The 247526-nt window shown below is 38.9% G+C and overlaps 2 protein-coding genes and 3 long non-coding RNA genes across 11 annotated transcripts in view; 1 reads left to right on the top strand and 4 right to left on the bottom strand.

Annotated features, from left to right (window-relative positions):
- Window positions 1–49061: 49061 nt before the first annotated feature.
- Window positions 49062–55317, top strand: LOC120298568. The gene is made up of 2 exons (XR_005554142.1): window positions 49062–49775; window positions 54630–55317. It is a non-coding gene; the product is annotated as an uncharacterized LOC120298568 (long non-coding RNA).
- Window positions 55318–106123: 50806 nt separating this feature from the next.
- LOC120298567 lies at window positions 106124–134185 on the bottom strand. 2 transcript variants are annotated; one of them, XR_005554140.1, is made up of 3 exons: window positions 134172–134185; window positions 125255–125302; window positions 106124–107239 (listed from the first exon to the last, which is right to left on the bottom strand). It is a non-coding gene; the product is annotated as an uncharacterized LOC120298567 (long non-coding RNA). The 2 variants fall into 2 exon arrangements; XR_005554141.1 differs by lacking the exon at window positions 134172–134185 and adding an exon at window positions 133354–133727.
- A 63-nt stretch (window positions 134186–134248) lies between these two features.
- LOC120298574 lies at window positions 134249–176991 on the bottom strand. The gene is made up of 3 exons (XR_005554144.1): window positions 176203–176991; window positions 175214–175303; window positions 134249–134329 (listed from the first exon to the last, which is right to left on the bottom strand). It is a non-coding gene; the product is annotated as an uncharacterized LOC120298574 (long non-coding RNA).
- Window positions 176992–183841: 6850 nt separating this feature from the next.
- NFKBIZ (NFKB inhibitor zeta) lies at window positions 183842–223861 on the bottom strand. Of its 2 annotated transcripts, none has more exons than XM_039322406.1 (12): window positions 223662–223861; window positions 193372–193511; window positions 192041–192077; window positions 191839–191942; window positions 190948–191720; window positions 190116–190221; window positions 189705–189851; window positions 188897–188960; window positions 188067–188236; window positions 186972–187082; window positions 186695–186862; window positions 183842–185614 (listed from the first exon to the last, which is right to left on the bottom strand). In XM_039322406.1, exons 2-12 carry the CDS (start codon window positions 193498–193500, stop codon window positions 185561–185563), a joined length of 1863 nt encoding a protein of 620 aa, XP_039178340.1. In that variant the 5' UTR covers window positions 193501–193511; window positions 223662–223861; the 3' UTR covers window positions 183842–185560. The 2 variants fall into 2 exon arrangements, with proteins under 2 accessions (XP_039178340.1, XP_039178339.1); XM_039322405.1 differs by lacking the exon at window positions 223662–223861 and adding an exon at window positions 196636–197018.
- Window positions 223862–244765: 20904 nt separating this feature from the next.
- Window positions 244766–247526, bottom strand: part of NXPE3 (neurexophilin and PC-esterase domain family member 3) — a 26370-nt gene continuing 23609 nt past the window's right edge. For all 5 annotated transcript variants that reach the window (XM_039322451.1, XM_039322449.1, XM_039322450.1 and 2 more), the window contains one exon: window positions 244766–246512. In XM_039322451.1, the coding sequence (XP_039178385.1) occupies window positions 245911–246512 (602 nt within the window). In that variant the 3' untranslated portion in view covers window positions 244766–245910. The remainder of the gene's footprint in view (window positions 246513–247526) is intronic.

Below are 247526 nucleotides of genomic sequence, written 5' to 3'. Positions count from 1 at the left end.
TAAAAACAATGTTCCATGGCATTTTCCCAACTCATTATCCTTCAATCCCAAAAGAAAATATTTTGGTTTCCATTACATTTTAATCTTTAAAATCCTCTGCATCAGTGAATGAACCCAAAATTTCCTACTTTTTTGTATATCCATCAGACATATGACCCTTCTTATTGTTCACATTTCCAACATAAATCTGAAGTACTTTTATACATGCTAGATAATTTTTCTGGTGTTATATATCAATGGTACATTATTTTATAAAAATTATCTTTATGGTTATAATATAGTGCAAATTTCAGTCCTTTCATCACATATTTTCTCCTTGTTCCATCTACAATATATATTATAAACAGAAATTTTAGCCCATTTTTATCATAATTCTTTGACTTCATCTTCTTCTGTTTCAAATATCAACAAAGTTTATACATTTTAGCAATCACATTTATTTTATTTATTTATTTATTAAAATTTATAAACCTCCCCACTCCCGCAGGACTCCGGGCGGCTAACAATAAAAACACAAAATAACTTAACAAGACAAACAATACAGTAACATTCATCCAGGGGTCAGATTTTATAAACCCCAGGCCTGCCGGAAAAGCCAGGCCTTAAGCAGCTTGCGGAAAACCAACAGGGTGGAAGCGTTCCTAATCTCCGGGGGGGAGCTGGTTCCAAGACGTGGGTGCCATCACAGAGAAAGCCCTCCCCCACGGCCCCGCCAAATGGCACTGCTTGGCCGACGGGACCTGAAGGAGGCCCAGCCTGTGGGATCTAACTGGACGAAGGGAACTATGAGGTTGTAGGCGGTCTCGCAAATAGCCTGGCCCTGAGCCATATAGAGCTTTAAAGGTAATAACCAACACCTTGAATTGGACCCGGAGACCAATAGGCAACCAGTGCAGCTCGCGGAGGATAGGTGTAACGTGGGTGTACCGAAAAACATCCGCTATCACTCGCGCGGCTGCATTCTGGACCAACTGTAGTCTCCGAATACTTTTCAAGGGTAGCCCCATGTAGAGTGCGTTGCAGAAGTCCAAGCGTGAGGTGACAAGGGCATGAGTGACTGTAAGAAGAGCCTCCCGGTTCAGGTAGGGTCGCAACTGGTGCAACAGACGAACTTGTGCAAAGGTCCTCCCAGCCACTGCCATCAAATGATGTTCCAATTTCAGCTGTGGATCAAGGAGGACACCCAAGTTGCGAACCCGCTCCGAAGGGGGTATATTTTCCCCTGCTAGAGTCAACACTGGATAGTTAACATGATCCATGGGAGGCAACATCCCAAGTCACTCGGTCTAGTCAGGATTGAGCCTGAGCCTCACGGCTTCAAGGCAACAGCCCATCACATCAGCCGCTTCACTGAGAGAGCTCGGGGAAGAGATATATAGCTGGGTATCATCAGCATACTGATGAAACCTCACCCCGTGCTGTCTGATGATCTCACCCAGTGGCTTCATGTTCATCATTTGTACACAATTTTGTTTCAAAATCATATTTAGAATATTTAATACCATGCATACTTTTATTTACTTTAAATCTTTCTGATAACTAAATAAGAAAAACACTGACAACTATGTTCCTCTGCCATCAATTGTTCTTTTGATTTTAATGTATATTCTGCTTGAAGGAACCCTTTGTGTTTGCCTATTATTTCTCGGCTTGAAAAATGAAATTAAATGAAACCATCACTTCTGAAGCATTGTTCTGTTTTTTTCTAGGAAGTATAACTCAGTCATGTTTTTTTTAAGTTAGCATGAGATATAATCAGAACCAATGGGATATGTTTGCAAGAAAATAGAATTATTATATATTTTATTAAATGTATATGCCACCCATCCAACTATCAAGTAACACTGGGCAGTTTACAACATGATAAAAACAACAATATAAAGCATCAAAACATTAAAATCAATACAACATTAGAATTAACAGAAAATTAGCTAAAATACAAATCAGTACATAACAGGTAGAGGAGGGGTCTTCTACTTAATCCATTAACTACCTCCAATGTGGCACACCCGATCAGGGCCTCAGACCAATTGGCAGAGCCAGGTTTTAATATTCTTTCAGAAGGCCAAGAGGGTGGGAGTAGTGTCTCACCTCAAGACATGCAAGGTTCCAGAGGGTGGCAGCCATAGCAGCCATCTAACACACAAGATGGAATTCCTGGACTAATAGGAACTCCAGCAGGCGCATTCTGCTGATACGAGTGGGATAGCCTAATCCCATTAGGATGAGATTGTTCTTCAGATATCCTGGAACTATGCCATGAAGGGTTTAAAGGTGATAACCAACACCTTGAACTGGACCCAGAACAAAACCAGCAACCAATGCAGCTCAACAGAGTGTTACATGGGTTTGCCTGGGTGCCCCTAGATCTGTCTGTATAGCTACATTCTATGCCAGTTATAGTTTCCAAATACTAAGCCCAAGATGCAATAATCCAACCATGAAATGACCAGGGCCTGATTGATTGAGCACAGAGACTTACAATCCAGGAAAGGCCACAACTGGCACACAACACAAATTCAGCTAAATATTAAAAGAACATTAAGAAAATTCAGCAGTGAGCTAGTTTGTCTAAAGAGAAAAAAGTCTTTTTTTGCAGATATACTGTATATAAACAGATGTCAAATGGTCACCTATCATGAATTATATTACATAAATTGAATAAATAAAGACATTCTGTATTGTAGCTCCTGTATTGAGTAGGTCACTGGGATACATCCTCATCAAATTGCACATTCTATGTAATTTTTTTTTGTTTAGTGGATTTGAAAAATGACATCAGCCTTTTCATAATGTAAATCTTAAATGTGTTGTATATTTTTCTTCCTAATTTTTTATTTAAATAAAGAAATTTATCCTAAGCCACAATCTTTCCTTTCCGTGATTATAATTAAGAAACTATTAAAACAGGAAAGTCTATCATTAAACTATGATCCCAATTATTTACATTTTCTTTAACTCTAATTGGTAAAGACCCCAAAAATAAAACAAATAGAAAACAAAACTCACTTGTCCAAGTTTTTAAAAATTGTTCTGACACTGAGCAATCTTTTTTGGGATTTTTTTTTTTCAGGGACATTTTAAACTGTTTTGAAAGTTAACTTTCTTTTGTCCTCTTCTGAAACTTAATTTTTTTCAAGCCTTGAGATAATGATGGCCTTTCAATATTAAAAAGCCATATTAAAATTATTGCTGTTGTCTAACCTCTGTATCCTTAATCCTTAAATTGCTCAGACATTGCTGCTCTTTCTTTTGGCCAAGAAACAAACAGCCCATTAGCTATTTTGGAGCATAGACAGATTCTCCCATTGAAATGATTTCCAACACACTTGCAGGTGCTGAACAACATCTCTCTGAGGAAAAAAAATAAAAGAGAAAGCAATACAGAGGAGATATTGTTCTCTAAAAGATTTCCTGGTTTCACATTTTCTGAAGTATACTGTTAAACTACTGAAAGAGCTTCACTCACTTGATTTGGCACTCAGGAGAAATTGTAATGGACTACTAATCAGACCAAAAGCAATAAGCATTTTATATTATATTGCAAAGGACGATGTTTACATTTTTAAAAATGGTATTGAGGACAAATTCTCGGATCTTTTTTTAAACAAACAGAATGATTGGTTCTCCCCCCTCCCCTTCCCCCCCACCCCGCATTCTTGAACAGCTACCCTTAATAATGTTTCTTTAAGCTTCAGTAAAGGATGCCAGTAGGAGGCAGAACAGCAGCAACTAGATGATAAATTTTCATCATTGTAGCTACTCAAATTTGGCATTCCCCCTTTTACTTAAACAAACTCAAGCATAAACAAATAAGTAATCAAAAATAGCTTATGTATATTAGCTCAGTAGGCATCAATAGAAAACTAAACTTGACTATCTTGTTAAAAAATGAGTGGTGGAAAAGGTATGTTGTCATTGAATTCTATGAGTAGATTTATCAACCAGATCAACTGTATATAATTTATAGCAGGGACTTAACAAGGGAATTTTCCTTTGCTTGATAATGATTATTTCTATGTAAAATACAAATATATTATCTCAAGAAAGCTTCTTACGTCTGTGAAGCATTTTATGCAATTTTAAAAGTGCTGCATACTGTTTTCAGCGGAGCTCCTCCCCAAGCATTTATAGGAGTGCAAGCTTAATTACAACTGTACTGGGAATTGTACTTTAGTCTGTGCTCAATCATAAGTAACTGAAAAGCATGGAGGGGGGGGGGTCCAGAAAAAGGAAGCTATGAAAGAAATACTAAAATAATTAAATGTTTGCATTCATATAAAAATATTTCTGAAGCAGAAATTAAAGTCTTTACTATTCTGCAATATGTTTACACAGAGTAGCTGATATTATTACATATTTTATATATACTGCAAGGGGCACCATTAGAGTGCAGATTATCCATCATCTGGTGTAAACCACAGCAGATGATCAATTGACATGAAGCTATTCCATGTGAGTAAAAGAAATGCATGTCATGCAGCTTAGTGTCTAGTCTCTGGCAAATCTCTCAGGAGCAATTTCAAATGGAAACAACTTTCAAACATCAGTGGATGTGAAGTGTTTTTTTCCCCTAGCCTTTTGCAGTATTTAAACCATCAGAAAGGGTTCTTTGTTCTGTTCATAAAAGTTGAGATTTGCACTACATTCACATATGTCCTATGTTGTGAGATGGATATTTATTTCCTTTTGCTTTTTCCTGAAATGTGGTTGGGTATATCTAGCTTATCTTTTAAAAAAAAAGAAAAATGCCCTTTTTTACAACCAGATTGACATGCCATCTTCCAGATCTTGAGCTGTTAGGGAAAAAAAACAGCATGACTGTATGACCTAAAAGGTTGAGTTCTCTTCTGTCTGTTATGAGGCAGTGGTGCTGTGCTTACATCACTCACAAATTAAGGAAAGCAACAGAGATGATCCAGCCTGTCACCTGTCAGCTGGACTAAATCTGATTATGTCTAGCACAAACCAAGCCAAGCCTGTTTTGAAAAGTAGCTAACCAGCTGCAGACACAGAAGAGGGAAAGAAAAGAAACTATAGCTAACAAGAAAGCCCCATCTCTGCTAATGCTGCAAGGGAATGACTGTGTTGGCAGCAAGTCCATTTCTGCTCTTAGACCTGGCAACGTCCAGATATAGCCTGTGGCTGGAAAGAAAGGAAAACAGAGTTCAACACATAGTAATTGTTTATTGCTGTGACCAAAATCTGGCTCACCTAAAGCAACCAAATTACTTTGAAAGTACAACATAAATGTATTAAGCATGCAAACTTCTACAGTGCACATCAAACTCCCAGCAAGCATTGGCAGCCCTGAGCAACAGAAGAAACACAGATTATATATTGTGATCTACTACATCGCAAAAACAAGACAAAGAAAAAGGCAGACACGATGTAAATTACAGCATGACTTTAGAATGCTTTTGATAAATCCATCTTGGTTACCTTATTATTATTTATCTCTTCCTGTTGGCCATAATATCTTTGAGATATAGTAAGTTGATATTTATTTGTCAAATTTATAAACAATTTATAATATAAAAATTCTGGTTCATGGGTCACTGTTATCCCACCTGATTCCTCCTCCGATTGCCACTCATGGTCAACTCAGCTTGCTAAGAATACTGTATGTCTTTACAAAGGCATTTCAGCAATTCGTATCTTGAGAAGGCATCTCATAGGTTTGGCAGTGAGTGCAGTTCAGATGTGTGCTGAGTCATGCAAAATCTGCTATTAGGAGAAGCAACAGAATCTGCAGTGCAAGAACTCAGCTGTCTTCTGGATTAAATCAATTTCCAGGACTAGAGCACTCTCAAGATAGCATTAAACTCAGTGCACCTTTAAAACAACAGGTCTAGCACTCTTTCTAAAAAAATAATAACTCTGTATACATAAGGAGACTGAATAAAACTTAAGAAGTACTTTGGAAAATACTGGTCAAACTTTACTCAGACAATGCTTTGCAGAAGCAGCTCAAGTTAATTTTATCATGAAATGCAGTGCCCAATGACCAGAAGGGAGAGATCACAGCAGCCAATAGAAACTAGGCAGATTGAAATTACTAACTGAGTCATCTGCTACTTCTTCAATGAGGTATACTAGATCACATCAATGGCAACAAAATGTTTTGAGAAAACAGAGAAAACATTACTTTGAAACTGGGATATCTAAAGATAATTGTAACCTATTTACAGTCATAAACAGAAGCATCATTACTGCTGTTGCTCCATTAAAAATCTAGGAATATGTACTTCCCACCTTCAGAAACCAGGCAAATTTCACCATATAATATCTGTATCTTATTTCATTTTCATGTAAGCTATTACCAGTTGGAATAATTTAGAACTAGGAGCAGGAATGAGCTTGTTGCTTGATGCTACTCATTTTGCATGATTCCTGTCTACTACGCATAAACTGTAGTCTTGTAGCAAGCAATAATTGAGAGAGTTGGAATTACATCTTGTTGTATCTGCAAAGATGACACTTTCAGTTGGCAGAAGTGCTGCCTTTGTGTCTGTCACAAGGTTTTTCTTCCATCCTCTTTTAAGCAGAATGAGGGAAAAAAGCAAAAACTCTCTTGCCTGAATTTTGCATACTGCAGAGAGGTACTCCAGGCTGCCCAATACCGTAAAGAAGAGAAACCATTGCAAAGGGAGCATTTCATTTAATTGTGTTTCATTTTGTTTACCAGCGGAAGTATTCCAATCATCAAGCATTCAGCTAGAACTGGCAGTAAAAGAAAGCAGAAAGCTCTTTTCAGCTGAAGCTGGCTTGAGTGTTTCGCATAGAGAAATCCCTTCATGGAAATAGCCAAATAGATTTGCCTTTTTCAGACAATTGAGACAAAGAATCCACTCTGTCCTTGGAAGTTTTGGCATTCTATTCCATCCATAAACATAACATTTAAAAGTGATCATATATATAACCTATTATTTACATTTTCATATGTTGTACAAAAAGTATGTTTCTTTATTTATATTTTTATAAATCAAGTTCATAGCTATATAAAATACAATGCAATGCAATGCAACACAAATGGAAGAGATTATAATGTGGAGATGGATATACCAAGACATTGGTAACATTCTCACAATGGTCATATTTCTTATCATAGCATATGGGGGCGGGGAAGTAGGACTTCAAAGCCCATTTAAATAATGGCTGTGTAGGGGATTACTCAAATCTCCAGGGGAAACTATTCCATAGGACAGGCTTTTCAACCATGAAGGCACTCTGGTTAGGTCTTAGGAAAAAGGCAGTCCTTCAGATAGCATATACTAAATAATGTATAGGTCACAAGCAGCATCTTGAAGTCTGTACCTTCTTCTCCTTCTTACAGTTCAATGAATTAAGGAAGTGTCTGTCTCAGGCAGTTCCAAATGTTATCTCAACATCCTGGACTTAAAAAATGTTTTATCCCTTATTATCTTAGCAATCTTCATCTAGGTAATGTTCCTTACTCAATGAGTCACAATGTGTCTAAGGCATGACTAAACATGAGAAAGATTCATAATTCATTCATAATTCATGCACAAATGAACTAGGCAAAGTTTTTCCTGGTCACAGCAGTTGTAAGTCCAGGTATATTCACATGTTGCCTACTAGTTAGTGAAGTATTACTCCATTCAGAATTGAAGATAGAAAGTTTTTTATACTGAGAGGACCCAAAACACAGATCTACTCAGTCTTATCAGGTTTGAGCTTAAATTTGTTCCAGTCCAGATCTCAACAGCCTTAAGATACTTTGACAAAACCTTAATGGCTTGTTGGTCCAGAGCTGAGATGGAAAACTAAATATTCTCATCATATTAAAGATATTTGACTCCATGCCAATGGGTGATCTCAGCCCCTGGCTTCATGTAGATGTTAAATAGGAAAAATTGCTGTGTTGAATCCTGTGACATCCTAACATCAAGGCCTTCAGGCTTAAATTCTTTCCTCCCTCAACTTTGACAAGAACCAAAAGAAGGAAACCACTACACCATTCAGACCATTCTTAATCTTTCCAATCCAAGTCCAGGATAATGTAATTAATATTACTGAAAGCCACTGAGAAGTCGAGCAGAAAAAGGACAATTGCACCACCACTATTCACAATTCCTACAGATAATTCTCAACTATGATGAATGTCATCTCTGTATAATGAAATGAAATATAGTAAATGAAATATAGTAAATAAAACCCAACTAAAAGGATTCCATATAATCTTTATCCAGAGTTCTAAGGGTCCAGTCAAACAACAGATGACAAATGTATATGTTATATGCAATGTTCCATTCCAATATTTTTCAGACACTATCCAAGAAGTACAGAGAAATCTCTCAATCAACCCAAAGAATTTTCTTGACTTAGTTTTGTAGATGACAAGTGTCATTTATTACATTTCAGAGACTAATAAATGTACTACAGTAAGGTTTTGAGAATTAATCAATCAACCCTTAATTTTTTAATCTTTCTGGTGCTTGAAAACTCTTGGGCTTTTTTTGCTATAACAAACAAATGTCATTTCCTGTCCGGAAAATAGGATAAACAAAATCCATTGGCTGGCTGACTGGCTGGGCTTTATTGTGGCAATAAAAAAATCCAATGTAATGAGAAGATACTAATCTTGCTTTAGTCTTATTTTGACAAGCCAATTTCATTTTCATTTCATACAAATACTCTTACTGTTCCAAATAAATAAAAAATAGTGAGCAATAGTACAAAATAGAGACAGACAGACTGTTCTGGCCCATATAGCTCTATGGCCCATATAGCTCTATGGCCCAGCCCTATGTTGGAAGGTCTGGCAGTTATTGGGTTAAATGCTAGGTATGTGGATGGGTCAGTGGGAGGAGTTCCAAAGGTCTTTGGGAGACTTCCTGGACACAAGCCACATGGGAATCTCTTTGTCTGTAAGAAGCATGGACCATGGAAGGTCTCCCTATAAACATAAAGATGGTGTGAAGAGCAATAACACTTTCTTACCTAAAGGAAGGATCTAAAAGATGAACAAAGATGTATTTCCAGCAACAACAATCACAACGTGAACGCAAGTAATCTTTCTCATTAAAATATATTTTGTTTATTATAAGATCGTTTCTTTTGAGTTAACTATCTGACAGGATTTAAAAGAGATCACTTTAAGTTTGTGTCAGAATAGTAAGAAAGTGTTTTCATAATTTGTGCCATCTTTTGAAAGCAAATAGTAAATTGGCAAAGATTAATTCTCCTCTCAAAGCTGCAACAGTTTGAAGAAAGAGAATCAAATTGGTTAGCCCTTTCTCTACATTAACCTTCAAGGAAGTAAAGATTCTCTTGATGCCTTTAAAAGCCTGCAAAGCCAAGCCAGCGTGTCTGTGTAAAAACAGCTTTCAAGGAGTGATTCAGAGGTTTTGTTATGCTAATTCGCTTGCTAGCTAACCTTCAAAGTAAAAAGTACCTTGGACCTGTTCTCAAATTAATGTTTATAGCGGGGAGAAAGAAAAACAAAAAATCTACACTTTTGTTCCTTGCATGAAAAGTTTGAATTTTAACACCAAAAGGAGCTTGGGCTTTTCCCCCTCCCCTCTTTGCCAGTAAATCACACAGCCTGAAACAAAGAACTGTTTAATGACTGCTTCTAAAGTTCAGACAAAAGCAAGGTTTATTGCCTTTCAATGAACTCATCTGTTGCTATAGTGACAGCCCTAGGTATGCTCGGAATTTCAGCCAATGTTATAAGGAGGAATCATCGCAGAAGCACCCCCTGGTGGTCATGCAATTTTTTTTTCTAGCTGAGTCACAACAGCCACAATTAATTCAGCACACAACAGAGCAAATCTGTTAGTTAAAGTGCAAGCTACTTAAAGTTATCCCAAGCTACCAATTCCCCCAGAGGGCACAGAGTGATCTTACCAGAAGAATTCACTCACTCACCCAAGCTGAGCACTAAGCTGTACCAGCTTGAGGGAACTTAGGCAGAAGAAATCAAAGCCAAGTCTCTTTGCTTATTATCACAGCTGATAACCCACAGTTCCAACCTGCAACTCGCCAGGTGGGAGTTTGTACCTCTACATTCTCTCAGTGGCTCACTAGCAGTAACGTGGTAATAGGAAGAATTTGGCTAGCCTTTTTAACACCCCCTAGAGGGCACAGAGTGAACTTACAAAAAGTACTCACTCACTCACTCAAGCTGAAGGCTAAGCTGTTCCAGCTTGAGAGAAAGGAAGCAAGAGCCAATTGCCTTCGCCTATTATCACAGCTGATGACCCGGAGTTCCAGCCTGCAACACGCCAGGTGGGAGTTTGTACATCTACATTCTCTCAATGGCTCACTAGCAGTAACGTGGCAATAGGAAGAATTTGGCTAGCCTTTCTCCAGACGCCCCCTAGTGGTTAAAGGAAGCTCTACACGCAAGCCTTTAACCGCACCCAGAGAAGCCCCTCTAGTGGACAAAGGGTGAACCTCAAAGCCAGAGCACCCTGGTAGCTGACCCACAGCAAGTGACCCCTAGTGGTGAAGGGGTGAACTGCACTGAAGTACCCACAAACACAGGAGAATGCACCCAGTGGCATCTCCACCCACAGACAGCACCTCAGAAGCTGATCTACAAGTAGCGACCCCTAGTGGTCAAAGAGAGAAGTTCTTCAAATTCTCTTCAAAATAGCTGAGAAGGACACTGAACCTATCCTAGCCATAGCTGAGCGTCTAGCAGAAGGGGTTCAACCTATCAGCCTAGTTGAGATACACCAACCAGCCCACTGCAGCCATGCACTCACATCTGATGGAAAGATGGGAGTCAATCTACAAGCGCCATGAAAGAGGCTGGGAGAGATTGTACAAACTCTACCATGAACAGAAGGAGGAACTCTCCCCAGAACGCGCACACGCAGTAGAAAGAGATAAGGAAGACACCTATGTGCAATGGATGGACTCTGAACGGCAACTAAAGGATATTCAGGAACAATTAAGAGACTCAAGAATCAATAGCAAGATGCACAACCTCAAGGTACTAAACAAGGAACGCAAGAAGCTTCTAGTGAGCTCACATGGTTCCCCAGAGCCCGAACCTCACCAGAAAGGCAGACCGGTCAACAGAGCCGAGTCTAAAGTTTCCCGCTATTCACATGCACCATCACAATGGTCGCACGCAGATCCATCCCATGTGTCTGGAAAGGCCTCATCTTTTCGCCACATGTCCAAGGCACACTCCAGCGTGTCCCAACACTCACATATCACAGGACCTTCCCACCATTCAAAGGCATCTTCTCGCCAGAGCCATGCATCTCGAGCCTCAGGAGCAGAGAGTATTGCCGCCCATCTCAGGGAAGCACGGATCAATACCGCAATGGCCAACGTTGCTGCAGAAGCAGCAGTAGACGACAAGCTACATAGAGAAGACTTGGCCAAAGCTCAGGCCAACTTTGAGATTTTCCAGCGACAACAGAGAGCAAAAGAGGCAGCCGCAATAGAAGCGATCCTGCAGAGAGAGTTAGAAGATGCCATGTCAACGCCCAATTTGGAAAGTCTAGGAAGGGAAAGTTCTCACAGCCGTGTACAGGCCTATGTGGACAACCAAAGCGCACTCCAGAATGCACAGATGAGAGCACCTCAGCCAGCCACAAGCCCCCCAAGACCGAGTAGACAAACAGAGGAATCTCAACGACCTGATTCGCTGGTCAACCACAGAGTTGATGACACGACACCTAGGTCACGAGATCCTCCTGCCGTTGCTGCCACATCGAACCTGATGGCAACGACTGCACAGCGGGGAGTGCCACAAGATCTTGCCACCATTATTACCCTAGCAATGGCAACAACTGCACAGCGGGGAGTGCCACAAGATCTTTCCACCGTTATTACCCCATTGAACCCCGTAAAACCACACCTACAACACTGCATGCTTGTGACAACCAAACCTGTTTTGGTAGCAACAGTGTTCCAACCGTGCCTAGAACAACACTGCACGCTTGTGACAACCAAACCTGTTTTGGTAGCAACAGTGTTTCAACCGTGCCTAGAACAACACTGCATGCTTGTGACAACCAAACCTGTTTTGGTAGCAACAGTGTTCCAACCGCACCTAGAACAACACTGCATGCTTGTGACAACCAAACCTGTTTTGGTAGCAACAGTGCTCCAACCGCACCTAGAGCATCGCACGTTTGTAACAACCAAACCTGTTTTGGAAGCAACCGTGTTCCAGACAAGCAAGACTTACTACAATTTAGCTTTGTCCATAAAGGACAAACAAGACAATCAACGCCCCCAAGACTGGGAGTCATGGAGCATACTCCCAAAATGTCTCCAAAGCATGCAAGTGCAGAGCATGTATGTCTCCAGCTCACCTGCCCCAGTGCAGAAGAAAGAGTTGTACACTTCCTTAGATGTGCCTACGAAGGTGTCTGCAGCCTTAAGATACGTCTCACTCTACAGCGGGGAGAGCCACACTTACGTTATCTTGTTTGCAACCATAAGATGCATCAGAGTCTACAGCGGGGAGTGCTGCAGTCTTGGTGTCTTCTCTGGAAAAGCGAGACTAACAATACAAGAAGGCCACACCGTACCAAGGTTACAGCTATATGGCACCACTTTGGCTGTAAAGCTGACCAACTTGACAGCAAAGATGTTGTGCCTTGAACTACAGTCCACCACCTTCTACGCAGACAGCAAGGTGATGTCAAGCTACATCTGCAAACAAAGTGGACACTTCTACGTCCACGTAAGCAACAGAGAGAAAAGGATTGAAACATCCTTAAGCCCTGAACAATGGCAACATGTGCCAACAAATAAGAACTTTGTTAACCAAGTGAAGTGGCCCAACCTTGCCATGCAGATAACAGAACTGATCTGGCTAGAAAGTCTTCAGCTCTTGGCCTGTCCAAATAGACAGATGCTACATAGACCAAAACGTTATGCACTTGCGGCTTCAGATCAAAGTGCCAACCTTCAACCTCAGACACCTGGTAAATGTCAACCAATCCACTTCAAAACCCTGTCTAAGCGGAGACAACTGAAGTTAGGCATAGTTTTGATCGTCTTGATCACTTGTCTCAGTACCACAAGAATTAGCCTGGTAGGAGCCTGCAAGGACTTACTGCCTTTCATGGACTCCATGTCATTAAATACACTGACACCCACACATGAAGTCCTCACCCTGACGACAACAGTAGCAGTCCTCTTCAGTACTCCACCGGTGGCTCCAGACCCTTCGGTTCTTGAGTATCCTGAGTCTTCTGCTCAAGCTGTTGTTCCTGATTCTTCAGCTCCAGCTGTTCCTGAGTTTCCAGATGTTCCTGATCCTGAGTTTCCAGCTCCAGCTGTTCCTGAGTTTCCTGAGGTTCCTGATCTTGATTCTTCAGCCCCAGCTGTTCCTGAGTTTCCAGATCCAGATGTTTATGTCTTTCCAGGTTTTTCAGTTCCTGAGTATCCTGTGAATCCAGTTCCCCTCATTCCCGAGAGTGGTTTTTTCTGTTCCAGATTTGGTTCCAGTTTCCTTCACAGGAAGAAGACCTTGTCTCATTGGGAGACAAGACTGCATACCAGAACTATTGGCCCACGGTTCTTGCGCACTGGGCCCACCCACTTGATGAACTAGTTTACCCAGCTGAGATCCAGATCTTGAAGCCACGTGAGTCAGGTCGTGACTCAAAGACACTTGTACCAGGCTGATCACCGATTTGGTCCATTGCTGATGAAGACTGAACCACAAGATTAAACCTCAAATTATGTATTGTCTTATGCATTGTTTGATATAACACTTGCCTTTTTCATAATTGTGCATGTTTTATGTTTACCTTATAGTTATGCATGTTTGATACCAAGTTTTTACCTATTTAGTCACAAGTTAACCACAATGAGTATTGCATGCCTTGATGCTACGTTTTTACTATTTTAGTAGTGGAAATATAAATTTCCAAGCGGGGAGTGTTCTGACCCATATAGCTCTATGGCCCATATAGCTCTATGGCCCAGCCCTATGTTGGAAGGTCTGGCAGTTATTGGATTAAATGCTAGGTATGTGGATGGGTCAGTGGGAGGAGTTCCAAAGGTCTTTGGGAGACTTCCTGGACACAAGCCACATGGGAATCTCTTTGTCTGTAAGAAGCATAGACCATGGAAGGTCTCCCTATAAACATAAAGATGGTGTGAAGAGCAATAACACTTTCTTACCTAAAGGAAGGATCTAAAAGATGAACAAAGATGTATTTCCAGCAACAACAATCACAACGTGAACGCAAGTAATCTTTCTCATTAAAATATATTTTGTTTATTATAAGATCGTTTCTTTTGAGTTAACTATCTGACAGGATTTAAAAGAGATCACTTTAAATTTGTGTCAGAATACAGACAGACAGACAGACAGACAGACAGACAATGGATATATTGGTTGTTGATGAGAGAATTTGCCTATGACCTTGTCATTATTAAGAATATTGCTTCAAGGGCCATTATAATGCCAGTATAAGCCTTTATACAAAATTCTTGCTAAGTGTAACAATAAAAACAAAATGCTATTATGCAAAATGAAAACATTACAAGCCAGAATGATTATAGTACTGCATTTTGTTTGCACATCTTTACAATAAAAAGGGGAAAGGGGGCACTTCAAGAATCATTATTATACCATTTAATTTCTCTCCCACAACTTGCTATATTATTTATTAACAACTTTATTCAAAAAAAATCCTTAAAAATTACATTTCATATAAGATATCTGCATAAGTAAATCTTAGTAATTTTTATGTCAAAGTCTAGCTGATCTTACTACTTAAACAGCACTACTCACATTTTCTGAGATATATTATTCTCATTTAGATGAACTGAATGTAATGCTCTCTTTTATACAGTAGCACAGAGGAAGGCCACTTCGACTTTCCTAAATGTACTTAGAACAGCTATAGACTACTTAACTTTAAAGGACTACTGTATATTTACCATTAAGAATAACATGTCAAAGTAAAAGGATCAGTGATAGAGCTTTTGAAAAAGCATTACCTGCACCATCTCTAGAACTGCAGCTGCTCATGAACTTTACATGAAATCTTGGAGTCATGAACTTACAAGGGCATATCAGAAAGGTCAAGATAGCACCTGCAGTCACCTGGTTGAGGCAAACAAGCTTTTTGCCCTGCTTTTGGTAGCATCTGAAATATAAGATCAGGCTTACCATGGTATTCATAGACATGGCAGGAACCAAACTTTATCAATCCACTCTTTTGACTACTTTCTGCACACAGATGTAAAAATAGCATATTTTGGCTTATGCATTACTTCAAATTTTGTGATGATGTTCTGTATTCAAACAACTGTATCCAAATATCTTTCCAAATGTGGAAAGCAATATTCAAAATATTCATGCTAAAGAAAACTGTATACAAAAAATTATCTACTATGGATAAGCAATGTGAACTAAGAACTATTTTTAAAAGAACGAATACAGACTGATGCAGAAATTAGGTGGAATGGGCAACATTGAATACATCTAAAATTGATAAAGGCATGAAATTTATTAATTCAACAATCACTTACTTTCAAGATTGTCTTAACTATTTATACTGTATCTAGCAAATGTGCTTCACATGTATCAGCAAATTAATAATATAAAAACCTTTATATAATATGCAGGCCTCTGATATTAAGTTTTCTTTAGTAGGTCATTTTTACAGTAGCGGAGATTTTGGTGAATTTCTTACATACAGAAAGCTTTATTTTATATATATATATATATATATATATATATATATATATATATATATATATATATATATATGTTTTCTGAGGTTTTCGCGGGTGTTTGTATGTAGGTCTTTGGTTGTTCGGGTTTTCTCTCGCGTAAAATTGGAAGTGTCTTGGCGACGTTTCGACGAAGTCCCATTCGTCATCTTCAGGCTGGTGTTTTCAGCTTCGTGCTTCGTCGAAACGTTGCCAAGACACTTCCAATTTTACGCGGGAGAAACCCCGAACAACCAAAGACCTATATACAAATACCCGCGAAAACCTCAGAAAACATATATATATATATATATATATATATATATATATATATATATATATAATATCTAATAGAACTTGAATCCATCTCCTTTGTTACATGAGAATACATGTTCCTTGGAAGAGAGAAAGCAGAAACACAGAGAACAATACTTCTTTGATTTTGTATTTCAGTAGTATACAGTCTTGAATGAAACCTTAACTATTTCAACACCAGATAGAGATGGATTTAAACTGTATGCCTTTTCTCCTCCTATCTATCTGAATTCTGATTAACTTAAGTAAAAAAAAGCATAACTTCCTCCATCCCCTTTACAATCAACCTTTCAAACAGCAGTTTGTAATGATTTAAAAACTAGTTTTATAAAGTTATTTCTATAAGTTGCACCAGGCTTGGTTTTCTGGCCTGGACAACCAGATGGCTAAGATCACTTACTGCTTTCTTGCAGAAATGACACCTACTGTACTTTATTGCAAAGTTTTAGATTATATATCCATGGTGGCAAACCTATGGCATGCATGCCCCAGGGGGCACATAGAGCCCTCTCTGTGGGCACATGCGCCATCACCCCAGTCCTAGGCCTTCAGTCCCATCCATGAGCAACCTGCATCAATACCGGTAAGGTTGCCTCACTCACCCCTGCCTCCGCAAGCATTTTTTTTTAATTAACCTGCCTTTCAGCTGCATTCCATTTCTCTGTTCACTTCTCAGCCTTTGCCACGTGTTTGTGGGACTATCGGTAAAAAATAAAGTTCCATCAGACTTTCTAACTTCTCATGATATCTCAAGATGGGGGTGGGTGCGACACACGAGGTGGCAAGTGGCTATGGCTGGAGGCAAACAGCTACATACCGCTGAAACTGGTCGTTTGCCGCCTCCTGCCCAGTGCCACTGCCATGAGGCCATGGAACAACCCAGGTATATCGGTATACCCGATCCTTACCTCTGCCCGGCTTGTTCCGTTGCCTCATGGTAGCCACATTGGGTGCAACGTGCAAGGCGCCAAATAGCCACATCACGCTGAAACCATGGAACCAGCAGGCTGTGGCTGCTGATGGACACAATTGGCCCCCATGTGCTCACTGTGTGCGGGGGCTGATGGTGTCAGGCAGCAGCTACCCTGGTCCCTGCCTCAATTTGCCTTACCCTGCGGCAATGGCACCCCTGCTCCACCCCCTGCCTCACCTTGCCTCACCCCGCAGGATGAGCCTCCTGCCCACCCTCTCACCTGCCAGAGACCCCCTTGGATCTCCCCCAATCCTGCCTGCCCCCACAGGCATTTCTCCCCATGAGCAACATCAAAGTGACCATGCCTACCCTGGCCATGCCCACCCAGTCTTCCGTGACCATCGCAGCCATGCCTACCCAATGGGCCACACCCACCTGGCACCTGATGATATATAAGTGAGTTTTGGGTTGGACTTTGTGCACTCAGTCTCTAAAAGTTTCACCATCACTGTTCTATATGTTGCTCTGCATTCAGCAGAATACCAATCGAGTATTTGGCAGGCTTCTTTGGCACAGGATTTTTAAAATGCTATGTATTCCATCTAAATGATTGATAATTAGCATAGCAATCTTCTTCGCTATATATCTGCTTCAGCAAATCTCCACAGGAAGAATTCTTATCTGCTGAAAACAGCAGAAAATCATTGGCATAAGGAAATACTTCAGTGAACTACACATGATCCCTTTGCTTTTCAGCAGCCTGGTTCTCAGTAATACAAAGACTAGATTTGCTGCTAAGGATTGCTTTTGGATATTTCTGTCACCAATCTTGCTATAAATTAGGTCTGCAATCCATTCAGAATTCAGATTCTTTGGTCAATTTTCATCTCTCATCTCTTTCAAGGGTACATGAAATAATATATGCCCTTGTCCATTGTTCAACATATGCCACAGTGAGTGGGGAGTGAATGAAAAGTTGAGACTCTACAATTGGGTCCAAGAGTCTTCTGACCTTGGCAAATTCTTTGACACCTTCTGAGCTTTCTGCCTGCAATCTAATCTCCTCCGAAAGCAAATAAAAATTGCATTGCTGAAGGGAATTGTTATGAGGCATGAGATAAAGTAATTCCAGGCAGAAACTGATTTAACATCACCCTGAGATGGTTCAATTTCATCAGGTAGGAGAAATCAGCTCTTGGAAGCTTCCTGGCAGTGCAACAGTTCTATACAATTATACTCACATTCTGAAGCAGGCACAATCTGAATTGTAAAGTTGAGCATGAAACAGATAATAAAAAGACATATTTCTTCTTAACAGTTAGCAGGTACAGGATAAACAAGTATTTGGGAGAAGGAGATGATTATATTTAATATATTTTGTGCCAACTATGTTGACAGAGATATGAAAATTGCAGTTTAAAATAAGGCATATAAGATAGTAGAAATAACAAGGAGAAAAGCCTAATCATTTTTCCCTCTTTTAAATTAAAGTGAAATGAAGTTGAGTAGATTCATCCAGTGCTGGGCTCACTCAATGGATTAAAGACTGAATTGTATGTCCAACTTATCCAACATAAATGTAGGCCTTAGACCAATCATGTATAAAAGGCAGCAACACATGACATTGTTCTCTACCCATTTGGGGGGGAAAAAACTACCCTTTCCTGCTACACATCCAGAATATTGTGTTTTCTGATTTTCACCAGGACTAGTAGTACTATCTCATTTGAGCACTGAATTCATTTCACCGTAGGTAAATACTCCACTCCAATTAGTTATAATGTGCAATAGTAGGAACAACCCCTCTCCTCTATGGGCTATCAGCTTTAAAAATTCTTTTTGTTCTGTCAACATTCCTGCCAAAATAAGGTAACATTCAAATGATCAATAGAGGAAATGCAAATCTAGAAAAAATAAGGAAGATAAGAAAGAAAGGAACTTGCTTATTGCAAATGAGAAAAGAACTTGGAGAGAACTTTAAAAGAATGTGTAGACTTTATTAGTTTTCAGAAGTTCAAAAACAACTATGACTTATGTATAATGATGCATTATTGATGCAACATGCCAGTGCAAATAATAATACAAGGACTGGAGAAAGTTCATTACATACACTTATCATACCTAATACACAATTAAAATGTATGAGCAAAACTGCTGATTAAGAATAAATTTGGAGAAATCCTCCAAAGTAAATTGTTTTCTCCTCTCAGTAAATAAATATATAAACACATTATTGTTACATAGCAATTAATGCTTTATTTCTTCAATTATTTTTAATTGAATAAATTACAGAAGTATATTAATTTCAAAAGGCCAGCAATATTTAAAATATATAATTTTAATTCTGCTACTATTTTCATGTGTTTAAGAAGTATGGACAATTGTTTTCCTAACTACATGGAAAGTAGTTAGAGTTATACAGTTATCTTCCGACAGGACAGCCAAACTAAAAAACACATCTTGCCAGATATCACATGGATATCTGGTAAGGAAACATTCAAGAGTTTTCCCAAGGTCTGAATCTACTTTGATGGCCACAGTGACCTCAGAAGAAATATTGCAATACTGCTACACACAGTAATCAGTCAATCCAATTTCAATATGCATTTCTGGTTTATCTGAATTAAATTTCATAGACTTACATATTTGTAAGTTGGTTCGTTAGATCACTGAGTCCAAATCCTTCTTCAATACTACAACACAATGTATTTATTTATTTTATCTAATTTATTTATCAAAGTAAAATATCTGCCCAAGAAGGATAGACACCCTCTGCTTGAATGCATGCAGCAAAATATTGTCTGACTCTTTCTGCTTTTTTGCACCACATCACATTTTATCTACTATTGAATCCATAGCTGATTTTTGTCAAGCAGGAACAGAACCATAGATATTATACACATCTACTACATAGGTGATATGTAATAAAAAAAGAAAAACAGTAGTGATTGGCAACGCTGGTAACCATGTTTTCCAGAAGATTCCCAGAGATTGTGGCTGCTGCTTAATTAATCAATATGTCTTTGTCTAAGGTGACCAACCCTCCTTTAGGGAGGACAGTCCTCCTTTTGTGAGTTCTGTCCTCTCTCGAAAAGTGTCCTCCTACATGTCCTCCTTTTTGATATTTGAAGACTAATCTGCAGAGCTTTTTTTTCTCTCATACAATGCTCAGAATGGCGTTCCAGCACCTTTTTTTATGGTTTTTTTTTCAACTTTTGCGTGTGCTACTCCCCCTATTGGCTTTCAAAAGCCAATAGGAATTGCTGTTGTGTGCGCCAAAACACCTGCCGGCAAACTTTGCACATGTAAGTTGTCTGCAGTGAAGGTGAATTGGCAGGAACTTTGCACCCCTCCCTGATACCCAACTACACCATCTCCTAGTTAGTCCCGAAGATACCTGGAGGAGACTGAAGCAGCGATACCACGGTAACTTTCTCTTAATCTTCGGCCCTGCTAGGGAAATAATGGCTGTGGGCGCAAGAGGCAGGGGTGGCAGGGCTGCTGCGGGCAGGGGTGTGAGGGGTGGCAGTGGCTGGCTGTCCCCCATGCTATGGGAGCCTCAGGGCCTGCTCTACATGGGGCTGCGCAGGATAGGTGGGCGGTAGTGCTGGTGGGGCAGCTGCAGGCCGGGTGTGTCGATGGCGGGCTGCTCCCAGGGCCGGAGCCGGTGCAGCTGGTGCTTTGGGAGCTGCGGGGCCACTCTACACAGCGGGGCAGTAGTGCTGGCGGGCTGGCTGCAGGCGGGGGCATGGCATGTAAGCATAATTACAATATAAAATGTTATTGTTACAAATGTTTTTATTATGCATTTATTATAGTGTATTCTATATTATTGTTGCAATGAATAAAATATTTCTTTTATGATATTTTTTTCTTCAATTTATTTGTGTCCTCCTTTTCATTGTAAAAAAGTTGGTCACCTTAGTCTTTGTCAGCTGTTGTCCATTGGTGACCAATCTTACGACAGTCTATTTCTTCTTTCTCCATCCACCAAAGTACCTGTGTCTATCCAGAACACTGTTCTGTGAAGCATAAATTTGTCTCATTTGTGCTTGTATGACAGTCTCTTAAGAGACTCTTTTCAAAACTGTAATAAATTTCTGTTCAAAACCAACATTTTTTCATTTACTTATTCTCATTAACATCATGATCCACACTTGCCACATAAATTCTTGTGGAAATGCCCTCATCCAGTGGAATCTTAAAAAATAAGGAAGGAGAAAGAGAGATTGGAAATACACACTCAAGTTTACATAACAGCTTTGCCTAGCCTGAGAAATACAGGCCCCTATTTTACCAGCTTCTGACTTTACTGAAATGCGTAATGCTATAGCTCTTTTCATGTCAGACAAGCAGAATCTACATATTATCCCAAGAGTTTTGGGAGCAATATTTCTAGAGACTATTTTCCCATTTCCTGAATTATAGCTTTGTTTTATTTCTGAATAGTATTAATAAAGACTACAATGACTGCAGTGAAGACCAGATTACAAGATCTTCCATTTGTTGCCTAGTTCTAAATGTCTAAAGCAGAATGCACAAAAGATTAGGCAGTATTTTCCTCATAAAAATGCATTCATAGCACAATTAATATATTCATTACTTTAATAAAGCTATTGTTCAATAATTAATATATTCAATTTGTTGTTTAAAATATTAAAATGTTTTTTTAAAAAAACATACATATTAAGTTATTAATGCGTCTGTATGCATGTACTAAAGTATGTGTGTGCCTGTAGATATTTAGAATCTACTGTAATCATAAAATCAGACTCTGAGAATGTTTTTTCCTTCTCTTTCCTAAGTGAAGGGAAATCCCTTTTTAGAATTGGGCACAATGCAAACTATATGGTTATAATGTAAATATACAGCAAGTTTCATCAAAACTATTGTTATTCACATGCAAATTTCTGCAGATTTAATCACCCCAAAAAATGAATCAATCAAGAAATCTGGGAAGTCAATCCCTCATTTATAAAACTCTACAATTTCTAATTCATTTTTTTTTCTCATATGGTAAAAATGCTTTGGTGAAAAACTGTGTCATGTCCCAGTATATAACCCTTTTACCCATGAACCTTCACTCCCAGAATAAGTGCATGCTGGGAAGCCAGGAAAAATCCAGCCTAATCTATGGCACATGGTCATATGAGGACAAAACCCATATCCCATACACACGGCATCTATATTTGTTAATTATTATGTCCACCAGTAACTCAATACAGCTTATTTTGTATTTGGATTTTTATTATATGCATTTCTATTTTTTCCCAATTTCATCATCCTGTTCCTTTAATAAAGCATTCAGATCTATGCACGCTGTCTGTTTTATTGGAGGATAGGTGGGTTTAGCTGCATGTCAAGCTGCACACACAGTAATGTGTAGTAAGGACAGAATACTGGTTTAGATTCACACTTAAATCATCAATGATTATATCTGAAAATGATTTCTGTTTTTTTAGTGACTTATAATTAGAAAATAATTGCAAATATGTTATTAAATGTGTATAAACAAATGATGTAATTAAAATAATTATGTGAATTATGTTAAGGCACACAGTAAAAGAAAGATTCACAGGAGATTAGTATATTGCATCAGCATTTTTTTACAGTGGTATCAATGATATACACACTTTCTGTCTCAGGAAAATTCATTGGAGAATTTTTAGTAGTGGCAATTGGAAACAGGTGAGTTGCCTAAGAAAAAGAAGTTGTGTGAAAATAGGAGATTTAATTTATTTATTTATACAATTTATAAGGGACCTAAATCCCAACAACTCAGCATGTAATATTTAACTACTAATAGCATTGTGCTACTATCAATGTTATTTCAGGTTGGAAAACAATTGCATTTGTAATTTAGGATCTCGAAACTTCTGTAGATAGTTTGGGTTATTATTTCATTTTGTCTATGGAGCAAACATAAGAGAGACATCTTCAAGTAAAACAAAGAAAGTCCAGTTGCCTTTTGAAAAAGTAATATTTCATATTATCTTTCAACATAAAGTATTTCTGAATTGATAAATATTAATAATATTCATCTTCCAAATACTGTTTCCTTCTAGTCATGGAAATTTTATCTATACATTAGATGAGAAATAATATCTCATTCTACTAGAAAAAGATAGGAATTCTCAATAGTTATCCAAACTGCTTGCCAAGATTGGGCTGCAACCACACTTCAGTCAATCAACTATATTTGCAATCCACTCTACATGGATAGCATGACCAGTCTCTTCTAACACACTCTTCGTTGTAATTCTCTTGTTATCTCTCCTACTACCAGAAAGTGTCATTACTGTGATACATAAGATTGTTTAGATTTTCATACATAGTATCCCATGCTTAGATGCACATCAGGCAGCTAACCAGCAACATCAGAGCTTTTTCCAGCATGTTAAAATTTGTAATACATAACCATACAAATGAAATGTAATGCAGGATTCCCTCTGCTCCTGTTTTCTCCAATTTCTTAGTAAGCAAAGCCAGCCATTCAAGTAATAAAAATTGCTGGGGTTGAAAAACAATTTACATGGCCATAGGAATGTTTACAGGCTATGTCTGGCAAGATCACTTCTGCCATAGTATGAGCTGAATAACAAATGATACCTATTTTTTTCTCTCTTATGACTCATTTACAGCATTAAAAAAAACTTCCACTCTATTTCATTGTCTTCATGCTATATGAAATATGTTTCTAAAATTATACTTACAAGGATAGCAATAGCTACAGCACTTGGACTTATATACTGCTTCACAGTGCTGTAAATGGTTTACAGTGTCAGCATATTGCCTTCAACAACTTGGTCCTCATTTTATTGACCTCAGAAGAATGGAAGGCTGAGTCAACCTTGAGCCAAACTGAATCAACCTTGAGCCGAGATTCGAACTGCCAAACTGCTGGCAGTCATCAATCAGCAGAATTAGCCTGCAATACTGCATTCTAACCACTGCTCTACCAGGGCTCTTAGGAAGATTGTTCTTAGAATGAACCTAATTCAGTTATCCTTACACTTTGATATCTTGTTTCTGGAACAATTATATGACATGAAGTAAATGCCCAATACGAAAACTCTCAGCAGTGGTAACAAACTACTCCTGTATCTGACTGTTTGTCACAAAACCTTTCTCCAAACAGTTCAAAGCAATAAGATGTATTCTTCTCCACCCTTTCTCCATTTAAGTTTCTTATCAACCCAATGAAATGCTTTCATGCTTCATTTGTTCTTCTTTTTTGTATTATCAGCATATCTTCCATAAAATATAAAAAATATAAAATATAAAAAATATTTGAAACCTTCACTATTTTTGTAAACTTTAGAGCAAATGAAATGCTAAAAGGGAATTGTTTAAATCCAAACAAGCATAAAAAATCACTCTTGTGTTCAATTCCAGACATTCATAGTCACTACAGTATACATCACACATAGTGACTATACAACTAAATGGCAAACAGTATGCATGCAAATCTGTGAATAGTATGCAAGCAGAAAATGAGAGAAGGCGGGAAAAGGTTAGCTTACTGCATGCCTTTTCCCATTTTCTGGGACCTTCCCGGTTAGAATTCTTGAAAGGTTTAGTTGTATTGGTGAAAGTGTGTAACTTGAAAGTTCATAAGTAGATTATTAAAAGTACATAGCTTGAATTGGATTTGCCAGAAGCAATTACTAATTAAAATTGTTGAAACTGAATTATTTGTAATTTCATAAATTGTTAACTGAAATTGTTTTCTGAAAATGAGACCATTTCAATTCCTGGGATCTAGACAAATATTAATCTATCTTCTTCCTGTTTTTTCTCATTCAGTAAATTTTATTGTAAGTGTCTACTGTTTAGTTTGGTTGAATTCTTTTTCTATCTTTATTCTTGCTCTTACTCTCTCTGATTTATTGCAGCAGTCTTTAATTAAACTGTACAAAATATTCTTTACTAAGTCCAGAATACTTTCAAGTTTATAAAATAGTTTCTCTTATCAGTTTCCTTCTCAAAATGAAGGCTATTAAATGTTGTTGTCTCTTCTCCCATAAACACAAATATGCATGTAATTATTCATTCTTTTTATCAACTCTGTTAGCCACAGAATACATATAATTCAACCCTTTGCTTCACCTTCTTCAGCTTTCAACTAAGTTTTCTTTCATGTGTAACTTATCTGGAGCCTTCTGTTGCTCCATTGCTTCTGAATCTTCTCTTAGCTTTAAAATATTTTTAATACCTGTCCCATTAGAAACATAAAAGAGTTCAAAGAATCCCTATAAATTAGATGAATCACAAATACTTTCTGGTCTGATTTAGCATGAAGTGAGCTGAACATACATTAGCCACCATTTTTCTCTATTTGTGTTAACGTTACAGACAAAAACTAGTTTAAAACCTCATAATACATAGATTTTTGTTCACTTCCTCTAAAAAGTATTATCACAGAATATGCCCCTTTTTGAGCAACATTATTTGTGTAGTCAATTGTTGACTTCCAAGATCCTGTTTTCCATTCTTCCTCCATGACCTCAACTAGGAAGATTTATCTATCTGTATTTCCACTTCTTTCATTTTGCTGTCACAGGCTCATAATCTATTAAAATCTCTTCTGGCTCTTCATTCCTGAAGAGATCAGAATTACAGAATAAGAGAATTAGAAAGGACCTTGGAGATCTTCTAGTCCAAGCTCTGCTTATACAGGAGATCCTATATGATTCCAAACAAATGGCTGTTCAAACTCTGCTTAAAAACCTCCAGTAATGGAGTACTTGCAACTTCTGGGGGCAAGGCATTCCTCTGGTGGGATCTTTAAGAACATTTGTGGCTTCCAACTAGATACAGTATATTATTTTATTAGATTTAACACTACATTGTTGTTATGTCCCGAGCCTTGCAAACGGCTCGGGCATTTGCAGGCAGTCCCGGGCAGGTGCAAAGCTGCCCGGGACCAGACAGGCTGTCGCCAGCGCCATGCGCATGTGCGGGTGCTGGCACGGGAAAAGTAACACAATTACCCGGGAGTTACCTATATAAGAGGCTGCGAGCGTTTGGGAAGCCATGAAGCCATCTACTTGTAAGCTGAACGCAGAATAAAGAAAACTGAGAACTCCAACTGCTTCTCATGTCTGCTTTGCGCCAAGGACTCAACACTGGCGACGAAGGTGGGATTGCCTTACACCGCCTGGAAAGGAAGAAGTGTAAGCTTACCCAAGTGAGTCCTGAGCGGCGGAACGGCGTCGACTCGGCAGCTACCCGCCAGTCCAGTGCGAATTCGGGGGTAGGCTGGCTGATAGACCCGTCTCCTGAAGATGGCGAAAATCAGAAGGCTTTCGGAGTTCGACGTCTCACATCCAGAGCGGTGGGAGTCCTATGTAGCCAGGGTGGAGAACTACTTCAAGGCAAACCAAGTGAGGGAAGAGAGCTTGAAGGCTGCCACCCTGCTTTGTGTTTGCGGTCAAGACGCCTTCGACATCGCAGAAAACCTTGCAGCACCTGTTCCAGTAGAGTCTGTCAGCTACGCAGATCTGAAGAAGCTACTGAAGGAGCACTTCCACCCCAAGATGTCTGTCATCGCATGGCGCCACACCTTCGAGCAGAGGGATCAACGGCCCGGTGAGTCGGCCAAAGAATTCATCGCCGCATTACGGAAGGCCGCCAAGCACTGCGAGTTCAAAGACCTCGAAGAACGACTGAGGGACCGATTCGTGTGCGGGTTAAGGCATCGAGATCTACAACAGAGACTTTTCGCTAAAGAAGAATTGTCCTACCAAGATGCCTTAAGGGAAGTCACCGCAGAAGAAGCAGCAGGCGGCGCTGTCAAGAACATGCAGCCGATCAGAAACAGTCCAGAGGTTGCATCCGTGCACCAGGAAGACGTCCAAAGAAACTCCGAGGAGGATCCGGACGAGGAAGTCGACCGTCTCCACCCCACGAAGGAAGAAAATCAGAAGGGAAGCTCTTCAGCTCCGCTCAAGTGCATCGGCTGTGGAGGTCGCCACAGGAGAACCGACTGCAAGTTCCGCTCCGCTACCTGCCGGGCATGCGGCAAACAAGGACACATTGCAGCTGTGTGTCTGGGCCGACGAAAGGTACAACCTCAGGAAGAACTGCGCCTGAAAGGTACCAGATTCCCCAGCCAGAATAGGGTAGGGTTTTGCGCTTCGCGAAGAAGCATCCTTAGGACAGGCACACACAAGCCCATTAAGAAAAAGCTGTCACTCAAGGTGAAGCTACAAGGGGTTCCATTAACTATGGAACTAGACACAGGGTCTGCCCTTTCAATCATCTCCTTGCATACATTTAGGAAGATTTGTTCCGGTAGTGGAACTCAGGCCAAGTTAAGGCCTTCTGACATTGTGTTAACAGATTTTCAAAATTCAAGAGTGTGTGTTAAGGGGGAGGCCACCCTTAACGTGCAATACAAGAGTTTTGAAGGTCCACTAGACTTATTAGTAGTAGGGGGTGAACGAACGAGTCTCATAGGATTCGATTGGTTTGAGGCCCTGGGGATACACGTCACAGGACTCAACAGTTTACAAACACTCGACCTACAGGAAGTCTGCAAAGAATTTGCAGATGTTTTTAGCCCCCAGCTGGGCACATTCAAAGGACCCCCTGTGTCCTTAAAGCTAGACCCCACTGTCACTCCCATTAGAATTAAAGCAAGAAGGGTCCCTTTTGCTTTAAAGAGTAAAATTGACACTGAGTTAGACAAACTGATCCAACAGGGAATTCTAGAACCTGTTGATTCCAGTCCTTGGGAGACCCCCATTGTCACGCCTCTAAAGGCAAATGGGGACATTCGCATTTGTGCTGATTACAAATGCACTCTTAATAAGGCATTGCAGCAACATGCCTATCCTGTTCCTGTGGTCAGTCATATTCTGGCCTCCCTCAAGGGGGGGCGTGTTTTTGCAAAGCTTGACCTAGCTCAAGCATATCAACAGCTGCCTGTTGATGATGATGCTGCTATAGCTCAGACTATTGTGACCCACAGAGGGGCCTTTAAAGTAAAAAGGCTACAGTTTGGAGTGAATGTCGCTCCTGGGATCTTCCAAAGCGTAATGGAAAACACACTACGGGGTATACCAGGGGTTTGCCCCTACTTTGATGATGTCTTAATTGCAGGAGACTCCACACACATTCTAGCTGAAAGGCTAAGGGCTGTTCTGTTAAGATTCAGGAAATCAGGCCTCAAGCTCAAAAAAGACAAATGCAAGATTGGGGTGCCTTCTACTGAATTTCTGGGGTTCAAAATTGATGCTGCTGGGATTCACCCTGCTGAATCCAAACTAACTGCTATTTTAGAAGCACCTAGGCCAAAGTCCAAGGCCGAACTTCAGGCCTTCCTGGGCCTCCTGAATTTCTACAATTCTTTTCTTCCACAAAAAGCTAGTGTAGCTGAGCCTCTTCACAGGCTACTAGACAAGCAAGCAGTGTGGCAGTGGTCACAAACGCATGAGGGTTGTTTTAACAAAGTCAAGGCTTTGCTCACTTCTAACAGTGTACTTGCACATTTCAACGAGTCCCTCCCTGTGTGCATCGCTTGTGATGCGTCCCCTTACAGGGTTGGAGCTGTCCTGAGCCACCTCAGGTCTGATGGAACTCAGGTTCCTGTTGCATATTACTCCAGAACATTGTCTTCTGCTGAGCGCAACTATGCTCAGATAGACAGGGAGGCTCTGGCTGTTGTTGCTGGAATTAAAAAATTCCATGACTTTCTATATGGCAGGCATTTCACGGTCTTCACTGACCATAAGCCTCTGCTGGGACTGTTTACCACACGTAAGCAGACTCCCCAAATCATTTCCCCTAGAATGCTTAGGTGGTCTATTTTTTTGTCTGCATATGATTTTTCTTTACTCCACAAGCCTGGAAAAGAAATGGGCCATGCTGATGGCCTCAGTAGATTGCCTCTGCCAGTAGTAGAAGCTGACCCTGCGCCAGCTGTCAACATTCTATCAATCCAAGCCTTGCCCGAGCTCCCTCTTAGTGCCAGGGATGTTGCCGCTGAAACAGGTACAGATCACACACTTTCACGTGTCCGTTCCTGGGTTTTGTCTGGTTGGCCTGAGCACTGCCCTAGTCCTGAGTTTCAGAGTTTCTGGTCCAAAAGGAACGAGCTGTCCCTTTCTCAGGGTTGTCTGCTTTGGGGAAACAGAGTTGTCATTCCCACCTCAATGAGGACTAGGGTCTTAGAATCCCTCCACGAGGGTCATCCTGGCATTGTTCGTATGAAGGCTCTTGCGCGCAGCCACTTGTGGTGGCCTGGTTTTGATAAAGATATTGAGGCTAAGGTGCATGCATGCCACCTGTGCCAACGATCTCGCCCAGAGATGCCCCAAGCTCCCATGCATAGATGGGAGGAAACACAGTCCCCATGGTCTAGGGTGCACATTGACTACGCTGGACCCTTTCAGGGCCAGTTCTTCTTGGTCCTTGTTGACAGCCATTCGAAATGGCTTGAGGTTGTACCTGTCTCATCCACCACCGCTGCAAAGACTATTCAGGTACTGAGGGGGATTTTTGCTGCACACGGGCTGCCAGATGTCATTGTGTCCGACAACGGCCCTCAATTCAATTCCTCCGAATTCCAAGCTTTCTTACAGGCAAACACGTCATGCCACGTCTGCACCCTTCCACCCGTCCACCAACGGTATGGCTGAACATATGGTGCGCATCACAAAGGACGCATTGAAAAGACTCACCTATGGGGACTGGCATCACAGGTTGGCTGACTTTCTCCTTTCTTATTGCACCACACCGTCCACTTCTACAGGGAGAAGCCCAGCTGAACTTCGTTGGGGGCATCAACTTACTACTAAACTTGACCGGTTGCATCCGGACAGACTGCCTTCATCTACCTCACATCCTAGGACACCTAGACAACTACTTGTGGGTGCCCCGGTTTGGGCTCGCAATTACGGGCCTGGTCATACATGGGTCCCCGCTTCTATTTCCAGGGTCACAGGCCCTCTCTCCTATGAGGTAGCCCTGGACAACGGTCGTGTCCTGCGTCGGCACATCGACCAACTCCGCCCTAGGCGGGACCTTTCAGATGAGACTCCTGGGTTTTTTCCAGGGGGGGAGGGGGACCCTTTGGAGCAAAGGGAAGGGCACGAGTTGCTGCCCACCTCCACTGATGGAGCCACCGACGGCCCATTTCAAGCTTCCGCAAGTGCTCCGAAAAGGAATTCATGGAGCTTACCCACACAACAGGCACTCACGCCTACTCCAGCCAGGGAGTCACCCCGGGGGCATACTCACTTTCCACACACATCACACAGCACTCCAGTCACGGAGGATACCCGGGGGCATCCCAACAAATCATTCCCCGCAAGAGAGCTTGCACACAATCCCCAAAGTTGGCCTGACCTTACTCCAAATCCTACAGGGGGTCAAACATACAGGGAGGTGGTCGAGGAACCAAGTCCCGACTACAACACCTCTAGCCCAAATCAGGGAGTAACTGAGTTTTGGGAAAGTACAGAAACCCACACAAGCCCGGACACAGAACGGGGTTCAGGGAATGGACAGCCTCCTGACAGGTCTTGGATGGACCTAGGAGGTTCAACAGAGACGCCCAGCAGTGGCTATCACTTCAAGGGGCCCGAGGGTCTACAGCTAGGCAGGTCAACCAAGTCACAAAGTGACAGAAGCCCTGGCCTGACGAGCCCGGTGGGCAAGCAAGCAGGCCAGGCATCGGGGCACAGTCCTTGGAAGGCACCAAGACAAAATAAGGAGAACAGGCTCACATCTCCCTCCAGTCAGGGAACTCATGCTAGTAACCCAGAGCTGAGAAGGTCACAGAGAGCAAAGAAATCTCCTAAGTACCTAGAGGATTATATAACATTGCTGGCAAGGCAAAAGCCAGCAAACAGTGGGAGCCCTGGGGAACGGAACATTGTATAGAGTAAATGATTATATGTTGGTAATAGTTTTAGCCCGGGGGAAAGGGGTGTTATGTCCCGAGCCTTGCAAACGGCTCGGGCGTTTGCAGGCAGTCCCGGGCAGGTGCAAAGCTGCCCGGGACCAGACAGGCTGTCGCCAGCGCCATGCGCATGCGCGGGTGCTGGCGCGGGAAAAGTAACACAATTACCCGGGAGTTGCCTATATAAGAGGCTGCGAGCGTTTGGGAAGCCATGAAGCCATCTACTTGTAAGCTGAACGCAGAATAAAGAAAACTGAGAACTCCAACTGCTTCTCGTGTCTGCTTTGCGCCAAGGACTCAACAATTGTTTTAACATATTAAATTTAACTGTGCAGCAAGTTTTTATCCCTGAAAGATAAGTGTCTGTTGTGCTTGTGTGTAAGAATTTATATCTAAGTTATTTCCTGTATTAATTAACATTAATATTCATTCTTTGTGAAGAATCCTTCTTGTACAATCCTCAGCTGTGCTCATACTAGCAGAATACCAGGTAGAAAGACATAGAATTAATTTTTATATTGCTTTTTCTGGCCATTAAAAAAAACTTTAAATGGGAGGAAACTCAAGTGCAACAGGCCCATTATTAGAATGGATTGATGCTGGTTTGAAACTGGATCTTTGGACCATAATAGTTATGGATACTAAGAAAATACTACTACTCCTAGTATGTTTCCTTCACAATTCCATAAGGCCTTATCTCCCAACCCCAACCCACACTGATCCTGAAAGAAGGACTGAACTTCGTGGATCTTCCCATCCATATGCAAAGATTTTTTTTCCCCTTAAAGAAAAAAGTCAAGCATTATTAAGATTACCAAATTGAATACAAGCCATTGGAAAGCACAAGATTGAAACCTAGAAATATAGAAAAGGAAAATAAGTTTTTTTTCCCTGCAAAGAAAAATGAAAAAATGAATGGCAGATGCTATGTATAACTTTAAGACATGTTTACCTGAAAGGAAGAGTAGATATTTTCTCTAGTTGGTTGATATTTAGAATAAAGAGGAACTTGATTTGTGATAAAAACATGACTTTTTTTTGTTTTTACTCTTGGAGTCATTCAGATACATTTTCCTTTAAGATAAATACAAAAAATTATTTGCTATGTCATTTGTCTGAGATACCATGTGTCATTTTAGGAGAAAAAAACCCTCTTGTATGGCTGTAGGAAATTTTCCTACAAATTCTGCATTATTAATGAGAAACTTAGATAGACAACAATTTCCCCCTGACTATTAAAACTGATGACCTAAGCTAAAGGGCTCACTTCAGATGCATTAAGTACTGATGTGACAATCTAATATTAGGGTGGTATTCTTTGCAGTGCCTTATAATGACAATTGCTTATATTGAAGAAGATTGGTATTTAAGCTTTGAGAAAGAAAATTAAAAATATTTCATGGGGGGAAAAAATCAGTTGATATGGGGATATTCCTACTTTTTGACATTTATGACGAATGAGGAAGATGTAACATTAGCACTGTCTCTTGTTTCAAATTGTTCTTCTCTTGATTCAGAATGATGTTGCCTAAACAAAATATTTAGAAAGTGTTCTTTCTTAGAAGGTTCAGTACCACTTTTTAGTGTTGAAATATGAATTATGAGATACGTAATTTAGCTGAGACAGGATTATAAAGAACAAGCAATTGAAAACATTCTTGAAATGAAATGCAAAGAAGTTATCTATCTATTATTTATCTATCATCTATTTATCTATCTATTTGTATACATATCTATATATCTATCTAACTACCTATCTATCCAATCATCTATCTCTTTCCTTCTTTCTCTCTCATCAATTCATATGATTCCCCACTTGCCAAGAAATTCTGGGCAGTTTACAGGTGTTATAACAAACCTATAAATCAGCAAAAAACATAATACTGCAAGAGATAATAACTCAGATACCACATACTAAAGCAATCTTCAAAGCATCTGCCATTGTCATCATCTTTATTTTTCAGATACAATGTGCTGTAAGTTCTAAAACATCATATATTTTTTTAAAACCATAATTTATTTACTATACATACATCTATTTTTTTAAAACCATAATTTATTTACTATACATACATCTATTTGCTATACCATTAGCATGAGGTGGGGAGAGAGCAATCAACTATTTTTATCTCCAAATCAGCTAGGACTAAATTTGCCAATGTGCTATACTTCAAGGGAGAAAAAAATGGCCGGAGGTGCAACTGTATATATAACTGTGGGCCTACACCGTTTACAATGTCGTAATGGCTATTTAGAATTATGCATTACATATAAGTTTTATATCAATATATAATTAAAGATTATATTAGAATAATCCTTAGTAACAAAAAGGGAATCTGGGAATCTTCAAATGGCATTTCAGCATAGAGCATCTTTTCTCATGTTAACACAAGAAACAGGTATGCGTATTAGGGAGGTAGAAAGTTAATGCAACCATGTGCCTATTGTTGAATACTGAGATAAATTATAAAAAATGGACAGCATATTTTAATGCATTAACTGGGACTATTTTCTTTTTTATATATTGTAAGTATCATTGCCTTATTATATGCTCAGGGCAGATAGAGACAAATCTTCTTTAACAAAGATATTTGTGCATTGTCTTTGTTCATTCTTTTCAGATTGATCAAAACTGTAATGCAGATTGAAGGATGACAATACATGATCTATATCATATACAACTTTAATTCCATTCAAAATACAACCAGAAACATAACATGGAGGAGCAAATGGCCCATAAGTCACACTTTTTTATACTCGACTGTTATGGCACCAACTCATGTGTAGGTCCACAGTTATATATACAGTTGCACCTCTGGCCATCTTTTTTTCTCCTTGAAGTATAGTACATTGGCAAGTTTAGGTGATTTATCTATTTATTTATTTAACTATTTATGCCAGTTATATACTATATGATGAAGTAGCATTATGATTAGCCTCATGCAACTGATTATGTATTGAAAATTACATAATACAAAACTCAGTATCAAGATTAATCAAGAGGAGTGCTTTTACTGAAAATAAATCAACTTCTGTAAAAGTAGTCAGTTGCCAGTTTGTTTCATAAGCAAAACCAGACTTTGAAAAACAACTAGGTTAAATATGGAAACTTAGAAAACTGCTGGCTAACTTCTTTTGAACTTGCTTATCTTCTGATTTAACTTTCACATATTTCTTTACTCCAAAGGATTAAGTTTAAACACGCACACATTCACAAAGAAACATACACGCAACAAAAGCACATCTATTCCAAACATGTGAAGTATTTTACAAAATAAAGAAGCCACTGATCAGTTTTCTGAATAGGTTTCCAAATGGACTTTTACTTGTAATACGATAACAAAATCAGTTTTTCAGTCAAAGAGCTTTTCTGTATCATTCTTCCATTCCTTTTGTATATGGCTATAAAGATCAGAGTCATCTGCTTGAATGAGATTTGAAATTCTGATGAAAACAATAAAAGATATTAAACACTTTCTATCCCTCCCAAATTGGTATTCAGACTCTCCTTTTGTAAATGCTGTATTCACATTCCCATCTGTATTCAACAGATTTACACAATTAAGGCTTCCTCTGTCAAAAAATATAAGCAAATGTAGTCATACAGTAGACTGCTTGGTTGTGTCAATTATTCCCCTGAAAAGAAATACAGCCTATTTTAACATGTGTCAGTTTTATTTATGGATTAGACATTCTTACTAGGGTTTTCATATCAACACGGCCTCTGAAGCATAAGGTATTATACTTCTGTTCAATCAAGCAAAAATAGGTGGGAAAGGTCTATGGGAGTGGGGAGGCACTGATATGAAACCTATAGTAACAAGAAGATTTCTAAATGATATTGTCTTTCATGCCAATTGGATATCAAGGTTATGTTGTATGTAGACACAAAATCTACCATTAAGATTCTGCTTTCCTTCTGTATTTCTCTAGTATTTTTATGTTCTGTTGTTGAACCAAAAATTATTTAAGCCTCTTATGAAATCTAGGCCAAAGTTTCCCATCTTAGTTCTTTACTACCAAATGTCATGAGAGACAGCTATTAGAACCTCCCACTTCACTGGGAATTCTGGGATATATAGTCATAACAGAGCTGGAGCTAATTTGGATAAGAAAGATTGTTATAGACAGTGGTGTTTATTAAATATTGAAACACTTTTCTTGTGGGCAAAACAAGGTGGTGGAATAAGCCTTTTGCATAGAAATCAATGTTACGTGTCCATTCAAATATCACCACCAAATGCTATACAGTTGTTGTTTCCCCTGGTCTTTTTATTACTTGAAAATGTTTCAGTATAGATTAAACTGCAACATGACCGCAATGGGGGTATGGCATTTTGAAGGGATCTAATGGAGTAGCTAACACCCCACCTTCTTCCTGTGCGCACTTTGCTTCTTCCCTCTACATCTGGGTCAATTTTATTTGAACTGAATTTTAAATGTAATATCCCTATTTATTGGTTTAATGTTTTACACTATTTTAATTGTATGTCTGTAAACCATCTAGATTCATCTCCAGTGAGATGGGTGGCATATAGGTTAAATAAATAGCCAGCCAGCAATCAGTAGCTAGTTTGCTGAGATTATGATAATTGGTTCACACATTCCACCCAACTACAATTTATTTAATTTTGCTGTGTATTGTTGGCTGCATGGTCATTTTGTCAAATAGGCTTATTAGGGTGTGTTATCCATATATCCCATAGTAATTTTAATTTAATTTACTTAGTTTAGGGTCTGCCTCACTCTGGACAACCCTGGACTTTTCTTAATATAATAAAATACAACATGAAATTTAAAAAAAACTAATAATAAATAAGAACAAGATGGGAGTTTAGATAAAAGCACACAAAAACTTCCCACAAGGGGCCCAATCCACCCTATCCCAACGTTAATGCCTATTTAGAATGTTAACAGGGTGGGATCCTAAAAGTAATACATAATAGACATTTATAGTTATTTAACTCATTTATTGATTGGCAATAGCATACTCCTTGAAAGTGAAAGTCTGATGCAGAATGAAAAACAAGTTATATAATGTGTATTTCCATGAAAAAGGGAAAAAAATGTCCCATTCCAGCTGCTGAAAATGTATCACTGTTTTGCATTACTGTCAGCCTTTACAGTGATAGTCATGAAAATCCACATTTTTAAAACAATTCAGCAATGTTAAGTGCACTTAGAAACACTTACCTTTCTTGTCAAAACATTATTGCACAGTATATTGTTCTTTTTCTTTTATAACATATTGATAATATAATACATATATATGATCTACTGAAAGCAAGCCAAATGATTTTTAAGAGCTTAGTACTTTATTCTACAACATCCATTTATCTCAAACACTTTTTATGAAATTTGTTTTTGCTTTTAGCATTAAATGAACAGCTTGTAACCCACAGCTAAAAACATTAAAGGCATGATGACTATAGATCATAACCCTGTGTATTGGATTAACTATTCTAAATAATCTCCCACATAAATTGGTTTCTAGCATCCAAAAATTCTATTTCAGAAAAGTAAGGGAATCTTAAAGATCAATATGAGTATTCGAAGCTGAATTGGAACAATCAGGTATTGTTATTAGACTATACTGTATGTGTGGCTGTGTATGTGCACATATGTTTATAGGAACAACTCCTTACTTAAGCAATTTCATTTAGATACCTTCTAAAGTTGGGTAAATAGTTACAAAGATGGGAGTGTCTTTTCAGTTATGTTTATCTGCATATGGAATACCATGTTGATTCTTTATGGTACTAAATTACGGCATTCTTCTTTTGACAGACATTTTTATACTTTTTTATATTGTATGTATCTCATGAAAATAAGATGGCCCTTTTTATGGTTTCCATTACATATTATGGATTTTAGCCAGCAGTGTGCAGCAGCAGCCAAAAAAGCTAATACAATCCTGGGTTGTATAAACAGAAGCATAGAATCAAGATCATGTAAAGTAATAGTACCGCTTTATAAAACCTTAATAAGACCACACCTGGAATACTGCAACCAATTTTGGTCACCACAGTACAAAAAAGATGTTGTGATCTTGGTAAAAGTTCAGAGAAGAGCAACTAAAATGACCAAAGGTCTGGAGACTAAAACATGTGATGAACAGCTAAAGGACATAGCTTTGACCAGTCTAAAGAAAACAAGAAACAGGGGCGACATGATAGCAGTATTCCAGTATTTGAGGGGCTGCCACAAAGAAGAGGGGGTCAAACTATTTTCCAAAGCACCAGAGGGCAGGACAAGAAAACTGACCAAAGTGAGAAGTAACCTGGAATTAAGGAGAAACTTCCTAATAGTGAGGACAATTAACCAGTAGAACAGCTTGCCTTCAGAAATTGTGGGCACTCCATCACTGAAGATCTTTAAGAAGAGGCCAGACAGTCACTTTTCTGAGATGCTATAGGTTCTCCTGCTTGAGCAGGGGCCTGGGCTAGAAGACCTCCAAAGACCCTTCCAGCTCTATTCTATTCTATTCTATTCAGTTCAGTTCTAGTGCTTTATCATTTGAAGACATTTTGTAATTTATCCAGAAAACATTGGCTATTAATTACATTAGAAATACAATAAGTAAGTGTAGCTTCGCTTATTTATTTAAAAGAGAAAATAGGAAGACTAGATAGAGATAGATGTGTAATTTGATATACAATTAACTTGATACCACTGAACTCTGAAAGATTTACTATTATGTTAACATATATGGAATTTTATTGAAATGGCACCAATACAAGACGTGTACCAAAACTAGGGGGAAATTATATGCAAACGTATGCACAAAATTTGCTATATAAAACATGTCAGATGAGGAAGACATGGCCAAGATAACACATACTTTGAAAGGGTTTAGTCTATTCAATAGAGAGTAGACTATAGAAGGGGTAGATAGTTTAAATAATTTAAATAGAAGCAAGTAAGATATCATAAAATAATATATATTTCTTATCAATACCATCCAGATAATGATCATTCAACTAACAATAGCACGACAAAAGCACTAACATATTGATTGCATAAAACTGATTGTGGTAGTGGATGATTTTTATCATGATTTCAATGTATAACTGATTATAATATCCTTCTGAATACCTACTGTATTAGAATTGGTTACATTGTTTTTCAGTGTTTCTGTTCCATCCTGATTGGACGTTTCACCTGGTGTGGATAAAGGAGGAATAATCATGATTATAGGGATCCCTGAGTGGCAAAGGGTTAAGCTGTCTTTCCATACTATTTACATTAAGCTGCTGAATGAGATATTGATGATTTTCAGTGGTACATTAACACTGTAGATTGGTCCAAAGAAGGCATCAAAGTCTTGACCCAGTGCTGGAGGATGTAGGAACCCTGATGGATTGAAATACATTCAGATTAAATAGCACCAAGTTCTTCTATGTTGTGAATTAGTTGATTCAATTTTGGATCCAACTTTGATTCTGAATAGGATTGCCATTTTCTTAAAAGAATAGACCTGTGATTGGAAGTCCTCCTGAACTCACAAATCTGCTGTAACAGTATGTAGGGGCCAGAACCATGGAGGACCTTTGGCCAGGATTGACTAATTATCAATTGCAGCCGCTTTGGACCAGGAAATGACAGTGACTCATATCTTTATTACCTCATCTTAGTTGCACTGTATGTGGGGATGCTTTTGAAAATAACTCAGAAGCCACAATATATAGCAACCCATCTACTAAATGAAGGTGGCAAATTTAGGAATGTAACACCAAAGTTATGGTTGCTGTATTAGCAACTGCTTTGCTTCAGAGTCCAATATATGTGCTAGATTATCAACATTGCATGATGTCAGGCACATGATGCATCACTCCTATTACAGTTCCTCCCAGTAAAATTTAGTCCTGAGCTCTGTAATCTTCAAGGATCACTGAGTTGCTTGTGTGGCTTCTTTTTTTTTTGTTTTGATTTATTAAATAAAGACGGCGGGAGGAAGGCACCAAGATAATATTATTCTCAGGATACAAGGGCACTGATGATGAAAGGGCTTCCTTTATGGTTAGATTTTTAAAGGATTTGTTTGTGATTTATTTCCTTGCCGTTATACAGTAAATGATTTTGAGCTCTAAAAAGTAAGCATTGTACTGTATAATAACCTGCATAAATATATTAATAAATATATTAAATATACTAAATACTTTGATCCAAACCAACAATCCACTTTGAAAATTGGATTCGATTCAAAATTTGATTTAGTTACTTAAAATTCTGAATCTAATCTTGTTCCTTATTCTTTCTCTTTTTGTGGTAAGGAAAAATACAAGGAGTATGTGGTATGAAGAAAAATGGACATATAGCATTTGTGAATGATTGACTTCCTTAGAGTGGTCTGAACCGAATGCACATGTGATTCTGAAGCCTATCATTATAGAATCCCAATATATCATAATTTATCCTAAAGTTTTTAAAAGTTTATCAATGAAGTGAGGATAATTTCACAACAGTTAGTCACAATATTTCTGAATGACTTCCTATATTTAAACCCTTTAGATCGATTTTCCTATTCCATTCACCATATTTAAAGAGCATATTGGTGATGCACACATCTTTATTATGTTAGCCCTTTGGGAGAAAAAAGAAAGTAAAATTGATAGCAAAAACCACTTAACTTTTCTTTTCCTTTGCAAAAATACACCATCTGGTTCAGATATACTATCTGCCTTGCATTTGATGAATTCACACATATTTTTAAAGCCCAGAGTAACTATCTGAATGGAAATTGGACACTGCTTGTCAGTTGGAAAACGTTTTTCTTTTTAATAGAGAGGTTTCACATGTGTTCCATTAAGTCTATGTATAAGCAATACAGTTTATGAAATTTATCCCCAAAATAGAAAGAACCAAAATAATACTGGTGGCAGATGGCACAGCTGGTGCTTTTACAAAGCTGTCCATAAAAAATGTGTAGAAGTGAAGGGACTAGAAGCAGTCTGCTACTAAGAATATTGACAAATTACAAGCTCCTCTTTCATAATACAGATCTGTTTGGGCAGAAAATATTGATTGGGGATCCAATCAAGAAATGTGAAAGCTGAAATATTAATAACAATTAATCCTTAACCCCTTCCCTTGTGATTATAGAATCAAAAATTCCATAGATCCAGATCCCAATTGTAAGCAAATTTACTTGGGGGTAATCTCAGGAAACTAAATGATTTGCATCTTATGCCTCTTCAGGTTAGAAGCAATCTTACTGAATTTACTGCCTACTACTCCCCTGGACTGAAATCTTGATATTATATGAAGAGTTCACATCTTTTTTTAAAAAAGTATTTTATGTAACATTTTGAAAAAAATAGGAATTATGAGCAACTAAATTTGTAAGTTGATATACTATAATAGCTAAGCCCAGAGAGTAGAGAGCTGAATGTCTCAAATTTATGCTCCCAGAGAGATTTTAGATATTAAAATGCAAACCTCCCTTTTTAACAGATACAGAGTTTCCTCAATTAAACAAAATTTATACAGTATTTTAATTTAATTTATATCATGCTTATATTTTATAGCTTCTTATGATTGTTTTAGATTTGAATTTTAACTCTTGGTTTATATTTTTAGATACTTTGTGTTTATTTTTAATAAATGTACTTTGTTTGGCCTTCTGTTTTTTATGGGACCCTTTTGGACCCATGTTAATGAACACATCCATCTTTCTGTCCTCACATCCTTCCACAATTTTTCTACTATTAGATTACCCCCCAAAATAAATGTCTAATATTCCCATTTTAATGAGGTGAAAATTTTAGTTCTCATAAAGTCAAGCAAGGATACCACTATGTGTTCCACTTACAGGCCTATTTGCTTGATAAATGTGTATGCTTAAATGAACTAATCTCATGTATGAACTAATGGGTCCATAGATTACAGTCTATTTTTCTGATGTTTATGCATCCAGCTGAACTTCTATTTATACAGAGCAATAAATGTTCTGATACTAGACTAGATTTTAATTGAAGTAATGCCTTAATTCAAAATGGACAAAATCAAGCAGCCACTATTTCTGAATGCTGAAAAGGCATTTTATCCTTCAATGTTTCTCAAATTTGCTTTACGGTTTCTCTAAAGAAATATACTTTGTTCAATATACTGTATATTGGATCTTAATATTAACTGTGACATTTTGATTTTAGGTTACATTCTAATTCTTTTATTTATTATTCTTAGAGAGTTATCTCAAATGCAAAACGTTAACTTATCCACTGTCTTATCATAAAGGACTCCAGAAGATGGTAGAGGACAGGAAGACCTGGAGGAACATTGTCAATGGGGTCACGATGGGTCGGACACGACTTCGCAATTAACAACAACAACAAAAGACATCTTTATGGTTCTAATTTGACAGTACCTGACTGGTATCTCCTATCTTATGTCATGTGACTAAAATGAATGTAATTATGAGGTTGACTTATTTTTAAGAGATCTTTTTACTTTCCCTGCTCCACTTTATTTCAAATGAATGTATATGTTCTTAAATAATTATTTTTGACAAGAGTTTTACTACTCACATTGCAACTGCCTGTTACGAAATATGGATTTAATTTTCTGCACTAATTGTTAGCTTGTAACAAAGTATTTCAGAATTTATCTTCTCTGGGTGTACTTTGAAAACTATTATTTAACTCCTTGGAAATCCTAGAAAATATTAGGATTCCTGCTTATTTGTAGTCAGTGTCAACACCTCATACTTGGAGATGCAATCAGGAAAGGGATCCTTGATCTTCCCTGCTTCCTAGGTTACTGAGTATTTTTTGATGACAGGACAGAAACTGTCACCCCTGCTTGTATTTATCAGGCCAACATGCTAAACTAGCTAGATGTTTGTCCAGCAGAAGCACAAGGGCAAAGGTATATGACTCAAAATAGTTTGTGTCTGACATTATTTTTTCACATCGTTATTTTTGGCTAATGGTCACTTTAATTATCTACAAATTTGTACTTACTCAAAGGCTAACATTCAATTTATGGAAATTCAAGACTCCCCATATTAAAAAAAATATTGTCAAATCTTAATGAGATCATTACTGTTGAAAATGCATTAACAGCAAAATCTTTTTGCTTCATTTTCAGAATGCCAGAGCAAAGGTGAAGAAAAAAATATCTGAATGTGGTTAAAAGCTTTGTCATTTATGTATGATGTTATCAGCAAACAAAAAAACTTAGCTTTGACTTTGCTTGTCAAAACTATCTGCAGTTTTCAGTAGAGAGAAGAACATATCATCAATTACAGAAAGCATTATCCCATAGAAAAAAAATGTACATGCTAAATGCAGTATTTTGTTTCCTTACAAACCAGCTATAGTTAGAGGAACATCATTAAAAGTGCATCATGTGTGGAGAGACATTTAATCCTTTCCCCTTGCACTGAAAGGGATTTCCATCAGAAATCTCCCTTTTCCCCAATTCCCAAGCATCTACCATTCTCAAGAGGGAAGCTGCCTGTCCTGTCAATCAAATTTTCCTCATAGAGTTTTTAATGTCTTGAGGATGATTTCAGGAACTAGAATTTGGCAAGACTGCAGCACACAGAGAAAGACTGACTTTATCCACTTCACTTCGTACTCATGGGACCTTAGTGCTGCTACTTAAAGAGCAACAACTATGCATATTAAGCACTTGTTAACATTCTACACCTCTTGTCATCTCAATAACGAAGTTTGGTAGAAAACTACTGCCTATTATTTTAAAGAATAAGCTTTGAATTCCACTTTATGGGTTCATCTGGTAGAAAACTACTGTCTTTTATTTTAAAAAATGACCTTGAATTCTACTTTATGGGCTCATCTGGTATAGAAACATAGTACAAAAATCAACTAAATAAGCAAGAGGTAAATCACCTGCTCATTCTCCAAACTAAATAAGAGAGCATATACAAAACTGCATTGAATTCTTGAAGTGACAGAGTATCATCAGGTATCTGGAAGCACCTAGCACCAAACGTAAAAGTAGGATGGACTTACTGTAGGTCTCTTATGGGGGCATAGAGACTCCAAAGTGATGATGCATTTGACCTCATCCTTGAGGAGGAATCAGAAAACAAAATACAGGTAGTCCTCAACTTACAATCACAATTGAGCCCAGAATTTATGATGCTAAGTGAGAAATTTGTTAAGTGAGTTTTGCCCCATTTTATGACTTTTCTTGCCACATTTGTTAAGAGAATCACTGTAGTTGTTAAATTAGTAACATGGTTGTTAAGCGAATCTTAACTTTGCCATTGACTTTGCTTGTCAAAAAGTTGCAAAAGGTGATCGCATGATCCTGGGACACTGCAACTGTCATAAATATGCAGACAACATGCAGTTATCAAGCATCTGAATGTAAATTGTGTGGCCATGGGTGTGGCCATGTGACGGTCGTAAGTGTGAAAAATGGTCATAAATCACTTTTTTCAGTGCCATTATTACTTTGGTTACTAAAAGAACTTGTAAGTTGAGGTCTACCTGAAACAGAAATAAATAATGTCTTGTAAAAATGTTGAAATGCTATTTAATTTTAGCAAATTTAATATGTATCCAATAAAAGAATTTAAAATGAGTTAAATAGAATTAGAAGTCTATCTTTATATATTATATGACAGCATGAGTTACTTTTGAACATTGCTAATATGAGAAAAAGCTAAAGAATTATAAATGCCCAGCATCACCACCAACAGTGTTCTTGCCAATGGTAAAGAATTAATCAAGGTTTTGCAAGAGATGGTTAGAAGCAATCTTGGTTGCACTGAATCTCTTAATCCTTACTTTTTCTCAATAGGCTCTTAATTATCCTACCCCAAGCTACTCTGGTTCAGAGTATCTTAGGTCTAATAGAGAATTTAAAGAAAAGAATGCAGTGAAAATATCAATGAAGTGGCATTCAGAAAAACAAACAGCTCAACATCTGGATCTACTTGATCTCATCTATTAACTATCTAAAACAGGGGTGTCAAACTGCCGGCCCACGGGCCAGATACGTCATGCCGAAACCATGCCCACCCCGTTGCCAGCAATGGAAAAAAGTTGCGATCGTCGCAACATGTCACATGACGTTGTGAGTTTGACACACCTGATATAGAATAGAATAGAATAGAACAGAATAGAATAGAATAGAATAGAATAGAATAGAATAGAATAGAATAGAATAGAATAGAATAGAATAGAAAGGGACCTTAGAGGTTTTCTAGTCCAGCCCCCCACTCAAGCAGTAGAACCTATACCATCTCAGACAAGTGATTGTCTGGCTTCTTCTTAAAGATCTCCAGTGATGGAGTGCCCACGATTTCTGGAGGCAAGCTGTTCCACTGGTTAATTGTCCTCACTGTCAGGAAGTTTCTCCTTAATTCCAGGTTGCTTCTCTCTTTGATCAGTTTCCAACCATTGTTTCTTGTACTGCCCTCTGGTTCTTTGGAGAATAATTTGACCCCCTCTTCTTTGTGGCAACCCCTCAAATGCAGTTCTCAAAATAAGAAAAATAAATGGTCTTGAAATAGCTGACCTGCATACGTGTTACTCCCTTTAGGGATACACACAATTCACAAAACACAGAAAAAGAGAACTACCAAGCAAAAGAACTTAAAAGACAGAAGGCAGGCTGTCACACCATTCAATATTACTTCTCATACTTTTTTATATTTGCAAATGAGATGGAGGACATATAAATTTATCAAGGAATAAATAAAATAAATTCCTTTTGAGATCAGTGTATTCAGATCATCAAAAAACTTTTTCTCTATTTTTATAGGTACTTTTGGAATAAAAAAAAGGAATTTTGGTAAAATATTCATTTTCATAGTAGCTATTCTTCTTAACACTGATAGTTGTAAGTTTTTCCATTTTTCCAAATCTAATTTTGTTTGATTTTGTAATTTTATATAATTATTTTCTTTTGTTGTTGCATATCTTGCTGTTAAGTATATTCCCAAATATTTAATTTTCTTAACTTTCAATAGTTTAAAAGTTGTCTCCAGCAGTTCTTTTAGAATAAATATGAGGTCATCCGCAAACGCTTGTAATTTATAGCTTTCATCTTTTATCTCCATTCCTTTAATTTCTGCATCTTGTCTGATATTTCTATTGAGAACTTCCAAAGTTAGTATTACCTTTTCACAGGGCTTTTTTTCTCATAGAACGCACAGAACAGAGTTCCGGCACCTTTTTTGGATGGAACCTTGTAGGCAAGGCAGGTTGTATGACATGTGTGAGTTCCGGCACCTTTTTTTTTTTTAAGCACTGCCTTTTCATATTAAAATTTCTTACTTCTCTATTTCTGAAAATCATAAAACTTCAATGAAACCGTTCTCAGTCCGTCCTTCCTTTTGACTGATTCATTCTTTTCTCATAATTAGTGGTAGAATCCTATCTTCACACATTCTGTCTTAATAGTGAAACTATTTCAATGTACTAATTTCATACTGGTCACTCACTTTCATATTTCATTCACATTTATTCATTACCAATTCATTCTTGATTGTTGTTTTGCCATATTTCTTAACTAATATAGTCCCTTTGAATTCAAATCAATTCAAATATTTTTCTCTTATATACCCATGCCTCACTTTCATAAAACAAAGTGAGTAGAAGCATTTTATTATACTAATAAATACAATTGAAATTTAAAAATATAATAAAGCTGGCCAATTTTAATGGAATAAGTATTATATGAATAGAATAACATTGTTTTTAATATGCAAATATAATAAAAATTAGAATTATAAATGAAATAGAATTATGAAGCAGATAATCTCTCATCAAGTTTAGTCATTGTTATTCAGAACATGTAGTTATTTCTTTTCTACAGTAAATTACAGAATAGAATATCTTTATTGTCATTATGTAACTCACAACGAAATTAAGTGCTGTTCACAGTGCACACTACAAATAAGTAAAAACCACAAATAAGAACATACATTATATACATTACATAGAGGTTCTACTGAGATAGCCATCTAGAGCACACGATGTCAAGAGATAAATACAACTTTTTCCCATGTGAGGGAATGAAAAGAAAACAATGTACCATTTTTGGTTGAAAATGCATCTTTTTTTTTCAATGAGCACAGAAACAAAGACAGAGATTGATTTAAAAAGGTTTTTTAAATAGGTTTTTTATTTTAAAAAATGGATACTTTATCAAAAGTCCAGGATACCAGAGTTCACTGTAAACTCTGGGATAATTAGATAAATAGATGATAGATGATAGATAGATAGATAGATAGATAGATAGATAGATAGATAGATAGATAGATAGATAGATGGATGGATGGATGGATGGATGGATGGATGGATGGATGGATGGATGGATAGATAGATAGATAGATAGATAGATAGATAGATAGATAGATAGATAGATAGATAGATAGACCTTCATTGTCATTTTTTTTACTGTGGGCACAATGGCACACATTAAAAATGAAATTTAGTTGCTTGCTCTCAAAGTGTACATATGCATATAAGTGTGGCTTGAGCAGGACCGCAAAATTGTCTGGGACACTTCACAGCTTCTTCATGACCTGTTTTCCTTGTTACCTTCTGGGAGGAGGCTTCGTGGTACCTGAAGCAGAACATTCAGATTCAGTCACAGTTCTGTTCCATTTAAACATATTTAAACATGTATAACATTTTACATATTATAAACATATATAAACCTACACCCTTACATATAACTGACTTATAAATATTAATCATTGTCCATCTTGAATACATAATGGAAGGAGAAAGCTTTAGTGTTCACAAGATTAATAATGTATGGCAGAGGTCCCCAACCTTTTGGGCACCAGGGACCAGTTCCATGGAGAAAGGTTTTTCACAGACCGGAGAGTGTATGGTTTTGTGTGCTGCATGCATCCCATGGATGGGGCTTTGCTTGTTTGTGCGGATTGGTTGCTGGCATGCTATGGACTGGTACCAGTCCATGGACCGGGAGTTGGGAACCCCTGCTGTATGGAACAAAACTGTGACTGAAGCTGAATGTTCTGCTTCAGATACCACGAAGCCTCCTCCCAGAAGGTAACAAGGAAAACAGGTCATGAAGAAGCTGTGAAGTGTCCCAGGCAATTTTGCGGACCCTGCTCATGACACGCTTATATGGTATGTCCTAGATGGAAGGGAGGGAACTGCCAATAATCTTTTCAGCCATCCTCACCACTCTCTAGACCGCCTTCTTGTCTGAAGCAGTGATGCTTTCAAATTGAAAATGTTTAATCAGTTGAAAATATAGCCTGATTGTACACTGAAAAAAACTGCAGTAGAATATTCAAGCAATGAGTTATTTATTCAGTGTTAATGTTTTATGGAAAGTTTGCTCTCATTAGTTTTGGATAATGTTAGAACTGCCCTCAGAAAACTTATTTGAGATACAGACCTCCAAATAAATTTGAGCAAACACCTCATTATTTATCATATTTTTAAGGTTGACTCCTCTTAATTTTTATTGTTCAGAATCATGATTCTAAGATTTCATAGTGCTTCCACATTAGCCAGACTGGATGCATTGTCCTCTACAATCTTTTTGGGACCCTTTAAAGGTAGTTCTACGTCTCTCTAGTTATGTCCTTTCCATAATGGCTCAATGGAACTTTAAGCCATATGCTGCTATGCTTGTCCTTACATAAGACTTTAGATAGACCATTTATTCTATCTTGGAAAAAACTGCCAGGCAAAGAACATGATTTCTATTTATTGTTAATTTTTTCAGGCAAGGACTTAAAAATATCCTTCCAAGTAGCCCAATTTTGTATTACTATTCATACATCTTGTCATACCATACCATAATTAAGCCTGGATACTCATTTATTCATTATTTTTATAATAATATTTTATTTTTTATTGTAAAACTTATACTTATTTTTGTTTTATATATAGAGAGAGATACATGCAACAATTATAGTGATATTTTCCTATATCTAACTTTATAAACTGATTTAATTTGATATATTTAATGCTATAACTTCCGAAGAGTTTCTTTTAAGAATCTGTTTTATCGAGCTTAGATTTAAAAAGTGGATACAATGATTTATTTTAACTATTAGGAAAATATGCTACTTAATAGACTATTACAAATCTAAGAATTAGGTTTGATGCCTGATTCAGAATTTTGATTCATACTAAAGACAGAGGCTGCAGTAGAAGGTAGTGATTCTTTTGTAAATCTGTAGGCATCAGAATAAGAAAAATAAAAAATAACTTACCCTCCCCTTCCCAGTTCTGAATGTTTTGCTTTTCTTCATAATGTTATCCCTTATGAGATTTTCATTATTTTTTTCTTATTATGGACCATCATCGTTAACCTTTATTTCAATGCATCAGTGAATTTATATGAATCTTTCAAATCATGGGGGAATATAAGAGCTGGACACATCTAGAAGTTTGTCAATTTTTTTTTTTTTTTTTACATTACTCAGATAAGCTCTGCCATTTCAAGAGCAATGTCTAATATTTATGAGGAGAGACTGCCCTCTAGTGGTAATAAACAATAAAAGATTACTAAGTAACATAATCACTTGCACTGTGTATTATTATGTATAGAAAACCAATCTTTTTGTTTTCCACCAGACCTTTTCTAAGATTACAGCTTCTAGTTTCCAACCCTTTGGGAAACCGTGAAGCAAAAGAAGTTAAATTAAATTCATAAATAAATTAAAATAAGCGATAATATTTAGCTATCATTTCACCGGAGAAATAATTGTGTACTAATAGTACAAATAATTCTGTACGATTTTGGAGTCTGTTTCTAATAGATGACAAGTTTATGTAGATGTGGGAAATATTTGCACACAAAAACACAAAGGCTGCACAATCAGGATGTCCATTGCCATAGATGTAATGATCCCAATTACTAGAATGCAGTTACAATCTCTTTAAACAAACTCAAAGGGATCGGTAAGGCACAACTTACAACTACATATTTATTCAGTGCCTTCATCTATCTGTGTTTAAGGCTTGCTTTGTTGCTTTAACCATTCAATCATATCTGACTCTTGGCAACTTCATAGGCAGGTGCTCTCCATGCTACCTTCTCATGCACAGCTTCTTTCAGTTGTTGAATGTTCATCTTTGTATCAGCTTTGATGTTATTAAGGGCATTAATTTAATTGAGATACAACATAAAGAAATATACATACAGCCTAGAAAATACCCTATCAATCCATTTAGAGATTGCGTCTTATAGTGTGCCAAAGGGACTGTTGTAGCAAAATTCTATACAATTCCCTGTGTAGATTAATTATTTTCCATGTATAATATAATGTCTAAAGAATCAAGTGAAGATGAAGAGACCAAGTTAAATTTCAAATCAGTTGTAACTCATACTCATACTTCCTGATTTAATCAACTTCATAGAACTTCTGAAAGATAAATGAGACATGAGCTATATATGCTGCCTCAAGACTAAAAACAGAGGTGTTGATTTTTATGTACAAAATTTTAAAACCAATTACTCTTAAAGGAATATTAGAAATAAGATCTTTTTAGCTGAAGATGTCTCATTCAGTTGATTTCAACCAAATTGAAGTTGATAAGTCTTTCTGTTTTAAAGATTCCACTTGCTACAGCCCATAGGAAAAGACTATATAAAACTTTTATGGTATAAGCATGTCTCTCTGGACCACAGAAGGATTTATGCACAATTTTTTAAAAAATGAATTCATAAGCAATTACATCTGCAAAATACTCCTACTGTGAATACAGACATAAAGGACCCTTAATAGGTGGACATACGAACAAATTATAACTGCATGCCATGGATTTGTTATTAACGTGATGATTCCAACAACAATCATGAGGATCAAGCTATTTTTAAATATTAATTTTTTTATTTAGGGTAAAGGTGAATGAAAGAACAGATACTATAGCAGCGGTGTTAAACTGCTGGCCCACGGGCCAGTTTCATCATACCGGAGCCGTGCCCACCCCATTGCCAGCAATAGCGAAAAAGCTCCGATACGTTGCACGACATCATATGACGTCGCAGGTTTGACATGTCTGTGCTATAGCATAAAGAAGATAGTGTGGTCTTGTTGTCATTGTTTATTGTGGATACTTAGGTACATTGATAGCATCTGGCCTTTCCTAGTCTTTAATAATAATAATAATAATAATAATAATAATGATGAGGATGAGGATGATGATGATAATGATGATGAATCCAAATAGTTAATAATAATAATAATAATAATAATAATAATAATAATAATAATAATAATAATAATAATAATAATAATAATAATAATAGTAAAGTTGGAAGGGACCTTGGAGGTCATCTAGTCCAACCCCCTGCTCGGGCAGGAAACCCTACACCATTTCGGACAAATGGCTGTCCAGTCTCTTCTTAAAAACTTCCAGTGTTGGAGCATTTACTGCTTCTGGAGGCAGCTGTTCCACTGATTAATTGTTCTCACTGTCAGGAAGTTTCTCCTTAGTTCTAGGTTGCTTCTCTCCTTGATTAGTTTCCACCCGTTGCTTCTTGTCCTGCCTTCAGGTGCTTTGGAAAATAGCTTAATTCCCTCTTCTTTATGGCAGCCCCTGAGATATTGGAATACTGCTATCATGTCCCCCCTTGTCCTTCTCTTCGTTAAACTAGACATACCCAATTCTAGCAACCGTTCCTTATATGTTTTAGCCTCCAGTCCCCTAATCATCTTTGTTGCTCTTCTCTGTACTCTTTCTAGAGTCTCAACATCTTTTTTACATCGTGGTGACCAAAACTGGATGCAGTATTCCAAGTGTGGCCTTACCAAGGCATTGAAGAGTGGTATTAATACTTCACGTGATCTTGATTCTATCCCTCTGTTAATGCAGCCTAGCACTGTGTTGGCCTTTTTGGCAGCTGCGCACACTGCTGGCTCATATTTAACTGATTGTCTACTAGGACTCCGAGGTCCCTCTCACAGTTACTACTATTGAGCATGGTGCCACCTATGCTGTACTTGTGCATTTGGTTTTTCTTGCCTAAATGTAGAACCTTGCTTTTTTCACCATTGAATTTCATTTTGTTAGTTAGTGCCCAGTGTTCAAGTCTGTCCAGATCCTTCTGTATCTGAAGCCTGTCTTCTGGAGTGTTGGCTATTCCTGCCAGCTTGGTGTCATCTGCAAATTTGATGAGTTCCCCATCTATCCCTTCATCCAAATCGTTGATGAAGATGTTGAAGAGTACTGGGCCCAGAACAGAGCCCTGGGGCACCCCACTACACACTTCCCTCCATATAGATGCAGTTCCATTGAGGACCACTCGCTGAGTACGGCCGGTCAGCCAGCTACGGATCCATCTGGTGGTGGTTCTGTCTACCCCACATTTTTCTATCTTGTCAAGTAGTAGGTTGTGATCTACTTTATCAAATGCCTTACTGAAGTCCAAGTAAATTATGTCCACAGCATTCCTCTGATCCACTAATTTTGTCACTTGGTCAAAGAATGCAATAAGATTTGTCTGGCATGATCTATTTTTGACAAACCCATGTTGGCTTTTAGTAATGACTTTGTTTGCCTCTAGGTGTTCATTGATTCGTTGTTTGATTATCTTTTCCAGGATCTTCCCAGGTATTGAGGTCAGGCTGATAGGTCTGTAATTTCCTGGATCCATTTTTTTTCCTTTTTTGAGGATGGGAACTACATCAGCTCTTTTCCAGTCCTCTGGTAGTTCCCCTGTGTTCCAGGATCTTTGAAAAATATAGTTCAGTGGCTCCAATATCACATCTGCCAGTTCCTTGAGAACTCTGGGGTGTAATCCATCTGGTCCTGGCGATTTGAACTCATCTAGGCTGGACAGGTGCTCCCTAACCATTTTCTTGCCTATCTTAACTTGTGTTTCTGTTTTGTTTTTTATGGCACTATTTTTGATAGGTTGGTCTGTTTTTTCCCTTTGTGTAAAGACAGATGCAAAAAATGAGTTAAATAGTTCTGCTTTCTCCCTGTTGCTTGTCACCTTCTTGCCACTTCCACCCACTAATGGACCAATCATTTCCTTCACTTTTTTCTTGTTTTTTACATGTTGAAAGAAGCTTTTTTTGTTATTTTTGACTTTGGTCGCAAGCCTTAGTTCATTTTGAGCCTTGGCTTTCTTCACTTCATCTTTGCAGGCTCGGGCTATTTGCTGATATTCTGACTTAGTTATGTTCCCCTCTTTCCACTTTCTGTACTTGTCCTTTTTATCTTTCAATTTGTCAGAGAGTTCTTTATGCAGCCATGCTGGTTTCTTTTGAGAGCTGTTATTTTTCCTCTTTGTTGGTATTGTGCTAGACTGTGCTTTTATTATCTCATTTTTCAAAATTTCCCAAGCTTCTTGAGTTGTTTTCCCCTTGAGGATTCTCATCCATGGAATCCTTCCCAAGCCCTCTCTAAGTTTATTGAAATTAGCTCTCTTGAAGTCCAAGACTCTAGTTTGACTGTGTTCTATTGGTTGTGCTTCTATAATGTTGAATTCTAATATTGCATGATCACTTCCTCCCAGGGTTCCTATGGCTTCAACACCGTCTATCATTTCATCAGTTGTGCTCTGAGAGTCCTTAAGTCCAGCATCTTGATGGGAGAAATGCCTGTTTCTTGACAAAACAAGCACAGAGCCACTAAATTTAATTTGAAGTCTTCTGCTCATTCTGCTGAGCAGACCTGGCCTTCTGCCTCAAAGACCTTTCCTGAAGTTGCATTGGAATTAAATGTAACATCAAAGAGATATCTTTGGTGAAATGGGTGGAGATATATATATATATATATATATATATATATATATATATATATATATATAATGAATTAATCACTCTAGAATTTAATTCTAATGCAATAGCAAAATTCTGAGTATAAGATCTTCTAGTAATAAAGGAAGTAATGTTTCATACAGAATAGTAATGGCAGCCATTTACTTTCCATAGGATAACTAAAACACTGCCAGATTATCTAAACAGGATTTTCTGGTGAAGAATTAAAATGTCAGTTTAGATTACTACACACTTTTCTCTTTTATTGTTCAATGTTTCTAATAAAGCAGAAAACCATTTCTCTATTTAATTCTTACCCAACTGCTGAAGGCATAAAGCAATAAATATTGGTCTTCCCCGGCTCCAAAAAAGGAAACTTTAATCTTGCTAGAGTCCTCACCATTTTATTTTGTTTAACTGTCCCTAATCAAGAGATTGTGGCATGCTACCCATATGTACAGTGACCATATTTTCTTGAAAAATATAAAGGACAAATCTGAAAAAGAGGCAAATATGAAAAGGTTCATAAGGATAAAAAAATTACTGTTTACTTTGCTTTATAAAGGAAAATTCACATTCAGAATCAAGAAAAACTGTTTAAAAATGCATATTCTGATAAAAATATCTAAAATCAAAGAGTATATGTAAACTTATTTTAAAAAGACAACTCAATTTCCATATTTTTCACATTAATGTGAAAGGCTGAGCATTAAGTGCTACCATTTGTACAACACAAGTTAAATTACCAAAATAAAGTGCTTGGAAAATAAATAAATCTAAAAGACAGCTTTCTGAAATAAAGGACTGTCCTTTTTAATATAGGATATATAGTCATGGTATCCATTTGTGTATTATACAGAAGTTTTTAAAATCCTGCTGAAAAGCAGTTGCTTTGCAAATGTGATAGCTCTTTCACAGAGTGATTTTATTATGATTTGCAGGACTCATCCAGCATAAAAACTGATCAGAGCAAAAAAAAGCTGTTAATGACATATTGAAATTATTGTGGTGGTTTATTATGTGTGATGACAACTCAATCTCCAATTTCTTAGAATAAGCAACATTTGTCTTTTGTATCTGAGCAATAGGCATATGGTAGATTTGCTATGTGTTCATTCAAGTAAAGCAAACAGACCCAAAAATCATTTGCTAATTTTTATTTAAGTATCTCTTAAATCAAGCTTGGCATAGGTATTTATATAGGATCTCCTGCTCGAACAGGGGATTGCACTATACTACCATGTTTCCCCAAAAGTAAGACCTACCCCAAAAATAAGTGCTAGCTTGATTTTTGGGGTGGGCCTAATATAAGCCCTACTCCCAAAATAAGCCCTAAAAATCAAGCTAGGGCAGGGATGGGGGCTGGAGCTTACCTTTCAGCCAGGCCTCCCATGGATCGACACTTGCCTCACTGGCCCACTTCTTCTGTGGTGAAGAAGCAGCTTCATTCTGCAGCTGAGAATGAAGCTCCAGCCTGCATTTCGCAGATTGAATCCATAGCTCGGTTCTCAGCTGTAGAGGCCTTCCAGAAAGGCCTCTGACTGCAAAATGCAGGCCGGAGCTCCATTCTCACCGCAGAATGAAGCTGCTCCTTCAGCCGCAGAATAAGTGGGTTGGCTGGATGGAGCTATCAATGCCGCCGCCACGAGGTGAGTGTAAAAGATACCCCCCAAAACCTGGTGCCTCTTTTGGACACACACAAAAAAATAAGACCAGGTCTTATTTTTGGTGAAACACGGTATGTTCTTGGCAAATATATACCCAGAGAGTTGCTTAGCAGTGACATAAGAGTAGTTGGGATTACCTTATTTTGGGATTTTTGTTTTTAAATTTGATTCAGGCTAGAGACCCTGTTTTTCTGTTTTGTTTTGTTTTGTTTTTCCTGATCCAAATACTAAATTGATTCAGCCATGGCAATCATGTGCTAGTTATATAAGTCTCTGCAAAGTCAATTAACTCAGAGTCAGACTTATTAGAATTGCAATTATATTCAAATAAATGAACTATAACAACAGAATTGGACATTATTAATAATAATAATTGTATTTTCATGGACAGAATTAAAAGTTTGAATTTATCTTAACATGTTATCACATCTCCATATGTGTAAAAGGTTTTGTTTTGACTTTTTCCAGGAAAGGCCATTGACAGAAAACAAACAAACAAACCTAATGGATGGCACTGGGGTACTTTATAGAATATTCAGGACTTGTTGATTTTATTCTGGACAGAAGAAACAAATACTGAACTGTTTGTCAATGAATTCAGAGAGATTGAATAATGTTTTCTATTAATGAAATCCATTTGTAAATTTAACCCAAAATAACTGAAACAATAGAAATAAGAAATGCATAAGGAAAAAGTAGTATAGAAATTTCTTTTTTAAATTTAATTAGATTGAGGAATGCAAATCTATGCAAATACTGGAATGTGTAATGACTGCTAATCCTCACTATGGGAACACTTCTGTACAAAATATATCTATACTCATGCTCTTATTCCATTTGGGGATAAATATTATGATGCATATTATATCAGCACCATTTGCTATACCTCTCAATAACTTTCTGTACTTGCAAATCATCCTTGCTTCCACAGCATCCATTTAACTAACAATATAATATATTTAATAAAAGATGCTAACAATGATTAATTGAGTTCAAAATATGAGAAATTTATAACCTATAACTACTCTGTTAAATACTCTGGTTTACCATGCAAGCATTAGTAAATGTGGTTCAGCTGCCATCCAGTGGGTGATTTGTCATTTGCAACCATTGCAAATATTGAGAGTTGTGAATAAATCAGTGATGAAAGACCTAATTCTTTTTCTTCTTGTATTTTGACAAATATTCTGGCCATTTTCAAAACATTTTGAAATTGGGTTTATTAATATAATGGCAATAAGTTTCCAAAAAAGAGAGTATATGTAGCTCAGGGTTGAATTGTGGTGTTTGACTGATTGCTTGCAGATGTTTCATTACACAACCTGATAAAATCATCATGATGTTACCTTATCAGGTAATAAAATGTCTGCAAGCAAACAACCAAGATCAGAGAACACAAAAGATTCCACAAGAATGAGTTTATCTTAAACAGTCCATAAATCAGATGAAATCTTACACTAATTACTTGTTCCATTTTGCCAGCACAAATCTTGAGCATAGAAATTCAACAGATAATTGAATTATCTGTTGACTATCTAGCGGTCTCGGAAATAGTAAGCTAACAGTAACTTTGATTTTTAAGAAAATAAATATACATGAATTACAATACATGTAGATTTAAGTACATGCTAGACAACATGAACAGTTCATCATTTCTGAAGATAGGAATGTGTATGGTTTTTCTCAACCCATCTATAACCAGAATCTCCAATCACAATCCAATCAGAAACATTTTTACCCATCTATCAATGGAGAGACTACAGCATGGATTGATTACAAGAAGTCATTCAACTCCCTGTTACAAGATTGGGTAATCAAATGCCTAGAAATAACAGAAGTCAGTAGAAATATCAGAAACTTTGTGCAAAGATCAATGGCACAATGGAAGACGTGGTTGCTGGTCAATGGTGATAGAATGGGAGAGGTTAATATCAAGAGAGGAATATTTCAAAGACACTAATTATCACCACTACTCTTTGTCATAGAACTGATTCTCCAACAATAATAAATAACTCAGGCTATGGCTATCAAACATCAAAAACATCTGCCAGGCCCTCCCACCTCCTTTATATGGATTATCTGAAGCTGTGTGGAAAATCACCATCTGAAATAAAATCGTTGCTTAACACCACCTGTGTATTCAGTCAAGATATTGTGATGCAGTTTAGATTAGACAAATGTGCCACCCTGATCATCAAGGATTCAAGAAATAATATCAAGAATCTGGATGAAGATCACTATTTCAAACACTTGGACTTCCTTCAGGCTGGTAACATCAAGCACACTGAAGTCAATAAAAGGTTAGAAATGAATATATGAAGAGAATGAAGAAGATTTTAAAGTCCAAAATCAATAGTGGAAATACCTTCAAGGCAATTAATATGTGAGCAATTCTAGTTATTAAATACACAGCTAGAGTAGTGGACTGGACTCAAGCAGAACTAAAAGCCCTGGATAGGCAGACCATAAAAATAACAACAATGAATCATGCTCTTCATCTTCACAGCAATGTTGACAGACTCTACTTACCAAGGAAAATAGGTGGGCGTGGAATGTTGCAAGTGCATTAGACTAGGGGTCTTCAAACTTGGCCATAAAAGGGCCAAGTTTGAAGACCCCTGCATTAGACAGTTGAAGAAGAAAAAGGGGTATTGGAAGAATATTGAAGGACAGTGGAAAAGATGTGTTGAAGCTAATATACCAAGAAGGGGTCTTGAGGCTAAACCAAATGATGAATTATTAAGAGCACTAGGTATAACTACAGTGGTGGGATTCAGCCAGTTTGCACCGGTTTGGCAGAACCAATACCTAATTTTTTGTTGAGTTCGATAAACCATTTATGATAAATCTGTGTTTTCCAGAACACGTCTGGTTTTCGTTCAACTTCCTTCCAGTTGGGGGGAAAAAAATCAAAGGGAGGAGTGATGGAAACTAAATGGAGATGAGGTGCCTTCAATCACTTCACTCAGGCGAAAACTAGGTGGTGCTTCTCAGAAGTAATTTCAGAAATAGATGCTTCATCTCTCTAGTTTCCCGTTTGGTGTATATGGGAAAGGGGGCGAGACCACCAAGTATTAGCTGGGGTTGGGCTCTGGAACTTTTTCCTGTCTAGCTATACAGAGCACAACTAATGATGAAAAGCTCTTAAAGTGTTTTGTGATTTCATGCATTAAACTCTAATGTAGTTCTTTGTAGCACAACGGGCTTTCCTACTTTATACCAAGACCTATGATTTAAATTTAAATAGCAGAATTTCAATTTCATATATCAAACCTTAGTTTAGTGTTTTAATATAATAAGCACTGTTTAAGTGACAGGTGCTATTTCAGACAGCAAATAGCAGTTCAGTGGCAGCAACCTGTGATTTCATATAGCAAATGCTTATTTAGTTAAGCAATTTTGTCATTTTATGGAGTAAACTGTTATAAGTAGCAGAGATTCCATTACAATTGCTGTAAGTTCAGTGTAAGTGGAAAAAGGTTTTTCAAAGATGAACATAATATGTTCAGAGAATAGAAGTCGCCTGTTTCTAATATATCAGACACAATGACTATTAGTCTAATTGGTGTACCTCTAAATGAATGGGATCCTACTCCTACAGTGAAAAGATGGTTAAGGATAAATCACACAGCCGATGGTGCTTGGATAAAAGCAAAGAAAATTGCAAGTGAGGATGCCAATCAAGAAGCAATATGGAAATATCTTAAATAACAGTTTTATTGTTTTTTGTCATGTATTATTTACTACTTTTTCCTTAATATTTTAAAGCTCTTTCTTATAACATAATCCAGTTTTGTGTACCTCTTTTATTGTTCTTATTTAAGTATTAAATGCATGAAATAATAAAGTACCTTTTGGTTTATCTTTTTTTATACTTAAACAGTCATAAGGGGAGAACCAGTTGTTAAATTATTTGAATCCCACCTAATATCTAGCTTTAAAAAATGAAGGATTGCAGATTACATGTTACATGAGGCAAAGTCACAGAAAAGAGGGGGTTGTCTTATTCTCCAAAGCAGGGGTCGGCAACCTTGACAATTTTAAGACTTGTGGACTTCAGCTCCCAGAATTCTGGAAGCTGGAGTCCACAAGTCTTAAAGTTATCAAGATTGCAGACCCCTGCTCCAAAACACCTAGGACAGGACAAGGAACAATAGATGAAAGAGCATTAAAGGGAGAACCAACCTGGAACTAAGAAGATTTTTTTCTCCAAGCCATTGACAACAAGATTTGGCCATAAAAGTGAGTTGTCTTCTATGAAACTGACAGAAAAGGTGACTTATGTATGCAAGTTGACTTAACAAATCTGCACTGTTGACAAATTGCAGCATCTCTCTTTAAAGAATGTGCATTTGTGCTGCACAAATCAGAGAAAGAAGAATTATGGCTACTTTGTCTTCAGGCTCTTAGCAGATTCACATTCCACTTCTTTTGTTCTGTACAGTACAGATGATCTTTCTCTTTCAATTTCTACTCCATTGCTCTTCAGTCATAGACTTTTTGAATCATTTCATTCATTTTGTTTCACCACATATTTTACAATGGTGACAAGAGATGTATTTCTTTGAGATAATAAATTCAGTTCTGGCCAGGCATTACTCAATTACTTGATCGGAATAAGAACTACAGTCTGTTATTCTGATATCCTGTTCTTACATCCTGCAAATCCTGCAACAGACTAAAGTAGCTGAACAATAATTGAAAGCAAGAACACTTATTTGCTTCCTATAATATTTTTATGCCACCTTTTAAAATATATCTAGTGGGGAAAAAGGTGTTTGGCAGATATGTTGAGTTACACTACTAATTCCATTTTAATATATTAATATACATCATTCCATTTTTTTCTTTTAAATATGAAATTGAACAGTTACAGTGAGAACTTTAAAAAACATAATAATTAAAGGATTTATAAATATTGATTTGTACTATTAATAGTATGCATTGATCACACTTCCATCAGATTACCACCAGGAGGCATACATAGTCCACTCCCTTACTGGAAGTTTATAGATGGAAAATATGTTTGTCTGTGGTAACCAAATATTAAAAAAAACTGGTAACACCTTTGATTGGCTGATTATGTGCCATCAAGTTGGTGTCAACGTTTGGCAACAACATAGTTTTCCATGAACAATGTTATCAAAACTTATGCTTATTCCTTCTAATAACGTAGTCTATAAAGGATAGTACCAGACTCCTTCTTAATTTCCTTATTAGAGTGATAGAAATAAAATTGAAGGCCCAAATACAAAAATTGGTATGCTAATTTTAAAATAAATGTTCATTTTTAAACTTAGTCCCTTTAGAATCTGAAATTATTTTGTCATTTGACATTTAGTTTTTCTAAATTTCAGAAAAGCATGGAAATTTACCTACTCTATTGCATATTCCATTTCTGGAAGAGAATGGATACTATGGGTGCAGTTGAGGTTTATCCAGGCAATGAGAATTGTGCAAGTTTATTTTATTGGAAATAAAATAATCTACTTACAAAAATTAAAGTAACTAGTACATAAGCTAAATACATAATGCATCACATTTTAATCAGTACATATAAAAACTATTTAAGTGTTTTAAGTGCTACCCAGATGTGGGAGCTTAAAGACAATTCCAGTGAGTTCCCCTTTTTTTGTATGGTCTCACTTACGGTAACATAAGTGCTCCCCATACAAAACACTGATATTTTTAGTTCCTAATATGCTTTTCATGATCTTTTTACCTATACTTAACTATATTTCATTCATCTAATCCAATTTCCTAAGTATACACATAAACAACTCCGGACAAGTTCACACACCTAAATGGGTTTGCTTCTTTTGTGGCCCAGTGTGCCATGCAAGTACAATTTAATACAGTAGATGTTAAGACTCAACAATACTTTACAAACTGGGCATTGTCTTGGGTAAATCTAAACATTTCTTCTAGTAACCTTTGCCCTAAACTGTCATGTGTAGTTATAATTACAGGAAGATTGTTGTATTAAATTACATTTGCCTTTGGTTTGTATTTGTATTGGAATCAAGTTTGAATGTAAATAATCTGCATCAGCAGCTGCCTGGCAATAGTTATACAAGTTCTCCATGTAAGTTGTCTCCACAAAGACAGCATTAAACTTGTAACATTGATCAGATTTAACCTTCTAGAGCAAATCTGCTAACTTCCACTTTCAAATGAAAATTAGCAAAGATTCTGATGGACAAAATACCCTCACTTCAGGGTGACATTTAGACATTAAGATCCAGCATAAACTGCAATAATGAAGAAATGATGGAATGTACATTATGCAATCAGAATGCCAGCCCAAATATTTCATATTTGTATCATGTTGTACACTGGTATGAAAGTCCAGAAGTGGCACATGTTTTATTATTTATCCTCTCTTGCCTTTCATCACAAACATCTATGCCCTCAGATGTACAACTGGTCTTCTTTGTGGATAGCTTAAAAGAGAAGTAATAGTCCTGGTGATAGATGAGATAGATTGATGCAAATTCTATTATTCATGAGAAGACTTAAAATATCTTTAAAATTGTCTTGTCTAAGTGGCCAAGTTTCATTCTTCAAGTTTTCTTGTAGATCAGCCTAAGGTATATCAGTTCCAGAAGTAGAATCCTCCAGCTTTTCTCTCTCTCTCAATTATATGGCTTGGTCTTTCCATTCTAGAGCCAGTCTATCAGCTATCACTATAGCTATCACAATCAGTCAATTGCAAGATAATTTTATTCCCATCCATTTAGCATAAACAGTTCTTATTAATATTCATTTACATGATGACTGTTGAAGTTTTGCAACTGAATTGATGGAGCATGAATGGATCCCTAATTCATTAATCTCCAAAAGTTGCTGCTGAAGACTCAGCAAGAAGTAATATTGACTTTATCAAATATAAATACAAGAATAAATTGCATTGATGTCTTTGGCATGGAGTACATATGTGCATGAATAGTTGATATTCATTTACTAAGGTGAATTCTTCTAGAGTAATATAATTGTTTTATATACAATACATTTTTAGAAAAAGGTTAGCATTTTTGCATCATTTATTATTGTGCCTAGCAATACATGTCTATGCCTTTACGTTTTTCACATTTTTTTCTCCTCTTGACCCAGGCTGAAACAATTAGACACATACTATATTGAGTTGCTTAAAGGAAATTCCTTTTATTGTTATAAAACAGAAAATGAATGAATAACTGGTGAAGTTAGAATGGAATGCTTACATTAACAATGTATGTTAAAAGAACAGTTAAGGGACAGAGATGAAAAAAGACGGCAGATTATATAATTGACTCTAGTTATTATTTCAATACATTATGTATTAGGAGCTGGGAGTTGTTGATGTTTTTTAAACCAATGAACATGGGACTAGTGTTAGTTAACCATGGGCTGATTTGTGGATAATGGCAATGATGGCAATGATTTGAAAAGAAGAGTCTTGCAGTTGTCTACAACTCAGAAAATGCAGCATCTAGTTATTCTGGAAAGCCTAGACCCAGTGACACTAGGATACAGAGCCTTATAGTGAATGCTTACTATATCACAAATTAGTGATAAAATGAAATTTGAATGGAAAATTTAAATGCAGTGTTTTTGGAAAAAAACATTATTTTACAATCAGTTCTTAATACCCATCCTTAGTACTGTGGTAAGCCAGAGAAAGGAGTGATTGTGTAGTGACTATCAATAACATTCTAATTTATGATGGAAAAAACAATTACTGGTTCTTTTGATACATTATGTAAGGTGTTGGCAAACATGCATAACCTTTCCCATATTCTAATGTCCTCCCCTGCTTTTCCCTAACTTTTCTTTCCTAAAGGACATTATGCAGTTGTATGCAGGGTATGCATAGATACTGCTGAAACATCCAGCAGCCCAGCTCTCAAGCTGCCTTCAGGTCTCCATTTTATTTAAAGGGAGAGCAAATTTCCTAACCATCTAGCACAAGGGTCTTCAAGCTTGGCCCTTTTATGACTTCTGGACTTCAACCCCCAGAATTCCTCAGCCAGCGTGCCTGGGTGAGGAATTCTGGAAGTTGAAATCCACAAGTCATAAAAAGGCCAAGTTTGAAGACCCCTGATCTAGCATAAATAATTCCACTCAAATGTTCACCTACCTCCTGCTCTTTAGCAGAATTTTTACCCATCCACTTTAAATATTTATGCGACTTTGACATGATCTCACTAAAAATTCATTGGTTTTTTTCATTGTATATGTTAATAATGTTGATCTTTTGCTGAGATTCAAGTGAGTCCGTTGCATACTGAAACATTATAATACTACTAAAATACTATTTTATTAGTATACTAATACTAAAAAAAATGTTATTAGTATTTGTTTTGTAACATAAAGAATTATCTTGTGGTAGATTTTTTTTTATTTTGATTCTCTTCCAGATAAGAGTTTTCTTTTTTTAGATATATAAATATTATCCTAAGACACCAGTTTGATGTAGTAGGCTAGAAACTTGGAGACTGTGAGTTCTATTCCTGCCTTAGATATAAAGCCAGCTATATGACTTTGGACTAGTCACTTTTTCTCAGCCCTAGAAAGGAAGCAATGGTAAACCACTTCTGGAAAACTATGCCAAGAAAATTGCAGGGACTTTTCCAGGCAGTCTCTGAGAATCAGACATGACTGAATAGAAGAAGAAAAATTCTCAGATAATAATAGCAGTGGTTTCTAGTAACCATTAAAGTCAAGAAAATTGATTTAGAACATTTTATTTACATTTGTATCATAAGATGAATTGAAAAAAAGCTGTGAAAGGACTAATGATTTGGATCTGCATTCAGTAACACATTATCCTGGAGATTATTTTGAGCCCCAATACTTTTGGCAGTCTCGTTTATATTCCCCCGATGGAAAAACTGGTAAGCCATATACAAGGTATAAAAGATGCTTATTAAGGTTAATCGAACAGAGGTAAGCAAGACAGTCATACGGTACTAAACTTTACATCAGAAAACAGGAGTTTGAATCTTGTTCAGCAATGGCTACTTGAAGGAATGTTTCCTCCAATATTTATCTAAGATCTTTATCTATGTTCTTGCTGGATAAGGCAAGGCAGACAACATCAAATGAAAGGATGTCTTCATCTGAGGAATGCTTCCCCAGAGATGCTCACTAGGCACCTATGGTATCTTTTTTTACTGCCAGATTTTATTTTATATTTCAATTGAAAGGTCAGTTTAGAGCAGTGGTTCTCAACCTTTTTAATGCTGCGATCCCCAACCGGTCGTAAGTCGAGGACTACTCAACCGGTCGTAAGCTAAGGACTACTCAACTGGTGCAGCACCGTTTGCAGAATGGGACTTTTGGCGGGCTCAGCAGGGCAGAGACAGCCTGGACAATTCCTTTTGGCTTTTGAAAGCCAATAGAATTAGACTCTATTCAAGAGAATCTATTCTATTGGCTTTCAAAAGCCAATAGAATAAAAGGGATCAGCACAGCTAAGGAAAAGGGGGAAAAAATGGCGGACTGCATTGTTTGGCGACCCCCGTGAAATGGTTGTTCGACCCCAAATGGGGTCCCGACCCACAGGTTGAGAACCACTGGTTTAGAATTCTTTGAGTAGTTGCTGCTGGTTTTATTACATTTTTATCTATGTTATATTAATAGTGGTTGTGTTGTTGATGTTGTTATTTAATTTGTTGCTTTTGTGATTTTATTTTGTTTGTTTTATACTTTATGTATTTAGCATGTTTGTGTACATCACTCTACTGGGATTATTACAAGTTTAGAAATGTAACAAAAATCATTCTTTTAATCAAGTGAGGTTCACCAGCAGCTTTCTTTCATGCTAAACAGGATTACTGTAATTATCTAACTTGCTTTTCAGTTTCTTAGAAGAATAAAAATAAAAATGTAAGAAATAAATAAAATACTAAATAATGAAGTTGTTTCATTTTTAACTATTTGTTCTGATTCTTTAGTAGATAATTTTCCTTAGAAAGATAAGATTTTTATCTCATAGTTCACAATATTTTAATACTCTTCAAACATCAATCCAAATGGACTTTTGTGAAAAATGGATGATTCTAAAGTCACTGAACAAATTCTTTCAAAGTTCTTGTCCCGTGAAAAACTTTTGCTGATTATATAGACCTCTTCAATAAACTAAGTAGAGGTTAGAACGGATTCCATGGTTAGAAATCCTAGAGGGAAAAACAGTTCAGAGTGCCTGGGAAAAACAAGCTAATAAAGACCCAAACAAAAACAATACCACAGAGAAAGAAAAAACAAGACACTCCAGACAAAACCAGCATGGTTGCACAAAGAGCTCTCTGAAAAACCAAGAAATAAAAAGGACAAGTGTTTCCCGAAAAATAAGATCTATCCAGAAAATAAGCCCTAGCATGATTTTTAGCATGTACCTAATATAAGCCCTACCCCAAAAATAAGCCTTAGTTAAGAGCCCACCCACTCTGTCCCACCCTCTGGTTGCTCACTTCTGCAATGGGGCAGGAGGCCATGTGGCGCACTGGTGCTGCTGCCACAAGGTGAGGAGATGCAGGTGCTGCTCCATGCAGTACTGCCCCATGCACACCACACCTGCAGACTACACCCGCAGCCAAGCCATCCCTGCTCAGTGACCTTCCTCTGCCTGTTCAATGACCCAGCTGCCTGCCCACCTTTTCCCTTTCACTCCTCTCCTGAGCCAGACTGTCATGCTATGGAGGATGGATGGGGGAGGCTTGGTCCCCTTACTGGGTCCTCCTCTGCTGTTTTGGAACCAGATGGAAGTGACAGCGAAAGGCCTCTGCCACCACTGTGCAACAGCCCAGTCCTCCCCTGGAGGAGCTTTCTTTGTTCCGTCACCCCTGCTTCACCTCACCCCACCCCACAGACCACCTTCTTCTTTGCCTGCTGCTTGGGTTCTACGGCACTGCCTCATGCTGCCTGCTCCTCATTCACCACCTGTATTGAATGGTTTCAATGACAGCAGCTCTGGAGGCTAGTGATAGGCTCTCTGCATCATCACTTGACTGGAAGTTTTGGCCCCGTGGCCCCCTTCGCAGCTCTGCCCACACAGCCATGGGAGAGTTGGCAGCTAGAATCACAACAGCGCGTCTTCAAAGTGTCTCACCACCAGCCCTAGTACAACTCTCCCATGGCTGTATGTGCAGAGCTGTGAAGGGGGCCAAAACAAGACATTCCCTGAAAATAAGCCCTAATTGGTCTTTTAGAGCAAACATAAATATAAGATCTAGTCTTATTTTCATGGAAATACAGTATAAAAAATCGGAAAGATAACACACAACTAAACAGAATACCAGCAAATAGCCTGAAATTGCAAGGATGGAGTTAGAAAGGCTAAGGCCCAAAATGAATTAAGTCTTGCAACGAACACTAAAAATAGCACCCAAAAAAAGTTTCTTTCAATTATAAGGAACAAGAAGAAAGTCAAGGAAATAAGCAGTCTACTAATGGGGAAAGATAGCAAGAGAATGACGGGCAGCAGGAAGAAAGCATAACTGCTTGATTCCTTCTTTGCATCTCTCATAGGGCTGACATGGGGAAGAGGAGGTCAATTTTTTTCTCCAAAGCACTGAAAATAGGACAATGAGTGGAAGCTTTTCCGAGGGAGATCCAGCCTGGAACTAAGGAGAAATTTCCTGACAATGAGAACAATTAGTCAGTGGAACAGCTTTCCTTCTAGAATGTGGATGCTTCATTGCTGGAGGTTTTCAAGAAAAGACTGGACAACCATTTGTCTGAAATGGAATAAGGATTCCCGTCTTCAGTAGGGAGTTGGACTAGAAGACTTCCAAGTTGTCTTCCAGCCCTATGATTCTATGAATTGTTTTAAATAATGAAAATCTTCATTTTGCTTGTTCATAGCTTTCACAACATTTTCCTTAGTCCAAATTTTATGTGAAGCAGGGGCAAAAATATCTTTGTCAGTGTCATGTGCCATGTTTTTCTGACTTAGAAATTCTTTCAGAGTGGCCATTTCTTTCTTAATGTAATGTGACTCTCTTGCACTGCTGTCACATTCACTTAAGTAACAACAGTACTTGGTATATCCAAGCTGCATTTCTAGCAGTAGACACATTACTTTTAGATCTCCACAGATATTCCAATTGCACTTGATGTCCTGGATGTGTTTCAATAACAGTTCCATGTTTTCATATGTTTCTTTCATGTGTGCAGCACAGTCAAAAGGTAGTGAAGGAATACATTGCCATTGTGTAACAACAGAAGATTTCTATAAAATAGTATGTGATAGGTTAAAATACAGGTTATTTCACGATAAGCAACCAAAAGTCTGTAAAAGTGTTCAGGAAACAAAATCTTTGATGTCCAGTGTGTTTTTGACATTTTCCATAAATGTTTGACATATTGAAATAACACCCAAACCAAACATGCTAATTTCAGATGATTCTTCCCACACATCTAGATACTGTATAGGAGGTTTGTATTCCAATTCAGAGGAGTAATTTAATTGGGGAAAAAACTGGTCTACTATGAATGACAATTGTACTCCAATTGTTTCAGATATTGTTGTTAAGACATATTAAGAGATGTGAAATACTGGCATAATTTAATAGTGTTGAGCTACAGCCTTTTCCCAAATAACTGATGTGTTGTAATATTCCAGGTAATTCAACTGTAATATTCCAGGTAATTCAACTGTTTGTGAATGTAAGATTTAAATAGTTACTTCACTTAGGAATCATATCCATTGTATTGTTTACATACTTATGTAATGATTTCTTTTGAAATGTAGGCTTTCATAAATAGTAGTGACTAAGAAGAATTTAACAAGAAAAACACACAGAACTGGGCTTTTGAAATTATGCCATACTCTTTACTGATAATAGGGAGTATCTTTAATTTCTTCTATGTATGTAATGAAGTTCATGTGCATGTGTGCATGTATTTGGATGGGTTTTATTTTTCCATCCTTGGCATATGTTTGAGTTTATGTCCATGTGTGCACTGTGCACACAAACAGAAATGTGGTATGACAGGAGAGCAGAAATATACACATTCAGAACCAATGCCCTACTGGTTTTGATAAAAATGCATTGGGTTTTTTTCCTCTGGGACATCTGTTCTTTGCTGTTCAGTTTTTTTAAAGTTATCCTGCTAAAAGACAACATTTTTTTCCAATTTTGTGTGGAGCTATAAAAAATACAGCCAAATTTGCAAATCAATATCTGCAAGGGCTACTAGAAGAATTACATCCTTCCCTCAATTATGAAAAAAGGAACATGAGGCAGCAATATGGTTTTTGTAGGAGATGCTTGCTGTCAGCTTAATGACTCTTAAGTGCTCATCACTTCCCTAATAATTGTCACATTAATTATTGCTGCTTGGAAAAACCCATTTCACCTGCACTCCAGTCAGTAACGAGATTATAGCTAAATTCAGAGGACAAATAGAAGTGTAAAGATGTACTAAATGATATGATTATTCTAGCAAGTTAAAAAGTGACATTCTATGAACCTGGAACTACCAAAACAATTAAAATTTTTCAGAAGAACCAAATAGATTATTGTTTTTTTCCTCATCACTTGTATCTGATTATCCTAAATGCAGTTGGTAGGGACATGAGCTAAGAACTTCTCCATATGAAGCATCTGATGTACAACTGAGATATGATCTCTTCCATGACCACTATCATCATCATCTTTCTTTCTATAAAATATTTTCTTTCTATATAAGTATTGAAAAATGAATAGAAAATTGTTATTACTGTGATTATTGATTAGAGAGAAATCCCCAGCTTCCTACCCACAGAAATTATTAAGATGTAACACCCATAATAACAGTGGGTAAAACCCAAAACTGAAGAGACATGTCTTCTTAAAGATGAATAGAATGGAGACTGAAAAGATTTATGTTCCAACATAGTTCATTCCATAGTTTGGAAGAACGAGTATCAATTTTTAAATTTTAAAAAAATGCTCTGTTTTCTTCATATTAATTGAGAGAACAATCTGATTAGTAAAGCTGAAGAATTTTGGAGCTGGAAAAAGGTGAATTCAAATTTGTAGTAATTTTTAGTTTGTTTTTTTTCCATTATTAATTACAGCGGATGAAACACAGTCATAACCTATCCCCACTGACATCAAAATGATGAAACATGAGCTGTTATATCATGATAAAAGATCTGTAGTTTTCTACCTGCATTGTACACAATTATGTAAGCAGTAGAATTTGTGTCTCCACAGATGTTTGATCATTTTCCCTCCCCCTTTGTATAACCAATGAAGGAACCATCACTGCTTTTTAGATTCAGTTCTTTAGTCCATCATTAATAAAAACATAAATTATGCCAGCCAGTTGAACACTTCTTTTAATCACTCCCTAAAGTGGTTCAGCAAGGTACCTTATAATTGGCTTGCCTTCCTTTGCTAATTACAAATTATTTACCAGTACAGTTTTATATAGACCCTTCACCTCTTTTTACAATAGCATTCAGCTTTCCTCCTTCCTGTTTCTATATAGGTTTTGTTTGTGTGGCAGTGCAACATGCTTCACCCCAGATTTGTAATAATTAAAATATTAGATCCTCACCCTTCCAATAAGAAAATTAGAGATTTATATGTTCAAGTAGAATATTATATCCTCATACTATGAATGGGTAAACCATTTATACAACAGAATACTTTGAGAACTGCAACACAGCAAGGTCAATAAACATAGCTTGGCATTTGAAGCTTGTAATCTGATTAGCTCTTACTGTAAATGTGCTGGCAACAGTTTGGGTAGTTTTTCCTGGAATAGCCACCTACAAAGCAATTATAAAATCACTGCCACTTGCCACACTTGTTAGACTAGCTCTGGTGATGCACTTTGTCTCGATCAAAGCTTTAAAAGCAAGGCATGAAGAGAGAGCCATTTTTACCTCATACTAATTATACATCTCTTTTCATTACAGTACAGAAAGATAAACAGCTCCAACCAGCACTCTATTCAAACACCAACTTTATTTGCTTGTTAGCAAATCGGGTATGGTGAACACAATACTGGGTGGCTTCAGAAAATTATGCTTTAGTTTGTAAATCAGAATGGTGATGGAAAGGCCTGTTTGCTTGCTGCTGCCATGTAGATTGGCTTGTCTCCATGACAGTATGTGCAGGCAGAAAGCATCCTATGTAGAATTGCATATAGTGAATTCATAGCACACTATAATGGTGAATTATGTGCCCCTCTCACATAATAATTAACAACTGTCAGTATACTGAAACCAATTTTGGTTCCACACTATAAAAAAGATGTTGAGACTCTAGAAAAAGTGCAGACAAGAGTAACAAAGATGATTAGGTGACTGGAGGCTAAAGCATATAAAAGAATGGTTACAGTAATTGGGCATGACTAGTCTAGTAAAGAGAAGGACCAGGGTATACATGATAGCAGTGTTCCAATATTTGAGGGGCTATCACAGAGAGGAGGGGGTCCACCTATTTTCCAAAGCACCTAAAGGCCAGACAAGGAATAATGGATGGAAACTGATCAAGGATAGATACAATCTAGAAATAAGGATAAATTTCCTGACTGTGAGAACAATCAACTAATGGAACAGACTGCCTTCAGATGTTGTTGGTGCTTCATCACTGGAGATTTTCAAGAAGAGACTGGACTGCCACCTGCCACCTGGTGTAGGGACTGCTGCTTGGGCAGAGGGTTATAATAATAATAAAGTTGGAAGTGACCTTGGAGGTCATCTAGTCCAACCCCCTGCTCAGGCAGGAAACCCTATACCATTTCAGACAAATCTCTTCTTAAAAACTTCCAGTGTTGGAGCATTCACAACTTCAGGAGGCAGGTTGTTCACTGATTAATTGTTCTAACTGTCAGAAAATTTCTCCTTGGTTCTAGGTTGCTTCTCTCTTTGGTTACTTTCCATCCATTGCTTCTTGTCCTGCCTTCAGGTGCTTTGGGTTGGACTAGATGACCTACAAGGTCCTTCCAACTCTGTTATTCTAATAGGCACTTCCTTCACAAGATACTCTCACCAATTCCTTTACAAGTCTGCATATGAATGACTCTACTAGCCATGATAGTTATGCATCACCTATGACCAAAAGCAGTGCTGCTGCTCCCCACCTGAAATGAATGCCTGGAAAAGGCTAATATAGCATTGCTATAAATAAAATCTCTGTCTCCCATGTAAATATTTCAATTTTAATACACACTCCACATGTCATGATATACTGTATTTACACTGGTTCTGGAAAGCCTGAGAGCAAATGTCATATTGTACAGCCTCCATCTCTTTGGGTTTTTCCATCTCCTTCTCCAATCATCCTCAAAATATACTTTCTCTCTTTCTACATAGGCTTGCAGTATATTATGTTTACCTTTGAGAAGCCAATGATTCTTGATTGCTTTTACTGCAAAATGTGTAATGGTTTATTTACAGTATTATTTCAAAAATTCTTTTTCCTATCTCTCGAATATTTCTTCCTCTGATTATACTCACATTTTTTTCACCCATTGCCTTTCTTCAACCTCTCCTCCTCTCAAATTATTAGGCTTATAGAAATTTTTCTTTTCACAGGACTATATATCTTTGATCTGATTATAATATTAATATGCTACAAGATTCTGAGTTTGCTTTTGTTTGTTGGTTTTCTGTAAAAGTCTCATCAAAGTAAAAATAATTGAGCCATTTACATGAGATGCAACTTTTTAATTAAAAGAAATGTACTTTATGATTGGATGATTTTTCTTATGGCCACAAACCAATCTCTAGTTTTCTAAATGAATCACTTTTCAGTTGCACTTTTGCAAATAGGACTGATATAGTTAGAATAGACAATAATTTAGATTAGTTAGCTAAAACTACAGTATCATCCTTGGAATAATTATCTGGAAACTCAGTGAAAAATCTGCAGTTTTATTATCTATACATAAAAATTTACTTGTTTCCCCAAAAGCCTGTGCCTGTATAGAAAAAAATTAATCAAATGATCAGTAATCAAATGTGCATTTTTTTCTCTACAAAAAATCTCAGATTTAATAATCATCTCCAGTTAAGATGTGGAAAGAATTCAGAGAACATAATATTAAACATAATAAATTTATGGTATGACTTGATTTAAAACTTGATTTTATGATGGTTTGTTACCATCCTAAAAAAATTAAGGCAAATATTAAAAAGTCACCTTAAATTTCAATGTTCTCTGATCCAAAAGGAAAAAAACATCCATGCTGTTTTTCTAGATATCTCAAATATAAGATCATTAGTGACTGTATTTCATTATGAAAGATTAAAATATATCCAGCTACTGTAAGTTAAGTCAGAATGTCTTGGTAATCATGGTACAAAAATGTGTTACAAACAGCATTAAAAGAACCATTCTTCATAATATCACTTTCATCAACTCAGGTTTTTGTAGAAGCAGCCTAAAGTTACTTTTAGCTAATCCAGTTTTGTGTTTTTCCTCTTCCCTTGATTTAAGTATGTACTAATTGGCAATTAGCTGATAATCCAGTTAAGGGTTGGGTGTGCCTAGTTCTCGTGGATTATTTTAGGCTGCTTCAGTCATTCAGCATTTGAGAAAAATATATGTGGAAAAAATAAGAAAGTACAGGTAATCTTCAATTTACAACAGTTCATTTAGTGACTATTCAAAGTTACAATAGCACTGAAAAAGTGACTGATGACCATTTTTCACACTTATGACCGTTGCAGCCTTCCCATGGTCATGTGATTTACATTCAGGTGCTTGAAAACTGGTTCATATTGATGACGGTTGCAGTGTCCCTGGTTCTAGTGATCACCTTTTTTGACCTTCTGGCAAGCGAAGTCAATGGGAAAGCCAGATTCGCTTAACAACAGTGTTACTAATTTAACAACTGCAGTGATTCACTCAACAAATATGGCAAGAAAAGTCATAAAATGGGGCAAAACTCACTTAACAAATTTCTCACTTAGCAACATAAATTTTGGGCTCAATTGTGGTTGGAAGAACTACCTGTCTTAATAGAAGTCAAAAGGAGAAACTATTGGTGAATGTCCCTCCTCCTCTTCCCCATAGGTGATACTTGTGGGATCATGCCATATATGCATTTGTTGCTTGTATTTACCCTTTATAAAGAGGTTGATAGCTTGTTTTTGAACTGTTTGCATTCAGATTGAGTATTCTGCCCTCGAATCAATCCTTTGCCTTAATCAAACTCTATTAGCAAAAACAGTAATTCTACCAAATATGTTCTGAATGAGAAGTAGGCCTAGGTAGGCAGTTTTCTGAAATCTTCTTAAATGGTAAAGGATCACAATCATTAACAGCATTGTTCAAGTGACAGTCATTCCTATGGCTATAGATTCTTAAGAAAGAGGCAAGAAGCAGATTTATTCTTCAAACAAACTTGACAGTGGTATTTGTTTCATAGCTAAGGAAAATCAGACTGGTATTTGCTGCACAGGACTGGCTAGGATCTTTATCTGTATATCTTGCATTAGGTTTTTGAGGTTATGTGAAAAAGTCACAAAGCAACCAGACAGATATGAAAAACTGGCTTTTAAGTTATGGAGAAAGGGATCCAGTTAGCCCCGGGGAGGAGGAAGCGCCCTTGATGTAATTTCATTCAGCCTTCAAGCATCATGCAGATGCTTTCTGCAAGCAAGCAACACAGCCTCACTGCTTTTGGCTAGAGCACTGTTTCTCTTCCCAAGCATGAATAGAAGGAATGCACTAACAGAAAGAAAGAGAACTTCTTTCACAAATAAATAAAATAATAGCAAACAAAACAAAGCAAAAAAAGTGATCTGATTTAATTTCCTAACACTTGATTCAACTTTAACTCACTTTGGACTCTGGTCCCAACATATCTTGCTTATACCAAAAAATATGTGGTGCATGAGTTTATCCTAGAGCTACTGGAATTACACAAAACCAATATTGAGTAATAACATATGGTCAAAATCTTCATAAATTCTGCATATGATACGTTAGAGAAGTTGCCTGAAATAGAATTATTCCTCCTCTGAGGGAGATGGGTGATTAAAAAATGTGAAAAACATACAAATTAGTTTTTGATGAAGTCCAATTTATTTTCATTTGTGCCTGCTTGACAAAAGTTAATATTTCTTTTTCAGTTAAAGGTGTTAAAATAGATTTCTGTCTGACATTCTTGGGAACACTATGAGTTATTTATCCTTCCTGAAAATGAAATATATATGTACTATAAAGCAGACAGAACTCTGCTCTAAGAAGTTAATTAGTAACTTAGCTCTAAGATAGGGTACAACATTTCTGAACTCTGCTCTTATCTCAGATCATTACATGTTTATTTCTTTGTTTAGATACATTCTGGAATGTTCCTGCTTAAAAAAACAAACAACCATTGATTCCTATCTCTTTAGAAGAGGATTTTAGTCATAAAATTGTAAAGAACAGCAAACTAAACTCTGGTTTGACATTTGCTTTCAAATATTTTGCCTTGCTTCTTAGTAGAGAAAATATTAGGTATTCAAACAGACCATTATTATGATTCACTGGAAATTTTAAAACCTTGTAACAGGAATTATACATGTGTTCTTTCTAGCAGTTGATTGCAAAACTCTGGAGAGTCTAATGCTAAATGGTACTGAACTCCAGCTCAGCAAATTCAGTGAATAGTAAGCCTTAAACCAGAGTAAGCAGGAAATTGGCAGTGTCATGGCACACAGTTCATCCTGTCCTTCAAGCTAATATACCCATCCTGTAAATACATGCTTCAGATGCCTCAAAGCATACCTATCAACATTTCAGAATCAGAAATAGGGGGCCTGGTTATTTTAAAACCCTGCATTACACAAGGTGCTTTTTTTTTTTTCTTTTTCCCTGCCACGCTAGGCATATATTTGTCTTACATCTTCTAAAGGCAAAGACTTTGGAGTGATCCCACCAAACATGCATGAAATGATTTTGTAATATTAGTTGCATGCAGGGCTTTTTTAAAGCCTCAGAGGTATGGTACAAAATATTATTTTAATCACTCACCTACTTATATTCTTCTTGCTACATCCATATAAATTATTTTCACCATTCGTTGCTTTTTGGGGGGTTTTTTGGCCATTGAAATCAGTAGCCCAGTTAGTCAAGTTGATACAGAGGCACATGAAATACTTATTAACATCATAGACGAACTAATTAGGCTTGTTGACTTTAATGAAAAATATTGATACATCTGATCATTTCAAATATTGAATTATAAGGGTGTCCATAAGGGGAATCAAAAAAGTCAAAATGGTGTCCACATTTGCAAAATCCCTTTTTATTTGTCATACATATGCAATACATGTAAAAAGATGCATAGCTTTTCATGCCACTTTTTTCCTATAGAATATTTCATTAAATTGCCATATTGTCTCCATGACAATACCTGCAAATAATAAACCTCTGAAAAACCAAATGCAAAGAGAATAGTCATATCTAAGTCACAGTGAAGCAATTGACTAGGATGATTATCAGGTGCCTGGTTCATGGTCACAGAAAGAAGAAGGACACAAATTATTCAATGGACAAATCATAAGCATTTTCAAAAGAAACTTCTCCAGCATGGTGAAAAGAAACCTATGGAGTCTGAGATAAGTAGCATAAAACTTCTCAACTATTTTGGCTGGGATTTTTCCAGGCAGAGACCACACTTAGACGAATGTCCCTGGGTGAATAATGTGTATTTTAGAAGTGTATCATGAGATATAGAAGCAAGAACAAAACACTGAAGACTGATCTCTGCTAGCATGATTGGAGGAAAAAACACAACCCTATCTATAGGCTCTGTCAGTAATGCCATTACTATTTCTAAAGTGATGGACATTTTTTTTCCACAAACACTGCCACAATAGACAATGATGAGCGTTCCAATCCTTTCCATTTCCAAATAAGAAAAGTTTCTTTTTTTCCTATTATACTTCTTCCTTCAGCATCCCATTGATGTTAGAATGTGGAGAATGTTTAGAAATAACTTCAGACATTATATAAGAAAAAGGTCACAGATTAAAATCTATTTTGCCACTAGCCATGCCTTATTTTCTCCTTTCAAAATAGGCAGAAAACCAGTCTTATTATTAAGCAGAGGAAAGTCACTGCCTCAGGCTGAAGGTGAGATGCAGCTAAAGGAGTTTTGAAGGACAGAGTTATGTGTGATTACACTCTTTTCTGCTTTCCTAACCGTCTGTCCAGTGAAAGTTTCCACTTCACTGCCAGTGAAATAAGACACAATCTGGATAGATTCTGCATATGTATTGTGTAATATATGCAGTGTTTTTTTTCTAAAAAAAAAAAAAAAAAAAGTGCCGGAACTCACACACGTCATACAACCTGCCTTGCCTACCCTACAAGGTTCCATCCAAAAAAGGTGCCGGAACTCCGTTCTGGGCATTCTATGAGAAAAAAAGCCCTGAATATATGTAATACATTAAATACATTATGGTTTATGTTATGTCCCGAGCCTTTGCAAACGGCTCGGGCGTTTGCAGGCAGTCCCGGGCAGGTGCAAAGCTGCCTGGGACCAGACAGGCTGTCGCCAGCGCCGTGCGCATGCGCGGGTGCTGGCGCGGGAAAAGTAACCCATTTACCCGGGAGTTGCCTATATAAGACGCTGCGAGGCGTTTGGGCGAGGCTGAAGCCATCTTCATGTAAGCTGAACGCTGAATAAATGAAACTGAGAACTCCAGCTGCTTCTCGTGTCTGTTTTCCCGCCACGGACTCAACACTGGCGACGAGGATGGGATGCCTTGCACTACCTGGAAAGGAAGAAGTGTAAGCTTACCCAAGGAGTCCTGAGCGGCGAAAGAGGAACGGCGTCGACTCGGCAGCTGCCCGCCAATCCGGTGCGCATTCGGGGGTAGGCTGGCTGATAGACCCATCTCCTGAAGATCCGAAGATGGCAAAAATCGGAAGGCTTTCGGAATTCGACGTCTCACATCCAGAGCGGTGGGAGTCCTACGTATCCAGAATGGAGAACTACTTCAAGGCAAACCAAGTGAGGGAAGATAGCTTGAAGGCGGCCACCCTGCTTTGCGTTTGCGGCCAAGACGCCTTCGAAATCGCAGAAAACCTTGCAGCACCTGTCCCCTGTAAGCTAGGAGACTTCAACCCCAAGGTGTCCGTTATCTCATGGCGCCACATCTTCGAACAAAGGGATCAACGGTCCGGTGAGTCAGCCAAGGAATACATCGCCGCGTTACGGAAGGCCGCCAAGCCCTGCGAGTTCAAGGACCTCGAGGAACGACTGAGGGACCGATTCGTGTGCGGGTTAAGGCATCGAGAGCTACAAAAGAGACTTTTCGCAAAGGAAGAATTATCCTTCCAAGACGCTTTAAGGGAAGTCACCGCAGAAGAAGCAGCAGGCGGCACCGTCAAAAACATGCGGCCGATCAGAAACAGTGCAGAGGGTGCGTCCGTGCACCAGGAAGACGTCCGACGAAACTCCGAGGAGGATCCGGACGAGGAAGTCGACCGTCTACACCCCGCGAGGGAAGAGAACCAGAAGGGAAGCTCTTCGGCTCCGCTCAAGTGCATCGGCTGTGGAGGTCGCCACAGGAGAACCGACTGCAAGTTCCGCTCCGCTACCTGCCGGGCATGCGGTAAACAAGGGCATATTGCAGCTGTGTGCCTGGGCCGACGAAAGGCACAACCCCAAGAAGAACGCCTGAAGGGTACCAGATTCCCCAGCCAGAATAGGGTAGGTTTTTGCGCTTCGCGAAGAAGCATCTGTAGAACAGGCACACACAAGCCCATGAAGAAAAAGCTGTCACTCAACGTGAAGCTACAAGGGGTTCCATTATCTATGGAACTAGACACAGGGTCTGCCCTGTCCATCATTTCATTGCATACATTTAGGAAGATTTGTTCCAGAAGTGGGTCTAAGGCCAAGTTAAGGCCTTCTGATATTGTATTAACAGATTTTCAGAACTCAAGAGTGTGTGTTAAGGGGGAGGCCACCCTTAACGTGCAATACAAGAGTTTTGAAGGTCCACTAGACTTATTAGTAGTAGGGGGTGAACGAACGAGTCTCATAGGACTCGATTGGTTTGAGGCCCTGGGGATACACGTCACAGGACTCAATAGCTTACAAACACTCGACCTACAGGAAGTCTGCAAAGAATTTGCAGATGTTTTCAGCCCCCAGCTGGGCACATTCAAAGGACCACCTGTGTCCTTAAAGCTAGACCCCACTGTCACTCCCATTAGGATTAAAGCAAGAAGGGTCCCTTTTGCTTTAAAAAGTAGATTGCCTCTGCCAGTAGTAGAAGCTGACCCCGCGCCAGCTGTCAACATTCTATCAATCCAAGCCTTGCCCGAGCTCCCTCTTAGTGCCAGGGATGTTACCGCTGAAACAGGTACAGATCACACACTTTCACGTGTCCGCTCCTGGGTCCTGTCCGGGTGGCCTGAGCACTGCCCTAGTCCTGAGTTTCAGAGTTTCTGGTCCAAAAGGAACGAGCTGTCCCTTTCTCAGGGTTGTCTGCTTTGGGGAAACAGAGTTGTCATTTTCCACCTCAATGAGGGCTAGGGTCTTAGAATCCCTCCACGAGGGTCATCCTGGCATTGTTCGTATGAAGGCTCTTGCACGCAGCCACTTGTGGTGGCCTGCTTTAGATAAAGATATTGAGGCTAAGGTACACGCATGCCACCTGTGCCAACGATCTCGCCCAGAGATGCCCCAAGCTCCTGTGCATAGATGGGAGGAAACACAGTCCCCATGGTCTAGGGTGCACATTGACTACGCTGGGCCCTTTCAGGGCCAGTTCTTCTTGGTCCTTGTTGACAGCCATTCAAAATGGCTTGAGGTTGTGCCTGTCTCATCCACCACCACTGCAAAGACTATTCAGGTACTGAGGGGGATTTTTGCTGCACACGGGCTGCCAGATGTCATTGTGTCCGACAACGGCCCTCAATTCACCTCCTCCGAATTCCAAGCTTTCTTACAGGCAAACCTGATTCGTCATGCCACGTCTGCGCCTTTTCACCCGTCCACCAACGGTATGGCTGAACGCATGGTGCGCATCGCAAAGGACGCCTTGAAGAGACTCACCTACGGGGACTGGCATCACAGGTTGGCTGACTTTCTCCTTTCTTATCGCACCACACCGTCCACTTCTACAGGGAGAAGTCCAGCTGAACTTCGTTGGGGGCGCCAACTTACTACTAGACTTGACCGGTTGCATCCGGACAGACTGCCTTCATCTACCTCACATCCTAGGGCACCTAGACAACTACTTGTGGGTGCCCCGGTTTGGGCTCGCAATTACGGGCCTGGTCATACATGGGTCCCCGCTTCTGTGTCCAGGATCACAGGTCCTCTCTCCTACGAGGTTGCCCTGGACAACGGTCGTGTCCTGCGTCGGCACATCGACCAACTTCGCTCTAGGCGAGACTTTTCTGCTGAGACTCCTGGGTCTTTTCCAGGGGGGGAGGGGGACCCTTTGGAGCAAAGGGAAGGGCAAGAGCTACTGCCCATCTCCACTGAGGGAGCCCACAAACGGCTCGTCCCCAGGTTCTGTTTTCTGCAATTGCTCCGAAAAAAGCAAGTTCATGGAGCTTACCCACACAACAGTCAACTCCATGCCTACTCCAGCCCCGGGAGTCCACCCCGGGGGCCATTAACTCACTTTACCACACACATCAACAGCACTCAGCACGAGGATACCCGGGGGCATCCCAACAAATCATTCCCCGCAAGAGAGCTGGCACACAATTCCCAAGGTTGGCCTGACCTTACCCCAAATCCTAAAGGGGGTCAAACATACACAGAGCTAGTCGAGGAACCAAGTCCCGACTACAACAACCCTAGCACAAATCAGGGAACACCTGAGTTTTGGGAAAGTACAGAAACCCACACGAGCCCGAACACAGAATGGGTTTCAGGGAATGGACAGCCTCCTGACAGGTCTTGGACTGACCTAGGAGGTTCTACAGAGACGCCCAGCAGCGGCTATCACTTCAAGGGGCCTGAGGGTCTACAGCTAGGTAGGTCAACCAGGTCACAAAGTAACAGAAGCCCTGACCTGACGAGCCCGGTGGGCAAGCAAGCAGGCCAGGCATCGGGGCACAGTCCTTGGAAGACACCAGGACACAATAGAGAGAACAGGCTCACGCCTCCCTCCAGTCAGGGGACTTATGCCAGTAACCCAGAGCTAAGAAGGTCACAGAGAGCAAAGAAATCTCCTAAGTATCTAGAAAATTACATAACATTGCTGGCAAGGCAAAAGCCAGTAATCAGTGGGAGCCCTGGGGAGCAAAATGTCATATAAAATAAATGTTGTATGTTGGTAGTAGTTTTAGCCCGGGGGAAAGGGGTGTTATGTCCCGAGCCTTTGCAAACGGCTCGGGCGTTTGCAGGCAGTCCCGGGCAGGTGCAAAGCTGCCCGGGACCAGACAGGCTGTCGCCAGCGCCGTGCGCATGCGCGGGTGCTGGCGCGGGAAAAGTAACCCATTTACCCGGGAGTTGCCTATATAAGAGGCTGCGAGGCGTTTGGGCGAGGCTGAAGCCATCTTCATGTAAGCTGAACGCTGAATAAATGAAACTGAGAACTCCAGCTGCTTCTCGTGTCTGTTTTCCCGCCACGGACTCAACAGTTTACAAATTAGGTGCCTAAGATGGTATGACCCCTTTATGGATTACTGCCTTATCGTGGCGAAGGGGCTTGCGTAACTCAATGAAGCTATAAGCTATGCCGTGCAGGGCCACCCAAGACGGACAGGTTATAGCAGAGAGTTCTGACAAAATGTGATCCACTGGAGAAGGAAATGGCAAACTACTCCAGTATCTTAGCCATGAAAACCCCATGGACAGTACTAAAAGGAAAAAAGATATGACGCTGGAAGATGAGCCCCTCAGGTCGGAAACTGTCCAATATGCTACTGGGGAAGAGCAGAGGGCTAGTACTAGTAGCGCCAGAAAGAATGAAGCGACTGGGCCAAAGCCGAAAGGACGCTCAGCTGTGGATATATCTGGTGGTGAAAGGAAAGTCCGATGCTGTAAAGATTTTTTCTCCATAGGAACCTGGAATGTAAGATCCATGAATCAAGGCAAGCTAGACGTAGTCAAAAAAGAGATGACAAGACTGAACATCGACATCTTAGGAATCAGCGAACTAAAATGGACAGGAATGGGTGAATTTAACTCAGATGACCATCAGGTATACTACTGTGGGCAAGAATCCCTCAGAAGAAATGGAGTAGCCTTCATAGTCAATAAAAGAATAGGAAAAGCAATACTGGGATACAATCCCCAAAATGACAGAATGATCTCAATTCGAATCCAAGGCAAACCATTCAATATCACAGTAGTCCAAATCTATGCCCCAACCACTGGTGCTGAAGAGGATGAAATTGACCGGTTCTATGAAGCCCTACAGCACCTTATAGAATTAACACCAAAAAATGATGTCCTTATCATCATGGGGGATTGGAATGCTAAGGTAGGAAGCCAAAAGATAACCGGAATAACAGGCAAGTTTGGCCTTGGAGAACAAAATGAAGCAGGGCACAGGCTAATAGAATTTTGTCAAGAGAATACGATGGTCATAACAAACACTCTTTTCCAACAACCCAAGAGACGGCTCTACACATGGACATCACCAGACGGTCAACATAGAAATCAGATTGACTATGTGCTCTGCAGCCAAAGATGGAGAAGCTCTATACAGTCAGTAAAAACAAGACCAGGAGCTGACTGTGGCTCAGATCATGAGCTTCTCGTTGCAAAATTTAGGCTTAAATTGAAAAAAGTAGGGAAAAGCACTAGGCCACTCAGGTATGAACTAAATCATATTCCTGATGAATATACAGTAGAGGTGACAAATAGATTTAAGGAACTGGATCTGATAGACAGAGTGCCTGAAGAACTATGGATGGAAGTTCGCAACATTGTACAAGAGGTAGCAACTAAAACCATCCCAAAGAAAAAGAAATGCAAGAAAGCAAAATGGCTGTCTGAGGAAGCTTTGCAAATAGCTGAGGAAAGAAGGGAAGCGAAAGGCAAAGGAGAAAGAGAAAGATACACCCAATTGAATACAGAATTCCAGAGAATAGCTAGAAGAGATAAGAATGCCTTCTTAAATGAACAGTGCAAAGAAATAGAAGAAAACAACAGAATAGGGAGGACCAGAGATCTCTTCAAGAAAATTGGAGATATGAAGGGAACGTTTCATGCAAAGATGGGCATGATAAAGGACCAAAATGGCAGAGACCTAACAGAGGCAGAAGAGATTAAGAAGAGATGGCAAAACTACACAGAAGAACTATACAAGAATGAGCTTAACATCCCAGATAACCACAATGAGATGGTCACTGACCTCGAACCAGACATCCTAGAATGTGAAGTGAAATGGGCCTTAGAAAATCTGAGCAACAACAAAGCTAGTGGAGGTGACAGTATTCCAGCTGAGCTATTCAAAATCTTAAAAGACGATGCAGTAAAAGTGCTACACTCAATTTGCCAGCAAATTTGGAAAACTCAACAGTGGCCACAGGATTGGAAAAGGTCAGTTTACATTCCAATTCCAAAGAAAGGCAATGCCAAAGAATGTTCAAACTATCGCACCATTGCACTCATTTCACATGCTAGTAAAGTTATGCTTAAAATCCTACAAGCTAGACTCCAGCAGTATGTGGATCGAGAACTACCAGAAGTACAGGCAGGATTTCGAAGAGGCAGAGGAACTAGAGATCAAATTGCCAACATATGCTGGATCATGGAGAAAGCTAGGGAGTTCCAGAAAAACATCTACTTCTGCTTCATTGACTATGCAAAAGCCTTTGATTGTGTGGATCACAACAAATTGTGGCAAGTTCTTAAAGAGATGGGAGTACCAGACCATCTCATTTGTCTCCTGAGAAACCTATATGCGGGTCAAGAAGCAACAGTGAGAACCAAACACGGAACCACTGATTGGTTCAAAATTGGAAAAGGAGTCCGGCAAGGCTGTATACTGTCGCCCTGCCTATTTAACTTATATGCAGAGCACATCATGAGAAAGGCAGGGCTAGATGAATCAAAAGTTGGAATTAAGATTGCCGGGAGAAATATCAACAACTAAGATATGCAGATGATACCACTCTAATGGCAGAAAGTGAAGAGGAACTAAAGAGCCTCTTGATGCGGGTGAAGAAGGAGAGTGCAAAAGTTGGCTTGAAACTCAACATTAAGAAAACCAAAATCATGGCATCCGGCCCTCTCAATTCCTGGCAAATAGATGGGGAAGAAATGGAGGTAGTGACAGATTTTATTTTTCTGGGCTCCAAGATCACCTCAGATGGGGACTGCAGCCAAGAAATTAAAAGACGCTTGCTCCTGGGGAGGAAAGCTATGGCAAATCTAAACAGCATTCTAAAAAGCAGAGACATCACCCTGCCAACAAAAGTGCGTATAGTCCAGGCCATGGTTTTCCCAGTTGCAATGTATGGCTGTGAAAGTTGGACCATAAGAAAGGCTGAGCGCAAAAGAATTGAGGCCTTTGAACTATGGTGCTGGAGAAGACTCCTGCGAGTCCCTTGGACTGCAAGGCGTTCAAACCGGTCAGTCCTAGAAGAGATCAACCCCGACTGCTCTTTAGAAGGCCAGATCCTGAAGTTGAAACTCAAGTACTTTGGCCACCTAATGAGAAGGAAGGATTCACTGGAGAAGAGCCTAATGCTGGGAAAGATTGAGGGCAATAGAAGAAGGGGACGACAGAGAATGAGATGGCTGGATGGAGTCACTGAAGCAGTAGGTGTGAATTTAAATGGACTCCAGAAGATGGTAGAGGACAGGAAGACCTGGAGGAACATTGTCCATGGGGTCGCGACGGGTCGGACACGACTTCGCAATTAACAAAGATGGTATGAAAATATGGATTTGCAATGGAGGTTGGCAGCTTGTCCTTGATCCAATCCCTAGTCATTTGCTCATCCAAAATCATCAGTCATACATCTTTGAGTGGCCAGAAATAGCAAAATTTTGAACATTTATTCAGGAAAAAAGGGATTAATCTCACTCTCTTCCTTTCTCTTCCTTATTCATAGGCTACTGATTCATCGTAACTTAATTTTTCTTTAAATTTAACTAAATTTTTATATATTGCTTGAGAATTCATTCACAGTTGATTGTTTTGTTCTAATATTTTATTTTATTGATAGTTTTCAATAATTTTATTTGACTTTATACTTTGGCTTTTGTCATAACAATAGAAAATTTACATATAAATTTAATGTAAATAAACATTTTATGTCATATCATTTTTGCTCTTGAAAACTGTTTATAGAACCCTCACATGGAACCAATAACTGAAAACTGCAAGATATTCTTATATTATATGGCCATCTATAAGCCATAGTTTGATGCAAACAGGAAACATTTATAAGTCTGATAGTTTTAAATGATTGTAAAAGTTCTAGAAACTAAGACAGAGTTTAACATTTGTAATATAGAAGAAGACCTGAAACATTCTAAAAGTATTTGAACTGATAAATTATGCCAGTACCACAAGACATTTTACTAAATGGGACTACTCTATAATAGCCTTCTCAAAATGTTGTTAAATTATGTACAAATTGCAAGAAACAGTGTTTGAGAAGGAATAGAGAGGGGGGAAATTTCATCATATAAACAAGCAGACTTTAGAAAAAGAATCAAAACAACAGTATCTTCATTTTATCCATTTAGGACCATGTGCATTTTAACAAACTAAGACAGACAGTATGTATGTATATAAGCAGATAACTGATAGGCAGAGAGAGGAGTGATGAAGGGGGAAAAAGGTATACTCCTTAAAGCTAGAGTTGTATAAATGAGAGGGTTTCTTTAGGAGGGAAGCAAGAGGAGAGGCTGCAAGCTATACCCTTACCCATACATATTAATTCCTTATATATATATTCTATGCAAATTAGGAATTATACACATAATTCTCTCTATACAAAGGTCAAATTTGCCTGTCCTCTATTTAACCAAAACTGCTGCAACTTTACAAAAGAGGGAAGTATTAGTAGGCTTGGGGGAACCCCTGAGATCGGCAGAAATAAATGACACAAGGGGCATCCTTCAAAAGAGCTAAATGAAAGTTGGATATGGTGATAAAATGCAAATCAGTGTGTGGGTGGAAGTGAAACACCAGAAAAAGGGGAAATGGAATAGGGTGGACAGAATTTGAAATTTATCATTGTCCTGTTTGTAGAGTCCTTGGCGGAAAGCAGACACGAGAAGCAGTTGTAGTTCTCAGTTTTCTTTATTCTGTGTTCAGCTCACAAGTAGATGGCTTCAGCAGCTCCCAAAACCTCCCAGCTTCTTATATAGACATTTCCCGGGTCAATGCGATACTTTTCCCGCGTCAGCACCTGCGCATGCGCACGGCGCTGGCGACAGCCTGTCTGGTCCCGGGCAGCTTTGCACCTGCCCGGGACCGCCTGCAAACGCCCCGAGCCGTTTGCAAGGCTCGGGACATAACACCCCTTTCGCCCGGGCTAAAACTACTACCAACATATAATCATTATTTTATGCAGTGTTCTGCTTCTCAGTGCTCCTGCCGTTACCTGGCTTTTGCCTTGCCAGCAATGTTATGTAATCCTCTAAGTATTTAGGAGACTTCCTTGCTCTCTGTGACCTTCTCAGCTCTGGGTTTCTGACAGGTGTTTCCTGACTGAGGGGTGACAAGAGCCTGTTCCCCTTATCATGCCTTGGCGCCTTCCAAGGACTTTGCCCCAATGCCTGGCCTGCTTGCTTGCCCACCGGGCTCGTCAGGCCAGGGCTTCTGTCACTTTGTGACCTGGTTGACCTGCCTAGCTGTAGGCCCTCGGGCCCCTTGAAGTGATAGCCACTGCTGGGCGTCTCTATAGAACCTCCTAGGTCCGTCCAAGACCTGTCAGGAGGCTGTCCAATCCCTAAGCCCCGTTCTGTGTCCGGGCTCGTGTGGGTCTCTGTACCTTCCCAAAACTCAGTTACTCCCTGATTTGGGCTAGAGGTGTTGCGGTCGGGACTTGGTTCCTCAACCACCTCCCTGTAAGTTTGACCCCCTGTAGGATTAGGGGTAAGGTCAGGCCAACTCTGGGGATTGTGTGCCAGCTCTCTTGCGGGGAATGATTTGTTGGGATGCTCCCGGGTATCCTCCGTGACTGGAGTGTTGTGTGATGTGTGTGGAAAGTGAGTATGCCCCCGGGGTGACTCCCTGGCTGGAGTAGGCAAGAGTGCCTGTTGTGTGGGTAAGCTCCATGAATTCCTTTTCAGAGCACTTGCGGAAGCTTGAAATGGGCCGTCAGTGGCTCCATCAGTGGAGATGGGCAGCAACTCGTGCCCTTCCCTTTGCTCCAAAGGGTCCCCCTCCCCCCCTGGAAAAGACCCAGGAGTCTCATCTGAAAGGTCCCGCCTAGGGCGAAGTTGGTCGATGTGCCGGCGCAGGACACGACCGTTGTCCAGGGCTACCTCGTAGGAGAGAGGACCTGTGACCTTGGAAATAGAAGCGGGGACCCATATATGACCAGGCCCGTAATTGTGAGCCCAAACCGGGGCACCCACAAGTAGTTGTCTCGGTGCCCTAGGATGTGAGGTAGATGAAGGCAGTCTGTCCGGATGCAACCGGTCAAGTTTAGTAGTAAGTTGATGCCCCCAACGAAGTTCAGCTGGGCTTCTCCCTGTAGAAGTGGACGGTGTGGTGCGATAAGAAAGGAGAAAGTCAGCCAACCTGTGATGCCAGTCCCCGTAGGTGAGTCTTTTCAATGCGTCCTTCGTGATGCGCACCATACGTTCAGCCATACCGTTGGTGGACGGGTGGAAGGGTGCAGACGTGGCATGACGAATCATGTTAGCCTGTAAGAAAGCTTGGAATTCGGAGGAAGTGAATTGAGGGCCGTTGTCAGACACAATGACATCTGGAAGCCCGTGTGCAGCAAAAATCCCCCTCAGTACCTGAATAGTCTTTGCAGTGGTGGTGGATGAGACAGGTACAACCTCAAGCCATTTTGAATGGCTGTCAACAAGGACCAAGAAGAACTGGCCCTGAAAGGGCCCAGCATAGTCAATGTGCACCCTAGACCATGGGGACTGTGTTTCCTCCCATCTATGCACGGGAGCTTGGGGCATCTCTGGGCGAGATCGTTGACACAGGTGGCATGCATGCACCTTAGCCTCAATATCTTTATCTAAACCAGGCCACCACAAGTGGCTGCGCGCAAGAGCCTTCATACGAACAATGCCAGGATGACCCTCATGGAGGGATTCTAAGACCCTAGTCCTCATTGAGGTGGGAATGACAACTCTGTTTCCCCAAAGCAGACAACCCTGAGAAAGGGACAGCTCGTTCCTTTTGGACCAGAAACTCTGAAACTCAGGACTAGGGCAGTGCTCAGGCCAACCAGACAAAACCCAGGAACGGACATGTGAAAGTGTGTGATCTGTACCTATTTCAGCGGCAACATCCCTGGCACTAAGAGGGAGCTCGGGCAAGGCTTGGATTGATAGAATGTTGACAGCTGGCGCAGGGTCAGCTTCTACTACTGGCAGGGGCAATCTACTGAGGCCATCAGCATGGCCCATTTCTTTCCCAGGCTTGTGGAGTAATGAAAAATCATATGCAGACAAAAAAATAGACCACCTAAGCATTCTAGGGGAAATGATGTGGGGAGTCTGCTTACGTGTGGTAAACAGTCCCAGCAGAGGCTTATGGTCAGTGAAGACCGTGAAATGCCTGCCATATAGAAAATCATGGAATTTTTTAATTCCAGCAACAACAGCCAGAGCCTCCCTGTCTATCTGAGCGTAGTTGCGCTCAGCAGAAGACAATGTTCTGGAGTAATATGCAACAGGAACCTGAGTTCCATCAGACCTGAGGTGACTCAGGACAGCTCCAACCCCGTAAGGGGACGCATCACAAGCGATGCACACAGGAAGGGACTCGTTGAAATGTGCAAGTACACTGTTAGAAGTGAGCAAGGCCTTGACTTTGTTAAAACAAGCCTCATGTGTTTGTGACCAGTGCCACACTGCTTGCTTGTCTAGTAGCCTGTGAAGAGGCTCAGCCACACTGGCTTTATGTGGAAGGAAGGAATTGTAGAAATTCAGGAGGCCCAGGAAGGCCTGGAGTTCGGCCTTAGACTTTGGCCTAGGTGCTTCTAAAATAGCAGTTAGTTTGGATTCAGCAGGGTGAATCCCAGCAGCGTCAATTTTGAACCCCAGAAATTCAGTAGAAGGCACCCCAATCTTGCATTTGTCTTTTTTGAGCTTGAGGCCTGTTTTCCTGAATCTTAACAGAATAGCCCTTAGCCCAGGGGTAGGCAACCTTGGCTCTTTTATGACTCATGGACTTCAACTCCCAGAATTCCTGAGCCAGCATAGCTGGCTCAGGAATTCTGGGAGTTGAAGTCCATGAGTCATAAAAGAGCCAAGGTTGCCTACCCCTGCCTTAGCCTTTCAGCTAGAATGTGTGTGGAGTCTCCTGCAATTAAGACATCATCAAAGTAGGGGCAAACCCCTGGTATGCCCCGTAGTGTGTTTTCCATTACGCTTTGGAAAATCCCAGGAGCGACATTCACTCCAAACTGTAGCCTTTTTACCTTAAAGGCTCCCCTGTGGGTCACAATAGTCTGAGCTATAGCAGCAGCATCATCAACAGGCAGCTGTTGATACGCTTGAGCTAGGTCAAGCTTTGCAAAAACGCGCCCCCCCTTGAGGGAGGCCAGAATATGACTGACCACAGGAACAGGATAGGCATGTTGCTGCAATGCCTTATTAAGAGTGCATTTGTAATCAGCACAAATGCGAATGTCCCCATTTGCCTTTAGAGGTGTGACAATGGGGGTCTCCCAAGGACTGGAATCAACAGGTTCTAGAATTCCCTGTTGGATCAGTTTGTCTAACTCAGTGTCAATTTTACTCTTTAAAGCAAAAGGGACCCTTCTTGCTTTAATTCTAATGGGAGTGACAGTGGGGTCTAGCTTTAAGGACACAGGGGGTCCTTTGAATGTGCCCAGCTGGGGGCTGAAAACATCTGCAAATTCTTTGCAGACTTCCTGTAGGTCGAGTGTTTGTAAGCTGTTGAGTCCTGTGACGTGTATCCCCAGGGCCTCAAACCAATCGAGTCCTATGAGACTCGTTCGTTCACCCCCTACTACTAATAAGTCTAGTGGACCTTCAAAACTCTTGTATTGCACGTTAAGGGTGGCCTCCCCCTTAACACACACTCTTGAATTTTGAAAATCTGTTAACACAATGTCAGAAGGCCTTAACTTGGCCTGAGTTCCACTACCGGAACAAATCTTCCTAAATGTATGCAAGGAGATGATTGAAAGGGCAGACCCTGTGTCTAGTTCCATAGTTAATGGAACCCCTTGTAGCTTCACCTTGAGTGACAGCTTTTTCTTAATGGGCTTGTGTGTGCCTGTCCTGAGGATGCTTCTTCGCGAAGGGCAAAACCCTACCCTATTCTGGCTGGGGACCCTGGTACCTTTCAGGCACAGTTCTTCCTGAAGTTGTACCTTTCGTCGGCCCAGACACACAGCTGCAATGTGTCCTTGTTTGCCGCGTGCCCGGCAGGTAGCGGAGCGGAACTTGCAGTCGGTTCTCCTGTGGCGACCTCCACAGCCGATGCACTTGAGTGGAGCTGAAGAGCTTCCCTTCTGATTTCCTTCCTTCGTGGGGTGGAGACGGTCGACTTCCTCGTCCGGATCCTCCTCGGAGTTTCCTTGGACATCTTCCTGGTGCACGGATGCAACTTCTGGACTGTTTCTGATCAGCCGCATGTTTTTGACAGCGCCGCCTGCTGCTTCTTCTGCAGTGACCTCTCTTAAGGCATCTTGGAAGGACAGTTCTTCTTTGGCGAAAAGCCTCTGTTGTAGATCTCGATGCCTTAAGCCACACACGAATCGGTCCCTCAGTCGTTCTTCGAGGTCCTTGAACTCGCAGTGCTTGGCGGCCTTCCTCAATGCGGCGATGTATTCTTTGGCCGACTCTCCGCTTCGTTGATCCCTCTGCTCGAAGGTGTGGCGCCATGCGATGACGGACATCTTAGGCTGGAAATGCTCCTTCAGTAGCTTCTTTAGATCTGCGTAGCTAACAGACTCTACTGGAACAGGTGCTGCAAGGTTTTCTGCGATTTCGAAGGCGTCTTGACCGCAAACACAAAGCAGGGTGGCAGCCTTCAAGCTCTCTTCCCTCACTTGGTTTGCCTTGAAGTAGTTCTCCACCCTGGCTACGTAGGACTCCCACCGCTCTGGATGTGAGACGTCGAACTCCGAAAGCCTTCCAACCTTTGCCATCTTCAGGAGACGGGTCTATCAGCCAGCCTACCCCCGAATGCGCACTGGATTGGCGAGTAGCTGCCGAGTCAACGCCGTTCCGCCGCTCAGGACTCACTTGGGTAAGCTTACACCTCTTCCTTTCCAGGCGATGTAAGGCATCCCATTCTCGTCGCAGTGTTGAGTCCTTGGAGGAAAGCAGACACGAGAAGCAGTTGTAGTTCTCAGTTTTCTTTATTCTGTGTTCAGCTCACAAGTAGATGGCTTCAGCAGCTCCCAAAACCTCCCAGCTTCTTATATAGACATTTCCCGGGTCAATGCGATACTTTTCCCGTGCCAGCACCCGCGCATGAGCACGGCGCTGGCGACAGCCTGTCTGGTCCCGGGCAGCTTTGCACCTGCCCGGGACTGTCTGCAAACGCCTTGCAAACGGCTCGGGACATAACACTGTTCAAAGATAATCTTACCACCATATGATATTACAAAATTGTCACATTTGCTCACTACTTTGTAGTAGTACCTTAACAACTCTCTTTCTGATTTTTTTAAAAAGAACTAAATAATTTCCAAAATCTACATTGAATAATGGAAGGGTATGTATTTGGAAGAGAATAAGCATTTGGAAATTTTACATAGTAGTAGGTTTTTGCTGTATGTTGTTGGTCAACAACATTTTCCTAAAAGAAATGAATTTCATCTCCTAGCAATAGTGAGGGCTTCTGGAAGTTGCAGTTCTGTGTCATCTTAAGGTTCAATTTGCCCTGCCTCCTCTATGCCAAGAGGATGAGCATCAGAATAGACGAATGTTCAAGCTTACAGATGTCAAGTCTCTTTTATAATTATAGAATGGCCCATAGGTCATTGGTGAACACCCGCCAAGTTTCAGATTCAGGCCATGACATTTACAAACAGGTCTGTCAAAGACCCATATTTTGATACTTCGAAGTATCATGTTGCTGCTCCCAGCCAGACAGGAAACACTGAGTTAGGTAGATGAATGCTGTGACTTTTTTGTTCCTAACTCTTATTTTTGTCAATGGGTTAAACATATTAAGATTAAAGTATACAATATCAATTTATCTTATGAAACTGTTGATGCATACACTGTAGGAAATTAAATACATGTTACTTCAGCTGTAACATGTATTCTGTCATATACATTGTATATGATAGATCATATACAATGTAAATTAGTTATTAGTTTAGATTTCATAAATAGTAATGGCTTTGCATTCACTCACCAAAGAAATGATCACTGAAATTCAGATGACCAATTCTGTCATGAGACAGAGTTATGTAGCTGTCTGAGGTGTCATGAAAGAACAGGAAAGCATTGGTCATTAAATTTATTGCTATATTTTATATTCCTAGAGAAGAGTTATGCAAATCCTAACATTTTCTCCCTTACATGCCAAAATACCTTGGCAACTTTGATTACTATGGACCTTTATTTGAAGCGGCTGAAGATTGTAACTCAGTTCAAGGCAACAAATTCTCTTGGGCCAGCCCAAGGGAACAAACAGACAACTTCATTAAAGTGCCATCTTCCAATCTGTAAGTCAACAGAAAAGTATGTTAGCATAAACATAATGAATTAGTCAGGCTTCCCCTGCAACAAACATAATAGTATGCTGCACCAGATGGCCAATACTACTGTTTAGCATGAACATCTACAGAATTTAAAAAAAAAAAACATTTTTTATTCATTGAGATTATCAATGCAAATTTATCATTATTCATAAATGGTCCCAAAAATTATAGAATGTTAACATTAGAAAATGATTTAAAGATTATATCATTCAACTTGCTCTTGGAATTACAATATTACAATTTATCTGGTCCCTTTGTATTTACATCCAAGACTCGTGATAAAAATGGGAATTCTCATATTTTTACTGTATACTTATGTAGGAAATATGAATTTAATTCATGTCACATGTCCAAAATTGGATGAGGTAGATTATTCACCATAAAATCTAGACTTCTAGATTCTAGAATTCAGTCATAGAATTCAATTATATATTGTATTTACTCTATGAATGTTTAAAGCAGAGTTCTCCAACCTTTCCGGGCTCATGGCCCAGAGGGGAGAGGAGCTTCTAAATTACTGCGGGCGCACACACGCAAACGGGGCCACGCCCACTGGCACAGTACTAGTGGCTGCGTTCATGCTGGTGCGTGCATGAACAGCTGCACACCCCCATGGTGGCTAGTACTCTGTTCGCATGTGCACAAACAGCACACATGCCCCCATGCTACTGTCCTGGTTCGCACTCGCGTGCATGTGCAAATGGAGCCATGAGTGGGAGGGAAAATGTGCGCCCTGGCCAGCCATTGCTTGGCCCACTGGCCAAGAGTCCACACCCAATACTGGGCCACAGCCAATAGGTTGGGGACCCCTGCTTTAAAGAGAATATAAAAAATTAAAAATATTGCTAGTAATTCTGTGTGAATGTCCAAGAAACAAAATTCCTGTTTTTCAGACAAATACAACTGAACATTAAGCATTCTGATATATGAATGCCCATTCCAATCATTTTGTGAATAGGCCCATGATACCTTTGTAAAATTACAAAAATATCCTTATTCCCAAAAAGATCATTTATCCTTACTCTGGCCCTTTGTTTTTTATTTTCACATGTGAAATTTCAGGTATTGTTTTTACTTGTTTAATATTATTGGATTTTATCTCTTGAAACTGTGACCACTGAACTGCCAAATGCAACATTGTATGTAGCTCCACCCTAATAATTCTTCACTACCATCCTTTAAAAAATATATATGAAAAATAAACAAAAAAAATACACAAAACTATAAAGGACGAAAACTAAAGAAAAAAGCAAAAGCAGGCAGGACATATATTCACATATGTAAAATTATACAAAAAATATTCAAAAATGCAAGTCAATTCATTGCAGCCATCAAAAGCTTAGTAAGCATGTAAATTGAATAATTAAATAAAAAGTAAATAAATATTAATTCTACAAATAACCGAAGAGGTCCAAATATAAAGCTGTCTTTCCAATGCTGAATAGAATGTCTTTTAGCTACATGTAAAGTAACAGAAGATCAATTTTCTGTGTTCAGATGTTAACACCTATATGACAGAAATAAATTTAAAAGATATAACACATCTAAAAATATGAAATCTCAAAGTTGAGTTAATGCACTATATATTTGAATAAAGCACTGATTTCACTTCATCTCCAACAACAGAACTATTTACACAAGACATTAATATTTAAAATATAATATCATTTTTGAAATATTATTTCTTGCTTTAAAAATATAATCCAAACATTTATTGATGTATGAAGCATTTTAAGCATCTCTTTTTTATTACTTAATGAATGCAAGCATGCAAACAAAAAAAGCAAGACAGAGAAACAAAAAAGATAAAAATACATAAGTAATATTATAAAGATTTATAAATTATTAAAAAACAAAAAAGATTTAAAACATATTTAAAAACATCATTCTGATAGCTCCCTCTCTTTCTTTATGCTAATAATTCTTGATTCTTACATGTTAAGTACAGTAAAACTACAATCTTAAAGTATAAAAAATATTCAGATTTAAATATTGTGATACATTTAAGATTAGATTATAATACCACAAGATTATAATGCCTTTACTTCAGAATTACTTTTAATTTTCTATGAATTTTATTCATGTTCAATATGGCAAAAATTGTATCATAATTCAATGTATCTTATATTGAAAGTGTCTTTCATTGTAAAACTGATAAGAGTTTTTAAAAAATGCTGTTGTGCATAACATAGCTACTGAAATTGTGAGAGGAAAATGAATAAATCGTCATAGTAACTTTAGTGGCATATATTTCCTGGCAAGAATGCTTAATGTTACTGTTAGTACTTGGCAAAAAAAATAATTCAGATAAGTATTTTCTGAGAACTTGTCTTCCTAATTATTCAGTAAATGTTCCTTCATATCTACGTTACAAATACCACAGAGAATTTCGGCTAGGATGCAATCCAACCTATATTAATTTGCTTTAGGTTCTCTTTCTTCTTTTTCTAATCTTTTAACCAATACCTTCCTCTGGTATGAAATAAAACAGAGTTCAGTATAAATTGAAATCTGTCAGAAAAGCATTTCCTGATTTATTTATTTTTAAAAAAACATACTTCCTCCAAATATTTTAATAATTATATCCCCTGTCTTAATCTTTTATTTCAAAATGTCAAGGAAACCAATTTTTTTATGTCGTTCAAGAGTTTTTGTCTAACTCCTGGCTTTTTAAGAGAATGTGCACTTTTTTCTCAAGAAAAGTAATTATAAGTATGGTAAAAGAAAGTAAAAGATTTATAGCTGACTGATTTATGTCAAAAAGACAAGCTGGTTCTTTTTTACAAGATGAATCATTGCACAATAATCTTCTGCCATGGAGAGAGGCCTGGATGCTGCTCCCAGTCATGAAGCCAGACACAGTTTTCTCTAAACTGGTCAACTAATGCCCACCTTTTAACCACTCCTTTCTAGGGAAAATTATTCAGTAGGGACTAGACTAGAGCAACAGGTATCTTACACTCTGCTATAAAACAGATTAAATGGATTCTTTTCAGAATTCTGCCCCCAAATGGGACAACATTTGTTTAGCCCTAAAACAGGACTTGAGTAGGAGAACATAATCTTTTTCTCCTGCTGGATCTCTTGGTGGCCTTCTATGAACCATGATACCATTTGCCAAGGAGGACTGGAAGTAGAAGCTTTTAGTGACGATTCTACTCTACTCTGAGTGAACAGTTCCATTCTATTTGTGCAGGGAAGAGAGGAAGTTATCACTCTATTCATTCAACAATTATCTAAAGTTGCTAGGAGAAGTCATATGACAGTTTGAAGTGTGATGTCATTAATATACAGGTCAAACACCTTATCACAGGGGTGTCAAACAGCCAACCCACAGGCCAGATGCATCATGCTGAAACCGTGCCCATCCCATTGCTGGCAATGGAAAAAATGTCACGTGACATTGTGAGTTTGATACTCCTGCCTTAACAGAAACCAAGAAAACTAGATTTTTTTACTTAGATTCTGTTGAGTCCGTGGCGGGAAAACAGACACGAGAAGCAGCTGGAGTTCTCAGTTTCATTTATTCAGCGTTCAGCTTACATGAAGATGGCTTCAGCCTCGCCCAAACGCCTCGCAGCCTCTTATATAGGCAACTCCCGGGTAAATGGGTTACTTTTCCCGCGCCAGCACCCGCGCATGCGCACGGCGCTGGCGACAGCCTGTCTGGTCCCGGGCAGCTTTGCACCTGCCCGGGACTGCCTGCAAACGCCCGAGCCGTTTGCAAAGGCTCGGGACATAACACCCCTTTCCCCCGGGCTAAAACTACTACCAACATACAACATTTATTTTATATGACATTTTGCTCCCCAGGGCTCCCACTGATTACTGGCTTTTGCTTTGCCAGCAATGTTATGTAATCTTCTAGATACTTAGGAGATTTCTTTGCTCTCTGTGACCTTCTTAGCTCTGGGTTACTGGCATAAGTCCCCTGACTGGAGGGAGGCGTGAGCCTGTTCTCTCTATTGTGTCCTGGTGTCTTCCAAGGACTGTGCCCCGATGCCTGGCCTGCTTGCTTGCCCACCGGGCTCGTCAGGCCAGGGCTTCTGTTACTTTGTGACCTGGTTGACCTACCTAGCTGTAGACCCTCAGGCCCCTTGAAGTGATAGCCGCTGCTGGGCGTCTCTGTAGAACCTCCTAGGTCAGTCCAAGACCTGTCAGGAGGCTGTCCATTCCCTGAACCCCATTCTGTGTTCGGGCTCGTGTGGGTTTCTGTACTTTCCCAAAACTCAGGTGTTCCCTGATTTGTGCTAGGGTTGTTGTAGTCGGGACTTGGTTCCTCGACTAACTCTGTGTATGTTTGACCCCCTGTAGGATTTGGGGTAAGGTCAGGCCAACCTTGGGAATTGTGTGCCAGTTCTCTTGCGGGGAATGATTTGTTGGGATGCCCCCGGGTATCCTCCGTTGCTGGAGTGCTGTGTGATGTGTGTGGAAAGTGAGTATGCCCCCGGGGTGACTCCCTGGCTGGAGTAGGCGTGAGTGCCTGTTGTGTGGGTAAGCTCCATGACTTTCTTTTCGGAGCAATTGCAGAACCTTGGGACGAGCCGTTTGTGGCTCCCTCAGTGGAGATGGGCAGTAGCTCTTGCCCTTCCCTTTGCTCCAAAGGGTCCCCCTCCCCCCCTGGAAAAGACCCAGGAGTCTCAGCAGAAAAGTCTCGCCTAGAGCGAAGTTGGTCGATGTGCCGACGCAGGACACGACCGTTGTCCAGGGCAACCTCGTAGGAGAGAGGACCTGTGATCCTGGACACAGAAGCGGGGACCCATGTATGACCAGGCCCGTAATTGCGAGCCCAAACCGGGGCACCCACAAGTAGTTGTCTAGGTGCCCTAGGATGTGAGGTAGATGAAGGCAGTCTGTCCGGATGCAACCGGTCAAGTCTAGTAGTAAGTTGGCGCCCCCAACGAAGTTCAGCTGGACTTCTCCCTGTAGAAGTGGACGGTGTGGTGCGATAAGAAAGGAGAAAGTCAGCCAACCTGTGATGCCAGTCCCCGTAGGTGAGTCTCTTCAAGGCGTCCTTTGCGATGCGCACCATGCGTTCAGCGTTCAGCCATACCGTTGGTGGACGGGTGAAAAGGCGCAGACGTGGCATGACGAATCAGGTTTGCCTGTAAGAAAGCTTGGAATTCGGAGGAGGTGAATTGAGGGCCGTTGTCGGACACAATGACATCTGGCAGCCCGTGTGCAGCAAAAATCCCCCTCAGTACCTGAATAGTCTTTGCAGTGGTGGTGGATGAGACAGGCACAACCTCAAGCCATTTTGAATGGCTGTCAACAAGGACCAAGAAGAACTGGCCCTGAAAGGGCCCAGCGTAGTCAATGTGCACCCTAGACCATGGGGACTGTGTTTCCTCCCATCTATGCACAGGAGCTTGGGGCATCTCTGGGCGAGATCGTTGGCACAGGTGGCATGCGTGTACCTTAGCCTCAATATCTTTATCTAAACCAGGCCACCACAAGTGGCTGCGTGCAAGAGCCTTCATACGAACAATGCCAGGATGACCCTCGTGGAGGGATTCTAAGACCCTAGTCCTCATTGAGGTGGGAATGACAACTCTGTTTCCCCAAAGCAGACAACCCTGAGAAAGGGACAGTTCGTTTCTTTTGGACCAGAAACTCTGAAACTCAGGACTAGGGCAGTGCTCAGGCCACCCGGACAGGACCCAGGAGCGGACACGTGAAAGTGTGTGATCTGTACCTGTTTCAGCGGTAACATCCCTGGCACTAAGAGGGAGCTCGGGCAAGGCTTGGATTGATAGAATGTTGACAGCTGGCGCGGGGTCAGCTTCTACTACTGGCAGAGGCAATCTACTGAGGCCATCAGCATGGCCCATTTCTTTCCCAGGCTTGTGGAGTAATGAAAAATCATATGCAGACAAGAAAATAGACCACCTAAGCATTCTAGGGGAAATGATGTGGGGAGTCTGCTTACGTGTGGTAAACAGTCCCAGCAGAGGCTTATGGTCAGTGAAGACCGTGAAATGCCTGCCATATAGAAAATCGTGGAATTTTTTAATTCCAGCAACAACAGCCAGAGCCTCCCTGTCTATCTGAGCGTAGTTGCGCTCGGCAGAAGACAGTGTTCTGGAGTAGTATGCAATAGGAACCTGAGTTCCATCAGACCTGAGGTGACTCAGGACAGCTCCAACCCCGTAGGGGGACGCATCACAAGCGATGCACACAGGGAGAGACTCGTTGAAATGTGCAAGAACACTGTTAGAAGTGAGCAAGGCCTTGACTTCTTTAAAGCAAGCCTCATGTGCTTGTGACCACAGCCACACAGCATGTTTGTCTAGTAGCCTGTGAAGAGGCTCAGCTACACTAGCTTTATGTGGAAGAAAAGAATTGTAGAAATTCAGGAGGCCTAGAAGGCCTGAAGTTCGGCCTTAGACTTTGGCCTGGGTGCATCTAAAATAGCAGTTAGTTTGGATTCAGCAGGATGAATCCCAGCAGCATCAATTTTGAATCCCAGAAATTCAGTAGAAGGCACCCCAATCTGGCATTTGTCTTTTCTGAGCTTGAGGCCTGATTTCCTGAATCTTAACAGGACAGCCCTAAGCCTTTCAGCTAGAATGTGTGTGGAGTCTCCTGCAATCAAGACATCGTCAAAGTAGGGGCAGACCCCTGGTATACCTCGTAGTGTGTTTTCCATAACGCTTTGGAAAATCCCAGGAGCGACATTCACTCCAAACTGTAGCCTTTTTACTTTAAAGGCTCCCCTGTGGGTCACAATGGTCTGAGCTATGGCAGCATCATCATCAACAGGCAGCTGTTGATATGCTTGAGCTAGGTCAAGCTTTGCAAAAACACGCCCCCCCTTGAGAGAGGCCAGAATGTGACTGACCACAGGAACAGGATAGGCATGTTGCTGCAATGCCTTATTGAGTGTGCATTTGTAATCAGCACAAATGCGAATGTCCCCATTTGCCTTTAGAGGCGTGACAATGGGGGTCTCCCACGGGCTGGAATCAACAGGTTCTAGGATTCCCTGTTGGATTAGTTTGTCTAGTTCAGTGTCAATCTTACTTTTTAAAGCAAAAGGGACCCTTCTTGCTTTAATCCTAATGGGAGTGACAGTGGGGTCTAGCTTTAAGGACACAGGTGGTCCTTTGAATGTGCCCAGCTGGGGGCTGAAAACATCTGCAAATTCTTTGCAGACTTCCTGTAGGTCGAGTGTTTGTAAGCTGTTGAGTCCTGTGACATGTATCCCCAGGGCCTCAAACCAATCGAGTCCTATGAGACTCGTTCGTTCACCCCCTACTACTAATAAGTCTAGTGGACCTTCAAAACTCTTGTATTGCACGTTAAGGGTGGCCTCCCCCTTAACACACACTCTTGAGTTCTGAAAATCTGTTAATACAATATCAGAAGGCCTTAACTTGGCCTTAGACCCACTTCTGGAACAAATCTTCCTAAATGTATGCAATGAAATGATGGACAGGGCAGACCCTGTGTCTAGTTCCATAGATAATGGAACCCCTTGTAGCTTCACGTTGAGTGACAGCTTTTTCTTCATGGGCTTGTGTGTGCCTGTTCTACAGATGCTTCTTCGCGAAGCGCAAAAACCTACCCTATTCTGGCTGGGGAATCTGGTACCCTTCAGGCGTTCTTCTTGGGGTTGTGCCTTTCGTCGGCCCAGGCACACAGCTGCAATGTGCCCTTGTTTACCGCATGCCCAGCAGGTAGCGGAGCGGAACTTGCAGTCGGTTCTCCTGTGGCGACCTCCACAGCCGATGCACTTGAGCGGAGCCGAAGAGCTTCCCTTCTGGTTCTCTTCCCTTCGCGGGGTGTAGACGGTCGACTTCCTCGTCCGGATCCTCCTCGGAGTTTCGTCGGACGTCTTCCTGGTGCACGGACGCACCCTCTGCACTGTTTCTGATCGGCCGCATGTTTTTGATGGCGCCGCCTGCTGCTTCTTCTGCGGTGACTTCCCTTAAGGCGTCTTGGAAGGATAATTCTTCCTTGGCAAAAAGTCTCTGTTGTAGCTCTCGATGCCTTAGCCCGCACACGAATCGGTCCCTCAGTCGTTCCTCGAGGTCCTTGAACTCGCAGGGCTTGGCGGCCTTCCGTAACGCGGCGATGTATTCCTTGGCTGACTCACCGGACCGTTGATCTCTTTGTTCGAAGGTGTGGCGCCATGAGATAACGGACACCCTGGGGTTGAAGTGCTCCTTCAGCAGCTTCTTCAGGTCTGCGTAGCTTACAGACTCTACTGGGACAGGTGCTGCAAGGTTTTCTGCGATTTCGAAGGCGTCTTGGCCGCAAACGCAAAGCAGGGTGGCCGCCTTCAAGCTATCTTCCCTCACTTGGTTTGCCTTGAAGTAGTTCTCCATTCTGGATACGTAGGACTCCCACCGCTCTGGATGTGAGACGTCGAATTCCGAAAGCCTTCCGATTTTCGCCATCTTCGGATCTTCAGGAGACGGGTCTATCAGCCAGCCTACCCCCGAATGCGCACCGGATTGGCGGGCAGCTGCCGAGTCGACGCCGTTCCTCTTTCGCCGCTCAGGACTCCTTGGGTAAGCTTACACTTCTTCCTTTCCAGGTAGTGCAAGGCATCCCATCCTCGTCGCCAGTGTTGAGTCCGTGGCGGGAAAACAGACACGAGAAGCAGCTGGAGTTCTCAGTTTCATTTATTCAGCGTTCAGCTTACAGGAAGATGGCTTCAGCCTCGCCCAAACGCCTCGCAGCCTCTTATATAGGCAACTCCCGGGTAAATGGGTTACTTTTCCCGCGCCAGCACCCACGCATGCGCACGGCGCTGGCGACAGCCTGTCTGGTCCCGGGCAGCTTTGCACCTGCCCAGGACTGCCTGCAAACGCCCGAGCCGTTTGCAAAGGCTTGGGACATAACAGATTCCTTATTCACATTTATTACAAGAAGAAAGAAATTAGATTACAGAATCCTATAAATCAGAGCTTTGTGCATTTTGGCCCTTCTTCTATCAGCAAGCATTTTAAACAAGTGCTTCTGATGACTTTGACTACCTTTCCATCCATTAATGAATTGGATTAATGAGACGCAAACAAGCCTTTATTCTGTAATGTTTGACAAACAATCATTCTTGTTCCTAGACTCAGAGAATTATGTTGTATATTTGCTGCTCTAGAATGAAGGGGTATACAACAGAATACTTGAGGTGGGAATAGTACTAATAGGTGACGCTTCCTCCAAAATAACTATTTGGGCTTTATCTCTCATATTTGCTAGAAGAACAGGTGGCAGTCACAGCCAGGAGAGTCTTTGCTGAGCTTCAGCCTGCACTTCTTCTGCAGCCTTTCATGGAATGGAATGTGATAGCAGCAGTCATTCATGCTTTCATCTCTTCAAATATGGACAACTACAATTGACTTTTATGGGATTCCCCTTGAATATTACCCAGAAAATTCAATCAGTATATAATGCAGCTGCCCAGATACTATTTGAGGAAAAAACAAAATTGTCACATTACACCAAAACTTCAGATTGATTAGCCACCTTGTTTGCAAATGCACTGCAAGAAACTAGTTATCCAGTAACCTAAGAAAACCTTACATGGCTAGTTATCTATGACAGGGCTTTTTAACCTTTTCACAGATTGTACCACTTTTAGGACATGACAATATTCAAATACCACCAATTCTTAGCAAGGTGTCAAAAATTTGATGACTAAAAAAAGGGGGGATTTTGGGTTTTACTGGTTAGATTCATTTGTTGTTATAATATTATGGAATAATATTATATAATATTATGGAAAAGTAAAAAGTTGAGGTTCAATGTTAATGCTTCCTTCCTACTGCAACAGTGGAACTTAGAAATCAATGCCTTTTCTTTTTCCCTCCTCCCCTCACTTTTCCCTTTTTCTCTCACCCTTTGCTCACAACCCCTCCTTCACCCTTTGCTAGCAAAATGCTCTAGCTTGCTCTCATTCACACACAAGTTGCTCGCAAAAGCTTCTCTCTTGCTCTCATTCACACACACATTGCTCACACAAACTTCTTTCTTGCTCCATTCACTCACACATTGCTCGCACAAGCTTCTCTCTCACTCCATTCACACACACGTTTGTCACAAAAGCTTTTCTCTTGCTCCATTCACACACGCATTGGTTGCAGAAGCTTCTCTCTCGCTTCATTCACTCACACATTGCTCGCACAAGCCCCTTGCTCACTCTATCACTCACCCTTCGCTTGCAAAGGCTGCTCGTTTGCACTCTCCTCACCATTTCACAAACAAAAGCCTCTTTTTTTCTCTTCTATCTCTTCTCCATGTGTTTTTTTTCTCTCCCACCAAAATCTGCTCCTTTTATAGCTTCTTCTCTCTCTGCCCTCCTCCTCCTTTCTTTCTCTTCCCGTGCAGATCCTGAGACTTCTGCTGAATCCTGCAGCTTCAGCCGATCTCCTCCAGGTCTGTGCGGCACCACTTTAGCTGGTTCCCTCCCTTGCTATACTTGGTTAAGGGTCATGTACCACCAGTTGAAAAGCCCTGATCTATGAGACCACTTACTCCATGTATAATGTTCATGCCTATGATACACTGCAAGTTGTCTTGTTCAATAAGTTACAGTGGGAGCAAGCATAAAGACAAAGACCTGCACTCTCACTTTTGAACTTCAGGAAAGTAGTTAAGATCTGCTTTTCTCAGAGATCATTTTGTGTTCAACAGATGCACCTGCAAGAAGTGATGGGTGCTAGTAATAACTGTTACATGATATAGTATTTGTTTTTTAATTGAGTATTTTGCATTTTAATCACTATACATAAATATATATATTGTATGTATTGTACTCATATATACACACACATCCATGTATTTTGTTACTTTTGAAATGATAATATTGTTGTGTATATAGTGTTCTTGTAAAATTCAAGCAATTTTAGTGGTATAGAAGTATCTGTAATAAATAAAACATGGAATTTGTTTCTTTTGATTTTATGTATAAATAAAAATCTATTAATCTGAGTTAAAAATCAGTGACTATTATAATCAGGATCTATTTCAGAATATCTCTTGTTTTCCTAGCAAATTTCAGTGAATGACTGAATTAACAAAACACAAAAAGAAAAGTTCAGTCTAAACAAGCAAAGTAATTTCATTAAAAGACACAAAACTGAGTTTAAACTGTTATATTCTAAGGATCAAAGGGATGTTTGAACAAAATTGCTGTACCAATTTTTAAGTGCCATTTTATACACATTTTATACACATTTCCTAAGAATTAAGCTGTATTCACTATTTTTCCAAGTAATAGCATTGGTGGACAATTTGCAACCCTCAAAACTGAAAAAGCTTCTTGGATGAGAAATGAAACATTTTCAAGGAAAAAAACAAAGTAAGTCCAGTTGTCTTTTGAAAAGTACTTTTGGGACAAGCCTCAGCCTAACTTCAAAATATCCATGGTCATTCAACTCACCTATCCAATAAGAATGATTAGCCTTTCTCTTGGCAGGTCATTGGGAGATGACAGGATAGACAGGGGAAAGAATAGAGTATCCAAACAATGAAATGCCATAAATAATGGAGGACTTGATGGAGAGAGAAAAAAAAAATAACCTACATAGGTTCTGGACATGCTGAATGATCCTAGGCAGGTCCATTTGTTTTGTTCCCAAAGCAATCCCATTATTGACATGTCATTCTCATACATATACCACTGAAGTCTTAAAGTGCAGTTGCCACTATAAATGGCATCAATATCTTTCCACTCTTTTGTCAAAGATTTACAAAAAAGAGAAAGGGGATGAGATTGTCATACAATCTCTTACAAACAAGAAATTCATAGAAGGGAGATAACATACTGCTAGGATTCAAGGGGCTAAGCAAGGTATTTTGTGGCTTGTCTTACAGAGTCCCGTACACTCTAATCCAGGACCTTGACAACTTTGTGTCAAATTCCCAGCAAAATACCAAACATATTAAAATTGTTAAAATTGAGAAACCTGCTTTATTCTGTTAAGTTTTCCTGTGTTGGATGTCTTAGACATGCATCCCATTTAAATCCAAATAAGATTTTTTTAAAAAAAGAAATAAATATGTTCAGAGAACCTTTAGAATTTTCAAAGTTCCTATAGGACTAATAATATACAGCTCGATGGAAACTGAATTTAAATGCCGTGAACCACAGAGATTTAGAAAAATTACTCAGGACATTATTTGAATATCACTCTTTCCCATTGTGCAAGCAAAAGCAAATATGTATTAATGAATAAACAGCTGTTTGGTCACATTGTTGCAATCAGTAGGCAGGCAGCTTTCAGCTTTTCCAATAGTACAATCCAATTACTGGGATCACCTTTCCCACCTCTAAATATCATAGCAAGATTTGATCCTTTGCTCGCCAAATCACCAGGCTGTACCTTTTATTTTGGCTATGTTTATAATTTAACCATTTCTAAAAAATACAGATGTTTTGGAAGCAGGTCTAAAATCAAGTGCCCTGGAAACATATTCAGTTATGTATTCCAAAACTCTTTCAGGAATGCTCCTTCTCTTTTTCTCCACATTCATTTATAAATTCTCTTACTTTTTGTCATTCAGTGTCCTTTCTGATTCCCTCCCTTTAATATCATACAGCCAAACATTAGAATATATAGTTTAGTCCTTCATTTCTTCAAAGACCTTTAAGCACAGAAAAGGAGAAAGGGCAGGGAGCATCATCAGAGGAATCATATTGTTTAAATATGGGAATAGACTGAGTTTGGGGATCCTCAGTTACAACATCCCAGGTGATTCAATTTATCAACCCAGATTCTGATACCATTGAAGTTATGCTGTCAGTGAGGTATATATAAGTAAATAATTTTCAAGAGGACTAGTGTAGTGGACTAAGAAGGACTTCAAGCTAACAAGGGACTTTTAATTTTGAGCAGCCTGCTGGCTAACTGTTACTATTCTGTCCTCTAGTACAGGGCTTTTCAACTGGTGGTACACATACCACCAGTGGTACTTTGGCACATGGCAGGTGGTACATGACCCTCCTAGACAAGTATAGCAGGGGAGAGGAATGAGCTGAAGTGACCCAAGCCCGAGGGAGCTGCAGGACTGTATGGGCTCAGCAAAAGCCCCAGGAGCGCCAGCAGGGCTCAAGCTGATTAGCTCCAGCAGACTGGCACTTCCAGAAGCAGCACGGAGCTGGAGGTGAACTGAAGAAACAAGGAGGGAGGAGAGTAGAGGATATAAAAGGAGGTGGTTTTGGCGGGAAAGGGAAAAAAGCCAACAGGGAAAGAGAAGGGAACAGAGAAGAAGCTGTGGAAGGAGAGCTCAGCAGGCAGGGAGGAAAAAGAGACAGAGAAGAAGAAGCAGCTGTTGCTGGAAGAAAAGGTTCCCTGGTTCATTTTCTCCAGTCAGGAGAACTCAATCAGCACTGAAGAAATGAAAAGCCAAGAGACAAGGATGTTGGAAAGGAGGTTGGTTTATTTCAGAAGTCAATGGGTTCCTGGTCAGCTGGCAGCTTGAATGGATTACCATAAGGATTTTTATACAGTTTTTACAGTGTTTTGTAATTTAGAGGCTTGGTTTGTGTGCTTTGGTTATAGGAATGTTTTAGTCTGTTTCACAAATGAAACAGACTATGAGTCCAAAGTGTTGGCATCCATAGGTTTAATCCCTTTAAACAAATGTAATTAGTTTTATCCCCTTATCATGAGTCTGTCTATGGCTTTTAGCAAATTTTCTTGTAGGTAAACAGGCTTAATTTAAGGTTACCACTTTTTGCAATTGCCAAGCCTTTGTTACTTTGCTTAAACTGAGACATGCCTGAGGCAGCTTAAAGAAAAAAAAAAACCAGGTTTAGTGTTTCTTTATTCTGGGAGGCTTTTGTGATCCTTTCTTGCTTTGTGCTTGATTCCTGTGTCTTTAAGGGTACAGTGAAGGTACTGGGGATGTGTGGGCATTCTTACTACACTGTGGAAGGAGAGCTCAGAAGGCAGAGGGGAAGAAGAGGAGAGGGAGAGAGAAAGAAGTGCCGACCAGCCAGCTGTTAGTGGTGCATATTAATAAATATGGATAAATTCATCATATATTTGTCAGTGCAAAGGGAAAGTGATTCAGCAAAAAACTGCCACCAAAGAAATTAAAACTGGTACTTTTTTCCTTTTTTTCTACAGTTTGTAATATTTTATTAGATTATAGAATAAAATACAAAAGCAAATAGTAGGACACAGTGCAGAGGAAAAAGGGGGGAAAGTAAGGGGGAAAAGGCAAAAAGAACAGACTTCCTCTGTTGCAGTAGAAGGAAGCATTAACATTGAACCTCAACTTTTTACTTTTCCATAATATTATAAATTAGCCATTTCTATAACAACAAATGAATCTAATCAGTAAAACCCACCCACCCTTTTATTTAGTCATCAAGTTTTTGACACCTTGCTAAGCACTGGTGGTACTCGAATATTGTCATGTCTTAAAAGTGGTACAATTTGTGAAAAGGTTGAAAAGCTGTGGACTAGTAAGAATCAGAGAAGTTATTATGTTATTATTTTTATTCCACTGAACTGAAAAGAGACAAATCTTAATGCTTTTCTTAGTTTACCCCTTTATCCTACACTCCTCTCTCCCCCTTTTCCCATTCCCCAGTTGTGCACTATTTTAATTTTCATTTGTATTCTATAATTTGATAAACTTAATAAAATGGTATAGTAAATAAAAAAGAATCAGAGAAAAGAAAGGACTTGGGAAAGAGAGAAGTTAGGAGTACCTTTGTTCTCTGTGAATTTTACTTGGAATTCCTTGTGAGAAAACAAGGATTCTGGAAAACATATTTCATGTGATAAGACCTAATAATTTATCTAAAAAGCTTTGAGGCAACTAGAAACAATAAGGTAAAGTTGTCAAGGTACATTAAGTTAGTCACGCAAGTTCTGCTTGCTCAATTTACAGTAGTTTTACATCTGCTCCAATTATCTTGCTTGTTTTCTCTGACTGTTTTCAGGTTGCTGAGTAGTAACTGTGGAATGCAGATTTCGACCACATATAAGTTAAACAATTAGTAGTTGTTAAACAATTCCTTAAAATCTCTACTTTGTTATCCTCATTAAAATAAAGATATTTTTTCTTGATTGTTCAGTCGTTTGGTTTGCAAAATAGCAACTGAACTTCAAGACTATGAAATTAGTAAATTGGTAAAAAAGACAAAGGCAGAGCTATATTTAAAAGATTATTCTTTAGGAAGGGGAATTTTCTGTTCTTCCTATCCAGATGGGAGGAGACATCTTTTTAATCAAGAAAGGGTGGTGACAAAACAACTAACTCCTTGTGGAAATAACCACACCCAGATAGAAGGCTGAAGGAAGGAAGGAGCAGGCTACTCTGAGACACAACAACAAACATGCATACACAAGCTTTTCTCTGTGTGCAAATTTCTTATGTTTTATTATTGATTTGCTCAATTTTTCATTTTTTTCATCAAAAATTTGAACAGGTTTATTTCATAACCAAACTTTTGCTCCATCGGTGCTAAACAATTATATCATTTGTACTACATATTGAAAAGCTAATTGTAGATCAATGTACAACAAACAATAACGCTGAAAGCTAAAGAAAACTTTAAAAGAGTTATTCTTGCAATACTATATTCTTACAAGTTAGAGCCATTATTGATAACTTCCTCAACAGCGTATGTACCGCATTTTACCACCATCAGCAATGCTTTCATAAAACATAATTTGCCATTATAGGTAGGCCTTATATACTCTTCTGTTTTTGTTTTATTCTCTGGTCTTAAGACAAAATAAATATCATAGATTTCTTAACATCTCTTTAGGCAACTTTCTAACTGTGCTGTCATGATTTTTAGACAAAATCCTGCATGTTCTAATGCCTGATATTTAGCCCACATTTGTGAAACTCTATCTCATTCTCAGCTCTTAGTTATTATCAAATTAGTTTCTTGCTGAAAGAATCCAGACTCCAAATTCTATATCTACATTCAGAGAAACAGCATTCCAGCATATTTCTGTTTCAGCAATAGTAGAAGGTCAAAACAGTATAAACAGAACAGCAACTTTAAAACAGCAATTTTGCAATATACATATTAAATATAAGTGTAGCATTTTTATTTATAAAATAAGATAGAACAATACAAAATATCTAACAGCAGTTTTGAATTATAGCATTGATTGATTATATGCTATTAGGTTGGCATCAACTCTTAATGATTGCATACATTTTTTCCCATGACTATCTGTCCGTAACCTGAATATTCAAATATTCCAATATGTCTATTGAAATTGCAATGGGACTCATTCACCTTTCTGTCAGTCATCCTCTTTTCTTCCACAATTCTCATCATTAGAATCTTCTTCAGAGAGCTGGTCTTTGTATGATGTAAGATAATTTGAGTCTGGGAATTATTGCCTAGAAAGCAAATAAACAAAATCTGATTTTTCATTTAATGCATTAGTTTATGAGCTCTCAGTCAAGATCCTTGCCTATGTGTCCCCTTCCATTGCAAAGGAAATAATAAAAAGGCATGTTTATGATTCAGCAATCATACCATTAGATTTTGGTATCGTGGCAAGTAATATGTTCCGTTGGTTTCATTTAATTAAATATTATTTTTTTATCTATCTATAACTTTTTTTAATATATTCAGTCTGTACTTGCATTGTATAGTTTGCTTCACCTTCAAAATGACAATTGTGAAACCAGTTTAACTCACTAAAATAATTATCTTTTGGCCAATATTTCTCTGGATCATGTTTCAGGTGGAGTGAACTGAACCATCATTAGTAAAAAAAAAAAAAAAAAACACCTAGTTTTTCTGATATTTTACAGTATTTAAATTCTTAATGTGTATATGTCTTTGAATTATTGTTGGCTGCCTGGACATACCTCTACAGTTTTCTTGGCAAAATTTCAGAAGTGTCTTGCTGTTGCCTCCTTCTTAGGGCTGAGAAAGGCACTAAGCTAGCTTTGTATCTAAGGCAGGACTCAGAACTCATGGTCTACCAGTTTTTAGTCTGATGCCTTAATCACTAAATTATCAACTTAATTTCCCTTATTAGTACTGTTTTTTGTTAAATATTTGTGTTATATTGCATATTGTGTATATAAAAGATGGATATATTCCTAATCTAATATTTTCAAGTAGCATAGATGACTCCCATTTCTTCTTCAATTTTAGCAAAACCTTGTGAAATAAGAAATAAGAAAGAGAGGGAGGGAAGGAAGGAGGGAGATAAAATCTTCTTTGTTTTATCTGCAGCTAAGGTATCTTGTTAGTTATCTATTTAACTAAGATAAATAGAGAGGAAGAATCATTCAGCATTTTGGAATACTAAAGAATTTCCCCATTTGCAGGTAACCATTACACAATATGCCCTAGCAACCTTTTTACTGTTCCTACAACATTTCATTCCTAACCAGACCTCCCTGAATATGTGCTATCCAGTCACTGTCAGTTCAATGACTACAATAAACGTAGCTGTCCTAGCATTAAAGTATTTTTTTTTTCTTTTAAGCAAACAACCAACTCCAACAGTTTAATTTTGGGAATAACTCAATATGCTTCCTCTTTCATTTTGTCAGTAGCACTGCAGATTCCTTGGGTTGACAGGAATCAGTCTCTGGACACTCCACTTTGAGAAGTGAAAAAGATCTGTTTTTCTACATTGACTTTACCCTGTACTCATCAGGTCTTTCAACCAATCCCTAGTTTAGAGACTTTGTGAATAAAGAGCTATGTTGCCCAATCATCCACCACCTTTAGCTGGCTGTTCCTTAGAGTGAAAGAGCTGACAAGTAAAGATAAGGGTAGGGGGTCTAAGAGATGACAAAGTATACAGGTCTAGTCATCTGTTAAAACTAACCTGAATCACAGCAGTGCTGTAATTGGTTGATGGTTTTCCCAGCAAGTGGTGAGATGAGAGAAGAACCTTTCCTGCATGGGGACTTATGAAGCAACAAGCAAGGATAAAAGCAGCTGACCTTGATAATGGCAATAGCAAACCTATACCCATTTAGTTTTCTGCTCACTTTCACAGATGAGAGTAGAACTATTGGGAAACAGCTTTATTGCTGAAAATATTCCATTATTGAAAAAGAGAATTCAGATAGAGAATACGGCAGTGTTGGAACTGTTGGAAAAATATTTTCCATTTTTAAAAATCTAAAATTAAAACAGCAAGGCAATATAAATAATATATTTGAAGAAATTAACACAGCCAGATAGGTGTTTTCCAGACATTTGCCTACTCTTTGTTAAGATTTCTTTCTCAAGATTTCTACAAAGGTGCTCTTCATTATACATAACTCATGTTGGTATGCCTACCTACATAGAGACAGCCATTGTGACATAGTGATTAAGAAGTTAAATTGCAATTGGGAAGATTCAGATTCATGTCTAGATCACTGGTGACTTTGAACCATCCACTCAATCCAAACTACTCATAAGTTTGGGACAAAAATTGGGGAAGAGGATCTTTCATATTCTGTCTTAAACTGCTGGAGATCACCAAAGATCAGAGGAAATATACTCATGATCATCTATCAATACAGATAATAACTATTCTGTGTGTATATCAATAAACCAAAAATGCATGCCCTTTTGACTTCTGATACTATCTATGAAGTGGATCTGTGTTGTCGTAAACTGACAGCATGAAGCTTGCAAAAGACTGGAAGACCACACATATCTTGCAGAAGAGGTCATTACCGTATATTCCGGCGTATAGGGCGACCCGGCGTATAAGACGACCTCCTAGTTTGACGCTGGGCCGCAAGACGATCGACACCGAGTCGCAAGACGATCAACGCCGAGTCGCATGCCTAGAAAGTCGTCTTATACGCCGGAAACTACATTATTTCCGGCGTATAAGACGATCAACGCCGAGTCGCATGCCTAGAAAGTCATCTTATATGCCAGAAACTACCTTATTTCCGGCGTATAAGACGACTCGGCGTATAAGACGACCCCCAAGTTCGGAGGCTGTTTCAACGCTCTCAAAAGTCGTCTTATACGCCGGAATATATGGTACTTAACTTACTCATATCGTTATCTGCTTATACTCACTTTTGCCTAAGACTTAATTGAAATGGCTCAAACATTTGTTTCTGTAAGGAAGTGAATACTAGGATTATCTCACATGAAAAGAGACTTAGATCAAATAATTTTAAAAAGATTTAAAATAAAGCATCATTTAGTGATTGTGAATGTAAATTCCTATTAAGGAAGTCTTTATTCTTTTTAATTTTAATTTTTATTAAAGATTTTGAATGCAATAGTAAAACTAAATACAAATTAGAGTCATAAAAAGAAAAAAGATAGAAAAATAAAAAGTAAAGAAAGTAAAGAAAAAACAAGAAAGAGGGAAGAAATAGAATAAAGAAAAAGAAAAGAAATGTGTAAAGAAATTACTTCCAGTCTTCATCACAGGTAAATTTGATAACTCATCAACCCGTTACACACAAACCTTTCTTCTTCTCATAACTCATGCAAAACCATAAATTATCAACTTTTCAGTCCTGGTGTCAGCAAAAAGTCCATAAACCTTTTGAGCCTGAAGGAGCCTGGAAATATTTTTCAGGCCTTAGGAAACACCTGTCTAATCAGGCTCAAATATAGGCAAGAAGCTCCAAAATTATTATTTGTGTTTCACGTGTAGGTCTGTATATCTGCAGAAAAGTAGGCACACACCAATAAGGAGAGCTGTGACATGGATTCCGCATCCAGCTTGGGGAATGCAAGAAGAGTGAACTATCCTCTCACATAGTGTATGAGCATGACAAATTGTTCACCATGACAGTGGCAACATGGCTGCTCTCAGCAAGTGAGCAACTTCAAGGAACTTACATAGTTGTGTTTATCACTCAGTACCTATCTTTCCATTCCCCCACACACACACAACTGATGAAGTTTCTTGGATGAGAAATAAAATATTTTCTTCTTCCTCAAGGAAAAAACAGTCCAATTGCCTTTTGAAAAAGCACCTTTGAGACAACTATAACCTGGATGACTGAAAAGCTCCAGAGACACTTTATCTCAGTAATATTAACGAGGGCAATATGAACTTGTGGATAATCTCTTAATGTGATCTTTGTAAAGTTTAATGGCTGTTTACCCTACCATAAGAACTGACAGAAAATATCCCCTAAAGGAACAATCATGAATGCCAACAAAATTGTTTGAGAAAATATTAATGCACTCTTGTCTAAAATCAGTAGTGCAGATTTTGTTAACTCCAAGCATGAATAATTCAAAAGTAAGTGTTTCTCATTAAAGTGTTAGAGTAGTATAGTTGTTATTTTGCTAGAGATGTTTTTAGTTTCTAATGTTTTCTAGATTGTCTTAGGATTCTGTCTTCTGCATGCGTCTAATTCATCTTTCTTTAATCTGATACTGCCTAGTGGTTTTGTTTCTAGATCTTAGGGCATCAGATTGAGAACTGGGGTGGGTATCCCTGTACCATTTTTTACCATAATTGCTATAACATGGTGATTTGTTTTCTCTTCTACCACATAAGACTATAAACACACCAAAGGTTCACTGCAAGTACTAATATAGATACTAACATGTCATTTTAAAAATATACCGTACATATAACTCCTCCCCAAAAGTCCTGCTCTTTTCCTTCTTCACCCTACACTGAGACCTTCTGATAACTCCCAATATTAAGTGCAGTTCTTAACCACCAAAGGACTGCTCAGCCCAGTTGAAAGTACAGAGCTAAATAAACTGTAGTCCAGGACTACAGAACCTGCATGTTATTCTCCAAATTTATCTCTGCTTAATGTAACAAAAGACAGAGAAACAGAGTTATATAATATGGTTATTATTAATCATCCCAGTATCGTATACTGGTTTATCAAGTATCAACAGGCCTTGGATTTGAGTTCATTTGCAGTCATAGATTCTTACTGAGTGTCTTTGATATGGTCACTGTTTTGCAGCCAGTCAGTTTGGTGTTGTAACCCAAAAAAAAGGAAGTTATTTCTATAGCACTACTGAGCTCCTCGAGGAAAAAGTGATAAACTAAACTAAATAAAATAAAATAAAATTAAGGTTATTGTTAGGTTGACTAAAATACTAAATATTTTTTCTTTAGGAAGAACTCATTAGGAGTTTTGGTGGGTATGTTTTACTTGTCAAACATTTAGATGCTAGCTATAAAGACATCTAGAATTGGCTCTTATTGTTGAGCTATGTAAGTATGACCATTGCAACATCCCCAAATAACTTGTTTACCTGGTTGCTCTGGACTCAGGGTCACCTTTGTAACAGAAAATTCCACTGCACTTGCAGGTGAGGTATGATATGCTTCAGCTAACAGTCCAACCATGGGTGTTGCAACCCATGGCTAGCAATTGCACCTTTGCATCCAAAGCAACTGCATACAATCAAATTTGGTTTGAATGCCATTCTGCAACCTCAGTTACAAAAAAATAATTTTTATTTGTTTTACAGAACAGGTTGAAATGATGTGTCATAAAAGTATCACTATCACCACAGGTTTTCTTATCAGACATATTTAAATATTTTTATCTCTGCATAATAGCTATTTCTGTTCATTATTCAAATACTTGGTGATCCTTAAGTCCAGGATTTCATGGGCATGGGCCTTAATTAATTATAAATTTATATATACAATTATATAATTTATAAATATATATAGCTGGTGTACTGCAATATACCAAATCATCATTTGCCTTCTTGCCAGAAGACAACTATCTAGCAAGGTGAGATGAGTTAAAGGAAGTTCTCCAAAAGACTTGATTCAGCTAAAATCTAAGATGACAAAGTCTTAATCACAGCCCATGGAAAATGCAGCCTAATTCCAGTGATGTTAGAACATTGGATATTAAATAATACTTGTAATAGGATGTTGTAGTAGAATTTTGTCTGATTATTCTAAGCCAGGAGATTCCTTATAAATACTTTTTGTGGTGGTGGTGGTGGTGGTGGTGGTGGTGGTGCTACTTTCAAGGTCAGTGTTTGACTCCTGGTGACTATCTGAACAACAACAACAAGAGAGTTGGCACTGTGCCTAAGATATAACTAGAATTCATGGTCTTCTGCCTTCTATCATGAAAATACATGCTGTGACCTCCCTCTTGCAGTGTCTGAATGCTGTTAGGGATTGGATGGGAGCAATGGGTTGAAATTGAACCCTGGCAAGACCGAGTGGCTCAGGTTTGGGTTCTTTGGCCCACAGAGAATTGGCATCTTTGGTTTTGGATGGGGTGGCCAGGAGAACCTTTGTGCAACTGCGGATGGTGTCCCAGTTTTGCCTTTTCCTGGACCAACAATCCCTACTCACGGTCACTCGTGCCTTAGTCACCTCCCATCTTGACTATTGCAATGTGCTCTACATGGGGCTGCCCCTGAAGAGCATCCGGAAGCTCCAATTGGTACAAAATACAGCAGCCCGCATGTTTTGTGCAGACCTTGGTGTGCACATGTGACACCTTTCCTGCGGGAGTTGCATTGGTTGCCAATTTGCTTCCAGGTGCAATTCAAGGTGCTGGTTGTCACCTTTAAAGCCTTTCATGGCTTGGGGCCAGGTTATCTGAGGGACTGTCTCCTGCCAATCACATCTACCCAACCCACTAGAGCAAGGAGGCAAGGAATGTTGCGGGTCCCGTCCCCTAAGGAGATGCATCTGGAGGGACCCAGAAGAAGGACCTTCTCCATAGAGGCTCTCTTTCTCTGAAACATCATTCCCTCAGTAATTAGACTGGACCCAATTTAGCACTCTTCTGGAAGGTGCTGAAGACCTGGTTCTGCCAGCGGGCCTGGGAACTCAGAGCGGGTAGAGCCCAACAAATGGCTAGTTTAATGTGTGCTGTCACTGGGGTGGGGAATGGGGGGTTATTATATTATGTTATTTTTCCTCTTGTTATTTTATTTTTTATTGAGTGTTTTTTATTGATGTAAGCCGCCTTGAGTCGCCATGTGTGAGTAGGTGGCAATACAAATTTTTTAAACTAAAAATAAATAAAATAAATAAATATAGCAGCAATCCCAGAACTTTACCTTTAAATAGTTTAATATATGTTTTACATGCTAATAGTAATAAATTAAAATACAAATTTAGCAGATGCAAGGGATGCCTAGGAGCTCTTATTGGAAGCTTTCTTGTTTCACTAGATCAGCAGGTGTAAGATTATAGACATCTAGAAATTTGAAAGATTTAACCTAGTCAGTGAATTTATGATTGATTGTCCATCAAACTGGGATCTTAAAGCGTTACCTAGAAAATAGCAATATTTTTAATGATTTTTATTTTGAAGTGGATTTACTCCTTGGATTACAGACAGTAGTGTCTGCAGTGTCAATATAATGGAGAACAGAAATGGGGTGGTGGGCCAGGGAAGTGAATAGACTTCTGGCTTAGCAAACATTTTCACAATATTGTTAATATAAAAGTGAATAATAATGGGTTATGATAGAGCCTTGCTTAACTCCTTTTTAGTGAAGATCAGTTCAGTTAATTCTCCACATATATTATCTTTAACCTGAGTGATTGTGCCATGGTATAAAAACATTATTAGCCTTAGTAGTGTGTCTTCAGAAACCTCTAAAAAGATTGCAAAATGCTTAATTGCAAAATGCTTAATAGATGATGCTGTTTCTGTAATAGTTTTACCATTGATGAAGTATAGAAGAAACAACAGACAAAAAAGGGAATATATATATATATATATATATATATATATATATATATATATATATATATATATATATATATAAATAAATGGAATGAATAAAGCGCGTTCACCAGGAGAGTTTAAAGTTAAAATACTTCAATTAAAGTATTTTACTATATTAAAAGGTTGCCAAGCTTTCGTTGGGAAAACTCCCCAACATCTTCAGGGCTGAGAGACCGTTTCTAACAAGGTGATTCAAACGGGTTCCATAGACGTCTGCACGTGGTTCCTAGACTGTGCTAGCATTCCCTGCTGAACAGCTGATAGGTGGGGGGGGGAATCGGAGTAAAGATTTCTTCTGTCGTTCTCTCGAGCACTTTTGTTCACATTTCCGTCGACCTCAGGGGGTATTGTTAAAGTTATGTTCCGCCCTCTCCCGGCAGTATTGGCTCTCGTTGCAGTGGGGGGGTTTAGTTTGATGTCATTGTGTATCCTACCATGGAGGCGGGGCTTCATCGGCTGCAATTTAAATCTTTCCTCTGCTGCGTGCTCCCATATTTATCTTCGCTCGCATGTACAAGCATCAACTGGATGTGGTATTTTTCAATGTTTGAATCATCCTCCTCCATCATGGTGTCCCCCATGCTCATTCCGGGAGAGGGCGGAACATAACTTTAACAATACCCCCTGAGGTCGACGGAAATGTGAACAAAAGTGCTCGAGAGAACGACAGAAGAAATCTTTACTCCGATTCCCCCCCCCACCTATCAGCTGGTCAGCAGGGAATGCTAGCACAGTCTAGGAACCACGTGCAGACGTCTATGGAACCCGTTTGAATCACCTTGTTAGAAACGGTCTCTCAGCCCTGAAGATGTTGGGGAGTTTTCCCAACGAAAGCTTGGCAACCTTTTAATATAGTAAAATACTTTAATTGAAGTATTTTAACTTTAAACTCTCCTGGTGAACGCGCTTTATTCATTCCATTTATAATTATGCCCGGGAGTCGCATTTTCACCATCATTATTGAATATATATATATATATATATATATATATTTTTCTTTTTTTATATTGTATATAGGTCTTTGGTTGTTCGGGTTTTCTCCCACGTAAAATTGGAAGTGTCTTGGCGACGTTTCGACGAAGTCCCATTCGTCATCTTCAGGCTGGTGCTTTCAGCTTCGTGCCTCGAGCAGCAGTGTGTGGTCTTGGCTGTTTCTTCCTTTTAACTGCCAGTGGAGGTATGAACTGATTGGGTGGGAGCTTGGCTGTGTTCTGATTGGGTGGAGGTGTGTTCTGATTGGTTAGGGGCTTGGCTGTGCTCTGATTGGCTGGGGGGTTGGCTGTGCTCTGATTGGCTGGGGGGTTGGCTGTGCTCTGATTGGCTGGGGGAGTGTTCTGTTTGGTTGTGCTCAGGTTAGTCTGAGTTGCAGAGGGATTCAAGATTTTGGGCTGCCCTGCCATTCCTTGGCTTCGCGTTCGTGGTCGTGCTTCCTCTTCATGGAGGGTGTCAGTTTGCTTCATGTGTGGATTGGGGGGGTTTAAAGTGGCTAATGATGCAGCTGTGGTCTGGCTTCTGGTTTGTGGTCGTGCCTCATAGTCAGTGTGGCTTTGGGTTTGTTTTTTGCGTGGATGTTTGGTGGTGACCTCCTGTGTGGTTTTTGTGAGTGTGGGTCTGGTATCATTTTTTGTGTTAGGGAGTCGTTTGTCAATGAGGGCGGGTTTCCAAATGGCTGGTAGGCGGGAGGTATCATCTCGCTTGTTCATGCTGTGTGGGCGTTTTTCTATCTCGATGGCTTCTCTGATTATTCTGTTATTAAAATGTTCACTTTTGGCAATGGTTCTGGTATTTTTAAAGTCAATTTCATGTCCTGTGGCTTTAAGGTGTTGGACCAGGGAAGATGTTGGTTCCTCTTTTTTGACTGAGTTCTTATGTTCTTCAATGCGTGCACTTATTCTTCTGTTGGTTTGTCCGATGTATGTGGTGGGACAAGTGGTGCATGGGATTTCGTATACTCCTTGATTTTCTAATTCAATTTTATCTTTGGGGTTTCTAAGGATGGTGGATATTTTTCTGTTTGTGCAGAATGCTGTTTTGATGTTGTGTTTATGGAGGATCTTACTGATTCTGTCTGTGGTGCCTTTTATGTATGGGAGGATGGCTTTGCCGTTTTCTTGTTCTTTGTCTTGGATTTTAGTGGGGGTTTCTTTTTGGATTAGGTTTGTAATCTTATTTCTATGGAATCCATTGGATGTTAGTACATTGGTGAGAGTGTGTAGTTCGGGTTTTAGGTGTTGTTCGTCAGCTAAGCGTTTTGTTCTGGAGATGAGTGTCTTGGCTACAGAGTTGATCTGTGCTGGGTGGTGGTGTGAGAGAGCGTGCAGATAGCGGTTTGTGTGTGTTTTCTTCTGGTAGATGGTGTGTCCTAGGGAGCCATTGGATTTCTTGTAGACTAAGACATCCAGGAAGGGAAGTTGGTTGTTAGCTTCTGTTTCCATGGTGAACTGTATTTTGGGGTGTAGGCTGTTGAGGTGTGTGAGGAAGTTGTCCAGTTTTTCTTTCCCATGTGGCCAGATTATGAAGGTGTCGTCTATGTATCTGAGCCAGAGTTTGGGTTTGTGATCAGATTTTTCTAGAGCTTGGGTTTCAAAGTGTTCCATGTAGAGGTTGGCAATGACAGGTGAGAGGGGTGATCCCATGGGTGCTCCTTCTGTTTGTTTGTATTTTTGTCCATTATAGATGAAGTATGTGTTGGATAGGCAGTGGTTGGTCAGATCTAAGATGTGTTTGGGGGGGTTATATTTGTTTTGGATAGCTGTCAAGGCTTCTTTGATAGGCACTTGGTGAAGAGGGATATGACATCGAAGCTCACTAGTAGGTCGCTGGGCTGTAAGTTTTGTTTCTTTATGATCTCTATAAACTGGAATGAGTTTTTTACGTGTGAGGTGATGGATTCTGCATAGGGCTGTAGCTGTTTGGCGAGAAATTTGGCTAGGTTTTGTAGAGGTGAGCCTATGGAGCTGACTATAGGTCTGAGTGGGGTTCCTTCCTTATGTATCTTGGGGAGACCATAGAGTTTGGGGCATCTGGATGATTTCTCTCTGGGAATGATTCTTTGCTGGATCTCTTCGCTAATGGGGGAGGCTTTTATTTTGGATCTGGTGGTTTTTTCCAGGTAGGTGGTGGGATCTGTATTTAGGGGTTTGTATGTGGAGTCTTGGAGTAGGTTGGTTAATTTGGTTTGGTAGTCAGATGTGTTCATAACCACCGTGGCGTTGCCCTTGTCTGCTGGTAGGATTATTATGCTGGTGTCTTCTTTAAGGTTACGTAGTGCTGTCTGTTCCTCTTTGGGTAAGTTGCTTTTGGGTGGCTTGCTGGTCGCCAAGACACTTCCAATTTTACGTGGGAGAAAACCCGAACAACCAAAGACCTACATATATATATATATATATATATATATATATATATATATATATTTTCTGAGGTTTTCGCGGTGTTTGTATGTAGGTCTTTGGTTATTCGGGTTTTCTCCCACGTAAAATTGGAAGTGTCTTGGTGACGTTTCGACAAAGTCTCATTCGTCATCTTCAGGCTGGTACTTTCGGCTTCGTGCTCCTAGAAGCATGAAGCATAAAGCACCAGCCTGAAGATGACGAATGAGACTTCGTCGAAACGTCGCCAAGACATTTCCAATTTTACGTGGGAGAAAACCCGAATAACCAAAGACCTACACACACACACACACACACACACACACACACACACACATATATATATATATATATATATATATATATATATATATATATATATGCCAAATTATACTTCTACGTAGTTAGGCTAGTACATAAGAGAAAAGATACTCAAATTGAAATTTCATTCTACAGCCCAGATTTATAGCTATTGCAAAAAAGTACAAAGAATAAAAAATGTTTGAATTGTTTCCATTCTGCTTTGATACTTTCCTTCTCGCTGCAATCCTTCCTTCTTTTCCCTTCATTTTTTTTCCCCAGCATTTTTCCCCTCAGGATCTGCTTTTTTCCCAGATTGACTAGGTGTTGATTCATTTGTTGCAAAAGCCTCAAGCTTGTTGCTTGAGCCTGACATTGTGGCCTGAGAGAGAGTGATTGGCCAAAGTCACCCAGCAGGTTTTCAGGACTAAGGAAAGACTAAAACTCCTAGTTTCCTGGTTTCTAGCCTTAACCAGTAGATCAGCTGGCCCTCATCTTATAACTGCCATCTCCTTTTTAACTTCCTGAATGTTAAGTTGACTAACTTTTTTACAATGAAAAGGAGGACACAAATAAATTGAAGGAAAAAATATCGTAAATAAAAGAAACATTTTATTCATTGCAACAATAATACAGACAACTTGCATGTGCAAAGTTTGCCAGCCGGGTGTTTTGGGGCGCTCAGCAGCAATTCCTATTGGCTTTCGAAAGCCAATAGCAGGAGTAGCACAGCTCATGCAAAAGTTGAAAAAAAAAACCATCAAAAAAAGGTGCCGGAATGCCGTTCTGAGCGTTGTATGAGGAAAAAAAAAAGCCCTGCAGATTAGTCTTCAAATATCGAAAAGGAGGACATGAAGGAGGACACTTTTTGAGGGAGGACAGAACTTACAAAAGGAGGACTGTCCTCCCTAAAGGAGGACGGTTGGTCACCTTATGAATGTTACTTTCCATGATCTGCATGCAAACACTTGGCCATCCACATGGCCATGCTCCCCCATATTAATCTAGATAAATATCATTTCAAATAATTTTATGAAGTGTTCTTGGCCTCTCCATTATTAGGAATTCAGTCTCCAAAATGTGCTTGAGAAAGCATAGGAACACTTGTAGCACCTCTGTGAAATACCTGAATACAATCACTCCTTTTCTGAAAGCATTTGCAACCTTAACTAATCCATTTTGTCACACTTTTTGTGTATGTGGAAAGATAAAGAGATTCTCAGGCCAAATCTTCTTGCGAACAAAATGTTTCTTTATTCATAACATTGCAAGATATAAAATACTCTTTTCTTTTTATGTCATGCAAAGCCAATCATATACGAGGCCCGTGGCTTAAACAGATACACAAATGGCAGTATTTCTCAACCTTGGCGACTTTAAGACGTATGGATTTCAATTCCACTATTCCCCAGCCAGCTTTGAAGTCCATGCACCTTAAAACCACCAATGTTGAGAGACATGGCCATAAAACATTTAGAATAAAAAAGCAGTGTCTAAAAATAAATTAAGATGCAGAGTAAAGCACAGAACTGATTATCAATCCTTTGAAATGTAACATGGGTAAGTAGACAGGGGGCATGCAGAAGTTGTTAGGCAGGTAAGCCTATCATTTTGGGTAAGCATTTTTGATACTGCATGTTTTGTATATTGATTTGAAATTAAGGCCTCAGCTCTTTCCGTGGAATTAATCCAAATGAGAGCATATTGGATAAATTTTAAATATTATATTAATCCCAGTGAAGGATTTGATAAATACAAAAATATAGTAATAAATTTTCACTGAAACAATGAAATTTGAAAAGATTTACCAGATTTTGAATCCTGCAATATTTTAGAATGACAGAAAAGAGTTTTACATTGTAATTTTTTATATCAAGAAGCTGCTTACTTCCTAGTAAGTTAGAAGATTATTTGGACATTACTATATTGTGATTACAGGTCAGAGAAACTGGGAAGACTAATAAAGTAATAATACCTCAAGCTAAAAAGTGTAAATAAAAAGAAACATAATTTCTTGGATGCTTCTAACGTACTTCCTTAACAAGATTTAAATACAAGAGTTCCAAATCTGATTTAGATATTTCGTGCTATAATCTTTAGAAACCATCAACCTACAACCTCTATATAGTTTCTAGATGTTGCTTTTCTTTATATCTTAATTTAATGTTTTCAAGCCATACAAATCATCATAACTAGCAGAAAAAAATCAGACAGTCAGCAGTCTTATATCAATATAAAGTGGCTGGTCTATTGGACCTTAATCCCTGACCCCCATATAATTCAGAATCTATTTGAGAAGAGTTGCATAGAGGCTTGTTTCATGGTGAGGCTACATGCTAGGATGGGTATCTTTATGCCAAGATTCTTTTCTATTTCTTCCTTTCCTTATTTTTTGCCTGAAGGTTGTGAATTGTGTTCTTAAAATATTGTATGTTTTAAAACATAGTAGGTAAATAGTTTTTAATCCTCAATTTGAGAAGGCAGTTTAATAAACAAAGTGGTTCCTATATTTAGAAGTATGTATAGTAACATTTTCACAAAGGAAAGTCTAAATTTAACAATACCAGTAAAAACATCTGGTAAGGGTTAATTTTTCATAGAATAAATAAGATTATAAACATTTGTTCTTCACTGCTTAATGGCAGCCTCCTGAGATGGATGGATGGATGGATGGATGGATGGATGGATGGATGGATGGATGGATGGATGGATGGATGTGTGTGTGTGTGTGTGTGTGTGTGTGTGTGTGTGTGTGTGTGTGTGTTGTGACAAATAAAAATCAAATATTGAATTTTCATAGTGGAACTTTCCACTTTCCACATCTTTACTTGTTTGATATAGCAACTGAGACCATGTGGGTGAGAATATCAAATCTACATACACAGAATATTTTTCTTCTTATGATTTAGAAACAGGTAGCATCTTTTTAGAGTAGTATTCATCTTTCTAAGTATGATTATAATCATTATTATATAATGATTATTATAATCATTATTCCTAACAAGATTTGCTACCATTCGTTTTATTTTTTTCTTCTTCAGGATTATACATTAAGAAGAGCAGCTTCTAGATATTTGAGGCACTAATATAAATTATATTGAAGGATCTTTATACTATATTTTGTTACACAGCTGGTTCTGCCACTCACGCTTCTCTTCAAGGAAACTTCCACTCAGTGTTGGACAGAAGTAAAGTGGTGCTTATTTAGAGAGGTGTTTGTTCCAGGATTTTAAATCAAAGGTTTAAAAACAGATGCCATTATACTTCTTTGCTTGCCGTGTCCTACTTTCAAAGAGTTTCTTTCCTTAAAGTTAAGCTTTAAACTTATATCACTGCCATCACATTATGTTAATATCAATCAATATTTTCTAAAGCAGAGTCAAACTGACACAATAACTTTTCAAAAGGGATTTTTTTCCAATCTGAGTTGAACTACAGATTAGCAGTTCACATAAAACAGCTTTGTTTAACTTTAGCATTTATTAGATGTGCTAACTCTAATCCCTAACATTCTAAGCAATCATTATTTGGCTCAAGAGTTGGTGGGTATTGAATTTCACTCATCTGGGGTGACCAAGTTGGAAAAAACTAATATAAAGCTCTTTAATTTATTGCAGAAAAATATTTATTAATATGTCAGTTCTCTCTATGTATGCATACAGAACAATAATTAGATCTTGTCTGTGTCGTTAAGTCTGTTTTAAACAAATAAAAACAAAAGGGCATAAAGTCTACTAAATTTTAATTTTTTTTGAGGCAAAGGATATGGACAAATAACTTTTCAGTATAATTTAATGCAATGTTGCATGTTGCATTTCTCTACATAATATCATTTCCAGTTGTAGCTCTTGTTGTTAGATCTTTGTCCACTCACTCTTTAGGGAAAACTCCACTTAGATTACTTTATTACAAACAGTTATTTGGTCTTTGAAGCATACTCTAATTAATATACAGTGTGAGTGCTATAAAAACATTTCCTTAGTTCAATTTCTCAGGGTCTAAGGCTGCTGAGTAAATGAATAGTTTTGAATCTATGTTGTTAGAGTTGCAGATTTAGAGATTCATGGTACCATTTAGCAGAATAAACATGTTAGGGTTGCCCTACCATATCAACTATCATGCTGCTTTGGATTCTGAAGTCACAATATATATGGGGCATGCCATATTGAGAAAGGCTCAAGAAGGAAATAAAATGCCAGCAAATTGCCTGTTGTGCCTTTGTTTGTGAAATTATATCAGTAAAGTTTTTTTAAATTAAATTAAAATAATTCAAAGTTTAATGGAAGTCATAATACTTAACATTTGTTTCAGTGCATGTATGCAATAATTCTGGTCAAACCCAGTGGGTATTTTGTGCTGATATAGCTTTGCACTTCCTTAGTATGATCTTATTTCTAAATAAGCTATCAGTTTGTATTAATCTTCAGGAAATTCATATATCAGTATTGCTTAATAATAAGATGACGGAGGGGGAAGTTTACTGAAAATTTTCTTATTATTTCTCCTACTGGCAAATCCAAATATCTCAGAGTAATCACAATCACTTTCTTTATTACATCTTGTAATTCTTTGCTACTAAGAAAGTGTATATGTTAATATCAATTAATATATGTTAATATATATGTATGTATATATACATGTGGGGCTTTTTTTTGTCATAGAATGTCCAAACAGAGTTCCAGCACCTTTTTTTGGATGGAACCTTGTAGGGTAGACAAGGCAGGTTGTATGACATGTGTGGGTTCCGGCACCATTTTTTTTTTTTTACAAGAAAAGCATTGTATACATGTATGTATGAATGTATGTCTCCTCCCAACCTAGCATTTCAAAAGCATGCAAATGCAAATAGATAAATAGGTACTACTTCAATGGTAAACTAACAGCATTCCGTTTGTCATGCTGGCCACATGACCATGGAAGCATCTTTGGATAATACTGGCTCCTTAGAAACCTTTACCTTTACTTTTATGTATGTATGCATGTATATTTGGTTCAATCATGTCCAATTCTTGGAGATTGCCCAAACAGGTCCCTGCAGTTTTCTTGGCAAGGTTTGTCAAGCTGGCTTTAAGACAGTACTGGTCTCTTGGTTTCTAGTCTGATGCCTTAACCACCACAGAAAACTGGTTCTCATGTCAGTATATAGTAAACTGGTAATCCAGACAGATTACATAGTTGTAGTTTAGTTCATAAAGAAATAATTTGGCATGTATTGCAAATTGCCTGCAGTCTCCCTCACAATAAACTCAGTTTATATTCTCTGCGGGAGAAAGGGGAAAATATTAATTCAGCTAATATAAATTTCCCTTCTCCTTTCTTGTTGTTATTTCTCCTGATAATTAAAGAAAATTCTCATATGTGAGAATGTAGATGATTGTATCTCACATTATACTACCATAGTAATATGGTCCCACATTTACAACAGGTTCAGAGGCCAAGTATGAACTTGGTGTTAGACTTCCAAGAACCATTCTTGTCACAACCACTAGGTGGATCAAAGATAATTTCAGGTCCATTTGATGGATCTCCCAGAATACTGGAAGATGGAAAACATTAAATAGTGTTGACAATTGTATCAGCTATCCATCCAGAACTGAAGTAATGCTTATGGAAATCTTGTGGAATGGAATGCAAATCCTTCTTCTCTTCATTTATTAGATGCAATGTGCAGGAAAATTGTCTACTATAGAATCCTATCCAAAATACATGTTGTTTCAACAATTTCAGCTAAGCAACTTCATACGTAGTTTCTTCTCATTCTCTCCCAACTTGCCTTTTGTCAGGCATGAAAGTTCCAATTAAACTGATTTATTACTAATCATTCCTATGCACAGGAATCTACTCAACTAACAACACTATCTTGGCATTAGATAAGAACTATGGAGTTAAAGAGGACTTATTCTCTTTGTGGATATGTAGAGACTCTAGACTAATTCCTCTTTGCCCCAGGTTCTGCCACTCCTCTTACATTTTTTTTCTTTTTGTTGCTTTGATTTCTTCACTGAGGTATTTTTTATTGCCTTTGACCTGGTAGATGAACATACTTTAAAGTGGCAGCCAAGTTAACTCTTCGGAAGTCCTGGCTAATTCTTAAAAATTAGTAAAAAAGTAAACAATATTGTCAGTTCACCAAAGGCACAAAAGATTATTTTGTATTAAATATTATTTCAAATGAGTCATTGAATGAGATTAAACTTTTAAACAATCCAGAATTTTCAGAATTACAAACAATAGGCACAAAATTACATAGATAAAGCACCAAGTTTTTTGAAAGAATTCAGTAACTAAGGAATTTCAGTGGTTAAGATTACAATAATGGGAAATGCAGAGTGTTTAATAAGATGGAACAATAAAGGATTAGAATAGAATGGAAATAGGAAAATATTGTGCAAGACATTATTGTCATAAAATAATATTCAAATTGCATAATGTTTTCTCTTTTGCAGTAGACATGCTTGCAAGATGTTTATTGAAAAGCCTCTGTTTGCTTGGAGGCTTAGTCCTTGAGCCTTGCCAGTAGTCTAATATGCTTTCTGTCACTAGGCCATATCAAATATTATACAGCAGACTACTCAGACAATAGGACTTTTCTTTCCTTCCTCTTCACCATAATGCCATTGTATCTTTCCCCTCACCCCACAAAAAAACAATCTGGGAAGCAAAACTGTGAAATTTAATTCTGATCGTTTTGATTTAATAACACAACAGATTCTGAATCCATATATTTTAAAAGAACCAAGTTCTATCGAACTGTAGGAATTCCAAATTTCTAAGTATTTACAATAGAGCTTCCCATTATTTTAACTGTGTGAGGAAAAAAATAGATATTAAAATATAAGTATGCCAGTATTCTCAACTCGCTCAACTTTGTACTTTGTGAGATTTTTGAAAAATGAAAAATGATAAGTTTCACCACAGTTAGATTTTCCCTGAATTCTGAAATTGCAAAAACACATGAAAGTGGTAATGAAATTCCTTATATTTGTGCTCAAAAATTTAGGTCATTTTCTGTTCCTTCAACATTGTCATAAAAGAGGCTTTTTCAGCTTCTTACCTTAAGGACGCAATTCTTTTTTCTTTTTTTGTAGATCATTTTTACTAACTGTCATGAAAAAAAAAAGTACAAGTTGCAGCATTATTCACAAGTTTTTGACACGTATTAGGAAATGACATCAGGTTAAAAATGATCAAGAGGAAAGGAACAAGGATCTTGTGGTTATGGGGGATGAACTAGCAGCACATAACTCTGTGTCATAATTGCTGTGTAACCTTAATAACAACAGACCAAATTATTCTTAACGGAATAACAGAACAACAGAGTTAGAAAGGACTTTATAGGTCTTTGAGTCTAACCCCCTACTCAGGCAGAAAGCCCTATACCATTTCAGACACATGGTTATCCAATCTCGTCTTAAAAACTTCCAGTGTTGGAGCATTCACAACTTCTGAAGGCAAATTGTTCCACTGATTAATTGTTCTGGTAGGAAATTTCTCCTTAGTTCTAGGTTGCTTCTATCCTTGAATAGTTTCTATCCATTGCTTCTTGTTCTACCTTCAGGTGCTTTGGAGAATAGGTTGACCCTGCTCTTCTTTGTGGCAGCCCCTTAGAGATTGGAACGCTATTGGAATACTCTTGATTTAGAAAAGCAAAGATTTCTGCAGTCCATTAGGCCCAAAAGTCTTGCAGTGGATAAGTCCACAAAAATCTAACAATCTTTAGGGCAATGCATGAATATTAAAATTAGCATTTTGCTATAACTGGCCTGTTAAAAATAGTTAAACTACTAAACATCATTAGAAAAAGTAAATGACAATATGCCCTTGGACAAGCAGATATACCATAAATGTTATTGGCCCCATTGGGGTTGAATTCAATGTATTTGGGGGAAATGAAGTTAACAATAGTAAGAGCATTAAATCCAAGTTTTCTGTATTATCTATATTAATAGTATACAATATTGTAAATACAGTCATTACAATTACCTGTAAATCCATTTCATTAGTTGCTTCTGAATTTGCACAATAGGTTTTCATTTTGAAAGTGCCATAAAAACATTATTACTACTAATATTATTATTTTTTTGCTCTATCAGATTAAGTAACCTACTCTCATAAACTGCAAGAATGTGTGCATAAGCATTTTGAATCTCAGTGATAAAAGAAATATTTAATAAGAAATATAATCTGTTTATTGTCACGTGAAATCTATTGCAGGGGTTTCTTTTTTCCCACCAACAACAAGGTGTTGTGTCCTGAGCCTGCAAAGGCAGGCCCAGGACGTTGCAATGGTCCCGGGCAGTTGCAAGCTGCCCGGGACCAGACTGAGTGGCGCCAGCTTCGCGCGCATGCACAAGGCGAGGAAGCGCGCCAGAATATTATCTTTTTGCCCGGGGATGCTATTAAAGGAGTCAGAGAGGTTTGCAAGCCTCACAGCTGTGACGGAGTGAGAACTACTTAAAATAAAGGGCTGTTGGAATTACAGAATGTGCTGTATTCATTCGCCATTGACTCAAGGACTCAACAATGGCGACGAAGGTGGGATGGCTTACAAAAACAAAAAAGAAGAATTGTAAGCTTACCCAAGAGTCCTGGAGAGAGGAAGACGGCGTTAAACTCAGCACCTGACCTGTCAGTACAGCGTCGCTGAAGGTAAGCTGGCTGATAGACCCCTTCCTAACATAGAAGCAAGAATAGGGAGAATGTCTGAATTCGATGTCACGCACCCAGAAAGATGGGAGTCTTATGTTGCCAGAGTAGAAAATTACTTTAGAGTAAATCAAGTAAGAGAAGATGGCTTGAAGGCTGCTACTTTGCTGTGTGTCTGTGGTCAAGATGCATTTGAAATTGCTGAAAATTTAGCAGCCCCTGCTCCTCTTGAATCTGTCACTTATACAGATTTAAAAAAATTATTGAAGGAACATTTTCAGCCCAAGTTGTCTGTTATTGCATGGAGACATACTTTTGAACAGAGGGATCAAAGAGCTGGTGAATCAGCTAAAGAATACATTGCAGCCTTAAGAAGAGCAGCTAAGCCTTGTGATTTTAAAGACTTAGAGGAAAGGTTGAGAGACCGATTTGTATGTGGGCTTAGGAACAGAGACTTGCAACAGAGACTCTTTGCAAAAGAGGACATTTCATTCCAAGATGCCTTGAGAGAGGTCACTGCAGAAGAGGCAGCAGGTGGGGCAGTCAAGAACATGAGGCCTATCAGGAACAATCCAGAAGCCGTCTCTGTGCACCATGAGGGAGTCCAGGAAGAAGATCCTGAAGATGAGGTGGATCATCTCTACCCAGCCAAAGAAAGGAAGCAGAAGGAAGGCAAAGAAAAGTCTTCAGCTGTACCCAAGTGCTTCGGGTGTGGAGGTCGCCACAAGAGGACCGACTGCAGGCTCCGTTCCGCAATCTGTAGAGCATGTGGAAAGCAAGGCCACATAGTAACTGTGTGTCTGGGCTGTCAGAAGGTACAACCCCGAGAAGAATTGCGCCTGAAAGGTACCAGGGTCCCCAGCCAAAACAGGGTGGGTTTCTGTGCATCACGTAGAAGCATTTATAGGACAGGCACACACAGGCCACTTAAAAAGGAACTGTCACTTAAGGTGAAGTTGCAAGGAGTTCCATTGGTTATGGAACTGGACACTGGATCTGCACTTTCAATCATTTCCATTCACACTTTCAGAAATATTTTCTCTAGCAATGGGTTCCGGGCCAAGCTTAGGCCATCCAATATAGTCTTAACAGACTTCCAAAATTCCAAGGTGTTGTGTTAAGGGGGAGGCCACCCTTAAAGTACAATACAAGGATTTTGAAGGTCCATTAGATGTATTGGTAGTTGGGGGTGAACGCACAAGTCTCATTGGACTCGATTGGTTTGAGGCCTTGGGAATACAAGTTACAGGGCTTCACAATTTGCAAACATTAGGTGTACAAGAAGTCTGCAAAGAATTTGCAGATGTCTTCAGCCCCCAGCTGGGAGCATACAAAGGCCCTCCAGTTTCCTTGAAACTGGACCCCACTGTCACTCCCATTAGAGTGAAAGCTAGAAGAATACCCTTTGCTTTGAAAGGGAAAATTGACGCTGAATTGGACAAATTGATTCAGCAAGGTGTCTTAGAACCTGTTGACTCAAGTCCATGGGAAACTCCCATAGTCACACCTCTCAAGGCTAATGGGGACATTCGCATCTCTGCAGATTACAAATGCACTCTAAACAAGGCATTGCAACAGCATGCATATTCTGTACCTGTAGTCAGCCACATTTTGGTCTCCCTCAAAGGGGGGGCGTGTTTTTGCAAAGCTAGATTTAGCACAGACTTATCAACAGTTACCTGTTGATGAAGCTGCTGCTGAAGTACAGACTATTGTAACTCATAGGGGGGCATTCAAAGTCAAAAGACTACAATTTGGAGTAAATGTAGCTCCTGAAATTTTCCAAAGTGTAATGGAAAACACCCTGAGAGGTATACCAGGGGTTTGCCCCTATTTTGATGATGTCCTAATAGCAGGACAATCCACTCAAAATTTAGCTGACAGATTGAGGGCTGTTCTGCTGCGTTTCAGGAAAACAGGTCTCAAGCTTTAAAAAGACAAATGCAAAATTGGAGTGTCTTCTACAGATTTCCTGGGATTCAAAATAGATGCCAGGGGCATTCACCCTGCTGAGTCTAAATTAAAGGCTATACTGCAAGCTCCTAGGCCTAAGTCTAAAGCTGAATTACAAGCTTTTCTGGGCCTCTTGAATTTTTACAAGTCATTCATACCTAACAAAGCTAATGTAGCTGAGCCACTTCATAGACTCTTAGACAAACAGGCATTGTGGCAGTGGTCACAAGCACATGAAGAAAGCTTCAATGAGGTCAAGGCCTTACTTACATCAAATAATGTGCTTGCACATTTTAATGAAACTCTTCCTGTGTGCATCGCTTGTGATGCTTCCCCTTATGGGGTGGGAGCTGTACTTAGCCATTTAAGACCTGATGGAACTCAGGTTCCTGTTGCATATTGCTCCAGAACCTTGTCCTCTGCTGAGCGAAACTATGCTCAGATAGATAGAGAGGCCTTGGCCATTGTTGCTGGAATTAAAAAATTCCATGATTTTCTATATGGCAGACACTTCACGGTCTACACTGACCATAAGCCTTTGTTGGGGTTGTTTACTATGAACAAACTCCCCATATCATCTCCCCTAGAATGCTGAGATGGTCCATCTTTCTGTCAGCCTATGACTTTTCCTTGGTTCACAAACCTGGCAAGGAAATGGGCCACGCTGATGGCCTTAGTAGATTTCCTTTACAAATTGTAGAGGCTGACCCTGCCCCTGCCATCAACATTCTTTCCATTCAGGCATTGCCTGAGTCTCCCTTAAATGCCAGGGATGTGGCTGCTGAATCAGCCACGGATCTCACACTCACTCGTGTATTGTCCTGGGTCTTGTCTGGATGGCCTGAGAGTTGTCCAGGTACTGAGTTTCAGAATTTCTGGCTCAAGAAGCATGAGTTATCCACTTTTCAGGGTTGTCTGTTCTGGGGCAGCAGAGTTGTTATTCCTACCTCAATGAGACCTAAGGTTTTGGCTTCCCTTCATGAGGGCCATCCTCGCATTGTCAAGATGAAGGCGCTTGCGCGCAGCCATTTATGGTGGCCAGGGTTAGACAGGGAGATAGAGGCTCAAGTGCATGGATGCCACTTGTGTCAGCGCTCATGCCCAGAAATGCCTCAGGCTCCTGTACATAGATGGGAGGAAACACAGTCACCTTGGTCTAGGGTGCACGTAGATTACGCTGGGCCCTTTCAGGGTCAATTCTTCTTGGTCCTTGTTGACAGCTATTCAAAGTGGCTTGAGGTTGTACCTGTCTCTTCCACCGCTGCTGCCAAGACCATTCAAGTACTGAGAGGGATTTTTGCTACACATGGGCTCCCAGATGTCCTGGTGTCTGACAATGGTCCTCAATTCACTTCTTTCAAGTTTCAGGCTTTCTTGCAGGCCAACATGATTCATCATGCCACCTCTGCACCATTCCACCCTTCCACCAACGATATGGCTGACCGGATGGTCTGCATCACCAAGGATGCTTTAAAGAAACTGACCTACGGGGACTGGCACCACAGGTTGGCAGACTTTCTTCTTGCTTACCGCAACACACCTTCAACTTCTACTGGGAAGACCCCAGCTGAACTCCGTTGAGGGCGCAAATTGATCACCAAACTTGACAGGTTGCACCCGGACAGACTGCCTCCTAAGGTCACCCAACCCAGGGCACCGCGGTGTCTGCAAGTGGGTGCCCCAGTATGGACCCGGAACTACGGGCCCGATCACTTGTGGGTTCTTGCCGTAGTATGCAAGGTTACTGGTCCATTGTCCTACGAGGTCTCCTTGGACGACGGTCGTGTCCTTCGGCGGCATATCGATCAGCTGCGTACGAGACTGGACCTACCCTCTGCAACTCCTGGGCTTTCTCCAGGGGGGAGGGGGACCACTATGGGCAAAGGGAAGGGTGTTGGCAGCAGCCGGGGCCAAACGGAGAGGCCAAAGACGGCCTGTTCCAGGGTTCCGCAATTCAGGAATTCAGGGGAACAAGAAATAATACAGATACCAGTGCCTACTCCAGCCAGGGAGTCACCCAGGGGGGCATACTCATCATTCACAACTACCATTCAGTACTCCAGTCAGGGAGAATAACCGGGAGCATCCTAATAACCCAAACATTGCAAGAGAACTGGCACACAAACAGTCAAGTTGGTCCAGTACTGCTACTGCTTCCAAAAGGAAGTCTTCACACAGGGAGGTGGCCAGAGAGGCAAATCCCAATTCTGGCACCTCCGGTATAGATTGGGGGGCAACTGAGTATTGGGGCACTGCAGAAACCCCAGACAATCCCGTTACGGGGCTTGGGAGTGAAGGGATGCATTCCCTTGATAGGTCCATTGTGGACTTGGAGGGTTCTACAGAAATGCCAAACATTGGCAGGCATACAGAGGGGCCTGAGAGCCTATAGTTAGGCAGGTCAACCAGGTTCATGGGGGAGCAAAGTCCTGGTCTGACAAGCCCGGTGGGCAAGCAAGCAGACCAGGCAATGGGACACGGTTCACGGGGACCACCAGGGTTTGAAAGAGGGGACAACTCCACTTCATCCTCTGCACAAGAGGAAGTAGGGGGTTCTCAGAACCTGAGGAGGTCACAGAGAGTAAAAAGATCTCCCAAGTATCTTGAGGACTTTGTAACCCTGCTGTCAAAGCAAGGAAAGTGAGAGGGTGCCTGCTGTTGTTGGAAAAACTGGGAGTGTGAGTATTGGGTAGTTAATTCCAAAACAATAGCCCAGTACCATTTGTGGTGTGGCTATTGCACAGCTGCAATAGATGTGCAGGTTTTGGGTGGCACACCACGCTTGTGTTGAGGTCACGTATAACTACCTATATAGTTAATAAGTCTCATCCGGGGGGGATGAGGTGTTGTGTCCTGAGCCTGCAAAGGCAGGCTCGGGATGTTGCAATGGTCCCGGGCCTGCCGTTGCAAGCTGCCCGGGACCAAACTGAGTGGTGCCAGCTTCGCGCGCATGCGCGAGGCAAGGAAGCACGCCAGAATGTTACCTTTTTGCCCGGGGATGCTATTAAAGGAGTCAGAGAGGTCTGCAAGCCTCAGAGCTGTGATGGAGTGAGAACTACTTAAAATAAAGGTCTGTTGGAATTACAGAATGTGCTGTATTCATTTGCCGTTGACTCGAGGACTCAACACAAACTTTTTCTGTTTTGACATCTCTGGTGGAACTCATAAAATCATTAAACAGAGCAAACATGAAAGGACAATGGAGGGTTTGTTTTAAGGTAGACACAGCCACCTCTGACACAAAGTTGGTATATCTGTTGTCTTGCAGCCCCAGACAGCCTGCTCTAAAATACAATCAAATATCTGCTATATTTGCAGGACACAAGTAGAGATGGGCCACCAGTTCTTGCTGAAGGTCTATTATTTTTACTAAGTTTGTTTTTTGATTTTTTAAAACGTCTGAAGGAATTATCAAATTCCTTTGCTCATAGATTAAAAAATATATTGCTGTAAATAAAATGTGTAAACAAAAATGTTTCACTGATAATAGCAGATATAAAGTCAAAATATACCCGATTATTCAAGATCATGTGAAGTGTTAATATCACATTACAATGCCTTCATAAGGCCACACTTGGAATACTGCATCCAGTTTTGGTCACCACAATGTAAAAAAGATGTTGAGACTCTAGAAAGAGTACAGAGAAGAGCAACAAAGATGATCAGGGGACTGGAGGCTAAAACATATAAGGAACGGTTGCTGGAATTGGGAATGTCTAGTCTAATGAAGAGAAGGACAAGGGGTGACATGCTAGCAGTGTTCCAATATCTCATGGGCTGCCACAAAGAAGAGGGAGTCAAACTATTCTCCAAAGCACCTGAAGGCAGGACAAGAAGCAATGGATGGAAACTAACCAAAGGGAGAAGAAACCTAGAACTAAGGAGAAATTTTCTGACAGTTAGAACAATTAATCAGTGGAACCATCTGTCTCCAGAAGCTGTGAATGCTCCAACACTGGAAGTTTTAAAGAAGAGACTGGACAGCCATTTGTCTGAAATGGTATAGGGTTTCCTGCCTGAGCAGGGTGTTATTATTATTATTATTATCAATTTTAATTTTAGTTTTTATAATACTGGATTGAGATTTTCAAGAGGAATGTTCAACACATCTAGTTGAGTAAGACAGTGGCAGTGTTTAGCTTACTGGACCCAATGCTCATATCTTACAAATTCTGTTGGTAATAGCAGATAATATTTTACAATGCATAATGTTTTCAGATACAGTCATGCTATGGGCATGACTGAACTTTCCCAATTAATCTTAATTATCTGTAAGTCTGATTTGACTATAACTCCACCCAGCATCAAAGCCTTTAAAGATCAATGAACTGAGAAGGCAGATTGCTAGATCATATTATCCTTAGCTTTGATATGTAAAGCTTTTTAAAACTGTACTATAACACTTAAATTAATCAAGGTATGGGGCCCATCTATAGGGATGAGGATAATCTTATGCATCATTATTTCTAGGCAGTGTATACATATAAAATGGTATGAAACACTGAGATTTTATTCATGCAAATGCAAAGAATGTGACATGACTTTGTTACTCACAATGTCATCTGTCAAGAAATCACTGCCTTCTTGTGCAATATAAACTATGAAGAAACTGAGCAGAAGAATTAGGAGTGATGGGAAAGTACAGTTAGGGTTTTTTCCTTGATTGATGTAATGTTTATTCTTGATACATCACTATGGCACTGTCAGTTTGTTTTATTCCTGTTAACAGAAGTTTAGTATTTTGCAAAATGAAAAGGATGTCATTTATTTATTTATACTTATTCTACCAATGAAACACAGACAAACTGACTAATAATTAAAAAACTAAAAGGGAATAAGATCAGAATAAAATGTTATTAAACACATTTTAATAGTTTTGATGGCGGACTCAAAAACAATCCAGCTTATGTTTAAGTAGTTTCCTTAATCAAAACTTCTGCTCCTGCTAGTGGAAAGATAACAGTAAAGAAAGTAGAAATTAGCCTGAATTTTGGGAGACTCCCTAGAAGCTGTCTTTTCAGATATTCCTACCAAACCTCTCCTCAAGATCAAGGAGATATAAAACTAAAATGACTCTTAAATCAAAGGAGGAGATACATCAATAATTACAATATATTTTGATATCATCTTGGTGTGGTTGACTTCTTTAGATGTTTCCTCCAAGCTGCTTTTAAAACATAGAATTAAACTGGGGTCAGAAAACAATAGACAATCCTTAGAACAGTTCTAGAAAAAATGATAAAATAGTGGTTGGTTTGGTAGGTGATAATGCTTAGCTAGACACACACATGCCTCTGTGCTTAATATATCGTGTTCAATTACTTTTCCACATTAAAACTTGCTGTTGACGCTCCTTTATTTCTCATTTTTACCTTGTTTGTTCTTCTTCTTCTTCCTCCTCCTCCTCCTCCTCCTCCTCCTCCTCCTCCTCCTCCTCCTCCTCCTCCTCTTCAAAATAGCTTTTTCTCCATTTTCCTTGGTATAGTTTTGCTCTTTCTTGTTCTTGAATTCCTAATGGGAAAATGACTGGCTGGGAAGAAAAGCAATACATGAAGTGGCTTAAGAATTAGACACACTTGTTCTTGACTATAATTTGCATATTTGGTGTGGTGTAGGGCAGGAAAGGGCAACTTTTGGATATCTTCAGTCTTGTTTAATAGATGATGGGTAAGAGCTATAGGGAGTGGGGCTATGATACAAAGTAGAAAGAGAAGTATTTTTGTCATAAATGTGACTGATTTTTTCCAGTTTATTCAAATGTTTTGTTTCTTTAATCTATCTTGGTTCAGTCCAAATAGAATCTTGTTTTTTCTTAAATGATATCTGTACTTTCTGGAAACTGGTACTTGCCTATTCGTATATTGAGTTCTATTATTTACATATATAGGTTAAAAAATTGAAGCAATAATTATTTTAATATTTAAGAAGAGAAGGAAAAACTTTCTGACATTTTATCTGACAATTAGACCATTAGTTGTGCAGATATTTTGATTCAAAGTAGGAAAGGTACTTCAAATCCAGCACGCTCTTTTTAAGTCTCTTATACAAACTGTGCCTTTTTCTTCTCCTTGTCATCTTTTATACCTCTTTTATACCTCACATCACTTTCCTGGGACTGTATATAATTGAAACACCATGGGGAAAAAACCATTTTTTTAAAAGTGCTGCTGAAAGAGACAGCCAGAAAAGCTGTGTTAGACCTGACGCAGCTTTAAATTTAAATACAGCATACCTCTATTAAATTATATATGTGAGTGTATGTGATGTACTTATAGTGGAAACTTATAGACTTAATGAAGTTTTTAAAAATTCCTGCACATGAACAAGAAGTTTTAATCCTGGCAAAAGTGCAATAAATCAGGGGTTACTTGCTGCAATATCTGGAGAAGAAACATAAAGTAAAAACAAGGCTGACTCATATGAACAAGTATTGATTTTAAGCAAGCAGTTGAACATATAACTAGATTGAAATTATGGGAAATGTTTAGAGGTAGAACAAGTATTTGTTATCTGTAGTATTGTATCTTTAGATGTAACAAAATCTCATGATCAGTAATTTAATTAAAACAGGATTTAATTAAAACAGAATTTCATTCTCTGAACAGTGTAGGTAGGCACATAGTAATGCTATTCTATGCTAATGTAGTGATGCTATCACGCTCCTTGATAGAAATAAAGAAGGCACTTCAATCTTTATCACTATTCTGCAGGAAGCCGCAATTGAAGTTTAAATTAGCATATTAATTTCAAAAAGATTCAAAATACTAACCCTGATCATTTGAGCACGTATTTCATTTTAACTGTCTCTTAATAGTTTTCCACCCAGTCAGAAATTTAAAAAAAAAAGATTATTATATGTCACAAAGATTCTAAATGAAGCATTAGAAAATATTCAGGGTTGAAAAGATACCTTGAAATAAAGTAAAGCAAAAATTGAAAGAAATAAAAAGATAATGATAAGAAGGAATAGTAGGTCTCAATTGCCAAATCTAAGGACCATAATCGCACCATATTTGAAAGAGATGAGAAATTGAATAACATAAGTGAAGAACAACTGGCAATTGGGTTGAATAATGATTACAAAATGTCTATAGATATCATGTTGATTGTGCATTCTCCAGCATGATTGGATGGAGAACCCACGGATGGGTTGTCTTAATCTATCTGCTCCAATTGGACTAAGTCTGAAATTGGTAACGCCCCCTCTGTGCCAAGTGCACCCCAGTTTTAGACTTAGTCCTATTTGCTCTAAGACGCGTTTTGTCTTCGCTCCTGGAGCAGAAGACTGTTAGATTCCATTTAATTGCTTAGCTCAGGCTATTAGTATTAATTGTTTTTATTATTGATTTGAATCGATTATTAGCTAGGAAAAAGGATCAATTAGACCAGTCTGAAGCCTATTTAGGCTGACAGACCCACACCCCCTCCCCCTGGGGGGGGGAGTTTTCCCCTTGTTCGTTTCCCTCAGTTAGGGACAGCAGTTCGAACCTTCAAAATCACTCGCTTTCATCCGGAGCTGCTTTGACGATCCTCCGACTGCCAGCTGATCGTCGGAGGCATTGCTGATCGCACTGAGGGCTCCGCAACGTCATCGAGCCTCGTCAGGCCGGCAGGGAGCCTTCCCAAGTCCCTCGATCCCAGCCGACAGCAACAGGTGAGAAATTGGGCGCGGCCCAATTTTCGGAGCTCAGCCGGCCTAATCGCATGCCACCAGCTGCTTAGGAGCCCAGGCGATTCATCCGAACGAGGGCTCATCGCAGCTTACACCCCGGGCCTCAAGGCCTCCTTCCAACGGCCGTTTGTTTTCTGGGCCTTTTTAAGGCGCCAAATTGGCGGCCGCCATTTTGAATTGCCTCCGGCAGCCATTTGGGGTGTGGCTCAGCCCGACGGCCATTTTGTAGGTGGTTGAGGCCAGTGACGGCCATTTTGGGAGTGGCGAAAGTCACTGGTGGCCATTTTGAGTGGGGCTGAAGCCTTGGCGGCCATTTTGTTTGTGGCTGAAGCCCTCGGCGGCCATTTTGAGTGGGGCTGAAGCCTCGGTGGCCATTTTGTTTGTGGCTGAAGCCCTCGGCGGCCATTTTGAGTGGGGCTGAAGCCTCGGCGGCCATTTTAATTGTTACTAAAGTCATCGGCGGCCATTTTGTGCGTGGCTAAAGCCACCGGAGGCCTTTTTGGGTGTGGCCGGAGTCCAGGCTGCCTGGAACCTTCTTCTGAAGGCAGCATTCGATCATCGGTGGCCAACGCTTCAGAGAGCAGCTCCGACCTGGGAGGGCCTGATCGATCCTAAGTGATCGGGGTGCCCACATCAGTTCCCCGCCCTTCCCCTCTAGGGCTGAATTATCTCTGTAGACTCCCTTGGTGAACTACAGCGCTGAGGGGGCGTTTTGCCAAGGTTGAGACCAGAGCAACCGTCATGGCAGAGAGAGGCAGCGAGCCGGTCAAGAGAAGTCGTCAATCAGAGGCAAGTGGAAAGAGCACCACCAAGCGAGCCCGACTAAGCAGGGAGCCACAGAGAGAGGAAGGGGGCCAAGGACCGAGAACGGTATCCCCAGATCTGGCAGGCACAAGGGGGAGGTCTATATTTGAGCCCCTTTCTTCACATAGTGCCTCGGCCCCAGGGGCTTGGTCTCCCCCCAGAGGAATTACCGAGTCAGATTCAAGCATAGCTGTGACCTCAGGGAGGGGTATGACTGGTCAGGACACCTCAGGGCCCCAGGCCACATTTACACCCACTGCAGCAGGGCTTCGCCTCCCTGAGAACCAGGCCCTGAACCCAAACTTGCTCCAGTCCATGATAGCCCAGGCTGTGGCTCAGTTTATGGCCTCCAACACTCCACAGCCACCCCCCCAGACCACACATCACTCACAATCTCCGGACTGGATGGATGACCCCACATCGGACCTGGAACCTGATCTTGTCTGATGACGAGGGCATCGCCCCATCCGAGCCCACCCCTCCTGTTGGTCTCTTTGACCATTCCTTCTTTAATTCCCTGTTACTCAAAGCCTGTACTACTGCTAACCTCACTCAACAACAGGAGACCCCACCAACATCCCAAGGTCCCCATGCCATTTACACTGAACCCTCTATCTCACAGAATCATATTCCCTGCCCTCCCCTTTTTCTAAAGATGGTCCAGAAACAATGGGAGAACCTAGGATCCCCCTTGAGCCCTGGGGCAGTAGAAAGACAATTGTTCAATGTCGCTCCTTCCCTGGCCTCCCTTTTGGAGATACCCGAAATTGATGAACCCTTGAACTCTTTGTTTCCCAAGTCCAATATTCCTGGGGACATAAATGAGGCACTAAGAGCAGAGGACAAGAAGATCGAGTCTGCCCTACGCAGAGCCCACCAAGCGTCAGCCTGGGCAACGAGGGCGGCAACCTCCATGGCCTTCTTTGCCAGGGCTTTGGTCCTGTGGTTACGGGAGCTCCAGGACATGATCCCTCCGGACCAGCTCAGAGTCCACCAGAATCTGGGTAAGTTGGTGGCCACGTCCCAGTATCTGGCCGATGCCTCCTTACACACGGCCAGATACACTGCCCGGACCATCGCGGCAGACATTTCAGCACGAAGGCTCCTCTGGCTCAGAAACTGGCGAGCAGACACCAAGGCCAAGTGGCGTCTGGCCTCCAAGCCTTACACAGGTGGACAACTCTTTGGTAAGGCGCTAGAGCCATACCTAACCGAAGGTAAGGATAAACGCAAGATCTTGGTCAATACATCAAGGAGGGGAGATAGGCGCTGGGGGAACTTGTCGCAGAGTAACTACAGAAGGCAGCCCTTTCGGCCAGCGCCATCCTGGGATTGGGCCCAGGCTTCTCGCCCCTCCTTTCAGAGGCAGGAACGACAACAAGATCGTTCAGCATACAGAGGCAGACCACAGTTCCAGACTAAACGGTCCTTTCGGGGCACAGGGAGCCGCTCCTTCAAGCGAGGCAAGTGAGTCTGCAGCCTCACCTCCCATAGGAGGCCGGCTGGCCCTCTATTCCAACATTTGGGCGGCCACTACTACGGATGCATGGGTGTTAGACACCGTCTCCCAAGGCCTACGATTAGAGTTTTATTCCCATCCACCCGACAGGTTCCGCTCTTCTCCTATTTCAACGAACAGGGCCAGAGCTGAACTTATGTCAGAAGCAATAGCTCATTTATTGCAAATACAAGCAATTGAACCAGTTCCAAAAGAACAAGAAGGGCGAGGGTTTTACTCAGACCTCTTCGTCATTTCCAAGGCTTCAGGGGGCTGGAGGGCGATCTTGAACTTAAAAGGTCTAAACCTCTACCTGAGGTATAAGAAATTTAAGATGCAATCACTTCAATCAATCCTGGCTAGCGTCAGGCAAGGTGACTTTCTTACCTCCATAGACCTGACTGAGGCATATTTGCACATTCCCATTTTTCCTGGACACCGCAAATTCCTCAGATTTAGTTATGCCCGACGCCATTACCAGTACAGAGCCCTTCCATTTGGCCTCTCATCTGCACCGAGAGTATTTACAAAGGTACTGGCAGTGATCGCAACCCACCTTAGACTAATTCCCATCAAGATTCAATGTTATTTAGATGACATTCTAATTCAGTCATCATCATGGCAGAGGGCCCGAGCAGATCTCGCCCTAGCCATCAAAGTTTTGCAGAAGCACGGGTTTTCCGTTAATTTCCAGAAAAGTCAGACTGCACCATCAATTCGGCTCCTCCATTTGGGGGCAGTTATAGACACAGACAACTGCACGGTATACCTATCTCAGGACCGACGGAACTCTATCCAGACTCTTGTACGTCGGATCCGAAGGGACAGAGTAGTCACATTGGCATCCCTTTCACAGCTACTAGGGAAGATGGTGTCCTGCGTGCAAATTGTGCCATGGGCACGTCTCCATGCCAGGGAATTACAGTGGCTTCTCCTTCCATTTCAGAGACTTCATACCAGCACATCCCACCAGAAGGTCCGAGTTCCACAGGCGGTGTTGAACTCCCTTCGTTGGTGGGACTCTCCAGCACTGTCACGGGGAGCAGAATTCAAAGAACCAGACAGGATCACCATCACCACAGACGCAAGCCTATTTGGGTGGGGGGCACACCTCCACACACACTGGGCCCAAGGGCAATGGTCCAGGCAGGATCTAAAGAACAATATAAACTGGCTGGAGCTAAGAGCCATACACATGGCCCTAAAGAGATTCAGCAGCTTAGTACAGGGCCAGCACGTCCTGGTCTTAACCGACAACATCACAGCCAAGGCCCATATCAACAGACAGGGGGGAACGAGGTCCAAGCCTCTCATGCAGGAGGCCAGATTGCTGGGGTCTTGGGCGGAACTGAATCTTGCCTCCATCAGGGCGGAGCACATATCCGGAGTGGCCAACCAGCAGGCGGACTCACTGAGCAGAGCCACCGTGGACCATTCCGAATGGCAGCTGAATCCGGAGATCTTCAGAGAGATCATGGACAGGTTTGGTTCCCCAACCCTAGATCTGTTTGCCTCCCCAGCCAACTCACAGCTTCCCAGATTCCTTTCCAGGTTCCCGTCCCCATCAGCGGAAGGAACAGATGCACTCCGCAGTCCCTGGCCCAGGGAACTGCTCTGTGCCTTTCCTCCACTACCTCTCCTACCGGCCACGATCAGGAAGATCCTTCGCGAACAAGCAGAGGTTCTCCTGGTCGCCCCACATTGGCCGAGACGACCTTGGTTCGCCGACCTGATGGAGCTCTCCGCATCGGCTCCATGGAGGATTCCAGCCAATCGGATCTCCCTCATTCAGGGGGAGTTACATCATCCAGACCCTCAATGGCTCCAGTTAACCGTCTGGCACTTGAGAGGCAGGCCTTAGGCCTAGACTCATATTCGTCAAGGGTCATAGCCATGATCCAGCAATCCAGGCGACCCTCAACGAATAGAATATACGATGCCACGTGGAAGAGCTTCTGTAATTGGTGTTTAGCGCACAATATTGAACCCTTACAGGCTGCAGTGCCAGTTATCCTGGAGTTCCTGATGGATGGTCTGGACAAAGGTCTTTCCACAAGTACCATCCGTAGGCAGGTAGCAGCACTTGCCACGGTTATTTCCTATGGCAAGGAGCCCTTAACACAACACCCTATGATACGCTCCTTCCTAAAGGGAGCTAACAATGCCAGACCACCAACGGTACATAGATATCCCTCCTGGGACCTTCATCAGGTTCTACAGGCTCTCGTCTCACCACCCTTTGAGCCTATTGACACTTGTTTGCTCAAACATTTATCAATGAAGGTGGCATTTCTGGTTGCTATAACTTCAGCCAGAAGGATCTCTGAGCTGGCTGCCCTGTCAGTAAGAAAGGACCTGTGTATTTTCCATAAGGACAGGGTTACTCTCAGGTTAGATCCCTCCTTTGTGCCCAAGGTTAACTCCTTATATCATAGGTCCCAGGACATAGTTTTGCCGGACTTCTGTCCGAACCCATCTAATAACACAGAGGCTCAGTGGAACAGATTGGATGTTCGCAGGGCCTTATATTGTTATATACAGAGAACCTCATCTTTCCGCAAGACTGAGGCTCTGTTTGTGTCATTTCACCCATCGTCATTAGGAAAAAAGGTTTCCTCGCCCACTATAGGCAGGTGGATTAGAGCTTGTATTTCTCTGGCATACCAGACTCAGTCACTTCAAGCTCCCAGCCATATCACGGCCCATTCCACCAGGGGCGCAGCCACTACAGCAGCCTGGTCTACCCAGGCGTCCATAGAGGAAGTTTGTAGGGCAGCAACATGGGCATCGCCCTCCTCCTTTGTCCGTCACTACAAGATGGATGTATACGCATCCTCTACGGCTTCATTCGGCCGCAAGGTACTAGAACACGCATTAACATTGGATGGGACCCAGGCCCAATCTAATTTCCCACCCTAGGGACACAGGGCTTTGGTATGTCCCATCCGTGGGTTCTCCATCCAATCATGCTGGAGAAAGGGGCGTTGTCTTACCTGAACGCCTTTTCTCAGCATGATGATGGAGAATCCACTCCCTCCCATTAGGTCAGTTGGCCTGGTTCCCATTTGTTCAGACGCGTCGGACTAAAGTCTGGGTATCGCCTTAGTCTAAAACTGGGGTGCACTTGGCACAGAGGGGGCGTTACCAATTTCAGACTTAGTCCAATTGGAGCAGATAGATTAAGACAACCCATCCGTGGATTCTCCATCATCATGCTGAGAAAAGGCGTTCAGGTAAGACAACGCCCCTTTCTATTTTAAAGCAGCTGAATACAGAAATACAATATTTTTGGTTTTGAACTTACATTTATTTATTGTTTATATAACCAGCGGTTCTCAACCTATGGGTCGCGACCCCATTTGGGGTCGATCGACCACTTTTCGGGGGTCGCCAAAGGCGGCGACCTGCCATTTTGTCCCCTCCGGGGAGGCGCCACGCATGCACGCTGCGCATGGGGGCGGCGCTGTGCCTCCGGGGCAGCGCCGCGCAGGCGCACCGCGCATGGGGCAGCCCCGCGCATGGGGACGCCGCGCATGCGCGCCGCACACGGGGCGCCCCCGTGCATGCGCGCCGCGCACAGGGGCGGCCCCGCGCATGCACGTCGTGCGCGGGGCCCCTCCCCATGTACGCCGTGCCACGCATGCGCATAACGTTTGTGTGACGGGGGTCGCCGTCACACAAACGTTGAGAACCGCTGATATAAACAATAATAAAAATCCAATAATAGACAACATTCACAATGGCAGAACTAGTTCATCTATTAGGTAATGGATTTTTGAGACTGGCTACACCCACAATGACAGCCATTTTGTAAATAGAGTAGTCTCCTGTGGCAGCTTTTGGTAAGTTTGCCACTAATTCCTTCTTTGTAACCTTTAAATGAATCACTACACTGCCACACTGCTTATATAGGTATAGGGATTCTACTTTATTTCTTTATTTTAATGTAGCAGCATAGTGGCTGGGTGTTGTACCCAAATCAAGAAAACATTGTTTCAAGGTTCTGCTCAACTGGTCAACTCACGGGGTCACTTTGTGCCAGGCATTTTTCTTTCATCCCAATTTATGTAGCAAAACTTTTAATGTGGGAATAAAATAACAAAATGTGCCATATTGTCTGGCACTCCTGGAGAGAAAGCAAGAGAGAAATGCAATAAATCAAAATCAGTCCTATATACATTATGGATTTTCCCAATCTTTCCAAAGTTGTGGAAATTAAGAACAAAAAGAACTGGGTTGCCTTATATAAAAATTATGGATGAGGCTGGCACAGCATATTATTACAAATGCAAACTGGAATTCCATGTTCAGAGATAAATCCTTAACACAAGGATGACATCCGCAATATGAAAAATTGTTTTCCAAACCCATTAAACTTATTTTTGTATTTATTTGCAGTTTATTTTGATGGGACCACTCTCAATATTCAGCGAATTATTTCTGAAATTCTGCTGAGGGATGTTTAGCCATGGCATACAAATTAAACATTTCTCTATTTTAAAGAAATTTTAAACATTTTAAAGAAATTACTTATGTTGATGATTTACTGTAAAATAACCACATTCTGACATATTTCTCCACTTTATTTTAGAACATATCCTTTTTTAATATTACATTAAGTGCTGTCAGCAGTTTAAGAAGTAATTTTAGATACAAATTATGTACAAAACTGCTGATTTATTTATTCTCTTCTTTACCAGCTTCCTCTTGCCTTTTTTACTTCCTTTTTCTCCCCTACTGTTTTGTAGCAAATGCCCAAGATAAAATAGTTTCCGGCAAAAAAAGAAAAAAAAGGAAGGTTCTGCTGGGGAATAAACAAGATACAAAATGCAGCTTTAAAACAGATATTTAAAAGTAGAAGAGAGTTGGTGCAAAAATAACACATTCTGGTGAAACCCTTCAGCATTTCCTTTATGATTCAGAGGGCAAATCTTGTCTGGACTGAGAGCTTGGTAACAGGTTGCCAGGTGTTCAGTCCAGAAAGCAAGCTACTACATCCTTCCATAGGACAATTTGTGTTTTCCTACACTCCCATCTTCCAGGAAAACAGCAGCAAATTGTTTTTCTGGTAGGCAAGCCTTGTGAAAAAAAGTGTGTGTGTGTGTGTGTGTGTGTGTGTGTGTGTGTGTGTGTGTGTATTTTTACATACACACCAAGACACACACAAAAATTAAACTATCAAAATGCAGGTACACCTTTAATACTAAAAAGAATGGCTATGGTACTGCCCTGTTGCTATTCTAGTATCTATTTAAAATTGTCTTAACCAAGATGTTGTAAAGACACAGTTCTTCTAACATTTGCCTTGTAAATAGAAGATTGGTAGTTCAAAACCCCGGCAGAAACATCTGATTTGCAAAACTGTTCTTCGTCAAGAGACTAGAAAAATGATAAAATAATATACCATTGGATTTATTTAAAAAAAATACAAAGGAAAGTAGTTAGTTCAGGGAAAGAAAAATAGTAATTAAAAATGGGCAGATTTTGTATCAATAGTATTTTACTTAGAAAGCAAGTTTTATTATCATTATGCCATTGCTTTAAAGAAATTAGAGATCATGGTTAAAAACTTATGCAATGCAGCCAATGAACTACTAGGTGTTAGTCTGTAATGAAGTAAGCCCACCAGTTAAAATACAGAAAAGGAGTACTTCAAAATGCAGCAGTAAAATGTGTGCAAAGATCACATTTGTCATGGAAGGGTGTGATGTTGTCTGTTGCAGCACTCCAAAAATGGGCCAACTGGGCAGTGTGGATAAGCCCAGAGAATCACTTGAATACAGACAAATTATAGAAAAGTTAATTTGGGTGGTAAACAATTTAGTTTTGATCTGAGGCCTTCCCTCCTTCCCTCCCTCAAAGCTACAAAGAACATGGACAATGGTATGACAAGACTATGGTAGTCAATCTGAAAAATCTGGGCTGTTTTATCCATTTGAGAATTTGAGAACCAGTTTGGTCTAGTAGTTAAAGCACCAACCTAGAAAGGAGACCGTGAGTTCAACTCCTCCCTTCACCATGAAAGTCAGCTAGGTGACTTTGGGCTTGTCACTCTCTCAGCCCAACTCATCTCACAGGGTTATTATTGTGGCAAAAAGAGAAGGAAGAAGGTGCATTAGATACTGTATGTTCATTGCCTTAGGTTGTTTATAAAAAAATAAATAAAGGTGGTATATAAATTTTAAATAAATATAAATGTGGGAGGCCTGGAAGGATTAAATAATTTAAAGGCACTTTTATCTTTATGAATATGATTTTTATTCTGAAAGGTGATCCATTTCTGTGTCTCTGCTTCCATGTTTACAAATCATCATGGTTTCTTATATTGTACATCCTTTTTTTTTCCTCCTAGAAAAGGGCTTTGGTCAGGAGCTTGCTATTTAGGTCATTTAATATTCCATTTTAAAACTGAATTTAGCGAGGTCTAATTATGCAGTTTTTACAAAGGTGTTTTTACACACCTTTGCTCAAATTTTGTTATCTTAAAACAAGTTGAGATTACAGCTTACATTTTATTTCACAAATACCATTTCCAAACCATGTTCATGTTACCAATCTTAGTAGTGTAGTCTCAACTCCAGATCTAGGCAATATTCTAAAAATTCTTTAAACATTTCAGGAGATGGTGTAAACAAACATACATTCAGAAAATATAGTAGAAATGTATATAGTTTAATTCAATAACTTCTGCAAAACAAAACACTGTCCATAAAAACACTAGAACCATTTCTCAAACCTAATGTGAAAAATATACAGGGAGGAAATGAACTATGTGTCCTTGTGGCACTATATCAGTTCAATATGCAGGTGGAGAGTCACAACTAAGGGTTTTCCCCTGTCAAATTTTTTTCACATGCAGAAAGCATGTAGATGGAAAATATTTAACTTCAGCTTTTCACTGATACGATAGGTCACAGGACGAATGCATGTAAAAGAGCATTCACTATTGAAATTAAGACTCTACATCTTATCAACATCTGGGAGGAAACTGGTACTTGAATGGATTATTTATCTTATTTTATTATTTTATTTTATTTTGCCTTAGTCAGTTTTGACTCCTGGTGACTTCAGTTTTCTTGGTAAGATTTTTCAGAAATGCCCATTGCCTCCTTCCTAGAGCTGTGAGAAAGTGACTGGCCCGAGGTCACCCAACTACTTTTGTGGAAAGGTGGGACTAAAATTCACAGTCTCCCAGTTTTCAGCCTAATGTCTTAACCACTAACCAAACTGATTCTCGTCTACAATTTGGGCCAATGTTTTTCAAACTCGTCAACTTTAAGATATATGGACTTCAACCACCAGAATTCCTGAGCCATAATGCTGGTTGGGAGAAGTCTAATAGCCAAAACACTCTGAGCAGGACAGCTGACCAATATTCTCCAAATGTAGGCTCACAGTTAAGCTCTTATTCATGTCTCTGGTCATATTCACTTCTTGTTTTCTATCAACATCATGTTAGGTATCTTTTTATCCACATAATTTCTATGAGTTTCTCAGTGAACAAAATAGCTACATGGGATTGACAGGTGAGGAGATGTGTTGCAATGGCATCTTGAATGCCCTGGTCACCCTTATATTCCAGAAGTCAAGAATGTACCAACAAAGTCACCCTCTATATCATTGGGAAACTGTCCAAGCACTGCTGGGAAACCTGTTGAATCTATCAGACATCTGGTACAGACATCTTAACCGCCTTCCTACAGAGCAAGGGAACTCTAATGAACCACATCACTATAAGGAAGTGACCAGTTCATGGCAATGAATTAATGGGAAAGTCTCCCACTACTGCATCATAACACACCAACTCATAAATGGTATATTTTAATCTAGCATTTTGAAAAATGATATATTTACTGCTTATGAGGAAAGTTTCCTTGAAATAACTATACTGGCATATTTAAAAGGATTTAAACAACAGATATCATTGCTATTATTATAGTTTACACAGAAATAATAATAATATCTTACAATTTCTAAAGAAATATTAGAGCCCATACCTAATATACAGATTTGCTCTAAAATAAATTACATTGTAAATTATCAACTCCTATAGATGCAGAAAATAATTATCTTTCAGACATAAAACAGCAACATACAATAGTCATTATTTTCAATTCTAGACACTAATATATCCCAAGTATCTCCCCTTTTACAGGGAGTTATAATGAGGCAAAATATGTGGTCTCCTAAGATATGTGCATATTAGCTAAAAATGCTAACACTAAAACTACTTCTATCTAATAAGACCCTCCAGTGGTGTCAATAATTTATTAAAAATAAAAGAAATAAAGGGGCTATTCACAAATGGCATAATTTTGATTTTATGAATTATATGATGTCTCTTTAGGAATAATTTTCATAGGCTCTGACATTTGATATTCCTGGAATTCGTTAATAATGCCATTTGTAAATTCATACCCCAAATCTAGTAAATTTACACTTTGGAAATATATCTAGACTTATAAACAACTCGGGCTATTATAATCTTATAATCTTGTCCTATGCAGCACAGAAAAGTTATTTTACCATCATTCATAAATAAGGGATGGAAACTCAGTTTTCTCCTTAAAACCTTAAAAGGAAAATTCTTGTCCCCACCACTGATAATTTAGAAGGATGAATGAAATAAATGTCTTAAACCTCGTCAAGGTTTATGTTACTTTACCCTTTAAAATTTCCCCAAACCAAATAAAATGCAAAAAAGCAGTCCAGAAGACGGCTGGTTGTCTTGGGTTGTCACATTCCGTCTTGAATTCATAATTTGAACAGAATGAGATAATTGGATTCCCCACAAACAGACTAGTAAGGGGATCTCTCTCAGCTTCCTCTGTTTGGGGACATCTGCTTAATGATGCAAAGCAAACCTCAAATGGTTTTTTTTTCTCCATCTACATCAGGAACTTCCAGCAACCACTAACTATTTATTTCCATTTGCTGAGAAAATTATCTTCTCCATGTCAGGAGTTCAAGGCACAGTTCAAGAGAGGCATTTTCACTAGCCAGTCTCACTAGTTCCAAAATAGAGTTCATGATTCTGCTCTTTCATTTACTGCATTTTTATAATTTTTCATTAATGCTTTAATGACTTTTTATTTATATCACTGTACACAGTTTTATAGTTTATTATTAAAAAGATAGATCTAGATGAGTGTCTTTGCAGAAGACGCCAAGCTGGGGGGAGGGGGGAGGATTTTTAACACTTTGGAAGATAGATTCAAGTTTCAGAAGGACCTTGACAGACTTCAGCATTGGGCTCTGTTCAACCACTGCAGTTCAGTGATGAGAAAAGTAAAGTTTTATACTTCCATAAGAAAACCCAGATGCACAGATATAGAATAAATATTTGGCTCAACAGTAGTAACTATGAAAGGGATATAGATGTATAAGACAACATTGTGCTGCAGCTACCAAAAAAGCCAAAGCAGTTGTAAGCTGCATCAATATAGAATTAAGAAAATGAGAAGTAATAATACCGCTTTGCACCATGCTGGTGAGACCACACTTGGAATACTGCATACAATTCTGTCATCATGATACCAAAAAGATGTTGAGACCTTGGAAAGTGTGCAGAAAAGAACAACGAAGATGATAAAGGGTCTGAAGGCTAAATCACATGATGAGTGATTGAGAGAGCAAGGGATGTTTAGTCTGTTGAAGAGAAGGATTAGAGGCATATGATAATTATTCTCCAGTTCTTGAGGGTCTGCCCAAAGAAGAGAGGAGTGACTTATTCTCTAAGCCTAGGCAGTAGAGGACAGGACAAGGACAAGAAATAATGTGAAAGGGAGATCCAGCATAAAAATAAGGAGAAATTTCCTGTGAGAACAATTAATCAATGGAATAGCTTGCCTGTTGGGATTCTGGTGCTCCATCACTGGAGGTTTTCAAAAATAGACTGAACAACCATTTGACTGGGATGGTATAAGGCTTTTTCCATAAGCAGAAGGTTGGACTAGAAGATCTACAAGATCCCCTGTAGCCCTATGATTCTATGATAGAAATGGAGTACAGCCTTTTGGGACCATCTCAGTTTACCACTGTTGTGCATAGATTAAAAAAACGTCATTTGCTTGAATCTCCCATTGTTGTTCAAGCCACACACAGAAAGAGGGACTTAACACTTTTCTAACATTTTGGCTCAGAGTTGGAATCCCTAGTGTCAAACCACAATTTTTCAGAACAAATCAAAATGAAATCACAATTGGTCATTAACTTGTTCTTCTAATTCTGGAATAGCCCTTGGAAAAATAACTGATATAATACAGCGTAATAAGGAAGTAAGTAAAAAGCTGACAGAAAATGATCTTATGTTGAAGCTCTCAAGGTAAACTCTATAGTGGATGTGATAGTACCTGAGGATAGTAGAAGAGAAGATAAAGAACTGGAAAAAGATAACAAAATACAAAGACCTACAAATAGAAATACAATGACTGTGGCAAAATAAAGCAAAAGTAGTACCAATAGTAATAAATACAATCCCAAAACAACTAGGAGTGCCACTTGAACAACATTGACATTGACAAATTCGCAACCAAGGAATTACAAAAGGCAGCTTTACTCGGAACAGCTTAGATACTGCAACAATATCTCTAATACTATCAACCATTCACATCTGCTTATCCCAGCTCCTTGGGAACAAGTTGATGAGTGAATAAAAATGCCAAATACAGTTTGAACAACTGGCTGACTGAGCAATGAACCATAATAATATAATATTAGTTATAATAGTATTACAATACTTTACATTTAATTGTAGTGGAATTTAATTGGAATAAAACTTATGCAATTGTTGACAATATGCCTCAAAATGTATATTGTAAAAGTAAGAAAGATACCAAAAAGCAGACAAAAAGGAAGTACATAACACTAAAGAGACTAGATCAAAATGGCAAGAAGATGACTTGTTCTTCTTTTCAATTCCTCATTGACTGCCCAGCAGGACAGCCAAAAAAATGCCACATTTGTCTACCACAGACATTTTGACTGCTACTTAACAACCAGAGATGACATCATGAAAATTGTTACACTATTTTAAGTTGATTATAGGGCTGGGAAATGTCAAATATCAAAACCTAAAACATGTGACTTTTTGAAAGATTGGGCATATTTGCAGAGTAAAAATACACCAATAATTCTAATATCCAAAAATGGATTGTTCAAAAGCTGTATCTAGTTTTGATTATAAATTGTTAATCAACTAAAAAAATGGTAATTAAAGCAGCCAGGTAACCTATTCTTTAAAGTCTTCCTTTGTTTTAAAAGTTGTCAACATGTCCTCCTGATGTGCTTTTGTTCCAGTTGCAGCCATCTCTTGTCACTGAGCAAAATGATTAAAACCAGAGGATTTGGCAATCAACAAAATTGATCACACAGTCACACATTATCCATCCTAGCTCTATTTTATAGGTTGTTTAATTCAAGAGTAGGTTAATGAATCATAACCAAGTAAAAAGAACCTTAAAACTGTTCCTCAAAAGTTATTGTGTGGATTGACTAATCCAAGTCAACTGGTCACATTCTTTTATGCATGAATATTCTAGATATTTCTAAGTTTTCATTACAAACAGCTTTAGTGAATTATATGCAAATGGGTAATCATTTCTCTTCTCTTTTTTTGGCAATGTACAATTAACACAGTAGCTTCTATAATTCTCTGCTGCCCTGACAGCCAGTCTAATGTAATGGTGAAGAGGTTGGAATGGAACTGAGCAAGCCAGATTCAAGTCCAATCTACCATTCAAGTCCAGCGAGTGACTTTTAGCCAGTTATTATTTCACAGCTAACCTGTCTGAAAGGCCTATTGATGTGATATTGAATGAAGTAAGAGTCTCCTTTCTTATGTATGCTGCCTTGATGTCTCAGTTAAAAAAAAGCATAAGAAGTAATAAAATAATGAAAACGATGCTATGCATTGTTGACAGTCATGGAACCTGACCCTCAGTTTAAGCTAGCAAAGCAGTTATATATTTAAAACTTTACAAAATGAGGCAACTAAGGTTATTGAAACACAAAAATGTCATTAATTATATTTAACATAGGCTTCCAAGGGTTTTAAAAAGAAGAAAACAGAGTACAAGGTATAGTCTGTTTCATCCATAGTATTTAAAGAACGTTTTAGAAAAGTTAAGCAATAGTCATCTTTTCCCAAAATTTCAGAAACAGAAGAAAGCAACTGAAAATTGGAAGGAAGGAAGGAAGGAAGGAAGGAAGGAAGGAAGGAAGGAAGGAAGGAAGGAAGGAAGGAAGGAAGGAAGGAAGGAAGGAAGGAAGGCTGTATTTGCCTCACATATGATTCAGTGTAAACAAAAGATAATTTTGAGCCAAACATTGTACAGAGGAATATACAGAATATAAGGATGAAAAAGAGAAAGGGGAGGAAGGGAGACCACTGTTCCAAATAAATTGACAGATTGTATTGGTCCTGCATAAGCTTTACATATGAGGAACTCAAGTCTCCATTGTAACATGTACTGTAGCCCTTAGAGATTGCAAACCTGGCATGTAAAGGGCAGATGTCAGTCCTGGACCTACTAGTATGCTGTATTCTGGATTCTTGCATGGTATATAGCATGCCTTCTTGGTAGTTTCATTTAAAAAAAAAAAACCTTAAATTATAGGAAATGTAAAAAAATAAAACTTACATTGAAAATAAGCAATAGAAAAACATCACCATAAAAATTGGAGATGTTTTATATTAATTTTCTCTTTACATCCTTTAATTGTCAGTTTTACATATTTGAGGTGCACAAATAGCCTTTCAAAGTCTTCATTTACAATGAAGAGAAATGTTTTAAACCAAATACATGAATTAACTATGATTAATCTTAAATTTAAAGTAGCATAAATCTATTTTAGTTTTATTCTATCACTGGCTTTGTGGAACATGTTCCTATCCTAGAATATGATTCCACTATCAAATGTAGTTCTTGGAACTAAAGAAGAAAAAGAAGAAAGATGTGCATTCTAGTTAGCATATTTACACTGGATCACTATTTACTAAACCCTGGTTCACATATAATCTCAGATATTAGTCTTAAACATTCTGTACTGTACTATTCATTTTTTGAACATGATTCTCATTACAATTCCCACTTGAGAATTTGTTTCTGAAACATCAAAAACAGAAGACAAATAAAAAATAATCCTTTTAAAGATTTTGTTTAAAGGTATTATTCTTTTTTAACATCCAATCCAAATATTTGCTTAATGTATATCTAAACAAAGAAATGTAATTACATTCAAATGAAACCTTCTCAGTTGACATTTACAAAGTTATATGGGTATTCAAATAACCCTTGGGAAGTTGAATGCCACTAAAGGGAATTATTTTAATTGGAGGTTACAAATTGCAACCATTCCAAGAGTTCTCTTGTGGTTTTATAGTTTTGATTGGTTGTTTGTATTTTGTTTTGAATTACAGAGGGTAATGATATACATCCAGAATCTGCTCTGATTGAAGAAGCCTATAAACTCTGTAAAATAAAACATACATATTTATATTTTTTTAAAGTGGTCCTTATCTGATTTAAAAAAAAAATAACAGTTTACAAGCTGAAAAGCTAAATAGTGAAAAGCTAATTAGTCCTGTTGTATAATCATCTCATCTTGTAGAAAGGTTTTTAACAATAATATAATTAAATTGAAGGGCCCTTTTAAATAGCAGAACATTATCAAATATCATATCGTTACTCAACATTATTTCAGATCACATGGGAAAAGATTGGGGCCCCTAACAATCATTGCATAAGTTCTTGGTTTCCCTGTGCTACATTTGTGAAGTTGTTTTTGGCTTTGCAAGTGTATTTTTGTGCAACTGATTTGTCTCAGTTTGCTTGTAAATCAGGGGGCATACAACTTTTACCAGACTGACGTCTTCCAATTGGCTTTTAGACCTTTATGCCAATGGGCTACAGTGTAACAAACAATAAATTTGACAATGAGCTAAAGTGATTTCATTATAAGTAGTTTCATTTAATTAAAATTAAATATCTTTAACATGGTTATCCTTCCATCAGTGTTATCCTTTCATCAGTTTTTCAAGCATTCTATTAACACCAAAAACTTGAAAAGACCACACACATAATTGAATTTTCATAAATAATTTAGGGATTGCAAATATTATCAGAAAAAAAACATTAATGGGGATATTTGTTCGATGAATTATTATAGAGGGAAAAATGCATTTTGATAAGTATATCTGTAAGTTTTCTAAATACTGCACAACATTAAACAATTTATTTAGACTTCTCGAAATATTATCTTTACTGATTTATTTAACACTAAAGAGTTATAGCATTTCTCTATACAATAACACTAAGAAACTCATGCATATGCACCATTGTTTAAAAATGATTAATCTCTTCATACAATTAATTTGATACAAATGAAATTATATAGCAAACATAAGAATCTGCCTTTTGGTAAGTTTTGAAACTCAAACTTTTCACTTAATTCTTAGCTTCTAAAATACTAGTAATCTAGCAGGTGAAGAAATCATCTCTGGAAAAGCAAACAGTAGAGTAATTTAGAGATTATGGGAATATAGGAAACAATAGTTTCATCTTCAACAGGCCTCAGTACTGCCATAGGCTCTGGAATTTGCTTAAATGTGGTGGCAAGGCTATTTTACTTCCAGACTTGTAAAATTATGTTAATGTAGCCTTACAATAAAGTAGAATTAGTTCCTCTAGTTTTGCTGAATTTACAAAACCATAAGGACAGGACTGCAGGTTTTCTCTGCAAAGCACTCTTTCACTGAAACATTTGATTTTTTGAAAAAAGATGTGAATAAGATGTTGGGGGCGCCAATTATTATTGCCTGCAGAGATTAAGAGACTCAGTAAGATAACAACACTTAATTATCCTGTGTGATCTCAAAAATCCAAACAGGGTCAGACAAGTACAACTTGGGTGAGAAACCACCAGAAAATCAAAAGATTGTAAGCTAGACAGGAAAACAGAGAAACATTCCAGAAGAATATGTTGCTAAGCACTTCCATAATGTTGCTAAAATTGCATCTTGCATAATATGGGCATGAAGTCACTAGGAACGCAAAGGAAATTAAAATAGTGCATCTTGAACATATCTTGAACTCAGTGATCTGGAGAATTTTTGCTTCTTTGCTTTTGTCTCTAAAGTGGCTACATGTATGAATGCTATCCTGCTTTAGCATGTAAATTTTCTTAGCAATTATATATACAATAAAGTTATTTTTAAAAAAAAGAATCAATAAGAAGCTTTGCTTGAAAATGATCTTTTTTTCAGTCCTTATACTTAAAGCAACCTGGTTGCTGAACAGGAATTAAAAAGTCTGTCTTCCTGCTATTCAGGAGTAGTAAAGACCTCAAGGAGAAAGAGTTTTCTCCTTTTCTAACTTACCTAAAACTTGATTTTGTTGCACAATGTCTCTGTTCAGTATAGACCACGGCTTTTCAACCAGTGGTATGGGTACCACCTGTGATACATTGGCACATGGTAGGTGGTATGCGACCATCCTAGAAAAGTGGTAGCGGGGGGGAATGAGCTGAACCAGTGGCAGCACTGCACAAGCCTGAACAAGAGATAGCTGGAGCTACAGGGCTGTCAGGGATCAGCGGAAGCGCAGGAACAGTGCTGCTGATCGGTGTTCTTCAGGGCTGTCAGGGCTCAGCAGAAGTGCCACGATCAGTGCCGGGTTCCAGCTGGAGCTCGGCGCTGATCCTTGTGCTTCTGCTGAGCCCAGAAGAAGTGCTGATCAGCTAGAATGTTACAACATCTCCAGGGTCTTGTGATTTACATTCAGATGCTTGGCAACTGATTCATATTTATGATGGTCACAGCGTCCCAGGGTTATGTGAAGTGACCAAAACCTGCTGCAACCTCCCAGCAGACAGGGGGAATAAAAACCAAACACTTCCCACTGCCAATCCTCAACAGAAATGCTCACAACAATGAAAACCTCGGACAGGAGGAAGAGCGCCGCCGGGCGGGCAGGCAGGTGTCTTGCTCAACTGTGGCTTGGGGGGCACTTTTTTCAGTGCCATTGTAATTTCGAACAGTCATTAAGCGAACTGTTGTAAGTTGAGGACTACCTGTACTTTATCACTTCTTTCCTCTTTTTTATCATCAAGTTTTTGACACCTTGCTAGGTGACTGGTGGTATTCGGATATTGCCATATCCTAAAAGTGGTACCTAATCCATACCCCTTTATGGATTACTGCCTTGTCGTGGCGAAGGGGCTTGCGTAACTCAATGAAGCTATAAGCTATGCCATGCAGGGCCACCCAAGACGGACAGGTTATAGCAGAGAGTTCTGACAAAATGTGATCCACTGGAGAAGGAAATGGCAAACCACTCCAGTATTTTTGCCATGAAAGCCCCATGGACAGTACTAAAAGGAAAAAAGATATGACGCTGGAAGATGAGCCCCTCAGGTCGGAAGGTATCCAATATACTACTGGGGAAGAGCAGAGGGCTAGTACTAGTAGTGCCAGAAAGAATGAAGCGACTGGGCCAAAGCCGAAAGGACGCTCAGCTATGGATATATCTGGTGGTGAAAGGAAAGTCCGATGCTGTAAAGATTTTTTCTCCATAGGAACCTGGAATGTAAGATCCATGAATCAAGGCAAGCTAGACGTAGTCAAAAAAGAGATGACAAGAATGAACATCGACATCTTAGGAATCAGCGAACTAAAATGGACAGGAATGGGTGAATTTAACTCAGATGACCATCAGATATACTACTGTGGGCAAGAATCCCTCAGAAGAAATGGAGTAGCCTTCATAGTCAATAAAAGAATAGGAAAAGCAATACTGGGATACAATCCCCAAAATGACAGAATGATCTCAATTCGAATCCAAGGCAAACCATTCAATATCACAGTAGTCCAAATCTATGCCCCAACCACTGGTGCTGAAGAGGATGAAATTGACCGGTTCTATGAAGCCCTACAGCACCTTATAGAATTAACACCCAAAAATGATGTCCTTATCATCATGGAGGATTGGAATGCTAAGGTAGGAAGCCAAAAGATAACCGGAATAACAGGCAAGTTTGGCCTTGGAGAACAAAATGAAGCAGGGCACAGGCTAATAGAATTTTGTCAAGAGAATACGATGGTCATAACAAACACTCTTTTCCAACAACCCAAGAGACGGCTCTACACATGGACATCACCAGACGGTCAACATAGAAATCAGATTGACTATGTACTCTGCAGCCAAAGATGGAGAAGCTCTATACAGTCAGTAAAAACAAGACCAGGAGCTGACTGTGGCTCAGATCATGAGCTTCTCGTTGCAAAATTTAGGTTTAAATTGAAAAAAGTAGGGAAAAGCACTAGGCCACTCAGGTATGAACTAAATCATATTCCTGATGAATATACAGTAGAGGTGACAAATAGATTTAAGGAACTGGATCTGATAGACAGAATGCCTGAAGAGCTATGGATGGAAGTTCGCAACATTGTACAAGAGGTAGCAACTAAAACCATCCCAAAGAAAAAGAAATGCAAGAAAGCAAAATGGCTGTCTCAGGAAGCTTTGCAAATAGCTGAGGAAAGAAGGGAAGCGAAAGGCAAAGGAGAAAGAGAAAGATACACCCAATTGAATGCAGAATTCCAGAGAGTAGCTAGAAGAGATAAGAATGCCTTCTTAAATGAACAGTGCAAAGAAATAGAAGAAAACAACAGAATAGGGAGGACCAGAGATCTCTTCAAGAAAATTGGAGATATGAAGGGAACGTTTCATGCAAAGATGGGCATGATAAAGGACCAAAATGGCAGAGACCTAACAGAGGCAGAAGAGATTAAGAAGAGATGGCAAAACTACACAGAAGAACTATACAAGAATGAGCTTAACATCCCAGATAACCACAATGAGATGGTCATTGACCTCGAACCAGACATCCTAGAATGTGAAGTGAAATGGGCCTTAGAAAATCTGAGCAACAACAAAGCTAGTGGAGGTGACAGTATTCCAGCTGAGCTATTCAAAATCTTAAAAGACGATGCAGTAAAAGTGCTACACTCAATTTGCCAGCAAATTTGGAAAACTCAACAGTGGCCACAGGATTGGAAAAGGTCAGTTTACATTCCAATTCCAAAGAAAGGCAATGCCAAAGAATGTTCAAACTATCGCACCATTGCACTCATTTCACATGCTAGTAAAGTTATGCTTAAAATCCTACAAGCTAGACTCCAGCAGTATGTGGATCGAGAACTACCAGAAGTACAGGCAGGATTTCGAAGAGGCAGAGGAACTAGAGATCAAATTGCCAACATACGCTGGATCATGGAGAAAGCTAGGGAGTTCCAGAAAAACATCTACTTCTGCTTCATTGACTATGCAAAAGCCTTTGATTGTGTGGATCACAACAAATTGTGGCAAGTTCTTAAAGAGATGGGAGTACCAGACCATCTCATTTGTCTCTTGAGAAACCTATATGCGGGTCAAGAAGCAACAGTGAGAACGAACACGGAACCACTGATTGGTTCAAAATTGGAAAAGGAGTCCGGCAAGGCTGTATACTGTCGCCCTGCCTATTTAACTTATATGCAGAGCACATCATGAGAAAGGCAGGGCTAGATGAATCAAAAGTTGGAATTAAGATTGCCGGGAGAAATATCAACAACCTAAGATATGCAGATGATACCACTCTAATGGCAGAAAGTGAAGAGGAACTAAAGAGCCTCTTGATGCGGGTGAAGAAGGAGAGTGCAAAAGTTGGCTTGAAACTCAACATTAAGAAAACCAAAATCATGGCATCCGGCCCTCTCAATTCCTGGCAAATAGATGGGGAAGAAATGGAGGTAGTGACAGATTTTATTTTTCTGGGCTCCAAGATCACCTCAGATGGGGACTGCAGCCAAGAAATTAAAAGACGCTTGCTCCTGGGGAGGAAAGCTATGGCAAATCTAGACAGCATTCTAAAAAGCAGAGACATCACCCTGCCAACAAAAGTACGCATAGTCCAGGCCATGGTTTTCCCAGTTGCAATGTATGGCTGTGAAAGTTGGACCATAAGAAAGGCTGAGCGCAAAAGAATTGAGGCCTTTGAACTGTGGTGCTGGAGAAGACTCCTGCGAGTCCCTTGGACTGCAAGGCGTTCAAACCGGTCGGTCCTAGAAGAGATCAACCACGACTGCTCTTTAGAAGGCCAGATCCTGAAGTTGAAACTTAAGTACTTTGGCCACCTAATGAGAAGGAAGGATTCACTGGAGAAGAGCCTAATGCTGGGAAAGATTGAGGGCAATAGAAGAAGGGGACGACAGAGAATGAGATGGCTGGATGGAGTCACTGAAGCAGTAGGTGTGAATTTAAATGGACTCCAGAAGATGGTAGAGGACAGGAAGACCTGGAGGAATGTTGTCCATGGGGTCGCGATGGGCCGGACACAACTTCGCAATTAACAACAACAACAAAAGTGGTACAATGGGTGAAAAGGTTGAAAAGCCCTGGTATAGACAGAGTGAAGAGAATTGGCAGTGTCGGACAAAATCAGGGACAAGATTGGTCTCTTCTTTATAATCATATAGAGATCTTTCCTGCAATTCTTCCTTGAGTGGGGGGATTATTCCTCTACCTCTTAAAGTGACCTTAGTTTGTCCCCTTCTCAAAATGCCATCATTGTACTCCACAAAACTAAACAATTTACCAGTTTCATTCTGAATCTATTTAAGCACCATTTAAAATTGCCATTTTAATATGATCTGTGGATAAAAGTTTGAATGTATATAATTGGTACAGTACTATTTTTAAAAAATACTGTTTTAATTTATTCATTTCTTTGTCCAAAATGTAGCAACCAAACTAAATTGAAAAATATTTCCATATTTCAACTGTTTATCCTTATTCACATCTATGGAGATGTTAAGGAAAGCATCTCACATTGTGCAAGCAGATTTCTACTACCATAGTAGACCTTTTTCATCTTCTTCCACTGAAATTATTCAGGCATCCTTAAACTATGTGCTGGAAAGTCAGATATTTTCAGGCTAAGTAGAAAGCCATAGAGTAGAAAGTAAATGGCTTCTAATCATTGGATCAATGGAAATGTCTTTCCCTGATAGAATCATACAATGAATTCCACCTAAAATTCCACAAAACATTAATTTTGCATGTTTTTTTTTAACTGGCTCTGGCTCATGAACTGTAAAGAATCTATTTTGATTTACTAATCATAGCTGAATCATCAGGGCATTGGTTTAAATGAAAGCATTCCCACAATTCTAGAACCTCAGTGTGATTTTTTTTTCTGACTATATAATATACTTTCATAGTTGGAATTTGTAATGTAGGCTCCCTACAATAAAACCCATATTATGCCCCAGTCTCTAAAGTAATAGAACAATTACTTTGCTATAATCTCTTCATTTACACAGCATCATCCAGTACAATATTTCTCAATAAAGGAAAAGAAAAGATTTATTTTGAAATGATATGATATATGATGATATGATATGATATGTATTGTATTTATATTATATTATATTATATTATATTATATTATATTATATTATATTATATTATATTATATTATATTATATTATATTACATTATTTTATATTATATTATATTATTATATATTATTATATTATATTATTATATTGCAACAACATCCTGGGATACATTCAGATCAATTTGTAAAATACTTTGCAGCTTAACTTGTTTTCCATGTATGGAAACTGCTCTACTTTGAACTGCTATTGCTGTTAGAAATAACTCTTAGTTTATCTTTTTAACTCCTGTTATGGCCTGATATTGAAGACAATCACTGGATGTTTTTAAGAAGAGACTGGACAGTCACTTGTCTGAGATGATATAGGTTCTACTGCTTGAGCAGGGGGCTAGACTAGAAGGCCTCCAAGGTCCCTTCCAATTCTATTCTATTCTATTCTATTCTATTCTATTCTATTCTATTCTATTCTATTCTATTCTTTGCAAGGTTGTGACTGACCACATTAGTATCCAGATATTGATCCGATTAGATCAATCTTTCCCACTCTGCAATCTTCAGGGGCTGCATTGCTCGGAGTTAGTATTCCATACTAATCCTGGTTGGATTTCAGTATCCAAAATTCCCTGGCAAACAAACTTATTCATTGCTAAAAAAAATTGTGTGTTGAAGTTACTCATTTGAAGAGCACCCAGGTATAGAAATATTGATTTTGGCTGTTTCATTTAGAAAAGTATGACACTTCTGTTCTCTAAGTCAGAGGTCCCCAACCTTTTGGGCACCAGGGACCAGTGCCATGGAGAAAGGTTTTTCCATGGACCAGAGGCGGTATGGTTTTGAATACTGCCTGCATCCCAAGGAGGGAGCTTTGCTTGTTTGTGCAGCCCACTTGCTGGGATGCTGCAGACCTGTGCTGGTCCACATTCCGGAGTTGGGGACCCCTGCTCTAAGTCTCTTTGTCTTTTAATAAGACAAAATTCTAGTGCAATGGGACTATATCTTTGCCCTTTCCTAAGATTTTGCATTCGTTCTACAACAAAGTATTTTGTAGGATTGATTCTCAGCAATATGATTCACACAGTTGTATAAGTACAAAGGTCTTCTCACTTAATCCTCTTTGGTGACATTAAGACAGGAACTAGAAATAAATGAAATTGTTTTTGAAAAGCTTGCTAGAGTTCTTTTGTTTCTTTCTCTTACCTATTTTTTTTTAACAGCAGTTGGTCACAAGCCCATTTTGTAATTTACCTACGTTGCAAGGTGTGTAACCATGAAAGTTAATGCACTTTTTTTGGCATTGTTTCTTTACGGGTGTGGCAAGTAAAAGCATGTCATGGCCTTGATAAATTGAGAGTAGGTTTTCAGTACCTATACTTTTTATATGAGTCATCGAAACAGGCAGCTGTAGCAATATATGCCTATGCAAATTGCAGAATATTAGGTGAAAGAGTTCATTTGTACCAAGACAGGAGAATCTAGGTATAAATGAAAATAAGTAGGATAAAAATTGGTTACGCAGTCTTTTACTCAAGTAGTTGTTAGTATCAAAGAAATTACTAACGTATGATCTTTTTCAGAAGATAAGGAATATTTGCATTTCAATGCTCAAATATTCTAACAGACACAAACAATTATTCCCACGTGACAACTGTAGGGAGTCGACCATACCACAATAGTGTCAGAATAACACACTCTTTCTCAAGCTATAAACTGAACATTTTACATGATATGTCAGGTTACAGGAGAGAGAGGGATATCATTGAGGGAGGGTTACAGTTGTATTTACAGAACAATAGACATTCAAAGTGATTATATTATTTACAAAAATGTTCTATTGCTATCTGTAATAACAATTGCTATTAAATATCTGCAATAACTCTTTTTTATACAACATTGCAAGTGATATCTATGAAAGAGCTTTAATTTATAATATCAGTAATATGTATTCTCTGATTAGTCAAACAAATAAGAGCCTAATAGTTAAGGAAAAAAATAATTTCATTAAAGCTGCCAAGCATAAAATCTATCAACTTAAAGCAAGTATGTCTGTTCAGGAAATGAGTCTGACAGTGATACTTGATTGTGATACCTATTTGACATACAGTATATAGATCTCATAGAAACTTAAAAACATAGCATTCATTAGTAAAAATCAGCCATTGCTGTGGTGGCAGCAAGAGCTGCTAGCATAATGATGTATTATACTGAGTCTCTTATTTCATGTGTTTTGTACCTTCCTTCATTTGTGGCATCGGAAAGAAGATAAACCTGGGGAGAGGTTAAAAATAAACCAGGTTAATAAAACTAGGGAAGCCCACTATTCCAAGGATGGTTTATAATTTCTATTGCAGAAAGCCTCATAGAATGCTTCAATCTAGTCTTGCTTTCTATTATTTGGGAAGCCCAGAACTATGCCATTATGTCAATAATTATGACACTATTTTAACTCTGTGTTGCTTTAATCTTTTAACTATTTTTTGCTTGTTTTATAACCTGTAAGCCACCCAGATTCATCTTGTGGGGGAGATAGAGTGGCATAAAGATTTCATAAATAAATAAATGTAATAAATTAATTATCTATGGTTGTATATATAGATTGGTAAAATTATTAATACAAGTCTATGTGGAAACTATGAGTATTTTCATATTTGCAATCCATCCAGTGTTTTGAATCTAGCCAAGTAATCCTCTTCATTCCTATTAAGTTTGGAACTCTCTTGGAGTAGAAAAGGAACAATGTGACCCAACAGCACTTCTCTCTGGCAGCTAATAAGAGAATGCAAAGATCATTGTTACTACCTTTGATCTCTAACAGGACTTGAATTAACAAAGATTTCCATAGCTTCCATGAGCATAGTAAGGAGGAAGAAATATTGGTTGCAGATAAAAACTGAAGCACATAAAATGGAAGGGAAAAAAACTAATGAGCTCATTAAACAATTTGAGACTAAAGCAATAAATCAATTTAAAATCCTGAATAGATAGAGCAGGTGCCAGATACAGCAATTGAAATTTCACAAACAAGAAAACCTATTTCCAATTACCCTATTTCCGCAATAATGATAGTTGGGATATTGGTTTCTCAAGATTATTGCACATATTGCCCTGTGGCAAGATGGGCAGCAAACAAATTTAATAAACAATAAATAATATTATCCCAATCTTATCTCCCAAGGTACATGAATTGAAATGCTTATATATAATACATTATGTATTGTAATCCATATTAGTTAAAAATGTGGTATACATTTGACATCTCAAAAAATGTTTAGTGAAATCATTTGTGTGTTTTTAGATTTATGTCTTTGCTCCAGGAATTTAAAATGGTATACATAGTACTTCCTGCTTCAATTTTTTCCTACATAACCTGTGAGATGATTGAACTAAAAGAAAGTGACTGGCCCAAAATTTCTGTGGTTGAGGATGGATCTGAATTTGTATTAAACAAATATGTTCACAGAAGTTTGGGACATTTCTTGCAAAAAATGTCAAACATAAAGAAAAAAAACTAACCTAATATGTACCTATACAAAAAAAAATGTATGTTAGCACAAAAATGCATTTAAATATTCATGCAGACTTTTTTTCCAAATGCATAAATCAGTGTGAAAATAGGGCCAAAATGATTGTGGTCAGGTAATTGAGAAATTAAGTAAGGGGTCCTTAGTGCTCTCTGAGCTTGCTTATTTTCTTGCAGATGTTTCATTACCCTAAATAGATAACATAATCAGTGCTAGTAAGGAGTGTTGTTTGCTATCAGTTTATATTCTGGTTACTTGCCTTTCTGGGGTGGGGGCTGTCTTAGGGATTCTTTGGTTGGGCTATTTAATAATGGCTCTTTCTTGATTGGGGTATTGCTTACTTCAGGGGTCTTCAAACTTGGCCCTTTTGTGACTTGTGGACTTCAATTCACACTGGTTGAGGAATTCTGGGAGTTGAAATTCACAAGTCATAAAAGGACCAAGTTTGAAGACCCCTGGCGTACTTGATTGTTGGTCTGAAGTTGACCTTGGAATATTGTAAGAATATATACCAGCAGCAAACAGCACTCCTTACCAGCACTGATCAGGTTACCTAGTTAGGGTGATGAAACATCTGCAAGAAAACAAGCAAGCTCAGAGAGCATCAAGGTCCCCTCATTTCAACCCTGAGCTACAAATATTCTCCTTCATTGAGAAATTGAGTGAAAGAGAAATTAATATAATTACTAAACATATTTTTCATTCAGCAGGGGAAATTCATCAGATGATTTCAAACATAAGAAGGTTGTTACAGAAGAAGATTTACAACTGAATTGCCTTCACTGAGCAATCCAGTGATTGAGTTCTTACCTGTTATTAAAAAAATATATGATGGTGGCATTGGGTTTATGATGATTGCTTTATTACCATTTCATACCGTAGTTAATAAGTGATGTACACATTTGCTAAATTTCACAAGACGTATTGGATGCTGAAAGCAGCTAGGTAACTGCAGTACCTAGTGTCTACATTAGAGATGAAGAAACTGGGCCCTTCAAATGAAATATAGTTTCTAGTAACCATTTGTCATGATTGTGAGAGTTGCTAAGAGTTGTAATTAATCAACACTGGAAGAACCACAGGTCTCCCACCCTTTTGTATATATATATTTATGTGAAAATTGGCAAAATCTCTCCACAGAATTGCTATCTTCTCACAATTCTCCTTAAAGGAAAAATATACAAATGACACAAAGAGCAATGCAGGGGAAATCCCAGAAATATTGCATATGTTGCTATTCTGTTTGGGAATCAGCAATGTCTGGCACATAAATAACTGTAACATTATTGATTACAACTGCTATCAGGCTGTGAACTATGTGGGTGTAATTATGCCTGAGTGTGTTTTTTCCCCAGTACAGCATCTCTTGACAGATGTATTTCATGCACCGGATATTTGCAAACTCCCAGTAGCCGTAGTCCAGATTTGTTCTTTGCCTTACAATTATGAGTTTTTTTATTTGCCACATTTGTTCTTATAAAATATTAGAGTTCTAGCTTGCTGCTTCTATTGTAACAAGAAGTAGAATTTTGTGTGATCCAAATTAAATACTTTTGCCATAAATGCATTTTAAAAATACAGAGGATGTGGTTAGGAAAAAAAAAAACTCCTGTAGAACATTTTAGGGCTTCTTCAGAACAGTTTTAAGACTTTTTAGCATCAAAAGTATTCATTTTTCTGCTGTCATTCTGCTGTTGAGTTTTATGTAACTTCAAATTGCTAAGTTATTCTAGTTAACATATACAATTTAATATTATATTATTTTAAATGCTATTTTTATTATTTGTGAAAGAATTAAATATTAAATTATTCTATCACTATAATAATTTTATTAGTAATACATTTTGTATTAATGCATGTGTCTATGTGCATAGATATATGTTTACTCACAAAGAATGTACAGGTTGTAAATTGATAAATAAAAACAGCAAAGAATTTAAGATAAATCCTGTAACTCTGGAATAAATATTTTTATTAATTTTGCAGTTGAGATAACCTCATTTCAGGTCCTTAAACAAATTTTGGAGGTGTGGTTCTAGAACAGAGAGGAAATAGAAAACCAGTTTGGTGTAGTGGTTAAAGTGCTGACTGTGACTTCTGGTCACTTCTTGGGCATGGAAGCCAGCTCTCCGTCAGCCCAGCCCACCTCACAGGATAGTTGTTGTGGGAAAAATAAGGAAGGAGGTGGAAGAAGTATTATGCATGTTCACCACTTGAGTTACTTATAAAATAATAAAGGCAGAAATCTAAATAATATGAATAAATAGAAAAGAGATGTATTCTATTAAGTCTCCAGCTGTATTCGGAAGTAGAGAAACTGAAAGAAAGATTTACCAATTCAGTCAGGGAAAATCAGGACACTGAGAGCAGTTGCAGGACCGAAAAGCATACACATTCCAGACACATTCCCAATTCATGATTTATTGCTGTGTTCAATTGCATTTAAGCAATCTTTTTCCAATTAATTTCAGCCATGGCTTCTGTTACCTTATCAAGTGTCTCATGACAGGGTAATACTGCCAATTACTCATCATTCACACAGAGAATGGATATGGAGTACACCATTTTCTCTGTAATAATACTGGCATCTTACTCTGGGCAGCTACCACCCCAGACCTCACCCTTAATGAAAAGATCCATCCACATAGCTTCAGTATGAGAAGTAATATACGTGGAAAATAAAAATACTTTAAGTTATAAAATAATTTTCAATTCTTCATTTTGGTTAACATTTGCAAAGCAAGTTCACGTCCTTGTGATTTCATGGCTATATCCAGATAATGTTTTTGGTTGTTGTTGTTTTTTGGTTTTGTTTTTGTTTTGCTAGCCAACAGCACTGAATTTCCCCAGATTTTTCCCATCCATCTAGTAACCAGACCTGACCTTACATAATTTCTAAATTCAAAGATCAGCTAGGCACTGCCACTTGTAATATGCCCAATCTGTTAAAGCACACAACACAAACATCCCTTTCCATATTATCACAATTGTATGCATGGATAAAAATATTATTTGCATATGGACAGTTGGCCAGAGCTTTGTCTGGTGGCTTTTAAACAACAATAACGGAAACAAAAATTACTGTTCAAAATGATCGGTCTGGTTTATTGTTGTTTAAACAACAATAACGGAAACAAAAATTACTGTTCAAAATGATCAGTCTGGTTTACATGGTTATTCATACTGATCATGATCATGAGTGTTAAGTTTCTTGTGACATATTCCACACATCAAGCAAGATTTTTCTTAGGGAGACAATGGTCTATTTTAAGAAATAACAGGCACTTTCCTATTGACTTGACTCACACACAAAAAAGAGTCCTTTTTTCCAGACACCTATGAATGCATGTGTTTTCTCATAGGCACACAAGCTGTCTTCCGGCTTCCAAAATGTTCCCATACCTTCAGGGTAGGTCTCCCTTATTCTAGGCTTCCTTTTACATTATCTTATGCATACAATTATTGTTGTTTTGATTTGTGTGTTCATTTATTTATAATAAAGCTATGGACTTTTCCTCTGGCCTTTACCATCACATATCCTCCCAATGTACAGCCCTATACTATCCACACTGGGACCTTGTCTGTAAATTGAGATCTGACAAGGGCTGATTTTACAAACCTGTGGTGGACATAAATTATCATCTAAGTGCACAGACAGAATAAGAATTTGAGAATCATAGAAATCAAAGATCAGGATCAACATAAGGATCACAATTTCCTCCCCAGATGATATTGTTCATGAGAAATCAGGATGATGAAACACATTATAAGAGTCAAGAACAGGGTTGAATCTTTTTTTGTTTAGTCATCAGCTATTGATGAATTAAAATTCCTATAAACCTTGGCTACTGAACATGCTAATACAAAAAAGATAGGAACTTAGAGACAATGGAGGAGGTGATGGAAAAGAAACTGGGAAAACAAAACTGTAAATGTTGGGGGGGAAATATAACAGTTGGTAATGTAGTGTGGCTAGTGACAAGAGGACAAAGAATATCCCTGTGCTTCCTCTGAAACATCATCTCTAATCACAACCACTATTGGTCATCTGATTTCATCTCCAAGGTAATGAGCAGTGAAGCTTAATATAATTTGGTACATATTGAACTTGTTCTTGGAAGGCACTACCAGTTTCATGGTATCCATCTATAATTTATATTGATACAGCTAATGAAAATTTATTGAAAAAAATGACTTTAAGACTGAGAAAAAAGTAAAATAACTTGTCCAATGCATGATAAATATGATTTGTATGTTATTTCAAAATGATTATGGTAAGTCATGAAATGAAGTTAAAAAAATTAATGAAGTTTGAATGAAGTTTTGAAAAAGATGGGAGAAATTATAAATATCGTTGTTGGGAAATTTTATGTGATAAAAAATGAATGTTTTACCTAGACTGGTGTCTAGGTATACCCTCCCTTGTGCACCCCCTGCTGTCCATCATTGCACCACCAATTTCTAGGGCTGCTGTTCCCCCCCCCTCCTTCCTTTTGCCCATCGCTTTCTTCGTATGCATCCGTCATCCAGATTCGTTGTTCCTTATTCCCCCTCTTTTTCAGTCATTTCCTTCACCTGCCCATGGCTATCTACTGTAATCTCAATGATTTTTAGGGTCGCTACTCCCCCCTCCTCCTTTTCCCCAACTGTTTATTCGCTCGTGTGTTTCCAACCACCCCATTGTGTTACACACTTTCATTCATTCCCTCTCCTTGTTTCTACCCCAAAACACAACCGTTCTTTCTCTGGAGGGCTGTTGGCAGGATGTGTATCCAATAAAGTCCTCTTGCTTTTTCGCTCCGCTGCTCCTGCGCATGCGTGAGTGCTTCCGAGATGGTCCGTCAAACGGGTCTGAATAATGTCAAATGCATAGGCTCACACTGTAACACAGCCAGGGTGAAAACTGAGGAAAGAAACCATCTCTTCCGGGTCTGTAAGTATAATGGTTACCCAGTTGAATTTGTTAGGCATTGCAGTAGACCACTCAGACCTCGGGAAGATCCACAAACTGACAAAACAACAACTCAACCCGGATGTATCCCCCTGCCATACATTGGCAATGTGTTGGAGGCAACAGCTAGATTGTTATCTTCTTTTAAGTGGCCCATAAACCGGACAAGACATTATGCGCCAGAATCATGCATCCAAAAGACCCCCTCCCCAATGAAGAAAGATCTTCGGTTGTGTTTAAGATCCAATGCAAGGACTGTTCCTGCAACTACGTTGGGGAGACATCTAAGAGGTTAAAGACCAGGGTGCATGAACACATGCTGGCTGTAAAAAGACACGAACAATATTCGCGATGTGGACCCACATGACCAATTTTGGCCACACATTTGATCTTGCTAATGCACAGGTTTTGTCTGGAGATACCACCAAGGGAGGCTGCCTACTTAAAGAGGCTTGGCTTTCCGATGAGAACTCTATAAACCGCCATATAGAACCCTGCCCAGCACACCAAATGCTGAGAACGTGGGAAAAACAATGCCAGGATTCCCAACGAAAGCAACTCATTCACCCTTTACAGGACCAGAGGGATATAGCGATAGAAAAAACAGGGGACCCCCCCCCTTTGGGAGTCTGGACACGAGCAAGAAGAGCAAGAGAGCCAATTAAGGGTGGAGTAGAATTCAATGCACATCTTGCAGAGAGTTTGGTGATGCAAGCGCGAGGATCATGGACGATGGAAGATTGAAGTGAATGGCGGGAAGGAGGCTCTCAACATGCCTTGGGGCACCCCCTGAGAGGGACAACGTCCTCCAATAGAAGAGTGGAGGCAGGAACGGGCATGCCAGAGCCCTCCTGGACAAACATTATATATATATAACCACAACAAGATTATTATATGCGCAAAGATGGAAAAAATAATTTTATGATTTAAAGTGTTATTATTAGATAGAATAGAGTATAGAAAGAAGAGGTAAATCTAAAATTGTTTTTATAACAGCTGTAAAAAAGATTAGAAGCCTCTTCTTTATAACCTTTTTGTTTTTTATTTCTCTTCTATCTTTTTGTATTTTATTTCTTTTTGCACTTAACTTTCTTTTTTATTTCTTCCTTTCTTCCATCTTTAGTTCTAAAATTCTTGTTTTTAAAAGTTTTAATAAAATTATATTAAGAAAAAACAAATTTAATTCCTTTTTATATAGGTCTGAATTCAACAATACTTTATAATATCCTCCCCCATACATATAATGCATATTTTAAAAAATCCCACTGACATGTTATAAGAGTCACTGTAATCCACACTGGATCTTAAACTTGCTACTAAATTGTTTTCAATTAAAAAAAAAGTTGCAAAAGGGCAAGCTAAAATTTGGGAACGCATAAAGCACACACCTTGAAGACAAAAAAGACAAGACAAGACTTGTTGTGAAGAATACTCTGGGATTATGTTACTTTCTACATGGCACCGTTGGCAGAGCAGCACATCAAAATACTAGCCTGCAGCTGTGCAAAAACAGATCCAAAGCAGAGACACCTTTTTCTTTCTCCTCTTCACATCCCACAGCCCCTTGCTCTTGCACGCAGAGCATGCCATGGCAGAGAGAAGCATTGGGCTGAACCCAAGATCAGATTATTTGTATAGTTTACTCATCTCTTGTGTTCTCTCTCCAGCACTCCACCTTAATGACTAATATACCAGTTTCTACTGCTTCATAGGCTGTACTCATATACCTCTACATGCTACACCAGAGATACATATGATTCACAGGTATCCTGAGCATAAACAAAAGGCCTTTGATATGTTTATTTGGTGGGATGATGTTTAAAGTAAATTAAAATTTAATTGTCACTTATTTCTCCAGTAGCACTAATAGCAATAATATCTTGCACTGGTATAATATTGTAAAGGATTTAAGGCACTACCTTTTGTCTATTTATTGCATCTGCAGGCCTTTCAAGAAACCCAAAGTCATCCTCAGTAATCTCTCCATATTGCAACTTAAAGACAGAGGCACAGAAAATATTTCCTTCACATACCTATTTTGTAGAAATAATAAGTCTAATAACAGAAATGGATCTTCATGCTATTACTTGGAAATTTGTCCTTCATAGGTAGAAAGATAAATTTATGGTCCCTCTTCAGAAACCTCCAAAAAGGTTGCAATATTTTTATCAATGCAATAGTATGCTGGTTATAGCCCTTTCAGGTAGTCCAGAGAAGAAGAAGCAACCTCAAGTACTGATGTTATTGTATTGTGACAATTGTGTTGTTACAGAATCTTGCAAGTCTGAAAACACATTTCCCATCCCTTAGTTTTATCTCCTGAAAACTATGGTTGGTCTCTTCTGAGAAGCTTTCTCCACCCAATCCCACCCTTCAGATTTAGGTTTCATTCATCAGACCATTGTCTAGACTGCAGCCCTTCCTCCGTCTCCCAATGTTATTCCCACATACCATTATAGTTGATCTTTGTTGTATTTGGTGTGGGACCTTCAATAAATGTTAATTGATTGATGAATCCAACTCTTCAGTGGATGAATCCAATTATTCGGTGGATAAAGGCCTGACATTATCTGTAGTTTAACTATAATTGCTTACAGAGATTATGATTATAGATCATGATTATAATAAATATGGTCATCCGTATATTGAGAAACTCTTGTGTAAGAACAGTAATACTTGTTATGGCTTTACTCTTTTTTGCCATTCGTTTTTTCCTTTTTTGATTTTTTTGTATTTTTATCCTGCTTAATTAAATAAAATAGATAAATCTAGACAATATACAAATATATGTATGTATGTATATATGAGAAACCCAGGCATATATTATTTTTGTTGTTGCTTTGCTTTCTTTTTTTCTATGTGTATCTATATGTGCATGAGTATGTGTATTTTTTTAAAAAAAAAAATCTTCCATTTATTAATTTCCCATCCCCAAACTATGTCAGCCTAGTCCTCTCTAAAATTAAGGGGAGAGAGAAATTGAAGTTATTAACAAACATTTAAAAAATATTATTCTTTTAATTCAGATGATCCCATTTTAACAAACTTCATAGCAGAAGCTGGATCATGAGACACAAGGATTTAAATATAAGATCAAAATGTTGTAAAAAAAAATCCCTTTTACTCCCAGATAAGCTTTGCTGAAAAGCTTCTGCTTCTGAACTATCTATAGAAGAAAAATTAAAATAAATTATTGAAAAATCAATATCTTCTGTGTTGTGCAAAATATGGTTATGTGCTAATAAAGAAGAATATTGCAGTCAAAGACTAGTACATATTAAAACTCAATAGTATAAAACAAAAGATACACACACAAACAGACACACACACACATATATAAGGCCAAACTGTAAAATTAACTAGGCTTATTGATCTGATAGCACACTTTGCATATGGTGCAGCAGAATTACTGTATATCTCAGGGAAATCCCAACAATAGAAGAGGCTTTTGAGCTGAATCAGAATGGAAACTCAGCTTCAATTTCAAGTTTATATGTCAGCTGCAGGGATAAAATTTCACATGTAATTTTTAATATGAAAATTTGTATACTCTGGTCTTACTCAGAACTGTAAGGCATATTCAGAAAACAGAAATTAATTCTTTGATAAAGACCATGTAAGCAGATAACTTCATCCCAAAGATCTTTGTTTACTTTCAAAATGTTTCTCATAACTCTTACTAATTATTATAGTATTTTCAAGTAATCCGTATTTCATCTGAATCAGTCACAGATTTTTCTGCTTAATCTAAAGCATTATATTTCTGATTGAAATGCTTAAATTTATTATTCAAAAAAGAGCAACTATTTTTATATGCATAATTTCAATCATTCTAAAATTTGTATGTCATGGGAAGTGATTCAGTTTGGTTTTCTTTTTTCTTTTAGGTCTAGGCTAAATTCATCTGAAGATGAGATATAGTCCTTCTCTGATTCAGCAAGCTGCTCTTCATCAAGAAAGGGAAAAAATGTTTTCTCTGTCCTTTTTTTAATGGATCCATAATAATCCATAATGTATTATAGAAGCTACTGGCCAGTAATGTAGACAGGATTTTTTTTCTGTTAACAATTAAGCAGGAAAGGAGTCAAAATAAGCAGTAAGATTATCATGTAGATCAGGGGTGATCTGAAATTCTAATTCTGGATACTGCCATAAACAAATTATAAGTCCAATGTAATATACCAAATTTAAGGCTTAGCATTTCTGAAAGTGAGTCCCACTAAAAAATAAGTAAAATTTAATGAAAACTCAACATATTAGAAAAGGTATGAATTATGTATGATCTTTCAAATAGCAAGGAAATATTGTTCAATCTCAAATAAAAATTCAAAAGATTTCTTAAGATCTTTCAATCTAGTCTGTTTTGGGCCAGATTAAACAGTTCTTTTTGGTATCATAAAATGATGATAATTATTACCTGACAAGGTAATAAACCTCAGAACAAAGCCTTAAGGTTCTCAGAGTATGCTAAGAATCTATAACTTTTAATTGAAATACTAAGATAACCTTTCACTATTTCTCAGTGCTGTAATTTTCTGACTAAGACTATAAAGAATATAGTCTTATTTTTTCTTATTTTATTTTTTTCCAGCTTTTTACATTTCCACTTTTTCTTCACTTTCTATATTTTCTTAAGTTTGCATCAGTCTTTTATTTATAAACTTCAATAAAATGATTGTTAAAAAAGAATAAACGTAATAGCTAATAAAAAAGTTTAAAATACCAATAAAACAATGTAAGAAATCTTAAAAGGAAAGTAGAAGAAGAAATTCAGAGGGATAAAATATGCCATCAATCAGCAAATACATTTAATTAATTCAAATTGATGTCATCCATTTCACACCATCTGATAACATAATACAGGATTCTTAGGAAGAAAACATCTTTCCTTGGAATTGCAACCCATGTTATTTATTTTTGTACACTATTTCAGACACCAGATAGGATTAATGCTACAATAGATATTGAATAAAAACTTGAAGAAGGAAGGAAGGAAGGAAGGAAGGAAGGAAGGAAGGAAGGAAGGAAGGAAGGAAGGAAGGAAGGAAGGAAGGAAATCTTGATATATATCATTTCCTATTGGTAGTAGCAAAATGACAAATACTTAACTTGAATCTGAGGTTCTTTTTTAGCTGTCACAACCCCATCTGCTATTTTTCTGAGGACTAAGTCATGAGAAATTTAAACTACCTGATGAAGTATTTCATTACATGGATTCATCATTTGAGAATTGAGCCCTTCTATGAAGACCTCCCCCTTATCCTTGAAATGATGGATGCTATTATTCTAGGAATGGAGTGAACCTATCACATCTTGGACAATCTCATCTGGCTTTCTAAACATCTCCATTTCAAGCATCTTGATTTTATTCCCCGATTGACTGTCTAAGCATTTCTAGTTCAGTCATTTTGATTTCAATATACAGTCAATATATCACTATTAACAAGCAGATACTCACATATTTGACACTTTGTACAATAAACTGAAATGCATCTTTCCCCTGTTGGCTTTTTAATATGAATAATTAGGCATTCTTCTTCTTTAAGAACTATTTGATGTAAAATGTAGCTTAGCTGTTACACTTTTTCAGAATTTGGTGCCCCAGCTTTCTTCCACAATTGTTAAACTCACTTTGACCTTTAATCTCTGGAAAGAGAAGGTCAATGGGCTCCTCTGCCTTCTTATCTCCTCTGCTAAATTCTCTCACAAATCTTCCTGTTGCTGTTTGTCCTCCCACTCAGTTTCTTTGCAGTATATACTCTCATTTGCCTCTTTTCTTTGCAATGAATTGTTACAGGAATAACTAAATGAACTAAGTTAAGCCTACGTTACCTGTCAGTAGATCAAGTTCCTTGCAATAACTTTTTCTAATCAAGATATATGGGTCTCTTCTCTTTAATATCTACATGAAACCCCTGGGCAGATCATTCAGCGGAGTGGAGTTCAGTATCACCAGTACTCTGATGACATTCAGTTATACATCTCCACCCTTTGCTGGACAGGGAATTCTGTTGCAATGCTGATCAAATGCTTGAAGGCTGTGAGGATCTGGATGGAAAGGAACTGACTTCAACTCAATCCTGGTAAACGGAGTGACTTTGTTTTTGGTCCCTCAAAGTCTCATGATATGTCATTTTTTACTCTGGATGGAGGTGTGCTTCCCCGGAATCAGCTGGTGCACTATTTGGGCATCCTCCTTGATTCACAGCTCTTACTCAAGTAGCAGGTGGAAGCCATGACTGGGGAGGCTTTGCGCAGATTTGTTTTATGCACCAATTGTGGAGGAGGTAAAGATAGCTATCTGCACACTGCAGATGGCCTTATACAGTATAAGAGATAGCTGAACAGCAGTAAGAAGATTAAGAAGAAAGGAGGAAAGCTAATAATAACTAATGCAGTATAAGAACAAGTGATAAGAATGTTAATTATGTTCATAATTCATAAAACCACCAAATAGTTATTTTCATAGGGGACATTACTTTAAATCATAATCATAGGAATAAAATAATGTATCTATCTACTTGAATTAAAAAAAATACTAAAAATAACCATAGTAGTGGATGGTAGTAGTACTTGTGAGAAATATACACATCTGTTGTCTGATAAATTGTCACTTGTAACTTGCTACAAGAAGCTGATGGCACTGGAATGATAGCAAAATGGCACCAAAGTTAGAAATTGCAGTTAAATTAGTTATTGTGGGGCAGATTGCAGACTTTTCAAACATAAAAGTTTAATGTGGCAGCCAAACGTCATGCTATTTCCTTTTGGTTTTGCTCTGTTGTCAACAAAAACTGTCAAGGTGGAAAAATCCAGTGGGAATCAGATTTTTAAAAATAGTGTACAAGAGTAAACAGGTAAAAGAAAGAACTGTCCAATATTTGTAGGCTGCAGATTTTTTTAATACCCCCAATATGAATGGATGTATTAAAATGGAATTTTAATGTAATGAATGTATGAAAATTGAATTAAATAGCCTCCATTCCAAGTGTTTTGGCTTAAGATGGATTATCTGGGAACATTATAGAAATTATTAATTAATTACTATTATTAACATAAATTAACATTAAATTAATATTGAAATTGTGCTTTCCAAAAGATGAAAAGCCTTTGTTGTCAGAAATAATAGATATGTTTCTTTTTAATAATAGGAGTAAAGTAAAAATGCATGCTAGATGCTAGGAACTCGTTTTATACTAAAAAGCAGTTAGACAATATGTAGTACAGGGGTGCAGTGTAGTAGAGCAGGATGTCATTTAAAGGACAGAAATATTTGATACTCATTATGAGTACACAATGAATTAACTGAGGATTGAAAAAAAGAAGAGAGAAATAAAATAAATACATGCAAGTATTTATTTCCAACATGTGATGGTTTCTCTTTTTATTAACTAAAAAGAGGATTCCATCGTTTTTTTTAAGGAATATGCAACCCATAACCAAATGTGGGAGTTTTAGCACATGCTAAAGAGTAAATATAAAATAAAGAGAGTCAGAGACTGTGTTCACACGACATATAAATCTAGACTTACCTTACTACGGCCGCAGTACACAACAAATACTTTGTCACTGGTGGCAATTGTTTTAGTCCACAACAAAGGATCATAGAAGCATACAGTAAACTGTAGAATTACAAGAGAGCAGACATGTCATTTAGTCCAACCATGTAGTGATTGCATCAGTTTTCTTATGATTTGTTGCTACATTTATACATCGAATTGAAAATAAGTAGTGAGGCAGAAGTTGATGAGGTCCATAATTCTAGGTATTTTCATCTTAGTATATTGGATTAGGTTGGATATGTTGTCTAGTACTGCTGTCATCATATCAAGCACAAAGAATCAGGACCATTTATAAGGTTGCAGCATAGAAGATTTATTCAAGCCTATACACAAAATCTGAACAACAAAAGTTGTTCAGTCTAAGTAGTTCAAATGAATATAAAGGTTTATAGCAAACTTATGTTCTCTATAAGAATTGGAACTACTAACAGTCAAAGCAAATTGAATTCAAGGTGGGCTAGAGACTAAGATCCCTTGTGGGTACAAAGGGATTCAAGACTGTATTTGACCCCTCCCTCATGTTCAGCCTCGTCATCTTCTATATTCAACTATATTCAGCTAAATTGGTGCCAGATAAAGATCAACAGAATTCAGGAGTGAGTGGCTTTGGAGCACAGCTTGTGGGAACACAAGGACTCTAAACTGATGACTATTTAACTCTGTCTTCCAGTACTGGAATGTGGTATGGTTAGAGTTAATACTATAGATCAAGGGGATCTCTACTCCCTTTTACAATATGGGGGTGTGAAAAATTACTGATAAGACAGAAATGTTTGCCTAAAATGCATCCTTAAGACATTTTCACACAACTACCAATCTCACTCTCTTATCTGGTACTGTAGTTTTGCAGAAATACATGTGTATCCTCATTAGTTTTCTGTGGGACTAGGTTAGATGAGAAAGGGGATTCAGCTGACCATAAATAAAATTGAAAAATCAGCATTCCAGCAATCACTCACCCTGCTTCTTTCTTGATTGCATCTGGTTTCCAGAGAGAAAAAACAAGGTAGTGATTATTTGGACAGAGAGAGAGAGAGAGAGAGATGCTTGTTAAATTTCTCTTGAAGACAGTCACATTATCTTGCTACCTGATGTACAGAGAATTTTCAGGAGCTGCAAGGCAATATGGAATGAAACTCAATCAGGAGAGTGAGAAGAATTAAATCACTTCTTAATAAGTAGCTGTTTGACCAGGGAAAACTAGACCTCTTTGAGACTAAATCAATTCCCTTCTAAGCTAATTGAACAGCTTGAACAATTGAACATTTTTCCATGTTACAGTTTTCATGACTTGCTTGTCCTCTGCCCCTAACACTCATTGCTCATTGAAGCACATCATGTCACTGTGGCTACAGAGATGAAAAGGACATTTAAGCCATGAAGTTCAACCCTAGCTCACTGCAGGAATTTGAAGCCACCCCAATAGACAGCTGGATATGTTATAATATAAGTAACTGGCACTTTGAAGTCAAAACTAGTCTTTTGACCAATATAATGTTTGTCTTTTTTTTTTGACAAACTTTGCCTTTTAACTGGGGAGAAGAAGAAATGTACACAATGATTTCCTCCTTGACCGAATATTTTTAAGATAATGTTCTAGACTGGAGTGGGTAGACAGAACAACAAAATAACAGGGTTTGAAGGGATCTTAGAGATCTTCTAGTCCAGCCCCCTGCTCAAGCAGGAAACTCTGTACTATTTCAGACAAATGGTTGTCCAATCTCTTCTTAAAAACTTCCAGTTGTGGACACTCATAGCTTCTGAAGGCAAGTCTGATCAATTGTTTCAACTGTCAAGAAATTTCCCCTTAATTCTAGGTTGGTTCTTTCCTTGATTAGTTTCCATCCATTGTTTCTTGTCCTGCCTTCAGGTACTTTGGAGCAGAATTCCCCAACCTTTTCAGCTTTGCAGACTGGTGGTGGGACAGGGGATATTTCTGCATGAGCAGCAGGAAAGCACACATGCGCACACAGCTCCATTTGCATGAGCTGAGATCATGCATACCAGTTGCGTGCACAAATGGAGCATGTGCACACGTGGTTGCTTACTACTTACAAACATAGGGATGCATGCACACACACGCACTCACCCACCCCTTCCGCAGCCTGGTTCTTAATGGTTCAAGGCCCGATAGTGGGCTGCAGCCTGGGGGGATGGGGATCCCTGCTTTGGAGAATTCGTTGAATCCTTCTTCTTTGTGGCAGCCCCTTAGATATTGGAAGACTGTCACCCCTAGACCTTTTTTTTTTCATTAAACTAGATATACCAAAATCCTGCAATCATTATTCATATGTTTTACTCTCCCAGTTCCCTAATCATCTTTGTTGCGCTTTTCTGCACTCTTTCTAGAGTCTCAATATTTTTTTTATATTGTGGCGACCAAAACTGGAGCAATATTCCAAGTGAGACCTTACCAAAGCATTATATAGTGCAGAGCTTTTCAACCTTTTCACCCATTCTACCACTTTTAGGATATGGCAACATCCGAGTACCACCAGTCGCCTAGCAAGGTGTCAAAAACTTGATGACCAAAAAAAAGGGGAAAAAGTGATAAAGTACAGGTAGTCCTCAACTTACAACAGTTCGCTTAGTGACTGTTCGAAGTTACAATGGCATTGAAAAAATGCCCCCCAACACACAGCCGAGCAAGACACCTGCCTGCCTGCCCGGCTGGCCGCGCTCTTCCTCCTGTCCGAGGTTTTCATTGTTGTGAGCATTTCTGTTGAGGATTGGCAGTGGGGGTGGGGGAGTGGGGGTGTTTGGTTTTTATTCCCTCCATCTGCTGGGAGGTTGCAGCAGGTTTTGGTCACTTCACATGACCCTGGGACACTGTGACCATCATAAATATGAATCAGTTGCCAAGCATCTGAATGTAAATCATAAGACCCTGGAGATGCTGCAACATTCCAGCTGATTGGCGCTTCTTCTGGGTTCAGAAGAAGCACCAGAATCAGTGCTGCTTTCCAGCTAATTGGTGCTTCTTCAGGCCTCAGCAGAAGCACCAGGATCAGCGCCGAGCTCCAGCTGGAACCTGGCGCTGATCCTGGCGCTTCCGCTGAGCCCTGACAGCCCTGCAGCTCCAGCCATCTCTTGCTCAGGCTTGTGCGGTGCTGCCACTGGTTCAGCTCATTCCCCTCCCTGCTACCACTTTTCTAGGATGGTCGTGTACCATCTGCCAAGTGCCAAAGTACCACAGGTGGTACCCGTACCACTGGTTGAAAAGCCCTGATATAATGGTACTTACACCTCAGGTGATCTTAATTCTATCCCTCTGTTAATGCAAAATAGGGCTGCAAGGGCTTTTTTTGGCAGCTGCAGCATACTGCTGGCTCACATTTAATGATTGTCCACTAGGACTCCCATATCCCTCTCACAGTTACTACTATTGAGGCAGGTATCTCCTATTCTGTACCTGTGCATTTGGTTTTACTTGCCTAAATGTAGAACATTACCTTTCTTATCACCTTTTTTACCCTTCTTGACCCCTCTTTGAAATCCCTTTACTCTCTTCTCAGTATCACTGTTAAAAATAATGGCACATTGTTTTACCAGGCTAAGCCAGCTAGCACTTTAAATGTGTAGTGGCATACTTTGAAAACATTTTTAAAAATAGAACTCTCCTCCCCCCCCACACACACACACACCTCTTCCCAGCACTCTTTCCTAAAATCAGGAAAAATGGGTCAATTACTTTGCATCATTTCTAAGTCCATTGTGGCTTTTAGGCTCATCCCAAAAGTGTGGCCTCTAATTACCAAAAAAAAAAAATGCTCTTGAAAAGATAGAGAAAACAAAGAAAGAAATAGAATCTGTTCACATGAAACATTTCACCAGGTCAAAGGAGAAAGTTATGTTCCCATTTTTCTTTTCTGCCTCTTGCAACTATGGTACATGAGAAAATAGATGGATTAGAAGTCCCAACTCTGTCCAGACAGATAAGAATTTGGATTAGATTATGGATTGCTTTATTTTTTAACTGGAGAGAGCAAGGAACTGACAGCTTCCAGTCTTCTTTGATGCAATTAGATGGACTTTAAAAGGCTGCTCCCAGGTTGCCTAGGCATATGCAACCTTTAATAAAGTCCTTTATTATTCTGCTATCCCACAACAAATGGCCCTACAATGGCCAGTAAAGCTCCACCCCAAACTTTCCCAAAGGAGCCACCCACAGTCAGTGCAACACACTCCCACAAAAGCCAATAGTCACCAGAGCTGATTCACAAGGCAAGAAAGAAGTCCGTAGACCAAAACCAAGGTGCAAACAAAGCAAAGTCCATAAGTCATAAACAAGGTTCAAAGTCCATAAGACAAGGTCCGTAGTCCACAAGCAAGATTTAAAATCACAAGGCAGAAACACAATCCAAAGCAGAGTCTACAAAGGCTGGGGAAGCGCATGGCAAAGCAAAACAAATGTTCCCAACAAAGACACTCCCCCCTTGGCCTCTGATCAAATCAGCTCAAGCCAATTGTTCCTCATGAGGAGGGGTGGGGTGACCTTCTCGCCAGCAGCCTCACAAACCTCCTTTGAGCTTTCCTCCACTCCACCCTCTGGGCCATTAGATCAAATGGGTGAGGCAGCTATTCCTCAACAGAGGGAATATGCTGCCTTTCATCCGCACTGCCTGTCTGCAGCTGATCTTCCTCTGTTTTTGAGGGCAGTACTCCCCCAATGCTGGAGCTGGGGACTGGGACAACATCATCCTCAGCCCCTGGAGTCTCCAGACATTCCAGGGGAAATGTACCATCCCCGTCCCTATTCCAACTCCTCCTCCTCCTCTGAACCGGAATTCAAGGTAGCCATGACAGTCCCCCTCTGACTAGAAAATTCACTGCTGCTGCCCACAGGTACCTTGGGGTATATTTACTTAGCCAAAGAAGCAGTGTAATAAATTTATCTTAGCATTAGTTTGGAAAATAGAAGCTCTAAAGCTCTTGTGATGCCCTCTCCCTTTTTAGCCAGAAAAAGTAGCAGTTGCAGTTGCCTTTAATCTGCCAGGCAAATCCCAAAACAAAGATACAAAGATAAAACATAATCTTCTCAAGAGAAATCTTTTATCGCATTGCAACACCACAACCAGAATCTCTCCTTTAAAAAAATCACATCTAGAAGATCTTCATATGTAAGATGTTTGAGCCCCACAAGGCAAAGTGCGATCTTTCTCTCCGGACTTCCTGTCCTATGGATATGAGAAGTCCGGAGAGAAAGATCATTCTTTGCCTTGCCTCGTCACAAATGTACACATCTAAAGTACCTCACATCAAAGCCTATCACTACATGACCAAAGTCCATATTATTACAAGTACTTCTATTCTTAGCTTTCTTAGGCAGGACAAGAAGCAATGGATGGAAATTAATCAAGAAGAAAAGCAACCTAGAACCAGGAAGAAATTTCCTGACAATTAGAACAATTAATCAATGGAACAATTTGCCTTCAGAAGTTGTGAATGCTCCAACACTGGAAGTTTGTAAAAAGAGATTGGACAGCCATTTGTCTGGAATGGTATAGGGCAGGGGTAGGCAATCTTGGCTCTTTTATGACTCGTGTTTCATATTAAGATTTGACAGCGTTGCACTGTGCAGTAGTGGTTCATAATGCCATAGTACATGAACTACAGGGGCAGCAGTCACCTCATACTCCTGAAATCCAGGAATTAAGGTTGAAAAGCAAGAAGCTGGCTCAGGAATTCTGGGAGTTGAAGTCCATGAGTCATAAAAGAACCAAGGTTGCCTACCCCTGATATAGGGTTTCCAAACTCTGCATAACCCTTTGATCATTATACTCCATGTTACACAATAGAATAAATTACCCTCTGCTTCAAACAACTGCCCAGTGTGTTTATTTACCTGGTCACAATTGGACCAAATGAAATTCTTCTAATAATTGCTATCTTCTTGTTAACCAAGAAACTGAAGGTTCTCTTTGGCTGTTGTAGCACAGACACATGCTAGCAATAAGTATTTCAACTATACCTATAATTTTATCACCTTTGATGGACTTTTGATAAAGCAAATAAATATTGGGCCCAGGTTCATGTTATAGTGCAGAAGATTCTTAAAACTAACATAAAATTAAAATCTGAAAAATTTATTTTAGGATTACTATATAAGGAATTGTAAAAAAGATTTGTTCTGGCAGTGATCAATGCTTCCCTGCAGGAGGGATGATGCCCCAGCCTTTTAAGGAGACTGTATTCTGCCCTCTTTTTAAGAGAGGATTCCACTCTATTAGATAATTTTTGTCCTGTCTAAACTTCCCTTCCTGGGGAACATTGTTGAGAAGGTGGTTGCACTAGAGCTCCAAAGTTCCTGAATGAAATAGATTATCTTGACCCTTCCATGTGAGAGTCAGGTGTGGATATGGCTCAGAAATGGCATTGGTTGCTCTTTTTGATGATCTATGATAGGAGGGGGATAGGGGTGCATGTGTCCATCCACATTATCAGCCGTTTGATATCATCAACCACAGTATCCTTCTGGAGCAGCTTTGGGGATTGGATTGGAGGCAGTGTTGACCTAGTTCACTTCCTTTTTCTATGGCCGATTTCAGTCAGTGTTGATAATAAGCAAGAGGTCCAGCCCTTGCCCCCTGCTTTGTGGGAATCTTACAGGATTCAGCACTTTCTCCACTTTTGTTTAACATCTACATGAAGCCACAGGGTGAGATCTTCTACCATAGGTTGAGATATCAATATATTTACGAACAGGTTTTTTTTGTCATAGAACGCCCAGAACGGAGTTCCGGCACCTTTTTTTGGATGAAACCTTGTAGGGTAGGCAAGGCGGGTTTTATGACGTGTGTGAGTTTTTTTGGTTTTTTTTTACAAAAAAAGCACTGCTTACGAACACCCAGCTATAAGTCTGTGGTGAATTAAGAAATGCCACGACCTCTTTTCACAGTGCCTGGAGGCTGTTAAGGATTGGATAGAGAGCAAGAGGCTGAAACTGAAACTTGGTAAAATGGAAAGGCTCTAGGTTTGGAGCTCTTTGGTCCATGGAGGATTGCACTGTCCCAAAGAGACCCAGTGTATAATCTGGGAGCATGTGGCAGTCATTGCTGTGGTTTGTCAGCTGCTAGCTGAGTTAGCAATCGAGTCAGAGGAGGAGGAGGGAAAGGGGAAGCCTGGGTTAACATCAGAGCCTTTGGAAAGTTCCGATGTGCAGGAAGACTCAGAGCCACTGCAGAGCTGGGGCTATCTGTCCACACTCAGGCAGAGAGGCAGTTGTTTTGGGGACCTGAGCGGAGGAGAAACAGATGGGGCGGAGAGGAGAGCAACTGAGGATTATTGACTGGCTCTTAGAGAAAAGAAAAAGACATTAGCCAGCTCCTCCTTGGCAGGAACATAAATAAGAGAGGTTTGGAAAGGCTGGTTGTCACAGACAACCATTCATATTACTGGATATTTCAATCAATCAGATTTCTTTGCCAAGACCCAGGTTTGCCAGGAATATTTGTTTGTGTTTGAAGTGCTAATTGAATCTCCCTGCTGGGAACTAATAGCCCATGTGAACTGTGACTTACTTTTTTCAGTTAAAAGATTTGTTTAACTAGAGTTCTCCCTTGAACATAGTTTGTTCCTGACTTGTTAATAAAAGGGGTTTCTACTCACAATTAAGCAGTTGATCATTACTTGTGAAGGCTGGGTCAGAACAATCATGGCCAGAAGGGTCTTTGCGCTGTAGATTGTGTGTCAATTACACCCTTTCCTGGACCAACAATCCCTGTTCACAATCATCCATGCCTATTCACCTCCTACCTTGATAACTGCAATGTGCTCTATATGGTGCTACCCTTGAAAAGTATCTGGAAACTTCAATTGGTTCTAAAAGTAACAAGTCTAGATTTGCATGTCACCTTTCTTGTGGTATATGCATTGACTGCCAATTTTCTTCTTGGTCCCATTCAAAGTGCTGGTTATCATCTTTAAAGCCCTATATAGCTTGGGGCCAAGTTTTTTGAAGGGTGTTGTTTTCCAATTATATCTGGCCAACCCACCAGAGCAGGAGGCAGGACTTTTATGGGTCCTCTCTCTTAAGGAAGTCTATCTGGTGGGACCAAAAAGGGCCTTCTCTGTGGTGGTTCCCTCCCAGTGGAACATCATCCCCGGGGAAATAAGATTGGCTCCACTTTGTCACTCTTTCAAAAGGCCCCAAAGACATGCCAATGGTCCTGGGAAGTCCAAATAACAGAGCCAATCAAGAGATTTGTTTGACTGTTGTCATCTGAGGGAGGAGTATTGGTTTTCATATTGGGTTTTAATTCTGCAAGCCACCCAAGTGTCACTTTGGGTGACACTTTTCTAAATAAATAAATAAAATCTTCAACAAGGCCCTTACTGCTATATGGGAAAAATAATCCCATTACATGACCTAAAATATATTATGCAAATTTAAAAAGTTTTGATTCATCACGTTTTAAAATTGTTCTTATACACATGTTGGGCAACATTAAGTTTAAAGAGAAAGCAAGGAACAGAACCAAAATCTCATCTACGAATCTCATTGTTATATTTCTTACTGCAACTGTACTAAGGAAAACCAATGCCAGAAGTTTTAACTCTTACAGAAGTATTAATATCAGTCAAAATATAAGACACCACTTATATTGATTAAAATGTTTATTTAAAAAGATATATTTGTACCTCTAAATATCAAATATAAATTTCCCTATTATTTGTCTACAAGACATACTTGATCAAACAATATGATCTGATTAATTATGGAAAATTTATGATTCAGGGTAGTGATTCAAGAACAGTATGTAGAGAATTTTTAAAAAGCAATGCAATTCTGAAAGTAGTTACTACAATGAAACATTTTAATATGTTTTATATTTTTTGATATATTAACATCCGGCTACCTACTATACCTATAAGGTAAAATAATATAATGCAATTAATTTTTTGCAAAGCCCTGAGACATACATCTATTGATTCAAAATGAGAGAATCAAAGTCAGTGTAGAAGAATCCTACTCCGATCAAACATCAGTTCAGTTTTGTCATTAGCCAAATGTCTTTGTATCATAAACTAGGGATATGTGACTTCTATCAATTTGAGGATCACACCACACTTAATGTGGTGTATTGACCACTCTCTAGAGTCAGAATAGATGGATTTCATACTGTTTCAGGATTTTTAAATGGTGAAGTACTTTGCCTTTTAGAAACAAAAGAACTGAAATCTTTGGAACCAGAGTCACAAAAATCAGTTTTTAAACTCCTGTCATAAGCAAATATGTATACAACAATTTTTAAACAACCAGTATTTCAAATCATACTGCCTCTTGACATTCCTATTCCTTTTCAATTCCTAATAAAATATTAGAATATAACAGGTAGTCCTAATTTGATCCTTAGAATTTTTTTTACAAATGACAAACAGTGTGTGTGTGTGTGTGTATGTATATATGTATATATGTATATATGTAATCAGCATCATTTTGATCAAATGCAGTTCATTTTTAGACTCTAACTGAATCTCTATCATACTATTGCTTATTTATTCTAACTGAATTCTTTTGATATTTTTGTTACAAACATTTATAATTGTATGTAATCAGGAAGTATTAATTTGAAAGAATTAATTTGAAAAAGAATGAACACAAGGCCAGCATTATTTTTCTGAATCTCCATAAATTATTGCTGTGACCAATGAAATCACCATATAGACAATGTTTCTTTATAAATCATTTTGAAGTGTTTCACAAAAACAATTTAACAATTATGTTAAAAACTTTTTAAAGCTTAACAGAATTCTACACAGAATTCCCCACTGTAAAAGGTTTAAATTAGAAACTTTAATACATTTAATTAACTATACCTACTAAAAATAACCATAATTACATAAAAATAAAAAGCTAAAATATAAATCATTATTAGTAATTTTTAGTATTCTTAAGAATACCTACATTCTATATCATAAGCCACAGCAAAAATGTCTGTTCTTGTTATATGTTATTCTTAATATTTGCTATACCCTGATACAAAGTCAAGGTAATCCAATAAAGTCTAATAAACAGTACAGTACACTGAACAGAAATTACTTTTGGGTAGAAATATGAAGGACTGTAACTGTCAGTTTTGTTCTTGATTTCTTAAGTTGCTTAATGGAATAATTCCAAACTGTTACAGAATGCTTGGTATAAAATATTCTCATCTGTGAAGAATAATTATTATTAACCCACTATATAATAGTGAACAAAATATTCTTGTTTCATAGAAACAACAAACATTTGCCTCCACTGGACAAATGGTCTATTTACAGTTACATGGGGGCTGCCTAACTGACAGCGAGTATGGGTCATTTTACTCATGGAGCTTAATAGACTGATGATCTCTGCTGACTTGTCTTCCCTTTTAAGATTCGTCTTATCTGAGAAAGAGGAAATAGAAGGGGGAAAGCCCAATTATTCAACAGCAGTTATCACAACATTATTTAACCCTGACTGTATGCAGTATAACTACAATAATATTTATAACTACAATATATAACTACAATAATTAGCAACATAAATTCTGATCCCATTTGATATTATAACTGAAGGACTAACTGCAAAATAATAAGCACAATCATGGTTTTACTTAGTAACCTCTTAGCTTCATGACTTAGATGCCAGTCCCAATTGTGGTTGCTAAACAAGGACCACCCTGTATTGTATTAACTTGAAGATAACATCAACAAACTGTTTATTGAATTGCACACTGAATGGCTTCTATAAGACATCAGATCTTAATTCCCAAGAGAACTCTCCATGAAGAATAGAAAGGCTTGACGTACATATGTCACTATAATGTATACTTTTCATGTGCATGATGATGACCATCTATTTCCTTTTTTTAAGTTACTGAAACTAAAATAATGCAGCTCATTGATTTATACATGCTCTGTAATTGAAAAAAACTTTCCCCTATAGATACAAACTAGCCATTTAATGAAATAAACAAAAGAACTTCTATAATTATAAAGGACCATCTAAAAGAAACATATGTTTGCAAAGCACCTTAGATTTCAAGACTTAAAAACAATGTTTCTATTTTTATAAAAAATATTAATAAACTCAACATAAGGGATGTCTGCCTACTTTTGTAGTTTCATTTCGTTCCAGAAGAAAGCAAAATAAGTCATCAAAGAAAGCAACATTTTCAACCCGGTTTATGACAAAGATATTATTTAAAAAAACAAAACAATCTAGGTCAGTGTTTCCCAAACTTGACAATTTTAAGGCATGTGGACTTCAACTCCCAGAATTCCACAGCCAGCATTGCTGGCTGTGGAATTCTGGGAGTTGAAGTCCACATGCCTTAAAATTGTCAAGTTTGGGAAACACTGATCTAGGTATACATCTCTTCATTCTATAACAGGACTAGAATATCATAGGCAGAAAGAAAAAAACATGAAGCATGATATTTACTTCACACAAAAACAAGATTTCAGATATCTTTTATCTCTTACCTCAACTCCAACAGGGCTATCAGGAACCAAGTGAACTGGCTGCTCATTTTCCAAATTCCTGGCACTTGGATCAGCACCTTTGCGCATCAACAAACGAACTGCATCCAGCTGAGTCATTCGATGCTGCAAACTAGCAGCTACATGGAGTGCAGTATTGCCATTGTAAGCCTAGTTACAAGAGACAAAAATCATTGTTTAAAAGAAGATAAGAAGCAAAAGGATTATTTCTGCAAATAGGAATATCCTAAAAGAGACACATGGTTTGTTATTTATATACCTTGGCATTGATAAAAGACAGATAATTTGGGAGCTCTAAAAACAGTCGAAGTAGTTCCACATTTGCTTCTTCAGCTGCTAGGTGAAGGGCTGAACGGCCACTTTTACGGTCCTGTCCATACACACACAAAAAAGTCCAAATATTACATACTGCACATTTAGTCACTGTAAAATTAAGAACACATACAATTAGTCGCTGTAAATGAAAACATAAAATACACTTTGAGGAACAGTTTCTTGGTTTTCTTAAATAGTGGCATTATCTTTGAAACGTTACAGACTGAAGATGAGCCTAATGATTAAACTAGATGAGCCCTGATGGCGCATTGGTTAGAGTGCTGTGTTACAGGCTAATTCTGCTCACTGCCAGGAGTTGGATCCTGACCGGCCCAAGGTTGATTCAGCCTCCCATTCTTCCAAGGTCAGTAAAATGAGGACCCAAGATTATTGGGGGCAATATGCTAACTCTGTAAAGTTCTGTAAAGCATTGTGAAGCAGTATATAAATCTAAGAGCTATTGTCTAAGTGCTAGATAAGAAATTATATTCTTAAATTAAGGAGTTAGGAGGGCTTTTTTCTGATCATTCATTATTTGTTTCAGAAATAGAGACAACTATTTATATGTACAATGTGATACCTACAATATTAACCAACCATTAATTCGTTCATGTGCTTTGCTTATTATTCAGTATTGCTCCATTACAATAGTAATCTGATTTATGCATACTAATTAAAGTGGGAGTTTTTTTCTTTTTACATGTTAATGTGCTATAGGAAAAAAGCAAACTGGAATTTAAAAATTGGTATATTTATTTCAATAATGTAAAAATATAGACTATCCTTTAAGCTTAATACTGGTCATTTTATGTGCAACAATATACATTTAAAAACCTATAGAATATCTACCCAGGAACATAAAAGATCATACTGAACTCTCAAGTATAGAGAGTTAAGTTAATATTCTTTGCTTATGAATGTATCACATGGCACATTTTTTTCAACTTCTATATCTTCAAACAGATGCAAAACAATAGTATGTGAATCATTTCTCAAGTAAACATCTAAGTCTGTTCTAATGTTTCCTTATGTGACTTACTCTGGCTTCAACAGATGCCCCCATCTGAATTAGATATTTGATTGTATCTGCCAGCTTCTTGCTTTTCAACCTTAATTCCTGGACTTCAGGAGTATGAGGTGACTGCTGCCCCTGTAGTTCATGAACTACAGCATTATGAACCACTACTGCACAGTGTAACGCTGTCAAACCTTAATATAAAACATATCAGTTAGCAAAACAAAACCCCAAGTCACCTTGTTCTGATCAATAATGTATTAAAAATAGTCATTCCAATAGAATATCTAGTTGTTGTTGTTTTTTTCATTTTATTTGCAATGCATAACTTTAAAGGAATTTTAATCTATGCTCTAGTTCAGTGTTTCTCAACCTTGACAATTTTAAGGCATGTGGACTTCAACTCCCAGAATTCCATTGCTGGCTGTGGAATTCTGGGAGTTGAAGTCCACATACCTTAAAATTGTCGAGGTTGAGAAACACTGCTCTAGTTAGTGACATGCAACTTGGATACTCTCCGGATATGTAAACTTCAATTCCCAAAATACAGGCCTCTTCTACAGTTATTATTTAACCAGCTTATCTAAGTTAATGTAGCATTATCAACCTAGCATTATTAAGCTCAATTAATTAACAATGCATTAGACAAGGACCCTTGGTAGAAGAGATTTAGTGTGGGATTATATTTGAAGCCATTTCTATAATTTATTTTATTTAAAAGTGGAATGTCATTAGGAGTAAACATGCGTGTTATATAACATGCCAAGTACAAGTCCTGAGCATCAGCAATCTGAACATTTTTAATTGGATAGTTTACCCACTTAACACAAAATGCAAGAGTATTAGTTGCTCACCCTCATAATTCGTTCCCTCTAAATCAACATACTGATTGCTTACAATGGCTCCTTTCTGGATTGCCTGAAAATGAAATGAGAATCTACATTAACTATATGCAACAGTAACTGAAATCTGAAAGCATGAGATCAAATTTATATAATTCAGAAAAGTTTATGCCATTACAAATATGTCAGTATTTGTATAACAATTTATTAAAAAACAGCACTTTCAAACTAGACAGTTACTATTTGTTGTCCATTGTTCTTCAGAATTACAATTCACAGGTACAAAAAACCTGACCATCACTTGAAACAAACAATTATAAAATAACCAAATGTCTCCTGAGAATTGCAGAAATAATTGCTGCAATGTTCTTGTTTGCTGGTTTTTTATTGTATGTAGTGGAAGGAGGTATGAAATAGCAAACAGAATTACTTTATAGGAGCCACACTGCATTATCATTCAGTCTGACCGATTGCATGATAATGCAGTGTGGCTCCAATAAATTAATTCTGTTCTCCATTTCTTTTTGCAGGCAAGGAAGAAAATGCAAAATTTCTCTTGTTTAACATGGGGCTGGAAAAGTTATACATCGTATTATAACACATTACAGACTTCCAGCTCCTGAACAAGTAGAGTGAAACTGGGCAGTAAAGTTCAGTTAAAACTATACTTCTAAATAATGTAAATAACCTTAATGGAAAGTATACTATATTGAATCCTTAATGTATAATTATAGATGTTGAGATGTATTATTACACATGCTAATAAAGAGAAAAATTACCAGTAAACACAACAATTCAACTTATAATTCAGATGTCTCACCTGAAGGACTTGTGCATGACCCTTCTCAGCACACACATGCAGTGGAGTTCTACCCCAACAATCTGTAGTATTCACTTGTGCCCCAAGACTAACCAGATCTTGGACAATAAGGTGTTGATTTGCAGCCACAGCTACTTGCAGGGCACTCTAGAATAACAAAAAACAGATGTATTAGACACTGTAACCTTAACAAAGAATGGCAATTAAGAACACAAACCACATAAAAGCCATTTCAATGAAGTAAAACCATTTCAGAGAACACCTCCTTAATGAAATCAACTTGGTCTGAACAGTTTAGCAAATAATATAGATTGCACTGTAAGTTTCCAATTTAAATTAAAAGGGCAAGCTAGAAAATAGAGGAAATAATCATGGGCATAAGGTGGGAATTTGCTATGTTAAGAGAATCACCTGGCCATTGTGTTCTTTAATATCCAGCATCTGCAAGGCTGTCATCTTTCTTGCCAGCACATAAGAAACTGCCCGTCGTCCCTGGGCAACTGCAATGTGGAGAAATCTGTGGGGGGGGGAATAGAAATTAACACAATAAGATGTTTTTAAAATATGTTGCACTCTAAAAAGCCATTGAGAAAAACCCTAGGGAACTTGCTGATAGCAAAGACCTATTAAGGTAGTATTATCATCCAATGGATTATTTCTTTTTATCATTTTTAGGTATGGTGCCAGATATAACAGAATAACACCATTGGAAGGAGCCTTAGAGGTCTTCTAGTCCAACCCCCTTGCTCAACAAGAGATCCTATATCATTTCAGACAAATGGTTGTCCAATCTCTTCTTAAAAACCACCAGTGAGGAAGGACCCCCAACTTCTAAAGGCAAACTGTTCCACTAATTAATTATGCTGTCAGGAAATTACTCCTTATTTCTAAGTTGGTTCTCTCTCTTTGCTTCTTGTGCTGCCTTCATGTGCTTTACAGAAAAGGTTGACCCCCCCTTTTTTTTGTGGCAGCCCCTTAGATATTGGTGCGTTATCACTATTATGTCATCCTTAGTCCTTCCTTTCATTAACCTAAACATACCCAATTCCTGCAACTGTTCTTTATGTTTTAGCCTCCAGTCTCCTAATCATTCTTGTTGCTCTTCTCTGCAGATGTCACTACCATTAATGTACTACAGAGCTTTTTGTTCATTCAAATGAATGGCAGCCTAAATGCATCTAAACAAATAATGCTGATTCACCATTTCCACTTCTGCAGTAAGTAATATTTGGACAATACTCACGTGTCACCATCAGAATCTTTAGCAAGAATCTGGTCTTGAGAGATGTTGGCCATTTTTTTTTCTTCCTGTTCCACTTGCCACTGGAAAAATGATTTGCCCAACTGAGTTGTGCTGCCTGTACTGCCCTGAAGTTGCAGAGATATATCTGAAGAGGACAGAGATAAACCATGTTCTTCAAGACCCCTGGATGTGTTATCTGAGACCTGGCTGAAATGCTGAGAGCAGCTGCTGACTTCAGTTTGCGGGAGGCCACTAGGAATTGCTTGAGGGAATGGAGCAGGGATGTTGTCTGATCCTTCCGAGTCATTTAAAAGAGAAGCAAAACTTTCTGTGGTACAATATGGCAGTTCTTGGCTATCAAAAATATTTTGTTGATATTCAGAAGAATGGCTGCCTGCAGAGTGAGGCCTGTATTCCACCAATGGAATACAATGCGGGGACATATCCTGTTGTTGTTGTGTAGGAGAAAACTGATAATTCTGGGACAGGTCCAGCATTGGAGAAGAGCTGCTTGTTTGGAAAGCTTGGTACTTTTGAACAGGTGAAAAAGCTTGTGCCCCAGTCATCTCTTGGTAATGGTGTTCCCCTGGAGAGTTGGGATTGACCATGCTGTGAAGCCAGCTAACTTGTACAGTGTTCAAAGACACTGGACTGGATTCATTCTTAATATTGATAATATTCTGCAGCATATCACAGCTGCTGTCTTGCTTACGCTCATTATTATGGGGATCCTCCATATTATTATCCATGGAAGTTGGTGTCTGTGGAGGTGTCTGAAAAATAAGGGTATAGATTTTTAACCGGTCTAATAGCATCTTGCCTTAGAAGGCAGTTGGAAGCTGTATAGTAACGTGAGAATGAATATAAAAAAACTTCATTAAAAATACTTACCAAGAGGTGAGGTTGCAAAGTAGCTGTTCGTTTGTAATATACTCCATCAGAAAGACAGTCCGGAGCTTTTCTTTTCCGATTATAAGTCAATATATTTTTTAGTTCTACCGAAAAATAAGCAGAATTCATAAGCCTATGACGTAGCCCATTTTTCTAATACTCAAGGACAAATTGAAGGAACAAATGGAGAGAAAAACTGTACCTGTATATGGATCATGTTTCATCAATGTTCCTTGTGCCTATTTAAAAAAAATGAAAATATTTTTACATAATGTAAGTACTCTATTTTACCACGAGAATATTTACAGAAATATTAGTATAATTATGAACTTTTAATATTTTTTCAGAAAAAGCAAAACTTTTAATTATAGCTTTTCCAATAATTATATTCTACTACCTTCAAACATTTTTCTTATTCTATTTATTTCAATCAAAAGAGATTAAAACTTCTGAATATCAATAGAGAGTAAAAATGTAAACTAAGAGTCCATGCATTTCAGTATTATATAAAAGCATAAACAGGAGAACTAGGATATAAAGTTTGCATTTGCAGATCAGATATCTTATAAAACATTCATAATAATCGCTCGGCTACATACAATTTTTCAGATCCTTGTTAATTTCATCTAATGAACTGAAAAATTTTCCATATAAAATTGAGGTGTGTAAACAATGAATGTAATTAAACTGTCTCTATTTAAACCTATAGCTATCCCTTTTCAAATTAATGGAACGATAATAAATCAATATAATTAAATATTTTGCACAATTGACCAATTCTAAAACTTGAAGCAGTGCCCAATTTGGTGCATCTGTAGAATTAATACTACAAAGAAAATGCTTTGGATAACAGAGCTCCCTGGAGGCTGAAAACCTTTTGTTATAGAAGGCTAAGACACGGCTAAGAAGATACTTGTTACTTCCTTTTAATTCTATTGTTATATTGTTCAAAAGTTCTGGTCTTTCTATGGACAAAAGAGCATATCTATGCAGAAAAAAGAAAACTTTGAATAGGAAATTTCAAAACATCCTAATAAAGTTTGACATATTCAATGCCACAAAATGCTGAACAATTGTAGGGAAGAATAGAAAGAACTGAAAGAAGAATCTGTTTGGAACCTGGTGTAAGATTATTGTGCCACCCGTTCTAAACTAAATTAAAACTCCCACATTTAGGCAAAATAAGGAATGGGTGATATTTACCAACATTAAAAAATACCAATAAAAATATTGAATTAGACAGAAATCTTCTCACAAGAACCTTCAGATAAAGTGACATGAGCAAATGCATGCTTTGCATTTTCCCATTTAAAAAATGGTCCATTTTTGGGTATAATTTGCAATTCTCATTCACTGACAAGGTATTTTTATTTTTAAAAAATAAAAAATTGTTTTTAAAGGCCACACAAACTATTATATTTCACTATAATGAAGATGTTCATTAACCTGTATACAAAATTGCTGCAAATGTATAGACAAATAAAATACTTGTTTTGATTCTGAACAGCACTTATGAAAATATACAACACAGACCTTTAATTCCTCAGTTCCATGATCTGTGGACATCTGCTTGCTATTTCTAAGATGCAACAACAATTCTTTCACAGAATTTTTTACACGAACACCTTGGAAAGGTCCTCTTTGTTGCTTTCCTCCCCCCATATGTTGCTCAGCTGTTAAGACACAAAATTAAAATAAAAGCATGACACAGACGATTTAAAAGAAAAGTAGATTTCATATAAATTTATTCTAAACAAGACATTAATTACTTAGTTAATATTTCAATTAGATTTTTCCCCTAAAATGCATCAATTATCTTTCTCCCAAATCCAGGTATTCTATAATTTTGGGTTGCAATTATTAAAGGTTTCGTGAACAACTTAGACAATTTATCTTTTTCTCAAAGTTTTTCAGGCTTCTGCAGGCAAGGCAGGAATGTCAAAATTCACACCGCTCTGCCTGGGAAAGCTTTCAGTGGGCTTATATAAGCCACACAGGGAGAAAAGCCTGGAGCAAGTTTTGAGAGACAAACCCATGCATTTAGCCATCGTCATGGGGATGTTATACAAAATCATTTATAATTTTAAGGATTAGTAGTATTGCAAAGATGGAAAAATCAGAAAGCCATGAGTTCTAGTTCCGTCTTAAGCAAAAAGCTAGCAAGGTGATCTTGGGCCAGTCCCTTTTTCTCAGCCCTGGTAAGAAAGCAATAGTAAGCCACTTTTGAAAAACCTTGCATGAAAATGGCAGGAATTTAATCAGGCAGTCTCCAAGAAAAAGACACAATTGAACAGAAAGAAAAAAAAAGATGGAGAATCCCTACCTAATATTTTAATAAGAATGGGAATTCCTATTCAAAAACATTAAGCATTAAAATGACTTTGAATAAATAATGTTCAATGTTACTTGCATAAGTCCCCTCCATAGTTAAACCGCTTGTCAAAAATATAATCTTCCATAAGATTAGCTGCAAATATTTTATTCTCCCTCTTACTGTCATCAACCCTTTAAACACAATGTATTTTGAAGTATAAAAAACAGAAGTGAAAAGAGGAACAATAATGCACATCAACCCAAGAGAGAAGTGATCTAATTTTAAAAAGTACAAATCAGATTTTCTACATAATCTACCTATTTAATTTTTTTTAATTAAATTGCCAGAGATTTGAAATTTCTGGATAGGAAAAGCAACCCCGACTTAAGAATAATTTCCCCTTTAGAAGTTTTAATAGAATTTTCTCATCCCATCAAAAGAAAACAGAAGTATCTGAACACATCTTTGAGGATTCCGTTTCAAAACAGAAAGAAAAAAAAGCAAGAATCAAAGCAGATGAAATACTTCAGTCAATAAGATTTCACAAAGCAAACTTCATAAAAATATACGGTAATATGAAATATAATATCAAACGACAATGGCAGCAGCATAAATGTATAAAAGTTAATTGGTGAAGGAATTCAAAATAATACATCTTTGTAAAGTTATACCAGGTACACTAGCTTTAATAAACTCTTGTACAAAAGATTAAAAATCATGGCATTGAAAGTCTACAAAATTTCACTATTTCCTAAATATTTTAAAGGAATAGCTGAGAAGGAAAGCTTTGACCAAGACACTATAGAATCAGATTTCATTTGTCACTGTACAAATTAACCATAAATGTTTTCAGTTGCATACTACAATTTATATCATGAGCATAAAAATTAGAAGTAACATCAGCAACAGAATATCCTAATTTGAAGTTTTAGTCTTTAAGTAGGAAAGCTAGCATTGTTTAAATAGCTGTCTATGTCTCTATATTTTTGGCACACAGCTTTAGCCATATTGGGATCCACGGAACAGATAGATAAAAGTGAAATGTTTCCACTGAAATGGTATCAAGTTAAAACAAAGCTTTCACTTTTCACAAAGTGATGTTGTATCCCAAGGTCAGAATATTCTTTATTTTTTTCTAACTGTATTGTTAATTGTATGAAATTTATAATCTCTTTCATTATAAAATGCCAATCAACTTTTTTTTTAAAAAAAAAAAAAAGCACATCATCTTATTTGCTTGCTTCTTATGGTTTCAACAGTAAAAAATTATCAAGATATGCTGAAACTAATATAGGTAGGAATATTGCAAACTATTTTCAGCAAACATAAATCAATAAACAATTTGCAGAAAATTGATTCACTGCAGGGCATTGTACTCAATAAGTTGTTTTCCATTTTCAATGTAATGATATATTGAGATGCTATACAATACCAGGTAATGTATATCTGAAATTGCTGGTAAATTTAAATCCACAAATTTAGCTCAATATCAACATATTTTTTAATTTTCTCTTTACAATAGACACCTTCTGCCAACTCTTAAAGCTGCCATGAATGTCATACAGCTGGGGAAGGAGACAGAGTCAATTCTGTAACTTTAAAAAGACCTTTCACAAATGGTTCAGTGAAAGAAGTCAAGCAATTTTAGAGGCTAAAGTTAGTTTTGGAATGCACTTACTACACAGGAATCCAAAGCAATTATTGTGTATAGTGTTATCTATTACACAACTACTTTAAATATTTTAATACTTAAAAATTAACCTCTGGCACATTATTCAATTATTTAATCTATGTTTTCTAACATGTTCATACCCAGTAAAATACATGATCTGACATAGTTTTAGAGACTTATAGGCAAAACGTTATGCAAAGCAACCTTACTCCCCTGAAATATAGGTAGCTGTGCCATGGACAGAGAAACAGGAACTTTTAGATGGCAACACCAATAAACCAAAACATCCTTCATTCTGGACATCCCACTAAATAGCTTATCCAGGGCCACTCTTTTGAATAGCTTATAAAAGATGCTTGTACCATGATAATCAAGGACATTAGACATATTTTCCGCCGGAAGTACGAACCTGGACCGACATACCGATTTACCCCAAATTCTTCATTCTTGGAGGTCATTCAGATTATCAGAACAAGCGTCTGGTATGTATATGGATGCAGACGTGTGCATACACCCACCACGACAAAGGTGGCAAAACATTGTATAAACGGCCTTCCCTAATCCGTTAAATGCATTGCACTACAACTCCCATGACGCCCAATTCCATTAGGAGCTATAGTCCAACATAACTGAAAGGCCACCGAGATTTCTCGAGAGCCGTCCATCTTTCAACCAGACCGAAAAACTTAGGACGACGAGCCTAGCCCAGCCGGTGCAGCGGGCATCGCTTTTGGGGGAACCGGAGTAAACTCCTTCCACCCAAAACTTATTTCAGAGGCTACGCCGAATGGCCCGCCGGGTGTGTCACTACCTTCTCCAGTCGGGCGCGCGGTATTCCGGGAATAGCGCCTCTTCCTCAAACAGTTGCTGCCGGTGGCGCCATTGGCAGAGGACTCCGAGTCAGAGCTGGGGGATCCCGGAGCGGAGAGAGTGGGCGAGCAGCTGCCCTCACTGGAGCGAGGAGAGGCTCCGTAAAAAAAAGCCAAATTGAACGGGCTGCTCAAGGAGCCGGAATCGTCATCTAACCGCACGTCCCGGTTATTATCCACAATCATGGCCGGGGTCGCGCGGGAGAAGGAGACAGAAACTGACGCGGGCGGCTGAACCCAAAGCCAACGCTTTGGCCTCCTCAGACCGAGTGAAACGTCGAGGAGGCGGAGGCGGGCGCGGCAGCTCTTATAGAGCGGTCTGCGAAGTGGAGGTGCGGGGGGGGGGGAGCGGAAGGCAGGGCCAAGCTCTCTGACCGCCTGAGGAACAAATTGGGCGCGGCTGCGTGGAGAAGCGGCAGTTCCAGTAAATGTGTTGCGTAGGTTTTGTCAACAGCGTGTGGTTCCCTCGTGACTCGCGACCTGGTAACTTAGGAAACCTGGGATGGGCTTAGCCAGAAGCGGAGTCCCCGGGCGGCCGAAACGCTTCCGGCGCCACTTAGCCAAGTGCGACTTTGGTTTTCAGGGACGTTAAATTGGCCGGCCCTTGCCGCGTCTCTCTCCGCTTCTAAATAAACGAGCGACAGCTCAGACTTGCCGCTTCTTAACTAAGAGTAAAAAACAAACACACAGGAGAAAGAGCCATAACTTTGACCTTCTGATTGTAACACGGACAGAAGAAAACGATCTGTTGGCAGATCTGGCTGTTAACCAAAGCGGAATCAGATGAAAACGGGTCCCCCTGTCCCAAAGAGACAACGGCTGGTCGTAGTCTTGTTCGGACCGGGAGGAAAGGCACAGCAGTAGACGCCTCGAAATTAGGACTCCTGCTTGAAACACGAGAATTGCTGTAATTCTTTTGTAATGGCTTTTTAGCTTTCTGCCATAAATTACTAATCAGAATTTCCTGTGGGCCTGTTTATGAGCCCCAGCTTGCCTGGAATAAGTCTTGAGTTCCTGTATAATACTAAGCTGCAGTTGATTGAACCTTGGAGGGCAGGTTTCCTATATTTTCAAGCAGTTGCATTAGGACAAAGATCGTGATTCAGTGGGCATGTGCTGGCAAAGGCATACTTTCCTTTGCTTGGGCAGGATCTGTGCCTCCCTATTTTCTGGGATTTTTCTCTAAACTAACTCTACTGGTGTCCAAACCGGGCTTCACAATAAGCCTTATTGAATAAACTGCAATTCGTGGGTTCTCACCATATGCTATGACAATATCAAATTAACCTTGTCACAGTTCAGCATAGTTTGTTGGTACAGTAGGCAACACAGACAATGTAACTATTAGCTATACTCTGGCAGTAGTTTTTTTTTAGTGTCCCAGAACCTGGCATGTCTCTTCTTACCTATAGTGTGTGCCCTACAAGGTTATATTTCACTGCAATTTTGCTTTTTAAGTTGCTTGCCATTATTATCCTGCTTTGTGTGATTTTACAACACATGTAAAAAAAGGGGGGGAGTTAAATCTCAGTATGATTTCAGATATCTAGCCAAGTCTTCCAAATACCCACTCTGGTATTTTCATTCTTTTAGAAATTGGATTTGTCCTTCCTGGCACAAAGAGTAAGAAATGTGATTTCCATTGCTAAGATAACAATGATTTCCAAAGATATAAGTTCCCAGTGTGCACTCTGATAAATTGGAAAGGCAGCCTATATAATTAGATTTAGGTCATACAATACTAAAAAAAAAAAATCTATGTACTGTTCAAAAATGAGCCAGAGGATGAATAGTGCAACCAAGATGGTTCTTCTCCAGAAATGCAGTGTGATCATTATTTAAATTAGAGCCATGTATTGTATGGCAGAACCCTCTATTGCTGTCCCTGGGATCCTCAGTGGTAATTGTAGAAACTTGTCAGCATGATTTCCTATAATTTTGAAGCAGTAAATAATTCAAAAACAAGTCTAACACTTTATAAAAAAAAAATTCCGAAACTTAAAGTCCTCCAGACAAACAGGAAAAATCCTGACCCTGTCTATATATGTGAGATTATTAAAAGGTTTCATGGCAACTTTTTAGCAATTAGATACTCTTTTCAGTAGCTATAATTGTATAGCATTGTGTTGCAGGGAAAGAAAAAGGAGCTACTTTCTATCTAAACCATGCCTTCAGACATAACACCAGGAAAAAAAATGCATTTACAAGATTTATAAATGTCATGCCAGAGTTTAGGCAGTGTCCAAAATCAAACAGTGATTAAAAAAAAAACAAGCTGTACGCACAGCAGGCAATAAAGATATGGAACTTCCTTTACCTACCTAATCACCAAAAGGTTTCCAGAAAAACAAGATTTTAACTATAGTGTTCTTTAAAGCAGTGTTTCTCAACTTAACTTTAAGATACATAGACTTCAACATCCAGAATTCCCTACCTATGTTGGCTGGGAATTTTGGGTTTTGAAATCCACACATCAAAATTGCCAAGGTTGAGAAACACTCTTCTAAAAGGCCATAAGGATAGATGTGGGTCTTTTCAGGAGCAGGCTTTTCCAAAGTAACACAAGAACACGCTGATGAAGTGAGCCAAGTGTTCCCACCAGTGGAAAACAGAGCAATCTTACTATGCAACAAACTTGTGTTCCAGTTTCAGGCAGACCACTGAGAATGAAAATTATCCAGCTTTCAAAATCAAGTAATGTTATGAGGTAAATTCAGAGCCAGTTTCAATGTAATGCACAGACCTCTTTGTGAAAATGGTTTGAGATTAGCAAAAATAATGACTGATTTGGAAATCTGAAGCCAGAATAAAATAAAAAAAAAATGTACTTTTAAATGCCACTATTAGAGTTACAGTCTAAATTGCTCAATGCACCTAATAAAAATCACTAGTAGATTCGTATTTACTTCACAATTCACATGTATGGAACCAGCTCTTGGCTTTCAGTTATCTTTTCCATCATTCCATTTGATTATAAGCTTGAAATATCAAATACTTAATTTATAACATAATTTGTGAATTTATGTTACTTTTGAACAGGTTTCAAAAGCTTTGTATATGATAGTGTATTTAATGGCATGGCCCTAAACAATAAAACTGGGTATTTAAGACCCTAAAAGTAAATGCAAATTATTCAAACAATTGATCTCAAAAAACAAATGTCTTAAACTAAGAAAATCTAATCCACCATGAAAAAAGCAGAAAATCCTGACCCATTTCATATGCATTATGTGATCTCCTGGTAACCATCATCAGAGCTAATTCTTCCCCTGCCCAGTCCCAAACTATTAACTTCAAAGTTGCTTATTATGAGTTATTTAAAAAATAATAACTTTGTGTTGTGCACCAGTTGTGCTCCTTTTTTGATCACAAGACCCTGCGCTCAGTCATTCAAGTCCTGATCATGCCGCACCTGGACTATTGCTATGTGCTCTACATAGGGTTACTCTTGAAGAGCATTCAGAAGCTACAACTGTGCAGAGTGTGATGTGGCCTAGAGTGGCCATGTTACACTGTTGTCCTGCAAGTTGCACTGTCTGCTAGTTTGATTCCAAGTGCAATTCAAGGTATTGGTTATCACCCTTAAAGCTCTGCATGGCATGGGTCCAGGTTACCTGAGGAATCATCTCACCCCAATGGGACTGGCCTGCCAGCAGAAAAGGCATGTTGCAGACCCCATCATTCAAGGAATTCCAGCTGGCAAGGTCCAGGAGGACAGCCTTCTATGCTCTTGCCCTTTGGAACATTCCCCCCCCCCCCAGGGTGAGATCTGCTTCCATCCCTCTGACCTTCTGTAAGGGCCTGAAGACCTGGCTCTGCCAGCTGGCTTGGGGCCCCAACAAAGGAGTATCATACTGGAGGTGGTTGATGGAGCAATAGAAGATCTCACTCCCCCCCATGTATTCTGCTCCCTCCATCCCCATCTTTTAATTATAATTTATATTTTATTGTTATTAGAAATATCTATTTTTTATGGTTTTACTGCTTTTCATGTAAGCCACCCAGAGTTCCCTTGGGGCAAGATGGACAGCAAACAAATTAATAAATCAGAATAATAGGATTTTTAGTATTAAGAGTTAAATTGCTAAATACTTGTTTATCATAATTATAGTCACAATTTTTATTTAACTGTAGCTACTTTGGCATTCATTTTTATAAAGTATGAACATACTTTATAAAAGCTTGCTGTAGGTCTCACTTTAGGTTTCAATTTAAAAAAGGACTTAATCCATTCAACAGAGTATATCATGGCATATCATCAGGTTATATAGCTTTATTCAGCAACTTTAGACAAGGTACAGTTTATTTGTCTTAATACTTTATTCCTTATCTCCATATTTTCAGGGTACCAGCCAGTATTGTTGTGTGGATAGCTAAAATGATGTACAGAAAATACTTGGAACAATCTGGAAAAATTGTTATGTATTAAAGCAGAGGTCCCCAACCCCCGGTGCGTTGACCAGTACTGGGCCACGGTATGCCAGCAACTGGGCCACGTAGGCAATCAAAGCCCCATCTATGGGATGCAGGCAGCACACAAAACCACACCCCCTCTGGTCTGCGGAAAAACCTCTCTCCACATAACAGTCCCTGATGCCCAAAAGGTTGTGAACCTCTGTATTAAAGAATAGTTCCATGCTGAAAACATTTCCCCTGCATTGTTTTCATGATGCTTTAAAATTTGAGGGGTGGAAATTTTTTCTTCTAGAATCTCATTGGTTTTCCAGGCTGCCTGACCTTTAAAAAATGGGAAAAATTCTGTTATTTAATTACAGATGGTGTATGCAACCATGCAATCAATGGCCCCTGTTTTGTGTGCATGTGATGTATGTGACATATTTTAAAAAGGGCCGGAACTTTGATCACCTGGTCATATCTGCTATTTGATTTTTTGTGTGTATAATGAGGGCTTCCTGGGTTAACAGACTTTTAACAGTTCTTCATCCAGCTCTGTGCATGCTCACATGAAAAAGATTTAATCAATTATTTTTGAGCTGTGAAATCATATTATAAGCCATAAGACTATATCTATTGCTTAGCTTACTGAAATAAATACCATATTAAGAGCTAAATGAATGCCTATATCTCCCTCTATAACTTTTGTTTAAATGGTGATATTTTAACAAACAGGAAACCAATTCTTAAAACAACCTCTTTGTTACATCACATAATCACTAACATTTGCTACACATTTCTTCTTAAAGCCATTGTGAAAGCCCTCCCACATTTTGTCTCTTCAGCAAGAACCTAACAGTCTTTTATATCTCTTCATTTGTGTCAAATAGATGCCTACAAAAATATTCTTCAAATCTAGGAAAAGGCGGAAATCTCATGGCACCATATTTGGACTGAATGGAAAATGGGGTAGGATGGGTAGGACGGTGAGATCCAGCTATCCAATTGGGTGGTTCATGAGGTATAAGGCCTAGCATTGCTTCTTATGCTTCCAAAATTGATTTAAATGATGTTTCAGATTTTTTTACTGTTGCAAAGTAGTGCTCTGAATTGATAGTAGTATCAGACTGAAGGAAGTTCACGTATCTGTGTCTCCAAAAACTCTAAATATGACTTTGCATATGAAAGCCTGGGTTTTGAATTTGAATTTCTTGCAGTATGACAAAAAAATTGCTGGCAAATTTCAGCTTTCCTGTCTACCATCAGTATGCAGGGTATCCATCTTGCACAAGTCTAATATTAAAGAACGTCAATAATATGATCCACATGTTCCTGTGCAGCGCCAAGCTTGACAGCAGCTTGATCAGTGGATCACTTAATTAGCTCATCAACTTTTTTCATTGAAACATGTTGGTTGTTGTTCCAGATTATTCTCTCATTCTCGATCACACAAATCAGCTTCTTCCAGTTCACCTTCTTTACATTTGTTTGCCCAGCAACATATATAATCACATCAATACAATCATAACCATAAACAACCTCCATTTGGTGGTGAATTTCATTCTTGATTTGACTTTTGGACAAGTACTTGCTACAGATTACCATTTCATGAACAAAGGCAGCATTATTATGAAATAAAAGAACCAATGCTAAGAAACACTTCCGAATTCAGAGTACTGTAATCTACCCTTGTATATTCTCATTCACGTAATTCTATAGTACAGATACAGATGCAGACAAAGATTACTGATCATGTTGTCTATATAGTTCAATATAAGTTTAAAAACTAGTAACTGGACACATCAGACAGATAGACACATACATATATATCCATGTACACATACACATGTGCACCCATGATCTTAACCAAGCTTTCGGGTTTCTTTATGGAAATATAAAAGTCCACATCAAAAGTAGAAAGCATTTGTAATCAGTAATGATAAGTCTAATGGTTGAATGTTTGCTAACTTTGCAGAAGTGGGAAGTGTTTATGCTTGTGCAAATTGGAGTGTCTAATTTTTGTTGATACTTTTACTTTCTTCAATCTTTGATGCAATACAATTCTAGAAAAAAAATCCAAATTTAAAGAATTTTTTTTTTAGGAAGCATACAGAATTGCAGTGGGAAAAGCAGCAGAATTCAAATGTCTAGACCTGAACTTTCCACAAATGCAAAGTCATTACTGATTCATGGATGTCATCAAATTCTGGGTGTGCAATTAATAAGTAGGCTGGTTTGGTTGCTCAACAGCAAGACACTGGTGAAGCGGGTACAGCAGCGCCTGCGTTTTCTGCATTGCATAAAAAAAGCACATTTTCCTTCCCCTATCCTTACCACTTTCTACAGAGGGATGATTGAGAGCATCCTGTCATACAGCATCACAGTCTGGTTTGGAAGCATCACTGCTTCAGACAGGAAGTTGGTGCAGAGAGTTGTGAGGATGGCTGAAAAGATCATTGGCAGTTCCCTCCCTTCCATCCAGGACATAACATATGTGTTGTTTGAGCAGGGTTCGCAACATTGTCTGGGACACTACCCATCCTATTCATGACCTGTTTTCCTTGTTACCTTCTGGGAGAAGGCATCATGGTATCTGAAGCAGAACATCCAGATTCAGTCACAGTTTTGTTCCATACAGTATTAACCTTATGAACTCTAAAGCAGTGTTTCTCAACCTTGACAATTTTAAGGCATGTGGACTTCAACTCCCAGAATTCCATAGCCAGCATTGCTGGCTGTGGAATTCTGGGAGTTGAAGTCCACATGCCTTAAAATTGTCAAGGTTGAGAAACACTGCTCTAAAGCTTCCTCCTTCCACTATGTAGTCAAGATGGACAATGATTAATATTTATATGTTACTTATATGTAAGGGTGTAGGTCTATGCCACAGGTCGGCAACCTGCGGCTCCGGAGCCGCATGCGGCTCTTTGAGCCTTCCCCTGTGGCTCCCAGCCTCCTCTGCCTTTGCAGAGAGAGAGAGAGACAGAGAGAGGCAATTGCGCTTCCCTGCTTCTCTCTCTGTGTGTGTGTGTGTCTGGGGGTGTGTGTGTGTGTGTGTGTGTGTGTGTGTTTTGTGTGTGTGTTTTGTGTGTGTGTGTGTGTGTGTGTATGTGTGTAAAAGAGAGTGCACTCACAGTGTTCTCCGAGGAGCTGAAAAGCTTACTGGGCGGAGCTCCTCCCTTTGCTGCGTCTCTGAAGGAAGCAGGAAGCAGGAAGGGCAGGAGAGAGCTAGCTAGCCCAGCTAGACTGACTCAGGAATTCTGGGAGTTGAAGTCCATGAGTCATAAAAGAGATGAGGTTGCCTACCCCAGAGGTTGTTGGACAACAGCTTGTAGCTTGCCAGGTGAGCAGCAGATAGGAGGGGGGGGGAGAAAGAGAGAGAGAGGGAGAGAGAGAGAGAGTGGGGGGAGGAGTGGCAGACCAAGGGCAGATAGAGAGGGAGGGAGAGAGAGACCCTTTTGACATCTAAAATGAAGATAACACTGCATATATCCTTTTTTTTTACCTCTGTGTGTATGTAATTTTATTCTCTTAAAGCATTCTCTTGGTGATCATTGTTTTAATAGTATGGATATTCCCAAGAGTCATATTTTTACTTTTATTTTTAATGTGTATATGTGTGTGTGTGTGTGTGTGTGTGTGTGTGTGTGTGTGTGTGTATATATACACATATACACATACTCATACACACACACACATACACATACACACACCTATAATAAAGGTAAAAAAGGATATATGCAGTGTTATCTTCATTTTAGATATCAAAAGGGTTTTGCGGCTCCCAGTGTTTTGTTTTTGGTGGGAAACGGGTCCAAGTGGCTCTTTGAGTGTTTTGGGTTGCCTACCCCTGGTCTATGCATAAAAATTTCATTTTTAATATGTGCCATTGTGTCCACAGTAAAAAGTGACAATAGAGGTTATCTATCTATCTATCTATTACATATCATTTTCTTAAAAAAACAGAATAGGGTTAAAAAAATTATTGAAAAAATCTATATTGAAAAAGAATAACTAAAAAGTTTTGTGAAGTTGCTGTATATTAGAAATTTTACTTTTATTTTTTACATTTCAAAGTAACATTAAGTTTAGGAAAAAAATACCAGTAAAGATTTTTTATTATCAATAATTAACAGATTTTGTTAAAGTTGACAGATGGTCCATAAGAAACGTAATGCATGTGGAGACATGGGTGGGGTAGATTTGCACTATGAACCAAGATTCATTAATACCAACAAGGAGTCAAAGGTGGCAGTTGTTTGCACAAATCTTTAATGATTAATCAAGGCCACAATTCACCAGAAAGTGTTCTTACAACAGGGAGCGTCTTTAAAATGGGAGTCTTATGAAGGCATAATGTATCTTTGTTTTAAACCTGGACTTGGACTAAGCAGTCTTTCAAGAATTGAATGCTTTCAAAGAGAGATTTGTTCTCCAATACCAGTGCTATGTAGTAACTGGAGTTCAGATTCCTAAAAGAGTGCCCCCGTAGAAAGGGCTGTCACAGTTGCATAATAAGAAAGTTGCACATTCTTTCTTTCAAGAAACACTTTCATGTACCAATTTATATTTATGTTTTTGATCAGCATAAGCTTCCAGTAGAATGATGGAACTAAAATATGGCTCATCATGATTAATCTTGCACATACTTCCCTACCTTGTCCCAAAGGTGATTTTTCCAAAAGGCAACTGGGCTTTCTCGTTGTTATCTTTTTTAAAAAGAAAAATATATATTTCTTATGCAAGAAGCTTCTTGGATGAGAAGTAAAATATTTTCAAAGAAAATACCAAGAAAGTCCTGTTGCGTTTTGGAAAAAGTACCCCTGGGAGAACCATGACCTGGATGACTAAGTATCTCCATAGACACTACCCTACTTTATGTAAAGCCACCAACCTAAGCACATCTTGTCCAGTGACGAATTCAAAACTACATTTGTTTATTCTCCATTTTTCTAAATTGCTACAGTATTTCCATTTCCAAAGTAACTCCCATTAGCTCACAAAAGTAATTAGTAGCTACATGATATTGAAGTCTTCATATTGGAAAAACAGCACAAACAACTTTGTTTATGTATGACTTTGAACAGCATGTGCAGCTTTTATCAATGAAGTAATGGTATATGAGCTAAATAAACTGATAAGATTTTTTTTATTGACACCATGCAGGAAATGTGTCACAACAATGTTCCAAAGTAGATGCTTTATAATTACTGGTAGCAAATATTACACTATCAATACAAATATTTGCAGACGAAAGCAATTGTCCCTGATGTCAGCATTCTTTTTTCCAACCTAACATAATAGGCTAAATTACACAAAAGCAACTGCTGCAACCTTATCACTGAGTGCCCTTAGTACTGAAGGGTGATAAAGCTAATACAGGTAGTCCTCGACTTACAACAGATAATTTAGTGAAAGTTCAAAGTGACTTATGACTGCTTTTCACACTTATGACTGTTGCAGCATCCCCTTGGTCACATGATCAAAATTCAGACACTTGGCAACTGGTTCATATTTATGGCGGCTGCAGTGTCCAAGGGTCATGTGATCAGCTTTTGTGAACTTCTGACAAGCAAAGTCAATGGGGAAGCCAGATTCATTTAACAACCATGTTACTAATTTAACAAATGCAATGATTCACTTAATAACTGTGGCAAGAAAAGTTGTAAAATAGGGTAAACTCACTTAACAAATGTTTTACTTAGCAACATAAATTGTGATCATAGCTCAAGGACTACCTATACTGTTGAATTATGAATTATGAAAGCAGCGGTGCAGTTATTTGGATACTAAAGGACATTATCTACTGTACATTCTAATGACTAGACTATTCCCAATGTCACAAATACCAGTTGTAGAGAAGCAGAGTTAGAAGACACTATATATACTATTAAAACAAAAGAAATAAATTATCTTAAAGTATAACAATTTTATATCAGAATTCATAACCCTCATTTTTTAAAAGTATCAATATTCATATAGAACCATAAAGAGTAACATTAGTTGTACTGTAAGTTTTGTTGACCCACAGACCATCATTATTAAGAAAATGGTGTCATAATCACTATTGATTTCATTTGTTGCTAAAGTGAAGTAGCATAGCTATTTTTATGTAATTTTAAATGCATAAAGATTGATGCTCTTTCAATTCAAGATATGGAAGGATGAAAGAAACAATGTAATCTACAAAATCATCTGTAACAATTGCAACGAGGTGGCGCAGCAGTTAGAGTGCAGTACTGCAGGCAACTTTAGCTGACTGTGTTCAGCAGGTCAGCAGTTCAAATCTCACCGGCTCAAGGTTGACTCAGCCTTCCATCCTTTCGAGGTAGGTAAAATGAGGACCCAGATTGTTGGGGGCAATGTAGATATATATATACATTGCTTACTGGTGTACACCACTTAGTGCTTGCACTTAAAGCGGTATATAAGTCTCACAAATAAATAAATAAATAAACCAATTCTACGTGGGACAAACATCACGTCAATTAAAAACCAGGATCCACAAACACCAGCTGACAGTCATATGCCATGATCCCAAATCATTAATCTCTACTCAAACTGACACCAAAGAGCACCAGTTTGACTGGAGCAACACAAAAATCATTGGCCACACTACTATCTGCCACACTTGTGGGTTCATCGAAGCCTGGCGCTCCACAAGCAATTCTATCAACAGACACATCGACCTACAATCAGCCTACGAATCCCTCAGAATCCAAATCAACTGCACAGCAACCAGAGACAGCACCGACCCTCAACCAACCCACGCAAGGCACCCCTCCCCCTCCCACCAGCAGTTCACCTCCCAATGTCCCTGACCTGATATAACCTTCCCCTCACAAGATCCATGTCTGACCCATCATAAGACCCTCACTTGATACACCCACACCTGAAGGCCTTATAAACAGAACAATGACACTGACATCTTCTAAACTCTGCTAAAGATGTTACCTAGTCTGGTAACGAAATGTTCAGAAACCAACCCACAAGCTCAGAGAACAAACCTTCACCCTCAGAGTGACATTATGTAGGTGACTTTTCTAGAGGTCAAGAGCTGCTTCCAGGACAAATGCATAATAGTAAGTGCAGACAGAGACTCTCTGGAAATCTTATGGAATTGCCCTTAAGTTAATTCCCATCATAAGATTCAGGAACTAGATAAAATTCATTGCTTTGATATTGCCATTTCTATTTATAAGGGAATGCAGTCCTTTCCTTAGGGCCAAGGGAAGGGGAGATTTAGATTGGGGGGAAAAAGTCTGACTCTGTTAATTCCACAGTTTGAAGCAGATTATTTGGATAAATATATTTCAGGTATTATGGCAAAGCAGACAATTCATTTCTTAAATAATAAATCCAACTTCTGGGAAGTCAATAATATATTTTGCAACTGCTTCAGACCAGTTATCTCAGGTCATAAAAATTCAAACAAATTTATACTGATAACAAATTTCTCGATCAGAAGAAGGAAATTGAAGGAATGACCTCCTCCATGAAATGTGCTCCTGGTATTTCTTATATTTATTATGCCATTATATAGCTAATTTTATACAAGAGTCCAAAGTAGTTTAAGAAACATTCATGGTGGTGTTTACATATGGAGATAGTACTTAATTGGAGCCTTTGCTTTTGGCTTGAGACGTTTTGCAGTGCTAAGGTCAGTCTTACTGTGTTTCCCCGAAAATATGACCTACCCAGAAAATAAGCCCTAGCCTGATTTTTTTTGATGCACCTAATATAAGCCTACCCCCTCCCCAAAATAAGCCCGGGGATGGGCGTGGCCAGCACAGGAGGCAGCCAGCACACAGGAGCCAAAGTTGTCAAGGCAGGGGGGAGCCAGGCAATCTGGATACACTATGCGGCCGCCTGGCTCACGGGAAGCTCACGTGGCAGCACTGGCAGCAGGCAGAGGCAGAGGTATGGGGGAGCCAGGTGATCCAGGCACGCTGCATGGCTGCCTGGCTTGTGCAGCAGCACATCTGGATTGCCTGCTGGACCACGCCACATTGAAGACCCTCTTTCGTGTTATTCATACATGCATTTATGGTAGCCAGAATAATGTTTCCAAATCACCCACACTCGCCAGAGCTTCCTGTCAGCAGAGGCAGGTTCTGAAAGAGAAGCAGCCCAGGGAAAGGAAGAATCTGGAGGCAACCACTGACTTTCACATGCACATTCTCCATTCCATCTCAATCTCTCGCCCCTCTGCACTGAGTGTTGAGGAAAAGAGAAAGTGGGGCTCAAAGAGCACAACCGCCATTGATGAAGAATCAGTGGAGATCTCTCTGAGGTAAGGAAAAGGGCATCGCCATATGCTACATTGCCTTGTGGCATCTGTCATCATCACCACCCTCTCCACCATGTTTAGTAAAAGAATGTTCAGGTCTTAGTGTCTCGCCCTCTTTTCACAGTGCGGTTCTATGTGTGTCGATCCCTATTTGCATTTACTTATTTAAAACTTATTTCTCAGTAGATTCATATAAATACACATACTCATGTATGCTCAGAAGTCAGCTCTGAATGCAAACGACATACTCCCGAGTTAGGCTGTACCAGAGCCTTCCAGGATGAATTAAAATTATGGGACTACCAGGAAATCCACCAGTTGCGCGAGTTTGCTTTAAAGATTAGGATCCAGAAAGTTGATTTTATTCAGCCTAACTGGGGGGAGGGGGGACAGAGAGCAGGGAGGTTTTAAATTCATTTATTCAGAAATAACCCTAACTTTATGGACAGAGACCAAGAACTGCAGCCCAACAGCCGCTATCACCGCTGGTCAGGATCCTTTTATTCTTTCGGCTGCAGAATAAACGGAAAGATGTTCAGGCGAATGACTGATGAGAATGTCACCATTTATTTCCTGTTGCTTATTCTAAACCATCCCAAACAGAGAGGTGGAGAACTGCAGAGTCCAAAGCACCGACTGAAGCTGACACCCTGTTCCATGCCCAAGGGAGACCTCCTCCATCACCCTGTAGAGCATGAGAGCGGCAAGACTTGGACGGGAGGAGCTGAGCGAGAAGGGAGGAGCTGAGCAAGAAAACCTCGGCATCAGATTGAAAAAACTTGGAAAAACCAAAGGCAGAAAGGCCAGGAGTGTCAGCCTGGGAAGGAGGCAGGACTGAGGGAGGGAATGAAGATGCGAGCTGCCTTAGTCCCCTCTTCCAGCCAGTCCGTGGGGAGAGGCTTGTCTGTGGAGTTTCTTCAGAGCAGCTCAGCTTCTACCTTAACTTCCAGCAGAGTATCCAAGGCGGTTTAAGGGTATGTGGAGCTGATGGCGGATTTTTTCAATAACCAACTTCTTCCCCACCCTCCAGTTTTCCTGTGGTCTGTGCTTCTGCCTCCACCTGCTGTTGGTGCCACCGCGTGAGCTTCCCATGAGCCAGGTGGCTGCACAGCATGTCCAGATCACCTGCCTCCCCCACCTCTGCCTTCACGCTCAGACTTCCCATCATAAGATTCAGGAACTAGATAAAATTCATTGCTTTGATATTGCCATTTCTATTTCTAAGGAGTCCTTTCCCCTGTTCTGTGGGGTTAGCGGGTTGCAGCTGCTGACAGACACCGCCGGCCCCCATGTGTTCGCTGCCTCTTGTGTGTGCATTGGGAATGGGCTAATCACCCTGATATCGTGTTTCCCCCTAAATAAGCCCTAATGTGTCTTTTGATGCCAAAAAATATATAAGACCGGGTCTTATTTTTGAGGAAATACGGTAGGAGATGTAATGTTATACAAGAAGGCTTCTAGGCATATATATTTTCTTTACCAGTTAGTACAGAACAAACTTTTATCTGCCAACCCTGTGTTCACAGTATTAATTTTGAGTGTCAGCATCTCCAAGAATCAAGAACCAATTGGAATAACTAATTATGTGGTTCTAATTATTATATGGTTCTAATTTGGTGAGGCTTCTTTCTTAGCGTCCTCTACCATCTTTATGAGTCAATCTCCAATAATATGTTTTCCACATAATCGCACTTGCATACCATGAAAACTTTATGGGCTGTATTTCTCCTTGTCATTTAACTATGAAAGGAATGGGTGTCCTGGAACAACAACAACAAAAATCACTCAGCTGTAGGTTATAAAAACAGTGATAAGCTTGCAAGAATAAACTTCTTTCTTTTTTTGTCCTCATGCTGGGACTGAGACAAAAGATTTCTGATTACATGGATCTTTGGTCTAATCTAGTGAGGCTCTTTTAATGTTATTGTAGATTGACAAGTGACAAAGTTCAAATGGTGAGATAGAGTCACTGAGTGCTTTAAGAAATAGTTAGCACCCAATGTTTTTAAGACTTAGTGTTTATACAGAACATGAGTTGTATTGTAGACAGTACCTTTGTAGATAAAGATTTTATAGTAAAAGAGCTTTTTTTCATTTGTGGAATTTCGAAGAGGAACTAGACAGCATCATTGTCAACTTCTCTTGTTTTCCCCACCTGTTTTTTTTCCCCCAACCATAGAAATTACATTGAAGAAAGAAAAAGCGGAGTATCAGCACAATCTTTCTGCAAATTAAATAGGAAAATGTCTGAGAAAATCTGACTTAGGGGAATGATTTCCATTTCTAGTTGTATATCCATTTATCTTGTAGCAGGCAAGACTTTTAAAGTGATTGGAACGGTTTTCTTGGATTTTGCCTTTTTTTTTTCTTTTTTGCTGGTTTAGGGGTATTTTTGTACTCTGTGGCTTTCAACAAGGCCGTAATGAATTGTTTTCTGAACTTTATTCCCTTCAGGGAAGATTTTGTCCTTGCCATATCCTAAGCTATTATTTATTCATTACATTTATATCCTTTTGTCCCTCTGAGACCTTTAAACATCTGAACCAACAAACAAAAAGTATTGGAAAGAAAAAAAGTATAGGGGTACTGCTTTATGCTCTGAGAACTTGGTCAGAGCACCATGACTCTTTGTTAAAAAATAAATTTCTTAAACAAATACAAGTCATCCCACCCATATGCAAAGTTTTTTTAAAAAATCTACCTGTACCAATGAAAATACTCCTACCTTTAAGTTCCTCTGGAGATGAAGGAGCTAAAGAGACTATGTTTCCCTTGGATAATTGCTAGGTACTTGTTAATGTATTTTATTGTGTATTTTTGTATTTTACTGTGGTCTTTTATTATTTTATAGATAATTATGCTTTGATTCATAGACCTGCAAACCATTTGCTATTTGTTTCATCATGCATTATTATGAGAAAAGGAAAAAAATTGAGGAGATAAAATGGGAAAATACTATTTTCCAAGTGTATCATAGAAAGATACATATAGAACATGTTTAAGGCATACTTTGTACACCATTAATGCCTTGTGGAATTGGCTATCCCTTTCAGAAATCTTCCACTGTGTATTGAATTTGATTGCCTTCTTCAGCAGTGTTTAAACTATACATGTCCATTATTGCAAATATTATCAACCTCTAATGACTTCTTCCAAAGAAATCATATCTGGGTAATTCTGAACTTATTTTTGTCAAGAGAGGTGAATAAAACTGAGTATTCTTTCATTCTTGGCATTGCACTAATGGAGAACACAATACATAAAGTTTCCCAGTTGTTATATGAAAAGTTATATTCTAAGCCAAGACTAGGCCCTACCTGAAACTAGCCAGCAATTAAGGGTGTATCATATAGCCTCTATTCATTCTGAATTCCTGATCAACAACGTATCAATTGCACAGTAACAAGAAAATCAAGAGAATGCTGGCTTTCAGGGGTGTTTCTCTGATAACATGAGTTATATAAATATATCATGGCTAATACCAACTATTTTCAAAGTACACATTTTTTATTTTATTGCACCTAAAAATAAACCTTGGTACAATGTACTACAGTGTTCTTAGATTACTATTCCCAACTCTTGCAATTGTAACTACCAGATCTGGGATTGCAAAAAGCCAGGCAGCAAAATGCTATTATTAACTATATCCCTTTGGTGCTCCTAATGGTCATCCATATTTTTGCAGTCCATGCTTATTAGCTGTAATTAATCTCCTGTCCCCCTTAAGTAGAGAATTTATTTTCTTCTAATTCTTTTTTGGATAACTATTATGACTCTTGTGTGTTTGACCTCAATAATTACCAATGGACAAGATCTGGAGCTTGACTCTAGACGCCTGTGACATAGTAATTTGTTTTCCCTAAACAAAGAATCCCCAACATTTCAGTCAGTAAAATGGATTGTTTATCTGGATTAAATGGTAAATGGCCTTTCTGTACACAATCTTAATAAGCTTTAAGGAAATGGGAAAACTGCCCAAGGAATAGACATGGTCATTAATCTGGTGCTTTCCAGATCTTTGGCCACAACTGGAATCCACCCAAATACTCATGTTTGTTGAATTCTGAGACTTGCAGTCTCAAAACATCTAGAAGTTATCAATATTTTCATTATTTCAAGGGCCAGTTTCAATATTTGTTTCTGAAACAGGTCTTTGAAACAAGGAAAACTGTTTCTTTAAAACTGAATCATTGAAAGGAAATGTAACTGGGTAATGAATGTGCATTTTCAATTACCTGAGTTTTGTGTCATCAGTTACCTATTAATTTTGGTTGCCAAAGAAGAGAATACATGTAACTCAGAGCTTAACTTGGTAACATCTAGTTGGGTAATGAAATATCTGGAAGCAAACAACCAAGCTCAGAAAGCCCCAAGGACTCCACTATTCATTTTGGGTTTTATAACATAAGCTTTCAGTCTGAAGACTTTAGAAAGAACATAGTGTTATGAGGTTGGGACATGAATTGAGTTCCCTTCCATCCTGGCAATTCTTGGTTCTCAAAGAGACTGTATGGGCAAGAAATGTCTCGCACAAACATGTTATATTCTATAGAGACAATTGATTTCCATGGGAATTCAACCATTGACTGACTTCCTTACTGGGCAAAACATATCTGAATGAGTCGCCTCTCCCCCACAAAGAATGTTGCAGTTCAAGAGCCTGTAGGTTTGGAGATACAGTCAAATTGACAGTCTATAAACAGTAGATCACAATTGAAAACTACAAGAAGGTTAGAAATTGAGGGAAGTTAGCCTCCCCAGAAGGAAATATTAAAAAGGAAAATATATTTTTCACCAAAAGGATTTTTTTTGAAAAGCAGAAACCAAACCTGGCCCCAAATTTCTTTGCCCCAAGCAAGAGTTAGCCCCATACAAATGCAGATGTAAAACCATCAGAAAGTTGGAGCCAGAGCAATCAAGAAGACAAAAGAGAAGATCTGCATACCCCACCCAAACTCTAGGAGTCAGCCCCATCACCTGGGAAGCAGGATATAATAATAGAATTAAACCACAGATATCAAGGCCTAGACCACAGGTTGGCAACCTGCGGCTCCAGAGCCGCATGCGGCTCTTTGAGCCTTCCCCTGTGGCTCCCAGCCTCCTCTGCCATTTGCAGAGAGAGACAGAGACAGAGAGAGGCAATTGCGCTTCCCTGCTTGTCTCTCTGTCTCTCCCTGTGTGTGTTTGTTTTTTGTGTATGTGTGTAAAAGAGAGTGCACTCACAGTGTTCTCCAAGGAGCTGAAAAGCTTAATGGGCGGAGCTCCTCCCTTTGCTGCGTCTCTGCAGGAAGCAGGAAGGGCAGGAGAGAGCTAGCTAGCCTAGCTATGCTGACTCAGGAATTCTGGGAGTTGAAGTCCATGAGTCATAAAAGAGCCGAGGTTGCCTACCCCCCAGCTTGTTGGAGAACAGCTTGAAGCCAGCTTGCCAGGTGAGCAGCAGATAGGAGAGAGGGAGAAAGGGGGGAGAGAAAGAGAGAGAGAGGGAGGGAGGGAGAGAGGAAAGAGAGAGAGAGAGAAAGAAAGAAAGAGAGTAGGGGAAGAGGACTGGCAGACCAAGGGCAAATAGAGAGAGAGGGAGGGAGGGAGAGAGAGAGAGAGAGAGAGAGACCCTTTGACACCTAAAATGAAGATAACACTGCATATATCCTTTTTTACCTGTGTGTGTATGTATGTATGTATGTGTGTGTGTATATATACATACACACACACACACACACACACACACACACACACTCACCCCTATAGTAAAGGTAAAAAAGGATATATGCAGTGTTATCTTCATTTTAGATATCAAAAGGGTTTTGCAGCTCCCAGTGTTTTGTTTTCGGTGGGAAACGGGTCCAAGGGGCTCTTTGAGTGTTTTGGGTTGCCTACCTCTGGCCTAGACAAACACTCAGAAACAGCCTCAAGGTTCATGCCACAGGAACAGGAAACTATTCCAAACAAAAGGTTAGAGGGGGTATATAAACCTACTACACCATGTGCTCAGCCCTTCTCTCCTCTGCTCTTTCCTGAAGAACCATCTCTCTGCAATAAACTGTAACCTTCTTCCCAAAGCAGTCGCCATGTTTGCTTATTTATTCCCGGCTTGGATGAACCAGGATGAAGACTTTACTTCTAACAATTTGGCACTCCAAGATGGGACTCCAAGCTAACCTCTCCAATGGACTGAGACTGGTAAGCCCCATCTTGCTGGCAGCAGACCCCCTTGTGTCTGTGGATGGGTCTCCCAGGCCTTGCCCATGTGGAGCTAGGGTAGTAAAGGGAGTTTTGAGAGTTTGAGCACAAGGGCTGCTTTGGAAAGAAGGTGAAGGTGAGTATCTCTAAATTTTAAGTTTAAAGCCCAGGGGAACAAAGAAATGTGTGTATTTCTGTTTGTGTGAGTGAGAAGACTTTTTTTCCCCAATCACAGTTGGATTTTGCTCCTTCTGGTCTTTCCTAGCCGCAGAAAGGATCTGTTTAATTGGCAGAACCTGCAAAGCATGGGGGTTTGGCCAGGGCACAGAACCTTTTGTTAGGGAAAAGGGAGAAACTGTGTGAAAATGAAATGGAATGAGTGAATGAAAGAATTGGATTTGGGCAACTAGCTGGTAAGGCCCTGTAAGCAAAGCAAAGTTAAGAAATTAAGCCCCAAGAAGGGAGCGGCCACCTACCTCCGAGGGCAAGCGGAGGTGTCCACGAACACTGGAGGTCCAGGTGTCCGTAAATGGTGGCGTAAAGCCAGCCGGCCAAAGAGTAGCCCTTACCCTCTAACGAGGGAAACTAGAAGGTCTCTTCAGATCCCTTTTTGGTCTGAAAACGTGGTGGATCCCTCGGAGGAGCCCACGAACTCTGAGAGGGATCCAGAGAAGCTCCGTGAGTCCTTTTTTTTCGGACTCACAAAATCGTGATAGTAGGAAGAAATCTCACAAGGAGACTTCTGACGGATCGTGCCCTTTAGCAGTAGGGAAATCCCGTCATATAAGAATGGGAGGTTCCAATTCAAGGGCTGAGGTAGGTTTCCCAGTTGAAAGCTTGCTCGAAGCCTGGGACAGGAATCAGCTTCCTGTCCAGGCTGGAATGAAAAAGAGGTAGGTAAAGAAACTATAGGGGGAAAAAAATTAGACTTTGCTCAGGGCTTTGCTGGGAAACCAATTTGGCTAAAATAAAGGTACTTAAAAGGGAAAATAAGAAATAGTGATTCTCTCTGTCTCTCTCTCTTTTCTCTATGCAACCACGTGGTATGTTTAAAATGTGTGCCTTCCCTAACTTGAGTTATCTGAAATTTATGGTGGGAATGACTAGGATGTGTAAAACTAAGACTTCTGTTCTCTTGTCTTTGTGTATATATGTTTGTCAAAGTCTGTGCGTGAGAGGTAAATGTGACTGTTAACTGTTTCAAATCCAAAGAAAAAAGAATTTTAAATTCTGCTAGAAATTATGCTTAAAAATAAGCCACAAAACGGAAATACCTCACTCTGTTTGTCTGGCCAACAAACAGAGTGAAGAAAAAAAATTGTGTTTGTTTGTTTGTTTGTCTTCCTCTTTCTCTCTGTGTCCTTTTAAGAACAGCCTTAAATTAGCAGGAGGGAATGTTTTAAGTTCATCTGCTAGAGGGACCCTGGAGGTCATCTAGCCCAACCCCCTGCTCAGGCAGGAAACCCTATACAAACTTTATCAAATGCCTTACTGAAGTCCAAAAAAAATATATTCACAGCATTCCTCTACTTCACTAATTTTGTAACTCGGTCAAAGAATGCAGTAAGATTTGTCTAGCATGATCTGTTTAACAAACCCATTTTGGCTTTTAGTAATGACTTTGTTTGCCTCTAGGTGCTCGCTGATTATCTTTTCCAGGATCTTCCCAGATATTGAGGTCAGGCTGATAGGTCTGTTGTTTCCTAGATCTATTCTTTTTTCTTTTTTAAAGAGGGGGACTACATCAGCTCTTTTCCAGTCCTCTGGTAGTTCCCTAGTGCTCCAGGGTCTTTGATAAATATAGTTCAGTGGTTCTGAGATCACACATCTGCCAGTTCCTTGAGAACTTTGGGGTGTGATTCATCTGGTCTTGGTGATTTGAACTCTTCTAGGCTGGATAAGTGCTCACTTACCATTTTCTTGCCTAACTTAAATTGTGCTTCTAATCTATTTTTTTTTTATGGTACTGTTTTTGATAAGTTGGACTGTTTGCTTTTTTATTATTTTTGACTGTGGTCACAAGCCTTAGTTCATTTTGAGCCTTAGCTTTCTTCACCTCATCTTTGCAGGCTCAGACTATTTGCTAATATTCTGCTGTAGTTATGTGCCCTCCTTCCACTTTTATATTGATCCAAGTGCATTCAAGACAGTTTCCGTCATTGTTGTGCCCTAATTCTGTAGATATGTAGTTATTTCTTATATAGAGAAAGAAACTCTGCCTCCTCTTTTATTTGGTCTGTTTCTTTTAAACAATTGAAATCCCTCTAGCTGAGTGTTCCATTTGTGGGTTTAATCCCACCATGTTTCTATAATGACAACTATATTATATTTGCCCTCATTCTTTATGACTGACACCTATGTGTTAGTCCACTTTGTGTGACACTATTAAAGGCTTGATTTTGCTTGATAGCAAGGTTGATATTCTTGTCCACACACATCTATGTTACTTGCACTGCTAACCCTGTAATTTTTTGATCTCAATTAACTCACTGTCCCTTGTTTATTTTAAATATTCCTCCAGAAAATCTGAGTTTATTGCCAAGTAACTCAATCCCTTTCTTTGATGGATGTAAACCATTTCTTTTGTACATTGTTTCATTGGAATACCATTTCACGGTTTCCAAAATTGTCATTTCTGATTTCTTTTTTGGTCAGTGTCTATTGTTGAGTTAATTTCCTTCTCAATTCTGTCTAAAAGGTGTTAATTTTGTTCCAGGGGGAATCCAGTGTTAAATTATTTTATTGGAGTGAGGAGGGGGTGTCCTGCCTGCTGGGTCCTGCCCCAAGCTCTGGAAAAATCATTCTGCAATATGTTGTAAATGAGTTTTATCTATCTATCCTTTTCCTAAAAAATACGTGTCTATCTACAAGAGCCTTTTGAAGTTCAAGTCTGCTTGTTTGGGGAAATAATTTTCTTAAGTTACTTTTATTATCTTATCACTTACTGGTGAAACTACTATGAAACCTTTCTGAAACAAATAAGCATTTTCTAATCTCTAAAATAATGTGATCTATTTTAGAATAAATGTTCTCCTACCCTTGGCAAGTTGCACATATTAAAATATTAGGCTTTTAAAATTATTTGGAGTTTTCAGCATTCTCAAGCTGCCTAGCATTTTTTTTTTCCTTCCAGGTTACAAGTTCTTGTCCTTAATATGTTGCAAATGGTCAAGTTCAAAGGTGAAACATTTCATTTTGTTGTTCCCCATTTGTCTATTAATGCCTTTTCAAACTGCCTGCAAGCTACCCCCCCCCCCCCCAATTCTTTTCTTGGCCTTTGTTCTCCATACCTTTTGCCTGCCTCTCCTGGGAGAGTCCACCCAGAAAGTGGGGGTGGGACCTTGTTCTTGTATCTTTCACGCCTGCAACCCTTCCCCAAACCTTTGGAAGCAGAACACACAGACCCAAATGCTGCCTCCATCCATTTGAGCCATGGAATTGGGTTTTGAATTCAGCTATCCACTAAAAAGCCCCCAAACAATCTGAGTGGAATATCTTCCCAAGTCCTACCATTCCCCAGATGCCTGTGAGAGCTGCAGAAGGAAGGAGTCCTGTAGCCATTGGTGCCATGTGAAGCCTCAGAAGAGAAAATTAGACTGTGGGGGGAGGGTGGAAACTCACTGTAAACTTTTCTTTCTTGCCCCATTTGTATTGTAACAAGCCAGTTGAATGTATTAATGGAGAGATGGCATTTAGGAATAGGTGGCAGAACAAGTACTGAACACCTTGGACTTCTATCTGGTGAGGGGAAACTTTTCCAGAATGTTTGTATTGCCTGTTTTGTAGAAATAGCTGCATATGCACACACACACCATTCACACCACACTTGAGTCTATCCCCTCCACCTACCTTTAGTAAAGTTCCCCAGGCTGATTTTTGCTCTATTGCACCAAAGCTTTGTAAGAACAATTTCCAACAAATTCCAAGGGGGAGGGAACCAGCCCCTCTCAGGTGATTTGCAATTCATATGCCCTGACTAAGGAAGCAACAGGAAAAATCCCAAACTTCAGCCCTGAATATCTTGCACTGTTGGGCTCAGATTGGGATTCCTAGAGCTCATTATGTGCAATTTAAAGACAATTTAATAGCCTGGCATATTGGCTAACCTCAATTGGACATTACAAACCTGGATGCACTGAATTAAGAGCTAAGGCAGAAAACAACCCTTGAAATTGGGCAGCCAGTGGTCATGTACTAAGGAAAACCATGGCTGTGAAGAATTTTGGGGGGTATGGAAACCTGACTGGAAGCTAAAGGTGACATCCAACATTTGAAAATGATTGGCACAGAATATTGGACACTATAAATGTCTTTTCCACTTAACAAAATTTTGCCCTGACTTTTAGAACTTTATGGGTGCAAGCTCCCCTTTTGGGAGCCACTAAACGGATCTTTTTCTGCTGCCTCCATTAATGTCTTTTTTTTTTTTTTGCTTAACAGTTTAAAAGCTTGTTTACTAAGTTTCCCTGACCAGATCAGTTTTAATGTTGTACCAATAAGTGTGTCATACATTTACACACTTAAGGCACAAAGTGGAGATTGAGGGAAGTTAGCCCCCCCAGAAGGAAATATTAAAAAGGAAAATATATTTTTCACCAAAAGAATTTTTTTTGAAAAGCAGAAACCAAACCTGGCCCCAAATTTCTTTGCCCCAAGCAAGGGTTAGCCCCATACAAATGCAGATGTAAAACCATCAGAAAGTTGGAGCCAGAGCAATCAAGAAGACAAAAGAGAAGATCTGCATACCCCACCCAAACTCTAGGAGTCAGCCCCATCACCTGGGAAGCAGGATATAATAATAGAATTAAACCACAGATATCAAGGCCTAGACAAACACTCAGAAACAGCCTCAAGGTTCATGCCACAGGAACAGGAAACTATTCCAAACAAAAGGTTAGAGGGGGTATATAAACCTACTACACCATGTGCTCAGCCCTTCTCTCCTCTGCTCTTTCCTGAAGAACCATCTCTCTGCAATAAACTGTAACCTCTTTCCCAAAGCAGTCGCCATGTTTGCTTATTTATTCCCGGCTTGGATGAACAAGGATGAAGACTTTACTTCTAACAAAAGTTAATTACTTTTCTTGAGAAAGCTGACAAGGGAGGAGTGAACTCTCGGGATATCTGTTCGAATGTTTAACTCTATGTTCACCAGCATATTTGAATAAAGATAAATATTATAAACTCAGTGATTCATTAATTGCTTTATAATGCCAGTCAAACATGGGATACATGATACTTAGACTAAGTTCTTATTTATCTAAATATTTTATTCCCTTTTCTAACAGCAAAGGAAATATATACAAACAAAATAAATCAAGCAAACAACATAGAAATCTCCAGGTAGTCATAGGAATTCAACTCAATCAAAGGACTCTTTTACCTATTAATAAACATAACAATTTAAAACAATGCCATCTATTTAAAAATCAATCATTTTGAAACTCTAAATTGAACTGGGCTTAATTTTGGAAACAAAGAACTTAATCAAACTTCAGAAGGAATGTGCTTGTCAATTAGGGATTGACATCGAAGAAAATTCTCTCTTGCATGCTCAACAAGAACTTCTGCAAGATATTAAAATGGACTCTTCTTAAAATCCTGATAAATAAACAGCTTCACAATAAGATAGTAGCCTTTTAGGCTTTAATAAGGCTTCAAAAATTGGGGACATGCAAAACAAAGATCAAATGAAATAATATATCATTGTGATGAATACATAATAAAATGTATTTAAACTAACATCTTTTAAACTAATCTAGAGAATCCTATATATCCTTGGCAGCTAATTCAAGAAATAATTCAAGGATAAGATCAGCAATGAAACAACTGTTCTTCTGAAAAACCAGGGTGTTCTGGGACATAGACACTAAGACAGGAAACAGGTCTAATGAACACAAAACCTGTGGTCTGTGGTCATTTTGCTTGCTAATAAGGACATTGCTATTGTATTGTTTCTATGACTCTTCTAGCACTGAGTAAACTCAACCCTACAGGGAAAATGATCTTGTTACTGTATATAGATACATTTGTATGCAAGGATCTATTGATAAATAGGTGTATGTGTCAAACTATTTGCCCTGCTATTGAAAATATTACCATTAATTTAAAAATAGCAACAGATGCCCATGCCTACTGTCATGCAGATCACTGTTGTAAGACAAATAATTTGTATTTTTCTGTTTTAGCCATTGAGTAGTGTCTCCATCCCAGCATTAATGGAACAACTATTTTTGTATCCCTAAAATGTTACAATTGAAACCATCATGCTATCTTTATTCACTCACACACAAAAAAACATTCCTGCTCTAATTCTGTTATAATAAAAAGGCAGGAAGTAAATTTCCTGTAAAGGTGATAATCTGGTCCTTGCAAATAGAGATTTAATCACGATGGAGAGAAAGTTACTTGTTTTATGCCAAAAAAAGTTATATAAGTCACAATTAATATTTAAAAAGCTGAACAAACATTATAATTCATTTTAATACATGAATTCTAAACTATGTGCCAAAGGTCTTTTGAGTATAATAAAGCAAGCAATTAATTTCTTGAAGCTAGATTATTAGGATTATCCAGACAAGGAAGATTCTGGTATAAACATTGTAGCTGTGGGTTTTTGTTTTTTAATTTAAGAATAATCTTTTTAATGAATGACTCTCATTACAAAGAATGTGAAGTAACAGATGATTTTTTTTAAAATCATAAGTACTTGATACCTGTGCAGATCTTAGCATTAAGCTCACTGAAATTGCAAAGAAGGATGAGAGTGATATTGGAAGTGACCCTGGAGTAAAATTAGTTCATATCCAAGCATTCTTAGCAGTCATTGTCTTTACTTCCAATTACCTGTTTAACTAATAATACCTGACCTTAAGAAATATAGCTGTTATGCAGCAAGCAGCTGTAACAACATAGCAATAGCATTTAGACTTATATACCACTTCATAGTACTTTACAGCTTCTCTAAGCTGTTTACAGTATCAGCCTATTGCCCCCAACAATCTGGGTCCTCATTTTACCAACCTTGGTAGGATGGAAGGCCGAGTCAACCTTGAGCCAGTGAGGACATAACTTGGAACAGAGCTACACAACTGACAAGAGGGTATGATGGTCTTCCAATGTTTCATGCTTTATATCAGCCATCTCAGGATGTCCCTTTTCTAAATACTATAAAACATTTTTTCAGGCTTTAAAGTATGCCTCAACATTTTAAGTAATGTAATGTATCAATACACTTTCATTTTCAATGAAATCAATTTGTTTAATAATAATGTCAAGACTTAATTGTTTGGGATGCCTCCCAAAATTCCAGTTTTCTGGCACCAATAGCCAACAAAACAAGACAAGAAAAAAATGACATGAGATAAGGTTATAATGTTTGAGATAATGCTCCAAAATATCTTGCTTGTAGGCTTTCTGACTCTTAAATCCTGGCTATAACTAATATAAATCACTTATTTTTCATGCTATGTATCTTTGTAATTTAACTATTGATGCAGTATGTTGTTTTATTTTATGATGTTGTTATTGGGATTAATTGATATTGTATTTATTTCAATCTTTATTTTACATATTCTGTAAACTGACAAGAGTTGTGAAAGTGCAGTGTAATTAAATAAAAAATTTATACTATACTGTTATAGCTTTCATGATTACCTAGCATCCTTGATTTGAGATATGCTTAAATTTCCTTTAGATATAAAGGCTTTTTAACAGTAGCATCACATACAAAAGTAACAGCTTCTTGATCCCAACAATTCTTGTAAAGGCTGGTTTTTAATAACTGAATAGGCAACAAAGTTTATCTCCCCCCCCCCTTCATATTTGGCATTCATAAATCAATAAACAGTTTGAGAAGTTAACCTAGAATCACCACTTTGTTTTGGTTTTGGTATTTGTAAATATCATAATAAGCAGAAATCCAACTTATGACATTTTTCCATGCCAGGGGAAAGGCTACAATGATTTTCTGTCATTCAAATGTAAGCAGCCTTTACACAAAACAATTTTTGCTGGGGAGGGATGTCCCTTAAATAATAAGCATGAAGATACATCCCAGCCGCTGTCCGGTATCCTTAACAAGTAAGAATGGGAATATAGATATACCTCCATATCTCTGGAGTGAAAGTAGATCTGAGGAAATGTGCCAAGTTTTCCCAGCAGATGAATGGTCCTCAGCAACAGATCCGATTAAATGACAAAGCCAGAAAGACAAGAGAGGGAGAGAAGGAGAAATAATCTGTCTACGATTTACAATTGCCTAAAGCAAAAGCTCACCCACCCCACCTTGAGAGCTCCACACTCTTTCTAGCCCAAAGCGAAAGTTTCCCACAAATTTACTACGTCTTCGGGGATTCTTTTTAAAGTATTATTTCAGTGATTCAGAGCTGACTCGCCTTTTCGGTTTCGCAATGGTTAAAAGTGGGAGGGGTGAAAGGGGGGTGTTGTGACACGCAAGAGGAAGTTGAGGCGGAGGGATGAGAGATGCAATTTGGATTTTTCCGGCAGAGTGGAAATTCCCAAGCTGGGTGAACCCAGTCCTAGGGACCTTCCCCCACGCCGCTGAATAACTGGAAAACCCGACCTGGTTCCGTGCCAGGATTTTGAACTTCCTAATTGGATCTTCATTAATTGTTGTTGTTTTTTAATTCTCATTTCTAAAACATTATACTTGGACCATTAAAAGATATCCTTAGAAGATTCGCACAAGGCATATCTTGCTTTGTCAAAGTTGCCCCTCTTTCGCTTTCTGTTCCGGATGGGATTTTCGGCTGGGAGTGGTGAGGCTTGTTTTAATCAAGCAGCTTTGGATCACAAGAATATCAGAGTAGAAGTATTACGGTTGAACAGTAGCAAGAAAAAAACAAGGGATTTGTGCCCTGATCTGAAGAATGTATTTGTAGAAGGAGATACAGGACAATCCATTTTAGCAGTGACAGAATCTGGCACATTAGAGGCAGAACTAATTAAAATTATCTATTGACAGCATTTTTCTAGCACATATCCATGATTCATTTTATGGGTGGACAATAGAAGAAAAATAAAATAAAATATGAAAAATGCCCAACATAATATTCAAGTTATACTAGCATCAAATAAAAAATAAAATAATAAAAGTATTATGTATACATATTACATACCAGCTAATTATGGTGATTCATATATGTGTGATATATATATATATATATATATATATATATATATATATATATATATATATATATATATATATATATATGAATATATATGAATCTCTGCTCAATGTGAGCTCTCTACTGTGCTTCTTCTCACTCTCCTTATGGATGAAATAGGTTGGCAGGCTTGGCTTGAACTGGGGGAGAAAGGCTTAATTAACCCTGACTCCCTTCCCAACAGAGATGACAGCAGGGAGAAGCTAGGCACTACTGCAGGATAAGTGGCAGATGCAGAGGAACCCAACTCTTGTTCTACAAGATCTAGGTCAAGCTTCCTCAGGTGATATTTGTCTCTGACCACCAGTCTGCAGCCTGCTACAGTAGCCTGGGGCCCACAGCTTTTTAGTCACCACTGACTATCATAAAATATTCATTTCATCTCTACAAGATAAGCAACAAGAAACTTTTTTTAAAAAGTGAACTTTTAAAAGGCATCTGCATGGTTTTAAAGATCTGACTCATTTTTGAGCTGATGATATCACCGTGTCTCAAACTTCATTTGCTAGATTCCAGAACAGTGACAAACAGGCCAAGTTGCGTGAGGGAGTCTATAGTTTCACAGTAGCTCCATACTTCTGGGAAGTTGTGCAGTGATTAGCCCCGTAGCTTTGACTTAATGAAAAAACTATAATTCGCATTCAAAGAAGTTGAAGAAACAATCAATGTTAATTTAAGATATTGATATCCTGTTCTGGACATATGTAAGAAACAAAATAGAGATGGAGAAAAACTAATGTATCAGACTCACTAAATTAGAGAGTAACCAAAACCTACAACCAAATCACACTGAAGGAAATTTATTAGAAGCAAAACATCAGAAGTTCCAGCAACATAATTTTAAAAAGCAGCTAATTAAAAAAATAATACAAATATATCATCTGGATAAATGCCAGGACTTACCATAGCAACTTCAAACAACAGACAAGAATTATTAATGTTCACTTGCATCTACAACCTCCCACTTCTGATATGAGTCTGTTTTGCAGTACCAGTAGTGATACCATCTGCCAAAGGCAGATGCAAAAAAAAAAAAAAAAAAAAAATCACAGCAGCACCTTTTTTTTTGGGACTTCCCTCCACCTCCTTTCTTGGTGCTGCCTACAGAAGATACTGTGGGGCTAAAACAAACTTGAGTAAATCTCTGCCCAGTCCTGTCTGAGTAAGCGGAAAGATAGACAAAATTGCTACCCCTTCTCAACAGTGATAGTTTTGAAACCTGCCTTGGAGTCAGGAAGTGCTGAGTGGGTGAAGCTTTCCTGTTCTCACAAGAAAGATTATATAATTATATCACTGGTGTAATGTGATGCAGATTTACAATTGTCTTGACGGCTTACCTACTTGCTGCAAGTAATAGAAATAATTTTATTATTTCTGGATAGATCTGTGGCAGAATTAAACATTAGCTCTGCTTTTGACCTTTAGGCTAATGCCCATACTTTATCTTTAAATAACAGACTTCATAAAATGAATATGAACAAAACATACTTTAAATAAGTAAATAAAATTAATTTAAAAATTAATTACAACTAATACGATTATCTCTCTTACGCTTCATAATTTTCTTCTCCTACATTGTAGTTGTAGTTTAATGTAGTACATTTAGTTGTACATTTAATGTAATAACAACTGCTTCTGGAAGAGCACTAGGGTCTGCACCTGAAATTTTGGAGGTCTGCATGGAGTCCCTCGGGGAAAATTATAACTACTGCACTAGATTGACTAATGTGATTACTGCAAAGCAACTGCAGATTTATCCAGTTTAAGACTAGGCAGTTAAAATGGACAAGTACATATCCACCAGGCTGCAACCTTTAAAAAAATCTTTCTCTGTTGAAAAACCTGCAGTAAAATGAATGGGATGAAGATGCATGTTTTCTAAAACACAAAGCAGGTTATTCCAATAACTGAGAAAGTACAGAGATGACTATCATAACCAGTCTAAGTCAGAAGAGCAGCACAGTGTCAAATTAAAATGCCAGATCTCGAGCATCCACCGTGAGTTATAAATTACAGTCAAAGTCACTGTTTCTCAATCTCAGCAACTCTAGGGTGTATGGACTTTAATTTATAAAATTCCTCCAGCCAGCCCTGTTGGCTAAGGAATTCTGGGAGTTGAAGTCCATGCATCTTAAAATTGCTGAGATTGAACAACTTTGGTCTAAGTGATAATAGATTCACGATCTCTATAATTTCACTTTTTATCATGTGCAAGCCATGGAGTAGCCATGGGGTGATGGAGGTTATACTTCAACACCAAATTTGGGGAAACCTGTTTTAGGTTGTTTACAGCATTGAAACAATGTTCTCTTTCTCAGGTAAGTAGAACAAAGTGTCTGATTCAAAAGACAAAGGCACCTTTATAATGAATTGCAAAATTTGGCAAGAATGGTGAAGCTCAGTTAATCTGCTTGCATGTATAAGCATTATTAGTATTTGCCTCTTAAGTGATATATTTACAAATCCAAACACTTCAATCACTGAATGCTTTAGAACCACTTGAACTTACATGCATTTCTTTCATCATTTTATACTGCCAAGGGAAGAAAAACCCCAAATGTCTCCAAGCAGAAAGATTCAGCCAGGAAATAGTTGCAGAAGTTAGGAAAATGAAAAGTAGTGCAAGTTTCTATAGCTGAAACTGAAGTGAGCAACAAGGAAGGCATAAAAGAAAGGAAAAAATTATTCATGCTGACAAAGAAGACTAAAATAGAAATAGGTGGGAGTGACTGAGTGGGCAAGATTAAGAAGCTCTGCCTAATTCAGGCATGCCTAACTTTCTCTGGCATAAGTGTTTTCAACCAGATCTCAAGCTACCATCTCTTTATTCATATGTTTGAGGGAAAACTTTCAAACCCACTATGATTTGATTATTATGTCTGAACTTCAAAAATCTGGACATCTACCGTATTGGATAACAGCAAGGAGATAAAGAAAACTAAAACTCAATGTTGCCATCTAGTGGTTGCCTGGATTTTTGCAGTCCAGATATGAAGAGAGACACATATTGCATTTAAAGTGCTATCCATTCAGTCCTCTTCATTCAGAAAAGTATGCCAGCATAATTTGAACTGCCCTCTTTTCCAAACTTTATTCTATTTCAGTAATGAGGCAAACAAGTAGTGCTGTTCCTACTGTTTTAATGTGGGACAATTTAAAGATAGTCATTGGACAGTTCTCATTTCATTTCACTGACACTGAACATCACTTCACATGATAAAAAGCAACTAGAATAGAATATAACCTTTGTTGACATTTTAAATGTATACTAATCAACATACATTAAAATTAAATTTCATTGCATTCAGCTCTCAAAGGATAACCATCTCCAATATACATTACATAAATATGAGAAAAGATTATGCACATACCCACATACACACACATATATGACACAGAAACAACACAGTCTAGTTCGGATGTATACATATACATGGCGAGAAAAAAGAATCCTGTGAATTTACAAGATAGATGGCATAAGGAAAAAAGCTGTTGCAGAATCTAGTAGTCCTGTTAGAAATACTTCGAAACCTCCTCCCAGAGGGGAGCAATAGGAACACACCGTGAAATGGGTGTGTGGGTTCTCTAACAATGCTTTGAGCTCTAAGTACACAGCACTTGTAAGCAGTGTCCTGAATAATGGAAAGCGAGCTTCCTACAATCTTCTCAGCTGTCCTTACTACTCTCTGTATGGCCCTTCTGTTTTAGGCATTGCTACCACCAAACCACACAGTTATGCAATTTGTTAAAATGCTTTAAATCATGCCTCTGTAAAAAGTGGCCAGGACAGACATAGAAAGAATTACACTCCTCATCTGACATAGGAAACTACCAATTGCTCCCTGAATATTTGGATGGATATAGATGGGGGAGAGTAAGCAGCTGCTTAGAAGGCTGTTTTAGCCTTCTGCCTGGCTTCATCGTAAGCATGGAGTAGGGTGCAGGATGAAGCAGGAGGTAGCTCTATCCTCAATTATTGCTTCAAGGGAATGGTAAGAGCCCGTGGTTGAAGTATGTAGAAGAAGCCATAGAGCAACAGAGATATGAAACCTGAAATTGACAGAAGCAGTGGAATATCTGTGACTATTGATAACCAAACTAATCAAACGGCAATACCAGGTTCTTTTTCCTGGTCTAATCCTACTTTTATGTAGCACAAGGCTACTCCTGCTTTGTGAACACAGGTCTCATACTCTTTCAAAAGAGAAACAAATCCATTCTTAAAAAAAAGAGATTTAGCAATCTTTCAAGATAATGCCATGCAACTTATGATACATAATGGAAGGTGCCAGTAAGGCATTACACAGGCAGATATCTTTGCAGAATCCAAGTGCCCAAGTGATCGGCTTTTTTGCAACCCAAATCAAAATGGTCATGGAAGGCAGTGTATGGAGGCCAGAGGTGAGCAGACATGTCTGCAATAACCTAAAGTGTCCAATATTAGCTATACAGATTGCACCCTATAACTGCATCATCAACCATACTCTCAAGAATAAATAACAATAATACCAACAATAACAACAACAACAACAACAACAACAACAACAACAATAATAATAATAATAATAATAATAATAATAATAATAATAATAATAATAATAGAGTTGGAAGGGACCTTGGAGGTCTTCTAGTCCAATCCCCTGCTCAGGCAGGAAACCCTATACCATTTCAGACAAATGTCTGTCTAGTCTCTTCTTAAAAACTTCCAGTGTTGGAGCCTTTACAACTTCTGGAGGCAGGTTGTCCCACTGATTAATTGTTCTACTGTCAGGAAATTTCTCCTTAGTTCTAGGTTGCTTCTCTCTTTGGTTAGTTTCCATCCATTGCTTCTTGTCTTGCCTTCAGGTGCTTTGGAGAATAGCTTGATTCCCTCTTCTTTGTCTATAGCAAGAAGAGGGAGAACACCACTCGAACATTGGAAAAATAAAGGTGACATTAGCCTTCTTCATCTGGGGATCAGATGAAAGAAACATGAGGATATAGCATAAAGAAAAGAGTAACTGGGTTACAGCAATAATCTCTGAAAATTAACAGATTTTTAATTAGTTGCTAGTTGCTCGCTCTGATTTAAGTCATCCTTCATACTTAGTGCTATGACTATGACTTCAGTGTTGCAACATAATTCCCAGAAATTGTAGGGAAGAAAGGAGTCTTTTTACAAAGTACTACTGCAAGGTTGTATAAAGCTAGGAGAGATCAATCAGAAATCTACTTAAAAAGAACTCCTACCCCAATCACTCCACATCAGTTCTTTTTAAAAGTTGAATAATGATTTTCTTCTATTGTAAATTATGCTATCATTTCTTCTTCAATATTTACTTCTTTGCTGCCATCCAGTGGTCATCTTCTTCCCTCTCCATACAGAATGTATATTTGGACAGTTTTAAACATTCTTAAAAAGTTCCCAAAAGGGCTGGATGTAAAAGTAATCCTACAAAAGCAGACAATAAAACTAAGAGTTCCACACTTAGGAGGAACAAAGATTCGTTTGATTTTCAAGCGATTCCTGGAGATTTTCTTGTCATGTTGAGAGGCAGATCTGAGAATCTCTTCTTTGACCTCCAGACATAAAAGTGACTCATAGCAAGGCTTAGAAGTATCTATAGAACACAGCACATTCATCAACATAACTAAAATGCCACATTATGGCACAAGCATCTCCCATTTCAGGTGTATTTGTGACACCATACACAAAAAAGAACAAAGCTTGCATCATATCAGCACAATAGAGTTTTCATTAGAGAGATGATCTCTACTGAATAGAGCCAAATAAGTTACAAGACTTTTGTGGAAGTTGAAACTAATGAAATAATTGTTGCCTTTCATACTTAGGAGGCATCTATATTTATGCTGGCATTGCCATAATACCACAGTTCAATAATTTATTTTGTTCAAGGAAGATAGAAATAGCCTTGCAAGAAGTAGAATATCTCCCATATGGCTGCAGAGAGATCAGTATGAGGGCAGGAGCTGTCATGGCAAGAGATAAGGTGCCTGAAACAGATTGTTATATAAACAGAATGCAGTTTCCATCAACAGTGCAGCCTTAGACCTAGGATGCATGCAGTCCATTGCAATGAAAGGGCAGGATAAGAAACACTGGGACAAACATAAAGATATGGCTAGATAGATCCTTGAGATACCAGTCTTCATTATTATGAGGGCATCTTTACGAGTCTTCATTATTATGAGGGCATCTACAATAAAAGCAGCTTTCCAACACAAGCCAAATCTTTAATTACTGTATTGTATGAGACAATTGGAGTGCCAAAGAAAGAGCATTATTGCAATGGCTTGCAAAATCTTCTACTATTTATATTAAAGGGGGTTGCCTCATGAAACTGCAAATAGATATACTGTAAATGTCTGTCACTCTGGCAAGTCATCATCCAGACAGATAATCCATGAGAGTTGAGGCTGAACCATTTTCACTTCATTTTGAACAACTCCATTTTCTCCAATCTCTAGTTGCTATGGGAATCTTCAGCTGATGAGGGGATTCAACTTCTTTCTACTCTGTACTCTCATTGGCCACATAGCTGAAAAGGAATTCATAGCTGATTGGTTCAGCTAGCTGTCAGTTTTTCTGTTAATTTTTTTTAAAAAACTGTAAACATTCTATGTGATTTGTAACAAAGCTACTTGTAACAAAGCTATTTGGAATATCTAGTTCTCCCATCTAAATCTGTCTAGATCTGGGTGCTTGGAGTTATCTTTTCCTTTTTCCAATAAGAGCCACATTTCATAGGAACATAGGAGATATTATCGCTCACAGGTTCTGGATGATATGCAGCAGTTATTTTCATTATACTTTCACCCCAATTTTTTGTTCAGGACAGTTTTGCCATATAAAGTGTGTCTTGCTAAGTCGATGTTTAACTTATTTATTTTTAACACATTTTATTTTAGTTTTTATTTGACCTTTAGTTTTTATTGACTGTTGAGCGGTAGTGGTGCAGTAGTTAGAATGCAGTATTGCAGGCTAACTGCTCATTGTCAGCAGTTTGATTCTAACCGGCTCAAAGTTGACTCAGCCTTCCATCCTTCCGAGGTCGATAAAATGAGGACCCAGATTGTTGGAGGCAATGTGCTGACTGTCTATGGAGAGTCTCAGTCATCCAGATCATAGTTATCCCAAAGATGCTTTTCCATGAGGCAACTGGACTTTCTTGTTTTTCTTTGAAGACGTTTCACTTCTCATCCAAGAAGCTTCTTCAGCTCTGACTGGATGGTGGGAAATGGAAAGATTTATATTCCTGCAGACAGCTGTTCATTTGCATTCTTTTAGTGAGCCTTTAAAGCTACCTGGAGGCTTATCTGTGTCTTCAGGGTCACCTGAGTAGTGCAAATGTCAGACCCCTCCCCCTCTGTTGAGAGAGGGCTGTTCAGTTTTGACATAGATGGCCTCTCTGACCCCTCTTTCAACCAGCGGTCCTCTCTGTCCACATTTTGGTTACCCCCCCCCATAGCCCAGATTTGGTGTCAAGCAACTACTACTAAGAAATTTCAAACCTTGTAAGATGTTGTAAGTGCCTCAATTTGAATGGTGATTATGTTGAAAACTAATATAATGTTGTAATTTTCTAATGTGTATAATAAAAGTTCTGTATCTGCGAGTGTCTGTCATTGATAACCAAACAGAGGTTTATTTCCAAATTGCCCTTGTATTACTATTACTGCTACTAACAATATCACATCCACAATTTTTAATATTAAAAAACACACTGTAGAATCATAAATGAATTCAACACAGTGTTATAAAACTTGCTATACCATTTAGTGGTTAATGAAAGACATTAAGGATAATCATCCTTGAGGTATGTAGGGTATGTATTCCCTGTAGAAAGTATTTTCATTATGTTTTTTATTTATATTTGAGCATAAATATATTTATATTCTCAAGATCTTGTGCATCAATACACCACAAATGAAAACACATTTTTTAAAAACAAAAATATTAGTTACCTGCTTCATTTTATATTATTCTCAAAAGATAAGCCAAATAATGTAGAGCTTTGCTTGGTTCATATTACTAATCATTTAAAACTTTGTCCTTTAAATGGTTGCCTTAAAGATAACTGTTATGTCCCGAGCCTTGCAAACGGCTTGGGGCGTTTGCAGGCGGTCCCGGGCAGGTGCAAAGCTGCCCGGGACCAGACAGGCTGTCGCCAGCGCCGTGCGCATGCGCGGGTGCTGGCGCGGGAAAAGTATCGCATTGACCCGGGAAATGCCTATATAGGAAGCTGGGAGGTTTTGGGAGCTGCTGAAGCCATCTACTTGTGAGCTGAACACAGAATAAAGAAAACTGAGAACTACAACTGCTTCTCGTGTCTGCTTTTCGCCAAGGACTCAACACTGGCGACGAAGGTGGGATTGCCTTACATCACCTGGAAAGGAAGAAGTGTAAGCTTACCCAAGTGAGTCCTGAGCGGCGGAACGGCGTTGACTCGGCAGCTACTTGCCAATCCAGTGCGCATTCGGGGGTAGGCTGGCTGATAAACCCGTCTCCTGAAGATGGCAAAGGTTGGAAGGCTTTCGGAGTTTGACGTCTCACATCCAGAGCGGTGGGAGTCCTACGTAGCCAGGGTGGAGAACTACTTCAAGGCAAACCAAGTGAGGGAAGAGAGCTTGAAGGCTGCCACCCTGCTTTGTGTCTGCGGTCAAGACGCCTTCGAAATCGCAGAGAACCTTGCAGCACCTGTCCCATTAGAGTCTGTCAGCTACGCAGATCTAAAGAAGCTATTGAAGGAGCACTTCCAGCCCAAGATGTCCGTCATCGCATGGCGCCACACCTTCGAGCAGAGGGATCAACGATCCGGAGAGTCGGCCAAAGAATACATCGCCACATTGAGGAAGGCCGCCAAGCACTCAGTCGTTCAAGGACCTCGAAGAACGACTGAGGGACCGATTCGTGTGCGGCTTAAGGCATCGAGATCTACAACAGAGGCTTTTCGCCAAAGAAGAACTGTCCTTCCAAGATGCCTTAAGAGAGGTCACCGCAGAAGAAGCAGCAGGCGGCGCCGTCAAAAACATGCAGCCGATCAGGAACAGTCCAGAAGTTGCATCCGTGCACGAGGAAGACGTCCAAAGAAACTCCGAGGAGGATCCGGATGAGGAAGTCGACCGTCTCCACCCCACGAAGGAAGGAAATCAGAAGGGAAGCTCTTCAGCTCCACTCAAGTGCATCGGCTGTGGAGGTCGCCACAGGAGAACCGACTGCAAGTTCCGCTCCGCTACCTGTCGGGCATGCGGCAAACAAGGACACATTGCAGCTGTGTGTCTGGGCCGACGAAAGGTACAACCTCAGGAAGAACTGCGCCTGAAAGGTACCAGGGTTCCCAGCCAGAATAGGGTAGGGTTTTGCGCTTCGCGAAGAAGCATCTTCAGGACAGGCACACACAAGCCCATCAAGAAAAAGCTGTCACTCAAAGTGAAGCTACAAGGGGTTCCATTAACTATGGAACTAGACACAGGGTCTGCCTTTTCAATCATCTCCTTGCATACATTTAGGAAGATTTGTTCCGGTAGTGGAACTCAGGCCAAGTTAAGACTTCTGACATTGTGTTAACAGATTTTCAAAATTCAAGAGTGTGTGTTAAGGGGGAGGCCACCCTTAACGTGCAATACAAGAATTTTGAAGGTCCACTAGACTTATTAGTAGTAGGGGGTGAACGAACGAGTCTCATAGGACTCGATTGGTTTGAGGCCCTGGGGATACACGTCACAGGACTCAACAGCTTACAAACACTCGACCTACAGGAAGTCTGCAAAGAATTTGCAGATGTTTTCAGCCCCCAGCTGGGCACATTCAAAGGACCCCCTGTGTCCTTAAAGCTAGACCCCACTGTCACTCCCATTAGAATTAAAGCAAGAAGGGTCCCTTTTGCTTTAAAGAGTAAAATTGACACTGAGTTAGACAAACTGATCCAACAGGGAATTCTAGAACCTGTTGATTCCAGTCCTTGGGAGACCCCCATTGTCACGCCTCTAAAGGCAAATGGGGACATTCGCATTTGTGCTGACTACAAATGCACTCTTAATAAGGCATTGCAGCAACATGCCTATCCTGTTCCTGTGGTCAGTCATATTCTGGCCTCCTCAAGGGGGGGCGCATTTTTGCAAAGCTTGACCTAGCTCAAGCGTATCAACAGCTGCCTGTTGATGATGATGCTGCTATAGCTCAGACTATTGTGACCCACAGGGGAGCCTTTAAGGTAAAAAGGCTACAGTTTGGAGTGAATGTCGCTCCTGGGATTTTCCAAAGCGTAATGGAAAACACACTACGGGGCATACCGGGGGTTTGCCCCTACTTTGATGATGTCTTAATTGCAGGAGACTCCACACACATTCTAGCTGAAAGGCTAAGGGCTGTTCTGTTAAGATTCAGGAAAACAGGCCTCAAGCTCAAAAAAGACAAATGCAAAATTGGGGTGCCTTCTACTGAATTTCTGGGGTTCAAAATTGATGCTGCTGGGATTCACCCTGCTGAATCCAAACTAACTGCTATTTTAGAAGCACCTAGGCCAAAGTCTAAGGCCGAACTTCAGGCCTTCCTGGGCCTCCTGAATTTCTACAATTCCTTCCTTCCACATAAAGCCAGTGTAGCTGAGCCTCTTCACAGGCTACTAGACAAGCAAGCAGTGTGGCACTGGTCACAAACACATGAGGCTTGTTTTAACAAAGTCAAGGCCTTGCTCACTTCTAACAGTGTACTTGCACATTTCAACGAGTCCCTTCCTGTGTGCATCGCTTGTGATGCGTCCCCTTACGGGGTAGGAGCTGTCCTGAGCCACCTCAGGTCTGATGGAACTCAGGTTCCTGTTGCATATTACTCCAGAACATTGTCTTCTGCTGAGCGCAACTACGCTCAGATAGACAGGGAGGCTCTGGCTGTTGTTGCTGGAATTAAAAAATTCCATGATTTTCTATATGGCAGGCATTTCACGGTCTTCACTGACCATAAGCCTCTGCTGGGACTGTTTACCACACGTAAGCAGACTCCCCAGATCATTTCCCCCAGAATGCTTAGGTGGTCTATTTTTTTGTCTGCATATGATTTTTCTTTACTCCACAAGCCTGGGAAAGAAATGGGCCATGCTGATGGCCTCAGTAGATTGCCTCTGCCAGTAGTAGAAGCTGACCCTGCGCCAGCTGTCAACATTCTATCAATCCAAGCCTTGCCTGAGCTCCCTCTTAGTGCCAGGGATGTTGCCGCTGAAACAGGTACAGATCACACACTTTCACGTGTCCGTTCCTGGGTTTTGTCTGGTTGGCCTGAGCACTGCCCTAGTCCTGAGTTTCAGAGTTTCTGGTCCAAAAGGAACGAGCTGTCCCTTTCTCAGGGTTGTCTGCTTTGGGGAAACAGAGTTGTCATTCCCACCTCAATGAGGACTAGGGTCTTAGAATCCCTCCACGAGGGTCATCCTGGCATTGTTCGTATGAAGGCTCTTGCGCGCAGCCACTTGTGGTGGCCTGGTTTAGATAAAGATATTGAGGCTAAGGTGCATGCATGCCACCTGTGCCAACGATCTCGCCCAGAGATGCCCCAAGCTCCCGTGCATAGATGGGAGGAAACACAGTCCCCATGGTCTAGGGTGCACATTGACTACGCTGGGCCCTTTCAGGGCCAGTTCTTCTTGGTCCTTGTTGACAGCCATTCAAAATGGCTTGAGGTTGTACCTGTCTCATCCACCACCACTGCAAAGACTATTCAGGTACTGAGGGGGATTTTTGCTGCACACGGGCTGCCAGATGTCATTGTGTCCGACAACGGCCCTCAATTCACTTCCTCCGAATTCCAAGCTTTCTTACAGGCAAACATGATTCGTCATGCCACGTCTGCACCCTTCCACCCGTCCACCAACGGTATGGCTGAACGTATGGTGCGCATCACAAAGGACGCATTGAAAAGACTCACCTACGGGGACTGGCATCACAGGTTGGCTGACTTTCTCCTTTCTTATCGCACCACACCGTCCACTTCTACAGGGAGAAGCCCAGCTGAACTTCGTTGGGGGCGTCAACTTACTACTAAACTTGACCGGTTGCATCCGGACAGACTGCCTTCATCTACCTCACATCCTAGGGCACCTAGACAACTACTTGTGGGTGCCCCGGTTTGGGCTCGCAATTACGGGCCTGGTCATACATGGGTCCCCGCTTCTATTTCCAGGGTCACAGGTCCTCTCTCCTACGAGGTAGCCCTGGACAACGGTCGTGTCCTGCGTCGGCACATCGACCAACTCCGCCCTAGGCGGGACCTTTCAGATGAGACTCCTGGGTCTTTTCCAGGGGGGGAGGGGGACCCTTTGGAGCAAAGGGAAGGGCACGAGTTGCTGCCCATCTCCACTGATGGAGCCACTGACGGCCCATTTCAAGCTTCCGCAAGTGCTCCGAAAAGGAATTCATGGAGCTTACCCACACAATAGGCACTCACGCCTACTCCAGCCAGGGAGTCACCCCGGGGGCATACTCACTTTCCACACACATCGCACAGCACTCCAGTCGGAGGATACCCGGGAGCATCCCAACAAATCATTCCCCGCAAGAGAGCTGGCACACAATCCCCAGAGTTGGCCTGACCTTACCCCTAATCCTACAGGGGGTCAAACTTACAGGGAGGTGGTCGAGGAACCAAGTCCCGACCGCAACACCTCTAGCCCAAATCAGGGAGTAACTGAGTTTTGGGAAGGTACAGAGACCCACACGAGCCCGGACACAGAACGGGGCTTAGGGATTGGACAGCCTCCTGACAGGTCTTGGACGGACCTAGGAGGTTCTATAGAGACGCCCAGCAGTGGCTATCACTTCAAGGGGCCCGAGGGCCTACAGCTAGGCGGGTCAACCAGGTCACAAAGTGACAGGAGCCCTGGCCTGACGAGCCCGGTGGGCAAGCAAGCAGGCCAGGCATTGGGGCAAAGTCCTTGGAAGGCACCAAGGCATGATAAGGGGAACAGGCTCTTGTCACCCCTCAGTCAGGGAACACCTGTCAGAAACCCAGAGCTGAGAAGGTCACAGAGAGCAAGGAAGTCTCCTAAATACTTAGAGGATTACATAACATTGCTGGCTAAACAAAAGCCAGGTAACGATAGGAGCACTGAGAAGCAGAACACTGCATAAAATAAATGATTATATGTTGGTAGTAGTTTTAGCCCGGGGGAAAGGGGTGTTATGTCCCGAGCCTTGCAAACGGCTCGGGGCATTTGCAGGTGGTCCCGGGCAGTTGCAAAGCTGCCCGGGACCAGACAGGCTGTCGCCAGCGCCGTGCGCATGCACGGGTGCTGGCGCGGGAAAAGTATCGCATGGACCCGGGAAATGCCTATATAAGAAGCTGGGAGGTTTTGAGAGCTGCTGAAGCCATCTACTTGTGAGCTGAACACAGAATAAAGAAAACTGAGAACTACAACTGCTTCTCGTGTCTGCTTTTCGCCAAGGACTCAACAATAACCATACTCTCAAATTGACCTTTTGGACTAGAACCAAACTGAGTGTCATTTATTGTGCCATTGCCTCTGAAAAGTTGTTTAATTTTGTTAATGATTTTGAGGTTATTCCTCAATTTAATTGTGATTATTTTCTAGTTTTCTTGTATCTAAAGCAATAACTTTAGCATTATATTAGTTACAAGTTCTTCCACTGAGAAAAGCCTGCTGTATTAACCATCACCATCACTCCAATAAAACAATGATAGTAACTCAACTTTCAGTATGTTCATTGTTGTCAAAGCAGAGTACTTTGAACATTTTTAGAGTTACAACAGTTTAATACAAAAAATATTAAAGCATTTAACCCATGAATTATTGGCCACCTAGATGCTCCAAGCTATGATTTGGCATCAAAGCAAATGAAAAAAAAATCTATTGAGATTCTTGGATGAGAAGTGAAACACTTTCAAAGAAAAACAAGAAAGTCCAGTTGCCTCTTGAAAAAACACCTTTGGGAAAAGAACAATACTTTATTCCAGCTACAAAATTTATGAAACAATATACTGGATGTTCATTATCAAAGATACATTACCAAATAAATAAATCTAAAAACAGAAAATAGTTGACACATTACCAAATAAATAAATAAATCTAAAACCAAGGATACAGTTACCATGCATGATACTTGGGCACATCTTATTCAAGAAATTATTAATATCCTTTTTATGTCTTCTGCACATTACTTAGTATTTGAAATCAATATGCTTTTTGTGGAATTCAATTGGACCCTTTTTCTAACCATGCTCTGTGGAGACTGGTCAGTCCAATTTCCCAAGAACTATAGTCCAGGTATAGGCCATTATAATACAAAAGCAGGCCTATGTTGGGAGGTAGATCTGATAAAAGTAGAGGTTGGTGTTAAATTGGGCATATGTTATTTGTCTTGAAGTTGTTAACCTTTTCCCCCCACTAGGTCTAACTTCTCTAACACTGGTGGGTAATGAATACTAATCTTTGGTGGTGAAATATATGTTATCATGGCTGTCCTCCAATGGGTTATGAACAATTGGAATGCTTCTCAGACTGGGATATTTGATGCACAGCACCAAAACAATTTAAGCAGGATCCAAATATCCCTGTTGCTAATAGTCTAAGGGGGATTGTGATACCTACCTACTATACTCCTCACACAACTGCATGTCTGTCTCACTATAGAAAAGTATTTAATTGCCTCACTGTAATACCCTCTCTTAGGTTGTGCTAGATGGATAATACAGAAATGTCCCATTTTTAGACTGTAATTTGGCAATAATTGACAGGTTGACCCAACTGAATACATGATTTTTCTTTTATGCAGACATGTTAGTTCTTATTTTCCATTATTATTATTACTATTATTATTATTACTATTATTATTATTATACAGCACAACACATCACTGTGTTATTTAAATGTAATTCTTTCATAATACATAACATTGTTTGTGCAGTGGTGTGCAAAATTTATTAAGAATTAATTGCTAGTCAAACTAATCAACCTAAATTTATACTTAATTTACTTTATGAAAATAAACTTGAGTACACTTGTGCTATTTTTACTCTTATAGTTTATTTTTTAGTTTTTTATTATAAAATGTTATCTTACTATGGCTTATTATACCATATTGGTATCATTTTAATATTATTTTTTTATTTTAAATCATTTATTAAACAAATGTATACGTTCGCCTGTCTTATGGAAAGTGATCTGGGCAGTGTACAACAGTAAAGCTGTAAATAAATAAGACAATCATTAGTTAAAGTCATCATATAATGGCTTTGTAATATATTAAAAAGAGAAATTATCAAAAAGAGAAACGTGTTAATGAATATGCAATTTTTTACAGATTTTAGTTTTATAATAATATATATTTATATGTCACTGTTTTTTTAAAATTAAAATCACTTTTTAAACAAGCATCACTTTCCTCTACAGAAGCAAATACTGGATTTTAAAGAAGCAAGACAGAAAGATATTGATGCCTATGTTGTTGGAGAAGACCCCTGAGAACACCATGGACAACCAAAAAAGCAAATCAATGGATCATCAAACAAATCAACCAGAGTTTTCATTTGAAGGGCAAATAATTAGGGTCAAATTATCTACTTCAGACACATTATACAGAGACTCAGCTCTCTGGAAAAGGCTCCAATTCTGGGAAAGGCGGAAGAAAATGAATAAGAGGAGGATAACTAGCAACAAATTGGATGGGTTCGATTTGAGTGGCAAATGAGTACATTGTTGGGAGACTTGAAAGAATAAGTTAGGGATAGATCTTGGAGAACATCTATATTTGTGGTCATTAGGACTCAAAAGCAACTTGATGGCATATAAGCAATCAATGGTATGACTATAAAAAATTCACTTTGACTGGACCTGACTGAAAAAAGTTGACATATCCCTATAATGGGGTGTGATAATGATATTTTTGTGGGGAACCAGTGCTTTTTTTGTTTAAAAAAAAAAAGGTGAAGGAACTCACACACATCATACAACCCGCCTTGCTTACCCTACAAGGTTCCATCCAAAAAGGTGCCGGAACTCCTTTCTGGGCGTTCTATGAGAAAAAAAGCCCTGTTAGGAACTAAAGCATGAGCAAAATAGAGCACAAGGATGATGAAATATGATAAATGCCACTTGAAATAATTATGATTGTTCAAATGCTCGTGTGTTGCATAGGATGAGATTAGGTGATCAAGTTTGCAGGGCCAAACCCTTGATTACAAAATGAGAAAGTATTTAATTTGCTCTTCAGTCTATGATGAATCTTTACTGGAAAACACCTCCAGCAACTGGGTTTAACTTCAAAATAAATTAATGTTTGGGATACTAACAACCTGTATCTTGGAAATCAAAGGGAAAGTGAAGTTTCCAAATATGTTTACTTGATATTTACACACTAGCTGAATTTTGAATATGTGTATTTATACATATTTTGGCATATTTATATGTCATTTTAACAATGGACCTCTCTATCAGTCATTTTTAAAACCATATGCAATAATAGTTGGGAGAATAACACTTGGAAAAGAGAAAACAGAAATTGCTGAAAAGATATAAGCAAGGAGAAAACTGGAAATAGCCAGATCACCTTTCAAAATCAAAGAGTTAAGCAATGCTTTAGCAGGAACAGAAGTGAAGATGAACTTTTTTCAAACTTGAACATAAAGAGGATGTAGGTCATAGCCAAGAAAATCTTCAAGTACAGAAGAAGGCCTGATTTAGGTGGGAAAGAATTAGAGAATCTCTGTTTTAGGCTCACGGGAAGAGTAAAGTGCCTCTAGGCTGAAAGTGAGAGAAGGTGTCAATCACAGGCCAGATGTCAAAAGGAGCTAAGGGGAAGTGCTCTTAAAATTTCAGAAGGTTGTAATTTGTGTGAGTCACGTATTAGTAAAGAACAGCTAGATGGAGAAAAAACTGGGGTGATTGCAAAATTTCTGCTCTTGGAGATAAAGTAAAAGTTCAAGGTCAGGATCTTAAATCAGGATTTTAGGTTTCTTAGCCTCCTTTATGGATTCTGATATTTGGAAATTATCTGTTAATTGTGCAATGAATTTGTCTCCAATCTTTGTATTTGAGCTTTATTGCTTTTGTACAAACTCAATTCTTGTTTTATAGCAGTGATGGCAAACCTTTTAGAGACCAAGTGCCCCAAAACTGCCCTGCCTCCAGACTGCCCCCACCCTGCCCGCTCACCCCCACCCTGCTCCACCCTCACCCTGCCCACTCTCAGGGCCATCCACGGCTCACTGCAGATCGCCCATGGCTCTGCAACGCCATGGTGGCCACGCCCTCCACCCACACCCCGCAGCATCATCTGCTGCCCAGCTGCCATGTGTTTGGCTGCACTGCTCTGCCCGGGCCACACCTGGGGATGACTGGTGTGGCTGCTGATGAGGAGGGGGCTGCAGGGGGAGGCGGGGCTGGGGCTATGGCATACGTGCCCACCGAAAGGGCTCCGAGTGCCACCTCTGGCACCTGTGCCATAGATTCGCCACCACTGTTTTATAGCATCTACAGTAAGTTATTTGAACCTCAGATCATATCCAATTGATCCCCTCGCATTATTTTATGGGAAACTTGTTTTAGACACTGTATTTTTTAATCAGTCCATAGAATTATGATTGTTTGGGCATTTGTCCATGCAAAGTCAACATTTTGGTTTTCCTTATTTTTAATACAATTGGGTTTTAAGTTATACGATTGATACTTTCATTTTCATCTCTGCAAAAGATGAGACTGCTGGCCTCTGACAAACCCAAAAAAGGTAGGGCTAGTTGACACTATAAACTAGGGTTCCCTTTTCTTATTCCTCCTCCTCCTCTGTCATATTGATGTTTTCCAATTTATGCGGAAGCTGCTCAGTCTCTGGAATCCTGATCTTTCTCACAAATTATTAAAGAGAATTGTGGCCAAAATATTTTTTTCTTAGGGCAATAGCAGCAGAACAGTATTATGTAACCCATAACCAAAAGCTGTTCCATGCACGTGACCATGAGGAAAGCACAGCACGTTAAATGAACAGGAGGTATCTCAGGGTGGGGAAGGCCATGGAGGGCTAGTGATGGAACAGATCCCCAAGCCCCCCCCCCCGACCTACTAAGATACCTCATGCTTCCCCCTCCCTTCCTGCCGGGCCAGACTCACCTGAAAAAGATCCATCTCCTGCTGCAGCCTGGATCTGAGGCCGGGGAACACTTCCATGCCCCCCCCCCATAGCCTGATCCAGAGGCGTTTTCCAGGCTGCTGCCACCCAGATCTAAGAACAGGAAATGTTTCTGCACCCCACCTGGTCCAATTTGAGCTCCAGAGGCCTTTTCCAGGCTGCTGCCACCCAGATCTGAGACCGAGGAACACTTCTGTGCATGCCCCCCATGGCCAGATCCGGGCTCCAGAGGCATATTTCAGGGTGAAGGTTGCAGAACCACTGCAGTCGCTCGTAAGGGCAAAAGACTGCTGTGATGCTGTAATATTCCTAATTTCACATTTACTCGAAAGCACTAGGGGGCGCTCATGATTTAACTTTGAACACTCATAACTCAGGAATTACCTGTACATTGATTTTGATAAGAAAACACCAATTTGTGTGTATTTGTGTGGCTCTGAAGAGATAATTGATGAAAATATCATCCACTATTAAAAGTAATATAATTTCGTGGGTACAATATCAGACAATGCAGAATATGCCATTTCATTGGCCTGCTCATATAGATGATAAAATGATGGCCAATTGTCATTTGTGTCCTATGCTATCTCAGTGCAATCTATGGCATGGGACAGGGTAAAGTAAAAATAAGAGAAGAAAGCATGGGACAGGGTAAAGTAAAAATGAAATATTTATTTAATAAATTAAACATAATATACATTTTTAATTGATAAAATGTTTTACACAAATGTGCCATTAATGACTGCTGTAAGGTCATCAAATAGCCAAGTGTTGGCTGATAAAATCCATTGTTTACAAGAAATTTAAGTAGACTTCTTCATGTTAATAGCAATAATCACAATGGTTAGAAACTCAGTTAAATTTTTTTTATTACTGGAAAAATATTAAATGTTTCCTTATATCTATAAAACATTGCAGATATTCACCACTGAGAAATGTATTTTTAAAACTGTTATCATGCAACACAATAAGCTTAGAAACCTTTAATTCTCAAGTTTGATACTGAGCTCTCTATTTTGCAAAGTAGCAACAGATGAGGAAGCCTACAAACTCACTTAAAAGTCACTTCCATTATTTTTAATATGGGTATTTTTCATGCAGACATACATGGTCACCAAAACAGGAAGGACCATCAAACCTGGTCTAGTTACCTGTGGGAGAGATGGGGAAGAGTGTTTTTTACCTGATGTAGGAGAAATGCCTTTGAATTACTATAATCTTCCAACACTGCAGATAAAGCAGAATTTCAAGTATTACTATGAAAAATGCCTTTTACTTAAGAAGATGAAGGGCAAGCAACAAAATAGCTTTCATAAGACAGGAGAAAATATCCTTTCTCAGCAATATAATTTATCTCATTCTTAATATGCCACATGATTAAAATGATGATATATATCCTGTATGGAAAACTGAAAAATAATCCCATGTCAGGTGAACTCCTTCCTATAAAGATATTATTATGCCTTGGAGTATCTGTCTTTTGAAGAAATTGAGGAAATTGTTTCCAGCTTTAATATCATAATAAAGTTAAAATTGATTCCCATGTGACAGTTCAAGAGAAATGAACCATTAGATGGTGAAACAAGCAAGAGGCCATTGCTTGGGATGTGACAGATTGAAACATGGAAGTTCTTGTACAAGTAGTCCTTAATTTACAACCACAAGCCCAAATTTCCCTTGCTAAGTGAGACAGTTGTTAAGTGAGTTTTGCCCCATTTTAGATTTAAGTGAATTTAAGTGAATCACTGCAGTTGTTAAGGTAGCAACAGAGTTGTAAAGTGAATTTGGCTTCAGTATTGACTTTACCTGTCAGAAGATCACAAAAGATGATTACATGAACCCCAGATACTGCAAGTCATAAATATGAGCCAGTTGCCTAGCCTCCGAATTTTGATCACATGACCATGGGGATGCTGCAACGGTCGTTAAGTGTGAAAAATGATCACAAGTCACTTTTTTCAGTGCCACTGTAACTTCAAACGTTCACTAAATGAATGGTTGTAAATTGAGGATTGCCCTTCACATTGCAATATGAAAGCTTTAGTCTGATTTATGAGGATCTTTAGCACTCCTCTGACTTGAAAATAAACAATCACGAATTGGATATCTGGAATTTTTAAAGTATTTAAAATGAGGAACAAAAATTAATTCCCATACTTTTGAGAGCATTATTTATTTTTTGGTATGAAAATTAGGATCAAGAACAATACAATATAGCATGGGTCAAATATGATTGCTTCTTTTTGGCTGATAAGGTTCCTACTTATGAAATCTTACACAGAAACAATGGCCAATAAGTCCCACCCTCAAAGAAAGAAGCATGTAACAGCTTATGCAAAGGATTAAAGTTAACTTTAAAGGTAAAGTATTGGACAAATATTGCAATGTTTCTTAATCTTTGGATGCCTTTATCATTTGTCACAATTTTTGTTGTGATTTTAATACAGGTAGTCCTCCTTTAGCGATTGTCTTGCATAGAGACTATTCACAGTTACAACAGTGATGAAAAAATAACTTTAATGTCTGCCTTTATTGCATCTGGTCCTTACCAAAATTCTTACAAAACCTTTAAGAGAATGCCCGTTATTTTTTGTTTTTGTTCTAGCTTTACCTCTGTAGTAATCAGACAAGAAACTGAGGCCTATATGAAAAACAGAAAGTTGTTCCCTTTTATTCTTGAGGTGATTAATTAGCACTATTTTTTCTGGCATGGCAGACATGGCTGTTTTAATGAACATGGAAGAGGATCTGTGTTCACCTAAGTTCCAAAGCACTTTTTCTCAATAATATCTGACGTGTGCTTAGCCCTAGTTAAAAAAAAAAATACTTTGTACAAGTGAAGCATAGAAACTGAATACACAAATACATGCATTATAAAAAGGTAGGGGTGTGTGTGTGGAAACATAATACACATACAGAAATATCCCTGCCACCAAAAAATATAAATGTGCATGCTATTGTGCAAATTGATTAGATGAGATGCAAATTATGACAATAAATCCGCAATGTTTCATTTACAAGTGCAGAATACTAAATTATACCAATATAGACCATATTTGATTATGTATATCAGTTAAGAAACTGTAATGTGTTTTCAGTGGGCATATAAAAGACAAGAAAGCATCTAACTGATTTTTGACAATAGCATCTTGTGGATGTAATTTATGTGGCAAATGGTGAGCCAGTGACATCTCCCAAGCATCCACAAAGAACACCCCAATTCCTGAGAACATCTTCCTCATTATTGTGTCAAGCTGATAGGAATACCAGTCACTGTTGAAAAGGCTAACTTCTGGGTCAAGTTCTCGAACATTGGCAGTTTTGATAATTATATAAGTTTTGGGGCTCCGATCCAATAGCCGAACAACTGCCCTGCGAATATTTCTCAATCTCCTGATGTATACTTCTATAGGAAAAGTGCTAAGGTGAGACCAAATAGTTATGGCTATCACAGTGTTCTTCCCACCAACAATACGATTCAATTCATTGGCAATATAATGCAGCTCACTGCTAAAAACTGTGAAAAAACGAATGGGAGGGCCATGGCAACGAAAATTTAGTAAGATGTTATGCCTTAAGTCCACAGCCATGAGAGGACCAACTTTCTTAGGACTTCCCAGGTTTATTTCCACAAGATCTGTTAAAAAAAAAAGAATTACTAAATCATTGTATGCCATAACTCTATCACTACCTAGAAGTATTAGTAAGACAAAACTAATTTAGTCTTAGGATTATGCCTTCTGAAAAATCATCCAAAGAACAAATAAATGCTAGGCTTAACCTTGCAAATTCAACTAACCATTTCAAAGAAATGAAAAAAATATAACAATATTGTTATTGTTAATTGCGAAGTCGTATCCGACCCATCGCGACCCCATGGACAACGTTCCTCCAGGTCTTCCTGTCCTATAACAATATATAATCCCCAAAATAACTATACTCCTTTGGAAGAAAAAACTTTAATGTCTTAATCATCTGAATTGGCCCTCTCTTTATATCCCTTGTCAAATTCAAGGAGTTCTCTTTGAATTCAGGGAGTTCTCTTTGAGCCCCCCTTTGCTTCAAATGCACTGCATTTTTTTATGAACAGTAGTGTAGCAGTCTACCCTTCGCTGTCAGTTCTGCTCTACTATAGAGAAGTCAACCAGCAGAATTTCCTTCGAAGGTCTACTGTCCTATTTCCTGCAGCCATTTAATAGCCATCGGATTTTGGCAGCTGGGATGTGTAGTAGATTCTTTACAAAGAACTGTAAATCCACCTATTATATCTGCTGTCAGCTTCACTGGAGACCCCTTCCTTTTTATTCAGTGGAACAGCTGCTCTCTTCATTGGAGCATGTGGGATAGCTTTTCTTCTCATGGGTGAGACTTTTGGGATCGCATGCTAAATGATAGCGGTCAAAGGTTGATGGGCCACAACTACAACTTCCTTCTTTCTTGCTAGCTCCACACACATAGCAAACTGCCCCAAAACGGCAGGGCTCTCTTGACAAGACTTTAATTTCTTGTCAGGGAGTTCTGAAATTAAGCAAAAGGCCACATTTTAGTATAAAAGCTTTAGACTTAGGTTTCCTATTATCACTAACTTCTGTTGGTAGTGCCAGATAGTCTAATAATGGGATATTCTTATAGTGAAAAAAATACTGGAAAA

This window comes from Crotalus tigris, unplaced genomic scaffold (assembly GCF_016545835.1).
Source record: "Crotalus tigris isolate CLP2741 ecotype Arizona unplaced genomic scaffold, ASM1654583v1 scf7180000024115.3125172, whole genome shotgun sequence".
Taxonomy (NCBI): Eukaryota; Metazoa; Chordata; class Lepidosauria; order Squamata; family Viperidae; genus Crotalus; species Crotalus tigris.
The sequence above is the reverse complement of the archived record's forward strand: the minus strand, read 5'-3'. Positions and strand labels throughout refer to the sequence as shown.

Bases quoted from the DNA above. Each gene is read 5' to 3' on its own strand.
- NFKBIZ (XM_039322405.1), bottom strand. From the start codon at position 196,879: ATGATTGTGGATAATAACCGGGACGTGCGGTTAGATGACGATTCCGGC. The intron at 191,943-192,040 runs GTACAGTTTTTC...ATTTTTCGGTAG, and splicing joins GAAACATGATCCATATACAG to AACTAAAAAATATATTGACT. The intron at 187,083-188,066 runs GTAAGTCACATA...GTGTATGGACAG, and splicing joins GGGCATCTGTTGAAGCCAGA to GACCGTAAAAGTGGCCGTTC.